The sequence below is a fragment of the Urocitellus parryii genome, chromosome 2 (assembly GCF_045843805.1).
Source record: "Urocitellus parryii isolate mUroPar1 chromosome 2, mUroPar1.hap1, whole genome shotgun sequence".
Taxonomy (NCBI): Eukaryota; Metazoa; Chordata; class Mammalia; order Rodentia; family Sciuridae; genus Urocitellus; species Urocitellus parryii.
The window spans coordinates 40,843,176-41,131,533 of record NC_135532.1 but is presented as its reverse complement, the minus strand read 5'-3'; the positions used below and the strand labels follow the sequence as shown (position 1 = coordinate 41,131,533).

At 36.0% G+C, this 288,358-nt stretch overlaps 2 protein-coding genes and 3 pseudogenes across 2 annotated transcripts; 2 read left to right on the top strand and 3 right to left on the bottom strand.

The window, feature by feature from the left end:
- Nucleotides 1-31,809: 31,809 nt before the first annotated feature.
- On the top strand, nucleotides 31,810-33,692 carry LOC144250120 (ubiquilin-4 pseudogene; annotated as a pseudogene).
- Nucleotides 33,693-59,328: 25,636 nt separating this feature from the next.
- Nucleotides 59,329-218,149, bottom strand: LOC144253352 (von Willebrand factor A domain-containing protein 8-like). The gene is given in 27 exon segments (XM_077795467.1): nucleotides 59,329-59,673; nucleotides 59,916-60,074; nucleotides 62,173-62,298; nucleotides 70,282-70,390; nucleotides 86,630-86,772; nucleotides 91,515-91,719; nucleotides 95,871-95,952; nucleotides 101,998-102,190; nucleotides 106,171-106,325; nucleotides 107,069-107,178; nucleotides 108,270-108,395; nucleotides 108,785-108,849; nucleotides 109,729-109,839; nucleotides 117,074-117,273; nucleotides 119,577-119,715; nucleotides 121,471-121,579; nucleotides 136,734-136,885; nucleotides 137,960-138,165; nucleotides 143,599-143,718; nucleotides 146,306-146,389; nucleotides 146,392-146,440; nucleotides 148,353-148,428; nucleotides 177,934-178,010; nucleotides 207,270-207,341; nucleotides 213,221-213,327; nucleotides 216,481-216,587; nucleotides 218,067-218,149. Coding segments are annotated over 27 exon segments (3,510 nt in total).
- Nucleotides 218,150-238,618: 20,469 nt separating this feature from the next.
- Nucleotides 238,619-245,779, bottom strand: LOC113178059 (purine nucleoside phosphorylase LACC1-like; annotated as a pseudogene).
- Nucleotides 245,780-260,030: 14,251 nt separating this feature from the next.
- Nucleotides 260,031-284,846, top strand: LOC113178058 (coiled-coil domain-containing protein 122-like). Its single transcript, XM_077792568.1, has 5 exons — nucleotides 260,031-260,098; nucleotides 260,621-260,736; nucleotides 272,548-272,946; nucleotides 273,686-273,802; nucleotides 284,697-284,846. Exons 1-5 carry the CDS (start codon nucleotides 260,047-260,049, stop codon nucleotides 284,844-284,846), a joined length of 834 nt encoding a protein of 277 aa, XP_077648694.1. The 5' UTR covers nucleotides 260,031-260,046.
- Nucleotides 264,309-266,069, bottom strand: LOC113178061 (phosphatidylinositol-3-phosphatase SAC1 pseudogene; annotated as a pseudogene).
- Nucleotides 284,847-288,358: the final 3,512 nt, after the last annotated feature.

Genomic DNA, 288,358 nt, shown 5'->3' with positions numbered 1-288,358 from the left:
TTGTACTAGTGCATGTTTGGTTCCAAATCACTGCATAAAACTAATAAAGCAATAAGTTCAATCACATGATATTTTCGTTTCCCAGTGCATATCAAACTTAGGTTTACACTATACTCTGATAACTGTGCAATGGCATTGAGTCTGGAAAAAATGCACATATCTTAATTTGGAAAATACTTTATTATTAATTTATAAAAAAGGCTAACGATCATCTGGACCTTCAGTGAGTCCTAGTCTTTATTACCTGAATTCAAAGCTTCTGAAAGAGTCAGAGCATAAGAAGAACTGTCAGAAATTACAAGAAAGCTTGTGGAAATTGAATTTGAATTCACAACTGGAGGAATCTTTCTGGTTCTGATCTAGCTTTTTGCTGATTATGTCATCATCTTTCCTCCTTAGCAAGAAGTTTCTCAAAAAGGCTTTCTAGATGTCATTCATTTTGGCTTGACCCAACCCCAGGATCCTCTCCTCCAGCACAGTTGACCCCTCCCTCAAAAACAAGCTTCACTCAGGGTCAGGAGTTGAAGGGTAAACAAATGCTACATAAATTTTTTTCATTTTTAAAATATGTTTATATTTTTGTGGGTTTTTCATGGTTAAAGCCAGTTATTGCACTTGTCATGCAATTTAATCTCTTGGTTATTTTTGCCTCCTTTCATTGAAGATAAATATTAAGTTTAATAAATAAGTCTGTGAAAAAAAAATATATAATTTTTTCAGCTAAAATACAAGATGTAACTAAAAAGAGATGTCATAGTAAATTGTATTTCTGTTCTTCCTGTCAAAGGCCTGAAGTGCTCTATGAAATGGCTTGCTATTCCCTTAACCCAGAGAACCCCACAAAATCAAGCAAATCAAAAGTTTCAACTCTTCATGTTCAATTGTTTTTAAAGAATGATATTCCTAATACAAGTTCTTACACACAACAGACACACAGTACTTTTTTCCCCTTTTATTGTGGTACTAAGAATTGAACCCAGCGGTGCTCTATCACTGAACTACATCCATAGCTCATTTGCATTTATTTATTTTGAAACAGGGACTTGTTCAATTGCTAAATCTGGCCTTAAACCTACTATTCTCCTGTCTTGGCCTTCTTAATAGCTGGGATTACAGGCATGCACCTCTGTGCCTGGACGATACTCAGTTCATTTTAAAATTTGATTTTTTTATGATCATCATCCAAGGTTCAGCAGTAGGGCACTTGCCTAGGCTGAGCAAGACATTGCTTTCAATCTTCAGCAGTGATGATGATGATGATGATGATGATGATAATAAATTAAATAATCAACAAATTCTAGGACTTGGGTAGGGACTATATAAAATGAATTATATTCATGTAGTCTCAGAAGGAAGATCTATAGTGTCAGAAAGTAATGGAATGCTGTGTTTGATGGGCATGCCTGGAATCCCAGGTACTCAGGAGGCTGAGACAGGAGGACTGCAAATTGAAGGGTAGCCTGGAAAATTTAGCAAGTCACTATTTCAGAATAAAAAGGACTGGGGAATAGATTGCTGGCAAAGCACTTGCTTAGTATGACTGAGGGCCCAGCCTAAGCTTCATCTCCTTTGTGTATAAATTTCATCCTCAGACACTTCTCATGTGAAGCATGATTATCAGTCTTGTCTGCCCAGTTACATAGAATAAGCTCCCCAAGAATAAAAACCAAGATGGATATTCTGGTATTTCCCTCTAGGGCCTACCTTGGCAGATCCACAGTAAGTGCTGCACCAGAACAAGCTGGCTAATGATTTTCAAAGGACTCAAATATCTACTGTTTGTCCAGAACCTCTTGAATTCAATAGATGACAACTTGCCAATGACACAGCTTGGATCACCATCATCTCCCTAGGAAACTGTGGTTCATTAACCTTACTGGAGCCAGGCCTAGATTATAAACACTGTTGATATATAGTTATAAATAAACTAGAAATACTGGGCAGGGGGAACCAACAGAATTTTAAAGAACTGAGATTCTGACACTAAAGCCATAGATTGTAAATATGATGACATGACAGGAAAACTTACCAACCAAAAAAGTATTTATGATGACAAATGTGTAAATATATATTTTGTTCATTTTCTTACATTTCTTTATTCTGAGGGTTGCATGTTAGGCCAGTGCTCTACCACTGAGCTATACTCTCTGCCCATGTGATTATATTTAGATCTATGGGCATCAATTGTTGCTTGGGACTGCAGGAAGGCTATTCCCTGGTACAGAATTTTCATAGAGATTGTACTTAAAAGTTTATTCTATAGGGCTGGGGATGTGGCTCAAGCGGTAGCGTGCTCGCCTGGCATGCGTGCGGCCCGGGTTCGATCCTCAGCAACACATACAAACAAAGATGTTGTGTCCGCCAAGAATTGAAAAATAGATATTAAAAAAAAATTATCTCTCTCACTCTCTTAAAAAAAATAATCCCTCTTAGGAAAAAAAGTTTATTCTATATACAGAGTATCACTAATAATTCACTTTTTCAAATGTTACATATGAATGCCAGTTATTTCACGAGTATAAAAACATGACTGGAATAAAATGAAAAATCATGGGAACAAAGCAGTTTGGGAAAGAAAAGCAACTTCTAAATGAATGAGTTGCCAGCTTCCTCTGGGACAGACCAGCCAGTCTGGTTTCCTGGCTTTGTGCCCCAGCCACACTTCTGCTCTGCCCAGCAGCTCAAGGGCTTCACACCGCCACTCTAAATATAGTGCACCTTTTTCTCTGTGAGCCAATTTTTTGTTGTTGTTGTTTTGTTTTGTTATGGTGTTTGTGGGGGTGGGGGTGGGTTTTTTTTGTTGTTGTTGTTTGTTTTGCAGTTTTACATGCCATCAGAGGGCATGAATGGCTCCGATATTGGGCTATAGGCTGTAAAAGAAATATATGGGCTGTGCTCTGCCTGTAATGTGATCAATAATTATATTGGGGAACACCATTCTCATACATTCTTCTTCCTACCAAAAAATTCTGCAGAGTTTCAAATAAGCCAGTTCTAGAAAATCATTTTAATTCCTGTCAGACTTTGTTTCTTGCTATCATTTGAATGTCTGTTCTCTCTAAAATTCATATTGGAATTTGATTGTCATTGTAACTATATTAAAAAGTGAGACATTTGAGAAATGATTGGGTCCTCAGGGCTCTGCCCTCATGGGTGGGGCTAGTGCTATTATAGAAGGGTGAATTTAACCCTTTTGTCTCTTTGCCATTCTATCTTAAGTCATCTAAGGACCTAATAAGGGCACCACTTGGGAATCAGAATTGCCAAACTCACCAACACCTTGATGTTGGACTTCCCAGACTCCAGAGCAGTGAGCCAGTAAATTTCTGTTCTTGACAAATTCCCCAATCTGTGGTGTTCTGTTAAAGGAGCACAAATGGACAGAGATATATTTCTTTAATCATTTGTATGAAACATTAATTTAAAAATTCAATTATGTATATATGCATGAACAAGAGAATAAACATTAGTATTATTTTTAAATTCATATTCCTTAAACTGAGGGTAGATATCAGTGGGCAGGAGCAAGGTTTGAAAACAATTTCTGGAAAGCTGACCAGTAACAATGTTACTGATCACAACCTTGATATCAACAGGGCACAGAAAGGTGAGTTCTTTTCTGACCTCTCTGGGCAGAAACATGTAAGAAGGGAGCTGCAAGTAAGAAAGATAACCCTTAAAAACAGACCACTAGGCCTGGGGATGTGGCTCAATTGTGGAGGACTTGTTCAGTATGTGCAAGGCCCTTAGATTTGATCCCCAGCACCCTCCACCCCCACCCCCAGATGCAGCAGATCACTTTACCACAAAGAAAATTACTCCAAAAAAGAAAAGAAAGTTACTCAACCTCTGTAATTCAACTCCATCCTTGAGAAGAAACTACCCACCTGTGAGACCTATCATTCAATGCCCTAGTTCCTAAGAGTTACTATTAGTTCTTTTTGTTGTTGTTGTTCTTTTCAGAACATCATATTATACATACATGGAGTATGGACATATTATACATACATGGAGTATGATTTATTCTAATTAGGATACTATTTTTGTGGTTGTACATGACATGGAGTTTCACTGGTGGTGTATTCATATATGAATATATATGAACATAAGAACATTATGTCTCATTCATTCTACTGTCTTTCCTATTCCCAATCCCCTTCCCTTCTCTTCATTCCCCTTTGGCTAATTCAATGAATTTCTATTATTCTTTTCCCCACCCTCCCTTGTCATGTGTTAGCACCCACATATCAGAGAGAACATTCTGTCTTTGGTTTTGGGGGGACTGGCTTATTTCACTTAGCACAATATTCTCCAGTGCCATCCATTTACTGGAAAATGCCAAAATTTCATTCTTTTGTAGACTGAGTAATATTCCATCATGTACATATACCACATTTTCTTTATCCATTCATCTGCTGAAGGGCACTTCAGTTGGTTCCATAGCTTGGCTATTGTGAATAGAGTTGTTATAAACATTGATATGCCACGTCACTGTAGTATACTGGTTTTAAGTCCTTTGGGTAGATGCCAAGCAGTGGGATAACTTGGTCAAATGGTGATTCCATTCCAAGTTTCTGAGGAATCTCCATACTGTTTTCCAGAATGGTTGCATCAATTTGCAGTCCCACCAGCAATGTGTGACTGAACATTTTTCCCAAATCCTTGCCAACATTTATTTTTACTTGTATTCATGATAATTGCCATTCTGATTGGCATGAAATGGAACTCTGTGTGATTTTAATTTGCATCTCTCTCATTGCTAGAGAAATGAAACATTTTTTCATATACTTGTTGACTGATTGAATTTCTTTTTATGGGAAGAAATACAATCAGTCAACAAATATATGAACTGTTCAGTTCCTTTGCCCATTTATTGATTGGGTTATTTGTTTGTTTGTTTTGGCGTTAAGTTTTTTGTGATTAGTATAACCTGGAGATTAATGCTCTGAGGTGAAGGTGGAATAGATTTTCTCCCTTTTTGTTGGCAAAGATTTTCTGCCATTTTGTAGGCTCTCTCTTCATGTTCTTGGTTGTTTCTTTTGTTGTGAAGAAGGTTTTTAGTTTGAGACTAGCTGATTTATTGATTATTGATTTTTAACTCTTGTACTTTGGGAGTCTTATTGAGGAAGTTGGTTCCCAAGCTGACGTGATGGAGACTTGGGCCTACTTTTTCTTCTAGTAGTCACAGGATTGCTGGTCTAATGCCTAAGTCCTTGATCCACTTTGAGTTGATTTTTGTGCAGGGTGAGAGATAGTGTTTCTACAATGTTGTCTACCTACACATGTGATTAACAGTGCAGCTGGGTATAAATTCTTGTTTGGAAATGATTTTCCGTTTGATTTCCAATGCTGTCCCCCAGTGCCAGGATTTCTACCACATTTGATATGACCTGTTTTCTACTTCCCTCAACTTAGAAGATTTCATCATTGCTTCATTATCTAATGGGTTCTAAAATTTCAGGTAGATACACTTTTTCATTTATTGTACTAAACACCTGTTATCCAGAGAAATTTTCTTAAATTGCTTTTTGTGTTCTTTTCTGCCCTCTTGTTTTCTCTTCCTGGGATTCATGAAAGTCAGATAAAACTTTCCCATCTATTTCTTCTATTTTAACTTTCTTTGTATTTTGGAAGTGTTCCCTAATATCCAATACCTTATATTGAGTTAAAAAAAATTTCTGCTACCACTTTTTAATTTTCTAGATATCTTCCTTTTTCTTGGAAGATTCCTACATTAAAATAGTAACTGCTTTTGGTTTTTATAATAGTATTTTTTTCTTACCTCTCTGAGAATATCAGCTGTTCTTTCACGAAATGTTTTCCTACTACCTATACCACCTCCATTTTCAAATTTCCTTTTTCTGTTTGTTTTGATCCCATCTTTTGTGTAAGAGATTTCCCACTAGTATTTAAGAGCTAGGTTTAAAAAATGTGGATTTTTTTGCATGAAGGTGGGGCTGGTCAGGTAGGCCTTTGCAAAATTTTAGGAGAAGAACTTCCTGATGTTAGCATCACCAAGGCTCTTTTCTTGGGCATGTCAGTCTCCAAAAAGGATTTTTCTCATTTCCTGCCAAGGAATATTGATATGGTTTAGATATGAGGTGTCCCCCCAAAGCTTACGTGTGAGGCAATGCAAGGAGGGTCATGGGTGAAAAGATTGGGTTATGAGAGCCTGAACCCTGTCAGTGAATTAATCCCCTGAGAGGAAATGACTGCTTGGTTAATATAGGCAGGTAAGGTGTGGCTGGGGGAGGTGGGTCATTGGGGTAGGCCTTTAGGGTTTATATTTAGGGTCCATGTCCCCCCAAAAATCCCCCCCTCTCTCTGCTTACTGTTGTCCTGCTCCTTTCCTCTGTCACATACTTCTGCCTCACCTCAGGGTCTGAGGAATGGAGTTGGCCATCTGTAGACTAAGTCCGTTGAAACCATAAGCCCCAAATAAACTTTTCCCTCCTCTAAAATTGTTCTCGTCAAGTCTTTCAGTCACAGCCACACAAAGGCTAACTGATACAGAAAGATAGATGCCAACTTCCTCAGATCCAAGTAAGGAAAAGGGTGGAGTTTAATTTTACCTCTTCCTTCAATGGTCTCACTCCTGCTCCGTCCTAAGCTGTAGGAGTCTATTTCGGCTCCTGCCTTTTGTATGGTAGGGGAGAGCCTGCTGTCAAGGAGCAAAAGGTAGAGGAGAAAGCCTAGATGCCTAGGTAGCTTCTGAACAGATTTACAATTAATCTTCCAAACTCCCATGCCACCCATACATCAATTTTCAGAGCTAGACAGTTCCTTAAACTATGAAGGCTAAAAAGTAAACAAGAAAGACAGCATCAAATTTGACTTGCGCTTTACTGCTGGATGATGTGTATTTTTCTGTGTGGTTTTTTAGTCTTGTTCTTATTTGTCTTTTGCATAAGTCTAAACACTATAATCCTCTGTTGACAATTGTCCTATCATTGATTTCCTTCTTTCCTTCAAGCTGACAGGTTTAGGCAAAGACCATTCTTTCAGTTCCTTTTTGGGGCCTGATGAAACCTTCTCCAAACAGGATTATAAACAAAGCTTACACTTTAATACTTGGATAGATGATGAGTTATGTAAATCACTGGGTCATGATTTAATGTTGGGTATTTAGGTAACACTTTCATTTTAATTTGGTGTTTAATCTTTCTATAAGCATTAAAGAATTCTGTAGTCCAATATTACTTAAATCATGTGTTTCTAATTTTTACTGTTTGTTGAGTACTCACTCTGTGCTAGACATTATCTATATGTTTTCTTACAGGACTTCATAAAGTACAATGGTATTATTTTTATATTATGATTAGAATATGAAGTTTTGAAAAAATAAGTCATTTGTCAAAGATCACACAACATGTTTAACAGGAATTTGAAGTCATGTATAATGACTTCAAATTTCATGTCCCTAAACAATGTACTATATTGTTTATGAATAAAATTAAGCATAATGATAATAAGGTTTATTTCTGAAGCCATCATGATGTGTTGATTGTACATATAATGCAACAAATAAGTTCAGGATTGTAAAAATTCTAGAGCCATCGAATTTGAATCTATTCTTTGCATTTGACATCTCAATTTATAATAGGTATATAACTGAGCAAATTTAATTTCCTTATACTCAATACATTTTGCTAAGATTGCTTTTTTATTTACTCAACAATATGCATTGGGGATATGGTAACATACAAAATAATGATCTTAATGCATAAAATCAATAAATAATGATCCTAAAGAATAAAATCAATAAAAATATATCCAACATAAATAAATAATAGTATAAATCAAATGGACCTAATAGACATCTATAGACTATCATCGCTAAATAGGAATTTACCTTCTTCTCAGCATATACCATATTCTAAGTCGCAATGTAAGCCTTAGCAAATACAAAAAATTCAGTATAATCCCATGCATGCTATCAGACCACAATGGATTAAAACAAGAAATCAACAGCAAGAAAAATAATAGAAACCATGCAAACATAAGGAGATTAAACAATGTTCTTTTTAGTGAAGAATGGGTTAAAGAAGAAATGAGAGAAGAATTCAAGAAATTCATAGAAACAAGTGGAAACAAAGGTACAACATATCAAAATCTTTTGGAAAGTATGAAAGCAGTACTAAGAGAATAATTTATTGCATTGAGTGCTTACAGTGGAAAAAAAAAATCCCCAAATAAATAAACTTATGCTCCACTTCAAGCCCTTAGAAAAAGAACAAACTAACCACCTCCCAAGTCAGTAAAGATAGGAAATAATAAAAATTGGAGCCAAAATTAATGATTGAGCGTAAAACAAGCAATACATCGAATCACTGCAGCAAAGACTTGTTTCTTTGAAAAGATAAGTAGGATTGATAAGCTCCTAGCCAAGCTCACCAAAAGAGAGAGAGAAGACCCAAGTCAACATATTGCAGATGAAAAAGGAGATATCACCAAAGACACTTCTGAAATCCAGAAGATCATTGGAAACTATTTTGAAAATTTATATTCTAATAAACTGCAAGATCTAGAAGACACTGACAAACTTCTAGACAAATATGACCTGCTCAAATTGAACCAGGAAGATATAGAAAACCTAAATAGACCAATATGGACTAATGAAATTGAAATAGCAATGAAAAGCCTACTAACAAAGAAAAGCCTAGAACCAGATGGATTTTCAACTGATTTCTACCAGAACTTTAAAGAAGAACGAATACCAGTCTTAAATTATTCCATGAAATTGAAAGTGAAGTAAAACTCCCAACTACATTCTGCGAAGCAAATATAACCCTGATACCAAAACCAGGCAAGACACATCTAAGAAAGAAAACTATAGACCAACCTCCCTGATGAACATAAATTCAAAACTCCTTAATAAATTATTAGCAAAATGCATTAAAAACATATTAATAAGATAATACACTATGAAAAAATGGCCTTTATTCGAGGGTTTCAATGTTGGTTCAACAAATGGAAATCAATAAATGTAATTCACCTTAAAATTAATAACAAGAGCCATATGATTAGCTCAATAGATGCAGAAAAAGCCTTTAATAAAATACAAGGATTCATGTTAAAAATGTTGGAGAAAATAGGGATAAGAGGAACTTACCTCAACATTATAAAGACTATATACAGCAAACCCAAAACTAACATAATACTAAATGGAGAAAAAATGAAATCTTTTCCTCTAAAATCAGGAACAAGTCAAAGATGTCCATTTTCACCACTTCTATTCAATATATTTCTCAAAATTCTAGCCAAAGTAACTAGGAAAATAAAAGATATTTAAGGAATACAAGTAGGAAAAGAAGTCAAACTATCACTGTTTGCTAATGATATACTGTATCTAGAAGACCCCCCAAAATTCACCAGAAGATTCCTAGAACTGATAGATGAATTTAGTAAAGTAGCAGGATTCAAAATCAATGCTCATAAATCAATAGCTTTCCTATAATCCAACAGCATTTAAGTTGAGAAAGAAATCAGGAAAAGCATCCCCTTCACAATATTCTCAAAAACAAAGAAAACGAAAACAAAACCTCTGAGAATTAATCTAACCATGGAAGTGAAAGAGTTCTACAATGAGAACTATAGAATACTGAAGAAATAAATTGAAGAAGACCTTAGAGAATGGAAAGATCTTCTATGTTCTTTGATAGGCAGAATTAATATTGTCAAAATGATCATACTACCTAAAGCAATACACAGATTGAATGCAATTACATTCCAAATGCCAATGACAAATACCGAGACATTCTTCACAAAACAGTTCTTAAATTAATTTGTAAGAATAAGAGACCCAGAATAGTCAAATCAATTTTGAATAGGAAAAGTGACGCAGGAGGCACTATTATACCCAATCTCAAATTATACTATAGAGTTATAGAAGTAAAACCAGAATTGTATTGGCATCAAATTAGACACAAATACCAATGGAACAAAATGGAAGGCACAGAGACAAACCCAAATTTAGGCAGCCATGCAATACTTGACAATGGTTCCTAAAATATACATTGGAGAAAAGACAGTCTGTTTAATAAATGATGCTGGGCAAACTGGATATCCATGTGTAGAAGAATGAATTTAGATCCCTATTGTCGGGAGCTGCCACATAGACCTTAGCTTTGAGTGGTGAGAATGTGGAGATGTGGCAAGCCAGCCATGGTCTGTGTGTGTGTGAACAATGAGCATCTAGCATATGGGCTAATGTCCCCAGGATAGGACTTTTGGAAAGACTTATCTGTCTCAGATATGGGAAAATGTTTACAGAGGCAGCCAAACCAGTCAGGAAATGCTTACCTCTGTGATGCTCTAAGCTGTTTCATAATAGACAAGAAAACAGCAGGCATTGGGCCAGAAACTACAACATGCCATGATAATCACAGGAATTGTCAGCAGATTATAAAGCACCATTTAGATCTGATTCATAAGGTCAATCAATGATTAATGAATACCAAAGAGCTGGCTCTGTCCTAATACACCTCAGGATTAAGTAAAGCTTGTACTCAGCATTTCCCCTTCACTTCCCACCCTCCTGGATGCCTTAGCCAGTGTCTGTCCTTCTGAATCAAAACATGTAGCTCCTCCAGCCACTCAAGATGACTCCTGGTGATCTCCTTCAAGTGCACTACCTACTTTCTCTGACAAACCCTCTGTCTCTTAAATTATAATCTGTGAAGGGTAGACTATGAGCATTTTCTGATTTCATGATTATTAACCAGCATCCTGTGACTCTGAAGACCCATCATAGGCAATATCCTCTGATTTTGTTAATGTAAAAATGTGTAGTTTAAGATTGGATTGAATCTCTTCAATATCTATAACACAAATTACTATCTATATAATGAGAAGTAATCAAATTACTAGTGATAGCAATTAAAATTCCTTTAATGAAGGCTATTACCAGGCTAGAGAGGTCTGGCAAAATTTGGAAGGTCTAAGGATATAACTTTCAGAATGTCAAGGAATAACTCTAGGTAATATTACTGGCTTGTTTTAAACTGAAACCAATGCCAGGTTCCACATGCATTCTATGTGAGGCCCATCATTACCTAATCAAATGTCTGGGACCATACTACATCAATGTGGTGATGAGCAACTATCTGCAGTGAATTAGTCCCAATAGCAGAGAGAATGTGAACAAAGGAGCTGGCTTCAGAAGGAAAGTCCCCTTGTGAGTGTAACTTCAAAGCAACATCTGGGAATTAAACCAATCAAAATGAAGTCTACTGTAATTACCTTTAAATTTAAATAGATGAACTACCCATCCTTATTTTTAATTTCTTCATCCTAATCATTTACAATATTCTCCCATTTCATAAAACTTTTAGTCCAATTGATGTTATAAGAAATTCATTTGGATATATTATTAGATTTATTTATATATATCAGGGATTAAACATCAAAAGAAGGTCCATTCAATCCCAAGTGTCTCATGTTTTGAGATAGTTTGTTTCATACACAATTGGAATCCAATTCAATATTTCTATTATGTACTATAAAGCACATGAGAACAATATATCTCTTTAATGCAAGTAAAATCCTATATTACAAACCTGTAACTCATGTGAGAATTGATAATGGACAGATACTAATTAGCTATGTGCATATCTGTGTATTCATCAGTATGACATTTTTATTGGAAAACACCAAAATATAGATAGTTGGTAAATGTTCATTTAACCAAAATCTGCTGTGATATGTGTGTGTGAGTGTGTGTGTGTCGGGGAGAAACATTGGAGATTAAAATCAAGGATCCTCAACCACGGAGCTGCATCCCCAGTCCTTTTATTATTATTAATATTGTTTAATTTTAGTCTGAGACAGGGGCTCACTATTTTGCTGAAGCTGCCTTTCAACTTGTGATCCTTCTGCCTGTGCTTGACAAGTCATTTGGGATTACAGGCACCATGAGCCACCATGCCAGACCAAGATCTGCCTCTTAAAATTCTGTAACAGGAGATATCAAACTAATCTTTTTTAATTGCTTTTAGGAAAACTTCTATGATCAAGTATCACTTCATATTAGGACTCTCAATGTAGGCTAAAAGGCAAGGAAGTAATTAAGAAAAGGAAGAGAAAGGCAGAGGGAGGATTGCGGGAAGGGAGCAAAATCAAGATTAGAATCACAATGTTCAAACACCTTTGAATGTTAAAAAGAAGATTAGTTTCTGAAATTCAGTTATTGCTTGCACAGGCACAGGACGAAATCAAAAGTGTATAAAACATCTCATTTGTTTTAGCAAGCAAATATAGCCAGTCACCTCAAAGAGCAATGCGGACAAGTCAGATCTCAGGTTTACCTCCTGGCCAAAAAGCAGCATAGCTCTATCAAGTATGTTTCCCAAACTATGACCTTAGTTGTTTAAGGTTCATTAAAGTTGTTACCTATCTTCTCAGATGTGCTTATAGAAAGGAAAAGACAATTGCACCATGGATTATTAGAGCTGGATTAAATTGACCAAACTATAATAGCAATGCTACCCAATTAAATTCTCTAAGGATGGGAACCATTTCTTAGAGATAGATTAAGCACTCAATAGTTTTAAATGAAATTGAATTTTTTTGTTTGTTTTTGTTTTTCCTCTGTAAGGAAAGGCCCATCCAAGAGAAGTTAAGGACACTTAGAATTACCATCTAGGTGTGCTGACACCCAGGCCTAGGCCCTTACTTCATAATGTAGAAAAGGTCACAGAAGGAACATTTCTCCCAGGCAGCATTACTGAGCCTGTCTCACCTTAGTGCTGATTTCAGAACTGGTGAACATACTGAACCGAGGGTCATGAGTATGGAGTCCCTGTCCTGCATCACACTTTGGAAACTTAGTGACTGCTGCTCAAAGTGTGTGACTTCATTACCACTAAAAATCAAGTGTTCATTAACAAATTCAATCAGTCTTTTTTAAAGGGCTCACTGTATGCTTGATTCTACACTAGATAGAAAAAATATAAAAGTGAATAAAATATGTTCTGTGCCCCTGAAAGCATCACAGATGTGTGAATAAAACAAATGTGAAGGCTTTATTTTATTTATTTTTGTGTGGTGCTAAGGATTGAAGCCAGTGCCTCATGCGTGCTAAGCAAGCATTCTGCCACTGAGCTACATCTGCCACTGAGCTATGGTGGGGCTGCAGCTCAGTGGCAAAGCACTTGTCTAGCAAGCGTGAGGCACTGGGTTCAATCCTCAGCACCACATAAAAATAAACAAATAAAATGAAGTCATTCTGTCTACCTACAACCACAAAACAAACTATAAAAATCAAATGTGAAGCAAAATCATTTTCACAACACAATAAGTGCTCTAATCGTGGTGCTACGGGAAGAGAAAGTATAATCTCTCTCTCTCTCTCTCTCTCTCTCTCTCTCCTATGATCCTAAAGACATTGATGTATGAACAGTCTTGAAGGTTAAGTCATAGAAAAGAGAGAGGTTTCTAAGGAGATAATTAATAGACCTAACCTGATGTTTTCTTAAAATTGGGAGGAGCCATCTCGCCACAAAGCCATGAAAAGATAATTCCGGCTTTACTATAAATTACTGCAAATTCTGAACCTGCTTGGAATGGCTGCCCGTGCCTTGAACTCACCCATGCCTGGCTCTCTGACCAGATAGCAGCCCTCTCTGAAACTTTAGTGACGCCTCACAAATCTTGGCCTTCCCTGGCCAGATAACAACCCTCTCGGAGGCTCTAATGACCTTCATAAATTCTGATGTCGGGGCCAGCAAAAATGTAAACTACCATTAGTGTTATGCTTGTCAGAGTTCTGTTATCTGTAATCCCCCTTTGTGGAACTTTCTGGACTATAACGCTGGGCTGCAGGAAAGCTGTGGCTGCTGTCTTGTTCACGCGAGGGAGAGGCAGCCTGGCCGGTGGAAATAATAAGCTTGCTTTAATTTGGTTTTAATTGGAGTCAGTGGTCTTTTCTTGCATCCTAGTCTAACAGAATACACACAGAGACACTAACCAGAAAAGAGAGAGAGAGATGGCCTGTGCTGAACACACAGGTAGCTGAATCAGAAGTAAAACCAACCAAAGAGGAAATGGTGTGATCTTGAAAACTTTACATACAATGCCAAAGGCAACAGGAAGCTGCCAAATAAGTAGGCACACGTGGTAGGTAGCTAGGGTAATCACCCTGTCCACCAAAAGATGTGTACAACCTAAACCCAGGACCTATATATATATCACTTCACATAGTAAAGCAGGAAATAAGGTTGCTGACCAAGTGATCTTCAAAGAAGGAGATTATTTTGAATACCCAATTGGTCTAATCTAATCACATGACTCTTAAAAACTAAACTGGATGAGGAAGATAAAATGGAAGAGTCAAAATATGAGAGGGATTCAATCTGCTATAATTGATTCTGAAAATGAAGGAAGGGGAAAAAAAGCCAAGGACTCTTGGTGGACTCCAGGTGGACTCCAGAAAATGAGAATGTTCCTTAGCAATGAGCTAGAAAGGAAGTAGGACCCGCCTTCCCACAAGGGCAAGGAACTGGGCTCTGCCTGCAACCCAAATAAACCCAACTGAATCTCCTAATTCACAAACATGGAATGTCTCTCCCTGTATTTGGATCTTCTTTGAGTTCCTTCATCATTTGGTACTTTTGTGTATGAAAGGTCCACATGAATTGTTGGTACTCTGGAGTACCTTTTGTGAGCAACTATAAATGATGTTGTATTTTAGCTTAATTTTCCACAAGTTCATTGCCACTGTACAGAAATAAAATTGATTTTTCTAATATTGATTTTGAATCCTGAAATCCTGCTGAATTTACTGTTCAGTTCTAGGAATTTTGGAAGTGTATAAAACTTTTTTTCTGAGTAAAATCATGTCATATTCAAATGAAGAATTTTTTTTTTTCTTCCTTTGTGATTTGTAGGTTTTACATTTCCTGTTCTTGCCTCAATGCTCTGGCTAGAACTTCCACCACTGCTGAATAAAGGTGTTGAGAGTTGATATTCTTATCTTGTTCATCTTTTCACCATGAAATACATTATTAGCTATACCAGTGTAGTTGGTCTCTATCAAGTTAAGTTCCACTGTGTATGACTTTCCTAAGGCAGCCACAACAAAGCACCACAAAGACAGTGGTTTAAAATGACACACTCATTCTCTTTTTCTTCTGGAGAATATATGTCCAAAGTCATGATGTCATCATCAAGGTCATTCTCCCACTAGGAGAATATTCTGGTGCAGGTATCAAGCCTAGGTATTCCTGTGCCTCAGTCACCACAGGGACACTGTCTCTACTCTCGTTATGAGGAGGCTTGTGTAGAAATGGCCACTGATAGCATCTATACCTGAGGAGCTTCTTGGAGATTTTCAAATTAGAAACTTAATTTTCTAATGGTACTGGACCATGTAAATGCTCATGTCTTTCTGGTAGTTTTAAGCTTTTTCACAAATTGATCCATTTCATCTAAACTGTATAGACTGTATATTTAAAGTTATTTAGCTGCACTCATCATTTTTTGTCACTCTCATATTTTCTCATATTGGAGCAAGGAGGCTCTGTGGGGAGAAGAGGCATCTGGGACTCAAGGTGCAAGAGTGAGTGTAGGTTGTAAGGATGGAACCCATGATTTGGACGCTACTTGATGGAAAGACCTCAGCATGAAGGAGCTTGGCATCCACATATTTAAATAATTAAGTGAAATAGCCCTTCCTTCCTACCTACAGAAGGAGAGTTACCTTGCACTCTGAGGGAAGGCCAACATCTGTTTCTAGGAGCCGCAGGGAGAACACCTGCCTGACAAGTGCTAGCCTGGCCCAGGGGAAGGCCTCGAGGAAAATGCCAATGTCCTTCTGCTCCTGAGAACAACCTCTACACTGCCTCCCTCCAGTCCTCCAGGATCCCTGCACACCCCTGTGACTGTCCCAATGTAGGCCTGGAGTTAGTTAGCACACCTGGGCCTGGGCTTCCTGCGGAGACACACTCCTCATGATCCTCAGTAGCCCTCTTCTGCTTCCCAGAATCTTCTGAACATTGTGACCTTTCAGGCAGCTCTTCTGTAAACATGCAAAGTGTTTCTCTGAAAAAAATTCCAAGCATCTGATAATTTCACAATGGGGCCCCATCAGAAAGTGGCAAACTACTAAAATTACACATGTAACATAACAATTTTTCTGACCACTGAGAGAATACCAGGAAGAAGCTGCCACAACAGCTCTGGAAGTGTAGTCTTGGGAGATGTCAGTGATGGAAGGAGTTAGAAGCCTCCCCTCCTGGATAACCCAAGTATTTCCCTCTGTTCATTTGTGCATGCTTCAATTTACAAACTTCAGCATTAAGAGAATCAAAATCAAGGAGCAATTCAACATGGGTACATTGTGCTTTTATGCAAATAGCATCCATAAGATGGCTTATCATCTCCACTCCCCAAACCCCATGTGCTCCCTTCCCTACTACCTTCAGCAAGGGCCATGAGGAATGGTGAGGCAGCATGGCAGGTGGTGAGGCACACAGGGTGATAGGCAGGCCCATCCCAACCCCTGGCCCTCCTCGGTGATGATGCCATAGAACACTCTGGAGTCTTTAATGCCTTCTCAACTGTTTCTCCAACAGTTGCCACCCATCCTCTCCACACACCTCAGGGAGGGATTCCTTCTGTCAAAGGCTTTTTAAGTCGTCATGTCTACATTGGTTCTGAGGAAAACTCCCATCCAGCTGGGTTAAGGGGAGCAAGTCTCCACTGGCACTAGGTCAAAGCATGTGTTAATCTACACTGGCTAGAGGCAAGAGGCCCTCTACACTAAGGAAACTAAGTACCCATCTACATTGGTTAAAGGCGAGTGTGTTCCATTGTGCACAGGCTAAGGTGAGTGAGTCCTCACCTGCACTGGTTCAAAGTGAGCAAGTCTATGTACAGGAGAGGGAGGCCTTGGAAAGGATGCTTGGTGGGCTTTCAGCCTCACTTAGACCACCTCTCCCCTGTTTTTTATATCAGCTTTTTTATTTTAATGTTTAGAATGTCAATTTGTCTATGCAATTTGAGAGAAACAAGTTTATTAAGAAATATCTCTGCCATCACAGGAGCATGGGAGAAAGGACAGAAGAGCAGGGCAGGGGAAGGGTCCCAGGGAAAACAGTCTCATCTGATGTCCCTGGCAGGTGGGGGCAGGGGAGTCGCCTGATGTCCAGGTAGATCCAGGTGTGCTTCTGGCTGGACCCCATGTGGAGAAGCTCAGCCAGTAGGCGGTCTCAGTCCTGCAGCTGTTGGGGTCCACATGACCAATGACAACAGCATCCACAGAGCAAAGGCTCCTCTGGCTGGCTGTTTCTTTGTTTGGTCCATCTGAACTGTCCATTTATGTAGGAACCACCCAATTTGTGAACCTAGCAGGTTTCTGCTCTCCTGGTGTAGGAGCCTCGTTTTCGCCATCACATGAGGGTATGCAACAGCACAGTCTGCGCAAGCAGGCAGCGATCCTCTGCCTCACCCGCTTCCAGCCCTTCCTGTGGATGCACTGTGGTGGCATCTTGGGAGACATGGTATTGCTGGGCAGGGTTGGGGTGCGTCGGACACAGAGTGATGCTGGGAGGCTAGCCTGGGAGTGGGGGGCTTCTCATGCAGGAAGCGGAGACTAATGGCAGGCCAGCTGGCCCTTCTGAAGCCCTTCTGCCCTGACTCCTTGGCCTCCTGAGGCTGATGATTCTCACAGGGCAAGGGGAAGGTGTGAAGGGAAGGCTCACTCGCCCTCCTCTGCAGGAGGGCAGGGAAAATAGAAGGATCCCTGGGGCATGGACAAGGCGCAACCCTCCTTCCAAGGGGCTTCATGCAGCCTGCTCCCTGGCTTATCTGCTGCTGGATTATGAGATAGGAAGCCATCGCCCCATCAAACTTTCTCTGGGGACAGCGACACCCAGGTACTGTAAGGTTGTACCCCATGTGGAACAGTATTGTCAGTACTGTGGGGTCTGAGAGGTTGGGGAGGGGCACATCATGGAAAGGTAACTTCTCCTCACCCTGATTCAGCCACGGGTCCGCCAAGATCTTCTCTGCCGAGAGCCTTGCTCTGGGGTCCACTGTCAAGATTTTCTTGATGAGTCTTTTGGCTTTGGCTGAGACGTGCCAGGGAAATTTCAACTTGGGGTGTAAGATCTTCCTCATCAGCCCCTTCATTCTGGCTGCCATAAATGGGCGGTGTCCAGTCAACATAAAATACAAAATGACACCCAGGCTCCAGCTGTCCACTGGGGGACCCTCGTGTACTTCCTTGTGCACACATTCTGGGGCGAAGTAGTCCAGAGCGCCCCAAAACTGGGTCAGCTTCTTCCCAGGCTTGAACATGATACTGAAGCCAAAGTCAATGATTGGGATGTTGCCTCTGGCATCCAGCACAACGTTCTTGGGCTTCAGGTCCAGTGCAAGATGTGCATCTTGTGGCAGTAGCACACTGCACACGCCATCTGCCTGAAGAGTCTCCTGGCCTCCTCTTCCTGCATGCCCCCAGGTGGGACGAGGTCAAATAAAGATTCCCCCAACCCCGTACTCCATCACGATGTAGATCTGTTTGTGGGTTTCAATCACCTGAAAGAGATGGATCATGTTCGGGTGGTTCAAGGTCTTCATCACCAGTATTTCAGAGTGGACCAAATTCTCCCACATGCTCCTTGGCAGGACTTTCACCGCCACCTCGGCCCCAGTGCGCAGATAGCGGGCTAGGATCACCTGACCATATGCCCCATGATCAATGTCCTTCACAACCTGGTAATGGTCTGTGAAGGCCTTCTGCTGGCAGGAGCTAGACCCCTGTGGCACTACACTAGACTCACTACTCTTACTCTGCCTATCCATGAACAGGGTATATTTTTCCATCTTCTAAGATCTTCTTCTATTTCTCTCTTTAGGGATCTGTAGTTTTCATTGTATAAGTCTTTCACCTCTTTTGTTAGGTTGATTCCCAAGTATTTTATTTTTTTTTTGAGGATATTGTGAATGGAGTGTTTTTCCTCATTTCCATTTCAGAGGATTTGTCGCTGATATACAGGAATGCCTTTGATGTATGCGTGTTGATTTTATATCCTGTCACTTTGCTAAATTCATTTGTTAGCTCTAATAGTTTCTTTGTAGACCCTTTTGGGTCTGCTAGGTATAGAATCATGTCACCTGCAAATAGTGATAATTTAAGTTCTTCTTTTCCTATTTTTATGCCTTTAATTTCTTTCGTCTGTCTAATTGCTCTGGCCAGTGTTTCGAGAACTATGTTGAACAGAAGTGGTGAGAGAGGGCATCCTTGTCTTGTTCCAGATTTTAGAGGGAATGCCTTCAATTTTCCTCCATTCAGAATGATGCTAGCCTGAGGCTTAGCATAGATTTCTTTTACAATGTTGAGGTATGTTCCTGTTGTCCCTCGTTTTTCTAGAGTTTTGAACATAAAGGGATGCTGTACTTTGTCAAATGCTTTTTCTGCATCTATCAAGATGATCATATGGTTCTTATTTTTAAGTCTATTGATGTGGTGAATAACATTTATTGATTTCCGTATATTGAACCAGCCTTGCATCCCAGGGATGAATCCTACTTGATCATGGTGCACAATTTTTTTAATATGTTTTTGAATCTGATTCGCCAAAATTTTATTGAGGATTTTTGCATCTAGGTTCATTAGAGATATTGGTCTGTAGTTTTCTTTCTTTGAAGTATCTTTGTCTGGTTTAGGAATCAGGGTGATGTTGGCCTCGTAGAATGAATTTGGAAGTTCTCCCTCTTTTTCTATTTCCTGAAATAGCTTGAAAAGTATTGGTGTTAGTTCCTCTTTAAAGGTTTTGTAAAACTCTGCTGAATACCCATCCGGTCCTGGGCTTTTCTTAGTTGGTAGTCTTTTGATGGTTTCTTCTATTTCCTCAATTGATATTGGTCTGTTTAGGTTGTCTATATCCTCCTGACTCAATCTGGGCAGATCATATGATTTAAGAAATTTATCGATGCCTTCACTATCTTCTATTTTATTGGAGTATAAGGATTCAAAATAATTTCTGATTATCTTCTGTATTTCTGAAGTGTCTGTTGTGATCTTGCCTTTTTCATCCCGTATGCTAGTAATTTGAGTTCTCTCCCTTCTTCTCTTTGTTAGCATGGCTAAGGGTCTGTCAATTTTATTTATTTTTTCAAAGAACCAACTTTTAGTTTTGTCAATTTTTTCAATTGTTTCTTTTGTTTCAATTTCAGCTCTGATTTTAATTATTTCTTGCCCTCTACTTCTTTTGCTGTTGTTTTGCTCTTCTTTTTTCTAGGATTTTGAGATGAAGTATGAGATCATTTATTTGTTGGTTTTTTCTTTTTTTAAGGAATGAACTCCAAGCAATGAATTTTCCTCTTAGAACTGCTTTCAATGTGTCCCATAGATTCCGATATGTTGTGTCTGTGTTTTCATTTATCTCTAAGAATTTTTTAATTTCCTCCTTGATGTCTTCTATAACCCATTGATCATTCAGTAACCTATTGTTCATTCTCCAAGTGATGCATGATTTTTCCTTCCTTCTTTTATTGTTGATTTTCAGTTTCATTCCATTATGATCAGATAAGATGCATGGTATTATCTCTACTCCTTTATATTGTCTAAGAGTTGCCCTGTGACATAATATATGATCTATTTTTGAGAAGGATCCATGTGCTGCTGAGAAAAAAGTGTAACTGCTTGATGTTGGGTGGTATATTCTATATATGTCAATTAAGTCTAGGTTATTAATTGTGTTTTTGAGTTCTATAGTTTCCTTATTCAACTTTTGTTTGGAAGATCTGTCCAGTGGTGAGAGAGGTGTGTTGAAGTCTCCCATGATTATTGTATGGTGGTCTATTAGACTCTTGAACTTGAGAAGAGTTTGCTTGATGAACATAGCTGCACCGTTGTTTGGGGCATATATATTTATGATTGTTATGTCTTGTTGGTGTATGGTTCCCTTGAGCAGTATGTAGTGTCCCTCTTTATCCCTTTTGATTAACTTTGGCTTGAAATCTATTTTATTTGATATGAGTATGGACACTCCTGCTTGTTTTCGAAGTCCATGTGAGTGATATAATTTTTCCCAACCTTTCACCTTCAGTCTATGTATATCTTTTCCTATCAAATGCGTCTCCTGTAGGCAGCATATTGTTGGGTCTTGTTTTGTGATCCATTCAACTAGCCTGTGTCTCTTAATTGGTGAGTTTAAGCCATTAACATTTATGGTTATTATTGAGATATGGTTTGTTCTTCCAGCCATATTTGTTTATTTATGTTACTAAACATGGTTTGTTTTCCTCTTTGATTATTTTCCCCGCTTTACTGTCCTATCTCCCACTGTTGGTTTTCATTGTTATTTTCCATTTCCTCTTCCTGAAATGTTTTGCCAAGGATGTTTTGAAGAGATGGTTTTCTAGCTGCAAATTCTTTTAACTTTTGTTTATCATGGAAGGTTTTAATTTCATCTTCCATCCTGAAGCTTAATTTCGCTGGATACACAATTCTTGGTTGGAACCCATTTTCTTTCAGTGTTTGAAATATGTTATTCCAGGATCTTCTAGCTTTCAGAGTCTGTGTTGAAAGATCAGCTGTTATCCTGATTGGTTTATCCCTAAATGTAATCTGCTTCCTTTCTCTTGTAGCTTTTAAAATTCTCTCCTTATTCTGTATGCTGGGCATCTTCATTATAATGTGTCTAGGTGTGGATCTCTTATGATTTTGCACATTCGGCGTCCTGTATGCTTCTAGGATTTGGGATTCTGTCTCATTCTTCAAGTCTGGGAAGTTTCCTCATATTATTTCATTGAATAGATTGCTCATTCCTTTGGTTTGGACCTCTATACCTTCCTGTATCCCAATGACTCTTAAGTTTGGTCTCTTTATGCTATCCCATATTTCTTGGATGTTCTGCTTATGGTTCCTTAGCAGTCTTGCTGAGCTGTCTATGTTCTTTTAAAGTCAAAATACTTTGTCTTCATTGTCTGATGTTCTATCTTCTAAGTGTTCTACTCTGCTGGTAGTATTCTCAATTGAGTTTTTAAGTTGGTTTATTGCTTCCTGCATTCCTAGGATTTCTGTTTGTTTTTTATTACCTCTATCTCCCTGTATAGTTGATCTTTTGCTTCTTGGATTTGTTTATGTAATTCATTGTCAAAGGGATCTTTCATACTCTGATTTTGCTGTCTAATATCTTCCTTGAGACTCCAGATCATCTGAAGCATGTATATCCTGAATTCTTTATCTGACATTCCATCTGCTGCAGATATTTCCTCTTCTAAAGTTGAGTTGACCTGCATTGCTTGTGGTCCTTTTCTTTCCTTGTCTCTTTATACTGCTCGCGTTTCTTTCTGCTTGGTGAAACTGTTGTGTTATTGAATTTTCCCCCTATATATTTATATTGCTCTTGTATAGTTGCAAAGTCTCCCTTTTGTGGAGAAAGACAATGTTAACAGTTCTCAGTATCAATAGTACATCATCTAAGCACACGTTTTCCTTATTACTACATTTATAGCTAGACTCTATGTCTACAAATGTTGGTTTCGATTATCGTTTACAAATATAGTCATTAGTTTCATGAAAGGCATACCATTTCTGGTAGCTTGAAGAAAACTGGATTTCACGTGTAGGATGTTATGTTTATGGGGAAAGGAGTGAGGGTATGGGGTTAATCTAACTTAGTAACTTTGGAGAGCTCTAACCAATAGATGGGTAATTTATGGAAGAATGTATAGATTCAAATTCCTATCTGTATTTATAAGATTACCCTACTTATGAATAGTAAAATTTAGGGGGTTTCAAGTGGGATAGAGGGAGTAAGAGGGAGGAAAACAGATAACAAGGAAAGGGAGAGAAAAAAGAGAGCGGGGAAAAGAAAATACGAGAAAAAAGAAAAGGAATAAAAAGGGGGAAGGGAGGTGGGGCATATGCAATTCCTCTATAGTATATTATTCTGGTGATTCAGTTGTTAAAGACCTTTTTTGTGTACAATTTTTGGTTTCAAATATGTTGAGGTTGCGAAGACCCGAGGGGGAAGGGTAGAGGAGACTGGGTGAATGGCTGAAGAGAGAGAGAGGAGAAAAAGAAAGAAAAAAGAAAAAAAAAGTCTCTCAGAACTCTGTTTTCATTTCTTCCAGTTGGTGGAGTTGTCTATTCCTAGCTTGAGTCTCTGGGTTCAGGATGGTGGTGGTAGTCAGTGTGAGAGGACCTGAGCTTCCACCTGTGACCTCTCTACTCTTATTCTCTGAGATGTAAACCAGGTGCCTGATCCGCTGCAGAACCGCACTGGTAGCCACGCCAGTCAACTGGTTGGTGGGACTTTCCAAGATGAGTTCCATCAGTTTTTCTCATAAGGTGTTTGATGAGGTGGGGGTGTTGGGGAAACCTTATGTTTGTCAAGAGCTCAGTCAGGTGACCGCACGGGCAGGCGGCAGGTCCCCTCCTCCAGTTGGAGTGGTCTGTCTACCTCACCAGCAGGAAGCTGGGTTCCTCCAACTGGGTAGGTCTGTCTACCACTCAGGCGAGTCGCTGGGCCTGTTCTCCAGGTCGCAGGTCTGCCTACCTTGCAGGCGCAGGTGGTGGCTGTGCTCCTCCTCCAACTGGGGTGATCTGTCTATCATACCGGTGGGCCGCTGGGCCCCTTCTCCGGGACGCGCGGTCTGCCTACCTTGCGGGCAGCGGCTGGGCCCTTCCTCCAATTAGGGTGATCTATCTACCACTCTGGCGGGCCGCTGGGCCTGTTCTCCCGGTTGGTCGCAGGTCTGCCTACCTTGCGGGCAGCGGCTGGGCCCTTCCTCCAATTAGGGTGATCTATCTACCACTCTGGCGGGCCGCTGGGCCTGTTCTCCCGGTTGGTCGCAGGTCTGCCTACCTTGCAGGCGCAGGTGGCGACTCTGCCCCTCCTCCAATTGGGTTGATCTGTCTACCATGCCGGCGGGCCACTGGGCCTGGAACAGCTCATTTTTAAACCATTACTTATAAGAACACAAGTGCCATTGAACAAGTAGCATACATTGCTCTCCTTATAAGGAGAAATATTTCCACAACTTTTGTTTTTATCAAACTTTTAAAAAATAGGGACACACTGTAAAACTTGCCAGTGTTGTTATATGAAATCACAATAAATAATCCTATTCATTATAATATGCATGAATACATTCATGAAATCTTTCAATATTGTTTTCTTTTGTTATCATAATCATCTCAAAAAGGAGAGAGAAGTGGAGAAGTAGTAGTAGTGTGGGGGAGGGGTACTTCAAATTATATTGAGAAACTATGAATATCTCCAGTGCCCCAAGGCTGACAGATAAACAAATGACCTTGAGTTGCCTCTCTAATTGACTCCTGAATGCCTTCTTTCCTACATTTAAACTCCAGAGAGACAGGTATTGGATCTGTTTTGCTTACTTACATACTAAACATAATACTTAGAAAATAGTAGGTGCTCAATAAATATTTTTTGAATGAACACATTTTCAGGTATAGATGAAACTGAAAACAAAAGCATTTCACTTACAAATATACCTGTTGAATTCTCTAATTTAATCCCAGCTCCTAACACGGGCTACATGAAGACTGAAGAAGTCAAAATTAAATCTTCATTGTTTCAATCAATAAATATTTATTGAGCATTTACTACATGCTAAACACTGCCTGGTAAAGAGAAGTAACTAACACAAATGAAGGCTCTAGTTTCATGCCTATTAGTTTACAGTGTAAATATCAGTTTGGAGGTGGTAAAATATGAAAGAAAAGACAACTGAAATATACTAAAGATGGTTTACTCTTCATACTCTTTTTTAACCTCACTCATTCTCATGTCTCAACAGACAGGGTCTTACAGTTTAAAATACTTGTATGGTCAAGGACTTTCTCACAATATATCTAAACTTTAGAAATGTCCAAAAAAGCTGAGTGCAGTGGCACAAGTTTATAATCCCAATGGCTCTGAAGACTAAGGCAGGAGAATCACGAGATCAAAGCCAGCCTTAGCAACAGCAAGGCACTAAGCAATTCAGTGAGACCCTGTCTCTAAGTAAAATACAAGATAGGGCTGAGAAGGTGGTTTAGTGGTCGAGTGCCCCTGAGTTCAACCCTACATACTCCCCGCAAAATGTTCAGAAAAGTACTTATTAGAATATTTCCAAAGGTTTTGCTGTATCATTAGCCTCCAATTATAGTATGTCATTCAAGCCTACATCCATATATACTTATGCAGAAATATTCATTTCTGATACAATAAAAAGCCAGAATTGATTTTCCTCAAAGCCTTCGGACTCAGAAGTGTTCTAACTGCTCAAAGATTTCATAATGACCTGCTGAAACCTTTTCAAGAATACTCTTGTTCAGTCTCCAACATAATTTAGCATTGGCTTATAGCTTCTATACAAATTACAGTCTCTCCTTATAGGCGTTAAAATTAACATATGTATGTTAATTGCATACTTTGGTTTGTATAGAGGGAAGTAAGGTAGGGTTGTGGGGATGGGAAGAACAGTATAAAGAGACAGATATTATTACCCTATATACATGTATGATTATACTAGTGAAGTGACCCTGAACCATGTACAACCAAAGGAATGAGAAGTTGTGCTCCATCTGTGTACTATATGTCAGAATGCATTCTACTGTAAAATAAATTAATTAAAAAAACTAACATGCATGATACTCATCAGCTACACTGTTTTTTTTTAAAAAGTATGTCTGCTATCAGGTACTAATCTGACAATATTAAATATGCCCCATTTATCAAAATTATACGGATTTTTAAATTTTCTACACAATTATTTCTCAAAGGTACCCAAAAGTAGCCCCACTTCAAAAGAGCAAACTTGACTTCCAGAAATACCTATGTGGTATTGCCAGATAAAATACAAGACACTCAGTTAAATTTTTAGTATAGCTGAAATTCAAAGTTTATTCTGTGTCCTACAATTTTCTTTGCTAAATATAGCAACATTGGCCTATGGGCCCCTACAAAAACACCATTTCAAACAAGGAAAAATTAATTAGTGGTATTTTTTGCTATGTCAAACAAGAATCAGCAAATATGTATGCAATACCAAAACCCAGAGTGAAATTCACTCACACTAAATGAATGAATCAAAGACTAAGTGTAACCATTCTCTTGAAAAAAATCTTAACTTAAAAAAATTCTATGAAAAATATTAAGTCCATGAGTTATGTACCATTCAATAATAACTACAGAAAGTTCCACTGAGACTATTTCTTTGTGCATAAAAGTATTTAAGTATTATGAATTCAATTTTTACTTGAGAAAAAGTTGAGGTATTCCTAACCATTTATTTGAAAGTACCATGAAGAAAGTATGAAACAGATGTCATCAATTTTTTATAACATACCCTGATGATGTTGACATAGATGAATTGCCTCATAGGATTGCTGATCAACTTGGAGGGACTCCAGGTACATCACAAGTCTCTCAGCTGCAGGCACCATTTTCAGTTCATTGATGAATTTTTGAGGTAAAAATCTGTCAGTTACTCTTAAGAATTCCCTGTAAAATAAATTTTAAAATACTTAATTGATGCTGCATCAATGATTATTCATAATAATAAATTAATCCTGCCTCTCCTTTAATAGCTGTACACAACTACTATGAAAAATCAATATAAGAATTACCCTATGAAAATCAGCACTCTCAGCAACATAGAAAACACTTTAGTCTTTGATTCATTCAATTACCATTAAGAGTCTACTTCTAGGCAACGTTCACACAGGAATTATCAAAATGAAACAAAGAATAGAATGATGATTATCAGTGCAGTCTAATTTCTTTAACAGAACCAAAGACCCAAACTAAGAACACCTAACTTGGCAGAGCAGAAAAGGAAAGGCTGAGTGTTCTAGTCAGCTTTTTCACTCCTGTGACCAAAAGACCCAAAAGAATAATTTTAGAGGAGGGAAAGTTTATTTTGAGGGATCACAGTTTCAGAGGTCTCAGTTCATAGGAGGTTGGTTCCATTCCTTGTGGCTTGAAATGAGGCAGAACATTATGGCAGAAAAGGGTGGTAGAGGAAAGTGATTCAGGGCTGATCAGGAAGCAGAGAGGAAACTCCACTCACCAGATGCAAAATATATACCCCCAAATCACACTCCCAATGACCCACCTCTTCCAGCCACACCCTACCTGCCTTCACTTACCACTCAGGGGATTAATGCACTGATTAAGGCACTCATAATCCAATCATTCCACCATAAAATAAGGAGCAAATGTCTTATGCACATCACAATTATTAACCTGTTAAGGATTTAAGTATGTGGATGACTTATTCCATTTAAGAATAACTAAGAATTACTAAGAATTCAAAGAATGCCTCAAATCTGAATTAGTGACTTAAGTTTAGTGCTACCAGCTGGGAAGATGAATCAGTTCATTGAAGCTTTAAAACCAAGCATACTCTTCTCCTTGATGATAACTGTTCTTTGGGACATCTCTTTCTAAAATAGAGCAGATTCTTCTCTAAGGATTTCTCCAAGTTACCAAGTGTCATAGTGAAATTCTTAGTAGCTCCAGTATGTATGCCACTTAAATGTATATTTTGATGTTACCATATGCAACCAGCCTTACAGTGGCAAATGTTCACCAACCTCAGCCTTTACATTGATCAACTCCTAGTCTATTGTTGAATAATGTTACACTAAAGGCCATCTGGTGATGAGGCTCATCCTTTATAGCCTGGTAGTTCTTACTCTTGGCTGAGCACTGGAATCTCAGGAAAGACTTACTCTATAGTAATGCCTGGGTCCTAGCCACAGGAATTCTGGTATAATTGTTAAATGACATGGCCTGCACATTGAGATATTTAAAGTTCCCCAAATGACTCTACTGGATATCAAGGTTGAGCACTACCGTTCTTGACATGATTTTCCCTCCTTATTTCATTAATTACCTTTCCCTTATGCTCACTGAAAAAGCTAATTATATATACATAGAACTTTCTTTTTTGCTTTTTCCTTCAGAAGTTTTTCCTGTTTTCTACCCTGATGTGGTCATATCTCTTCTCACTAGCACTTTCAAATTTATCACTACTTTGTGGTTATCAGATGTAAGTTTAATTATGCTCATAAAATTCTAAAATGTTAAGTATGAGTATACAAACTGTCTCCGACTAAGAAACAACTCAATGACCAAGATGAAAACAACTTCAGTTGACCTCTAAAGCCAACAACTGTTATAAACATTGACCACTTCAGTCTCTAAACTTCAGCCAACAAGTAACATCTTATCCGTAATCCTTTAACACAACAACAAACTAATAAAAGGTATCTTAACCTGTAAGATTCTTAAAAGACTAAACATATACAATTCTAATTTGAACTTAATTTCTTCTGATAAAAAAAGGATTGGTTTCTTCATTGTCATCTCATGGTTTCTTAATTACCATCTCCTATTGGAAGAACAGCACAATACAATAATAGCAGAGAACTTTAAACACCACTAGAGTTGCCCAAGAAACAAGCCATAAGAAGCAGGATGAATTTGAGCTGTTGGAAAATCATTTTAATTGTACATTTAAAAAAACAACCAACATCGAGGCCTGAAGATCCAGAGAGGGGCCGAAACCCTGCGCCTACACAGAGACCCACCCTGCTCTAGATCTAGGTTCCTTATTCACCAAAGCATGGCTCCATAGCCCAACATCAGGGTATGACTTGTGATGCCACCAACACGAAACTGGGATATCGCACTTCTATCTGGGACAACAAACATTAAGGACCTGGTAAGATGTTACCAAGTTCCCTGTGGGCCTGGATGTACCAGAGGTTTCTCTACTAGGGGTGCTAACAGTTATCCTATTGTTGAGGTAACAGGGGGTCTTGCATGGGGTTGCCTATCTCTTGTTTCTCCTACTAACAGCCAACTTCTTATGATTACCCTCTCACTAGTCATAAAATCTAATACCTCCTTACTCTCATATCCTACCTCATAAACATCTCAGCTAATCCTCCAGTCCTCCCTTCTACTATTAGAAACTGTAAACCATTATGCAAGCCTGTTGACTGCATCATAGAAGATAACTGAACTCATTTCTGACAAAACTTTAAATGTAAAAGTAGAAATTAACTGATATATGGCTGTATGTTAGGTACATTGAGCGCTGAAATATTGATCTCTCCCTTAAAAGTGAGGTATTGGTAACCTATAGGGACACTAAAAGACAATAGGGCAGAAGCTGTAATATCTCAGATCTACACTGCAAGAAAGGAAGACACATAGACATCATAAAAAAACAAGGTAGGAAAGTGCCCCCAAACAAACCAAGATACTACAACAATAAAATCCATAGATAGCGCAGTAGGTAAAATGTCAGAGAAGGAGTTCAGAATATACATAACTATAAAAGAATTTTGGAATTAAAGAATGACCTAAGTGAGCAGATACAGGCAAAAATCAATCACTCCAACAAAGAGGTAAGAGAGCAAATACAGGTTGCAAGAGATTATTTCAAGAAAGAGAGACACTGGGGAAAAAAAAAAAAACCAAACAGAAATCCTTGAAAGAAATAAACAATAAGCCAATTTAAATACCCAATAGATAGCATCACCAACAGACTAGATCACTTGGAAGACAGGACCTCAGACAATGAAGACAAAGTATACAATCTTGAAAATAAAACTGACCTCACAGTGAAGGCGGTAAGAAACCATGAATAGAATATCCAAGAATTATGGGATACCATCAAAAGACCAAATTTAAGATTAACTGGGATAGAGGAAGATTCAGACATTCAAACCAAAGGAATGCACAATCTCATCAATGAAATAATATCAGAAAATTTCCCAAGCATGAAGAGTGAATTAGAAAATCAAAACAAGAGGCCTATAGGACATCAAATTATACTGACAAAACTGTAAATGTAAAAGTAGAAACTAACTGATATATGGGATATCGCACTTCTATCAAGGGACAACAAACAAAATTACAACAGGTCTACACCAAGACACTTTATAATGAAAATGCCCAGCATACAGAATGAGGATAGAATTTTAAAGGCTGCTAGAGAGAAAAATCAAGTTACTTAAGGGAAGACCAATTTGGACCTCAGCACATTTTTCAATCCAGACTCTAATAAAAGCCAGGAGATTCTGGAACAACATATACCAAGCTCTAAAAGATAATGGATGCCAACCAAAAATCTTATATCCAGCAAAATTGAGCTTCAAATTTTACAATGAAATAAAATCCTTCCATGCTAAACAAAAACTAAATGAATTTACAGCAAGAAAGCCTGTACTACATTCTTGGCAAAATATTCCACAAGGAAGAAATGAAAAACAACAATGAAAATCTGCAAAGGGAAGAACTACAATAAAGGAAAAGCCAACCAAAGGAGAAACCAAGCCAAGCTAAATACCAAAAGTAAACAAAAATGATTGGAAAACCAAATCATGTCTCAATAATAACCCTAAATGTTAATGGCCTAAACTCACCAATCAAAAGACAGAGGCTGGTAGATTTGATTACTAAAAATGACCCAATAATATGTGCCTTCAAGAGACTAATTCATAGGAAGACACCCACAGACTACAGGTGAAAGGTTGTGGGATAAAATATAATCATTCACATGGTCTACATAAACAAGTAGGGGTTTCCATTCTCATATCAAACAAAGCAAACTTAAAGCCTAAGTTAATCAAAAGGGATAAAGATGGACATTTCATACTGCTTAAGGGAACCATACATCAACAAGACATAACAGTTATAAATATGTATGCCCCAAACAATAGAGCTTCTACGTTTATCAATCAAACTCTTCTTAAGTTCAAGAGTCAAATAAACCACAACACAATAATTCTGGGTGACTTTAACTCACCTTTCACCACTGGATAGACCTTCAAAACAAAAATTAAACAAAGAAAGTGTAGAACTCATTAATACAAAAATCAATAACTTAGACTTAACAGAAATAGAGAGTATATTATCCATCAATAAGTGATTATACTTTCTTCTTAGAAGCACATGGATCCTTCTATAAAATAGACCATATATTCACAAAGCAAACTTAGTGAATACAAAAAAGTAGAGATACTACCCTGCATTCTATCAGACCATAATGGAATGAAATTAGAAATCAATGATAAAATAAAAATAAAAAATACTCCAACACCTGGAGACTAAATAATATGCTATTATTGCAAAAGATATGAAGGAAGAGATTAAAAAATTTAGAGATAAATGAGAACACTGTTACAACATATCAAAATCTCTGGGAAACTATGAAGGCAGTTCTAAGAGGAAAGTCCATTGCATGGAGTTAATTCCTTCAAAGAAGAAAAAGTCAACAAATAAATGACCTAACATTATATCTCAAAACCTTAGAAAAAGAAGAAATCAACCCCCAAAGCAGTAGAAGACAGGAAATAATTCAAATCAGAGCTGAAATCCATTAAATTGAAATAAGTGGAAAAATTGACAAAACAAAAAGTTGGTTCTTTGAAAAAATAAATAAAAAATTGATGAACCATTAGCCATGCTAATGAAGAGGAGAGAGAAAACTCAAGTTACTAACATCGTGATGAAAAAGGAAATATTATGATGGACATTACAGAAATATAGAATACAAAAGATAATTAGAAATCATTTTGAAAAAAACAAATAACCCAAAAAATAAATGGGCCAAGGAACTGAACAGAAACTTCTTGGAAGAGGATATACGATCAATCAACAAACATATGAAACAATGTTCAACATCTCTAGCAATTAGAGAAATTCAAATCAAAACAACTCTAAGATTTCATCTCACTCCAGGCAGAATGGCAGCAATCAAGAATACAAACAAGGGGGAGGAGGAGGAGCCGGACGGGCTGGCGGGCGGCCGGGTGGCGGCGGCGGCGGCATGGCGGAGCCGAGCAGGGCCGAGACGAGGCCCCCCGATTCGGGTCACCATCAAGACCCCCAAGGACAAGGAGGAAATTGTGATCTGCGACCGAGCCTCGGTCAAGGAGGCAAGATCCTCAAGGATGGGGACACCCTGAACCAGCATGGGATCAAGGATGGGCTCACTGTCCATTTGGTGATCAAGACCCCTCAGAAGGCCCAAGATCCAGCTGCTGTCACTGCTTCGTCCCCCTCCACTCCAGACCCTGCCTCAGCGCCCTCCACCACGCCCGCTTCACCTGCCACCCCTGCCCATCCCTCTGCCTCTGGCAGTGCCACTTCGGATGCTGGCAGTGGAAGCCGGAGGAGCAGTGGTGGGGGCCCCTCACCAGGGGCAGGGGAGGGACCCCCCAGTGCTGCTGCATCTATTCTCTCTGGCTTTGGGGGCATCCTGGGCCTGGGCAGCCTGGGCCTGGGCTCTGCCAACTTCATGGAGCTGCAGCAGCAGATGCAGAGGCAGCTGATGTCCAACCCTGAGATGCTGTCGCAGATCATGGAGAACCCCCTGGTCCAGGACATGATGTCTAACCCTGACCTGATGCGCCACATGATCATGGCCAACCCCCAGATGCAGCAGTTGATGGAGCGGAACCCCGAGATCAGCCACATGCTCAACAACCCCGAGCTCATGCGGCAGACAATGGAGCTTGCTCGGAATCTTGCAATGATGCAAGAGATGATGCGGAACCAGGACCGGGCCCTGAGTAACCTCGAGAGCATCCCTGGGGGTTACAATGCCCTGCGCCCCATGTACACCGACATCCAGGAGCCCATGTTCAGTGCTGCCCGGGAACAGTTTGGCAACAATCCCTTCTCTTCCCTGGCAGGGAACTCCGACAGCTCATCCTCCCAACCTCTGCGGACTGAGAATCGAGAGCCCCTCCCTAACCCCTGGAGCCCCTCGCCCCCCCGCCTCCCAGGCCTCCGGGTCCGGTGGGGAGGGCACCGGAGGATCGGGGACCAGCCAGGTGCACCCGACAGTCTCGAACCCTTTTGGGATCAATGCGGCTAGCCTGGGGTCAGGGATGTTCAACAGCCCAGAAATGCAGGCGCTCCTCCAGCAGATCTCTGAGAACCCCCAGCTGATGCAGAATGTGATTTTAGCCCCCTACATGCGCAGCATGATGCAGACACTTGCCCAGAACCCTGACTTTGCTGCTCAGATGATGGTGAATGTGCCCCTCTTTGCCGGGAACCCCCAACTGCAGGAGCAGCTCCGGCTGCAGCTCCCCGTCTTCCTGCAGCAGATGCAGAATCCGGAGTCCCTGTCTATCCTCACCAATCCCCGGGCCATGCAGGCCTTGCTGCAGATCCAGCAGGGACTGCAGACCTTACAGACTGAGGCCCCCGGGCTGGTACCCAGCCTTGGCTCTTTTGGGATGCCCCGGACCACAGCGCCCTCAACGGGCAGCAGCTCTGGGTCTACGGCCTAGGGACCCACGTCTTCGCCAGCCACGCCCGCCACGACTCCTCCCACCGGGGCTTCCAGTGCCCAGCAGCAGCTCATGCAGCAGATGATCCAGCTTTTGGCTGGGAGTGGAAACTCACAGGTGCAGACGCCAGAAGTGAGATTTCAGCAACAACTGGAGCAGCTCAACTCCATGGGTTTCATCAATCGTGAGGCCAATCTGCAGGCCCTGATTGCCACTGGAGGGGACATCAACGCAGCTATCGAGAGACTCCTGGGCTCCCAGCTCTCCTAATCCTTCGGCCCATGCCTCCTGCCTCTCCCCTGACCCAGTACCGACCTTTGGTTCCTCTGTCAGCCCCTAACCTCTGCAGCTTATCCCTCTGTCTTCTTCTTTGACTCTCCAAACAATAGGGTGACCTTAGAGGCATGGGCCCAATGCCACCGCTCTGCCTGAAAATTTTGATCTCACTGCTGTCTCTAACAGAGTCTTCTCTCCTGGTCCTCCTTGAGCAGAGCTAGTTTTCACAGTTCTGTTGGTCGACCCCACCTCCTTGCCCACACCACCTTTTGCAATCTTCAGACTTCTCAGTGGGGACTGCAAAGTTGCAGGAGGACCCAACTCTCTGGTTTACTGGAACAGTCTTCCATCCACACCACTAGGCTTTGGCTTCTCTTAACTTACCTTTGGTAACTGTCCTCTTCCCCACCCTCCCTGGGCCCTCCAGGGCTAGCACCGCACTCTGAAGGTGGGGGCAGGTGAAACAGGCTGTGATTTTTCTCCTCAAACCCTACTCTGGGCACTTCACCTAGGACTTTTTCTTGGGCTCTGTTGGGACTTCTCATCCAAAGGGGAACACAAAGCACAGCACTCTGGATGGAAATTAACAGGCCCTGGACCAGAGCAATGAAGACTGTTACGGCAGAGGAGCCATTGAGATTTCCTAGAGGAAGGGGACTTGAGATTGGAACCACAGCTGGGTCTGGGAGTACTAGTAGCACTTTAGGCAAGAGACTCCAGGCGCAGGCCCGACTGAGGAGAAATAGGTAGAGAATGGGATTTGAACTGAAGAAGGGCTCCATGCTGAGCAGTGTCACACACATGTTCCCACGAACTCAAGACCTCCCTGTCTCTCCTGTCCCCAGTAATTGTGAGTTCCACTCAAAGGGTATGCAGGGGATCGGAGTCTGTTCAGCAGGGGTAGTGTGTGTGTGCATGTGTGCCCACATGTGAGGTGGGCCAGTCGGGTTCTTTGTGGAGTTCTAGTTTAGTGCTGCCTCTCAGAGGGACAAGCGAGTAAGAGGGCTGGTCTAGAGCAGAATGGGGACACCCAGGAGGGCTTAGGCCTCTGGATGCTGGATCACGGAAAGGCAGTGTGGGGACCCTTGTGAAGCTGTTGGGTGTGACTGGTACCCTTACCACCCACCACTGTTTTGGAGACTAGCACAGGGGGTTTCTCCCTCCAGAGCCCCTGGTCTTTCCATTTGTTTTCCCTCCAGGCCAGAAAGTTTATTTGAGGAGGGAGAGGGGATGGTGGCAATGATGCCTTTAATCTGGAGCTGGACATTGCTGTACTGGAGCATGGAGGAGGCTCTTACCACCTCCTCCCTCAGCTGTGTGGCCCCACTGCTTGGAGAACACGGAGGCAAGAGGAACAGAATTTTGCTCCAAGTGGGAAAGGGTCCCAAACAGTCCAGAGAAGATGTCTGCCCTTTTCCTCCCTACCTCCCCCAACTCCCACACTGGCCTTTGTAAATAAACGGTGTGATGTTTGTTGTGGAAAAAAAAAAGAATACAAACAATAAGTGTTGGCAAGGATATGGGGGAAAAGGCACAGTCACTTTGCTGGTGGGACTGCAAATTGGTGCAGACAGTCTGGAAAGCAGTATGGAGATTCCTTGGGAAACTTGGAACCACCATTTGACCCAGCTATCCCACTTTTCAGTTTATATCCAAAGGATTTAAAAACAGCATACTATATGGGCACAGCCATATCAATGTTAATAGAAGCACAATTCACAATAGCTAAATTGTGGAACCAACCCAGATGCCCTTCGGTAGATAGGGAAACTTTGGTATATATACACAATGGAATATTACTCAGCATTAAAAGATAAATATTTCCACATTTTCTTTGGTAAAGCAGAGTAGGGGGAAAAATGTCATCTTGGGCTGGGCTGTAGCTCAGTGGTTGAGCATTAAAAAATATATATATGTGTGCGTGTGTGTGTGTATAATAAAGATATTGTGTCCATCTACACCTAAAAAAAATACCTAAAAAACTATAATCTTAATACGTGAGTACATACATGAAACTTTAGAACACTAATGAGCAATCAAGCAGAGAATGGCAATAGAGAGTAAACATTTTTTCTACTGAATTATAAATGTTAGGATCAATATTTTCATTCATGAATGTGGACTGTACAAGATACAGGCTCATTAAATCCTGTCAAATTGAGTGAGAGAGTTAACTATTTGTAGAATTACACAAATACATATAAGCAGCAATTTGTTGAAAATGGGCAGGTGTGGGGAAATTCAGTCAGAAAGGAAAAACACTATAGACAAGCAGAGGAATGACAGGTGTTACAAAATGAGTCCTGTAAAGATAGTATTATAGCAGATCAAAACATCCACATAAATCAGTAAGCATAATATTGGGAGATTAAAAACTAGAAACATAGCAATAGCAAAAGAACTAATTTAAAAAATTAATGCTTAAGTCAACAACAATCATTTGATTTCAGTAGTTTTGTCTCATGGGTTAAAGCCAACATAATTATTCTTGGTAACAATCTCTGTCTTGCTAACATTACATTACTATGCCTGCATCTTCAGAAAAGGCCCACAATGATCCCCTAATGCTCCCCTGGGACTTACCTGCTGTTCTTCTAAAAGTGTAATGCTGTTTTTAACCACATATGAATTTCTCTTCATATCCACAATATCAAAGGTCTTCCTGGTGTTTAATCTATACATTCAGGTAGATGTTTAATGATTTAGTGCCAAATAAAAATTAGAAGATTTCATGACCCTTTTCCAGGTCAATATAAGACTAAAAGAATCTTGTCCAGTTCTGCAATTCAACAATTTTTAAATTTTTGATGGGATTTAGACATAATTAGAAAATGGTCCTATACATAATTAGAACCAGGAACTTGAAATTAATTTTATTACTATCCTTTATATTCAAAGATGTCAACAAATAAATTTGAGAGTGCTTTTCCTTTTATCCATTTTTGCAGTTTGTTTATAAATTTTTTCCTACACAATTGTAGACAGAAATTCCAGAATTTAATTTTTATCAGAATGATTCTGTTTGACACTCCTTTAATGATGACATTCTGACAGAGGACCCTGCTTGCAAAGCTTCAATTTCTCAAGTGAAAGTGGGGGGGGGGAGAATAAAGAAAGCTATGAATTCATGAAAAATCTCTTCCATTCATTAATGTTTTGGTGTTACTGGGAACACTAGAAATTAAAGCTAATCTCCATCTAGTCATAGGGTCTAAAGAGAGATTCATTATTGCTGGGAGTGGTGGGGCATGCCTATAATCCCAGTGACTAGAGAAATGGAGGCAGGAAAACTGCAATTCTAGGCCAACTTCAGTAACTTAGCAAGGCCCTAAGCAACTTATTGAGACCCTGTCTAAAAATAAAAAGGGCTAGGGATGTGGTTCAGTGCCTAAACATCCCTGGGTTCTACACGAGGTACCAAAAGAGGGGGAGGGAGAAGAAATACAATATCTTACACATCTTAAAAGTTAGGAAATTGCACTTGGTTCAATAGTCACTTGTTGAGGATTCTGATAGTGCAAGAAGTTAATCTAGTGGGGAGACAAATATTTTTTAAATGATAAATTCAAAAAGGGACTCATGAATCAACCTTAGCAGCTCTGAGAAGCAGGGTAAATAGTGCTTCAATCTGGAAGGGGATGGAAAGCTTTTAAGGAAAAGTAATATTTGGGCTAAGACATAACATGTAAGAGTTATCAAGGAGACTCAGATGAATGAGGAGGGCCACTGCAATACCCAAGTAAGGAAACACATGGACAGTGCACTGGCCCGTGGCGCCATGCAAGCCTCGGTGCCTTCGGGAGGCGGCAGATGTAGCACGGGGAGAAGGGTGGCTGCTGAAGGCCATGGAGGCCTCGGGGGCTTTGAGGGCCCAAGAAGGCCAGCGTTTGATGCCCAGCGGCGCCAATCAGGCCCTGTCTCCGCTCCCCGCTGGTGCTCTATGCAGCTTCCAGGAGACCTTAATTCCTCCAGACAAGGCCGGTCAAAGGCCTGCCCTGGAAGGTGAGCAAGGTTCTGGTCTGCGGCCCTCAGGACGCTGGGCGTCATCCTTCCGGAGAGAACAGGAAGAGGAACACGCAGCTCCAGGACCGGAATTTCCCCACCTTTTTGTTTGCCCTCCGCCATTTGTAGAAGGTTTTTGTGTAAAAAAACAAACAAACATAACCCTTCTCAACTTTCCCCCCAACCTTTTAAAACACTTTGCAACATCTAGACATTCTAGTGGTAGAGAGGTTGGAGAGGTATGAAAGCATTCGAAAATAACATGTCTTGTAAATGCCCATTTGTTTTTAAAAAAAAATCAGAAATGTCTTCAGAAAGTGACTTTGTTAAGACTACTTCTAGCAGCGACACTCGTCTTGTTTGTCCATACTCCCTCCTACTTCCCAGACTTCCCCATCAATGGCCCAGACAGGCCTTGGAAACTGGGAAATATTCCCTTGGAGCAAAACCTTCCAGGGAAGCTTGGAGTCTGGCCTCCTCCCACAAGGTGACCAGTGAAATCTTAGTCCACGCCTTTGAGGGGTGTGTGTGTGTGTGTGTTTGTGTTTGTGGGGTCTGCCTAGCCCAGCCCAGGCCCTTTCCAGCCCCTAGTTCCTCTCCTCCTAGCAGAACCCACCTGGTAGAATCTGGGAAGGCCACAGTGTGGGAGAAAATTTATAGGAGGTCAAAGGCCATAGCTGGGGAATGGGGGGCCTGCCTAACCCAGTTTTGGGGAGTGATGCCTCTAACCAGAAGCAGGGGCTCTGAAGGAGTTCCTACTGTAGAGGGCTCAAGAACAGTTTCCCACTTGAGGGGTTCCTTGGGGTCAGAGTGCAAAAGTGGAGGATATAGATTCCAGAGTAAGGATAGGGGGAAGAAAGTTGAAGGAAGGAGTGAGTAGGGGCCTGGAAGGAGCCCCAGGGGATGCTCATGTTCAGTAGGAATAGAGGGAACATTTGGGGGAAAGAGATGAAGCCTGAGGGTGGATACACCATAGGGTCCTGAGGATTTGTGTCAAGTCTAGGGAAGAATGGAATGACAGTGGGGGCATGGTGTTCTAAGACTCTGTGAGGCTGGTTATTGAGGGTGAATGGTCAAGCAGGGTATGGATAGCTAATGTTAAGGCACCATTGCCCTGACTTGGGGATTTGGGGTATAATAGGAGAGTCTGATCTAGTGTGGCCTAGAATTATTTGAGAGACCTTTTTCTCCCCCATGATGTAAATTATTTAATAAGCTGGTTTGACTGTTAAATACTGTATAAATTGATAACTTATGATTTTTGAACTTTGACAAATACATGACTATTGCCTCAGTGCATGGTCAACAGGAAGACACCTCTCATAGTGGCTGGGAACCATATGCTATAGAGAGCTGCTCAGACTTTCCCTACTCTTATTTGGGGGTCCTGACCAGGCTTGTCCCAGATTCAAACCCAGCTGTGGGGCCCAGAGCCAGCCTGTGAGTTTGAAGCCCTTGTTTTGGGATTTGGGCCAACATCAGGGGTGCCAGTACGTGGCCTCACCTAACAGCAGGAACTTCAACTCCTGTGTAGCCTTACCCTCATCCCCCTTCAGGTTCTTGTGGCTAATTTTAGAGCCCTGAGCCACCACCTTATCCTTGGCACTCATTGTGCAGCCCATCAGCCTGGCCCAGCCCCCACAGGGCCCTTCCACAGCTGGACTTGGCCCCAACACATCCACTGGACTCCTGCTCAGCCCCCTGGGAGCAGCTCCCTACAGCATAGGGTTCCCAGAAACTGTGGGGGGTGTCTTCCTACTGGCCATGTACTGGGGCAATAGTCACATATTTGTTGAAGTACAAAAAACATAAATTATCAATTTATACAGTATTTAATAGTCAAACCAGCTTATAAACTATTTACATCATGGGGGAGAGAAAGTTCTCTCAAATAATCATTTACTCCATGGTCCATTAAAACACTTGTTTGGTTGTACTTCCAGGAGTCATTTATTAGATGGAATTTAAAATACTACCAAAACACTGAGAGCCACTACAAAATTTTCAGACAAATTCAGTTAATTCTGTTAACTAGTTTGTTAAAAAATAAAAATAGAGCTAGTCCAAGGGGTGAAGGGAACACCCAAGTTTGTTTAGAGAAAAGAGGATTAGAAAAACTTATTCACAACCATTTAAACATAATCTGAGGGCCCTCAGAACTTTGAGCATCATCCCTAAGGAGTCTCTTTCAGAAGGCTACACACAGCATAGCTGTTCAAGCCATATCTGAGCTGGGCCTCAGAGACCCTCAAAAAAAGTTCAGCACCAGCCTCAGCTGCCCTTCCTCCAGGCTGCTGTGATGGAGGAGCCCTCTCTTTTCTGCAGTGGCTGATCTCTGGGTTCCTCAGTATCTCTCACTTGCCCTTGCCCTTTCAAAAATTCTGTAAGTGACCCACACATTAAATCGACTTACTGTGGTTCCAGTTTCTTGTCTGGGCCTGACTGAGACACTACCCCAGTCCTATTCCTATTCTGGCAATCCTCAGGCTGCTTCTTTTACCCTACGTGTCTTCCTGCTCACCTTTCAAACACTGCTGGCTTCGGGAAGTTTCTCTCTAACTTCCCCACATCAAGTGTGCCTCTCCTGGGAATCTTATGTTGTAGTAAAAGCAGTTACTGGTCAGAAATAACCAGTAGGGTTCTAACATCAAACTCAACTGAATCGGAATCTGGCTCCTATGGCCATCAGCTATATGAACCTGGGCACTTAAAATGTCAGTCAGTGTCTTATGTATCCCATAAAGTTAGCAAGCCACCTGCCCCCAACCACAGGTTTTGTAGGAGACTTAACTGAGAAGATCACGCAAAGTACATGCCAACTAACTATACCTGGGCTAAGGAGGCTCTTGTCAGGTTTTCTCTTTCCTTCTCACTAAGATCCCTACAGGTATCACCTGGTTCAGGTATCATTCTCTTAATAGTCTAATCCTATCCAGGGCCCTGTATTCATTCTTATTAAAATGAATACTAAATGTGTGCCACCTTTCCCACTGGACTTGTGCTACTCGAGGACAGTGATTTTTGTCATGGTCACTTTGCCAGCATTTCTATCTTGCTGGGTGTCATTTATGTTGGACTGTTCTCTTTTCAGCTGCCAGTATGTCTCATCTTTTATTAAATTTCATTGGAGCTCAGATCTGGGGGCTAAGAACTCTTAAGTAGTGAGCCGGGATTGGTGGAGCTAGTCTGTAATCCCAGTAGCTCAGGAGGCTGAGGCAAATATTGCAAATTAATGCTAGCCTCAGCAGCTTAGCAAGAGCCTAAGCAATTCAGCAAGACTGACTCTCTCTCTAAAAAAAAAAAAGTAAAAAGGACTGGGGATGTGGCTCAGTGGTTAAGCATCCCTGGGTTCTATCCCTGGTAACAACAAAAAACAATCAAACAAAAAGACCTTAAGCTGTGGTAGTTTCCCAGGGCCATCTCCGGAGCCAGCATGCTGTCTGGACCTTAGGAGTCTAACAGCCAGGTGGGTAACTGAGATGTAGGTGTTGCCCACCTGTAAATTTATAGTAAGGGTGACTCAACCTTCATTACTATCAAGAAATGAAGGACCATACTTCAGTCCTACCATAGCTCTTTTTTCACAATTTCCTTGGGTCATGGATCATCACTTGTTTATAGTTTAATGCTTCTCTCTCTCTCTCTCTCTCTCTCTCTCTCTCTCTCTCTCTCTCTCTCTCTCTCTTAATCCCTGTATCTACCACAGCACAAGAAACATTTTAATACAGTGTGTTATTTTCAATCTAATTCCACACGAGAATCACCTAAGAGTGTTTCTTTCCTAATATATGAACCCCTGACTACTTCACCAGACTAACTGAATCAGAGTACCCAAAAGTATGTATTGCTCTGGGTAATCCTAAAGCTCTGTCAGATGACTATAAGAAACAGAACCACTAGGGTTAGGGACTACTAAATTAGGAAGACTTTTAAACTGAATCTTCTAAGACTGTCATCAAGGAATATACACAGCTGCTGGTTTTTCTGCCTCCTGCATGCCATCCCTCAAGTGTCTGTTGTAGGGGTGGTCCCAACAGTCTGGACTATTCTGGCACAGCTGAACACTTGGTAAAATATAAACCCACACAGAGCCAGTCAAATCTTTAATTTTCTGGAAACCTGGAATTGAGATTTAGAGTTGAAAATCAGACTCTTCTGTTGCACAGACCAAGGGCATATGTGTGCATTTGGAATTTCAAAGTCCAGAAATAAACCCATTTATTTATGGCCAACTCTTTTTTTTTAATTATTTTTTTAGTTTTAGGTGGACACAATATCTTTATTTTATTTTTATGTGGTGCTGAGGATCGAACTTAGTGCCTTGGTGCCTTGTGGGTTTGCCTCATGGTACGCAAGCACTCTGCCACTGAGCCACAACCTCAGCCCTGGTCAACTAATTTTTGACAAAGGAAAATAATGATCTTTTCATTAATTGGTGCTGGGAAACTGAAAATTTTTGAAGTTTGACCCTTATATCACATCATATACAAAAATTAACTCAAAATGAGACAGATATAAATTTGAGAGCTAAAATCTCAAAATTCTAAGACGAAAATGTTTGCATAAATCTTTGACTTTGGATTAGACAATGGCTTCTTAGATATGATGTTAAAAGAACAAGCAACCAAGAAAACAATGGATAAATTAGGCTTTATCAAAATTAAAAACTTCTTCAAAGGATATCACCATGAGAGTGAACATACAGCAGGTGTGCATGCCTGTAATCCCAGTGGCTGGTGAGGCAGAGGCAGGAGGAACATGAATCCAAAGCCAGCCTCATTAACTTAGCAAAACCCTGTCTCAAAAGAAAAAAAAAAAAAGGTTGAGGATGTGGCTCAGTGGCTAAGTGCACCTATGTTCAATTGCTGGTACCAAAAAAAACCCAAACCAAATCAAACCAAAACAAACAAAAACAACCTTTTGAATGAGGAAAGTATTTTCGAATACCATATGCAATAATGGTCTAGCATTGAGAATTTATAAAGAATTCTTTTTTTGTTTTTTGGTACCAGGGATTGAACTCAGGGGCTCTTGACCATTAAGCTATATCCCCAGTTCTATTTGTAATTTATTTAGGGACAGGGTCTTACTGAGTTGCTTAGCACCTTGTCCTTGCTGAGGCTGGCTTTGAACTCGCGATCCTCCTGTCTCAACTTCCCGAACTGCTGGGATGACAGGCAGAGCCATGGCGCCCGGCCCAGGAATATATAAAGTATTCTTAAAACTGAATAATAAATAGACAATAGTTTAAAATGGGAGAAGGATTTGGATAAAAATTTCTACAAAGAAGATAGACAACTGACCAATAAGCACCTGAAAAAATGCTTATTATTACTAAGTCATTAGGAAATGCAAATTAGAATCACAATGAGGTATCACTTCCCATGCACCAGGATGATTCTAGTCACAAAGACAAAGAAGTGAAGTGTTAGGGAGGATGTGAAGAAATTGGCACCTTGTATGTTGGTGGGAATGTAAATGATGCAGTTGCTTTGGAAAACAGATTGGACAGTTCTTCAAAAAATTAAACATAGAGGTATCATATGAGCCATCAGTTCCATTCCTGGTTATATACCTGAGAGAACTGGAAACACGTCCACAAATAATAATGTTCACAGCAGAATCATCATATAGCCAGCCAGCCCATCAACTCATGAATGGATAAACACAATGTATATTCTTACAACTGAATATTATTTGCACAAAAAAGAACCTTAAAAATATTACAATTGAAAGAAGCAAATAATGCCTGATATTGTATAAAGCATATATTTGAGATATTCAGAAAAGGCAAACCCATTGAGATAGAAAGTTTAGTGGTGCTGAGGGCTGGGGAGAAGAGCAATGGAAAAGTGACTACTAGGGAGTATGGGTTTCTTTGGGGGCTGATGAGAATATTCTGGAATTAGGTAGTGGTGATATTTGCATAATTAAAATAAAAAGTTCCAAACTATATTCTAAATTGTACACTTTGAAAGAATGAATTTTATGATATATATTTTTCAGTATGAAATATTGAAAAAAAAAACAAGAGAAACTTCCTTAGGAAAGAAAACTAGTTAGAACAAGAGACATGATTTGAATCCAATATCCATACACTTGACATCTGTTGTCAAAGCTTCTGTGCGTTGCTGGGCAGCATGGGTCCTGGAACTGCCTCAGGCTCATCTAGAAAAGTGTTACTGTGTCCTCTGGGCAGAGATACCTGGGTGTCTGCTTGACACCAGGGCTGACCTGGACACAAGTTCATGTTCAGTGTTACACAACCATTTTTGCCCCTGCCACTTCAAGATTTTATAATAGGATCAAGCTTGTATGTCTTGGGTGAAATTCTTTCCTGGTGGCTCCTTATCTCTCATGTGGATGGACTTGGGGTGGCCTATGGTGCCACTCCAGCAAATATGGCAGCATTCCTGCCTGAGCTAAAGCTGAGACTCCACCTCTGTTATCCTATAATTAGTGTGGATATTAATAAGAGTCCTGGTAATCTCCTTTCTTCTTCAGTATTTTAAACAGTGTAGACTATTTCTTCTGCTCATCTACCTGCCCAGGCAATTTTTTATTTATCCACCCATCTGTTCATCTGCTCACCCATTCCATTTCACAAATCATGTTGTGAAGTGACTTTGTAAAGTGACTTATTGAAGGATAGTTTTACCTGGGTTTGGGAATATGGGCCCAATCATTTTTTCCCCCAAGTCTTCTAGGGATATATGTATCTGGGGTCTTACTGGGTTGTGTGTAGGGTGGAAACACTTGACAGCCCTGACCTCCAACCAGGAATCCCAGGCAACCTCAACCAAGGCTGGGCTAATTCTGATCCTCCTTCCTAAACTCCTGTTTTGTCACAGAGCAAACCATTTCAACAGAAGGACTTGAAAATGTGCAAGCTCCTTCCTGAGGGCTCCTTTTGCACAGCACAGAACTTTCATCACCGACCCAACTTGTAATCTTGGTTAAGAAGGTTCTTAGCTCATTTTCAAGAAGGAAAAACATAAACAAGTTAAAGAGAAGAGCCACATCATGAAGTTGCTCCATGTACGGAGGATTTCTCTATTGACCTGTCATTACTCTGGGCTCTAGTCAGGGCCAGGGTCAGTGGCTGGGTAGCCCAGAAGTCTGCCCTGGAGGTTCTGAGAAGAAGGCTACTTAGAATTCATATCTGGACAGTGGCATTTAATAATAAATGCACATAGTTCTTAGGTATTGCAAGAAATGAAAACAAACCATCTTATTCCCCCTTCCCTCCTCCACCATTCTTCCCTAATACAAATTAAGAAAAGCCAGATTTGCAGGTAAATGGATGGAGTTGGAGAATATCGTGCTAGGTGAAGCAAGCCAATCCCAAAAAACCAAAGGCCGAATGTTCTCTCTGATAAGTGGATGCTGATCTGTAATTAGGGGGACATGGTAAAAATGGAGAACTTTCATGGGGCAAAGGGGAGGGAAAGGTGGTGAGGGGGCATGGGGGTAGGAAAGGTGGTGGAATGAGATGGACATCATTACCCTAGGTACATGTATGACTGCACATTATGGTGCGATGCTACATCATGTACAATTGTGCTGCAATTGTGTACAAGGAATCAAAATGCATTCTGTTGTCATATATACCTAATTAAAATTTTTAAAAAACTAAGAAAAGCCAGGCGCTCTATTGTTTTTTATTTTCATTCTTTCTTCCTTTTTTTTTTAAACAACAATTGCAAAGGATATCTGACTAGTTGGGAAGAGGAAATTAAATTACTTTAGAATATTCTTTCCTTGTTTTAAAAAGTATGACTTTTGTTCACTCAAGTAGTTATACATGGAGAGAATTTGGTAAAAGACTGTTCCTTTAATCATTCTTAGATTTAACTTCCAAAGGCTTTATGAGGTAGGAACCCACTAGCAAAGGGGCATCCCTTGGAATTAAGCTGCCATTCAGATGGGCATTTCCTCAGCTTTACTGCTGTGCCCAGGAAGGTAGGAGAAGTTAGAAATGTCTCCCAGCAGTGCTCCATGTCCTCTGAATTGCGTGAATGTGTTTAGATGTGGTTTTTGAAAGACAAGGGAAAAGAAAATGGCTCTATGAATGTGGACCAGTTACAGAAAGGATACTGGACTAAAAAAATGAGAATTAGGCAGTAGAAGCAAGATATACATGCAGGTCTATAAGCAGCAGCATGAGGTATGGGGTGAGAGGGGCCATAAGCATTAGCCCACTTGGTGTCCCTGCTTGCCTCTGAGCATGGCTGATTTTCTTGAGTTGAGCTTCTCTAAGGCTTTGTGTCTTTAATTAATTTATTTTGATTCTTTTTTATTCTAATTAGTTATACATGTCAGTAGAATGCATTTTGACACATTATCATTATTTTTTTTTAAGAATTTAGTTTTCAAGAATCTTCCCTTTCTTCCTTCTTCCCCTTCCTCGCTTTCTTTCAGCTAAAGAAATGCCCAATCACCATGTAGTTCAAATATAATGCCTTTTATGTTGTATTAAGTAATTTTATATGAATGTTCTCAATAGATAACCTCTTACAAGCAAATGTTATTTTGAGCATTGTGCTTTGAACACCAAAATAGTGTAGTGTGAACCTTTTGAGAAGCACTAGAAGGACAAGAAGAACCAGGAACTTCACACAGGTATCTTTATTCTTCCATGTGGTGGCAGGGAGAACAAGACATTTGTTCTTTGTTATTCAAAGAGCCTTTTAAAAGTCACCTAGGAAATCAAGCACTCTAAGGATATTCTGATTTCTTTTGGCTTTGGCCAAGAAAATGGAATTATTGAGAAAATCCAACTTTTTATAAAATATTGCTGTTGGAGGGTCTTTTCAGTGGGTTAAATACTATAAAACTGTTGTTTGCTAGACAATCCAGAGGAGGGAGAAAATAAAAATAATTATGAGACAGCAGCATGTTGGGTGGGGTTTGCACAGACTTGATCCCAATGTCAGAACGTGGTCTCAGAGTTTCAGTGTGATGGGGTTGTTTCTCTTATCTTAGGTGACAGATGATATGTTAAGGCAAAACCAAGGATTCTTTACCTCTCAGGTTTTTGAAACAGTCCAAACACTGTAGTTCTCATGACAATTTCCTTTAACCATGACCTTGCATAATGTGAAGGTCAACTTGCTCCCACTGAGGATTTCTAAACCCATCAGTGGCTGGAGATTTACAGGCACAAGTCTGCTTCTGGCTGCTTTTCTGAATCCTGATTATGGAGTCAGTGTAGGAAGAAGCAAGCAATGCTAGAATTATATAGTCATTGCATGGGTTTGCTTTATAGACGTCTTCTCTTTAGAACATTCCTTTTTCTTGTTTTAAATCCTGGGTCGTTATGCCAGTGGAGGGCATTTCTTAAACAGTTGACAACATTGTGGAGGTGAAGATCTGTTGTAAAATCTGAGGGATGTCCTTGGTATCCATGGCAATGAAAGACCTGCCAGCTGGTAAGGTTTTCTGGAGCCTGCCAGGAGGGGAAGGAAAAGAAAGTTACCATTGCAAATTGAGGATCCCTTTCCATCTTCCTCCCTGGCAAATCATATCCAAGTGGGATTTTAGGAAAGGAAGTTTTTACTTTCTAATACCTTGCTTACTGCCTGCAATTTAACTGGCTGTCACTAAACAATGAAAGGCCTGGAAGAGCAACAGGGAGAGAGAGAGTAAAAGCAATAAACCATAAGGAAGGTCTTTGCAGTAAGAAAACGAGTGGATGTGGAAAGGAAAAAATTTTCTCCTTTTCATGACTGTTATTTTCTGCTATTGTATATTTCCTTAGTAGAACAGAGCCCTAGGGACCCAACTGGAATTAGCTCACCTGGGTTCAGCAAATGTGCTGGCCTCATACTGGACATCTAAATGCTTTGCCTTCTAGAAAACAGGGCTCCAAGAATTTTGCCCAGCCAAATCCAGAGTGGTTTTATTTTCTCTCTACCCTCCTCTCCTTTTTTGGCTCCAACTCACACAAATGTGTAATGCAGTCTGGTTTTTCCAACTGCTGCTTTGATAATACTGAGGTTATATAAGCTTACAGTAATTTTTTAAAGTACTAACTTATTACTTGGAACAAAATAACATTTTTGAAGGTAATAAAACCACAAGATACAATTTTATTCAAAGGAATGCCTCTTTTCATTGTGGCAATGGAGTCTGGTTTTGGAATGACATTTCATAAAAGTCAGCCATCCTGTGTAGTATCATCCATTTGGCATGCCTGGCAAACCAGAAAATTCTGCAACATATCTTTTGCCAGTGGCTTTGGACCATTTTCCTAGGAAATCACAAGGGTATTATTGTGCTTCCTTAAGTATTCAAACAGGATCTGTTTACTAGAAGACAAAGTAGCCATTTCAGCTCAACTAGTGTTTTTATCTGCCTAATACTGGGCTGTGCTGTGAAAAACAGGACTAGAAAAAGCATGGTTTGCTTTCAAGGACAAGGAGGTTCTAGAAGATGCAAAGTGCCAATGCATAAAAGTCAGTTGTATTAAAGTGATGGTGATGACACAATATTGTCTCTTCTTTACCTTCCTCAGTAATTCTGTAGCAAGGTGATGGAAGATGTCAGCATGTAGGATACTAAAACCTTTCCTAGTTCATGGCCTGTGAATCACAGAGCACAACAGGTTAAAGAGGAGAAATAGGAAAGACAGGACCTTTGGGGCTCAGGAAGATTTTTTGTTTAGTTTTGTTTTTTTTGTTAGTTTTAGCAGATAAACTTTTACCTCTGTTTTCTGCTTTTTTATAAATATTATATGTAGAGAAATATGAGGTATTTTGGTTTATCATTCAAAAAGATAAATGTTAAAAGATAAGTACATTTAAGTTATGAAAGTTTACCCAGATCTTTCCTTTTAGATCATCCTCAGTGGTATTTATTGTTTGACCATAAATTTCTTCAGTGAACATTCAGCATATTTAGTGTAGAATATAACTATATATGGTGTCTTAATTAGTTTCCAAGTGTTTCATCTGCTTTGTCTGCCTAGTAACAGTGGACACACGCGCGTGCGTGCACACACACACACACACACACACTCATACACACACACATGCAGATATATGTGTATAAATACACACACATACATAGGCATATATGTGGATACTTACACACACATATATATACATTCATATCACTTATTAGAGAAGCAAGTATGTGGAGATACATGTATGTAGGTCTACATGTCTGTCTGTCTATATATATGTCTACATATAAAATATTTAGACACAAATATACACATTTTGTCTTATGCCAAGAAAACTAACATATTCACTATTTTGAATATGATTTGGACACAAACTGATTAGACTATGCTTGGGACCTTGATATAAGATGCCAAATGCATAAAATATTATCTAACATTAATGAACAAACCAATTTGATAATTAGTTTGTTAGTTTAAACATAATCTGAAAAACAGTTAATTTAAGTTTAAATTTATGATTGCTTCTCTAAACATAAGCTAAAACATCACATCTCCTCAGCTAGACTGCAAACTCTTAAGTGGCATCCTAGATTGTTTTTCCTATATGTCCTTCAGTTCCCCTCATGGTGCTCATTCCACCAGATAGCCTGTGTCAGGCTATTATGGTTTGGATGTGAGGTGTCCCCCCAAAGCTCATGTGTGAGACAATGCAAGAAGGTTCAGAGAAGAAATGGTTGGGTTATAAAAGCCTTAATCCAATCAGTGAATTAATCACCTACTGGAATTAATTGAGTAGTATCTGGATGCAGGTGGGGTGTGGCTGGAGGAAGTAGGGCATGGGGAAGGGATTGGGGGTATATATTTGTATCTGGTGAGTGGAATCTCTCTGCTTTCTGATCATGTGAGCTGCTCCCTTCTGCCACTCTCTTCTACCATGATGTTCAGCCTCACCTTGAGCTATGGATTGAAACTTCTGAAATCATGAGTCCATTATAATAAACTTTTCCTCCCCTAAAATTGTTTTGGTCAGATCTTTTAGTCATAGCAGCAAAAAAGCTGACTAAAACACAGACACTCATTCTATCTATGCCTGCCTTTTGCAGTGTCCTGAGATGACACTTACCTGGTTGCTTGATCACCCAATGATCCAATAAAAATGGCAAAAGCATTTACTTGAGGGTCACTTGTAAGGATTTGGGCAAATGTGGCAGGTTTTATTCCATATCGTGACAGATTTGCATCACTTAAGACTATGACAAAGTATTCATCAGCCTCTTCTTTGACAATTTCCTTGATAACATGTTCTGTCCCCATTAATGTGTGGTCTCCACTCATGCAGAACTGAGAGTGGGCATGCATTGTCTGGAGGTAAGAGTCAAAGAAAAAGTCAGGGGTGATAAGCTTCTTTGAATAAACAGGATGGTTTTTCTATTGACTGTGAGAATGCATAAAAGCTAATTTTTACAAGTCAATAACAGGTTTCTGAGCAAGTTTATTTAACCTGCACATCAGAGTAACAACAGTACACAGTAATATTTGCATTTGGTAGACTTTTGTTAGAAAGAAGGAAATGTTCCAAACTATTACTGTTGACAATTACTTTTAAAATTCAAGCTTCCATTTAAAGTGAGAAGATGTAAGCAAGTATAAGAATTGGTATCACATGGGTGAAAATAAGGAATGAATTAAATTTCCAATAAAGTTATATTGTACTTACATCAGTAGCAATGGAGGAAATTTGTTTTAAACCATGACATGCATGTTTTTCTTGCAGATTGAAGTATGTGCAATTAAATTTATTATTAGAAGATACTAAGAAAAGCATAAATTAGTACTCTACAAGGGATCATTCTTTTCCTTCTACTGAACATGTAGCATATATGAGGAGTCACAGGTTACAGAATCCCAATGCAATACTGAAATGTATAATCCCAATCCAATACTGAGTGCTCTAAAAATAGCACAGAGTTAATTCAAATTTGGATGATGGAGAAAAGGGTTTGAGGTCTCATGGGTGTTTTCTGTTTATAACTTGAAAGTTTGTGAAACAGAACATCATTTTCTTCCTAATATCTACTGCTTCTTCAGTGAATCTTTTTATATAGTCTTTAGCTAATCACATAGAAGTTTTCACAGTATAGAGATAACAACATATTTACCTTTAGAATTTCTAGTCTTTGTTTGTTGTTCTTGGGGATTTTGTTAATTGAAACTAGTGCAATATTGTAGTCATCTCCAGAGTGTCCAGCGATGTCATACTATGCAAAGAATCAGAGAGTTAGAAAACATTGTCCACTAGAGAATTATCACTGAGCCTCTGCATTTCTCTCTCTTTGGAATCTGATGGTCCAAAGTTGCTCAATATTTGGCCATTAAGAAATGCACAGAAGCAGATGTGTATTTATCAACAGTTGAAATGCAGACAGATTCTCATTTTGGATCCACCTTCTTTTGTGATCTTTGCTTTCTGGAGGAGGTGGAAAGTATGATGAGGGCTTCAGGGACTACCCTGAATTCCATTCATAACTTTCAGGGAGAATTTTTTTTTCCAATCACACACACGCATAGAAACAATGATGGGCAGAATTCTAATGTGGTCCTCAAGATCCCATGCCCCAGTGCACCTGTTCTTTATAAGCTTCTTCCTGTAAGCATGGGCAGGATATGGAAATAGGATGGGGAGTTACTCGTGATAATGTTAACTTAATGGCAAAATGAACTTTCAGATATAATTAAGTTTACTTGGTTTGAGTTAATTGAAAGGGAGGTAATAAGGGCCTAATCAAATAACTTAAACTATTGATTTATTGTTTGTTTGTCTATTATATCCTCTTTTTATTGGTGGGATGCTGAGAGTAGAAAACTAATATGTAAATTGTACATTTACTCCTGAAAATTTTTTAAAGCAAATGTAATTTTATTTTTTGAGCTAAAAATCACAGATCCAAAAATGTGATTTTTTTGTATTTCTTTTTTTCCTCATTTTAATAGGTTGATTATAGTTGGACATATTGATAGGATATGTTGTTACATATTTGCACATAATATGACAACACAATTGTGCCAATATCACTCCCCACTACGTCCCACCTCCCTCCTTACCTCTCACTCATTAATCTCATTCCTTTACTACTCTCCATTTGGTTTTTAGGAGACCAATCCCACCTTTATTTTCCTTTTTCCTCTCTAGCTTCCGCATATGAGGAAAAAAAAAAAACATGTGGCCCTCAATCTTTTGAGTTTATTTAACTTAACACAATGGTTATTAACACGAATTTATTTAACTAAACGTTAAATAAGTTTATTTAACTTAACATGATGGTTTCTAATTCCATCCATTTTTCTGGAGATTACACAATTTCCTCTTTCTTTATGGCTGAATAAAACTCCATTGTGTAAAAATACCACATTTTCTTTATCCATTCATCATTGATGGACACCTAGGCTGGTTCCATAGCTTATATTGTGACATGTGCTGCTACAAACATGAGTATGCATATATCACTGCAAGACTTTAATTCTTCAGGAAAAATAACAAGAAGTGGTATAGCTGGGTCATATGGTGATTCCATCCCTAGTCTTGAGGAACCTCCATACTGATTTCCATAGGGGTTGTAAATTCAATGCTATCCCATTTATTAACTCCTGGCATTATTTTCCAAGCTTTAGAGGTCCTATTAAGAAAGTCATTGCCTGTGACCCTATATTTTCTTTTAGGAGTTGCAGAATTTTCATCTAATTCATAGGTATTTGATCCATAAAGAGTTAATTTTTTGTGCAGGGTGAGAGATAAGGGTATAGTTCAATGTTTTTACATATGGATAACCAATTTTCCTGGGACCATTTATTGAAAAAGGTTGTCCTTTCTCCAATGTGTGATTTTTGGCACCTTTGTCAAGGACCAGATGACTAAAGGTGTATGGTGCCATGACCAGCACAGCAACAACAAAGGATCTCAAGGAGGGGTGATAGGAGACTAAGAAAAACACAGAGACAAAGTAAAACAGACATTTTTAAGCAAAGCTGGGGCCAGGTGGGACACTGTTCTTAGAGGGAGGAACAATGACCCACAATGAGTTTGGCAAGTTTATTATACAGGGTCTCATAATCAGGAAGTTCAACTACAGAAGCTTTGTACATTTTTCAAGACTTGTGAGTTATCAAGAGGCTTCTTTGTGCACTAAAAAATTATAAAGGTAGAAACATTTGGGGCTATACTGCTTTTATGGTGTTAAGAACATACTGTGGCTATCCTGCTGTACCCAGGAAACCCACTGTACTGGAACATTTGATAACTACTGATGTCAGAGCCCAGTGTCAAGGCTTTCAATACATCCTGCCTTTGACAAGGAATGTTTTCTCAGGCTTGGCTTTTGCCTACACTGCAGGATCAGCCAATGGGCTCATTTGTTCTATAGTTTGGATTTCTCTCTGTGTCTTTTCTCTGCACCATTGGTCTATATGTCTGTTTTTATGCCGGTCCCATGCAGTTTTTTGTTACTCTAATTCTGTACTATAATTTGAAGTTAGATATTGTGATACCTTCAGCCTCGATTTTTGGGGCTTTGAATTGATTTTGCTCTTCTGAGTTTTTTATTCTTCCAAATGAATTTTTGAACTTTTTTTTTCTAGTTCTGTGAAGAATATCAATGGTGTTTTCATGGGGACTGCACTGAATCTGTATATTGCTTTTGGTAGCATAGTTATTTTGACAATATTAATTCTGCCTATCCATGAACATGGGAGGTTTTTTCATCTTGAGGTCATCTTCATTTTCTTTCTTCAGTATTCTATAGTTTTGTTGTAAAAGTCTTTCACTTCCTTGATTAGATTTACCCCAAGGTAAATTTGAAATTTTTTTGAGACTATTGTGAATGGAATTTTGTTTTTTTGATTTCATTCTCAGTAGATTTGTTGTTGTTATATAGGAAAGCTATTGATTTTTGTATATAGATTTTGTAACCTGCTACTTTGCCAAATTTGTTGATTAGCTCTACCAGTGTTTTGGTGGAGTTCCTTGGATCTTCTATGTATAGGATCATACAATTTACAAAGAATGATAATGTGACTTCTTCCTTTCCTATTTTTTTTCCAATGTTACTTCCTTCTTTAAAAATTTCCTTCTCTTAACTAATTGCCCTGACTAGAATTTCTACTTTGACTTGTCACAGATTTTAAAGGAAACGCTTTCAGTTTTTCCCCATTTACTATGAGGTTGGCTTTGGGATTTTCACATATAGCCTTTATGATGTTGAGGTAGGTTTTTTCTATCCCTAGTTTTTTCAGTGCTTTTATAATAAACGGGTTCTAAATTTTGTTGAAGTCCTTTACTGCATCTATTGATATTACAGTGATTTTTGCCCTTAATTCTATTTATGTGATGAATTAAGCATAATTGCTAATATATGATTAAGTTCATCAGGGATATTGGTCTGTAGTTTTCTCTCTTTCATACAGCCTTATGTGTTTTGGGTATAAATGTGATACTGGCTTTATAGAATGAATTTGGAAGTATCTATCACTTTCTATTTCATGGAATAATTTGAGAAGAATTGGCATTGGTTTTTCTATAAAATTTTGGTAGAATTCAAGAATAATTCTGGTCCTATGTTTTTCTTTGTTGGAATGCTTTTCTATTACTGCTTGTATTTCATTACAAGTTATTGGTCTGTTTAGGTTTTCTATGTCCTCTTGATTCCATTTTAGAGATCATATTTGTCCAGAAATGTATCTACTTCTTCTAGGTTTTCCAGTTTATTGGAATGCAAGTTTTAAAAAATAGTCCCTAATGATTTGCTGGATTTCTGAGATGCCTGTGGTAATTTCTCCTTTTTCTTCTCTAATTTTGTTAATTTGGGTTTTCTCTCTTCTTGTTTTGGTTAGTTTGGCTACAGGTTTATCAATCCTGTTTATCTTTTCAAAGAATCAACTTTTTGTCATCGATCCTTTGCATTGTGTTTTATTCTCAAATTCATTGATTTTTAGCTCTGATCTTAATAACTTCCTTCCTTTTACTGGTTTTTGAATTGGTTTGTTTTTCTTTTTCAAAAGCCTTGAGATGCATCATTAGGTTGTTTATTTGGGATGTTTCTGATTTTCTTATGTAGACACTCATAGTTATAAACTTTTCTCTTAGAACTGTTTTCATAGTGTCCCAGAGATTTTGGTGTGTTGTATCACTATTCTCACTTGAATCTAATAATTTGTAATTTTTCCCCTGATTTCTTCCATAGTCATTTCATCATTCAAAAGAGTATTGTTCATACTCCATGTGATTATATAGGGTATTGTTGTGTTGATTTTTTTTTTAAAGAGAGAGTGAGAGAGGAGAGAGAGAGAGAGAGAGAGAGAGAGAGAGAGAGAGAGAGAATTTTTAATATTTATTTTTTAGTTCTCGGCGGACACAACATCTTTGTTGGTATGTGGTGCTGAGGATCGAACCCGGGCCGCACGCATGCCAGGCGAGCGCGCTACCACTTGAGCCACATCCCCAGCCCTGTTGTGTTGATTTTTAATTTCATTTTATTTTGATCTGATAAGATGCAAAGAACTACTGCATTTTTTTTTTTTAATTTTTTAAGTGTTGCACTGTAGCCTAAAATGTCTGTTTTGGAGAAGGTTCCATGAGTGTGTATTCAGCTATTGTTGGATGAAATACTCTAAATATGTCTTTTAGGTTCATTTGAACCTAATTTTTTTCAGGTCCAAAGAGTCTTTTGGATGACCACTCTAATCATGAGAGATGTTTCAAAATCACCCAGCATTAGTGCACAGAGGTCTATCTGGGGCTTCATTTGATTAGCATTTTTTTATGTAATTAATTGCAGCCATATTTGGGGCATAAATGTTTATTGTTGTTTTATCTTCTTATTTGTATTTCTCCCTGTACCAATATGAAGTGACTTTCTTTGTCTCTTCTAATTAATTTCAGTTTGAGGTCTGCTTTGTCAGATATGAGAGTGGTTACTCATATTTGTTTTGGGGCCCCACTGGAAGGGTGTATCAATTTCCATCCTTTTGGCTTGTGTTTCTCTTTGCCTGTATGTTGTGTCTATTGCTAATAACACAAAGTTGGGTCTTGTTTTTCAATCTATTCTTCCAGCCTGTCTTTTAATTGAAGAGTTGAGACCATTTATATTCAATGTTATTATAGAGAGATGTTTATAATTTCCTTCCATTTTGGTTTGTTCATCACACTTAATTTGGTCCTCTTTCTCATTTGCTTAGCTACTCTTCAAATGAGATTTGTTGTTTTGTGTGTTCAGAGGTTGGTTTTTGGTTTTTTTTCCTGTATGGAATATTTCTTTAAGTTCTGTAGTACTGGTTTGGTATTCATGAATTCTTGTAGTTTCTGAATATCTTGGAAGGCTTTTATTTCATCTTCAATTTTGAATGATAGTTTTGCTGAATACAGCAGTCTTGGTTGATAGTTATTTTCTTTTAGGACCTGGAACACACCATTCCCAGCCCTATTGCCTTGTAGAGTTTGTACTGAGAAATCTGAAGTGATTCTTATTGGCCTGCCTCTAAATGTGACCTGAAATTTGTCTCTTGAGGCTTTAAAAATTCTATCCTTATTCTTTATGTTAGGTACTTTAATTTTAATGTGCTGTGGAGAGGTTCTTTTTTGATGTTTTCTATTTGGGGTTCTGAATGTTTCCTGTATATGAATGTCCATCTCCTTGTGAAGGCTTGGAAATTTTTCTGTTATTATTTCCCTGAAGGTGTTATCCATTCAATTAGGCCACAATTCACAACCCTCCTCAATTTCAGTGATTCTTAAATTTGGATACTTCATGAGTCCCAGAATTCTTGTATATTCTAATCATGGTTACTTATTTTTATGTTCCTTTACTACTGTCTGAATTTCAAGGCAGGCTACTTTGTTCTCCAGGTATGAGATTCTGTCTTTAGCATGGTCTACACTATTAGACAGACTTTCAACTGAACATTTTATTTTATTTACTTTGTCTTTCATTTCTAAGGTTTCTGTTTGGTTCTTTTTCAATATTTCTATCTCCTTATTGAATTCCTCATTCATATTCTGTGAAGTGACATCAGAAGTCCTGGCTTTTCATGGTCCAGCTATGACACTGGGCAAAGCACTCAACCTTTTTGAATCTTAGTTTTCTCATCTGTAAAAGAGAGGTTGATGAAGATAATTTCCAAGGTCATTCCTGCCCTCAAGGTTCTATATTCAATAGTATACCCAAGAAATGGAATGAAAAGTTGGCTCCTCTTAGTTTTAAGAATATGTAGGCCTTGTTTTCACCTATCAAAGAAGGAGTGAATCATCTAACTGAACTAAGGATCCATGACACATCTTCCAAAAAGAAAGCCCTCAGAAGCTATAATCCAGCATTTGTCCTGGAATAGTGGTTTTCTAACACCTCTGACCTTTAATATTTTTTTAAGCAGTTAAGTCCTTTCTCCAAATGAAGTATTTCAGAAAAGTCCACTTTATCAAACATCATGGGGCTGGGGTTGTGGCTCTGCAGTAGAGCACTTGCCTAGCACGTGCGAGGCCCTGGGTTCAATCCTCAGCACCACATAAAAACAAATAAATAAAGGTATTGTGTCCAACTATAACTAAAAAAATAAATATTAAAAAAACAACATGTTCTACCAATATAAGTGGAATGCTTTTAGCTGTACTGAGATGAAGCAGACAGGGTGAAATCATGAGGAACCAATTAAAAATGAAGATAAAAGAAAAAGAAATAACTTGACTAAAATAAAATGGTTCATATAAGCATTACTATTCTACCTTTCACTGTAGTCTCTAAGTGTTCTAGGAATGTTAAAAATTATGCTCATTATAAGCAAATAATGTTGCTCTTGTCTTAGATGACCTACTGTGAACACTATGCCTGGGAATAATCAAATTTTGTTGGTAGAACAATTATGAAAAACTTTAAAACTCTGAATGCTTTGGAAATGTGTCCTGCCACTGAATTACCAATTACATTTCCTACTCAGTAATTTTGGCTCTAGGCTCACTGTGGTTTGGCATGTGTCATGCTAATGTGGGGGAGTAAAACATGGAGAGAGACTCTAAACAAGGCCACTGAAGTTTGATAGTAATGATCTACAACTCAGCTGGATGAGACCACTACACAGAAAACAGCAAGTGCCAAGAGAGACAGGAAGACTCTAGACCACCACACCAGGACAGAGGCTTCTGAAGGTTTCAAAGCAAATACACTTTACTGCTGAAGGATAAATTTGGGAAGACATTAAGAACCATCTGGAACTAGGGGTGGGGAATCTCAGATCACAAATCTGAATTCCTAAAGATAAGACATTTGATGCAATTCTGGTCTGAAGAATACAAAATTTTCACTAGGAGCTCCTCAAGTAATCATTGGTTCATACATTATTTTATGTTTTCTAAGTAAATTAGTCCTTCCTAGTTCTTATACCTCTTTGTAAATGAGAAAATTGAAGTACAGAGAGATTAAATGATTTGAATATGATCAACATAACCATACAAACCACAGGGCATGCAACGGAACCACGTGATGTATACCACTGAATATCTCTGAGAAGTGACCAAAACCCCACTAATAGTGGTCATCATTAGACAAGGAATTTCAGAACTGAGAGGGGTGGACAGAGATTTATTCTTCACTCTATCTCCTTTTGTTCCTTTTACATTTTATACTACGTGTACCCCTTACTTAAATCCCTAAACATTTAGTTATATAAAACTCTCACAGAATATAGTAGTTCCAACCCATCTCTTTCCTCTCCTCTACAAAGGAGGCCACAGGAGGCTTAGCAGAGACTGAGTGTCCTGTGGCCACTAGAATCTCAGATATGTGTCGGGGGTGGTAGAAAGATAGCAAAAAGTCTCCAATGTGACAATGTGTAGGGAAGGTCTATAAGGAGCTCTGGAAAAATTTAAAAATCCATAGGTTTTTAAACATTAGGTGTGATAAAGCTATTTATGCTACTAAGATGGATTTTTAGAAATCCACTGGTCACCTGTGGTCCAAGTGATATAGGAAATCAAACTCTACTATATACTAGAAAGGATCTGAAATACTTTTAAATAAAAATTTTTAAAAATATTTTCCTTTGACCTACAAAACATGAAAAAGTAATAAATTAAAAAAAATGAAGACAAACTTATATCTGAGGTGAGGGAAGGTCAAGGGAAAGAAAAAGCTAAATACAAGTTTTTAAGACTTAAGACAAAATAAAATTGTCATAGTGGGTCTTTGACTTTGGCGCCACGCTTCCTGGCAAACTAGGACAAAGTGAGAATCTTGAATAGTTCCATGGTTTTCAATGCTCACAAGGGGATACCGATTCTAGTTCTTCAAGGGAAACATAACTACTCCTCATGGTGAAAGTCTAGTAACCCACAGCATTCACTGTCTAAAGCTGCCCTTTCCCCAGCAGTCAATCCTAAAATGAATTTCTCTTGCAGAACTTGATTCATATAAGGGACCCTGGGAGATTCAATGGATAGTCTGCTTAATAATAAGCCCAAAGTAAATGACCTGTTTCTTGCTGTATGAGGCATAACACAGAGCCATAAGTCAGGTAGCAACCAGAGATGCTGGTGGGATGTCAAGCTAAACAGTGAATGAACTAATACTACTTGTTTCTTAGGACAGGTATGACCCAGAATAAGGTCTAGAGTATCTATGAATAGACTCTGTGTTCTTTACATGTCCCACATACACCATTTCTCTCCACTGAACTTTTGATAATAATTGCATGGCTTGTGATAACCATGGTAACACAAGGTTATTTGCTCTGAAAGGGCCAGAGGAGCAGGCGCTCTCTGTGGTTGATTAAGAGCAGACGAGTAGGCTTCTGTCAGGGGATAACACAGCAGTACTGGGGAAATCTAGTCTCTACTCTCAAACCTCTGAAATGGAGGGTGTGCATCAAACTCTGCAAGAGCAAAATAGAAACAGCTTAAATGGGAGGCTGCTTTTGTGCCAGGGTGGTCATCTTCATTGTCAGCTGGGGAGACATTCATTTCTGTAGAATCATTGCCCATGTGCAAAGGGACAGTGATGCTGAGAACAGCACGCTCTGGGGGTGAGCTCAAACCTTGGAAGGCTGTCTGTCTGGTGACTGGGCAACGGTGTGTGGGTATGGGTGTTACAAGGGCAACAGACTCTGGTGCTTCTAAGTAGCTGTTCCTTTTTCTGAACCTTATGGCTAGAGTCACATAATGGTAGAGTTTCTTCAGTAGTAATCAGAAGGAATCAGTCCTTTAAATTATGATATTATTAGAGCAGATGAAGCAAATGTCTTACTTTCTCTGCACTGGCAAATGAGCCAAGTGAGCTGGTAAGAGAATAGAGATTTCTGTCTGCTTGAGAATGAAGTCTCCAAGCACCTATCATCATCATGCCATAACTCAGGGCTCACTCTGTGCAGATGTGGTCAAGGATGAATCTCATCATCCTTAGATCATGCCATTACCTTGAATTTCTCCTCATAGTTCTCGAAAGCTTCCATGACCATACACACAGCCTCCACTGAGCACTCAAGCCGGCCATCCACTCCATTGAAGCGATACATGCTGCCAGACACATCTACCACCAGGCGCAGACGCTTGGGTTTCTCTTGTGGGCTCCCCAGCTGAGGGAAGGAATGACAGAAAGAGCTTGTGAACTACAATGTCATCAATGGCTGCAGTCCTGAGGAGCTCACACAGGCACCAGAGTGCTAGTCATGAGGTGGGCAGATCAGCTGCAGACTTGACCCTGTAAAAGGTTGACCAGGCTGGTGAAAGATGCCTGTAGATTGAATTTCAGAAATTGAAATTGCATAAGGAAGTTAGGATCATATGAAAAAGATTTTCCTTTGGAATAGAGCCCTTGCAAGGCCCAATCTAGTCTAGTAAAGTTGCCTTTTGGAGACTGGTGCCTTAAAATAATTTGGAAAGATACAAATCCTAACATGTCATTTTCTCTCCATGCCTCGAAGTCAGTAATTCTAGCAGGAGTCTGTTATTTTGGAGGGAAGCCAACATCAATTTTATTTGTATCTGTTATGCAGTCGAAAACCATTTCCCATGTAGGTTGCAAGAAATACTAGATTTTTAAAACAAGGTTATGGGAGAGGGAGTCTGGCAAATAATCTAAGGAAAATTTTTTTAAATGATTTTTGTCCTTAGCAAGCTTTCAAAATTTCCTTGGAGTTAGTGAACTAGTGTTTTTTTTTCTTTTCTTTTCTTGGCAGTTTAAAGCATGAAAGTGTCTTTAAGCTGATGTATAGAAGCAACTATCAATTAAATGTGAAACTTGAGAGACTCGGTTTGATTTTGGACAATTTTGGCCAATGTGCAGAATTTTGAAAAATCTTGTCAGTTTTACAGAAAGAAAGAAAGAGGAGAGAGAGAGAGAGAGAGAGAGAGAGAGAGAGAGAGAGAGAGAGAGAGAGAGAGAAACGAAGGAAGAAAAATTCCAGGTTATTTTGTTACTGTAAACTCTCTGACATGCATAAACACTAACGGCAGAGCCAGAAATTTCAAAACATGCTCTGGGTATTAGAGGATAATGGTTTGGAGCCAATTCAATATATTTCTTCAAAACTTTTGAGTGTGTCCAAATGAATAATCGTGCCACACAGGCTTTTATGACTGCTCACAATTTCATATATATCCAACCACATTTGTTGACCACAATGAGTCAGTAAAGAACACAGTTGTTGACTCATCCCAGTGACACAGAAATAAGGACTCCCCAGATTACCACCAGATCCTCTCTGAGAACACATTTAAGTAGATGAATTCTCCCTGCTCTCTCCAGGCACTGCTCCCCCAGCTCTCAGTGGGAACTTCGCAGTTCTGGTTTTGTAGGGTTATAGGAAATCAAGAGACCTAATATTTCACTGTGTTGCCATTATATGGCAAAGTTTTCAAAACTATGGCTAACTGAAACTTGAATTAACACAATGAGAGTTAAAGGAGAATTCCTTATTTCCTAAAATTTTCTTAAATCCCATGATGGACACAGATCTTTAAAGGTACAGAATAGTAGAAAACCACCAAGATGGCTCTATTGCTCTCACTTGAGGAATACTCTAGGAATCAGAGACAACAGGGTGCCCTCAGTTTCCCTTCCAGGGCACCTGCTCTGTGTCCCAGGAGTGGGATGGGCCACATGGGCAGCTCTCTTGGCTACTGGCTTCCAGAGGTTTCTGCCAATGGGAGGCACTGTCAGATCAAAGTGAGAGGCTGGGGGGTTGTTACCTCAGCTTTTTCTCTGCTGTTGCCCAGGGGTCGGCTCTACCTTTACCAAAGGCCACAGCTCCATGAACTACCTTCTCCAGATTCCAGAACTGTTCTCCTGCTCTGTGTGTTAGATTTCAGGGCAGAGTCAGATCCCTGCTGATGTCAGCCTGGGTTACCACAGTGAATCTTTTGGCTTTCATAAATCTACTCTTATCTTTGTAAATACTCTCTAAATTCTTCTGTATTCACTGCTACTTAAATTACCCAGTATGAGTGTGCCTTGTGTTTCTTGCTGAGAACTTAACAGGTACAATAAATAGTATAATATTTATTTTTTTCTTCATTGTTTTCTTCTTCTCCTTCTCCTTCTTCTTCTATAATGATTTCCTTGGTTGCCACATTCAGAGTTTATGATGTTTTGACACACAACTCAAGAAAGTGAGTTTCTAGAAACAAGGCCAAACTAAGCAAGTCTGATGCTACCAGTCCTCCACTACTTACTTGTGGCTCCAGCTCACCCCGACGTTTGTAGATGTTTTTTTCTCCAGTCAGCCCATCAATGATCTTGGCATCATCTAGTTCTCCAGTAGCTTGGTGTTTTAGCCACTGCCTTTCTTTACCTTTAGCCTAGGACACACAAACACATATACATAAGTCTTTATTTTTAACGAGTTCTGCAGGATCTTTGACACACTTTCTGCATGAATAACAGGAAACACACCAGGGAACTTTTCAATACATGATGTTTCTGCATAAACACAACTGCAGAAATGAACTGGTTTCTGCTCTGCTGACAAAGAAAAGCAATTTATGTGTATTTTGTTAGTTTTAATTGTTTTAACATATGGAACACTTGAAGGGCATATGGACAGGAAGACAATATGAAAATGACCCCCTGAAGAAAGTTCTATATCTGGAAAGGTAATGATGATGCATTTCCTATGGGTTTTCTGTCTCTGTTCTTCTAGAAAATTTATTAGGTACCAAAATAATCAGCTTGAACTTGTTGACATTGTCAGAAAGCCCAGAGAGAATGTGATCTTCAGAAGTCTTCCTTTTGGAAAGAAATTTGCTACTCAAGTTCTCCGTGTCTTATTGTGTACATGGAAACAGCTAGAAACAACAGTATGTGAACATTTTGTACCCCACACATTTCTGATTTTCTATATTCTGAAATTTTCTGAATTATTTTTTTAAGGTATTTTCACATAACATTTTGCCAAAACACAACTAGATCAGGTGATAGTTAAATGATAAAGAACTTTAATATCCCAATAAAGGCATGTGTTTATTGTAGCCCATGAGTATATTTACCTTAAGAAGGGGGAAGAATAGTTGAAATGTTTTAATGCATGTAAACAAGATTATAGGTGTATTTCATTTCTAGAAACACCAAAATATGAGAGGAGAGTGGACTTATAGTTAGAATTTCAGCATTTAATAATTCCTCCATGGTAAAATGATGGGTTTAAATTTATTTTATAATAATTACAATCTGCATTTAAAAATCACAAAAATTACTTACTGGGTAGCCTTTACAATAGTGAAATCATCACTGGTTAATAAAAGCATGTAGCAGCTAGGAGGATTGGGAAGGGCGTGATCAGGGCATTGCTTTGTCAAAATATTTATGAAACTTAGAAAACCAATGTTTGATGATAACAATGGCACATGTGTTACCAAACATGTTATATAATTTTATTCTGATACTAATTCTGTATTGCTCTTAAACCTAGCTCAAAAATTAACTTCCATGCCATTTCGATGGTGGCTGACCACTGTGACCATGTTTTCTTTTACTTTCTTAACTGCTTATTTTTCCATTTGATAATCCTGTGAGAGTCTGTCTTCATCTATGAGAGGCATTGGAAGACTGAGCTCTGCAGCTTGGTACCTCCAAGAGTATTAGAATGTCACATTGAAAGGTACCTAAATGGTCATCCATGGTGTTGTTTCCAAGCATAAATCATCCTGGCAGTCTGAGGGATTACCCACTCCTGATTCCAGGAATGACAAAAAAGAGGAGACAGGAGTTAAGTCCTAATTTTTGGTATGGGGAGGATGGCACTATGCAATCAAGATTGTCTTGTCTGATTATTGAAATAGTGGAAAGTATTCTGGAAGTCTGTGCTTACTTGCTCCTTCTACCACCTGTAACTCTGTATCAAGTTTTATATGACAGCAGCTTTGCTCCAATATGCCCCATTTCCATGTGAGATCATGGGGTTCTTATGAAGAATATACAACTGGGAAAGATACATTTCTAAGATATACCTGGTACAGTGGGGTTCCAGGACCTGCCCACCAAAATTAAAATCTTATGCTGGTGACCTAGGGGTTTCCATTTATTTACATTAATACATCTACATTAAATATGGTAATTTTAATAAAGGGTTAGTATCTAAAAAACTGTTAAAACTCAACAGTAAAGAAAAAGTTTTAAAAATGGGCAAAAGACTTGAGAAGGCACTTCATTAAAATAGTCACATTGGCCGGCCGTGGTGAGCACATGCCTATAATCCCAGTGGCTTGGGAGGCTGAAATAGGAGGATCATGAGTTCAAAGCCAGCCTCAACAACTTTGCAAGGCTCTAAGCAACTTAGTGAGAAAAATATTTAAAAAGGGCTGGCAATATGGCTTAGGTTCATCTCCCCTGGGTCTAATCCCCAGTACCTGCTAAAACAAAAACAGATTGATGGTAAATAATCATATGAAAATATCTTAAACATACGTTAATATATGTAACATATGGAACATCAAAATAAAACAACTATGAGATATCACTCCAAACGTATTAGAATGATCAGAACCCCAAACTCTGAGAACAACAAATGTTGTTAAGGATGCAGAGTCTCTCACTGTGCATGGGAATGAAAAATGGTGTTTGCACATGGGAAGACAGCTTGGCCGCTTCTTCTGAAACTAAACATATTCTTACCGCACCATCCACCAATTGCATGCCTTACTATTTACACAAATGAGTTGAAAACTTCTGTCTACATAAAACTCTGCCGTGATATTTATGGCAATTTTATGTATAACTGCCAAAATTTGGAAGCAACTAAAATGTTTTTCAATAGGTAATGGATAAATTAAATTGTTGGTACATCCAGACAATAGAATACTATTCAGTCCTAAAAAAATGAACTAGCAAATCTATTTATAAAGATCCCACTGTAATATAGTGATCTGAAGTAGTTTGTTATTTTAGACATTCTTGTATGTGACTAACTCATCCTAGGGAATTTATCATTTACCACAAGAAGTTTTTATTCGATTTTCTTTAGTACATTTGTGAGAAAGAAATCCTACTGGTCAGCTCTAGTCCTTGGTATTCAAGGTTAATTTATTATGAGGCAGGTCTTCTAGACCACAAAATGAACAAATATTAACTCCTGTGTGAGCTTTGTGAAGTCTTGACTTAGTGATTTCAATTCCTAACCAGCATTATAGGGTGCAGAAATTGCAGTAATAGATTCACAGCACAAGAAGGGAATTATAGGTGACATGGAGCTGGGATGCTGAGGGGAAATGGCAGAGTGATGAGGAGAAACAGAGCCATCACCCAGTGGAGTTTATGTAATAGTTCAACAGCACCGTGGAATTCTTCTTTTAGTATTCATGTTAATAATACTTTATAAAAATGACAGAAGGGGCTCCTATTTAGGACATATGTTCCTATTACTTTCCTTGGTAAAGGGGTTACTGTATTGAAAATATTTTACTCTTAGAATATTATATTTTTGCAGCACGAGTGAAAGGGAGGGATATGCTTTTTCCAGTAATATGCTACTTTTTCTTGCCCTTCCTCCTTCCTTCCCTCCCTGCACCTTCCTCTTCCTCTTTCCCTTCTTCTTTGGTCAAATTCCTGTATGATATGCTAATAATAAAGTACAGAAATCGTAAGTGCAGATCTTAATGAACTGTTGTGCTGTGAAAATACCATTTAACTACCTATACCTCTGAAGTCTCTCAGGGCCCTGTCCTGGATTTTACTCTTTGCAAAGGTAACACTTATTCTGATCTCTAGTAGCACTGAATAGGTTTGATTTTGAACTTAATAAAAATGGAGTCAAAGAACATACACTCTTGTCTCTGGCTTCTTTGCTCAATAATATCTCATGGATATTGGGATATTGTTGTATCTTGTGGTACTGTATTCTCTCTCATAGGTTTAACGTTATTACATTATATGACTTGCACAATTTATTATATTTATAATTCCATCTATAATTCTGCTGTATTCATTTTGGGACTATTTTGAATAATGCAACCATAAATGTTCTTGAATGTGTTTTCTAGAGAAGATACATGTGCATTTCTGGTTGTGGGAAAGCTCTGAGTCACAAGACTAGATATATTCACCTTTAGTAGATATTGCTACTCAGTTTTCTAAGGTGGTTTGTCTAATTAACATTAGCATGAGCAGTGTATGAGGGTTGCATTTGCATATTCTCACCAACATTGATATTAATAGTTTTAATTTTTTTCAGCCATCCTGGTTGGTATGCAGTAAACTCCCTTTATTTTAATATTTATTTGCAGCAAATGAATTACTTTGGGTCATGCTTGTTACTGACACTTTCAGGATCAAGAATCAGTAGCTTTTATTTTTGAGAAGTGAAAGCATGTTTCAGTCTTTTGATCCAGAGATACTGGGCACAAAAATATTTTTCTAACAGTAGCACTGTTATATAGTTCTCAGGTTTATAATTTGCAGATAAATTAGGGGAAATTTTATTTTTTTATCCTCTAGCCCATCAACCAATACTTGGAAACTCAAAACAGGAAAAAGCCTGTCAGAATGGATGCCTTTGGGGACCATGGACTGGAGGGGGAGTTCTTTAAAAAGTTGTTGAAGTCTGAATAGAAATATTTATTATTTTCAGAGCTGGGGGCTGTGGCTCAGTGGCAGAACACTTGCCTAACATGTGTGAGGCACTGGGTTGGATCCTTAACACTGAAAAAAAAATAATCATTTTTTAAAAAGAAATATTTATTATTTTCAATGTGTTTGCAAAGTCTTCTGTATTTTATTGTATTCACTGAAATACTTCTAGAAATACTAAATACACACTCTATTTAGTTTTTAGTATTTTTAGTTTGTTCTTTTTAGATCACACTGAATTTAAATATATACTTTTACTTACAACAGGAGTCATACATTTTTTATTATATAGTCCTAGTGAATAAAGCAAAGTTTCTTTGTAAAAGTGTCCATTTGTTTTGTATTAATTTTATTTATTTATTTTAAAAAAAATATTTATTTTTTAGTTCTAGGTGGACACAATATCTTTATTTTGTTTTTATGTGGTGCTGAGAATTGAACCCAGTGCCTCACACATGCTAGGCGAGCACTTACCACTTGAGCCACATCCCCAGCCCCTTGTATTATATTTTAAATTTACACTAACAAGAACTCATTATTAAAGTAGATTGTGTGACTATATTACATTATATGAAACATCTAACTTATGGTTCTTCTAAAAAAGAAATATAGTTTTATTACTTTCACATACAGAACACTCTGACTAACTGAAAAACTCAGAGAATGATGTATTCTGGTTAATTTATTTTCTGGTAACTCTTGGTTAGCTAGAAAGTATACACACACATTTGTAGCATGGAGGACATTAAATGAATAAAATTGACCAAAACCAGTTATTTTTGTGGTTTGTGATACTGCCTGTGATTTCAGCACTGAAAACATTCTGATTAATCTGAAGTTTTCACTTATTTGGGTTCTGGTTAAGCAAGACTTCCTTCATCTATAAACTCTACAATTATGACAGTTTTCTATTATTTTTTTCAGAATAGATTGGTAGAAAATGTAAGCATTCTATATAGAACAAAGTATGGAGAAGATCATCTATAACTATTGTTGGGTAAATACGTAACTGTAAATGAATGTTTGAGGATAGCTAGGAAGAGTGATTCTCTCATTAATATTAGCTCCCATTATTTTAACTATTCCCCATGTTTAGCCAACCATTTGGACACAAATATTTGCTATATTAAGGAACTTTTTGTATAGTGTCCATAAAATAACAAATTATTAATTGGTAGAAATAAATTTTACTTTCTGGTTTTACATATTTTGACATAACAGTTAAAAATATCTAAATAATGAAAGAACATTGCAAAGAAGAGAGAAGATATTTATCTTCTTATTCCAAGAAATTCCTTTTTTTTTCTTAAAGTAACACCTCATTGTGAGGGAAAATGGAGATTCACGTATTAACAAAGGTGATTCTAATTATAAGAATTTGTACCCTTGGACACAAATGTGGTTCTAAACCATTACTTTGGATGACAGATTACTGTCATTTTACATTCTGGTTTTATGAAGAAAAACAACTTCAGTGCTTTTTCTTCAAGAACTAAATATGTTGTACCTCAAAAGATCTGAGAACCATACCTATGGGTATGCATCTATAATAGGCATCTTAAACTTAACAAGTTTGAAACCCCAGAATCCACCTCAGCAAAAGGCAAAGGGCAACCCACTATTTCAGCTCTTCAGGCCATATATCTTGGAGACATCATGACTCCTGTTTCACCCACGCAATCCACTGGTAAATCCTTTCAATTTCTGGCAGTATCTGACCCTCTCTGCAATTTGCATGTCTATCCCTCACGTGCAGCATTAAATCCCATTTGTACCACCATAAGCCTCCCTCTGGCCTCCCTACTCCCACCTTTGTCCTCTTGCAGACCCCTCGTCACACAGCAATCAGAGTAATTTTATATAACATGTTGCAATTTGCAAGAAGTTTCAGCAAGAAAAACTGCTGACATGATTGTGCTTAAAAAGTCAGATTAAATTTATATTTCTGTAATCATTTTAAAGAATAAAAAAATTCACTTTTTCCATATGTAACATGAAGTATCACACTTTTTACTTCTAGTCCTCATTATACCAACTTAATTAACCAAAACCAACAGAATTAACTGAAAGTATTCTTGATTTTTATCTAAATTTTAAAATCTTATTTATTTAATTTAAATTTTAAATTTTAAAATAACATGGGAATTTAGGCACTGTTTATTATTAAATTCATAGTTCTTCACATATATTTTTAGCAAGAATGATTTTTTTCTTGTTTTGATTTGTTCTACTTAGTTATAAATGACAGCAGAATGCAATTCAATTCTCTGGTTGTACATGATGTAGAGATGCATCATTTGTGTGATCATACATGTACCTAGGGTAATGTTGTCCATCTCATTCTACCATCTTTCCTATCCCCTTAGCCCCTCCCTGCCCTCCCCTTTGCCGCATCAAAAGTTCCTCCACTTTCCTCCACCCCATTATGGTTCACATATTAAAAACTTCAAATATCATGTTTGACACTTCAGCATAGGTGGGCTAGTAGTGAGAAAATATACTAACATCCAAAGCAAACATGTGCTTTCTTTAATCAAGGCTTCCCTCTTCCTGTGTTCTCTAGGTCTGTCCTCCATGGTTGGAAAGTTCTCTGCTCCATTCACCACTCCCCTCCGCCACAGTTAGTCACTGTCTTCTTTTCCAGCCACTAACATGATTTTTGAATTTGTCACAACTTTTCCATTTTCACTTCATTTGCCCCTGTTTTGAGTTCCTATCACTTCTCTCCTAAACAACTGAAATGATTTTATGATTTGATTTCTGGCTTTCACCTCCTTCTCTGCAACCTTCTCCCTTCTTGACCATGCCATTTCCTGATGAAGACAGACCATGCCACTCCTTTGCTCATGCATCTTCATGGCTCTTCCCTGGTTACAGACATATCAGCCTCTGCATGGTGCTCACAACCTTTTAGGATTCCTGTTCCCTAAGCTTTCTCTTCCACTAGTTTCTACCCCCAAGCACATCCCAAAACTCTGAACACTAGTCACTGTAGATACTATTTGCCATTTTCCAAGCAGCCTGGTACTCGAGTCTGTCCCCTACTCAGAGGTCTCTTCTTTCTAGAGTACTGCTTCACCAGCTGGTTTCACTCTTCAAACACTTGTGAGTGCTCAGTGATGCATTAAGCAAAAGAAAACTTGTATGAATTCAACCCTTCCTTAATTACTTGTGCAAACTGACCAGAAATAACATCTCTGCTTAGGAAATATTGACATTTTAATATTTTTAGGAGCAATAGCAGTATCAACTGGCTCAGAGTTTTGTGAAACTGAAAAGATCCAGGCAGTACAGGGGCAAGTACAAAGCAGTAAGAGGGGGTGCAGGGGATAGTGAATAGTCACCTGGAAAATCCAGAATGCTCCTGTGTTTCTTCAGAGTAAAATGACTTATATTTGTGAATTTCCAGTAAAGGTGAGATGCCCTAAGATCTTCCATGAGGGGAATGAGAAAGTTTAGTGTCTGCTAGGGTTACTGGTAATTTTACTGCTTCTTGGATAGGAAGAAAGGTAAGGTAATATATTTTCCTTTGGAACACTTAACTAGGTGTGTTTTGCTCAGCTAAGGCATGGTGGTGAGACCATAGTTTAATATAGACACTTTGGCACTGATTAATTTTTTTCTGATTGGCTGATTAGGGTTCAGCTAACCATCTATGACAGTTTGGGGAAGTGTCCAGATTTGGGCCCAAGTTATTTCTTGATCCACAAATGGAAGATTACCTGTAAATTATCCAAGATGATTCGGAGGAACTGCACCTGTCGCCGAACAGCACCTGAAAATCTTTCATAGGCTGCAGCATCATATTCACTCATTTGGATCTCCTTTAGCCTGAAACCAGAGGGGAAAAAGAAGACAAGAGCTTACAGCATGTTCATGTGTTCTTTTACTCACCTATTGCTAAAATTGTATGAAATTCCTTGGAAACTCAGACTTCAAGGAGAAAAGGAAAGAAATAAGATCTCCAGCAATGCCTCAGATTCAATGTCCAGTGGTATGTTGGTGAATGAGTAAAAAAATGATGGCCAGGACCCACCACTCCTTCCCAAACACAAAAAGGCCCCAATTTGTAGTACATATTTGCTGATTTCTAGTGTATAACTATTACCACTACAATCAATAGAAACAGTATACATTTTTCAAATCTACCCACACAGTGAGAACACACACACATACACACACACACACACACACACACACACACACTCCAAAACTTGCAGAACCTAAGATGGTTCTATTCCTACATTTTTGTGGAATCTTCATACTACTTTACTGAACTATTGCACTAATTTGCAGTCCCACCAACAATGTATGAACAAACCTTTTGTCCCACATCTTTGCCAGCGTTTATTGTTACTATTCGTAGTTGATCATTGTCATTCACCACAGTGACATGAAACCTTAGTGTGGTTTTGATAGGTATTTACCTGATTGCTAGAGATGTTGAATATTTATTATTTATTTGTTGATCATTTGTGTTTCTTCTTTTGAGAAAGATTTATTTAGTTCTTTTGTCCATTTACTGATTTTTTTTTTGGTGTCAAGTTTTTGGAGTTCCTTATATATTCTGGATATTAATACCCTGTCAGAGAAGCATCTGGCAAAGATTTTCTTCCATTTTGTGGACTCTCTCCTTATGGTCTTAATCATTTTCTTTGCTGTGCAGAACTTTTTAATTTGATGGCATCCAACTTATTAATTCTTGGTTTTATTTCTTGAGTTTTGAGAGTGCCTGCGCCAATATAATGGAATGTTGACCTTAGGTATTCTTCTAGCAGTTACAAAATTTATAGTCTAATTCCTAAGTTATTGATCCCTTTTGATTTGACTTTTGGGCAGGGTGAGAGATAGGGATCTTGTTTCATTCTTCTACATATGGATATGCAGTTTTTCCAGCATCATTGTTTAAAAGGCTGTCTTTTCTCCAGCATATATTTTTTGGCACCTTTGTCAAGTGTCAGATGGCTGTATGTATGTGAGTTTTATTCCACTGGTCTTCATTTCTACTTTCATGTCAGTACTAGACTGTTTGTTTTTACTGTAGGTCTATAGTATAATTTGAGATCAGGTATTGTCATGTCTCACGTATCACATTTCTTCCTCAGAATTGCTCCATCTATTCTATGTCTCTTATTCTCACAAATGAATTTTAGGACATTTTTTTTAGTTCTGTTAAGAATGTCATTGGTATTTTGATGGGTAAGGCAATGAATATGTATATTGCTTTTGGGTCGTTTAACAATATTAATTCTGCCTATCCAAGATCATGGGAGGTCTTCCATTTTCTAAGGTCTTTTTATATTTCTATCTTCAGTGTTCTATAATTTTTATTATAGCTGTCCTTCACCTCCTTGGTTAGATTAATTCCCAGGAATCTTTTTAGGATATTGTGAATGGGATGATTTTCTTGATTTCATTCTCAGAAGAGTCACTGTGGAAATACAGAAAAGCTATTGATTTATGGATTTGTGTCATGCTACTTTGTTGAATTAATTTATCAGCTCTAGTCTTCTGGTGCAGTGTTTGGGGCCTTCTAAGTATAGACTCATGTCATCAGCAAACAGAAAGTTTGACTTCTTCATTTCTTATTTGTAAATCTTTATTTTCCTTCTCTTGCCTGATTGCTCTGGTTAGGATTTTAAGAACTATATTGAATAAAAGTGGTGAGGTTGAACATCCTTGTCTTGTTCCTGCTTTTATAGAAAATGCTTTCAGTTTTTCTCCATTCAGTACAGGCTTTGGGTTTGTCATCTACAGCTTTTGTAATGTTGAGGTAAATTCTTTCTTTTCCTAGTTTCTCCATTCATGTTTTTAACACGAAGGGGTGTTGAACTTTATCCAAGGCCTTTTCTACGTCTATTGAGATGATTATATGATTCTTGTTCTTAATTTTGCTTGAGTGGCAAATTACATTTTATTGATTTGCATATGTTGAATCAACCTTGCATGTCTGGGATAATACACTTGATCCTGGTCTATTGTGATGTGATTTCTAATGTGGCTTGCTAATATCAAGGATTTTTGTATCTATGTTCATCAGTGATATTGGTCTGTAGTTTTCTTTCCTTAATGTGTCTGTGTCTGGTTTTGGTATGAGGATTATACAGTGTTCATAGAATATATTTGGGAATGAAATAAATTGAGAATGACTGGTATTCGTTCTTCTTTCAAGGTCTGGTAGAACATGGCTGAGAATACATCCGGTCCTGGGCTTTCCTCTGTTGGAAGGTTTTGTGCTGTTGCAATTTCACTACTTGATATTTGTCTGTTTAAGTTTTCTATGTCTTTCTGGTTCAACTTGGGCAGGTCATATTTGTCCAGAAATTTGTTGATATCTTATGGATTTTCCAGTTTATTGGAGTATAAAATTTCAAAATAATTTCTAATGATTGTGTGTGTTTTAGAAGTGTCTGTGATGATATCTCCCTTTAAATCTCTAATTTTGTTTATGTGGGTCTTCTCTTTCTTTTGGTTGATTTTGCTAAGGGTTCATCAATCTTATTAAGCTTTCCATAGAACTCTTTATTGCATTGATCCTGTATATTTTTATTCTCTATTCATTAATTTGGACTCTGATATTATTTCCTGTCTTCTGATCATTTTGGAATTAATTGGCTCTTCCTTTTCTAAGGCCTTGAAGTAGAACATAAGTTTATTTGGGATATCTCTATTTTTTTAATGTAGGTATTCATTTTTTTCTCTTAGAACTGCTTTCCTACTGTCCAAGAGATTTTGATGTCTTATATCTCTTTTCTTATTTGTTTCCTAAAAATTTCTGGATTTCTTTTCTCATATATTCTATGATCATATTTTATTTAAATAGTGGTGTTCTATCACCATGTGCTTATGTAGTTCCTTTTTTTGCTGTTGTTTTCTAGTTTTATTCCATTATGATCTGATAAGATGCTCATATATATATATATATATATATATATATATATATATGATATAAGTCACGAATATATATATATATATATATATATATATATATATGACTTATATCATGACCTAGAAATATATAATATTTGTGAGTTATATTGTGACGTAGAGTATGGTCAATAATGGAAAAGATTCCATGAGCTTCTGAGAAGAAGGTAAATTCGGCTGTATGGGGGTGAAATATTCTGTAGATGTCTATTAAGTACATTTGATTTATAGTATTAAAGTCAGAAAAATCCTTATTAACTTTATATTTGGATGACCTGTCTGCTGATGATAGGGGATGTTGCAAACAGCATTTAATTAGATCTTGTTTTTTTGATCCAATCCATTAATCTGTGTCTTTTAACTGGGGAGTTGAGACCATATGCATTCAGGGTTATTATGGATATGTGTTTGTAGATTTCTGATATTTTGGCTTGTTTACTACATTTAATTATGTCTTAATTTTCATTTAGTTGGTTGCTCTTCTCATGGTCATCATCTATTTAGGAGCTTTGGGGGTTATTTTTGGGTATGTCTTTGTGCAGTTTATCTTTGAGTAGTCTTTGTAGTGCTTCTTTGGTGATCATAAATTCTTTTAGCTTATCCCTGTCATGTAAAGCTTTTCTTTCGGCATCGATTTTGAAAGAGCTTTGCTAGATTTAGAAATCTTGATTGACAAAATTTTTCTTTAAGAGCTTTCTTTGAATATCTCACTCCAGGCCTCTTCTGTAGAATCTGAGTTCAGAAGCCCGAAGTGAGCCTTACTGGCTGGCTCCTAAATGAGACCTGATGGTTTTCTCTTGCAGCTTTTAGTGCTTTTTCCTTCTTTTCTATGTTAGGTATTTTGATTATCGTGTGTCTAAGGTTCTATTTTGACCTTGTCTATTTGGGGCCCTATATGCCCCCTCTATGTGGATGCTCCCTCATTTCTGATAAAGGAACATTTTTCTTTTACTGTCTCATTGAAAATGTTCTTAATGCAGTCAACCTGTATTTCCACGTTCTTTTCTATCCCAATGACACTCAGGTATGCTCTTTTAATCCTGTCCCAGAGTTCTTGTGCATTCTGAATATGGTGTTTTATTTTCCCCCTTTATTACATGCTGAGTATTCAAGTTCCTTTACCCTGTATTTTTTTCTTTGACCCATTAAGAATAAATTATTGTTTTTGCCTGTAAAGAAATGCATCACAAAAATTATATTAAAATAATAACTTTTTATAAAGATAATATTTGATGAAGAGGATAAAACTTTCACTGAAGGAAAACTGAAGGATGGGATTAGGAATATTTAGCCAATACACATTAACTTTCACCATGTGATTTTGGAAATTCCAATTTGTTTATAATTCTACTTTGGAAATTCCAATTTTTTGATAAAATTTCTCTCTAGTTGGAGCAAGCCTTCTTTACATATTTGGACTAGCCTTGTTTCCAACTTTTCTGGCCATACAAATTTTCCATTTCAAAGGCATACCTAATTTACAAAACATGCAAGAAATAGCTCTTTGATATACTACTTCAAACTGTAAATATGAACATTCTCATACAATGAAGCATAAAGTCAGGAATTTTTTAAATGGGCTGATAAAAAAAATTTAAGAAATACTCTGATTTTTAAGTTCTAAACAGATGGTGCTGGTGCCGTGGAAGTGCTTTCACTGGTATTGAGATGCAAGTGTGTCTTGTGGCAAAAAAACTAAAGAAATACTCTATTGTAAGTTCTAAACAGCTAGTGCTGGTATCATGGAAGTGATTTCAGTAGTCCTTAGGATGCAAATGTGTCTCCTGGCTGTGGTGGTGGTCACATCAACCTATATGACTGATGAAATCATAGAGAACCATATCCGCAGAGTTGTAGGGGACTGGCAACGCCCCCGAATAAACTTCTTCTCCCCCTTTTTACAAAAATTCTTCTAAAGATGATGCACTTTTGCTTTGGGTCCTTTTCCCATACTATGTAAAACAGTCACAACTAGTACTTTCTTTTATTTTTAGTAAATTGCTGGAGGTTTAAAAGATAAACCACATGTCCCTATCCTAAAAGAGCTTGAAAATCCAATAAAGAAAAAGTTGAAACTGAGAGAAAATTTTAAAAAAAGAAATAAAGAAAAGCTGACATATATATATATATATATACACACACACACACACACACACATACACACACACTAGGTATTTTGTCTTCCCTTTTTAATTTTTGTAAATTAAGATAAAAGACAAATCAAAGGTTTCCAGCCCAAGCTAGGTGAAGTTGGAGAGAGAAAAAAGCAGACCATACAGCAAATACCTTTCTGACACCTGCAGCTTCCAAAACCACGAAGAACACTTTCATTAAAATTAATTTAATTGTATGAAAATTTATATAAAATTATGTAATTAATATTAAATAATCTGATTTATGTTAAATTTTATTTAAATTAAATTTATTTATTTTATTAAATTAATTTAAATAAAATTTAATAAATTTTTAGATATAAATTATATTATAATTTAATATAAATTAATTTATTAAATTAATAAACAAAACTAATTAAATAATAAATTTAAATTAAATGTAATAAAACTAACAATTTAATTTTTAAAATAAATTTAAATTAAATGTAATAAAATTAATTTATATTTAATTATAATATACTTTAAACTTTTATTTTATATAGAATTTTAAAATTAATTTTAATAAAAATGTACTTAATGGTTCTAGAAACTACAGGTGTCAGAGAAGCAATTGCCACATAATCTGCTTTCTCCTCTCCGACTTTACCCTACTCAAGTTGGAAACTCTTGATTCATCTTTTATCTTAATTTACAAAAATACAAAGATTAATTTTAAATACTTCTATTGTTAAATACCCATAGAAGCATGTAGATAAACAGTCCAGATTTTAATGATACATTCTTACAGATTTATAGTAGGTGTATTCCTGAGTTAATTTACTTTCCTTATATAAGGAAAATTGCCTTAATAAATTTTTCTAAAATTGTCTTTTTATTTATTTATCACGTTGCTCTACAATATGCGCTGGGGATATGGTAACATTCAGAATAATGATCTTAAAGCTTGTCAGGAGAGAGGAGAGCTAAAATATTCCTGCTAATGATTTAAAAAAAGAAATTTCTCAAGGTTAGGCCTTTCCTAGAGAGTGAAAGAAAGTTGATATTTCTATTTTTAACCTTAGTTTAAAAGTCTGTAAACCTCACAATTTTCATAGTTTATAGGGATGTCAGTCTCCTTGTATGGCCCAAAAGGTTAGTGAAAATACAGTTTCCCTAAAATCACAAACTTGCTGATTTGCTTGTCTTAAGGAGGTGGTTACTGATTTGTATTTGACAATTTCAGATAATGTTGTTATCAATGGAAGCATTACTTCTGGAAAGAATGCAATATCAAGTGGCACGTTTTCTTTGTTCTGAAATACAATGGATATAAGAAAGGAGGCCCCTACACATGAACCCAGGGGCATCATCTCACTTGAGGACAGACTTCTCTCCAATTCTTGGCTCAAACCAAGCTCCCAGTTCAAGAAGGACCCTGCACACCTGCAACTGGTACAACTCTAGGCAACTACATTTCCCAGAGACAGCATGACACCATCTAGTCTGTGTTCTCAGTCCTCCCTTCCCTTTTCTTTCACCTCTCTCTTCCTATTCACATTCCATTGCCTTGTTTCTCAAAATCCTTGCTCTTAGGTAACTGTCATCATTCTCCTCAGGCAGTTGGTTAATAAAGACTTAATTAACTACTCCCCCAGTGCTGGGCAGCTGCGGCTGAGGGCTGTGGCGGCGGCGAGGGGAAACGGCGGAGACCCTCGCTCCCGCCTTGGCTAATAATTTTTGTGACCCAGATTTAAGCAATAATATATTCACCTGGATTTCCGTGGTTTCATGAATGTCTTCTCTTCTTGGGAAAGGAAGTGAAGAAGCTTTTTAGGTGCATCTGGGGAGATCCAACATGGCAGCGGGCGCGGAGAGATCAAGTCTCTGACCTCTTCAGCTGCGCAGGCATAGGGAGTGGTAAACTGTCTAAATGGTGTTTGCTCAGGATCACTAGGCAATGCTGAGCTGATGTGGATCTGGGACGAACAGTTTGGGCCTCTCAGAACACACACCGAGCCCGGATCGGCTGCATTCAAGCTCCGGTTTGCCTGCTTCTCGTGACTCAGCACTAACGATCCCGCTGAAATAACTAGTCGGCCCTTCTGAACTTACAGAGGTAAAAGCCAACCGAGCCTTCATAGGCAGTGGCCACAGGATTTAAACGGGGCTTGGGAGAGACAGTCAGGACCCACCCGTTGCATTGGTCACCTGGCAAAGGGAACGAACGGTCACCATTTGCATGGGATACCACCATGGAGAGAACTGACGTCATGGGCGGAGGAGATAACTTCATTGAAACCAGTGGTGACAGGTGTGTAATCCCCTAGCCATCCCTCTCCACACAGCGGGGAAACCTTAAGGGCCCCTCCTAGCTCTCCCATAAGGGCCCCTCGCAGCTCTCCCATTAGGGCCCCTCCCAGCTCTCCCGTGAGCTCGATAGCCAGACCGAGGGAATCAGGATTGGCTCGGGCCTTGCGGCGTTGAACTCCCAGCTACCACTCCCACCAGTGCTGACAACTGAGGTCTCTTGCACCAGCTACCGGGGGCATGTCTACGGGAGGGCAAGCAAATTCGCGGGGGGTTCTCAGCCCCAAGCTCTACAAACTTAGGGTCTGAGGGAGGCAAACAGGGAGAGTGTGCCCAGGCGTTCATGAAAACAGGGCTCCCAGGAGCAGCAGACCTGGCGTGTAGCCAGTATTGTGGTGAGCGTCACAGGTGAGTGGGGCCTGGCTTGAGGAAACACAAGAGAAGGCCCTAGACACTCAGGATTGGAGACCCGCCCAGTCTGGGAGGAAGATCTGCTGCACAGTGATTGGTTCCCACCTATTGAGAGGAGAAGCTTGGCCCAGTGGGCACAGCTCCACCTACTGGAAGAGAAGTTAATCGAACTCTATGACTGCATTTATTATTATTATTATTATTATTATTATTTTTAATTTGGAATTTTTTTCTTTCATATTCATTTTCTTTTGTTGTTGTTCTTTAACTTTTTTTAATGTTTTTAATTTTTAAAATTTTTTTATTTTATTGTTATTTTTTTTTAATTTTAATTTTCATTTTTTTACTATCATTATTATTTTTTTAAAAAATTTTTTTTCTTTCTTTCTTTATTTTCTACTTGTCTTTTCTCTTTTCATTTATTTTCAATTCTCTTATTCCCCCTTCCTTGAATTCTACCTGCCTACTCTCATTCTCTTTAGTGACTTCTTCCCTTCCCTTCTAATGTCTTTCCTCCCAAGCATCAAAAAATTTATAAGGGTAAACAGTAACTCAGCAGTCAAACAGAACAAGAAGTAACATGAGCAGCATAAAAAAGCAAGGAAGAAAAGGAGTACAAACAATGAAGGACAGCCTAAATATTCAGGAGGACCTAGAGTCATCAGAAAAAATGGTCATATAAAGAACTCAAGGAATACCTTAGACAGATGGAATGGAACCTTAAAGAGGATACGAGACAGCAAATCCAAACAGTGAAAGAACACATTGAAAATGAATTACATAAACAGATAAAAGAAGAAGTTAAGCATCTTTATCAGGAGATAGAGATTATAAAAAAATCAAACAATAATTCTAGAAATGAAGGAAACGATAAACCAAATTAAAAACTCAATTGAGAGTATCACTAACAGAGTGGAGCAAGTAGAAGCCAGAAGGTCAGAAAATGAAGACAAAATATATCATCTTGAAAAGAGTCTAGCCAATTCAGAAAGGCTGGTAAAAAATCACGAGAAAAACATCCAAGAGATATGGGATAACATAAAAAAACCAAACTTACGAGTCATCGGGATAGAGGAAGGTACAGAGATTCAAACCAAGGGAATGAGTAACCTGCTGAATGAAATAATTACAGAAAACTTTCCAGAAATAAAAAAGGAAATGGATATACGAATTCTAGATGCATACAGGACACCGAGCACACAAAATCACAGTAGACCAACGCCAAGACACATTGTTATGAAGATAGCCAATATACAGAACAAAGAGAAAATATTAAAAGCTACAAGAGAAAGGAGGCAGATTACATTCAGGGGTAAACCAATAAAGTTAACAACGAATTTTTCATCACAGACGCTGAAAGCGAGAATATCCTGGAACAACGTATTTCAAACACTGAAAGACAATGGATGCCAACCAAGAAATCTGTATCCAGCAAAATTAAGCTTCAGGTATGACAACGAAATAAAAATCTTTCATGATTAACAAAAGCTAAAAGAATTTGCAGCCAGAAAACCAGCATTGCAAAGCATCTTGAGCAAAACACTACACGAGGAAGAAATGAAAAACAACAACCAAATCCATCAGTGGGAAGTGTCTCTGTAATGACAGAGGGCGGGGGGGGGAAGCTAATCATGGAGAAACAAACTAAATTTTAAAAAAAGATAAATAATCAAACATGGCTGGCAGTATAAACAATATATCAATAGTAACTCTAAACGTTAATGGCTTAAACTCTCCAATAAAGCGACATAGGCTGGTAACATGGATTAAAAAAACAAATCCAACAATATGTTGCCTCCAGGAGACACAGCTGACTGGAAAAGACATACACAGGCTGAAGGTGAAAGGTTGGGAAAAAATATACCATGCACACAGTCCTTGTAGGCAAGCAGGGGTGGCCATCTTCATATCGAATAAAATCGACTTCAAGACTAAGTTAATCAAAAGGGATAAGGAAGGACATTATATACTGTTGAAAGGAACTATTCACCAACAAGACATAACAGTTATTAATATGTATGCACCAAATAATGGTGCTGCGACGTTCATAAAACAAATTCTCCTCAAGTTCAAGAATCAAATAGACCACAACACAATAATTACGGGTGACTTCACCACACCTCTCTCACCATTGGACAGATCCTCCAAAGAAAAGTTGAATAAAGAAACTATAGAACTCAATATTACAATCAATAACCTAGACTTAACTGACATATATAGAATATATCAACCATCATCAAGTGGATATATTTTTTTTCTCAGCAGCTCATGGATCCTTCTCAAAAATAGACCATATATTATGCCATAGGGCAACCCTCAGTAAATATAAAGGGGTGAAGATAATACCATGCATTTTGTCTGATCATAATGGAATGAAACTGGAAATTAATGATAAAAGAAGGAAGGAAAAATCCTACATCACATGGAAAATGAACAATATGTTACTGAATGATCAATGGGTTACAGAAGACATAAAGGAGGAAATAAAAAAATTCTTAGAGATAAATGAAAATACAGACACAACATATAGGAATCTATGGGACACAATGAAAACAGTTTTAAGAGGAAAATTCATCGCCTGGAGGTCATTCCTCAAAAAAAGGAAAAACCAACAAATAAATGAGCTCACACTTCATCTCAAAGCCCTAGAAAAGGAAGAGCAAAACAACAGCAAATGTAGCAGAAGGCAAGAAATAATTAAAATCAGAGCGGAAATCAATGAAATTGAAACAAAAGAAACTATTGAAAAAATTAACAAAACTAAAAGTTGGTTCTTCAAAAAAATAAATAAGATTGACAGACCCTTAGCCATGCTAACAAAGAGAAGAAGAGAGAGAACTCAAATTACTAACATACGGGATGAAAAAGGCAATATCACAACAGATGCTACAGAAATACAGAAGACAATTAGAAATTATTTTGAAAACCTATATTCCAATAAAATAGAAGATAGTGAAGACATCGATAAATTTCTTAAGTCATATGATTTGCCCAGACTGAGTGAGGAGGATACACACAATTTAAACAGACCAATATCAATGGATGAAATAGAAGAAGCAATCAATAGACTACCAACCAAGAAAAGCCCAGGACCACATGGGTATACAGCGGAGTTTTACAAAACCTTTAAAGAAGAATTAATACCAATACTTTTCAAGTTATTTCAGGAAATAGAAAAAGAGGGAGCTCTGCCAAATTCATTCTATGAGGCCAACATCACCCTGATTCGGAAACCAGACAAAGACACCTCAAAGAAAGAAAAGTACAGACCAATATCTCTGATGAATATAGATGCAAAAATCCTCAATAAAATTCTGGCGAATCGGATACAAAGGCACATTAAAAAAATTGTGCACCATGATCAAGTAGGATTCATCCCTGGGATGCAAGTATGGTTCAATATACGGAAATCAATAAATGTTATTCACCACATCAATAGACTTACAGATAAGAACCATATGATCATCTCGATAGATGCAGAAAAAGCATTCGACAAAGTACAGCATCCCTTTATGTTCAAAACTCTAGAAAAATTAGGGATAACAGGATCATACCTCAACATTGTAAAAGCAATCTATGATAAGCCACAGGCCAGCATCATTCTGAATGGAGAAAAATTGAAGGCATTCCCTCTAAGATCTGGTACAAGACAGGGATGCCCTCTATCACCACATCTGTTCAACATAGTCCTCGAAACACTGGCCAGAGCAATTAGACAGACGAAAGAAATTAAAGGCATAAAAATAGGAAAAAAAGAACTTAAATTATCACTATTTGCAGATGATATGATTCTATACCTAGCAGACCCAAAAGGGTCTACAAAGAAGCTATTAGAGCTAATAAATGAATTCAGCAAAGTGGCAGGATATAAGATCAACCCGCATAAATCAAAGGCATTCCTGTATATCAGCGACAAACCCTCTGAAAAGGAAATGAGGACAACTACTCCATTCACAATATCCCCCCAAAAAATAAAATACTTGGGAATCAACCTAACAAAAGAGGTGAAAGATTTATACAATGAAAATTACAGAACCTTAAAGAAAGAAATAGAAGAAGACCTTAGAAGATGGAAAAATATACCCTGCTCATGGATAGGCAGAACCAACATCATCAAAATGACGATATTACCAAAAGTTCTCTATAAGTTCAATGCAATGCCAATCAAAATCCCAACAGCATTTCTTGTAGAAATAGATAAAAGAATCATGAAATTCATATGGAATAATAAAAGACCCAGAATAGCAAAAACAATGCTAAGCAGGAAGTGTGAATCAGGCGGTATAGCGATACCAGACTTCAAACTATACTACAGAGCAATAGTAACAAAATCAGCATGGTACTGGTACCAAAACAGGCGGGTGGACCAATGGTACAGAATAGAGGACACAGTAACCAATCCACAAAACTACAACTATCTTATATTTGATAAAGGGGCTAAAAGTATGCAATGGAGGAAGGACAGCATCTTCAACAAATGGTGCTGGGAAAACTGGAAATCCATTTGCATCAAAATGAATCTGAATCCCTATCTCTCGCCATGCACAAAAGTTAACTCAAAATGGATCAAGGAGCTTGATATTAAATCAGAGACACGGCATCTGATAGAAGAAAAAGTTGGTTATGATCTACATACTGTGGGATCGGGCTCCAAATTCCTCAATAGGACACCCATAGCGCAAGAGTTAACAACTAGAATCAACAAATGGGACTTACTCAAACTAAATAGTTTTTTCTCAGCAAAAGAAACAATAAGAGAGATAAACAGGGAGCCTACATCATGGGAACAAATCTTTACTCCACACACTTCAGATAGAGCCCTAATAACCAGAATATACAAAGAACTCAAAAAATTAGACAATAAGATAACAAATAACCCAATCAATAAATGGGCCAAGGACCTGAACAGACACTTCTCAGAGGAGGATATACAATCAATCAATAAGTACATGAAAAAATGCTCACCATCGCTAGCAGTCAGAGAAATGCAAATCAAAACTACCCTAAGATACCATCTCACTCCAGTAAGATTGGCAGCCATTAGGAAGTCAAATAACAATAAGTGCTGGAGAGGATGCGGAGAAAAGGGCACTCTTGTTCATTGCTGGTGAGACTGCAAATTGGTGCAGCCAATTTGGAAAGCAGTATGGAGATTTCTTGGAAAGCTGGGAATGGAACCACCATTTGACCCAGCTATTCCCCTTCTCGGTCTATTCCCTAAAGACCTAATAAGAGCATGCTACAGGGACACTGCTACATCGATGTTCATAGCAGCACAATTCACGATAGCAAGATTGTGGAATCAGCCTAGATGCCCTTCAATAGATGAATGGATAAAAAAAATGTGGCATTTATACACAATGGAGTATTACTCTGCATTAAAAAATGACAAAATCATAGAATTTGGAGGGAAATGGATGGCATTAGAGCAGATTATGCTAAGTGAAGCTAGTCAATCTTTAAAAAACAAATACCAAATGACCCCTTTGATATAAGGGGAGTAAACAAGGACAGGGTAGGGACGAAGTGTTTGAGAAGAAGATTTACATTAAACAGGGATGAGAGGTGGGAGGGAAAGGGAGTGAGAAGGGAAATCGCATGGAAATGGAAGGCGATCCTCTGGGTTATACAAAATGACATATAAGAGGAATGGAGGGGTAAGACAAGATAATACAAATCGAAGAAATTATTTACAGTAGAAGGGGTAGAGAGAGAAAAGGGGAGGGGAGGGGAGGGGAGGGGGATAGTAGAGAATAGGACAGACAGCAGAATACATCAGACACTAGAAAGGCAATTTGTCAATCAATGGAAGGGTAAATGATGTGATACAGCAATCTGTATATGGGGTAAAAATGGGAGTTCATAACCCACTTGAATCAAACTGTGAAATATGATGTATTAAGAACTATGTAATGTTTTGAACGACCAACAATAAAAAAAAAATACAGCATCCCTTTATGTTCAAAACATTAGAAAAACTAGGGATAACAGGAACTTTCCTGGACATTGTAAAAGCTATCTATGCTAAGCCTCAGGCTAGCATCATTCTGAATGGAGAAAAATTGAAGGCATTCCCTCTAAAATCTGGAACAAGGCAGGGATGCCCTCTATCACCACTTCTATTCAATATAGTTCTCGAAACACTGGCCAGAGCAATTAGACAGACTAAAGAATTTAAAGGCATAAAAATAGGAAAAGAAGAACTTAAATTATCACTATTTGCGGGTGACATGGTTCTATACCTAGAAGACCCAAAAGGGTCTACAAAAAAACTACTAGAACTAATAAATGAATTCAGCAAAGTGGCAGGATATAAAATCAACACGCATAAATCAAAGGCATTTCTGTATATCAGTGACAAAACTTCTGAAATGGAAATGAGGAAAAACACCCCATTCACACTATCTTCAAAAAAATAAAATTCTTGGGAATCAACCTAACAAAAGAGGTGAAAGATTTATACAATGAAAACTACAGAACCCTAAAAAGAGAAGTAGAAGAAGATCTTAGAAGATGGAAAAATATACCCTGTTCATGGATAGGCCGAACTAACATCTTCAAAATGGCGATATTACCAAAAGCTCTCTTTAGGTTTAATGCAATGCCAATCAAAATCCCAATGGCATTTCTTGTAGAAATAGATAAAGCAATCATGAAATTCATATGGAAAAATAAAAGACCCAGAATAGCAAAAGCAATTCTAAGCAGGAAGTGTGAATCAGGCGGTATAGCGATACCAGATTTCAAACTATATTACAGAGCAATAGTGACAAAAACAGCATGGTACTTGTACCAAAACAGGCGGGTGGACCAATGGTACAGAATAGAGGACACAGAGACTAATCCACAAAACTACAACTATCTTATATTTGATAAAGGAGCTAAAAGCATGCAATGGAGGAAGGATAGCATCTTCAACAAATGGTGTTGGGAAAACTGGAAATCCATATGCAACAAAATGAAACTGAATCCCCTCCTCTCGCCATGCACATAAGTTAACTCAAAGCGGATCAAGGAGTTAGATATCAAATCAGAGACTCTGTGTCTGATAGAAGAAAAAGTTGGCTCCGATCTACATATTGTGTCCAAATTCCTTAATAGGACACCCATAGCACAAGAGTTAATAACAAGAATCAACAAATGGGACTTACTCAAACTGAAAAGTTTTTTCTCAGCAAGAGAAACAATAAGAGAGATAAACAGGGAGCCTACATCATGGGAACAAATTTTTACTCCTCACTCTTCAGATAGAGCCCTAATATCCAGAGTATACAAAGAACTCAAAAAATTAGACAATAAGATAACAAATAACCCAATCAACAAATGGGCCAAGGACCTGAACAGACACTTCTCAGAGGAGGACATACAATCAATAAACAAGTACATGAAAAAATGCTCACCATCTCTAGCAGTCAGAGAAATGCAAATCAAAACCACTCTAAGATACCATCTCACTCCAGTAAGATTGGCAGCCATTAGGAAGTCAAACAACAATAAGTGCTGGCGAGGATGTGGGGAAAAGGGTACTCTTGTACATTGCTGGTGGGACTGCAAACTGGTGCGGCCAATTTGGAAAGCAGTATGGAGATTCCTGGGAAAGCTGGGCATGGAACCACCATTTGACCCAGCTATTGCCCTTCTCGGACTATTCCCTGAAGACCTTAAAAGAGCATACTACAGGGATACTGCCACATCGATGTTCATAGCAGCACAATTCACAATTGCTAGACTGTGTAACCAACCCAGATGCCCTTCAATAGATGAATGGATTAAAAAAATGTGGCATTTATACACCATGGAGTATTATTCAGCCCTAAAAAATGACAAAATCATGGAATTTGCAGGGAAATGGATGGCACTAGAGCAGATTATGCTTAGTGAAGCTAGCCAATCCCTAAAAAACAAATACCAAATGTCTTCTTTGATATAATGAGAGCAACTAAGAACAGAGCAGGGAAGAAGAGCAGGAAGAAAAGATTAACATTAAACAGAGACATTGAGGTGGGAGAGAAAAGGAGAGAAAAGGGAAATTGCATGGAAATGGAGGGAGACCCTCATTGTTATACAAAATTACATATAAGAGGTTGTGAGGGGAATGGGAAAATAAACAAGGAGAGAAATGAATTACAGTAGATGGGGTAGAGAGAGAAGATGGGGAAAAAAAAGACTTAATTAAGCCAGTGGCATGCGGGAGCCAAACTGTACCAGCTTGTGAGAGATAACTGCTCAATATTCAGGAATTTTACAAACAAACTTTCAACTTTTGGTAGCTAGTCATCAGCCTTGGAGGAAATGCTTATCCCAGGAAATTGGCATTGTTAACGTTCCCTACTGGTCTGTGAGGAGCTGGTTTATCTGCACACCACTGGGTATTACACTGCCCAGGGGACTTGCAGTCTTAGTGGGTACTCTTGAAAACCATAAAGATTCAAAACGAACTTCCATCTCTAAGATTTCTCTAACAGGGAATATTTTCTAACAGGGGTAAGTGATAAAAATAATAGAGACATTGCCAAGGGTTACCACATAGGCACACCCCTAGATCATCTTGGTCCAAGTTGGCTCTACAGATACATATCACTAGGTGATATGGCAGGAAAGGGTCAGAAAGGCAATGCCTTTCTGGATCAAGAAAGATTCCCAAAGATACATATACGTGTAACCATTATATAAAACAATTCTGTAACACTGACCTGCTGAGACAGACTGTTTTCCCATTACTGACCAAAACAAAGAATGAAGCATGCTTTCCAAGAGAGGACCAGGCTTCTTGTACCACCACAAAGGATGTGGCGGTAACTCAGTCTGTGCACTGAAAAACTAAATTTACTGAATGCCAATTCAATAATCTAATGATTTCTAAAACTGAAAATAGGTCTTAATATTCTACTGAGATCTTCAAAAGTCAAAACTTCTGGACTAGTGGCTGAAGAAAGGCCAACCTTTGTTACCTAAGTTGCACTGAACTGCACCTTATTCATAGCCCCGGAATATTTTCCTTAAAAGAGGGAATGGATCAATGGTGCTTAACATAAATTAGTCATCTTTTCCATGTATTTCTTTCCATGCTTCTCTAAGAATTGATTGTGTGCTAACTCTGTATCTGTCACTGTCATGGCTATACACAAGAACATTTAAGTTGTAGTCCCACATTGTGTTTCAGAAGATTCTGTGCATTTCAAAAATAGACGGTGAAGGAAGTACTACTGAAAGCCCTCATAGAGATCCTACCAGTAATATACAGAGAAATCACTTTCTGATTTGCTCACTATAATTAGAAAATGACATTTGAAAGTTATAACCTTTTTCCTTTTTGGTCCCACAATAAAAGTCATCAAAAGCCTTTGAAAGTATATGATTTCATTTCTAAGGAAAAATGTGAAGTAGCTTTATTAGAATTCTTGAGAAGATCATAAATGTAACAAATTAAAAATATACTTTATAGAGAACACCATGAAATATAGCAAGAAAAATTTTGGTTTATAATTAACCCATGTTTCTGAAAATATAGAGTCTCATTTTAATAAATATGGATTTTAAATAATGGGTTCTAGGAACTACAGTTGTAGTAACACTTTGATTTATTTTTATAGTTGTTTACTATTGGAAAAACACATGTTCCTGTCAAAGCACATCAAATTAATGAACAAATTTTATATGCAGAGCTCAATAAATATCCTCTTGCAAGCTGTACTCATTTTAAAAATATAACAATGAATTCATTAAAAAACAAAAATTCAAGGGGTTGGGGTTGTGACTCAGCAGTAGAGTGCTCGCCTAGCACGGGCAAGACCCTGGGTTCAATCCTCAGCACCACATAAGAATAAATAAATTAATTAAATATGTTGTGTCCAACTACAACTAAAAAATAAATATTAAAAAATTCAAATCAACAATGGGTTCAAAGATAATACCTCTGGAAGGCGGAAATACAGCAAAGACAGAAGGGGCAAAGGTAAAGCATGTAACTGTACTCTTTGTCTAAATATGGGCAGTTTGTTTGCTACTCTACAGAGCAATCAGGGACAGTTGAGGGTTAATTCCTGACAAATAGCTTAGTAGGCTGTTTGCCCAGCCTTCTCTGTTGATCCAAAGGAGCATCTCCTACTCCAGAGGAATCATACAACACAGAAGTGAGTAGACCTCCCATGCAGGGGGCCTAGTGCTGACACAGACTGCTGGAATGCAAAGCAGGTCTTTCCCTTCTGATGATGTAAGTCCATTTGGCCACTAGATGGAGATCAGGTTACTCTGCCAGTGACTGAAGTGGCTTGCAGCCAACAAATGGAAGTAGGATACCAAGAACCTATTCTCTTTTTTCACTATTTCTATGAAAGGCATTTTTCAAGCTCCCAAATCAGGAGCACACCTATATAGAATAAAGAATTTATAAATGAGGCTCCTTAAAAGATCAAACAGGAAGGGAACTGTAAAAGGCTAATATTATTATTATTATCTGGATTGATTTTTATTTATGTTGTATAATCTATAATATGAACTGGCTTAAGTAAGATCAATTAAGTGTCCTTTCTCCTCATTACCAAGAGATTTGAGAAAAAGTTAATACAATGGCAGATTATTTGGACAAGACAATTCTTCCTGTTCACTTAAACAATAAAGATGTATGCTCATAATTTGTTTCTCAGTTTGAGTATACACACACACACACACACACACGCACACACACACATATCTGTATTATATATGTGTATATATTTTTTATATCAGCCAAAATGGATTAAGCAATCTTAGAAGTAGGAGGAGAATATTAGCAAACATCTATTCTAGTTTTCCAAGTGAAACTATCATTTCATTCTGAATTATATAACTTTATTACTAAATTTGTCTTATTTCTGTTATATTTGAATCTTGAGCTAGAGATATAAAGTTATAATATTTCCAAGTAATGTTTGATTTAGGGAAAATTCAGGTATTTGCACTGTATAATGTAGACAAATATTTGAGTATTCTTTTTTTAAAGTTTTTTTTTTGTAGTTGTAGATGGACATAATACATTTATTTATTTATTTATTTATTTATTTTTTATGTGGTGCTGAGAACCAAACCCAGTGCCTCACACATGCTAGGTGAGTGCTTTACCACTGAGCTACAACCCCAGCCCCATATATGAGTATTCTTGAGAGATTAGCTATTATAATTGTTTCTAACTTAATAACTATATATTTACATATATTCATATTCATTCAATAAATACTGCTGTGGGTACATTAAAGCATAAAGTGAATAATTTGTGACAGTTCAAAAACATTCCGTTTGTTATCAAATAGCTTCAATTACCAGTGAAATTTAGTACATAGAAGTGTGAGCATAAACAAAGATATTTATTGTTGTGTACCAATCACCAAGCCAGACTCTGGGAAAATTAAAATTCACAATATAGTCAGAGTTATATAACTGAATTATATAACTTTATTACTAAATTTGTCTTATTTCTGTTTTATCTGAATCTTGATCTAGAAATATAAAGTTATAATATTTCCAAGTAATGTTTGATTTAGGGAAGAAAAGAGTTACATGGTTAAAATAATGAATAATGTGGTGAAAATACTTGTTCCCAGGAAGAGAAGAGTTACATGGTTAAAACATAAATATGGATAAATTTCTGTAAAATCATGAGTAGAAGTCTTTTTTAAAAAAGTTCTTTTGAGAAAAAATAAAATCATTAATTTAGGTCACAAAGATTTGACCACAGGAAAAATATCACCTTTGATTTTTAAAACATATGTATTTATTATTTTTATAACACTAGTATTTATTATTGGGTTCCAATGACAGAGAAGAAACTAATGCTTGGAATAATTAAAAAAAACAGAACCATAAGTAATTAGTTTTCTAAATATTATTATGGATAGTAATCAACATTCATCTGCTGCTGTAACGGATCCATTTTGCATTTAATGACAGGTTTATTTTAAGTAATACATTTGTTTTAACTTGATTAAATTAATAAATTTATGTCCCTTCAAAAGGATTGAGGTTGCTAGCCTAAGTGTGGTTTGAGATTTTCAAAATATTCCTATAAAACTTTTAAGAATCTTGGGCTTAAGTTGTGTGTTAGCGGTAGAGCACTCGCCTTGGACATGCGAGACGCTGGGTTCGATCCTCAGCACCACATAAAAATTAAGTGAAATAAAGGTATTGTATCCAACTACAACTAAAAATAAAGAAATATTTTTTTAAAAGAATCTAAGAAAAATATGTATTATTCATTTACAAATATATTTATTTCTCTTTTAAGGAAAAATCACAAAGTAATCACATAAAATAGTAATTACTAACCAATTATTCATGGAATACTTGGTTGAAATGTCTTATCTTGTTAGGTAGAAACCTAGCTTCCTTTTTTTTTTTTTTTTGTACTGGGGATTGAATTCAGGAGTTCTTTACCATTGAGCAACATCGTCCTCTTAATTTTCATTTTTAATTTTTAGACAGGTCTCACTGAGGCTGGCCTCCAACTTGTAATTCTCCTACCTCAGCTTTCTGACTAGCTAGGATCACAGCTATTCACCAACATGCCCCTTCCTACCTTCCTTTTTGTTAGATAAGAATGAAATATAAACAAAGTAGTTTTGTTCTGAAGATTAAATAAATTTCAAAAAAATTTATTATATGCTTTAGTATGTATGAGTATACTGTATGCCTTCCTCATTGTTATAATTTATTCCAGACAACAACTAGACTAGGTGCTGACTGAGTCATTTCTAGAGTCACTGGGTTTCCTTTTGCTCTGGTGGCCTGTTCCCATATTTCTTTTCCATAGTAGTGTAATTTCTACTGGTCACTGCTAAATTTGCATTATCTAGAAATAAGGAAGTTGTTAAAAACTATTGGGTGAATATTTTGCTAACCTTCTAGAAATTTAGGCTTATAAGAATATGCTGTCAGATCCTCAATGTTATGAGTTCAAATTTATTTTAGTTATTTTAGCAAGTATATTTGAGTTGTTCAGCCAAAAATTTTCCTGATTGGGGCATCTAGAATGAAATTTATACCTGAATGCTCACCTTTAAGAGGTAAGTTAGGGGCTACAGTTGTGGCTCAGTGGTAGAGAGTTTGCCTAGCAAGTGTGAGGCACTGGGTTCGATCCTCAGTACAGCATAAAAATAAATAAATAAAATAAAGGTATTGTGTCCTTCTACAATGAAGAAAAAACAAACAAACAAAAAAAGGAGGTAAGTTAATTTAAGTAGTACCTGCATATGTCTGTCACCTTCTTGCCCAATCATGTTTCTCCATTCCATGAGTGATCGCTGCAGACGTTCAAGTCCAGTTTCCCAAAGCCTGATGTGACCTCCCATATCAACAGTAACAACGCCACTTTTGTCCCACTCTGTCAGCAGTGCATCTGTGTCCGAAATAGTAGATAGCCATGTAGTATATGGTGAGAGAGATTCTGAACTGAAAAAGGAAAAACAAAAACAAAAGATGAGAAACATTAAAAATAAAGGAGTTGAGTGATATTTTATATGTGTATTATTCTTTCCTGTTTAAAAAGTATGTTCACCACATTATTCATTATTTTATACCTGACTCTTCCCTACTTCACAGCATAAGAAGGTTACAAAGGTATGTGTTATGACCAAAGTGAGACATTGAACATACTGAGTTTTTAATCCTGAGGCAGAACAAAAATTAATTTAACAAGGATTTTGAAGGAAAAGTGTTAATAATTAATTATAATATATTGCTTATTGACAGTCTAAGTAATGAAGCTAGTTAAAAGTGATTTCAGTTCACTAAACTTGTGATAAAGATTTTTTATGGACTAATTGTGTCCTCCAAATCTATATGTTGAAGACCTAACCCTCAATGTGATAGCATCGGGAGGTCTTTGGGTAGTAATTAAATTTAGAGAAGATCGTGAGGGTAGAACCGCCAAGATAGGATTGTCCCTTTAAGAAGAGACCAGAGGGCTTGTGCTTTCTCTCCACAACTCTGCCCCACTCATGCATCATGCTGAGATACAATTAAGAAGGCAGTCACTTGTAACAGCACCCTTATCAGGAGCCAAACTAGATGGCACCTTGTCTTGGACTTTCCCAGCTTCCAGACTGTGAGAAATAAATGTTTATCACTTAAGCCACCTATTATAGTTATAGCAGCCTGCACTAAGCCAGAACTCTAATTGTAGGTACATTAAAAGATCAGATACTGCCAGTAGTGCATGCCTGTAATCCCAGTTGGGGAGACAGAGGCAGGAGGATTCCAAGTTCAACTTAGTGAGGCCCTATGCAACTTAACAAGGCCCTATATCAAAATGAAAAATAGAATGGGTTGGAGATGTGGCTCAGTGGTTAAGCATCCCTGGGTTCTATCCCCAGTAACCAAAAAAAAAAAAAAAAAAAAACAAAAAACCTCAAGAAACAAAAAACAATAACAGATACATTGGTAAAGAACAAAAATACAGCCATTTACTGGTTATTAACATTTTCTAATATTCCTGGATACCAGATGACACTAGCAACTCACTCTCAGGAACAAAGGAACTCCACATCAACTCATCCCTCCTACACCTGCATTGGTGACTTCACTATTCAAAGGTCTCATGTCAATGCTGAAACCAATGTTTTATTTAAGGATTTCAATTTCATTTGTATTTCCTGATTTATAAAGTGAAATTTATCTGTAACAAGGAATTTATATACTTCTTGTATTATATCTCATATTTATTTCCTTTATTACATATTTCTAATATATATATAATTTTTGGAATACAACTTTTATCTGTATAAGTCAACTGTATACTTCCTTTAAGAAAAGCTTTCATATACAAGTTACACAGATCATAAATTCCAAATACTACTGTTGGCTTTTTAAACACAAATGATATATTCTGTATGAAATAAAATAGCTTAAAGGGATGGTTTGATCCAATAAGAAACACAATAAACTAACAATGTGGTTTTTGGAAACCACAAAACCATTATACATGAAGTAAATTCTATGTTAAAGAATAAATCAAGATGATTTTGGTGTTTTTTCAGTATGCCTCGGTTGATACTGAACATACAGAAACCAAGAACAACTACTCTTGGAATGCAGATGTTTCAGGGAATGTTTACATGATGAAGGGAACAGTAGAATGGGAACAGGTATTTCAAAATTATTTTATAGGACCTCTAGAGGACTTAAATAAAGTAACCACTGATATGCTGTAGGATTTATTTCACGGTGCTCTCTCAAAGGTATTTGGTTAGGAAAAAATAGTAGTTACAGACGATGAAATAAAGAGCTATTCAGGAATAATGAAATCTATTCATGTAAAATTATGATGTTTGACATTCTGCCAAGAACACTGATGTTATATGATACTATTGAGCATTGTATCTATTTGTTGTCCCTCCTTGTCTCTCTACCACAAAACTTTAAATTTAGAGGAACAATTTTTTTAATAATAAGAAAAAGGAAGTACTGAAGAAATCTAAACTTACTACATTTTGCACATCAGGTCCAGAACTTCTTCAATTCTTTTTTATTTTTTAACAAAAATGCATGTTTTCTTTTACATAATTGAATAAAAACACAGAATTATAGTGGAATGAAGCTTAGATTTATATACAATCATATATGAGAGTTGGGCAGTATCCTTTTACAAAGGCAAAGAGATAATACAAAAAATTTGTAGAATTAACACATGAGGGCAAAAGTGGCACATTTATTTGGACTTCTAGTTACATTATATTTTTATTGTACTTTATGATTTGAAATTAGCCATCAAATGGAAAATTCCTAATATCTGGCAGAATGCTAAATTTAAGCAACTAGCAAACCCCCTGAAATCTAGATAGGTCATTCCCTTATATTATATACATGCAAACAAAAACAAATAGCAATAGTTAATCTCAACAGAAAGCCAGGATATACTGACAATGAAACATACTCTAAATTACATGGCACATGAATTATGGCTAGTCTAAATTAAGATATGCTGTAAGTATTGCTAGATTTCATAGACTTAGAAGAAAAATGAAATATAAAATATCTCATTACAGTTTTTATTTTGAATACATGTCAAAATGATAATATGGTTTAAATAAAAGGTATTATTAAATTTAATTTCACCTGTTTTTTTAATGTTTTATTATGACTATAAGAAATATAAAATTAAATTTATGATTTGCATTATATTTCCACTGGACAGCAACACTCTAAATGAATGAATTATGGTGCCCAGCTACTACATGGCTGTACACACAAATGCTCTTCCAGAAGTTCTTCTCATTGTAGATAGAACATGTAGCTCAAACAGAAAATTAAAAAACACCAAAATAAAAAGCTCTTGAGGGAGAAAGTAAGAGAAGTATTGGAAAAAATCATCAGTGCTTTAAAATGGTTTTTAAAAGTATATTATTTGTTTTTGTTAAATGGACTAGATAAGCATACAACTAAGATGGAATAAGGAATTTCTTCAAATGTCTAAAAGTCATTTTCCATTAAACCAACACATTAACATGTTGCAAGAAATCACATATGTTGAAACAAGTAAATCTATTTCTTTGAATAATGATTTTATGTTGTATATGTTTTGAATCTGATTAAAGGGTCCTAAGAAATGCAATTGTTATTGCCGAGTTATTTTGAATTGTCATACTGAGCTATTTTCTTCTGTGGGTTAGAAGAGGAGAAAGAAAGGACGCCTGGTGATGTTTTGGGTGATTGGGAGATTCCACTGTTCCTGTCCTTCCTCTGCTATTAGTGGGTCTCCAGGTCCTCTGAGATTTCAGGCAAGGTTTTACCCACTGTTAGAGCTCAGTTGCATATGGGAAAGCACAGGAGGGGAGTCAATCTTATCTAGATCAAAGTAGAGTAGAAAGATAAGAGGAATCAGGCTTTGGTGGCAGAGATGGTGGCAGTCAAGAAAGGAAAAAATGAGCAACCTAGGCTACATCGAACAAACAGTTGCAAGCTTATTAGCTCAAGAGAGAGACAAGGCATGGATATGCCCAGAAAAGGCTACAGGTGAGGATACCAATGTTCCTCAGGGCAGAGACAAGTAATTACTCTTTCTGTATCCTGAGCCTAGCTAGTTTAAAGGCTTCACTTCAATGACTGGTCAATAATAAAAGCAGTGAATGGTAATCAGTTTCATTCTAAATCTCTGGGAATCCTTTGGCTACTGTGTGGCCTTCATAACTGCACACAGTAATATATTTAGAAACAATATTAAATAAATGCTGTTTAAATTCCTTTGACATTTTGAATGCATTTCCTTCAGAAAACTAATACATAAAGTTAATAAGTATTAACATTTTTGCAATACTAACAATGCTATTTCTGGTTTAGAAAAAAAACTGAGTATTAGAACAAATCAAACAAAAGAGAACAAAGGCTAGAAGAGTGTTAGACTTATACCTACGTAAAATGTTCCAAATATTTGAATATTTTTCCAAAACAAAAATAAACATACCAGTAAAACATGCAGAAGAAAGGTAAGATACAAACCAACTGTTAAGTGGGAACAGGAGGGAAAGCTTTCATTTAAGGAAGCAAAAAATAGTTCACTCATTTTTATGACATATCAAGCTAAGAACAAAGGTGCAATGGGTTACCTGGGAATAGGGATATATCGAAGTTTTTTTGAGTGCAGATCAGTGACTTCTATATAACCAGCTGTCTGTGGGGGTGTAACACCTGCAAACAAGTCACGACATGAAACAAGTATTAATGACTGCCTGATACCAAAGCATGACCCCAAGAATGCTTGATTGTTGCTAAAAGCAGAATGAAGTTACCACTATCCTACAAAAGAACTGTGGGACCTACTTGAAAAGGTACTGGGCAAGTCCAGCTCTCAAAGCTAGACTTAAAATTATGGAGAAACACAAAGATTGTCAAGTAGAAGCATATTAGGTAGTGATTTGCTGTCAGAAAAAATAACCTGTCCTTTTCTTCATGATCTTTGATAGCATTCCAATATGGTCGATTTTTTAGCATAGTTATTTAAAAAATATTTAATTATTTGAATTCTGTTTCCCTTCTTAGGAAGTCACAACGATGCCTAACAGGAGACAGTATAAAGTGGTAGAATTTAGTATCTGCTTTGCAATCAGACTGATCTAGTGAGCAGTTCTGGCTGTGATACTTCCTAGCTGTTGGTAAAAATATTTACATCTTTGAGGTCTGCTTTCTCATTTGTAAAATAGAGATAATAATAGCATCTGAGCATCATAAGCATTATTTTGAGGATGAGATGAAATGAATAAATACAAAGCATCTAATTAGTAGTAGCTCAGCATATAGTATCTGTCATTATTAGGGTTCTGCAAAACAGAAGGTGAGATGAGGATGGGGCAGGGAAGTAAGGACTTTGGATCATGAAGAGTATACAAAGTTCGGGGTAGGAAAAGACAAAGATATGGAGGCCAGGGCCTGTAACTGAAATTTTGGGATTGCTCTCCCAGAAAATTCCATGGCTTTCTGACTTCTATTCCACAGCTCCAAATACCTCTGCCTCCCTCAAAGCACTACCTGTCATTAGTGTGTGTCACTAATTCTACTTTGTCTTTATAGGCAAGACTCATGATTCCTATTTGAATGAGGAAGAAGCTGAGTTCTATAGAGCTAATGTCACTATAGGACTGACTTGAGGTGATTTAGCTGTACAGTGATGGTTTGAAACCCATCTTGCTCTGCCAATCACTGCACACATCTCCTACCTGAGCTGGCTCTAGGACAATGGCTATTTGTAAAATAGCCCTTTTACAAAACCTTGGACACTAAGATATCTTAAAAACAAGATAAAACTTACCCTACTACAAAACTTTTAAGATTTTTGTCCATCTTTGTCTGTCTACCTATCAATCATCTATCATTCTATCTACCTACCTATATTTTATTACAACTTCACATAACAATGAGATGTCCACACTAAATTAATGGAATGCAGGAAAAGAGAGAGAGAGAGAGAGAGAGAGAGAGAGAGAGAGAGAGAGAGAGAGAGAGAGAGAGAGAAATCTGGCATTTTATTTCATGATTGCAGTTGAAGGAGTTTTTCCTCAGGTTATCTGAATAACTCAACATATCTCTTATTTATTCAACAGATGTGTTTGAGCTTACTTTGTATCTGAGGATACAGAGAAGATAGAGAAGAAGGAGATGCCACCTTTAAAGAGCTCACAACATAAAGAGGTGGGCCCTGGGGCACTCTGAAAATATTCCAGAGTGGGAATTATAACTCTGAGGCCAGGTATGAACTGAAGAGGTAGGCAAGAGGAGGGCCCAGAGGGCAAAAGGTTCAGGAGGAAGAGAAGGAAATGTACAGGGGAAGGAAGGCTAAGCAAAGAGTGTTACTATGCAATTTGACCACCCAGCTGCAGTGGCTGTACCCAGACAGCCGTTTGTATAAAATGAACATGCTTAGTGTAAGTCACGCACTGTCTGCATTGTACTGCCTAGGATATAAGGTCAATTTTGGATAAAGCTTTACACCATATGTCGATTTTGACAATTCCTGCTGCTAGAACCTAGCTGAAGTAGGTTGAATTATTTATAGACCAAGGTTCTTTGCCAAAAATAACCTGTTATTGAAACTGTTGGGATGACTAGAGCTACTTAGCAAACCAACTTAAACATTTGGGTATAGCATTTAAAAGGCATTTTTTTAAAAAAAATATAGTAAATAGAATTAAGTTGAGCTGCTGCCATCAGCACTTTCAGGTTGCTTGTGAAATCATCGTAAGCCAACTTATTTAAAAACATTTTTTTCTACATCTTTCTTTACTTTCCCTGGGTAGATTAATTCCACAACACAGAAGGTGAGAAAATGCAATAATGGCTGTATCTGATGTTTCAAGAAGAAAGCAAAAAATTTTACTCCTGGTACTAAAAATATACTTCCAGGTATAAGAAAGGGAATTTGTGGCTACAGAGCACTTCAGGGAAATATTAAGCATGATGGCAGTGGTGGTAAAATAATCAAAATTTTAATGTCTACTGATTTGAAAATAAATCAGCTCAGAAAACAAGAATATTTACAAAAATAGTCTTATGGCTATCTTTGAACAGAATATAAGATTGAATTAAGGAAATGAAAACTGTGGCCAGGTTTCCCTCCAAACTGAGCCAAGTCCTTGTCCATTTAAAATGTTTCCACACTGTAGAGAGGATGAAGGCTCAATATATTTCCATTACACTTATAATCCAGGTGGATTTTAAAGATGGGTATAAACTGTATTTAGGGATTAGTCCACAAACCATTAAAGGGAAGTCATTGCTACAATGTTTATCACATAATTCCCATGAACAGTGAGGACAGGATATGTGCACAGTGCCAAAGTTAGAAGGAGGTATAAAAACTGTCAGGTGAAACAACCAAGAAGATTTTCAAAGGGAAGGTGAAATTATACTTAAAAATTCACTCCTTTTAGAAATATAATTTGATGCACATCTGTTAACCACTAGGTTTAATACTCTTCTATTTATTCATGGATTAAAAGAGTGATGTGTGCCATAATAAAAAGGCTTTTAGAGTTTCTCACTATGATATTTTCCAGTGACTTTTTTTATGCTGCAGGAATAACAATTTTGTAATTCCACTCCTAGATAGACCCATTACAGACTCTCAACATTCGTATAAGGAGAGAGTTAGTTGCTAGAATATTCACAGCACTACTCTTTATAATGACCAAAAAATTGGGGGAATAAACCTAAATGTGCATTGACAAACAATAGAGGAATAAACTGTAGTGTGTAAAGCAGTGGAAATAAAGGTAGAGCTCTCAGTATGGTAATGACAAAGATTCTTTCCTTGATCAAGCTCTACTCAGGCTCTTCAGAATCCTCTTTCCAACTAGGCCTAGTTCTTGGGCTTCTATGTTTGCCTCTTGCACTGTTTTATAAAAAATTAATTCAAAATGTATCATAAATCTAAAACTATAAAGCTTCTAGAGGAAAACACAGGAGATTTGCCTTTTATTCAAATAGGGAAAAAATGTATGAAAAATACAAATAATCTGACACTGGATTTGTATTTAGAATATATAAAGAGCACTCAAAAGCCATTAATAAGAAAATGAATACCCCAATTAGAAATGGGCAAAAGAAGCGAAGAGACATTTCACTAAAGAAGATACATGTGAACAGATGTTCAATATCATTAGGTGCTATAGAAAATGCAAATTAAATTACTATAACCTGTTAAAACAGTGAAAAATCTGACAATGCCAAGTATTGGCGAAGATGCAGAGCAACTATAACTCTCATTCATTGCTGATAGGAATGAACTGCCATTTGGGAAAACAGTTTCGGCAATTTTATCATAGAATGTAGAAGTGCCACTCCTAGGACTTACACAAGTAAAGTAAAAACATTATACAAAATTACACATAAGAGGTTGTGAGGGGAAGGGGAAAATAAACAAGGAGAGAAATGAATTACAGTAGATGGGGTAGAGAGAGAAGATGGGAGGGGAGGGGAGGGGGGATAGTAGAGGATAGGAAAGGTAGCAGAATACAACAGTTACTAATAGGGCATTATGTAAAAATGTGGATGTGTAACCGAGGTGATTCTGCAATCTGTATTTGGGGTAAAATTGGGAGTTCATAACCAACTTGAATCTAATGTATGAAATATGATATGTCAAGAGCTTTGTAATGTTTTGAACAACCAATAAAAAATTACTTAAAAATCTAGGCTCAAATGTTCATAGTTGTCTTATTAATTACTTTAAAAAATTATATACACATACATACATACAAATTTGTGAACAGATAGGCAAACTGTGGTATATCTATACAATAAACTACCACTTGGCAATTAAAAGGAACAAACTACTGGCATGCACAAAACAAATGATTCTCAAATACATTTTATTAAGTTAAAGCAGCAAGACGCAAAAGACAATATACTGTATGATATCATTAGTGATATTCTAGTAAAAGGAAATCTATAAGGACAGAAGTCAGATCAGTGATGGGTTGGGGGTAGATAGACCAGTTGGCTGTAAGTGACATGGGAAGGTTTTTGGGGTGAGGATACTTCTCTTCTTTATCAGTTGGATGATGAGTTATACAACTATTTGTGTTTGCAAAACTCACAGAACTACACAGTAGAAAGGGTAAAATTTGACTATATATAAATTGGACCTTACTAAGAACAAACGTACACATTAGAAAGTCAGTCATCTGATATGTAGAGAATAAGTAGGAAAGGAAAAGAGTAGAAGAGGCCCTGGCATTACTCCAGCGGTGGTGCACTGGATGTTGGTAACAGAACTTGATAATATCAGGAAGGAAGTATCAAAAGTACATTATGATTGATGAGGGATTTGATGTAGAGAATGAGGGAGAAAAGGCATCAAGTGGAGCCCCAGATTTCTGGGTAGATAAAGGTGTGCTAAGTTCTGGTATAAATCATAGTGTCTTTCCTGGAGTGCTTTGTCAAGATCCTGTACCTTTCACGCAGGCCTCCCTTTTTGTTGAACAATTCCCATTCAATTAATTCCCCTCATCCTTCAAGAGTCACCTCCTAGTCAGCAGTCTCAGCTAAAAGCTTCTTTTTTGTGTGTTTTTATATTGCCTTGTGAATATTCTTATCATAGCACTGATGACATAGTGCTGTAATTGTCAATTTATTCATCTGCCTCTTCTATCACAGGAAGACTGTTTAGGGAACTAGGGATTTATTTTCCTTGAATTTCAGATGGGAAGGAACTAAATATTATAATTTAACCAAGACTTTTCAAATCCACTAATAGATTATTATTATCATACATTTTACCATTATACTTGTGAAGTCCACACCAATAGAATGAACATAAACACAGCATAAACACATTTCTACTACCACAGTGCAAACAATAATACTCAATGATTTAATGTTTAATTTTTTTATAATTACCTATTCTGATGAATGCCAGTGTGGTTCTATACAAATAACTCTAAATCTGGAATTGGAAGAGCTTGGGATAAATCTGAGTTCTGCTGGCTATTGGTGGGTAATCCTAGGCCAGTAATTTTATTTCACTGTGTCAGAATTTCCTCACACATAAATCAAAGAGCAAGATGACAACAGGATAGGGTTCTAGAGATCAAGTGAATTTATAGAAGAAGTGATCAGCACTGCATTTGGATATACTGTGTAGTAAAAAAACACAAGTTGACATGGAGAGCACTGATGAGTGAATTGGTCTCATGCTAAGCTGTGGGCCTTTGGTCTCAGGACTCTCTATGCCTAAATCCTAATCATTTAAAAAGGCTCTTGAAAAACATGTTCTAGGTAAAGTCACTTTACAGATTGTAATGTGAATGTTGATGAGCTCTAACAGCAGTGCATACAACCATACACTGTGTAAAGATTAGTGAGCGGTTTCAAAATACACAAAGCCCACGGGGCATGGTGTACACACCTGTAATTTTACACCAGCTACTGAAAAGGCTGAGGCAGAAGGAGTGTAAGTTTCAGGTCAGCCTTAGAAACTTGATGACACATTGTCTCAAGATAAAAAATAAAAAGGGTTGGGGATATAGCTCAATGATAGAGCACTACAGGGCTCAATTCTCAGTACCAAAAATCACAACCAGCACCTTCCTCCCAGCCCCACCTACAACACACACACACACACACACACACACACACACACACAAAACTCATATACCTCTTTTTAGCTACTTATAAAATATGAAATAATAATCATAAACTAAATATCCCCTACCAAATCAGATAGTGATAACTTCTTACCTTTTGGGTAGATATCTTTTAGAGGGACTTCTCCTGGGGGCAAAATTCTGACTACCTGATTAGTATCTAAAAGAGTCACACAATTTCTCTGTCTTGGAGCCCCCTTCTTCTCTCCGGCATAAAATGCTGTATCAGTGACACTGGGTTTATGCAAAGATGATGGCCTCTTCCAAGAATAAACTTCACTGGGTGACTGAAAAAGGAAGGAAGAAAGGAAGGAAAGAAAGAAGGAAGGGAGGGAAGGAGGAAGGAAAAGGAAGAACAAAAAATTAAAGTACCATATAACACATTCACCATAACTTTTACAATATATTCCTTTAAGTATACACCAGTGGTGAACCTGTCTGACAGGAATAAGAAAATCAAATTATCTTTTTGAATTTGGTATAGGAGAGGGCTGCTTTACCAAAAATCATAATTTCCAGATAAGTATGAAATATATATTAAGTTTTTATTTTGAAATAAATTACAACTAAAAAGAGGGAATATGGCAGTATAGTTAGCTCAAACATAATATAATATAAAACTATGTATCTGGTATAAAGATAAGAAAACAACATAACTGGTATTTTTAAACCCTTGGAGTATCCCTACCCAATCACACATCTCTGGTACACCTATATTTAATTCTCCTGGAACTTCTTATTATTTTTTCCTTTGGTTTATTTTAAAATTTTACCATGTATATTTATCCTTCCAAAAGATAATAAACTATATTTTCCTATATTTTCTCTTAAAAGGTTAAGGTGTTGTCTTTTGAATTAAATCTTTAACCCATAAGGAATTAATTTTTGTGTATGTTGTGAGGCAGGGACACATGTCTGTCTATTCTTATCTGGACAGATATTTGCCAAAATACCACTAACTTTTGCCCAATGATCTACAAATGTTTTCATAAAACAGAGTTCAATGTATGCATGCCTCTGTTTCTGGAGGCTGCATTCTATTCTACTGCATATTTTTCTACCTCTAGGCCAAGAAGACATGGTCTTAGTTCCTACAAATTTATATGCAGGCTTGAAATTTAGTAGGTAAAGTAACTTTGGTTGCTTTTTCTTCACATTTTTCTTCAGTGATGTCTTTGTTATTGTTTGTTCTTCCATATTCATAAAAAATATATGGACTGTATTTACTCTGTATTCTTGTCAGTATTTTTTATTTTAGCCATTCTAATAGTATCTTACCAGGGTTTCAATTTGCATTTCACTAATAACTAATGATGTTGAAGATCTTTTCTTGGACTTATTTGCCATCTCCATATCCACTGTAACTAAATGTTGTTCAAATCTTTTGTCCACTTTTCCCCCACACTTACCTTTAATATTTTTCTACATCTACCTAAATACATTGAAAATTGAGTTCATACAAACATATCCAATTACAATCCAAAAGCTACAGGGTTCATTCTAGATTTCTTCCTTTCACTATTGCCTTCTCCAAAAGTGAGAAACCAATTTTTATTATCCTTAATATATTTTAATTATACTTAACATAGTTCATTATCTTTATTATAACATCCTTAATATATTTATTTTCTTCTTCAAGTCCATTATAAGTGACCCATCTCTACCACTAACCTTACCCTATGGACAGAGCCCTGCTCTCTTTGCTTCATCCCCAAAGCCTACACCGGGTTAGACTCATGCATGGGCACTTTCCTCATCTTACTTGGGATCCCATTTCTCACAACAAGCTGCCCCTTTATAAGCTCAGACTTGATGTCCATCACCAGTAGTTACCCCTTCCCTGCCATGAATGCCCTTCTTACCCCACTTAGGCTCTGACCTTAATTTAATAAGGTACTGGGAATTGAACTTGGGGGCTCTTTACCAATGAGCTACACCCCTAGCACTTTCTATATTTTATTTTATATTTTGTTTTTAGTTCACTGTTTGCCCATCTTAAAAATTGGGTTATTTTCTTACTTTTGAGCTTTAAGAATCTTATAGATCCTAGGTATAAATCCTTTGTTAGAAATGTAGTTTCCTAGCTTGTAGATTATCTTTTTATTATCTTAACAGTGTTAAAGATCTTAATTATCTTAACACTATTGAAGATGATATTTGCTATAGGTTTATATAACTATTTGGGATTAGGTTAAGAGAATCATATAAATTTGTAATAATCTGTTGCCTTTGATAGTTTTATTAAGAAATAGTAAGGGGTGTCATACTCCTTTGTTGATAGTTTTATGAAGAATCTAAAGAAATTCACATAAAAGCAGAAAGGCAGTATGGTATAAAAGAAAGTATATGGGTTAGCTGTGTGTAGAGATGCATACCTATAATCCCAATGACTCAGGAGGCTGAGATAGGAGGATCAGCCTCAGAAACTTAGGTCCTTAGCAAATGAGACTCTGTCTCAAAATAAAAAATAAAAAGGACTAGAGCTGTAGCTCAGTGGTAAAGGCCTCTGGGTTAAATCCCTAGTTACCCACCCCCCCAAAAAAAAAGTTTGAAAAGAAAGGGTATGAGTTAAGGGTTTAGTCATACTTGAGATCAAATCTTAAGGCTCTTAGTTGTAAGCCTTGTGACCTGGGGGAATAGAACATCTCTGTTTCTGTTTCTGTATCCACAAAACTGTAGAATTGTTATTTTTTTAAAAAAAACTATTATTCCAGGCCTCATGGTGTATGTCTGTAATCCCAGCTACTAAGGAGGCTGAGGCAGAGGATTGTAATAAGTTTGGGGCCAGCCTGGACAGCTAGTAAGATCCTGTCTCAAAATAAAATATAAAAGTGCTAGGCGTGTAGCTCAGTGGTAAAGTGCCCCCAAGTTCAATTTCTAGTACTAAAAAAAAAAAAAGTTAACTATTATATATGAAAAGGCTTAGAACCATACAGTGCCTTTTACTGCAGATGGGCCCAAAGAAAATATGACTGTTACCATAAAAGTCTGAAAGGCTGCCTAGTTAACTCTTTCATTAACAAATATTCACTGGTGGTGTGTTTAATACTAAATATTAAGGATATAGCTTTTATTTTAACAAGGTGACTCTTACAAGGTAAAAGACTTCTATAGGGTTAATAGTTTATTTTACTCAGTTTTTACTTTCTAACCTTTTATGGTGATATTATATTTCTATACTAATTTCATTAATCAGTGATAAGATCAATTTGTTTTAAATAGTTACACTTTCACAAAAAATTCAAGTTTTTTTTCTACTCATAGCATATTAAACACACCCCTTTTATTTGATCAGGCTGCTGTAGGCACTGTTTTTCAACAATATATTTCATTTTGAGTTAGATAACATAATAGCAAATGCTTTTTACTTGATAATTAGGAAGGCATACTGCAAGTCCTAAGCCATGTATTATCCATTGGGTTTTATATTTCAAATGTCTATATCCTCAAGTACTCACAATTTATTAATTACATTAAAATTTAGAGGCATGTGAGATTGGTGTATTACTAAGTACAGCTAATACTTTCATCTTTAAATTATTATATTGTCTGATCTAAAAGGTACAAAGGAAATTATTAAAATTAAATGTTTACTCAAAACCATGGAGTTACATCTAAGGTTAGTATACAGAAATTTGTACTAAAATAACCTTTATATTTCATTTCCCCACATTTCCACTAGGGGAAGATGGTGCCCAGTTTCACCTGAACTCAGTTACAAATAGCCTTTCTTTTAGCAATAAAGATAGATAACAGCATAAAGTCCCATCTAGGAGAAAAATAAATTAAGACCATTACCCATTACATTATTAGCAGGCTTCTGCAGAGATATGATAAATCAGAATAAAACTCAATGGGAAGTAAATATGAGTTAAAAAATTTAATCTATAGTAATGACACCCAAATTTAACCTGAAAAAATTCTAGAAGGCATACTTTATTAGTCTCAAATTGTTCCTCCTGGCAGAGTCCATGAACACACATTAAGATGACATGATTTAAAAAATCATCTTCAATAGGTTAAATGTTAAATGTGTCATATGAACTCCTACATATGAAGATATTCGTTTCTTACTAAACTAGATCATTGCATTACAATTTGATTGGTATACAGTAAAACATATTCTTTACTGATTTCAAATGAAAACTTGATTTAAAATGTTTACCAGAAAGCTATTACATTTTAATTGTCTCTTAAATAGGCTTACAGATTTTACATCAAATTGCGAAGAAGTAATTATACAATAATGTAAAACATTGGTGCTCACCATGAGATCTGGGAAGCCAACCACTATGGCAGCATAATTGTTCTCATCTGAGAAAATTTGGTTGGGAGAGGCAATCTTTTGTCCTACAGCTGAACTCAGATTTTCAGATGACAGTTGATCACTTGAAATTTTATGAGGTATGCTGACCACCATTTCTGAAAATGTCAGACACACATTAGGCACTATTGACCCCTAAAATGCTCTAGGAATTAAATTTTTGCAAGATTCATTCTCAACAACTCAAACAGAAAAACACAGTAAAAAATAGAAAACATTCTAAATTGCACTCATGAGCTTTTGCTGAGAAAATTGTTTTTATAATCAAAGCTTCTTCCCAAAGTGATTCCAAGTATTTATGGAATTCAGAATTTTATTAGTAATAAATATCATCATTAATAGCTCCCCACAGAAAAGATGCAAAACTGACCCAACCCAGTATTGGCAATAGTAAAGTTTTAGATGTTTTCATAAGTACTGTTCACTTCCCCAAACTTAGCCAATGGATGTAGTCATAAGGGAAGGGGACTTGAAATTTACTGTGCATTCTTTATAAACCAAGTGCCATACACTACCATACACTGTGATGAATTAAATAGAAATTCTGATGGCCTGTGGAAAACAGAAAAGATGCTATGCTAAATTAGTCTTGGAACCTAAATGTAAGTGAAAATTCTTATTTGACAGTTTAAAAATTTCAAGGACAAGACTTAAAAGAGTGGCTTCCTTATAATACTTTGAAAGCAGATTATTCCTATTTCTAGGGTAGCAATTACTTTTTCTTTCTTTTGGTGTAAATATCACATAATCTTGATGTTATTGTTCTTCGATAAATCTAGAGAATAGTTTGTGAATAAGCATGCACCCAAACAGCCATAAACACAGACAACATAGTATTTACCTTGTGTAATTCCAAACCCTGTGCTAGGCAGCTCCTCTTTCAACATATACAACTGGCAAACCCCACTGTTCTCAGATTCAGTGTGTGCAGGCTTAGTTAAAAGATATTTTCTGTAAACAAACAAGACATTCAACTTAAGTGTAACGCTTCTTTTTCGAGAAATCATTAGGGCAAACCAAGAAAAACTAGTTGTTTGCTCCAAAAGCCTTTTTAAAAATAGTTGAGTATAATTTACTGTTTCAACATTTCATCATGAATTTAAAAAATAAATTCTCAAAACTATTAACACCATTATAAAGAATAGTACCCAATGACAATGCAGTGATGAAGGCAAATCAAACATTCAAAGCTTTCTATAAGATAAAGGGCTATTAAAGGAAAGCAATGCTAACAGGGCACACCCTTATAATCTTGGAGCCCTCTATTAATATGTCTGTCTGGTCAGGCAGAAAGTGAGAGCATGAACTCTAACTTTGTGACCAGCTAAGGGTCAGAAGTCCTCATCATTATAATCCTCTTGACGGATTTATTTTTAAGCTGTCTAAAATGTGGATGCATGAATAGCCAGAAACTGTTTGTAGTGAGCCACTTTTGCTTGTCATCAGAAGGACAGAACTCTTCACTTAGCCAATGGATGTAGTCATAAGAGAAGGGGACTTGAAATTTACTGTGAATTCTTTATAAACCAAGTGCCATACACTGCCTTTGATCAAAAAATATACAGTCCCAATGGGGGAAGGCAACACAAACAAACAACCATAACCAAATAAGAGGACAAAAGATGAAAAGAAGAAATTTCTAAGGTATGAATTCTGGGAAGTTACAAAAAGGCAATAGCTCTAGGATAGAGTCAAGGGCTCTTAGAAGGGAGAATAAACTGAAAATCTACTTTGAAATACCTACTGCTTGACTAGAACACTGTGAGTTCTCAATGTGCAAATAAAAAAATTTGAAATCAATATGGATCATATGTAAAAGTTATTATTTTTGCTATTAATTTCAGTGTCACACTCTGAGAAGTGATATTTATTTTAATTTTCTCCTCTCTCTTCTTATAACTTTTCACCAATAGAGATGGTGCCAGATACAGAAGTTGTTAAAAGAGATAAAAGAAAGATGGAGTAAGGGTTTTGGATAATTGATAAATAAGGTTAAGCTATGGCATATTGCACAAGATGCTACACAGTACAGATTCACCCACTGATTTGTTTCACTTTCCACCAGAAGCCATTTGTCCTCTGCTACAAGGAAAACTCTCTCAAGGTTGATGGGAAGTGAGATGGTATGAGCTCGCCCTTCCAAAACATCCAGCACAGTCAATCTGTTCCTAAAAAAGGAAAAGAAAACAGTGTCTAAAAGGAATGATAAGGATAAGTTGAGTGACCAGCATAATCCTTTCATAATATATTATGCACTAAGTAATAACAGAAAATGTTAATTGAGAAAACACATAAACAATTCTAAACTGTCAGGATGTGAAGGAGAAGAAATAATGGAAAGTGACAGCTGCCATATTAGTAGTGTTGCATTATGAAATTTTTAGTGCTCTTTTTTTCTATCTTTCTCAGTGTTCTACAAACGTGGGCAAAGTTACTTTCACACTAAAACATTTATAATTTGGTTATATTAGTTTTGTACTAAACAAGTATAATTAAAACAGGAAACAGGATTAATAAAATAAGTAACCCAGTTTGTCTTATTCAATAAAGAGCTTACCCTTTTTCTTTGTAGAATACTAGCCAGTTTTTGTGTGAAAATTCTTTACACATTTTATAAGTTTCCTAAAGACAAAACAAAATATTAAATGTTTCAGATGTAGTCACATTTCTTTAGCTGCTTCCCTTTAAATAAATTTCTTCATTGTGTAGAAAGAATACATAACTCTCGGAGAAGATATATAATCACTTCAAGACTTTTACAATAACATGGATTAAACTATACTTCAAAATTTATTGTGGACTATGTACTAAAACCTCCATGGAATATTTTTTTTAAATACTGTCAAGTACTATTTGAAATAAACATGTTATTTGGTGATTAACTGTGGAATTTACATTATATAACATAAACACGTCAGAAATACTTAGTAGCATTTTTTAAAAATCTCTTTTTTCTCATGGTCTGTTAAGACCTAAGTATGCTGTCTTATACAGTACTGGATAAACCTTATTTTATATCAGAATAAATTCTCTTGGGTTGGCCTTCAGTGTTCATTTATTCAATTTGGTTAATAAACTGAAACATTTATTTATCTGGTGAGACAATTAGGTATTCTACTCATAGTTTTATCATATAAACCTAAAAAAGAACTACATAACTGAAAAATAGGTTAAATGATGAAGAATTTGTTATTAATATCATAATCAAACAGTTCATAATGTTCTTTTATTATTCTTAGTTAGTCCTGGCAATCTTCAACTCAGTATAACGTATACCAAAAGAAGCTACTGATATTTATTTATAGGTTTATCTTTATATATTGTATCATATCTCTATATATTAGATGTTAAAATCCACAGATGTAACAAGAGGTCTCTCTTGTGCATTATAGTTTTTTTTTTTTTAAGCACCAAAAGGAATGCGCAAGCTTGCATTTTCATGGTGAGAAAGCTACAGAAAATTGTTGGCAATCTGCCCAACAGAGATCTGACATTCCTTACTTCTTCCTCCTTGCTCCACCAGGAAGATTTCTTAGATGCTACCTCTTCTAAAGGAAGGATGAGACGACGAAGGACCTGGCCAGTGGTATCTAATAAGAGGATGACATTACTCTGGAAATAAAGAAAACAGTATTAAGTTCAAAATTATTTTTAAAGAGCAGTAAAGGTTAAAGAGAGTAAAGGTTAAATAAAGGGGAACCCAAAAGGAAGACAAAAATATTGAAATAATTATAAGATATCATGAAGACATTCAGTGATTTTCCTTACTATAGAATTTAAAGTTTTGAGTGATTTTATCAGGATATGTCTAATTGTGTAACCTTCTCCTAAAAGATTTTATCTTAAAATCATTCCCTTTTAAGTATAAGGCAGCTGAACCATGTTTTATTATATAATAACAAGGAAATTAAGAGGATTGATAGTTTTTAAAAGTTCATTTACTTTTATCAAAATTACACTTAGAAAATGTCCTGTTGAAAGCTCTTTTACACTCTGCATTCTTAAATCTCATTTATCCTTTTCAGAAACAAAAGTTCAACTTAGAAAATAGGTACTAGATATAAAGATGGGTTAGCAGAAAAAAAATATGAAGGACCCCAAGGGCCCAGTTAGTAATAAGTGTCATCTTGAAATTCACTGAGCTTGAAGGACTTTCATTACTGGTGCTGTATTATGAAGAAAATGTAGTGCTAAGAGGTTTTAGCAAGGTGAGAAAATGGATTTGGATGAAGGAGACATTTTCTTATTTAATTTTGTAAAGCGTATCAAAGAAATTCAAGTTTTAAGAAAGGAGCTATCACTTTACATCTACAAGACTAAACAACATTATAAAGCTGGACAATGCTGAGTGTGGGCAGTGACACAGGGACTTGTGACCCTTTTGTACTATTAGTAAGCATGTACAGCCATTTGGGAGAACAGCTGACACCACCTGGGAAAATTAAGTTTATGTGCTGATGATGATCTAACATTTCTATCTGGGTTTTTATTGCAAATAAATTCTTATACTAATCCATAAAAAAACTTGTACAAGGGAAAAATTATATACAAATGAAGCATTATTAATCACAGCTATGCAATGAGGTAATAATCTCTCAGTAAATAGGATTCTTTTTCAAGAAAAGAAAGAAACTTTAAGCATTATAATACATGAACAGAAACAAAAACATAAAATTGAGAAAGTCAGAAAAGATTAGATATTTTAAAGAGATGTAAAGAAGTTGGCTTTCCTAGTTGAAACATTAAAATGTTTTAAGATTAAACTAACAAGTTTGCAAAACAGACACATGCAAGTTGTTTGTCAGGCCTCATTGTTATGCAATTCTCCTTTCTCGGTTTTGTTTTGTTTTGTTTTGTTTTAATTTGGGTTCTCCAGTTATCCTAACCCTTATGATATTTCATTTTAAGAACTTTATTTGGGGAAAATAAAGTCACAAAGCATCCAAAGAATTAAAATATTCTTAGGAACCTATAGAAAACAATCAAATATGAAATATTTGCTCAATTATTCCATAATGTCAACAGGGCAGCTTAAATTTAAAGCACAAAGGAGAACATAACCATAAGTTAATCATGATCCTTGCATTCTATTATGTTATATAGTTGGGGGAAGTAAAAAGAAATATAAAAATATTAATGATTCAGCTGCAAATTTAGTAACTTATAGCGTGGTTTCATATTTATTTTACAAACTAACTTTATTGAAGTGCTCAATAATTAAATAGCATTTGTACCACACAGTTCATGTCAGACCATATATTGAAACATGATTGTATTACAAACTTTACTGAGCATGTTCATAAAACTTTAATTTTCCCACAACATCACCCTTGAAATGTATCATTCCATATAATATGTAAGCCTCCACTAAGAAAGTATGTTAGAAATATAATTTTAAAAATTAACATCTAATCAAGAAGTATTGTTCGTTGGTATTCTAAAGTTTTAAAAACAGTAGTGATAAATTAGAATTTTTCTTAAGAAAACATGCAAATAAGTCAAAAAATTATAAAGTCTCCATTCTATATCAACCATTTTTTGAGTATGTTTTAGTAAAGAAGTCTTTCTTGGATGATAACTATATATAACATTTACATAAATTCCTAGCACATAAGCAATTTGAGAGACATTAACTTTTTTTTTTAAAGATAGAGAGAGAATTTTTTAATATTTATTTTTCAGTTTTCGGTGGACAAATGTCTTTATTTTATTTTTATGTGGTGCTGAGGATCGAACCTAGTGACGCGCGCATGCCAGGTGAGCACGTTACCGCTTGAGCCACATCCCCAGCCCCAACATTAAATTTTAAAAGATGTCCTAATGTTTTGTCCCCTCAAAACAATTAAACCAACAAATAAGCAGATGACTAAAGATATGCTTAAGCAGAAAAATAAGTTAGTGTAGTTTCCCATTTATATTCTTTTTTAGGGTCTAAAACTTATATATTCATAACCTGGTATTAATGAACTGAAAAACTGTATCTTTCCAAGTGACAGAAAATGTATATAGTTCCATCTATGACTGTATTTAGAATTAGTTTTATAAGTAATTGGCAACATGAAGGAGTTCTGTGGCTCCATCTTTTAAGATGTTAATGGTTTCCTTCTGTAAATGACTAATGATATATTCTGTCTGAGTTTAAAAATAGAATTTCACATCACACATGAGTACAAGTTAACTGTGGCTTTGGCGCTCTTTTAAGCAGGGCAGGGAGGAGAAATAAGTGAGTAATTTTATTATGTTTGTATTTGACTGGGAGAAAAGTAACCTCTGGATGACCTCCATGTCCCCAAGTCTGAAATTCTAAACTCTGTGCAGATGTAATAAATAATTCTATAGGGGGTGAAGGAAGGGGAGGGTCTTTATTTTTAGGCATAGCAAAGTTTTCCTTTTTTCACTAAAGATTTTATTTTAGCAAGGAATTTTTGAACAATTTTTTAAACTAAAGGAAAGTGCATCTGAAGGCAAAGCTTTATTTTAAGAAGACAGGGATAGGTAAACTCATGGCAGTACAATATTTCAGCTTCATTTTCAGTGAGGACAGGTTGAAGAAGAAGAAACTGATGGCAGTCCACCCAGTTCCCATTCCACTAGAATTATCTACCAGTTGTTAAATTTCACAGCTGTTGGAATCAACAGGTCTGGCATCCCAATAGGCCCATCTTATAAAACAGACAGCCAAGATATCCTCTCTGGGAAAGGATGAGGCAGTTTAGAGGACAGGATAGTGGAAGCATCCACATACTGCATGTCTGCTCAGGATGCTAAGCTCCTTTCTGAACAACTATTGACACTGTGGCCAAAGGGATAAGTAAGACAGTGTATAAGATGCCAGGAGACAAGATGCTGGCTGTGAATGCTGAACATAGCTTCACAATGAAAGTCATTGTAATCAAACAGAATATTAATCAACAACATTGTTAAATAACTGGATTTTTTGAGAAAATGAAACACATGCTGAGCACATAAAAATCTGATAATGTTAGAGAATTTGTATGTATGTAAAACTGACAGAGAATTTGTCAGCTAAAAATTTGGCAGAACTGTTTGAATAAATATTACAAATTTCATTTCTTTTTTAAAAATATCATTTATTTATTTTTTAATTTTTAGGTGATGCTAAGGATCGAACCCAGAGCCTCACACATGCTAGGCAAGTGCTCTGCCACTGAGCTACAGCACCAGCCCCTACAAATTTCATTTCTCATACAAATTTGATTGACTTACTGAATGAAAAATCACTAACATATTATGTGCTTTTAATGATTCTTATAGATATAGGATTCAAAAAAGACACTGATATTTTGTTGTTTACACTAAAATAAAACCCTTATTCCAATTTGCTGGACATGAACTTTTATAAGCAATATCTGGATATGGATGAACTCTGTTTCTAGTAGAAAATGAAAATGGGAAAAACAAGCCCAAAACTGAACCCAGAAAAATATCTTAACTCAGAATTTATGATAATTATTTAGGCAACAACTAAGTTAACTTATTTCCTCAAAAAGTTAGTGACATTTTATTTATCCAATATATTCCTCTTGAAATAAAATCTAAAAGTATTATTTCTTGGTAGTATTACTTACTGGTAACAATGCTGCATTTCTTTAATATTTTCCTATTATGAACTCTTTTCTTTATTTGTTCTAATTAGTCATACATGACAGTAGAATGTAATTTGATACATCATACATAATGAAATATAATTTCTCATTCTTCTAGTTGTACATGATATTGAATCATACTGGTCATATAGTTATATTATGTAAACAGGGTAAATAATATTTGATTCATTCTACTATCCTTCCTAACCTCATACCCCTCCCCTCCCTTCACTCCCCTCAACCTAATCTAAAGTAACTCTATTCTTTCTTAGCCAAACCCCTCCCCTTATTGTAAATTAGCATCTGCATATCAGAGAAAACATTTGGCCATTGTTTTATTTTGGAATTGGCTTATTTCACATAGCATGATATTCTCCAGCTCCATCCATTTACTAGCAAATGCCATAATTTCATTCTTCTTTAAGAATGTCACATTTTCTTTATATATATATTCATCTGTTGAAGGGCACCTAGGTTGGTTCCAGAGTTTAACTATTGTGAGTAGAGCTGCCATAAACATTGATGTGCATGCATCACTATAGTATGCAGTTTTTAAGTCCTTTGGGTATAAACTGAGGAGTGGGATAGCTGGATCAAATGATGGTTCCATTCCAAGTTTTCTGAGGAATCTCCATACTGCTTTCCATAATGGTTATACCAATTTACATTCCCACCAGCAATGTATGAGTGTACCTTTTACCCCACATCCTTGCCAACATTTAATGTTGCTTGTATTCTTGATAATTGCCATTTGGACTGGAGTGAGATGAAATCTTAGAATAGTTTTGATTTGCATATCCCTAATTGCTAAAGATATTGATCATTTTTACATATATTTGTTGATCACTTATATACGTAAAGAAAGAGCCTACAGAATGGGAGAAAATCTTTACCACATGGACCTCAGATACAGCACTATTCTCCAGAATATAAAAAATGAATAATCCAATCAATAAATGGGCTAAGGAACTGAACAGACACTTCACAGAAGAAGAAGTATAATAGATCAACAAATATACAAAGACTTTTAAATTTTTCACACTATAGTATTCTTCTTCCAAGTACCTACAGTGAGTAAGAGAATGGGTAAAGTTTAATTCTTGTGAGTCAATCCAATTTGATTTGAATCTCAATCCTGCTGTGTATCCACAGAAAAGGTTAAACTCTCTGAGCCTAGTGTTCTCATATGTAAATATGCCTTACATCTACCTCACTGGACACTTAAAATAATAACATAAGATAATGTAGTAATTTCTTACTTGACACACTATCACTATTTAACAATCCATCTTTCTCCTTGAGACATCACTTGCCTTCTGGGATACTGCCCTCCCTGGTTTACCCATATTCATCAGCAGCCACTCATCCTCAATCCCTGCTGTTGATTCCTTCTTCATGTCCTTGATTTCTTGACTTAGTGCTTAGACTTTTCCCACCTACATTTATTCCTTGGTGACCTTTTTCAGTCTCATGACTTATGTAACATTTATACACCAATGACTCCCCAATTTATATTTCTATTTCTGACCTCTCCATTGAACTCCAGTCTCATCATTTACTTGGGTGTTTAACAGTATCTCAAATTTAGTCAAATGTCATCTGAGTTTCCCTCGTAACTGATTCCTTCTCCATTTCAATTAATGACAACTTCTTCCAAGTTGTTCCCTAAATCTTGAAGTTGCTCTTGAGTTTACACTCTTTTACCCCATATATTTGCTCTGTTAAAAAATCCTGCTAACTCTACCTAGAGAATATATCCAAGATCTACCATTACTCAAGACCTTCATCCTTCTCTAAACCACCATTATCTCTTGCCTGGATCACTGCAAGAAATCTCTGAACTAATTCCTCTCATTCTTCCTTAGCACCTATAGATTATTTATCACTGAACAAACATAGACATTCTTTTAAAATATAAGTCAGATCATGCTCTCCTCTGCCAAAAGAACTTCTAATACCTCCTCCTTTTACTCATAGTCAGAGACCAGAACCTTCCATGGCCTATAAGGTTTTACACAATCTGCTTCCCACTGCTCTCTCTTTCTCTCTTCCTCATCTCTGAATAACCTCCTTACCTCACTTCTTACTTTTCCCGTCATTCAATCTTCCATGTACACTTCTCTATGTCATCAATTTTTTTTTTTGCAGTGATACATGCTAGGCAAGCCCCCCCCTACCAACTGAGCTACTCCTAGGCTCCCACCTGACTTCTTTAAAAATAAATAGGCATGATCCAGTCTCTGGGACTTTGAATCTATGATTCCCATAGAACTCTCTTCCTCCAGATATCTGTTCTCCCTTTTATCTCCATCAGATCTTTGTTGCCAATCCTTCAGTTAGGTAAGCTCTGAGGACCTTATTTTAAATGGAAATCTTCTGTCTCTTGCATCTCAACTTCTAGCTAAAGGTATAGTTTAAGTTGTTGTTGCTATTATTATGATTATTATTATTATTATTATTTTGCTTATTGTCTATCTTCTTGAACCATAATATAAGCTTTTTAGGACAGGAATTTTTGTTGTCTTGTTCACTGACCTATAGCATCTGTCTTTTGAGCTGTAGCATCTGTTTAGAATTAGGTTTAGCATGAATCTGGGTATCTGTACTTCTTATCAGTGCTGTCTTAGTGCACTAATCTCTAGAAGTGATGGATAGAACTTGAGCACCATAGATACTAAGGGATTCCATGCAATATATTTACATTGCTACTTCTATATAAAGAATGTCATTTAAGTCTCAGATAAAATGACATCTTCTCACAGAAGGTATCTCAGCACTCTTTTTAGCATTGTTCACCTTTCCAACTCTTCCTCCTTCTTCTCCATCACTTCCCCAGATGTCACTGCTTCTATATAGCACTTTTCACTACCTGAAATTGACATGTTTATTTTTTGGTTTGGTTGTTCCTTGGCTCTCTCTCCTAAGAGAGAGTAAGTTTCATAACAAAGAATTATCTAGCTCCAAATATCAAAAAGTGGCAAGGCTGAAAAACCCTGATTGGGCAGTTTCCAGACTTAAAAATTCTGTTGAAGTTGGTACAGAGAGCAAGATAGTAGCCTACCTTTGTGGAACTGATAAAATATAACTCCTGATATGTCCCCCAATATAAATGAATTTTTCATGATTCTCTTCAATCATGAAAAACACATATTTCAGTTTTAGGTTGAAAATTACTCTTGCCTTTTTCTTCACATCAGTTACTTTTCCCATAATTATAGAATGTGAGTAGCCTGGTGTACCTGTTCTTCGTGGAGAATAACTTGACCCTTGAGAGGACTTCCCAGTGGTGCCACTGTCACAAATGGGTGCCAAAGTCCACTGGCAGTTCTTGGGAAGATGTCATATAAGTCCACAAAGAAGCCACTTTCCCCAGTCATATTCATAAAGTATAAAGAAACAGGATTGCATGTAGTTATGTACAGAGTATTTTCCTCATTTTCTGAAATGGCAAAAAGGTGTTAATTTAGTGCTTTGAAAATGACTTACCAACTGATCAAGAGGCCTAGGAAAAATTAAATTATGAAGTTTGAACATACAGTTGAAACCCAGCAGATGATTTGTAGATGCACTGATTAGACTAAAAAGACCATGAAAAGCACCTTAGTTCCTTCCCTAAATGTAGAGTTATACCTATCTATTTCAGGAGGTATCTATTTGTTCCCAAGAAAAGGCCACAGTATCTCCTGATAACATCATTAATTAGTTAACAATTTTTAATGTCAGGAAATTCTCCCTTGTGTTCCAATGAAAGTCTGTTTTCTCTTTTCCATTGTTGTTTCAGAATAGCAACAGTTCAATATTTTCTAACTGCTGATCTTTCATTTTCTAGATAGTTACTAGATATTTAGGATCTAATTAATTCCACTTTTAAAAAATCTTAGCCTTACAGATCTTCAGTTTCAAACTTTTGTTCATATTTCAGTATTCCTTATTATAAAATTTCTAACATCTTAAACGGGGTGCTTTCTTAAGTCCATTTTCTGAATTTTATACTGGTGCTTCTTCCAGTTTAAAATGACTATGAATCACCTGGGGAACTAGTTAAATTGCAAGTTCTGATTCAGTAAGTCTGTGGTAGGAATACAGATTCTGTCCTTTCAATCAGCTCCCAGGTTGCTTGTTTGAGCTCCTTCCTTTGAGTAACCAGGCTCTGGATCAAACTTCTGATAATGTCTTATGTGAGTGCCTTGAGGCAAGGAATTAAGCTGCTTTGTCTCATAAATGCTATCTGCATCACCCAGTACCCAGATATCTATTTATAAATAGCTGTATTTTTGAACCTAAAATTCAGACACACAGTATGACAATGATATATATTGAAATTTGGAACTATCCTAGAAAATCTAGACTACATGTATGAATGCCATATCTACAATGTTAATATGTAATAATTATATTACATATAGATATATTACAAATACTAACTTTAAAACAATAAGTTAACCTCAGTAAAAAAAATAGCCATCAGTGCTATTTGGAAAATACAGTAAGAAATGTTTACATAAATTTAGTTAATAAATTTATTAATTGTTCTCTTTTACTTCAGGTATTAAGTATCATCTGGCCTTTGGCTCAGACTCATAGATATAAAATTAACTCCAACTCTAACTCTTTTCTATCTGAAGTGCAGAATAGGTAAAACACACATATACACAAAACACCAAGAAATAAAAATAACAAAAAATCTAGTTTGCAAATGTGGCAAATACTGAAATTAGAGGGTTAAATTCTATCAGGGACAGCAAATGAGACACATTTATCAGCGTCGCCTCTGACTGACAGGAAGGGGCTGCCTGAATGCTATTGAGAAATAAGAGCCTGTGACCAGGTTTAATGGGAAGAGTGTACAACTGATTTACCACCTGCCATAGGCCTGGGCAGAGGATCATAACACACTTACCTATGATTCCTGAATATGAGACAAGGGTCAGAGTTCAAATTTTTTTAAATAAAATCTCAGACTTTCACTTTACAAACAAATATGAAATAATCTTAGGAGCATAAATCTTTACCCAAAACAAGCAAATAACAACAATAAAAAATCTGTAAATATTTTAAAGCATACTTTTATTCAAAATAGCTGACTTGGGGTATAAACTATACCCATAAAACTTACAGGAATAAACACAAGATACTCAACATTGCCTCAACAATTCCATCTTAAGTGATGCTGGAGATACTCTCCCTTCCCCCAGCTACCTCTTCTGTTTATATTGCCTTAGTAACTGATATCAGTTGAAGAACTACTGCCAAAAAGTACTCAGGGCCTCCTGCGTCAATCAGTAAGTAATGGCAACAGTCCAGAAATGTAGATGCCAACAGTTCCCATTCTTTATTTGCCATTCTTTACAATGAAAAGTTTAGCAACTGCAAATCACTCTGGCCCTGCTTTTGTGGTTTATGCAATCACCAAACTGGAATCCCAGCCAAAAAATCCAATGTTTCTCCTTTTTCTTTTTTCCTTCTATTTTTAGCACACGCCTGGGTGTGTTTAACTTCGTGCTACAATTGTAATGAGAAACAGACATATGCATACAAACTCAGCAGTGCTTATGTGGATTCTACAATGGAATTTTGTTAGGTTGTTAGAGGAAATTAGTTCTAAGTTATATATAATTGCTATCCAATCCAAGAATGACAGTCACCGAGTTTATCATAGATTCCTTGATAACTAGAGAGTGTTTTAAAGCCTTTAAAAAAATCAATACAGGAATAAAAGATTAAAAAATAAACTTAACATACCACATGATGTAGCAACGTCACAAATTAAATTAATTTCATCCAGTGGTAATCTCCAGGAGACACATTCTTCAGTAAAGTTTAGGGATCTCTTTTCATGTCTTTCTATTGGATACTTCTGTATGTTCATAAACACTGGACCCTATAATAAAGTAGTTGTTTGAATTAAGAAATTTGGGTAGTCACAAAAACATAGAAAAGCTAAAGTTCTTCCAAAATATATAATTTATATTTTGAGTATTTAATGTGGATCTTCTCCACATTTTATTTTCTGACATAGTACTTATAACAATAATATTTCCATACTTGTATTTATAAATGCTTTCTATACGTGCTATCTTGGTTAATGATTTCTCGTTTTCTTTTGTTTTTAATCACAAAATATACCAGATGTAAAATCCCACAAGATTTTTCACTACTTTATTCCTTGCCAAACTAAGAGCCCACTTCAAACTCCATATATCAGGATGACCAAACCAGAATGACTTATAAATTAATGAGCCATGTTCTAATATGTCTCCTTTGTAAAGAATGATTTTTTTACATCATAACAAAGAAACATAAGGGTTGAATATGAGTCTTTTAAATGAAATGTGAAAAAATATGACATTTGAAATTAATTTTTTAAAACCATACTTACTGACATTCATTAATGTTACTTATGAAAGAGTATTTCACACATGGTGATAATTATTCAATAATAAACATAGGCAGAGAAACTAAATTAATGATGTTATGAATATTAGTACTGGGTACTTGGAGTTCCTGGAAGAACTCCATGGATGTAACTAATATTTCAATGATCTGCATGATTATCTTTAGTCTTTAGTCAAAAATATTTGAGCTAGATATTGGCATCCACATCCCATCTCATTTGATCTAGTCCGTGCATCAGGGACGAGAAGACTAACAAATGCATTTGTCACACTCCCTTGAGAAAGATTTTGGAAGTGATTTTGGTTCTGCCAATTAAATACACTTGAATGAGATCTGGAAGACAGAACAAAGGGAGTGGGCATCTTCCTGCAGCCATAGCAAACAAGGAAAATCTAAAAATATAAGCAGAGATTCTGTCCTTTATTGCCAGTTTGATACATGAGGGACTGCAGGGCAAGTCTGACCCATTACTTGTTTTTATAAATACAATTTTAGCAGAACACAACCACATTCATTTGTTTACATATTGCCATGACTGCTTTTGCGTTATGGTGGCAGAGTTGAGTAGTTGCAACAGAATCTGTGCAACCACAAAGCCTACAATATTTACTTTTTGGCCATTCACAGAAAAAGTTTGCTGACTCTGCCTTCCTGTGCAACTCCCAGCTACAGGATGACAGCACTTGCAGAATCACTGACCCTGAAACTGACTAGCCTCTGGCTGCAAGTCTTCCTGTCCTTCTAATGATTTTACAAGCACCTTTTCCCCCATGATAAAACCCTTTCTGCTTGAAATACCTAGAGTGATTTTAATTGCAACTAATGACTAATCCTCTTTTCCTTTACCTTTTCACATGAAGACATTATGTGTCAACAATATATGGCTAAAAAGAGGCAGGCAATTCATAAAAGCACAAAATTTTAACTCTGTTAGCAAACACAAAGTAAAGGCAAATATAACAGAGCAACAGTCCCAGGAAAAAGTCCTAGGAAAACATACCTGACTATCATAAAACATACATTAGCTCTCAGAAATTTTATCTGTACATTAGGAATTGTCTACATGGAGTTCCTTGTAGACCAGAAAGATTTGAAAGAATAGAAGCAAAAAAAAAAAAAAAAAAAAAAAAAGTCAGAACAAGTCATTTCTGCAAGATCTATTGTATGGATTTTCTTCAGGGAAGACATGGAAAAATTTCTAAGAGTCAATATTTTAAGAGAAAATAATAAAGATATCAACCTTTATGTCTATCTGATGAGTTTCTGCTGGACACAGGAGTTTTTGCATTCCATTTCTTGCCTGACCAATCGTCCAGTAACCCATGAATGTCTGCTCTGGTAGAGGCAACCTGTTAAGGATGATTGGAAAAATGAGCATTCTTGTTTCCAAATCATAGAATAACATAATGAGCCCTCTAGTATCAACCACACAAATAAATCTAAAGAATGCTTTGTTTAGGAGAAAATTATGCTTCATTTTATTAAAAAAAAAGATGATGATTAGAATACACATTAAGATGAAAAAGATTCCACATTTCAGAAATACAGAAGGTGAAGTCCTATTGCATATTTACCTCAAAGACAAACATAATTAAGATTCACACATTTTTTCCTTGAATTGGTAAAATGTTCAATAATAACTATTAATTTCTAATACAGCAAATAGAGCACAGATAGTCATTTTTAAAAACTTTAGCAATCTATCAAAATTTTCAATTTATTCTTTTAAAGTTTGAACCAAGTAATAATAACTAGTGTGCAGTATTATTAGGCCCATGTTTGTCAGTTATACACGGCAAGTTTCATAGACTTTCTTTTGGCATTTTAACTTCTTTCAGTTTGCTTGATACATAATAACATACAGAAATGCCTATATAAGCCTGTTACTCATGTAAGTGTAACACTAAACACATCTGAACCAAAGAAGTAGCACATCATCAGCACCCAGAAACCCTCTTGGGACCACATTTTATAGCTATTCCCACCAAGAAAGTTAGGATCCTAACTTCTAAAGGAATAATTCTATGTTTAATTTATTTTAAAGTTTTTAAAAAAGCAAATATGACAAAGCTAAAGTATAAAATTGTAGACAAATTTGAGAATCAAGGCTACACTTCCAAATTATACTAATTTGACTTTGAACTTTTTAAAAAAGGGAATCATTGATTTGTCATTTAACCCATTAGAAATTTCTTATTCCATGAAAAAACTGAATTCCAAAAAATAATAACTTATACTTTCAAGTTTTCTAAAAATAATAGGCACATGGCTACAACTTAAAGGTGCTTACAGTCAGTCTAATGGACATTAAAAAGAGTACAGATTTACATTTAGAAATAATTTTATTTTCAGTAAAGAAATAGTCTGACAAAAATTTCTTTATGTTTAGTAAGACCATATTAGGCTTTGATTTTTTTTTTTTGCTTAATATAAAAATCTAAACATTCAGGCAGAATATGCTTGTTGTCCTTTTGAAATGCTAATGTTTGACATAAGAGGAAAGAAAAAGAAATTCCCACTGAAATTCTTCTAAGACAGGTCTCTCCAAAAGGCACATGTGCTTTCATATCTATTATCTAAAATACATTTTAAGTACCTGAACAATTATACTGACTTATGACCCATGTACTTCCACCTTTTCACTGGCAAAAAGTGTGGAGTGTGCTGGGGGCGGAGGGAGGCCAGTGATGAGTTAGGGGATTGACTATAATTGTATTCTCTTTTGAATATTATGAAAATGCATTTTTGTGTCAACGGCAGATCTTTAAAATATATCCAAGGCTCAGGGTCTCTCTTTGCTAATTTAGGGAATGAACTATATTCTTCATTTGCTTTCATAAAGGAAAATAAGGTCTCAAATATATAAGGAGAAAAATAAAGGAAATAAATACATTAATTACTCTTTACCAGAGAAGACACAGAATAAAACAATGCAAAGAGAGCTGGTTTTTAGTTTTGGTTCTTGTATTAACCAGCTATGCAAATTTGGGAAGGGGAATATCAGTTAATGTTTCAATATTTTTTTTTCTGGTACTGGGGATTGAACCCAGGGGCACTCAACCACTGAGACATATCCCCAGCCCTATTTTGTATTTTATTTAGAGACAGGGTCTCACTGAGTTGCTGAGTGTGGCTTTGAACTCATGATTCTCCTGCTTTAGCCTCCCAAACTGCTGGGATTACAGGCATGAGCCACCATGCCCGGTTTAACTTCTTCATTTGTAATTTTCAAAATTCCTTATGGTTTAGAAAATCTGAAGCAAGAAGAAGGAAATGTCAGTGATAGTTTAAAAGGCCAGCATTAACTTGTTGCTCTGCTTGAAAATATGTATACCTCCAATAGAATAGGTGTCCTGATAGATAGGTACGCTTTATTAAAGCATATACTAAGAAGCTCTAAATTCTCCTAAATTGGTTCTTTGAAAACAAGAGAACCATTTCACATCTTAAAATCTAATTACAGGTGAAGAATTGTGTAATAAAAATGATTCTGGTTGACAACTAGCCTGAAACATGGACCTAGGACTAGGAATGTCGTTCACTAGTAGAACACTGGCTAACAATATATAAGGTCCTGGGTATGATCTCCAGCATATGCATGTGCGCGCACAACACACACACACACACACACACACACACACACACTCTTAATGTATCCATTGATAATATTACAGAAATAACATTGAAATACTGAAAAGGGTGGGGGACACCCCTTCATCCATTTGAGAAAAAGTAACTGCTCAACTTCCAGTTCCTACTGACAATGCCAGGGATGTGCATAAAGTCTGCTTTGAACTTGCCAACTCACTCTAAATAACAGTCATGGAAATTACAGGCTGCCTGGCTCTATATAAAAATAGCACAGGCTGTTTGGTTGGCAGAGTATGGGAAGGACCTTCAGGTACCCCATATAGAATCTATTCTGAAACCACATAACAGGATGCTACTGGCAATGACAACTATAACTGAAAGACACATAAGCAGGGTGTCCTGGAGTTGCACAACCAAACTGACTCCATCCTGTTCCTTGGTCACATGAAATACTTTCTCTAGACTCTTAATATGGACTTTAGGCTGTCCAACAGAGGTAAACCATAGACCCTTGTTTATTTTTCTCTCACTAAGCCCTCCCAAAGAACTGTGGAAAAAATTGACCATTCCTAACTTTCTCCCCTTCAGTATGTTAGTGGGCAGGGGAAAGGAGAAGCATTATACTTGGATGCATGAGTAAGCTTTGGAATTTGAAACACACTCAATGTTAATTCAGGGGTACTTCTAAATTAATAACCAGTTGGCAAAAGGCCTTATATTCTATAACTGAAATCTGTCATCCAAGTCTACCAGAGTTCAGTTTTTATATCTGACTTGATTGAAACAACAATGGTTATTTTCCATGGTTTTAAGATCCCATCGCTTGCATTGCTTAACTTTGTTAAAGTCTTAGCTAGAATGATATCTGGATTTGATTTTAAGAGGGGGGGAGAATGAACTTAGGCCTATAAATAGCATTGCTTTTTATCTTCAGTATCATTCATGAATTTATGTTTGTTGAAACAATGATGTATTTTAATTTATATGTTGTGATATTTTTTAATCCCTTGTGGAAGTAATAATAAAGATCTGGAAGTAAAAATTTCAACTAAAAAAAGGTGAATATCAAAATTATGACTCAGATCAAATTATAATACTTGAGTAAGTTTCAGAAAGAAACAAATTCATAGCCTGATGCATATGAACAGCAAAGTCAAGTCCCATCATCTGAATGACATATAAGAGATTTGTCTTAGACTGTATCCATAAAGAGGTGAGCCAGGGTTTTAAAGACCATGTTCTGGCAAATTTCTGACTTCTCTGAACCTTTGCCAAAACTATTTCTGGAGTACGAAGGAAAACACATGAAAAAGATTTGGATCTTTTTAGGGGCATTATGCAATTGGAAGTTGTTGACATACCTATTATCAACAATTCCTAAAACATTTCCGTGCCACAAGAACTACTAATTTTCACAGGAATAATGAAACTCTTCAGGGTAGTTCCATCAACTCAAAAACTTGACAATCACTATCATCTTTGAGAAGAAATAGAACTGTTTCAATTTTAGTAGGCCTCACTTGTTTCTAATATTTTATGTCTAACACCTGGTAAAAATTTTCAGGTTGTCCAATTGAGTTCACTGAAGATTTTCATAGAATATTTCTGACAAATACTTACAGTTTTGGTTCTTACACCATCCTCTTATTCTCCAGCCAATCTATGCCTTAGTCCTACTTGAACTGCTTATTGCTTTTCTTTAGCATGCCATGCATTTTCATGCATCCCTGAAGTCATTCCTTCTGCACAGAATTCCTGCTATGGTCTCCTTGGTGAGATCCTTCTCACTCCAAACATCCAATCCAAATTCATCCCCCTGCTACATTTATTTATACAAACTCCCTGCTCTCCTGTGTTTCTATGTAAATTTACACACATGAAACTCTAGGAATAGATTTCTATAATTTTCAAGTTTAAGGACATGAGAGAAAATACAATTTTAGCAAGAGCAAGCCAGAAGTGAACCTATGAATTCCTTCATAATCATTCATAATCATTATTATATTTACTAAATTAAGAAGTCAGCACATTAGAAAGAAAAGACAAAGCCCCCTTAAACATATTAAATTAGTAGTAATATCTTCCTTTGTTTGCTAGAAACTTCAGAGTCATACTTCCCAACAACTCACATGTTTCTGGCCAATTAATTTTACTTTGCTGGAAATGATGTGCACATGAGTATGTGTTTTCCCTTTCTGTGCCTGGTTCTACACTGAGATATTATGGCTTTCACTTAATGACTTAAGACTTGCGCACCTCTGCCACCTAGATCCTGCAGAGGTCACAGAAATACAGAGTAATTTGGATGTATGAGTTGGAAAAGATTTGGAGAAAATTTGCTGTTCTTGGCAGGTACTTTTCAAATACACTCCCCAAGCCCCAGAATGACACTGTGCAGTCTCAGTGCTGTTGCCCAGCATTACTTTGTGCCAAAGCAGATGTTGTTAACTTGCTCTACACATCTCTGTTTTTTTTTTCTTTTTCTTTTCTCCTTACAGAAGTTGCCAAACTACAGTTCTGGGGTCTGGGTTTCCTTTCCTTCATCTTTCTTCAAGTTGTACTGCAAAAATGTCTTCTCCTTTTCTGCCATCTACTTTATCAATCACATCTTAAGTGTTTTTGAATCAAATATTCTTTCTTTTTATAATCACCCACAACAAGAATGACTGAGACTGAAAACTTTCTCAGTGGCTAAAAATTTCCTAGAGAAAAATTTCCTGTATTTCCCACAGGAAGGACTCTTAGGATGAACACCCTACTGTGAATGTAGCACTTCAAATACGACATTGCATCTATCATAGTTTTACTTGTTTTCCTTATTAAATTGTTGATCCAATGAAAGTAAAGCTTACATTTTACTCATCCGAGTCTCTGACATTTAGAATCCATTGCTTCTGCCACCTAATTCTTTCTCACTGCCTTGCCTTTATTCCATTGCCACAGGTACAACATATACCCTCCTCATTTGTCATCACCCAGATTGTTGAAACTGCCTCCCAATAGGTCTATGTTCAGGTTCATAGCTTTTTATTTATTATCTTTAGAAGGCAAAAGGGCCCTTTCTTAATTATGAATCTGATGATGCTACTCTAAGGCTTGTAATCCTGTGACTCCTTTGGCTCTTGGATCCCAGTAAGCCTCCCCACCCAGCATGCCCTCAGTTAACCCTATGTGTTAGTCAGCAGACTACTTGCACTTTCCAAAATGCATCATGCTTTCATACACCTTCTCTCCTTGAAGTGTCCTCCCTTCTTTATTTGTCTGGGAAATGCATAGTAGTCCCTGAAAGACTCTGCATCCTTATCCTCACAACCTCTCCTCAAAGGCAGTGGCAGCAACCCTGCCTCTTTGCTCCATCTGTACAGCTCTAATATAACACAAGTCTGTCTACTTGACTGCTTTTTAAATTAATTGTGACCTCCTGGAAAGCACATATTAAGTCTTATTCATTTTTATAATTCTTACTCCTCATCTAGTATTTGCCACATTAGTGTTAAGGAATTATCTATTAAATGAGTGAATACTTGCTTACATTAGAACTACCAACATTTTGACCCTACATGTTTTCTCATCTGAGTGGCAAGTTGCAAACTTACCATGGCAAATCTTCCTCATTGTATTCTGACTACATGTCTTACCACTTCCTTCACTTAGAAGACTCAACAAATGATACAGTCTGCCTTGCAGGTGTATTTGGAAGAGATAGCTATAACCAAGGACTGGGGACTTCCATCTAGTCAGGTGACAGGCTCTTATAAAACCTCACTTACAAAAATTTAAAGGGTCAAGAATAATTCTGTGAAAATGCTTAAGATGCATAAGAAAGAAGATTCATACATCTTAAAAATTTCTATGTAGATTGGGTGTATTTTTAAATTTTCTTTTACACTTTCATAAAGAAATTAGAAGCATATGAAATGGCTGTGAAGTTACTTCATGATATAGCAAGATAATATAGGACAGAGAATGAAAATATAAAATCCAATACCGCCCTCTGCTTATAAAAGTTCTGAGTTGTCATTATGTAGACCTTATTATTTTTGAAAACTAAGAGTTCTTTTATGAAAATAAATCTTTGTGTAGAACTCTGTGATCTACACTATGAACTTACATGTAAAAACTATCAATACAAAAAAAGAAAATTAGAGCATATAATTATTTGGAGGAAACAAAAGAGGCTGAAAACTGTAGGCTGAGAGCATTATACTTTAATGGGATAAAAAGTAAATTGATAATCATTCCTACTTTTAAATAGTAAATTGATAATCATTTCTACTTTTAAATGGAAATCTAATTAAATTACTCCAAAGAAAGGTCCTGCCTAGTGATATTCTTTTTGATGCTTCTGGTACTTTGAAGATCCCATAGTTGTTTTCTGTTAGAGAAGCAGCAGTTGCTATTGATGGCCCAACTATACAGGATAAGTCTTCGAAGCAGAAAATCAATTTTTGACAGATATCCTTTCAAAACCAACTTCAAAAGAGATGAAGCTGTTCAGTCTGCAAATACACACACCTGGCACTCTCTGAAAAGAAAGATAAATACTAAACACGATTCTGTAACACACTGCAATGGCACACAAATAGCTTTTATAAAAGGAAAACATACTCTTAGCTAATTTCATTGGGAATCCTATTAAAATATGCTGAGACTGACTGAGAAAGTAATGAATGGTTACTGATAAAAAGGAGAAGAGTTACTATTTATTCAGCTTCCCTATTCAATTAAGGACAGTAAATCATAGAATACAGGAGTGTGAAGAATAAAAAGGACAATTCAGTGTTCCAGGTTTGAATCTCCAGCAGATACCTACCCACAAATTCTGTCCAGATCTGTTTGGGCTCAAGTAACAGAAGGCACACCCTGTTTTTCCTGGATACTCCATTTCAACTATGAACATGCAAAGACCTAGACTCACAGGGGCCCAGGTAAATAACAACAATGTATGACTAATCAGTTAAAGCTGATGATATTAATGATCATGTATTCAAGGATGGTAATACTAATAAAGGATTCTTTGTAGGAGAAACTTTGTTCTATTAATTTTGAAGAATTTGTGAATGCTACCACTTTTGCCCAACCCCCCAAAAAGTCCTTATTGCAGAAAAGGTTTATGATAATTTGTTCACATCTTATGCAAAGTATGTTTTTATTTGCTTCTGGAAGCAATGTGACAAATGGTTTTAACTCAAAGGACACTGATTAAAACAATAGGCATAGCCACTAATGTAAAATGTAGTATGTATATCATATTTAATATAAATGTTCCCAAATGCTAAGAAACAGACATTATCTTTCAAATCTCGACAGCCAGTTTTACATTGCATTGTTTTTCTTGTGTAAACAGTGGAATAAACATAAAGACGATAAGCTTTGGAACCAGACAAATCTGTGGTTAAATCCCTATACTACTATTTATTAGTTGTATAAACTGCTAAGCTATTTAATATCTCCTGAAACTCATTTCCTTAATCTGTAACAGATTCACACACACATACACACACACACACACACACACACACACACACATACACACACACACACACACCTCTTAATACCTAATAGTTAAAAATGAAAATTGGAAAAAAATACCCAGTATAAAAAGTGGAATTGTTATATACATTAAGGATCTGTGATATTTGTAAAGTGCTTAAAGCCCACTTAGTAAGGACTTGATAAATACCAACTACTTTCATTTCTGCTGCTTTAAAACATTTTGTGGGGGAATGGGCAGGGTGGGTAACTCAGTGGTAGGGATCATGCTTAGCATTCACAAAGCCCTGGGTTCAATCCCCAGCACCAAAATAAATAAATAAATAAATAAATAAATAAATAAATAAATAAATAAATAAAGCTGTCTACTCTCACTTGATATTTTTATTTTCAGGTTGATGCCTACCAACACATAGACTTAATTATACTGTGTTGAAATATCACAGAAATGCCTGGAGCTAACTTAATTTTTCATTTGCCATTGGTAAAGGTGCCAGGGTTCTACTTTTAGAATAGGCATCATAGTCTGTTCTAGGCTTTTCTATACTGGGAGGCAAAGATGGTCCCTAGAAACAGCAATTTCAGAACAGACCTTTGTTTAAAATTTTTAATTTATTAAAGTACCAAACAAAAATGAGAAATTCCAGTGCCCAAAGACTCAATGGACATTTAAAAAATAAAATACAGAAAATTATATGTTTTAGGACATTAAAATACTAGAGAAAGAAGAGAGGCTCCTTTGCTCTTTTTAGGACCTCTCTAGAAGACAACTACAGCTACAACTTTTTTTGTATTTTTGTCTTTGTTTTGTGATACTAAAGACAGAACCCAGGATAACACATGCTAAGCAAGAACTCTACCACTAAGTTTCCTGCTCTGTCCCCACTGTGTTTTTCAATTGTTAAATTGGGAACATATTAAAAAATTAATAAAAATATTGGCTAAGTGGTTTTGGAATTCATTAATTCAAAGTTATCTTATTTTCCTGAAAAATGAGATTTTATAATACCTTAAATAAGGCATGATAGCAGCGACAGAATGCCTAACAACAGGACATCTGAGCAGTAATTACAGGCTCTAATAGGGCTTTTCACCAGCTATGGACACTTTAAAAGTGTAGTCACACATCACAGTCATTTTTAGATGTGCAGACTATCTGGTGGAGAGCATTTTTATAGGTCTGAAAAGCATAATGACATTTAAACATATGCATAAAGACACAAAGCATTGATATTAACGTTTTTATTCCTATGTGAGTATCTCATATGCCTTATGTATCTATCCACTGTGGTTAGAATAAATGTTTTAAGCTTAAAATCTAAGGAGAGAGGGGAATGGTAGAAAAAAGTAGAAATGTGAGAGAAGTGTTATACATAATTAAATCTCATTCATTTAGATAACTTTCTTTTCAAGAAAGCAGCTTGAGAATGAAATGTTTTAAAAAGAATCCCTTTTTAGGAACATGTGTCTTCTATGAAGATGAAAGGCTCAGAAGAATAAAAATGATTGAAAAGAAATATTTCTCAGTGCATGAAATAACCCACATAATCATTAGGAAAGGTCCAGAAGGATCTGTCAACAGTTATTTCTGGATGGTAGAATTAGAGAAATTTTCATTTCTTTTTTACTTTAAAAATAAATGGGATATAACTCTTTATTCAGTAAATTTGTCTTAAAAATAAAGCTTACAAAACTTCTCAATTTTTCAAAATTTTAATACTACTTGACTGATACAAATAAATGATTAGTAAAATATAACTAGTTTTCCAGTGACAAATAGGCAGTGCTCTAGGACAAAGAAAAGGTGGTTTAAGAATAAACTAAGCAGCATTGAAAAAGAAATCAACAGAGTTGACAGCAAAGAATTTGGAGCAAAGAGAAAGATTTTACATACAGATGGGTATCTACCATGGAAGACAGGGAGAGAAAAACACAAAAATATAACTTCAGACAGTGGAGAGAACTTTCTTGTATGTTTGATTCATTTTAACATGATCACAATCTTTGAGGGAAAAATATCCATTAATAGCTTTCATGTTCCAAATCAGGAAGAAATGATGTGTAGTGCATGTCTTACACATGGTAGGCCTGCAAAGTTTTCTCAAATTCTCATTTTTTGGAATGAATTACTTTGTGTTTTATTTCAAGATCCTGCATTATAACAAAAAGGAAAACTTAAATAGGAATGAATAGGCTTCTAAAATAATCACTGTTGTGTCCAAAGTCTATATTCATCAGTTTTGTGGCCGATTTTTTCATTTTGAAATATGACTAAAACCTAAAAATCTGAATCTGTCGTAATTCTCTGAAGAATAAGAATTTGTCTATTATAAGCATAGACTATCAGGAACAATGGTGATTTCCAACTTGATTATTTAAAATTCAAAGGTTCTTTTATGCAACAACAATACTTTCCAGTCTCCAATAATAACTTTGATTTAGAAATTGCCCATAATCATGTCAATCTCAATCTATTTATATTATCTTTAGAATTCTGAATATACAAATACCAATGGTGTACCCCTGCTTTCTAACCATAGGCAAGATATGTGACTGTTCTGTACCTCAAATTCCTTAACTTCAAAATTCAATTCTACACACACACACACACACACACACACACCACACCACACACCACACACACCCCATAGGTTATTGAAGGGATTATATGATTTGTGTAGAGAATAGCTGGACATGTGCTAGGCACATAGTTACCTGTGTTTCTCTCATCATCATTATTATTCCATTACCATGATTGCATTATTATGACATTATAAATGTTACACAATTTTTATTTAGAACTAGAATATCCACATTCCACTGTAGACATAAAAGATGACAATTCTCATTTTAAGAATGGTTATGGAGAAAATGGTACACAAATTTAAAATAAAATAGATAAGTCACTTAAAATGGATGTTTAGAAAAAGAAAACAGGATTTTTTCTTCCTTTAAAACAAATGTTTTCCCGAAATGACAGTTTGCAAATTGCTGTGAAACACACTTTTTAATTTGGAAGTGCTAACATGCTAGCAGTATGTTTACTCTCAAATAAAAGAAGCTTCAGAAATAAAAGCTCATGTAAGGCCAAAACAAGCAAACTCTACTTAGAAATTTATATGTTTATCTATAGTTATCTATATTCTCCTAGAGTAGATAATCTATATGCTTTTGGTTGAATGTTTAGATGTACTTCTGATATATATATATATATCTATCTATCTCTCTCTCTCTCTCTCTCTCTCTCTCTCTCTCTATATATATATATATATATATATATATATATATATATATATATATATATATATGTTTAATTGTGGGTGTATATCCAACAATGAAGTTTAAAACTCAAGAGTTCATATTTTAACCCAAACCCTCCTATCTCTGCTTATAGTACTGAAAAAAAATCAGATTTATGGATGTGTGTACGCACAACACACAACACTGATTGTCTTGATGAGTTGCTGCTCTATAGACTAAAAAACAGAGAATTAAATTCAAATCCCATGTAAAGCATAATATTTACATTTAAAAATAATTTCTAACAGTGTACCTCCTTATTTGGTTATGTTTATCATCTCCTTGACATGCTTTCTTGTGTACTGGAAACTTTCAAAGGGACCAAAACCAAACCAATCAACAAAACAATCAACCTCAGGAGATACTAGCGGAAATGGGTAAACTCTATGTGGAAGGCTAGGTAATCAGCCAATGCTGATTCTACTACTAAGAACTGAAAACATATTTGTAAATCAGGAAGAAGAGCTAATTATGGTGGGCTAAAGCAAAGTAAAAAGAACCATCAAATAAAGCTTGGTCTAAAAATGCCAGGTTTGGGAAAAGTTTATTAAAGAAGACAAGTTAAGTTTGTCTCATCACATTGGCCTTTAAAAAGTGTGCATAAACCTAGGTAACAACACTATACTACTTAGGAGAACAAAGGCAAGTAACAATATCTCTCTTTTGGAAATTTCATCAAAGAGCACTAAAATGATATTACTACTCTAAACAGAGTATATTCTGATTTCAACTGAAGAAGAAGCTATATGACTATACAAATAATGGTTTAGTGTCATCTCTCTCTTGTGTAAAAATTTTCCTTCTGCTACAACATTTGCTTTATGTCTCTTTTTAGCTATATGTCGTGGGAGGCAAAATTATCTTTCTGTTCTCATCTTAAGCGTAACTATGCCCATCTTGGTCTAGACTCAAAGTAATTTTTGCTCCCATTCAATAAGGACTATGGTTAAATTAAAGGAAAAGAAAATTAACAGGTTGCAATAAAAATTTGTCTATCGGGGCAAAAGGATAGTAATAGTAGTTGAGTCATTTTACCCTTCTTCCCTAGGAGATGAAATCTAAAGAGGATCCTCTCCAAACAACAAACAACCTGCAGAGCTAGGCAGAACCAGCCTCGGAGAACTGGTTTAGTCTAAAGGTCTAGTTGAACAAAACATTTAGCAAAAGGTGGAGAAAAGTCAAAGTCAAATATTAGATGGCATGGGGACAACTTTAAATCTTCAGAAGTCTATGTGATTACTGTCAACAGTGTGGTACTAAGAGCGAGAAAGGTAAGTATTAGTAAAGGTTGATGATCCTCTATCTGGATGCTTGGGACCAAAACTGTTTGGGGTTTTGAATTTTTTTCTTAGATTTTGGAATATTTGCAATTACATAATGAGATATCTTGGGGATGGAACCCAAATCTAAATATTATTCATGTATGTTTCAGGTATACCTTATAATATACCTGTGGAATTTTCTATTTGTGGCATCATTTTGGCACTCAAAAAGTTTCAGATTTTGAAGTATTTTGGATTTTTGGATTAGAGAAATCTAACCTGTACTATTTCTTTATTTTTTGGCTTGTTTTTGCAGAATTGAGAGACATTAAAAATACATTAAAGGGCTGAGGCTGTAGCTCACTGGCAGAGCACTTACCCAGCATGAGTGAGGCACTGGGTTCCATCCTCAGCACCACATAAAAATAAACAAATAAAATAAAAGCATTCTTTCCATCTACAACTACAAAATTTTTTTAAAAGATTGCATGAAAAATGCAAAATGTTAGAATAGGAAGGGACCTTGCTAATGCTCTATAATGAGGACAACCAGAAAACACTTATTCAGGCTGGACTAGAACAGAGTCTTACTTCACATCTCTTTTCAGAGTTATCATCAATAGCTCTCCCCCTCCATTCTCAAAAATATCCTGATTTAGATAGTTAATTATATGGTCTATAATACAAAGCTCTCATTTTACCAGGATGTAACTTCTCTAAATTCAAATGACCAAGATGGAACTGCAAGCTCTCTGAGGGCAGGACTCTTGTCTTTTTTAACTGTTTCTCTATTTCTGGCCCAGGTATGCAGGTTGACTGCTAGATTCCCAAGCTGTTCACTTTATCATGCTACCTTCTTTAAGTACAAGGCTGATAATTTAATAGAAATAGTGCTATGGAACCTATGAATCTCACTAATGGGCAATAAAACATCACTACTTTTGAACTGCTGAAGTCACTGTAGTTTACAGATGAGGAAAACAAGGCTTTGAATGATTATGCAAATTATAGTCAACCATTATCTCCACTCCAAAGGAAAAATGCACTCATCCTCCACATCTGCTATAAGTTTATTTTTAGCTACATGCAGTAGGTGGACAAATAGTTGTTTCCAACTCCATCTTAAGGATGAGTATGACCATATTGCTTCCAGGCTCAGTATATTTTTGCATCCACTCATGTGTAAGTACTAGAATTGTAATTAACTTGCAAAGGCAAATATTAATATGCCATGGCAAGAAGTTTTCAGTTTAGAATTTAGGATGATCATAAGTTAAACCATCAATCTGTCATCTGTAGAAACTGAAATTGCCAACAATTTTCTTATGATTGATCTACTATTTTAATATTTAAATAAATATTACCAATAACTTTTAATCATAAGCCTATTTTCCATGAAAATAACTCTAATTATATATATTTATTAATATTAATAAAACTGGCCCATTTCCAAATGAAAATGTAGTTTATAAAAAGGAAGTAATAAACATGGGTAGTAGTGGAAGTTTGCATATTGAACTTACTAATATAGGAGATAACTTATGCCTATTCAATTACTCACCTAGTTTCAAAATGCGCATACTGACTGCTAATCAATAGGTAAAATAGAATTGTACAGAAAAGTTTATGCTAAGTAACTGATACCCAATCATTCTTGAAGAAAAATCACAAACTAGTACAAACTAGTACACAGATAATTTTTAACATAATTCTATGTTGTGCTTTTACCACAAAAGGGAAATATTTGTTTCTCTTTAAGAAATTTCTGATACTTTAAAAATTTATTTTAATGGTGTATATGTATATTATGACAAGTTTTTACAATGACTTCGAAGAACAAATAAATAAGGATGATGTATGCATTTAGAAAAAAATATATATTACTGAACTAATCACTAATTTGTATTTAACAAACTTTATATGCCTCTATATGAGACCGTCAAATATTATTTTACTTTGATTAATTATTGTATCTTATGAATTTATGAAAAATGATCATATTTATGACAAAGTTGGCATTAGATGCATTATCCATAAACTATGCATATTTAAAATTATTTTCCAGAGGGCTGGGATTGTGGTTCAGTGGTAAAGTGCTTGCCTGGCATGTGTGAGGCACTGGGTTTGATTCTCAGCACTACATACAAATAAATAAATAAAATAAAGGTCCATCGACAACTAAAGAATATTTTTAAAAAATAAGATAAAATTATTTTCCAGTGAACCTGCACTGGCTGAGTTACTTCTAACAAACTCTACCAACCATCATTCTGGTAAACAACATATTTGCAAGAATCTTAACTAAGGTTAAGTATAGCCTTGATTACTAAATAAAAGGAAGGCAACTGGCCCACACGAAATAAACTTGCTTGTTCTCACTGCCTATCTCTTTCAACTATGAAGCTGAAATTTTAAAAAATAAATAAATAACAGAGTTAATGTGATTATAAATTCAGAAAACTACCATAAGCTATATGGTGATATAAATAAGAACATCATAACAAAATATACATTAGAATGTAGTTTTCATGTTTGTACAATTTTGCACTGGATTATGAAACAATGAGACCCATTGTAATTCAACAAAAGAACAGACACTGTTAAAGAAACAAATATTTCCCTTTATTTGATTGTATTACATCTACTCATGGGATATTTATAATTGAAATTCTCAATTTACAAGTCTATAAATAACGCTATTCAACTGAAAACCAGCCAGTAAATAGCAATATATATTTGCAAAGCTTATTCATGGAAAGTGATTTCCACACCAACTCAGTAGATTAGAAATTATTAGTATTTCAGAATCAGAAGAGTAATGCTCAAGAACATTTTATCAACAGTGAGTTTGCCTTACTCCTTTGCCAGCTGCACATTGGTAGGTTTTGCTCCAATAGGTATCCCATATTTGTGTAAAGTGTTAATCAAAATCTCCTTCATGTCCTTGTTGTAGGAATCAAAGTCAAACACATTCCGGACCACACTGGAAAGACCTTCAGTGGGGAATTTCTGTATTAAAAAAATAAAATAAAATCCTTATTATGTATGTGATAAAGTATACAACATTATAAAGATTTATTAAACTGATAGAACAAAATGCACAAATGAACTTTAGCAGAAATTTACTAGCCTGTTAGATACAGAGATAGTTGGAAAACATACATTTTTATCCTTTAATGTTTGCTTCTTTTTAAATAAATACTAGAATTTCAGGAGTAACTGTTCCCACTCTTAAACATCAGGGAGAACTCAGAACCAGGTGTTCAGTGATTATACCTGCTTTCAGACCCCCCCTCCTTAAAAGGAGTTCCAGATGACCAATTTTAAAATATTAGTTAAGGCAGTGTTAATATGAACACAAAAGTATTTAGAAAAATTAGTCTATTAATAAATGAAAAATAAAGGAACAAGAAAATAAGGGAAGAACATAAAAAGTACAGTGAATAGAAAAATAGGGAACAGTAGAGGGAAAGAAAACAAGTACCACTACAGCTAAATGTACACTGGTGGTTCCTCTGGGTTCTGTAATGGCTCTGTTTGTGTTTTGATTTTCTTTAGGTTCTGGGATCTAAACTGACTGAATTGGACTTATGATTTTATAGGTAGAATAACGTTTTCTATTTTTCTTTTTGTTCTTCCCAAATATATTCTTTTAATTCACAGATAACTTTACATATTTATGGGATAGAATGTAATGTTTCTATAGATATGTGTGTGTGTGTCTGTGTATATATACACACGCACATATATATATGTTATGAAATGAGTAAATCAAACAAATTAACATTTCTCCCCATTGTCTCACTGCCTCACTCTTACTTCACCTTCCTCCTCTGAACCCTCTTCCACAAATTTCCTAGTTGCTTGGTGATGACCATGGTATAGAACTTTGCCAAAGCCAATTCAAAGGCCTAATAGATAATGTTCATTTGTCTTCTACATTCACAACTTAGACTGCAGACACTTTGTATTATGTAATTGGATTATTTATAGAAATTGAAAGGCTTATTATAAATTATGTAGTCTGAATAAAAAGAGATTAGTGGCTTCTTCTAAACCTCTATTTCCAGGTGCGTGCCATACCTGTAAGTGTTTGACGATGTTTACTACTTCCCTGGTGGAATAAGGATAGCTAATAATGCCCTGGTCAGCCAAATTCCTCAGCTCCCCAAAGGCAGCCACAAGCTTCTGAAGGATGGCCTCAGGCACGTTTGGTCCATACTGTTTGAGCATCTCAAGTTCTGAGTGGGGTTTGGGGTTGTCAACTGCATGGCAGCTAAAAATGTCACCTAAGGGAGAAAGAAGATTCACATTTATCATGTGACTAATCCATTATAATGTTACTGGAGAAAATGCAAAGCTGTTTGAAGAGCCACTGGTTGCTCATCAAAGTATAGAAAGCCCATCCAACAATAGGATTGTAGAGAGAAGCAAAGAAATGACTGAAGTGGAAGAAAACTGGGTGATGGTGGTTTATTTGGCATGAGTTTTTTCCCATTAAAAATTACATAATAGGGGCTGGGATTGTGGCTCAGCGACAGTGCGTGTGCCTCGAATGTGCGAGGCCCTGGGTTCAATCCTCAGCACCACATAAAAATAAATAAAGGTATTGTGCCCAACTACAACTAACAAATAAATATTTTTTAAAATTTACATAATACTTGAATAAAATGCTTCCTGAGAGATACTGAAATACAAAGGTAAAGTCTCCTCAATATCTCTGCCAGTGTCACTCCCTCTCTCAAAGGCACTCAGCGCATTTATTTTTCCAGATCTGCTTTAGTATTTTAAAATAAATGCATACATGCAAACAAATACAATTCTAGTGATTTGTTCCTTTTCCATTAATAGGAGTGTATTTTTCACGTGGTTCTGAGACTGCCTTTTTAATTTTAACAAATGTTGAAGATCTTCAGAAATTATATATATTCATCTTATGTGAATGCTTTTTTAAATGTATTCTAAAGAATGGAAAATTAGTATCATTATGACCCTAACAAGTTATATAGTGTGCAGATTGCTAGAATATACCTTAGAGGAGAGTTTTAGAAAAGAAAACTGCAGAGATGTTGTCTAAATTAAAACCAAGAAGTGGAATTCTAAATGCAAAATATTTAATCTGTTACTTATACAAGAAGGAATGAATTAGAGACATACACTTTATTCTGAAAAGAAGGATGAATTGTTCATGCTGAGTCATAAAATTCCCTGATCCATAATCTAAAAGAACAGGTATAAAGAAAATTAAAATAAATAAATTTAAATCATTTAAGGGGTTCATTTTAGAAAAAGAAGATACCTAGTCAGATAGCAGTAAGATCTTGCTCTGATTTAGAAACCATCTGAATAAAGTTATTGTGTGTGAGGGTAGGGCTATGTGCATATGTGTGTGTGTGTGTGTGTGTGTGTGTGTGTGTATTTAAAAGTAACTCAATTAAAATGAAAGCCATGATAACTTCTACTTTTATCACAAAGTTTTCAAATATAAAATGTAAAACAGTTTTTGCTGAAAATGAAATTTAACACTGATTTTAAAAAGTCAATTGTCTCCATATTTATTCATTCATCAAATAATTATTAAACATCTTCTATGTGCCAAGTACAACTCTAGGTACTTTATATGTATTTACGTATTTAGGTATTTCATATGTATCAAAATTCCCTATACTAGTGAAGTTTATATTCAAGCAAAGGGAGATCAATGATAACTATTAGAAAGTATAAGTTTCAAAGAAAAAGAAAGGCATAGTATAGGACAATAGAAGTAGTTATGGTGGTGAAAATCAACCAGGTAGAACTCATTGAGAAGGTAGCATCTAAGAAAATGTAGACACCTGGGGGAAGAGCATCCCACACAGTGAGTACAGCTAATAAAAGACCCTAAAGCAAAAATATCTAGCATGTGAAAAGAAGAGGAAGGAGAACAGAATGGCTGGAACAGAATGAGTGACAGGGAGAGCAGTTCATAACAGGATAAGGCAGGAGGTCAGAAAGACAAGACGTGGGAGACATATCTCACAGGACATTATAAACTGTTATAAAGACTACTTATAGTCAAAGTAAAGTGGAAAGCCAGGGAGGAATTTTAACAAAAGAATGGACTGTTGTGTCGAGAAAAGACTACAGAAGGGTATTGGGATCTATAGCATTGTAGCATATCTTATTAGCAAAGATGCTGACTCCATTGACTATATTTTTAAGAATGTTTGTAAAGCAAATATCTTTCCCTCTGGAACAACATAAGGCATATTTATTGTCCATGATAAAACATTTGGATTACCTAACATTAAGCTTCCCCCCCACCCCACCCCCGCTGCAAAGCATCTCATGCAAAAGCAGGAATCATTTGATCCTCTTTGTGCTATCTTGTGGGACCTAGGCCTTGAGGAACTAGTGCAAATGCCAATCTGCTTTTGCTGAGTAATAATCCTTCCTTTTCCTCTGACCCAGGAGTCCAGTATCTTCTGCCATAAAATGGTGGCAAGCTAATTTGTTAGGTTAAAGGCAGGTAGGGTAAAATCTTAGATCCTTCACAGTTCAAGACAAAAGATAACAGTGGAAACAGGGAGATCCACTAGAGAACTATTTCTCATAATTCAGATGAGAAGCTGTGGTGGCTCAGATCAAAATGGTGACTGATAGAAGTGATGAGTGTAATATAATTATAATATGATACAGCTGTAATGTAATATAGTTAATATAACATAATTCTGCATATATTTTGAGGATAGAGCTAATAAGATTTCCTGATAGATGGTAAGAAATCAAGAGGAAAGAGAAAAGTCAAGAAATATTTTTGGGCCAAAGAAAATGGAGTTATCGTTTGAAATGAAAAAAGAGACTATAGATCAAGAAAAGTAAATTCATTGTGGATATGTTAGATCCAAGATATGGGAACTATTGAATAGACAGTTGGATATCAGTGTATAGTTTGGGAGACAGGTCTAAACTGGAAATAAAAATTTGGCAACAACAAGAGTATAAATGGTGTTTTAAAACATAACATGTTCTGATTTTACCAAGGAATGAGCACAGCTAGGTAAAAGAGGACTAGCAGCATTATACCAAGCATGCAACAAGGAGGCTGAGAAGGAATAGTCATTAATGTAGAAAGAAATCAAAAAAGCAGCTGGAGGAGAATTAGAAGTCAAATACAAGAAAGTGCATTAAGGAAAAGAGGGTGACCAACTGTGTCAACTCTATTCAGTACTGCTAACAGATTAAAAAAGATGAGCACTGCAAACTGATCACCAAATTTAACAGTGGAAAAGTCCCTGATAACCTAGACAAGAATGTTTCTGTGGAGAGATGGGAACAAAAATCTTATAAGAATGAACTTAAGAGATACTGGTGAAGGAGAAATGCAGCTATCAAGTATAGATAATTCTCTGAGTGTGAAAAACTGCTGTGAGGAGTGTAGCTAAAAAGGATAGTAGAAGAATCCAATAGCAGCTAGCAAAAAAAGAGGATTAGAGGGTCTTTTTTAAGATTGAAGATATCTTAAAAGGAAACAAAGTTGATTGCTGATGGGAACAATTGAACAAAGAAGGAAACTGCTGATATGGGAGAGGAAAGGCAGAATTTTTCAAGCTCTATCCTTAAGAAAGTGGAATTGTGTACTCATCTGGAGGGACTGGCTCTTGATGAAAGTGTGAATGGTTTACCTGGAAATGGTGGGAAACCACGACACTATGGATGGAATGTTCAGGGGACACATGTCTATGGATGTGAACTTCTATTGTTTTTATTTTTTTCTCAGTACAGTAGGAAGCTAGGAAAAAATAATAGGCCTATGGAAAGTGAGTCAAGAAACTGAATCCTGGTTAGGTATGGGTCGTCCATACCTAACTGGTGGTATGGACTGGTGGGAAAGTGAAGAAGACCTCTCCTTCTATGTTTCAATTTCTCACAAGTGATTGCAGAAGTATTGTACAATTTTAAAACAAACAAGAAAATTCACCCAGCAGGGTTAGAGCTGTGAGGGGAGAGAAGATCTGAATTACTTACCTAAGAGAACATGAAAGTAAAAGAACTAGGAAGGCACAGTGTGATTGCAATAAGGGACACCTGAGGTCCCTAGTCAAGAAAAGTGAGGTTACTTTTTCTAACCATATTCAGCTCCATGTGTGTATGTTTTCTAATTGTTATGAAGGGTTGCTGGATTTGGGGTACTTACTTAGAAGTAGTAACAGGAAATACTGGAGGTTTTGCAGTGATGAAATAAAAACCCAAGGAAAAGTTATAAATAGAATTATAAAATTGAGATTATAGCAGAGTTTCAGTAATTAAAACTAGGATATGTCCATGGAAGTGAGTGGCTGAGGTATAATATGGAATAAAATCACTTGAATAAAAACATCCAAGAAGCCCTGAAACCAGAGAGTTGGAAAATCCACATGCACTATACTTCGAACACTCCCAGAGCAGTTAAGAGTTAGAGTGACAGTGAACAAAGAACAAAAAATCATGGAGAAAGGACAAGGAGGTAGACGACAGCAACAAGGGGTTGTAATAATATAATCTTGACGACACAAGATGTAAAGCTAGGAACTTTTAAGGAAGAAACAAAGAGAATAACCCATAAATAGCAACAAGAAGCAAAGACTCTTTATTTCCTCTAGACCCAGTATGAGAGAAATACACACACACACACACACACACACACACACACACTCCTTGAAAGGACTTCAGTGGAAGAAGTGACTGCAGGGAGGGCTGGAATTTCATCTGAGCCACAGCAGATTTCAGGATTCAGAGGAGGATGAAAGACAAAGACAGAATAGGGAATTAATGTTCTTATAGACATTAAAATTAATATGATGTGTGTGACCCATGAAGAAACTACATAAAAAAACTCAAACCTTTCACACTAGAAACAATTACAAGTTTACTTTAGTGTTTTCACGTTGCTACATTGTAAGAGTATCAGTAATGCATGAATGGGTAATAGCTTTTACAGAAATATCTATATATGGTTAAAAAAATACAAAAATAGTAAATGAACAAATTACATGTCCATTTCTGAATTTCAAGACAAACAACCCTCCCTTCTTGCCAGTTTTCTGTGTTAGGAAAAATTCTACACAAGTAAGACATATATGTGTATATATATCCCTTCTACCCTGAAAAGAACCTCAAAGAGTAAATAGAGTACCACTTTCATGACTTATTGTATTTGATTTGTTTCTTTTCTTGCTATTACAAACATGCTGTATTGTCTATACTTGTACTTAAATCAGGTCAATTCCTTAATGTGGAATTACAAAGATCCTATGAGTATTAGAGTCCATAAATATATATTTGCCACAGAAAAGAAAAGTTCCTCAAGGTTATGATGATTAAGTTTATTCCAGGGCCTCTAATCAGTGTGAATGTGTTTCCTCAGAGTTGTTTTAGCCCTTTTCATAGTTAGGGAAATGTAACAAAAACAGACACTAAAAACATTTCTTATTTCATTCCAAAAAGACCTGAATGACATATAGTTTAACATAATTAAGAAAAAAAGGCTCTGGAATCAGATTGACTTAGATATGAAGCCCACCTCTATCAGTCATTAGTTAATTGACTAGAGAAGAATAATCTCTTTGATTATAAGATACACAGGGCAGTTATTGTGGTACAGCATAGAGTAACCGTGACAGCCATTCTGGCACTGTCATTAACATTGTTATTATTAATATTATTGTTAATGTGATTGTTATTATCAGCATTACTGTTTTTACCTAAGGTGCCAAAGAAATCATTGCCTAAGAAAGGAAATCCAGGTCTGTTGGCTAGAACAATCATCCTAAAGTCAGGATGAATCACTATAACATTTTCTCATCCATCCACGTTGGCCAAATCTGAAAAACAAAATTTCCATTTATTCTTTATTGATATTTAATAATTTTTAAGAATGTCAAGTTACTGACTTTAACACAAGTAGTCATAGTGACAACTGAATTGCAGGAAAAACTTGCTTGAAAAAGTTTGCTCAAGAACAGAATATTGATAAATATACTAAACTCTACAAGAACTTGCATATTTATGTAAATGTGCAACATATATCAAAAAGCAAGTCTATCCATACACTGTCTTACAATACTGGCTTGAGATATCATTATTCTTGAAACAAATAAAAAAATAAAAATTTATAATGAGCTACAAGGAATACCCAAGGCTAAAATCCACACAATCTTTACTTTTTATCAGCTGCATCCCTTTGCACAAAGCCTTAGAGTATGCAGCTTAAGATATCATTCTTGTTTAGGTCACACGCCCTACAACATAACTACATAAAATAGAGGTCTCAAAAACTGCCAATTCATTAGTAAAAAGCTGACTTGTGGGGTTGGAGTTGTGGCTCAGTGATAGAGCTCCCGTTTTGCATGTGTGAGGCACTGGGTTCAACTGACCCTCAGCACCACATAAAGATAAATAATTAAAATAAAGGTACTGCACCCATTTACAACTAAAAAAAATTTAAAAACCCAGCTGACTTGTTTCCAATTAGGGAATTGTTTTATGCACGTGTTTATGGCATTAAAGGAACTAAATATTACAATCTCCTGGTTGGTGCACATTCCAGATAATGTCTGAGCTGCTAGTAAGAGCTTTATTATGGTTATTTTAAGAAGAACCACTTACCATCTAGGTTTATGTAAACCCTAAACTTTAGCCTTAAGGTTATGTAAACCTTAGCCTTATGCCCACCTTTAAAACACGATGGTTATGACACACCTGGAGTTTTGAGATGAGTCTGTAAGAACCTATACTTACAATCATTTATGATACCAAACAATAATCTTTCAATGTGTCATATATGCATGTGCTAATACAACCTATAGTTTTTTAACATTTATCCCGATTAATTTTAGTAAAGAAAACCAGAGGAGTTTGGAGCCATAGGCAAAGTTTAATTATTCAATTAAAAGAAATATGATAATAAAAATGGAGAATGTTTTTTAAAAGCAAGGAAAATGAAAAAAGACAGGACTGGAATTGATGGTTTATGAAGCTCCATTAAAAGAGCTTCAGGTGCCTTTATTTAAAATATCATCTACATGGCTGGCGGTGTACCTTAGCGAAAAAACCCATGCTTAACATAAGGCTCTGAGTCTAGTGCCCAGCACCAAAAAAGCAAAACAAACAAAATATAACAAAATAACAACAATAGCAAATTCTAGTCATGAACAATCATGCTTGAGTTTGGAAATTATTTTGCCTATCTACTTGTGGGTTATCCTTCAAAAACATATCAGAAAATGTAGAGGGTTGCCAGGAAATAATCACTCTTTAACTATGATTTTGTTTTAGAAAATCTTTCTTCCTATTTTAGTGTCCTTGAGATACCTCTAAAAAGAGCCGGCAGAATTCCAATCCTGAGAGTCTGAAAAGATGTTAAGAGAGAATATTCAGACTAACACAAATTCTTATTTTTTTTCATGAAACTCAGTGTAAAATTAAAATAATAGAATGCTATTATTAGTCTGAACTGAGGTTCAAAATGGCAACCTTACAATGGTAATGTCCAGGAGGAACACTTCTATGATGGTCATCTTGTATCTTCTGAATGGGGTCTTCTTTACACTATCTTCAAATACTGCAGACTTTAGTTATCCTAATTTGTTTGGTTACTAGGCTATTGGATATGTATTTTCAATGGCTAGTCTTTTCAGGAGGCAAAAATTTAAAATTAAAAGCTAGAAAATATTCTCACATTGTGTTAAACAAACTTAATATTCTCTGTAGGTTAAATAAACTGATAAGATTTATCCTTTTTCATTTTTTCCTAACAATAACAAAAAGGGTATGTGAGTAGGAATAAGAAGAAGACAATCCAAAATAGAGGAGAACTACTTCCTGCTAAAGAAGAGTGTGTATCTAATGTGTATGTATGTGTGTGTGTGTATATATATATATATATATATATATATATATATATATATACATATAAATACACAAATACATAATAAGTATTTTATGTGTGTGTATATGTAGCAAATTTTCTAATTATATTGAGCTAATAATAAAATAAGTCTTAAAATTCCAGATATTAAAGAAAATAAATAACACAAATAATGGAGAAATGAATTGATAAAGTATATATTAGTATTCTCAGAGTAGAAAAATATGACACTGATTTGTCCTAATATTACCACAGAAATTTTCAAAAATGCCTTCCTGGCTATAAAAAATAAAACTGGGGACTCAGAATAAGCTCAGTGGTAGAATATGTGCTTAGCATGAAATAGGCCTTGGGTTTAATCCCCAGCACCTTCTCCCACAAAAAAGTAAAACTTATAAAGCTAGACTTAAATGTTATTTTTTATAAATAATTATCAACATGGACAATTTAATTTATATTGAAATTATGCCTACTGCTTGAGTCCATACCAGAGATATAAAAATTACAGATATGACAGTAAACATTGCAGTTTTAATACTCACTTGCTACAATGCGTCTTCCATCTGCTAGAATCATTTCTCCATTTTCTACTAGAGTTTTTAAAATACAAGTGACATTTGTTGGGCTTTGTCTGCTTCATCTATAACCAGAACATGACCCATCTTTATTGCTTTAACCTTCGAAGACAGAAAACTTATCATAAACAAACACAAATAATAAAAGTAAGCATTATTAAAGCTTCATCACTTAGTGCTTTGGATTTATAATAGCTAGTATTAAGTTATGGCTACACACTACCATATATACTCAAAATCTGCAGCACAGCTAAAAACGAAATTTATGTATCTCCACAAGAATCTTCACATAGTCACTATTTTACTGATTTCACAAGAATCCTTTCACTTACCTTCAGTTTAGAATTATTCCTATGATAATGATATCAAATAATATTTCATACCTAGAATAGGGGAGATGTACAACAAGTATAATAAATAGAGAAATCAAAGTGCCATGGAATTTAAGAGGATTTGAGACACCATAAGCAATTGTATCAAAATATTGCATTTGTTCTAGCTCTTAAAAAAAGTGTAATATTTTAATATTATAATAAATCAGAATGCATGGCGCTGGAGATGTGGTATTCAAAACAAAAAAAGCAAACCAATGGTCAAACTCCTGGAGCATATTTATTGAAGAGTGAATTTGAGTAGTTTATATTAACTGAAATAGAAGTCAAATCTAAGAAAAGAGAAAAAAGGCACTAGAAGAGTAGATTGGGTTTCTACTACTAAGGAATTTGTTTGCCAGACCAATAAATACATACTTTCCCTCATTAAATAATAGGATATAATTTAATATTTGTGAGTTCACACATGTTGGAAAAAAACTGTGGAGCTACACTTTAGGATATTTAATCTGGCAGCCACATGCAGAATAAACTAAAAGGGGATTACTGTAACAATTTGTTTAAAAGAGTTTGTTTGGGAACCTGATTGGGCATCAGCATTAGAAAACAGAAATAAAAAGTGTTAGACTAATCTGAGGAGTTCAGCAGAGGTAGAAACTATAGGTTGGGCAACCATTTGAATAGTAAGAGGGGAAAAGAAAAATAAGAGTCCTAGGACTTGAGTGACTGTGTGAATGGTGACATCATTAAATAAAGATAAAAGCTAAAAACTCTTAAAACTCTTTCCCCCAGGGGGAGTAGGAGAAAATGCTCAATGAATTTAAATGTAAAGACTGTTTTTAATTAGCAAGAAATATAACATTATGAACTATAAGTTTTTCTGACTGCACAATTGTGATGAATGATTTTAAGGAAATAACACATCATTAAATAGGTGGTTTCTTTTACCACAAATATTTTATAAAGAATTGATGAGAGATTAAAAAAACCATTAAGGGTTATAAGTAAATTTTAGGGTAGAAAAAGAAAACATGGAGCTTTTATCCTCAACCCCATCTCTGCACAGATAAAAGGAAAGTTGGGCCCAACCCAAATGACTTCAGGCAGGAGATCCTAGACTCACATCTCTGGGTCTGGACCACAGAGGTCCCATGATGGCTTACTGGTGCTGCAGTTGTGCAGGAGTTTGCTGCACAGGGTCACATGCCTGGCAGGCTGGGATTTCCCTGGGTCTCAAATGGGAAGCTGAGGACTGGATCCCCCCAGCTTCCTAAAACACTGATATTTGATTAGACAAAACCACTTTATTAGAATAAACCACCAAAAGAAAAAAAAACACTTTTCTAGAAATATTACCTAATTTCAAACTATACACATTTGGAAACAATAGCAACCTTAAAAAAATTTTAGAAGAGAAATCAGTAAAGGACTTTTGTCATTCCCTAAATTTATGACTCTCTCTCTCCCCACCCCTTCTCTCTGAAAAGAGAACATAATTTTAGAAATAATATTTCCCAATAATTTACATTTAAATATCTGTCCCTAAAATAACACCTGAACAAGTGCATTCTAGTTAGTCTAAAAAACATTAGAATCTATGGGAGATTTCTCTACTTATTCAAAGGATGAAACACAGCTATCATTTAAAATATTTAAAATATTCATATGATTGGATTACTAACCAAAGGTGAGTCTTCATACACAATCAGTCCATCTTTAACTGAAGGCTGAAGAGTAAGCGTTTGTACTGTGGTGTCCCTAAGGTGAAACCAACATGTTTTATAGTTAATAAGGAAATAAACCAATGTTTGATTACAAATAAAATACCACACAAGAGAAGTTCTTTTAAAATTTTGTTTCACCATCCTGCTTTTCTGAATAAAAATAAAAATAACAAGTGAAATTTCATCCAGCAATGGTATGTTGTTAAGTTAATATAAATTACAAGGGTTTGGGAATTAATCTAGGTTTATAGATTAATCAGGTTCTTCTTTTTCTTTTCTCCTTTATGATCATTTCATATCTCAGAATTACCTCATGAGGATGAAATAGAGAAATTTCAAAAAATGTTTTATATTATATATAATATTTATGTTACTTAGAAGTAATCTCAGCCAGGTGCAGTGGTGCATGCTATAATCCCAGCAATCCAGAGGCCAAGGCAGGAGGATCACAAGATGGAGGCCAGCCTGGGCAACTTCACAAGACCCTGTCTCAAAATTTAAAAATAAAATTTAAATGTAGCTACACTTGGGTTCATTCCCAGCACAGAAAAAAAATTATAATAATAGGATGGGCAAGTTTGGTAATAATTGGCATGTTGACATGGTCAAATAAATAAAGCAAGTCTACAAATTATATGATATAGCCCAATTAGCTATCACTAGGTACTAAAGCATGACTCACACCACTTCCAAGAACACTGAAGAATTACTTAATTGGATTTTAAAAATTTTGCTGGGTTTACAGCAATCCAATTTATTTTCTTAAGCCACTTTTTCCTATTTATCAAATGCTCCTTTAATTGAGAATCTTCAAAAGTATTGATAGTGAGTTATCTTGGTGTTGTAAGCCTCTTTCCTGATGAGATATAAGGTCTGTATTACTTATGGATGTTTTTGTTAAACATGCACAGAAGCTGTAGGTATTAGGCAGGTTCAAAGACTTGAGGGGATCAATTTAATATCATCTCCTTCTATATATACTGTATTTTTAAAAAATAAAGTACTACGGCCAGCTGGATTAAGTCTCAGAGAATTAGAACTACTATTAAAATATGAGTAATGCCTTTCTTTGGAATGGTTCAAAGTTGTCTTTTCAAATGACCCTACCATTTAGTTAAAATAAAATGTGAAGTTGAAATTGTATGTGTAAGACATTACTTGGAATGTGAACTTCAAAACTTGGTGCTATAATATGCATGTGAAACTCAAGCCCAAATGCCAAATTTTACTACCATCTGTGAAAATTGTAAAATGTGTATCTATTTTTTTAAAAAAGTAATATCACATATCAATCAAAACCAAAGCAAATTTAACATAGCACTCAAATTTTTTTTAAAGCAAAACAAATTCAATAGAAATTAGTTAATTGCTTTGAGAGGCAGTTGGGGTAGCAGAAAGAGGACTCTAGAGTCAGAATAATCAGTAAATTTTCCTTCTGGCTACTTGTTAGTAATATGATCTTGGGTAAGTAATAAGATCTGCCCAGGAAAATTGCTAAAGGAATGCTTGGAAAGTCTGTGGCATAGTATGTGGAAGGCAGCAGGAGTATAATAACATGCCAGCTTTAGTCATTGGTTGTTATTGTTATGGCCCTTGAAGTGACTGAGATTTCCTGGCCCAACTTCTACTTGATCTTTAGGCTTTTAGTATTAACAATACTTCTTCAAAGTCTCTTCCCTGACTCTTTGAAGACCAGAGTATGTGCTCTTGTTGTGTATTCCCTTTGACCCTTGATCTCTCCTATCTCAATCCTTAATATACTATATTGCAATTATTTATTTCAAGATTTATTTTTCTACACTGGCTAGAAGATCTAAAATATAGAACATCTATATTATCCCACTTCTGTCCCCAGTATCTAGATATCTGGCTTATGAAAGGAATTAAATAAATATTTGCTGAACAAATAAAATAAAATATGATAAAAAGTAAAAAAAAAATGAAACCTTACATTTTGATTTATAGTGCAGAATACAAATTTATTGGATGATGAAACTTTTTTTAAAAAAAAACATAAAATCTGGAACCCACTCTAGTAATTTTTGGGTTATATTAAGGCTGACTCTCTTAGAGGAAAGGAAGGGTCCTAATTCACCTCTATTAGAAAGCACAGCAATGTTCAGAAGCTGTTTGATCAGCCATGGAACTGAGAGTAGATGCTTTAATGTCTATCCTGTCCTCCAGCTGAGTTGAATTTTAGACTTACTAATGTAGACTTACTAATGTAGTGGGTAACTATTTTTTTTTTAACCAGGGATTGAATCCAGGGGAACTTAACCACTGAGCCACATCTCCAGCCCTTTTCATTCTACTTTTAAAATTTTGAGACATGGTCTCACTAAGCTGCTTAGGGCCTCACTAAATTGCTGAGGCTGGCTCTGAACAGGTGATCCTCCTGCCTCACTGTCCTGAGCACTGGGATTACAGATATGTCCCACCACACCTTTCACGTCAAAGTCCTTAATTATCAGGACCTACTTTGGTATGTTGACAATATAATTATTGACATTTACAATTTCCAGATTACCTGCTTTGTTTATACCTAGCTTGAAAGGATTTTTCCTCTAACTTGAACAAATGGTGATTGGTTTCTTTTGTTTATTCTCTTGGGATCTGGCCTACTGCTATTCCTGAACCTTCTTCCAAGCTGCTAACCTCATGACACCAGCCCTTAGGGTACTTAGCACCTGTCCCCATGATATACTGCTTCATATGCTTTACCAAAAATCCATTCCAAAGAATTATTCTTTTATCGTCCCTAAAAAATCAAATTAAAATATATCTAAAATAAAGCCCTGGAAAATGTTAAGGAAAGTGAAAATATGTTGTGACAATTTATTGGTATTTATCAACTTTTGGTATGGATTAAATATTTCTAGGACAATGTTATGATATACAAGCATCCATTTTCTCTACATTAATATTTATAAATTTACTGTTGGACATCCTGTATACTGCCTTTTGTTAACATTAATTTTTAGAGTTTTGAACTAATGAAGAATAGAGCTTAATTAACTCACTTAAATTCACTGTCAATATTCTAGCAATGGAGAAGGGGGTGGGTAATGAAAGGAAAAAGATGTGTTCACACAGATTTTTATAGCAATATAGTGAATTCCTCACCTCAATTCTCATATATTTAATGGGTAACAACATGATACCTTCCAGGACCAAAAAAGAAAAAGAAACTCTTGCATCATTGTCAGTAGGAAGGAAATTCAGTGTTACATTAATAATTATAGTGCTTTACAGCAGATTAAGAACAGTAAATTCAAGCTGAATTCTATTTTTAAAGAGGCAAATGAAACTGCTCTATAACACTTGGATTCTGATAGCATACGACTTGTCAAATTAGATTTCTCAAAAGACTTTTGTGCTAGAAATAAAAACCATATGTTTGAGGGAACAAGCACAAATCAGATGATTTCCATAAAAGACTAAAATGAAGATAAATACAAATAGGAAACATGGTTTTCAGTGGAAAAGTCAGCAAGAAAGAGGAACTTATGGAATAAGAATGGATTTGTTCTCTTCTTATTACTGATCATTTCATCTGGCACATCAAAGAAAAAGCAGACTAGTAACATATGTGAAATGGTACTGAGCTTAAAATTGGTTGGCTTGCATTTTGGATAGTTACCCTGATTATATAAGGGTGAAAAACAATATACTACCTTCTGCATAGTATATAATACAAGAAAAAAGACATCCTATAAACTATAAACTTCAACTTAATAAGGGATAAGGTGTTTACTGTTGTTGTAGATAGCATATGCACAGACTCTTAAAGACACTGTGATAATTCTTTTTAAAAAGCATTTCATTAAAATCATTGTTTTGCATTCATCAGCATCTTTAATAAAATATATTAATTCTCCACACAAAAAGCAATGACCTTAAGAAAATATTTTACTGCAAATTTTAATTCTATTTTGACTTGTTTCTCTCAAAAACATCTTTGAAATGCTGGCTAATAAAAATTTAGTCAATAATTTCAACTAAACTAAGGAGAAAAAAAGTTGAAACACACCTTTGTCATATTATTTTTAGCCTAAGGTTTAATAAAGAGATGGTTTTCAGTTACCAGTAATACTCGATGAATTAATTAGCTAATATTTGACATTTAAGTTATTATCAATTGTTCCTGTTTCTTTTGGTATTACAAACTACAGATGTCCATCAATTAAAGCCTGTGTCAATAAAGGACTGCTCAAAGAAATATCACATTAAACTCAAAAAGCTAAACACCCAAAAAAACAAATAACCAAATCAATAAATGGGCCAAGGAACTGAACAGATACTTCTCAGAAGATGATGTACAATCAATCAACAAATACATGAAAAAATGTACACTAGCAATTAGAGAAATGCAAATCAAAACCATTCTAAGATTTCATCTCACTCCAGTCAGAAAGGCAGCTATTAGATATACAACCAACAATAAGTGTTGGCGAGGATGTGGGGGGAAAGGTAATCTCATATACTGCTGGTGGGACTGCAAATTGGTGCAGCCAATATGGAAAGTAGTAAGAGATTTCTTGGAAAATTGGGAATGGAAACACCATTTGATCCAGCTGTCCCTCTCCTCAGTCTATACCCAAAGGACTTAAAAACAGCACACTACAGGGACACAGCCACATCAATTTTTATAACAGCACAATTCATAATAGCTAAACTGTGGAACCAATCTAAATGCCCTTCAATAGCTGAATGGATAAGAATGTCACATATATACACAATGGAATATTACTCAGCAATAAAATAGAATAAAATCATGGCATTTGCAGATAAATGGATGGAATTTGAGAAGATAATGCTAAGTGAAGTTAGCCAATTCTCAAAAACCAAATGCCAAATGTTTTCTTTGATATAAGGAGGCTGATTAATAATGGGATAGGGAGCAGGAGCATGAGAGAAATAGACAACCTCTAGTATATAGGGTGGAGGGGTTGGAGGGGAAGGAAGGGGGCATGGGATAATTAATGATGGTTCACTGCTAACCAAAGTACATGTATGAAGACATGAATTGGTGTGAATATACTATATATACACCAAGAGATATGAAAAATAATGCTCTATGTATGTAATAAGAATTGTAATGCATTCTGCTGTCATATATAAATAAAAATTTGCATAATAAAAAAAGAAATGTCACATTAAACTCTATTTTCCTTTTAACCTTGTGATTTTAATTTTTTTTAAAAAATTGGAGTTACTGATGTTCAATAGTAACTCACAATGATTCCAGATGCAATTAAAGTATGTAAAGACCAAGTTTTTGTTAAAATAAGGAAATAAAATTAGCCTCTAGAGAGCAAGCACAATCTGTTCTGAAATGTTGCTTGTAAAGTTACTTTAAACTAATATCTTCTAATTTACGAATGAGGAAAAGTTCTCAAAATAGTGTTTATTTTGAATATTATATTTTAATGAGTTATATTTTAATAGATGGATGTTTTTATTTCTTTTAGGAAGAAAATTAATAGATAAATTTAAGAGTAAAGGAAGAAGGAAGATACAAGAGTTTCAAATAGGCAACAAAAATCTCCTTTATAATCTTCATTAAAATAAAGATGGCTATACAAGCACTCCATTCAATAATGTATCAAACATGAGAAAAGACAGAAGAATATAGATCAAAAGAGGCACCAGATATTTGCTTATTATTTTAAACAAACGGGTGATTATAAAAATAGAACTAAATGATACTTTTAGCAAATAAGATATAAGCATAATATATCTTATTATTGAGAAGTAAATACTTCTTATTGAGTAGTAAATACTTATCGAGAAGTAATATTGTCAAAAAGTAGTTTTTCAAATGAAGAAGAGTTCATGACATCATCAAAATATTGTTTTAACAATGCTCATTAAAAATAAGTTGAAAGAAATGTAAAGAACACTAATAATCATTAATAAAACAGTGAGTGGTATTTAAGACAAAGGTGATGCAAACAAGTTTAATAATTAATTATTTACAAACATTCTGGTTTCTGTGCTGAATAGGGGCACATAACACTACCCTCTACCTGCAAATGACAAATTGATTTTCCTGAAAACAGGAAGAAACTTCCTTAGAACCTCACAACAGATGCAGTCCTTGTTATGAGCAGTGCTGCCAACCAACTCAAAAAAAAGAAGACACAAAATAAGACTATGGTTACTGTCATGTTAGTTAAAAAACCAGCAGTGGGCTAAATTTGAATACTTTTGGTTTGATCAATCACTTACCCTCTCAAAGCCCAAGAGCTCACCTCTACCAAGGGAAATAACATAGAATATATGAGAGAATATTATGGTGAAAAGTAAGAAACATAAAAGGAAAAGGAAAAGAATGAAAGGGGGAAAGAGCATTATATATAAGCAGTGCTTTGAATGTCTTGAATGCTTTGAGGAAAAAGTTCTTTTAGAAAGATAAGCAAAATATTTTTTTTCTGGTAAAGTGCCTGAAAAAACTCCAGCTTTTAAAAAAGTTGTTTTGGAGATACATAGTAGTTTATTTAGTAGTAAATTACTCATCACTAACAAGACAAAATGCAAAATCCTAACAAACTACAAAGGAAAGAAAGACGTTAGAGGATAATATTTATGGAAGGAAGTCTACTGGGATGCAGCACTTTGCAGTTCAGAGGTAGGTTGTTGCTGGGAAAGCAGGTAGAAATTAGCTACAGCAAAACAGTCACCAGCTAATCATTTCAAAACATGCTTAGTTTTCAAAATCTATTTATCTCTACCATGTCTCCTTAGGACTATTTTATTAACACTATTTTAAAAGAAATTCAATATTCAAAGCCATGATGATAAATCTTTTCTTGAATTTCTCTGAAAATCTTATCAGTTATTAAGTTTTTAGAAATAAAACAAATCTACTAAAATGGTAAAAAGAAAATTGTACTTTTTATTGTTACTCTGAAAACTAGCTTTCTGCTGGGTTAAGTTTCAGGGACTCAATGATATAATTTCTTTGAAGGAACTTTTCTATTTTCCAGAAAAAAATAAAAGGCAGTTTATAGGTCCTTTATCTGAATAGAAAAATGAGTATTTTAATTAGTTTTTAAAAGAGAATAGAAGAATAAATACAGAAATACAAAATTGTGTACACAGAGGCAATCAAAGGTGAGTTTGATGAATATTTTGTCCTTTGAATACATCTTTTTTTTTTTGGCTGGGTGGGGAGGATTGCCAGGGATTGAACCTAGAAGCACTCCACTACTGAGCCACATCCCCAGCCCTATTTTATTTCATTATTTGTATTTTTATTTAGAGATGGTCTCGTTGAGTCAGATGCTTAGGGTCTCGCCATTGCTGAGGCTGGCTTTGAACTCTCAATCCCTCTGCCTCAGCTTCCTGAGCAACTAGGATTACAAGTGTGCACCACCACACCTGGCTGGATAAATCTTTATTAGAAAATATACTACATAATAATTTATAAATTGAGTAACGAAATAAAAACGTAATAAAACATAAAAATTAGTAAATGACCATTTTTCATATCATGATATTTCATAGTCTTTCATTAAACAAATAATATTGAACATATAGTAATGGGGATTACTTTAGATACTGGAGGACTATCTGTGAACAAAACAGGTAAAGATTCCTTCCTGCAATGAACTTACATTCATATAGCATTTAAAGGAACTTATCATGTTAATAACATATTACTTTGAATTACAGAATGAACTATATTTTGCATATTAAGTACTAAAAGATATTTTACAACAGGCAATTAAATTGAAATAATTAAATTAAAACACATTTTTTAAACATTTTTTTAGTTGTAGATGGACACCATATCTTTGTTTTATTTATTTATTTTTTTATGTGGTGCTGAGGATTGAACCCAGCGCCTCATGCATGAGAGGCAAGCTCTCAACCACTGAGAAGCAACCCCAGCCCAAAATTAAAACACATTTTTAATCATTAAGACAAATAATACATGATCCTGCTGCCATTAATGTCTACCAGAAGAGGAGTGCTCTCCACAAAGCTAGTTAAGCATGTCTCTTGGTTAATAACCCAATATATATATATATATATATATATATATATATTTGGTGTAATACATATTGACTAAAACTTACAACATAAGTTGAATTTTTACATAATATTATTTGATATACTATAATCCATTCTTTTATCTTCATTTGCTTGTTTATCAACCTGGAAAAATTTACAATGCTATGGTTTTAAATTAACCAGACTTTAGCCACCCCAGTCAAATAAAAACAGTGTATAAATAAGTGAGTACTTTTTTTTTTACAAACTCTATAAAGAAAATGTGGCTTTAATTTTTTATAATTTTCCTATTAGGTTTTTTTTTTATTGTTGGTCGTTCAAAACATTACATAGTTCTTAATACATCATATTTCACAGTTTGATTCAAGTGGGTTATGAACTCCCAATTTTACCCCGTATAAAGATTGCTGTATCACATCAGTTACCCTTCCATTGATTGACATATTGCCTTTCTAGTGTCTGATGTATTCTGCTGTCTGTCTTATTCTCTACTAACCCCCCTCCCCTCCCCTCCCCTCCCCTCCCCTTTTCTCTCTCTACCCCTTCTACTGTAAATCATTTCTTCCATTTGTATTATCTTGTCTTACCCCTCCTTTCCTCTTATATGTCATTTTGTATAACCCTGAGCATCACCTTCCATTTCCATGCGATTTCCCTTCTCACTTCCTTTCCCTCCCACCTCTCACCCCTGTTAATGTAAATCTTCTTCTCAAGCTCTTCGTCCCTACCCTGTCCTTGTTTCCTCCCCTTATATCAAAGGAGTCATTTGGTATTTGTTTTTTAAAGATTGACTAGCTTCACTTAGCATAATCTGCTCTAATGCCATCCATTTCCCTCCAAATTCTATGATTTTGTCATTTTTTAATGCAGAGTAATACTCCATTGTGTATAAATGCCACATTTTTTTTTATCCATTCATCTATTGAAGGGCATCTAGGCTGATTCCACAATCTTGCTATCGTGAATTGTGCTGCTATGAACATCGATGTAGCAGTGTCCCTGTAGCATGCTCTTGTTAGGTCTTTAGGGAATAGACCGAGAAGGGAAATAGCTGGGTCAAATGGTGGTTCCATTCCCAGCTTTCCAAGAAATCTCCATACTGCTTTCCAAATTGGCTGCACCAATTTGCAGTCCCACCAGCAATGAACAAGAGTGCCCTTTTCCCCGCATCCTCTCCAGCACTTATTGTTGTTTGACTTCCTAATGGCTGCCAATCTTAGGGTAGTTTTGATTTGCATTTCTCTGACTGCTAGCGATGGTGAGCATTTTTTCATGTACTTATTGATTGATTGTATGTCCTCCTCTGAGAAGTGTCTGTTCAGGTCCTTTGCCCATTTATTGATTGGGTTATTTGTTATCTTATTGTCTAATTTTTTGAGTTCTTTATATATTCTGGTTATTAGGGCTCTATCTGAAGTGTGTGGAGTAAAGATTTGTTCCCAGGATGTAGGCTCCCTGTTTATCTCTCTTATTGTTTCTTTTGCTGAGAAAAAACTATTTAGTTTGAGTAAGTCCCATTTGTTGATTCTAGTTGTTAACTCTTGCGCTATGGGTGTCCTATTGAGGAATTTGGAGCCTGATCCCACAGTATGTAGATCATAACCAACTTTTTCTTCTATCAGATGCCGTGTCTCTGATTTAATATCAAGCTCCTTGATCCATTTTGAGTTAACTTTTGTGCATGGCGAGAGATAGGGATTCAGATTCATTTTGATGCAAATGGATTTCCAGTTTTCCCAGCACCATTTGTTGAAGATGCTATCCTTCCTCCATTGCATGCTTTTAGCCCCTTTATCAAATATAAGATCGTTGTAGATTTGTGGATTGGTTACTATGTCCTCTATTCTGTACCATTGGTCCACCCGCCTGTTTTGGTACCAGTACCATGCTGTTTTTGTTACTATTGCTCTGTAGTATAGTTTGAAGTCTGGTATGGCTATACCGCCTGATTCACACTTCCTGCTTAGTATTGTTTTTGCTATTCTGGGTCTTTTATTATTCCATATGAATTTCATGATTCTTTTATCTATTTCTACAAGAAGTGCTGTTGGGATTTTGATTGGCATTGCATTGAACTTATAGAGAACTTTTGGTAATATTGCCATTTTGATGATGTTAGTTCTGCCTATCCATGAGCAGGGTATACTTTTCCATCTTCTAAGGTCTTCTTCTATATCTTTCTTTAGGGATCTGTAATTTTCATTGTATAAATCTTTCACCTCTTTTGTTAGGTTGATTCCCAAGTATTTTATTTTTTGGGGGGGATATTGTGAATGGAGTAGTTGTCCTCATTTCCGTTTCAGAGTGTTTGTCTCTGATATACAGGAATGCCTTTGATTTATGCGTGTTGATCTTATATCCTGCCACTTTGCTGAATTCATTTATTAGCTCTAATAGCTTCTTTGTGGACCCTTTTGGGTCTGCTAGGTATAGAATCATATCATCTGCAAATAGTGATAATTTAAGTTCTTCTTTTCCTATTTTTATGCCTTTAATTTCTTTCGTCTGTCTAATTGCTCTGGCCAGTGTTTCGAGGACTATGTTGAACAGAAGTGGTGAGAGAGGGCATCCCTGTCTTGTACCAGATCTTAGAGGGAATGCCTTCAATTTTTCTCCATTCAGAATGATGCTGGCCTGTGGCTTATCATAGATTGCTTTTACAATGTTGAGGTATGATCCAGTAATCCCTAATTTTTCTAGAGTTTTGAACATAAAGGGATGCTGTACTTTGTCAAATGCTTTTTCTGCATCTATCGAGATGATCATATGGTTCTTATTTTTAAGTCTATTGATGTGGTGAATAACATTTATTTATTTCTGTATATTGAACCAGCCTTGCATCCCAGGGATGAATCCTACTTGATCATGGTGTATAATTTTTTTGATATGTATTTGAATCCGATTCGCCAGAATTTTATTGAGGATTTTTGTGTCAAGGTTCATTAGAGATATTGGTCTGTAGTTTTCTTTCTTTGAAGTGTCTTTGTCTGGTTTCGGAATCAGGGTGATGTTGGCCTCGTAGAATGAATTTGGAAGTTCTCCCTCTTTTTCTATTTCCTGAAATAGCTTGAAAAGTATTGGTGTTAGTTCCTCTTTAAAGGTTTTGTAAAACTCTGCTGTATACCCATCCGGTCCTGGGCTTTTCTTAGTTGGTAATCTTTTGATGGTTTCTTCTATTTCTTCTATTGTTATTGGTCAGTTTAGGTTGTCTATATCCTCCTGACTCAATCTGGGCAGATCATAAGACTTAAGGAATTTATCTATGCCTTCACTATCTTCTATTTTATTGGAGTATAAGGATTCAAAATAATTTCTGATTATCTTCTGTATTTCTGAAGTGTCTGTTGTGATATTGCCTTTTTCATCCCGTATGCTAGTAATTTGGGTTCTCTCTCTTTTTCTCTTCGTTAGCATGGCTAAGGGTCTGTCAATTTTATTTATTTTTTCAAAGAACCAACTTTTAGTTTTGTCAATTTTTTCAATTGTTTCTTTTGTTTCAATTTCATTAATTTCAGCTCTGATTTTAATTATTTCTTGCCTTCTACTTCTTTTGCTGTTGTTTTGCTCTTCTTTTTCTAGGCTTTTGAGATGAAGTATGAGATCATTTATTTGTTGGTTTTTTCTTTTTTTGAGGAATGAACTCCAAGCAATGAATTTTCCTCTTAGAACTGCTTTCAATGTGTCCCATAGATTCCGATATGTTGTGTCTGTGTTTTCATTTAACTCTAGGAAGTTTTTAATTTCCTCCTTGATGTCTTCTAAAACCCATTGATCATTCAGCAACCTATTGTTCATTCTCCAAGTGATGCTTGATTTTTCCTTCCTTCTTTTATCATTGATTTTCAGTTTCATTCCATTATGATCAGATAAGATGCATGGTATTATCTCTACCCCTTTATATTGTCTAAGAGTTGCCCTGTGACATAATATATGGTCTATTTTTGAGAAGGTTCCATGTGCTGCTGAGAAAAAAGTGTAACTACTTGATGTTGGGTGGTATAGTCTATATGTGTCAATTAAGTCTAGGTTGTTAATTGTGTTGTTGAGTTCTATAGTTTCCTTATTTAACTTTTGTTTGGTAGATCTGTCGAGTGGTGAGAGAGGTGAGTTGAAGTCTCCCATGATTATTGTATGGTGGTCTATTAGACTCTTGAAATTGAGAAGAGTTTGCTTGATGAACACAGCTGCACCATTATTTGGGGCATATATATTTATGATTGTTATGTCTTGTTGGTGTATGGTTCCCTTGAGCAGTATGAAGTGTCCTTCTTTATCCCTTTTGATTAACTTTGGCTTGAAATCTATTTTATTAGATATGAGTATGGACACTCCTGCTTGTTTCCTCAGTCCATATGAGTGGTATGATTTTTCCCAACCTTTCACCTTCAGTCTATGAATATCTTTTCCTATCAGATGCGTCTCCTGTAGGCAGCATATTGTTGGGTCTTGTTTTGTGATCCATTCTACTAGCCTGTGTCTCTTAATTGGTGAGTTTAAGCCATTAACATTTAGGGTTATTATTGAGATATGGTTTGTTCTTCTAGCCATATTTGTTTACTAATGTTACTAAACCTGATTTGTTATCCTCTTTGACTACTTTCCCCCCTTTACTGTCCTACCTCCCATAGTTGGTTTTCAATGTTATTTTCCATTTCCTCTTCCTGTAATGTTTTGCCAAGGATTTTTTGAAGAGATGGTTTTCTAGCTGCGAATTCTTTTAACTTTTGTTTATTGTGGAAGGTTTTAATTTCATCTTCTATCCTGAAGCTTAATTTCGCCGGATACACGATTCTTGGTTGGAACCCATTTTCTTTCAGTGTTTGAAATATGTTATTCCAGGATCTTCTAGCTTTCAGAGTCTGTGTTGAGAGATCAGCTGTTATCCTGATTGGTTTACCCCTAAATGTAATCTGCTTTCTTTCTCTTGCAGCTTTTAAAATTTTCTCCTTATTCTGTATGTTGGACATCTTCATTATAATGTGTCTAGGTGTGGATCTCTTATGATTTTGCACATTCGGCGTCCTGTAGGCTTCTAGGATTTGGGATTCTGTCTCATTCTTCAAGTCTGGGAAGTTTTCTCGTATTATTTCACTGAATAGACATTTTATTCCTTTGGTTTGGAGCTCTGTGCCTTCCTGTATCCCAATGACTCTTAAATTTGGTCTTTTGATATTGTCCCATAACTCTTGGATGTTCTGCTCATGGTTTCTTAGCAGACTTGCTGAGCTGTCTATGTTCTTTTCCAGTTGAAATACTTTGTCTTCATTGTCTGATGTTCTCTCTTCTAAGTGATCTACTCTGCTGGTAGTATTCTCAATTGAGTTTTTGATTTGGTTTATTGTTTCCTGCATTTCTAGGATTTCTATTTGTTTGTTTTTTATTACCTCTATCTCCCTGTGAAATTGATCTTTTACTTCCTGGATTTGTTTGTCAATGTGATCTTTCATTATCTGATTTTGCTGTCTCATGTCTTCCTTGAGACTCCAGATCATCTGAAGCATGTATATCCTGACCTCTCTATCTGACATTCCATCTGTTGCACCTATTACCTCTTCTAAAGTTGAGTTGACCTGCATTGCCTGTGATCCTTTCTTTCCTTGTCTTTTCATACTGCTGGCATTTCTTTCTGCTTGGTGAAACTGTTGTGTTTTGAAATTTTCTCTCTATTTATTTATATTGCTCTTGTATAGTTGAAAAATCACCCTTGCAGGGCAGGTAGTGGCTGTGATCCTCCTCCAATTGGTGTGATCCGTCTACCACGCTGGCAGGCCCTAGGTCTGCTCTGCTGGTCGGTCAAAGGTCCGCCTACCCAGCAGGCACGAGGGGCACCTCTGTCACTCCGCAGGTTGCTGGGCCTAACCTCCCGATGGGTCGAAGGTTCGCCTAGCTTGCAGGCACTGGGGGAGGGGTCGGTTCCGTCCCTCAGCAAGCCACCGGCCCTGTCCTACTTGTGGGTCCTGTCCGCGTTCCCTGCAGACACGTGTAGCTGTTCTGTCACTCGGCAGGTTGCTGGACCTGACCCGCCCGTGGGTTGCAGGTTTACCTAGCTTGCAGGCACTGGGGAGGAGAGATATTAGAAGGGGAGGGAAGAAGTCACTAAAGAGAATGAGTGTAGGCAGGTAGAGTTCAAGGAAGGGGGAATAGGAAAATTGAAAAGAAGTGAGAAGACAAAAGAAAAAAAAGTGAAAAGAAAGAAAGAAGAAACGAAAAAAATAAAAATTTAAAACCAAAAAAAAGAAAAAATTTTATAATGATAGTAAAAAAATGGAAATTAAAGTTTAAAAAATAATAGTAATACTAATAAAATAAAAAGAATTTTAAAAAATTGAAACCATTAATAAGAACGTTAAAGAACAACAACTACATCAACAACAAAAAGTGAAAATAAAATAAAAAATAAAAAATAAAAAAAATACTAATAATAATCATTAAAAAATAATAATAATAATACATGCAGTCATATAGCTCAATTAACTTCTCTTCCAGTTGGTGGAGCTATGCCCACTGGGCCAGGCTTCTCTTCTTGATAGGTGGGAACCAATCACTGTGCCTCAGCTCTTCTTCCCAGACTGTGCGGGTCTCCAATCCTGAGTGCCTAGGGACTTCTCTTGTGGTTCCTCAAGCCAGGCCCCGCTCACCTGTGACACTCACCACAATACTGACTACACGCCAGGTCTGCTGCTCCTGGGAGCCTTGTTTTCATGGGTGCCTGGGCACACCCTTTCTGTTTGCCTCCCTCAGACCCTAAGTTTGTAGGGCTTGGGGCTGAGGGCCCCCAGCGAATTTGTTTGCCCTCAGGTAGCAGCAACTCCCCTGATAGCTGGTGCAAGGGACCTGTTGTCAGCACTGGTGATAGCGATAGCTGGGAGTTCTGCGCCGCTAGTCCTGCGTCACTCCTGATTCCCTGGGTCTGGCTGTGGTGCTCAGTTGGCTTTTACCTCTTTGAGTTCAGGTGGGCTGACTAGTTATTTCAGTGGGATCATTAGTTTTGAGTCACATGAAGCAGGCGAACCGGAGCTAGAATGCAGCCAATTCGGGCTCGGTGTGTTCTGAGAAGGCTAGACTGTTCGCCCGGGGTCCACTTCAGCTCAACCGTGCCTAGTGGTCCTGAGCGAACAGTATTTTGACAGTTTACTTCTCCCTATGCCCGCGCAGCTGAAGGGGTTAGAGACTTGATCTCTCCGCGTCCGCCGCCATGTTGGATCATTTAGATTTTAAATTGTCACTCATCTTATCAGCTGTTCCATTTCACTCGGCAGCTCACTCCCGCGGTTAAGAGTCTGTTCTAAGGTGCTCCGCGGAAAGCGGTGTCGGCAGTGGCGGTGGCTGCAGCGGTGGCGGCGGCAGCGGCCAAGCTGTGGCCTTCGGGACCCCCGTGGAGGGGGTGCGGGCTGGGGGAGGGGAGGCAGCGCCTCGGGGCCCGCGCGGGCGAGAGAGCGGGTGGGGTGGGGGAAAGAGATTGAGATCTAGATTTAGGGAGTGAGCGTGGGAGGAGAGATGGCGGGGGAGAAGCGAAGCGGAGAGGCGGAGAGGGGAATGAGAAGGGGCCCAGGGAGCCGGGCAGCTCGGGGGCTGCAGCCTTACTGCTCGCGCTGAAGTCGTGGTGGATTCACTCCATCTAGGCCCTTTTCTTGACACGGTGCTGAATCCTTGTCGACAGATCTCCTTCAATGGTCTTTACTTCTTCTTTTAAGAAGCAGCAACATGCGCTGTGGTGGCGGTGGCGCAGAGCACAGAGCGGCTCACTCACTCCCCGCCGCCATCTTCCTCAACTCCCTCCTATTAGGTTTTTATAACAGATTCTCTCTTTTTTTCAGATTTATTTTTTAAATTAAATTATTTATTCTAATTTGTTATACATAATGGCACAATGCAATTCATTTCATATTATACATATAGAGCACAATTTTTCAAGTCATTGATTGCACACAAAGTATTTTCACACCATTCATGTCTTCATACATGTACTTAGGGTAATGATGTCTAACTCATTCCACCATCATTCCTACTCCATTGCCCCCTCCCTTCCTCTCTCTCCCCTTTGCCCTATCTGAAGTTCCTCCATTCCTCCCATGTTCCCCCCACCATCGCCATTATGAGTCAGCATTCTCATATCAAAGAAAACATTTGCCCTTTGGCTTACTTCACTTGATATTATATTCTCCAATTCCATCCATTTACCTGCAAATGCCATGATTTTATTCTCTTTTAATAATGAGTAATTTTCCATTGTGTATATAACCAAAATTTTCTTATCCATTCATCTACTGAAGGGTGTCTGGGTTGGTTCTGCAATTTAGCTATTGTGATTTGTGCTGCTATAAACATTGATATGGCTGTGTCCCTGTAGTATGCTGTTTTTAAGTCCTTTGGGTATAAACCAAAGAGTGGGACAGCTGGATCAAATGGTGGTTCCATTCCAAGTTTTCCAAAGAATCTCCATACTGCTTTCCAGATTGGCTGCACCAATTTGCAGTCCCACCAGCAATGTATGGTGTGCCTGTTTCCCCACATCCTTGCCAACATTTATTGTTGTTTGTATTCTTGATAGCTGCCATTCTGACTGCAGTGAGATGAAATCTTAGAGTGGTTTTGATTTGCATTTCTCTAATTGCTAGAAATGTTGAACATTTTTTCATATGTTTGTTGATTGATTGTATATCCTCTTCTGAAAAGTGTCTTTTCAGTTCCTTAGCCCATTTATTGATTGAGTTATTTGGTTTTTTGGTGTTAAGGTTTTTGAGTGCTTTATATATCCTAGAGATTAGTGCTCTACCTGATATGCTTGTGGTAAATAAAGATTTGCTCCATTCTGTAGACTCTCTATTCGCCTCACTGATTGCTTCTTTTGATGAGAAGCTTTTTAGTTTTTAGTTTTTTGTTTTTTTTTTAGATTCTCTTTTAAAACAGAACTACTGCATCATAGGAAAGACAATATATGCTGCTTTTAGCACCAAAATTTAGAGTTCACTTCAATCCTAGTATCTCTTCAAGACTAATTTTAATCAAAGAAGGAAAGGTACATGGGTTGGGGTTGTGGCTTGCGGTACAGCGCTCGCCTAGCACTTGTGAGGTCCTCAGCACCACATAAAAATAAATAAATAAAGGTATTGTGTCCAACTACATATTTAAAAATATATATTAAAAAAATAAAAGTTACAGCTATGTGAGGAATTAGAAGGCAGAGAACTAAAGCAGGCCCTAAACACATTTCCTTGTCATCTTGCATTTTACCTTAAAATTTGATGTAGGTTTTGAAAGCTACTCCATAATATATCCAATATGTTTCAATATAAAAACATTTAAGTCACCACTGAGGATACAGCAACAAGAAGCTGTGGTTGTGAGCCAACACCTTCTGGAAACTTGATTGAACTGAAGATAGCTGACACTGCATAGAAAGTTCAGCATCTGGATGCTTTTTCTGTTCTGGTATCTATCACATTATTTCATGAACCCTGATTATACACAGCAATCATTTTTCATTGATTTATGAACTATGTCAGGGTAATCACTGTGGCCATTCTCCAGAATAATGCGAAAAGATGGTATGTGCAGCATTTTCTGACTTCTACTGGTAGACATTTCAACAACTGCACCTTTTAAAGTTTTCACATAGTTTATGTCAAACTGAGACGGAAAAGTTCTCTTATCTCCTGAGCCATCTCTTATAATATCTCAGAATGAACCTAAGGATATTGTTCATTTGTCCTGTTCTCTTGTTTGAATTTAGGTATTACTGCTGTTCATTTAAGTAAACCAGAACATCTTTAAAACCATTCCAAAAAAGAGGTAAAGAAGTAAGAAGTACTTAATATATTGATGAAACAAACAAGGCATGTTTATAGGGGCAAAAAACAAGAAATAGTTTACTGCGCAATGCTATTGAAATACCAGTTCTCTCAATGAGGCCTTCCCTGGCCAATCTATTTAAAATTGTTAGCCCCTGACTCCCTTCCTGCTTTATTTTTTTAATCAATATCTGACATAGGACATATTTCATTATCTCATTATCTCTCTCTCTTGCCAGCAACTAGAGCATAACATGAATGTTGCTTTTGTTCCCTGGTCAATCACTCAAGCTTAGAAAAGTAACCAGAGTATAGTACATATTTAATAATGCTGCTCAGATGGGTGCATTTCAGTCCCTTCAATCATATACCCTAAGGCCAAACTGTGTTATTAAAAGTTCCTTAAGCATCAAGTATATCTTTCCTCTTTTCTGAAGTTTTTTCTTCCTTTTTCTCATTGCCTGACATACTTATAAGGTCCATTCCTTTTATGCTCAGATCAAATGTTCCCGACTCTTAGAAGCACCCCTTACTTTTCACTTCTACCCTACCAGTTGAACTAATAATTGTTTCATAGAAAGTACTCTACACTTAAGATGAACTTTAGCTGTTCATATGATTGTCTCTCTTGCTAGGCATAGCTGTTATAGACAAGAGTACAATAACATAATTTTTTATGCACCTAGTACCTATCACCATGTTGTGTACCTTGTAGGTAGCAAAAAATGTTTGCTCAAAGAAGGAATGAATGCATGAGTGTATTAAATAAACATTAATTATGTACTTCTAATGTATAAAGCAGATTATTAGGCACAAAGTATTATACATGAATAATACAGACACTGCTCTTCAGGAAGTACACATGACAGATAGGGAGATAGATATAAGATAATTAAATCTAGTTCATGTCAGAAGTGATATGGGTTATAAAAACAAAGATATCAAAATAAAGTTCAATGTGAACTCAGAGGAGACAGTAACCAATTCTGACTGAAGAAGACATGATTCTAACAATAAAATCTGATTTTATCTGCCAGTGATGCATAGAAGATACATCCAGGCAGAGCATCAGTCAAATGTGGAGCAGTCTGGAGATACAAGAGAAGTTTTAGGGAACATCTAGTTACCCAACATGTCTAGAACTTAGTTATGTGAAGGGGAGAGAGCTGGATAGGCAGGGTAAGTCCGGAATGTATGGAGTCTTAAATTTCATAGTTTAGTCTGACTTTCATTTCATGGAAAACATGAAGCCACTGGAGGACCAACCATCTATCCATTTCAGAGGGAAGACTTTCTGAATGGATGTCTGAAAGGTGGAAGAAAAAGGAAAAGACATTGCATTTATTCATTTGTTTAGCAAATGTTTATGAAACATTGGCTATACTCTAGACATCATAGTGGAAAAGGCAGTTGAAGACATATCCCTGCCCATAAGCTACCTACTGAGGATAGGAACATGTAACTGTGATAAAGACAGATATACTAGCAGAGCCTGTTCTATGTCAATAGCCCTAACCTTAACCATTAATAAAAGTCCTTTTGGAAAAGAAACATTCTAAAACTTATAAATATGGAAACCAAAAAAAATGACCTAACAGTGAAAAACAATATCTTAGTTTTTATTTGGTACTAATAAAAAAACTTCTTGTTCTCATTAAAAATTAAAGAAGACTATTTGGGAGAAAGCAATGTGATTTATTCACTTTATTATTTTTGTGATTTAAAGTTCTAGCCCTAAATTCAATTGATTTCTATAGCTGAAAAACAGCTCACAAGGACACCTACATAGAACCAAATGACAGAAGGGCAAAACTGACTGCACTACCTAAAGCTCAACATGCAATTTTTCAATCTCATTTACCAAACACAGAAAGCTTTCTTTGCTCCCCACTTGCAAAACGTTTTACAAAAACAGTAACACAAAGAAAGGAAACATCTGCTTGTGAAAGAGAATGAGAAGGAAAGGTCTAAGAATTTTTCCTACTGGAAAAGACTTTGATTTACATTTTGAAGAAAAAGGTAGGACTTTTCCAGATAGACTTGATAGGGAATTCCAAACTGCATATGTTAAGTTAAGGAGCCAAGGATATGTATGCAGAGCCACAGGCAGTGGATGAAGCCTAAGTGTGTGGGAGAGAACAGGTAGAAGCAAGACAAGTGAAACAGATGGTGTTCAAATTCAGGAGTATGGACTTGATGCTGCTGGTAATGGGAGTCACTGAAGGCTTCTAAGCAGGACAACAAGTGATCAACTTTTTTTTTTTTTTGGAACAATGTGGGGACATGGAAAGGAGATGGGGGTTAAGGTCTTAACCAAGAGGCTACTGCAATAGTCCAGAGTAGAGATGAGGAAAGGATTAATTCCTATTACTACCAAGCTGATACTAATGATTCTATTCCCACAGGGTTAAATCTAGCTAGTTCTGGTAATTTGGACTATTTACTAGAATCCTATTCAAAACTATCATTAGCCCAAGTTCTCACAACTCTCTAGTTATTTTGATCTGAAGGTCTGTTTATTATTTCTGTTACAGATCCATCTTACATATTGGGTCAGTAGCCCTGCTGAGTCTCTAGAAAAGATAGTTGTTGAAATGCCAGAATGTTGCACTGCAAATCCCACCACAATTATATAAATAGTCATTACTGCCAAACTTAGCAATGTTTGAGCTCTATTTCTCAATTAATTTCCCATTCACTCTCTATCACATTACCCTTTAAAGTCTTGTACATCATTTTCTTTTCTTTTCAGAATGGGAATTGAACCCAGGGGTACTTTACCACTGAGCTACATCCTGAACCCTGTTTGTTTGTTTGTTTGTTTTTGAGATAGGTTTTTACTAAATTGCTTAGGTCCTCATTCAGTTGCTGAGGCTGGCCTCAAACTAATAATCCTCTGCCTCAGTACTCCCCACCCCTGCAAATCAGTGGTATTATGAGCATGGACAACTGTACCTAGCTATCATTTTCATTTTAACATTTTTTTTCTATTGGTTACATTATTTTTTATTGTACACCTTCTCTCTACTAGATAGAAATCTTCATGGCAGCTGTGACCTTTGTCTATCCTATTCATTGTTAAGTTCTCCAGTTCTAAAACAGTGCTAAGGACATAACAGAAATTCAATATAGGGTTGATATAGTAGATGCTGTTGGTACTCTACCAAGATCTCCTTTATCAGCAAATGCACTCATCCTCCAGTTATTACAGCATTGACCTATAAATGCTTACAGCTAAACTCTTCTTCCCTCCACCGTGGGAGCTACCTCTTGGAGAAATACTAATTACAAGTGCTTCCTGCCCTCTCTCCCAGGGTGCAGCCCTTAACCAGTGACTTACTGATATGGGAGCTAAAACTATTGGCTCTCTTGCTTCTAGGTGAGATAATGGAGTAGTACCATTCACACTCCAGAGCTCCCTGTGAAGAGACTGATACCAGGTCATATCTAGAACCACCTCATTTGTCCAAACTTCTTTACTTTCCAATAGTTCTCACCTAAAATCTCTCCTTTTCAAATCACTTATACAAACATCCTGATTTCTGGCTAAAGAGATCTGTTTCAAGATAACCCTACCTAAGACACTTGTTGACTGACTGACTGACTGATGAATGAATAAATGAATGACTAAAGGCAAATGCAGAAATAATTCTTAGGTTTTTCAACAAGGCTCTTAATTTATCCTGCATAAATCATTATAGATACATCTCAATTAACAGAAGATTCATAACAGTATTGTGAACTGAGCAATCACCTTAATACACCAGTTTATTTACTAATTTGAAGCACCTTGGGCTGTTCCTTCTGCTTATTTTGTCATTGTTGCCACCATTTAAAGAATCTGGTTAGAGCAATATGTATCTTATAAGAACAACATTATTTTAATATAAACAAATAAATAGGAATTTTGGAAGTATTGGATATTAGACCAAGACACTTTTTCATTCTTTCTGCTCATCTAAGGACAGTGCAGCTGATGCCAGCTAGGAAGGCCCAAGTGGGGCACCAGATTTAAGTGGTAGGGACATGATGTTAAGCCTGTCCAGATGATCTGAGATTTGAACAATTCTAATATTGAGCTTATTCCATATTTTTATAAGGAATTTTATAATGAGTATCAGTGTGAAATAATTTTTTAACCAAAATTGTCCTGTGAGTGGGGGAAAAAGGACTAGAATTTATAAAGTAAATTTATAATAGTGATTGAGTTGAGGAAGGTGATATGATTTTGGAAGTAGCAGTTAAAAGAAATGTTAGCTATAATTATAGTATTTAATTTCTGGAAAAGGAATCAAATTTGGAAAAATATGAACAGTTAAATCTGGGTGATAAATTTGGCTCTGTGTTACGTATTTGTATTTACATTTTGGGGATTTTTAAAAGTTTTTCTCAAACTAAAAATGCACATAACACTTGAAAGGAATGTAGTAGGCTCTAGTGGCAAGGGATATAACAAAATAAAGAAAAAACACTATTTTAGTGGTTCTCAAGCTTCTTAAGCTTGTGATTCAGGAAATAAAAAAATGAAAACGAATCCCACAGACTCCTCATTGTTTCCAGTTGTCTTTTCCAGAACAGCCTAGAGCATGCCACTTGCTGCTATCTACAGTTTCAGGAATTTGTCTATAGTTCTGACTCACCAGCCTCTGTAACCCACAAATTAGAAGCCATAATAAAACAACTTTTTGGTGGACATGCTTCAAGGAAGGACATCACTGGAGTAGTGTCCACTTGGGAGGAATATTCCTTAATAAACCACAATAATTAATTAATGTTTTTATGAATCTCCTGGGTGAAGAGAAAAAAAACAGTGCCATTAAGTTTGCTGATGACACAGTTCAGAGGAGGAGATGTGACTGGGAGTAAAAGTAAATTTAGGGACTGGGGATATAGTAGAGCACTTGCCTTGTATGCACAAGGCCCTGGGTTCAATCCCCAGCACCACAAATAAATCATTATAGATACAGATACAAAAAAAAGTTTAATGATACAGAGAAATAATAAAGAGAAGAAAATGAAATAAGGATATTATTATTAGGCAAAAATATAAAACTATGAAATAATTAGCCAAAGAAAATAATGCAGAAAAGACTCAACAGGACTTAGGAACATAAGGCTAGAATTTAACACAACAAGTTAATTATACATAGACTGAGGTACAGAATAAAAAAGATGGTTGATTGACAGTTCTGTCACACAGGTTAAAACCACAGTAAAGTACTTACTATCCTCCCTACTCTACTGTCTGATTCAGCACAATGAAGTCAAGGAACAGCATCAAGCAGTAGTTAGAGCACAGGGCTGAAGCCAGAATGTATGAAGCCAGCTGTGTAACTTTAGCCAAGTTCTTTAACCTCTCTGTGCCTCAGTGGCTTCATCTGCAAAACAGAGATAGTAATGATATGGATCTTATACACTTGTAGTTAGCAGTAATAAGTTGTAATTTGAAATCAGCTTAGAACAGTGCCTAGCGCATAATAGCTGCCATGTAAATGTTTGTTAAATAAAAAGAAAAATACAGAAATTTAAATGTATTTGGAGGTCAATCAGAGAAGAGTCAAAATTATTATAAACCTAAAGCATGAGGCAGCGGCATAACTCATTTTTTTAAAGAGGCAGTATAAGGCATTCTTACTAGGAGAACTACTGTCCAACTGCTGATAAAAATGTTTCCAAAACAGCTTTTTCAAATTCATAATAGGGAAGAAGACACAGGAAGAGGGCCCTGGATGTTTTGTGTGGCAGCTGCCATTTGACATATCCTCAAGTCCCTATTACTCCAATCAGGGCTAAGGATATTGTAATGGCTCAATAATAATGTTTTCCATGAGACTTAAGAAAAGCTTTGACTTTTTCTGTTTTCTACCAGATAGTTCTGCCTGCTGGGATTTTGTGAATTTCAAAATTTTGTGCTGTCACACTCAGTTTTCTTCAGCCTAAGGAGAGCCTGGTGTGTTGATTATGCTGTGCTTTGAAAAGCATGTCATCATTTACTCCAGGATATGTGATTTTAAGATGGGCAAGGGAAGAGTTTTGCATTCAATTTGCCACATATTTTACTTCATCTGGTTTCACAAAGGGAGAATAATATAAAAATATGATAGATAAAAAGCAAATGTTTTAACAATAACCTTCCAATACGCAATATTTTAACTATCTCAGCTGATTAGAGCACTTACATAACAGTTTCATAACAGTCGAACCCATACATATATGAGGAACCTGGCTCCACAATGAAGTAGCCTGTGGTGCCTCTAGATAAGGATGGCTATCAGAGGGGACCTTGAGCTGCAAGTTCCAGATGAAATTAGCTCATACCAAGTCATTCCAACAAATACTTAGTGGCATCCACTGTATATTGAGAACCATACAAAGTACTTGCCTTGTGATAAGGGAGGCAACTTCTCTTAACAACTTCTTCACTTCTCCTTTCCCTTCTCCCTCCACAGACTTTTCAACAATTGTAAAACCAGCCATTTATAACTATCTTAATAGATCCCTTCTTTCCATTCTCATCACCAATATTTTTGGTTAGCCCCAATAATTTTATCTGGATTCCTAATATCACTTCCTAGTATTCTATGTGATTCAAGATCCATATGACTTTGAGCAGCCCACAGACTATGGTCAACATCATCTTTCTTGCTTTCATTATACCTCATTGCAGTCAGGATTCAATCTAGCCTCAGCAGGGACTATGATACCTCTGTAAGCCCATGTCTGCCTCTTGCCATTAATTTTTACGTCTACACACATACATCCCAAACTTACCACACTGACTTATTATTTACATGGCCTGTTTCCAATGGCCATGCCACATGTGTTGGTGCTGGCCTATAATCCCAGTGAATAGGGAATCTGAGGCAGGAGGATTGTAAGTTCAAGACTAGCCTCAGTAACTGAATGTGACTTTTTCTCAAAATAAAAAAATAAAAATAAATAAATAAATAAATGATGGAAATGTAGCTCAATGGTTATGGGAATGGGAATATTTGCATAAATTTTACCAATTGAGCATCTTTAATTCAAAAATTTAAAATATGAAATGCTCCAAAAGCCAAAACTTTATAAGCATCATGTCAGTGTTCAAAAAGTTTCAGACTTTGAAGCATGTTGAATATTGGATTAGGGATGGTCTACCTGTCTCATTCAAATCAGAGATAGAAAAGAAAGTTATGTGATAAAAAATTAATACTTAGTAGCTTGTCTAAAAATGCTTGACACTGGCTGAGTCCATTTCACATATTCTGTCATTTAGTCTTCACCCTAGGAAGGACATACTTCAATTTGATAAGTCAGGAAATTAAGACTGAAGGAGTTCAAAATCACACAAAAGTTAGTGAAGACAGGATTCAATCTCTAGAACCTGTATTCTTTCTATCATATTGGTACAAATTCAGCTTCTCAGAGGTTGAGAGGTGGGAACAGCCACACCCAGAATGAAAGGAGAGGTCACCAATGGATGAAACTTTGAAGTCTTGGTGGAGAAATAGGGTGCATTTTTAGATGAAGGAATGCAGACAGGAATGGGTTAAACTTCAAAATTTGTGAATAGAGCATAGAATGATCCTAGAATAAGCTGAGCATTTGCGAGGAAAATTCATTGTAAGAGAAAGTTGAGGCTATAGTAGGGGATGTGGGAACTCTATTTCCAGCAGGTACCACTATTAGAAAAATAACAAGAGCATATATCATACTAATGATTGGACCTAAGCTATATTTAAATCTGAAGAGTAGCAAATAAAAAAAACTGGTAATATAAGTATTTCAAAGCCCTTAGATTATTATGATTTTAATATAGACATGTACTTTTATCCAAGGTAGCAATACAAGTACAGAAGTTGCAAGTGTCCTTCATGTCAAATTAACATCATAGAAGAAACAAGTAAATAGATACATTTCACAAATGCAAGGCATAAGTGATTGAATCCATTAATCTTTTAAATTATTTACATCATATTCTTCAGATATACTTTTGATTTTAACTAAGTACATGAATTTCCCAGCTTGTTCATTTTGTGAAGTCTGATAATCAAAACAGAAGATGGTCATACATAAAAGCATTGTGGTTGTTTTATTCATGTGTGTTTGGTGATGGTTTTACTTATCAAGACTATGTTTCAAATGACTCTTATAACTAATTGTGTTCCAATGACTAAATTAAATTGAGACTGACTGATCATTTAGATGGTAATATCACAAATCCATCAGGAGTCTAAAATGAAGACAAGGCCTTACATAGATCATCTACAGATCAAAGAAGTCCTAAACATATTTTTAAGACCACTATTTTTAAGTCTTTTGGACATAGGTTTCCCTTAAAGCAATTTACAAGCTTAAATTTTATGGCAAATACAACCTTAAAGCTGTATAAAAAAGAAAAAAATTCCCTACATTGAAATTAGTGGGGATATAGGTCTAATTAGTGAAAATTCTTTAATGGCATTTATCGCAAACTGAGCTTTTGGACTTCCACTTTTACATAATAAGTTAATATCCAATATTGTCAAACATAGGTACTAGGGCCCCTGTTAAATGAATAAATATAATTTTATTTGACATACTATTATCAATTAATAATACAGCAACAGGTGATATAAAATATAAGTATTTGGCTTTGAAATTTTTCCTACATTTTAAATTTAGGAAATTAATCATAGATAATATATATACACATTTATCTAACCAATGTCAGATTTACCACAGAATGTAAATTAGCAGGATTCAACTCTTCACTATTTTATGGACCATTTCTTATTTTAGGACAAGAGGTTGATGGGCCAGACAGGAAGTAAGGCATGCTCTCTCTAATCTTCTAAACCTTTAAAAGAACCTCAAATACCATATTCTTCTTGAAGACTCAAAGATATTCAAATATAGAGCAAAAAGTGATATTATAAATGACCCTTGTCTGTTCCTCTTACGTAGAGATGAACAAACTGAGACCCAAGAGAGACAAAAATAGATGGTTTTTGAGTGCATATATGATAAATTAAGGGTCAAAAATCAATGATTAAGAAGGCATTCCCATCAAAAAGTTTAAAAAAGAACAATACACTGAGTCTGGAGAAAATAAAAGGGTATAATAAAGACAAAAACAGGAATTATTGAAATGAAAAAGAAACATAAGAAAAGAAAGGGTTAACAATTCCAGAAGTTGGTTATTTGAATAATAATAATAACATCCTAGCAGAATTGATGGAGAACATAGATAATCAATGCCAGGTGTAAGAATGGAGATATTATTACCTTACATTCCTGGGATAAAATCTATTTGGTTAACATATTATACTTCTATATTTCCTTGAATATGATTTGTTAATACTTGTTAAGAATTTTCACATCTATATTCTTAGCTTTTGTCTGAAAATGTCTTTTATTTTATATTTGAAGAGCATTTGTGCTGAATGTACTATCCTACTTCTTGCTTGTTGCTTTAAAAGTAACCATTTCATTGAATTATGTTTTATATTTATTCTCCATGAAAAGTCAGTAGTAATTTTTATCATTGTTATACTGTATGCATTATGGCTTTCATTCCCTCTGGTGGTTTTAAAGATACTTCTATTAGTTTTCAGCAATTTGACATGATGTGCCATGCTGTGGCTTCCTGTGTGTTCTGCTGACATTTATAGAACTTCTTAGACTGATGACTTTGTTCTTCATTAAATTTGGGAGTTTTCCCATTATATCTCATAATATATGCTCTGTCCCATTTTTTTCCTATAATCTTTGAGATTCCAGTTGTTGATACGTGAAGCTGCATTTTTTAAAGTTGTCTTTTCTATACTGAGGATTTCTATTCCCTCATTATTCTCATTTCCCCTCTTGTAATGCTTAAAAATGTTTATGGCAACAGTTTTATAGTTCTTGCCTGCTAATTCTATCATTTTTTAGCTTTTTAGTCCGTTTCTATTGACCAATTTTCCTGTTTCTTTGTATATCTAGTAATTTTCTACTGAAGGCTTGACATCATTTAACGGTATGTTGTGAAGTGTTTAGATTTTTCAGTCTTTCTTAGTTGAGTGTTCAGTTTTGTTCCTATCTTTCCTGTCTGCTCAAAATCCATTCTTTTTATTTTTAAAGCCATTTTGTATGAGAAAGAACTTCTAAAACAGAAGCACCTTTGATTTTTTTTGAGACTTATTGTTAAACTTTTTAAGGGTGGGTATAAAGTAACTTTAATTAGAGATAGACTAATTCTACTTCTAAAGCATAAGCTTTATATTTTTTGGAAAACAGAGGGTTTAATGCAGGCTGCCAATCATGCAGGAGTTCTGATAGTTGTTCAGACTGCAGATCTCTGGTGGTTATTCTTTTCCTAGTGTTTATGAATTTTGTCCAGGTTTATAGTTGTTTATTGTGGTAGTGCTAATCTGGTACATTAGTCTGCCATAGCCAGAAGTATATATCCCATGAGGGAGTGTTTAGGCATATCTCAACTTTCCTTTGATCCTTTTTTCTTTGTCTTTTGACCTAGTAATTGCCTTCTACTTTCCTATAATTCTCTAAGAACTCATAATTATTTAGCAAAAGACCCAAACCAGAAATTAGTTCTCAAAATTCAATCCAATGGGCCTGGGCGTGATGGCACAAGCCTGTAATTCCAGTGGTCAGAAGGATGAGAAAGGAGAATTAGAACTCTGAGGCCAGCTTTAGTAACTAACCTGAACCCTAAGCAACTTAGCAAAACCCTGTCTCAAAAAAAGGGGGGGGGGGCTCAGTGGTTAAGTGCCCCTGGGTTTAATCTCTAGTACTATGAAAAAAAAAAATCAAGCCAATGTTCTTGTCACTGTACAATGTCTTTTGTTTCCTGGAAGTAAAATAACATTCTAAACTAGTTTTAAGTTGCTCAAAACTTGATATATTTTTCTCCCTCTCTCTCTCCCTTCCTCTTTCCCTCCCTACTATTCTGTCTCATTTTTCTGTTTTGAGTAGATCTGCTGGTTTTATGTTTTAAAATATGGAACAGGTTCACAATACAGCTAAAAAATGATCCATGCTGAGAAAATTTGCTTAAAAGCTATTACTGAATGAGTACTCTGACCACACAAAACTAAACAATCCAAAAAGTGTTTTAAGATAAAAAACACTACTAACATACTTCTTCCACATGTCTGTGTTCTTCATTTCCTACCTGAGAGCCATATAGTTTGCTCTTCCTCCATGTGAGCTATTTTAGCTTCTTGTTAGATGAATAGACTTAGGCTCCATTTACTTTTCTTCTAATTTAAGTGCCTCAATGTTGATGAGATCTGCTCCTAGAATGTAATGTTCATCACTCTCTGTCCACAAAAGATCTATTAATTCATATTTATAAAGTATTAGTCACTTTAGAAATAAATATTGTATGGTTTTATTACCTTTTAAGGAGAAGATAGATAAGAGCAGAGGAACAGGAATGAAACTAGTTTATAAAATGGGCCTTTAAGAAAGTATATTTAGGCCTGGTGTGGTGGTACTGCCTATAATCCCAGATACTTGGCAGGCTGATGTGGGAGAATAGCAAGTTCAAGGGCAGTCTGGGCAAGTTAGCAAGATTGCCACAAAATAAAAAACTAAAAAGGGATGAAGATGTATCTCAGTGGTAGAGAGAATGCTAGCATGGACAAGGCCCTGGGTTCACCAATATGGGAGATGGGATGGAAGGGAGGTATATTTAAATTGCACTAGGTAAAAGATGAATAATTTAATCAGATTTTAAGAAGTGGTGGGTCTAATACTCTTACCTGTGAAGTTGGATATATTCTCGTGGTCTGTTGAGCAGGTGAAGAAATCTGTCAACAATCTTGTTTTTTCCTACACCCTGTAATTACACAGATAGTATTATACAAAAAGGGACTTTTGTTTTGTTTGATTCTTCTGCCAAACCAGAAGAATCTTTTATAAAAACCTATTTTCCCAAAGTTGTACTGTTTTAGTTTATTATTAATGAAAATCAAACTAGCAAAAACATATAGCACAGTTCTCATATGAAATAAGGTTTCTGTCAAAAATTTACTTCTAGATATATTAATTCTAAGCTCTTCTGTTTTAAAGGGAAATCCATAAGTTAGTCTCCTACATATTAATTATTTTGTTCTACAATTTTACAATGAAGTTCAGACATTACAGCAGAATATTTATTCCAGATTTGAAGAATGACATTAGAGTGAAATCATTTATGTAGGAAAAAATGGGTTTTCTAATCAGTTCTTTAGAAATATGGTTCTCAGTTGCAGGAAGACAACCAATACTATACATTTTCTGCTTTAATCAAACACTCACTTCTCCTTTTATCCTATTTTCTACTCCTTTAAAACCCTAGAAGCCTAAAATTGTAATCAAGATATATTAATAAAACTCAACTCTATTTGATCTCCCCTGAAATGCCCTCATTTCTTTGCCACTTACTCATCCCAGGAGTCCATGTCCTTTCTAGAAGACACACTACTAAAAATGGAATCTGCTCTGGTACAATTTCCCTATTTTAAAGTTTTCACTTAGAGGTGGAATACAAATGAATCTTTTAACAATTAGGTTGTATGTAAAAAGTAGAAGTCATTAAAATGTGCAGTTTTATATCATAGGTGACAGCAATAATGTATTAATTTCTTATACTGTGCTAGTATTTTTCACATTATTTCATTTAATCATTACACTGAGACAGTCCCGTGAAAGAAGATTATTCTTATTTCACAAATCAAGAAACCAATGCAACAGAGGAAAGATAGTAGAAGTGAGCTAGGCAGCAAGTCCCAATCGCCTCACAACACAGAAAAGAGGCAGCAAAGGAAAAGCATGACTGAGAGGTGAGTGACAAAATAAATGCTCGATATTACATAGTCTGGGACCTGGAGAGACTGGATGATAGGTTACCAGAGAAGAAAATAAACTCAGAGTGCCCTAACTCTATCCCAAACCTCTGGATAAGGAAAAGGGGCAACAGAGAAAGAAGGGTTTGTGGGGGTAGGGGAGACATTCTCTTAAGTTCTACCATTTAAAAACTGTTGGAAAGAAGAAAAAAAAAAGATTTAAAGCACAACAGTAACAGACAGGTCTCTAAAACAGCTCAAAGAGCTTAAAAGAAAACTGAGCCAAGGGGTGGCAGCCATCTTGTGGAGCTCTCAGCCAACCAGTTAATCCCTTAAATCAGCAGGTTGTCTTCTTATACCCAGACAGCTGCAAATTATACCAGAAGGAAGTAGGACCTCTTAAAAATCCTATGAATCCAGCCAGAAAGAGCTTAAAAAGTACCACTACTGGCCAAAAGCCTCTAAACCCCTCCCTCACCCTTGCTGCTCACCTCAAACAAGAGGACTGAACCAGCTGGAGGGGACCTGTACTGGGAAGTGTACCTAGTCCAGCTAAACTCTGCACAATGTCCAATTGCTCACCTTGGACAGACAACAATGAAGCAGATTAGGCCCTAAACAAAGGAAAGTGGACTTACTAGGCCTTGATCTCTGACACTGGGGGGAGGCACCCTGGGAAGCTTAGGGAAAGTCCTTAGGATCACAGGCCTTACCAAAGGGGAGCTGACTAAATATCCAGTGACATAAAAGATCCAGCGGGAAATTACCAGTCTATGCAACAGGAAGAGGCTGATACCAGCCTTAACAGGAAAGTCATGATCACAACTGGCAAGTGACTGGGCATTGTTTGTATACTTAGGGAAACTTGCATCAGACTTAGAAAGCACAGGGAATCAAAGCCCACCATTCACAACCTGGAGCAACAAGAGTCCAGGTTAACCACGAGAGACAGGTTAATCACAAGAGACCCTTACCTACAATACATCAGAAAGCCACATCACCAGGGAGAATACTTGTACACCATACTTCTGCACCACAGAACACCCACAGAAAACCCACAACCAGAGTTCTTGCACTCAAAGACATCCACCAAGATCTTTACTAGTGAAGAGGATCCAGTAGAGGGGAGCAGATCAGTGGCACACAGCAACCAGGGGCACATCAAAGCCTGCATCCTGAACTACTGCATACAATAGAAGCAGCCAAGCACAACAACGCACCCTCTTAGCAGTCAGCTGCTGGCCCCAGAACTGACAATCCAGAAACTTCTGGTAAGAGGAACATAGCAAATATGGAATTGGCTCCTGTGTCCCTGTAACTCAGGAAAGACTCATATCCAAAGACTGATGGAAATCTGTTAAAGTCAAAATCTAAATGAAACCCAAATCAACATTCAACAAGAATTTTCTTCACCTTGACATATTATACTATAAACAACTCTAATTTCAACTTTTTTGCAGGGCAAAGACCAGGCATGTAACTCAGGGACACTTAACCTCTGAGCAAAATCCTTAACCCTTTTTTATATTTTTATATAAAATATAATAGGCAGGGTCTCACTAAGTTGCTTGAGGCCTCTCTAAATTGCCGCAGCTGACATTTAACAATCCTCTTGCCTCAGGAACCAGAGCCGCTGGGATTATAAGTATGTGCCATAGTTCCATGTATTTCAACTTTGATCATATAAATAACTCCTTAACTGAACAGAAATTGCTAACACAACAGGCAATACTGTACCTTTAACTGATTTGAATGTATTTCATCTAATGGTATAAAACATTAATTGGAATCAATCTTCCTATCTTTGTTTTCCTATATCTCTCTTGTTTATACTTTTTTCTTTTGGCTTAAATGCTACTACCTCAAATTACACCCATCCATCTATTTCTATTTTCAACTTTGGTGTAAGTTATCCTTTCATAGTTTCTCTCTCTCTCTCTCTCTCTCTCTCTCTCTCTCTCTCTCTCTCTCCTATTTACCCAATCTTTCTTCTTTCTCCCTTTTAGCCCTCACTTAAGGTTATATTAAGTTCACCAAATTTACTAATTAATTTTTGACCTGTTCCAGAACTTTACTATAGGTTTATATCTGAATTTAGGAAATGCAGAGAAAAACTGCTACAAGATTTTGGTTCTTACAAGGCTGAACAGAAGGAAGATTGGCTCAGAAGTGACTAGAGTAAATATGTGACATGTTTTTAAATGGTGCTGATATTTCTATCAGCAAAGGTCATACATTCGCTTAAAACATAATTATCTGGATGTTCACTCAACCCAGGGCTCTTATGAAAAATACTCTCACAAAGTAGTTTGTTACTTGAAAGAAGTCAGAATATACTGATAGATGAACAGACACAAAAACAATATGAAAAAGCTTCAACCACAGACTTTCAAACACCCATAATGCTGGACACTTCGGTGAAGAACTGTCTGAGAAAGACATTAGAAAGTTTGTAGTTAAACTGTTCTATGAGCTAAAATAAGACGTAAGGTACAAAATTAGAGAGAAAATACAGGAAATGAAAGATCCCTTCAATGAAGAAAAAGAGATACTGAAAAAGAACCAGGTAAAAATCCTCAAATGAAGGAACCAACAAACAAAATTAAAAATTTAATGGAAAGCATCACCAATAGATTAGACCACTTTGAAGACAGATTTTCAGGCTGCAAAAACACACTATATAACCTTGAAAATAAAGTCAACTATAGAGAAAATATGTGAAGAGACCATGAAAGAATATTTAAGAACTCTGAAACAACATTAAAAGGCCAATTTTAACATACATTGGGATAGATGAAAGCTCTGAAATATAAACTAAAGGAATGCACAATCTTTTCAATAAAACAATTTTGAAAAATTTCCCAAACCTTAAGAATGAAATGGAAATTGCAATACAGAAGGCATATAGGACTCCAAATATACAAAATCACAATAAAGTCACTCCAAGAAACATTATTATGAAAATGTCTAACATACACAATGAGGATTCATTTTAAAAGCTACAAGAGATAAATAGTTAATAATGCTCACATTTAGAGGGAAACCAATACAGATCATATGATTTCTCAACCTAGACCTAAAAACTAGGAGGTCTTGGAATAATATATACCAACCTCTGAAAGAAAATGAATGCCAACCAAGTATATTAACCCAGCAAAATTAAGCTTCATATTTGAATGTGAAATAAAAATCTTCCATGATAAACAAAAGTTAAAACAATTCACAACTAAAAAGACTGTACTGCAAAACATACTCAATAAAATATTTTCATGAAAAATACAAAGTAAAACTAGCACAGGGAGGAAATACACTAGAAAAATACTCAGCTAAAGGAGAATTAAATCCAACTTAAACACTAGAAATAAACCAAATGATATGAAATAAAACTCATCTCTTTTGGGCTGGGGTTGTAGCTCAGTGGTAGAGCACTTGTCTACCATGTGTGAGGCATTGGATTCAATTCTCAGCACTGCATATAAAATAAGTTAAATAAAGATCCATCAACAACTAAAAACTATTTTTTTTAAAAAAACTCATGTCTCAATAATAACGCTGAATATGAATGATCTAAACTCTGCAATCAAAGACAAAAGTTGGCAGATTGGACTTAAAAACAAGACCCAAAATACACTGTCTGCAAGAGACTTATCTCTCAGTCAAGGACATACAAAGACTGAAGGTGAAAAAAATGGGAAAAAAACATACAACTCATATGAATTTCATTAATAAGCATGGGTTACTAGTCTCATATCACATAAAGTGAACTGCAAGCCAAATTTAATCAGGAGAAACAAAGAAGGTCATTTCACACTGTTGAAAGGAATCATATATCAACAAGATATAACAATCATAAATATCTGTGTCCCAAACAATGGACCACCTACATACATCAAACAAGCCCTTCTCAATATCAAGAATCAAATAGACAACAATACATTAATTCTGGGTGACTTAAACATGCCTCTCTCATCACTGGTTATGTCTTCAAAACAAAAGCTAAGGAAAGAGAATATAGAATTAAAAAATACAATTAATAATTTGCAATTAACAGACATGTATAGAACATTTCATTCATCAATGACTGAATTCATCTTCTTCTCAGGAGCACATGGAACATTTTTTAAAACAGACCATATTTTAGGTCACAAAGGAAATCTTAGCAAAAATACAATAAAAGGAGATAATACCTTGTATTCTATTAGATCATAATGTAATAAAATTAGAAATAAATGATAAACTAAAAAAATAAATTAAATAAGAGATTAAATAATACACTTCTGAATGATGATTAAATAATCATTTGAAAGAGATTAAATAATACACTTCGGAATTATGATAATTAAATAATTAACTTCTAAAAGAGATTAAATAATACACTTCTGAATGATGATTAAATAATCATTTGAAAGAGATTAAATAATACACTTCGGAATTATGATAATTAAATAATTAACTTCTAAAAGAGATTAAATAATATACTTCTGAATGATGAATGGATGGCAGAAGAAATCAGGGGTGAAATAAAAAATTCCTAGAAACAATGACTACAGTGATACAACATGTCAAAATCTCTGCAACAGTAAAAAGGCAATTCTAAGAGAAAAGTTTATAGCATTGAGTTCATTCATTTAAAAAAATAAAGACAAAAAATAAATAATCTAACATTACATTTCGAGGCCATATAAAAAGAGCAAAACAACACCTAAACCTGTAAAAGACAGGAAATAATTAAAATCAGAGATGAAATCAATGAAACTAACATTTTAAAAACATTACAAATGATCAACGAAACAAAGTTGGTCTTTTGAACAAATAAACAAATCAAGAAACCCTTGGCCACACTAACCGAAAGAAAGAGGGGAAAAATGCAAATTATAAAAATCCAAGATGAGAAAGTAAATATCATCACAAACACTACTGAACTCCCAGAGACTCATCAGAAACTATGTTAAAAATTTATACTCAAATTGATTAGAAAATCTTGACAATATAGACAAATTCCTAGAGACATATGACCTAAAAAGAGTCAACCAGATGGATATAGAAAACTTAAACAGATCAATTTCAAGTGCTGAAATTGAAGCAGCCATCAAAAGTCTTCCAACAAACAAAATCTCAGGACTGGGTGAATGATTTGCCAAGTACTACCAGACCTGTGAAGAAGAACTAACAACAATCCTCCTCAAATTATTCCATGATATATAAAAAGAGGAAACTCTAACAAATTTAGTCTACAAAGCTAGGCAAAGACATGAAACCAGACAATAACACATCAAGGAAAGAAAACTTTAGACCAATATCAATCATGAACAAGATGCAAAAATTCTTAATAAGGTACAGCCTGCATACAAAAACAGATTAAAAAGCGCATCATAATTGAGTAGGTTTCATCCCATGGATGCAAAGTTAATTCAAAATACGGATATCAATAAATATAATTCACCAAATAAATAAAGACAATAATCATATGATTATCTAAAGAGATGCAGAAAAAGCATTTGACAAAGCACAGCATCCATTCAGTTTCAAAACACTAGAAAAAACAGGGACAAACCCAAGGTTAACTTATTCTGCATGGAGGAAAAACTGAAAGCATTTCCTCAAAAACAGGAACAAAATAAGGATACCCACTTTCACCTCTTCTATTCAACAGTCTTTGAAATTCTAGCCAGAGCAGTTAGACAAGAGAAGAAAATTAAAGAGGTATGAATAGGAAAAAAAAAAAAAGAGCTCAAACTATTTCTATTTGCTGATAACATGATCCTACAATTAGAAGACTGACATAACTCCAAGAAGACTTGTAGACCTCATAAATGAATTTAGCAAAGTGGCAGGATACAACATCAACACCTACAAATCAACTGTGTTCCTATATTCCAATCATGAATCTGGTGAAAAAGAAATTAGGAAAAGTATCCGATTCAAAATAGCCTTAAATAAAAAAAAATATTTGGAATAAATTTAACAAAGAGGTGAAGGACCTCTATCATAAAAACTATAGAACACTAAAGAAATTAAAGAAGACCTTAGAAGATAGGAGGACCTTCCATGTTCTTGGAAAGGAAGAAGTAATATTACCAAAATAGCCATACAACCAAAAGTGCAATACAAATTCAATGTAATTTCCATCAAAACTCCAATAACATTCTTCACAGAAATAGAAAAAGCAGTTATAAAATGCATTAGTGTTATGGTTTTGATGTGAGGTATCCCCAAAAAGCTCACATGTGAGGTGATGCAAGAAGGTTCAGAAGAGGAATGATTAGGTTGTAAGAGTCTTAACCCAACAAGGGAATTAATCCCCAGATAAAGATTAACTGAATGGTAACTAAAGGTGGGTAGGGTGTGGTTGGAGAAGGTGGGCATTGGGGGGTATGGCTTTGGGGTATATGTCTTGTATCTGGAGAGTGGAGTCACTCTTTCTCTGCTTTCTGATCATCATGTGAACTGCTTCTCTCTGCCACACTCTTCTGCCACAATGTTCTGCCTTATGTACAGCCCCAAGGAAAGGAGCCAGCTGTCTATTGACTGAGACCTCTGAAATCATGTATCTCTAAATAAACTTTTCCTCCTCTACAATTGTTCTGGTCAAGTTTTTTACTCACAGTAGCGCAAAAGGTGAATAAAACAGTTTGTGTAATGAATGGGTCATGGACATTTGTACATATACATATTTGTCTCACTTTTCTCCTTTCTAGCATTTTTTGAAGGTAGTTATTTTTCACGACTGTCTTTTCAGGGCTAGAGTTTTAGATTACTATATTTTGTTTTTATTTTGTATTGTTTTTCACTTGCCTATTTCTTTTTCTCTTTTCTTTTGCTAATAGCCAAATTCTATTGTTCTCTCTTTCAGTCTTACTTTATTTTTTTTACTTCTACTTTCTCTCCTTCTCCTGCATAATTGTCACATCCTACATCTCTTCTGCATTTTCCCCATTCACCTTTTGAAATAGCAAACCCTTTTGCAAACTTACTCCTTTTACTATTGGCAACTACTAAACATACCATTTCTATTTATTGTGCCAATTAACATTTTTTAAACTCATTAATTATAGGTTTTTTTTTTTTTGAGAGAGAGAGAGAGAGAATTTTATAATATTTATTTTTCAGTTTTCGTCGGACACAACATCTTTGTATGTGGTGCTGAGGATCGAACCCAGGCAGCACGCATGCCAGGTGAGTGCACTGCCGCTTGAGCCACATCCCCAGCCCACCAATTAACATATTGATATCAAATTAAAAACTAAGTATTGAGTTTAGTGCTGAATGTTGTTTGCATTGTTTGTTATTATTTGGTCTCCCCATAAAATGTAAGACACTGGTAATCTTCAAGGACACGAAATCCTCAGAGTAGAAACTCTATCGCCTCAGACCCATATGGTTAAATGGGTAGACAAACAAATAACATGAAAAGCAAGAAAACAAACCACCCCAAACAAACCCCAAAATTCAAGAACAGAATGCATCAACATCAGAGTGGAAGAAATATCAGAGAAGGAGTTTAGAAAGTTCATATTAAAACTGATCTGCGAAGTAATGGATGATGTAAGGAGTGAAATCAGAGAGAAAACACAAAAAATGAAAGATCACTACAAGAAAGAGAGATTGGGGGAAAATCAAGTGGAATTTCTCAAAATAAAGGAATCAATAAAGAAAATTACAAATTCAATAAAAACAATCACTAGCAGAATAGACCACTTGGAAAATAGTTTCAGACTACGAAGACAAGATGTATAATCTGGAAAACAATGTGGACCATAGAGAAAAGAAGTTAAGAGACCAATTGGGTTATGAAATATGATATGTCAAGAGCTTTGTAATGTTTTGAACAACCAATAAAAAAATGGGAAAAAAAAGAAGTTAAGAGACTATAAATAGAACCCCCAAGAAATATGGCATGACATGAAAAGATCATATATAAGATCTATCAGGATATGAAAAGATCATATCTAAGATCTATCAGGATAGATGAAGGCTATAAACCAAATATATGCATAAAATAGATATAAACCAAAGAAATGCATAGTCTTTTCAATAAAATAATATTGGAAAATTTCCCAAACCTTAAGAATGAAATGGAAAAATCAAATATAGGAGGCTTACAAGACCACAAATATACAAAAACAATAGACCCACACCAAAGCACATTATTATGAAAATGCCTAACATACAGAATAAGAATGGAACTTTAAAGTCTAAGAATAACAGGTCATATTTAGAGGGAAACAAATCCAGATCTCAGATGATTTCTTAACTCACACCCTAAAAGGTTTTGGAATAATATTTACCAAGCTCTGCAAAAAAAAAATACCAGCCAAGAATACTATACCCAGCAAACTTAAGCTTCAGAATTGATAATGGAAAAAAAAAAACCTTCCATGATAAACAAAAGCTAGAAAAATTCAAAACTAGAAATCCTGTACTACAAACATAGTAAATGAAATATTTCATGAAGAAGAAAGGAGAGATAAAATTGAAAACCAAATAAGGGAAGAATAGAAGTATAATCAATCAAAGGAGAAATTAATTCAAATTAAAAAACAGAAATAAATCAAAATGACAGGGAATAAGAATCCTTTCTTAATATTGAATGTAAATGGACTAAACTCATCAATCAAAACACACAGATTGGAGAACTGGATCAAAAAGTAAGACTGAAAAATATGCTGATTTTTTATGATTTACCTCATAAGCAAATACATCCACAGACTGAAGGTAATAGGATGGGAAAAATCATATGATTCACATAGACCTGTAAACAAGCAGGGGTTTCTATCCTCATATTAAAGTAGACTTCAAGCCAAAGTTAATCAGAAGAGAACAAGAAGGTCATTTCATGTTGCTTAAATGAATTATATATCAACAAGGTATAACAATTGTAAATATTTATGCCCTAAACAATGGAGTATCTATGTAAATCAAACAAGCCCTTCTCCATTTCAAGAATCAAATAGACCACAACACAATAGTATTGGGTGACTTGAACACACCTCTCTCACCACTGGATAGATCTTCCAAACAAAAAGTAAATTATGAAGCTACAAGACCACAAAATAAATTAATAATTTAGATTAACAGACATGTAGAATATTTCAACCATAAATGACTAAACACATTTTCTTCTCAGCAGTACACGGATGATTTTCTAAAATAGACTACATCTTAGGAGACAAAACAACTCAGCAAATAAAAAACAGAGATAATACCTTGCATTCTATCAGATCACAATGGAATGAAATTAGAAGTCAACTATTAAGTAAAAAATATAAGCTACTTTAACAACTGCAGATAAAATAAAATGCTATTGAATGAACAATAAATAACAGAAGAAATCAAAGGTGAAATTAAAAAAACATGTAGAGGTAAATGAAAATAGCGACACAACATATCAAAATCTCTGGGACACTATGAAGGAGTTCTAAAAGAAAAGGTCATAGCACTGAGCTCATTCATTAAACAAATAGAAAGTCACCAAATAAACTACCTAAGATTACATATCAAGGCCATAAAAAAGAAGAAAAAATCAACTCCAAAAGCAGAAGACAAGAAATTATTAAACTCAGATCCAAAATTAATAACATTGAAACCAAAAATTTTTCAAAAAAACAAAAAGTTGGTTCTTTGGAAAAATAAATGAAATCAATAAAGTCTTAGCCATGTTATCCATGAGAAAGAGGGAAAAAACTCAAATTATTAAAATTCATGATGGAAAAGAACACGTCACCATAGACACTAATGAAAAACAGAGGATAATAAGAAAGTATTTTGAAAATTTATACTCCAATAAAAGAGAAAATCTTAAAGACTTCAACCAATTTTTAGAGACATATGACCTATCTAAATTGAACCAGGAGGACATACAAAATTAAAACATATCAATTTCAAGCAACAAAATTAAAGAAGTCATCAAAAGCCCACCAAAAAAGAAAAAACCCCAGGACCACAGGGATTCTCAGCCAAGTTCTACAAGACCTTCAAAGAACTAACACCATTCCTCCTCAAAACTATTCTGTGAAATAGAAAAGGAAGAAACCCTTCCAAACTCATTCTACAAATCTAGTATCACCTGCATTCTGAAAGACAAAGATAGAGCAATGAAATAAAACTTCAGACCTATATCCCTGATGAACATAGATGCAAAAATTCTTAATAAAATACTGGCAAATCACATACAAAAACTTATTAAAAAGATAGTGTGCCATGATTAGTAAGTTTCATCCCAGGGATGCAAGGATGGAAGGATCAACATATGGAAATCAATAAACTTAATTCACTAAATCAATAGACCTAAAGACAAGAATCATGTGATTATCTCAATAGATGCTGAAAAAGCATTTGACAAACTACAGCATTGGTTCATGTTCAAAACAGTAGAAAAACTAGAGATAGTAGGAACATATCTCAGTACTTTAAAAGGTATATACATTAAACCCAAGGCCAATATCATTCTAAATGGAGAATAATTGAGAGTCTTATTCTTTAAAAACTGGAACAAGACAGAGATGCCCTCTTTCACCACTTTTATTCAACATATTTATTGAAACTCCAGCCAGAGCCATTAGGCAAAAGAAAGAAATTAAGATGATATGAACAGGAGGATCTCAAAGTATCCCTATTTGCCAATGACATGATCCTAAATATAGAAGATCCCAAAAACTCCACCAGAAAACTACTAGAACTAAAAAACGAATTCAGCAAAATAGCAGGATATAAAATTAACATCCATATCAATTGCATTCCTACATACCAATGATGAACCAACTGACGAAGAAATTAGATAAATTATCCTATTCACAATAGCCTAAAAAATACTTGGGATTCTATCTAACAAAAGAGGTAAAATAAAAAAAATAAACAAATTATTATTTGGTCTCCCCATAAAATGTAAGACACTGGTAATAGAGGTGATGCACCTCTATACTGAATACTACAAAACACTACAGAAAGACATTAAAGAAAACCTTAGAAGATGGAAAAATCTCCCATGTTCTTGGACAGGGGGAATTAATATTGTCAAAATGGCCATATTCCCAAAAGTGCTATACAGATTTAATGCAATTCCTATTAAAATTCCAATGATATTCTTCATAGAAATATAAAACCAGTCATGAAATTCATTTGGCAAACCAAGAAGAGCAGAATAGCTAAAGCAATCTTTAGCAAGAAAAGTAGAAGGCACACAATACCAGATCTCATAAATTATACTACAGAGCATAGTATTAGCACCAAAACATAAATGAAAACTAATAGAATAGAGTAGAATAGAATAGAATAGAATAGAATAGAATAGAATAGAATACAGAGAGACAACCCCACATAAATACAGTTATCTCAGACTAGACAAAGGCATTATTAACATATACTGAAGAAAAGATAGCCTCTTCAACAAATGCTGTTTGGAAAACTGGAAATCCATATGTAGAAGAATTAAATTGAACCCCTATTTCTCACCTTGCACAAAATTCAACTTGAAGTGGATCAAGGACCTAGGCATTAGACCAGAGCCCCTTCTCCTACTAGAAGAAAATGTAAGCTAAACTCTTCATCATGTCGGCTCAGGAAATGACTTCCTCAACAAGACTCCCAAAGCACAGAAGTAAAATCAAAGAATCAATAAATAGAATGGTATCAAACTAAAAAACTTGCTCACAGCAAAGGAAACAAAAGCATGAAGAGAGAGCCTATAAAATGGGAAAAATCTTTACCACCCACACCTCAGGTAGAGCATTAATCTCCAGGATAAAATAGCATACTACAGGGACACAGCCACATCAATGTTTATAACAGCACAATTCACAATAGATCAACTGTGGAGCCCAACCCAGATGCTTCAGTGGGTGAATGGATAAAAAAAAAATGTGGCATCTATACACAATGGAATTTTACCCAGCAATAAAAGAGAATAAAATCATGGCATTTGCAGGTAAATGGATGGCACTGGAGAAGATAATGCTAAGTGAAGTTAGCCAATCCCCAAAAACACAAAAGCTGAATGTTTTCTCTGCTGTAAGGAGGCTGACTCATAGTAGGGTAGGTAGGGAGGGAGGAATAGATGAATTCTAGGTAGGGCAGAGGGGTGGGAGGGAAAGGGAAAAGGCAGGGGATTAGCAAGGATGGTGGAATGTGATGGACATCATTATCCAAAGTCATGTATGAAGACACAAATTGGTTTGAATATAGTTTATATACAACCAGAGATATGAGAAATTGTGCTGTATATGCTCAGTAAGAATTGTAATGCATTCTGCTGTCAATTCAAAAAATTAACTCCAAAAAAAACATTAACCCTATCAATGAATGCTCAAATGAACTGAACATGCAGTTCACTAAGAAGAAATACATTTGGTCAACAAATATATGAAAAAATGTTCAATATCTCTAGCAATTAGAGAAATGCAAATTAAAACTACACTGAGATTTCACTTCACTCTAGTCAGAATGACGATTATCAGAATACAAGTAACAATAAATATCAGAGAGGATGTGGAGAAAAGGGTATCCTCATACATTGTTGGTGGATCTGAAAAATTGGTGCAACCACTCTAGAAAGCAGTATGGATATTCCTCAAAAAACTGGAAATGGAACCACTACATGACCCATCTATCACATTCCTTGGTATGTATCTATCGGATTTAAAATCAACATACTATAGTGACACAGTCACTTGATTGTTCATAGCAACATAATTCACAACAGCTAAATTCTGGAGCCATCCTAAGTGCTCTTCAACAGATGAATGGATAAAGTAAATACACACACACACAACAGAGTATTACTCAGCCATAAAGATGAATGACTTTATGGCATTTGCCAGTAAATGGATAGAACTGAAGACTATCATGCTAAATGAAATAAGCCAGTTCCAAAAAGTCAAAGGTCAAAAGTTTTCTATAATTTGGGAAAGCTAATCCAAAATAAGGGAGGCTCTGGGAAGAAGGAGAAGAAGGAAGAGGCGGTGGGGGGAGGAAGAGGAGGAGGAGGCAGGGGGAAGAGGAGGAGGAGGAAGAAAAGGAGGAAGAAGAACAGAAAATGGAGGAGGAGGAGACGGAGAAGGAGAAGAAGAGGAGGAGGAGGAGGGGAAGAAAAATCAGTGGAGTAAACAAAGGGGAACGAAGGGAAGGAAGTAGGGTTGAAAGAGAAAGACAATCGACAATGAATCTGACCCAACTTTCATATATATATATATGAATCTCACCATCATGTACATGCCCAAGACACTAATTAAAAAAAATGTAAATAGCCCAAAGATCAGTAGAGTAGAGGGAAGAAAAAAAAGGGGAAGAGAAGAGAAATCAGGAGAGGAGAGAGGAAGAGAAAATAGTGGGGTCTAAATTAGAACCAATTTTACAAATTATATTCCATGCTTTTATAATTATGTCAAAATGAATCCTTTGGTGTATAACTAAAATAACAAAAATAATAATAAAAAGACACGAAATCTCATAGAAGTTAAGTAACATGTACACAGTCACACAGCTAATTTGAGTTCTGAGCCAGAACTCAAATCCATGTGTGTATGATTCTGAAGCTCATGTTCTTAGCTTCTACATTATGGGTTATATTAATTTTTCAGTGATAAATTTATTAAAGAAAATCTGAGCCTTAAATTATTTCTTTCTTCAATTCTATGATCCATTCTAAAAAAATAATTAGGTACATCAGGGCAATGCATGGTACCTAGTAGTAATAACAAAAGTCAAATAGAGAGGCAAGCATTATTAGAGTTATTTTAACTATGTACTAAACATCTTATGGAAAAAAGTATTTTATGAGCATCAAGCTGGAAATTCAAATCAATTAAGCAGGATTCATGGAGATTTATAGGAGAGAAGGACCTATGCCTGCTTCGTTTATCACTATATTCTCAGACCCCAGGGAGCACCTGATACTAATAATGCACTCAGTAAATATTAATTATCTAATGACCATGTTAATAAGAACATTTAATAATGGAATCTGTGGTAAGTTATAAATTTTAAAAAGCTGGAAAATTTGTGAATTATTCAATTTATTTCTCCTACAAAACTTTAAGGTTGTATCAGAGCAGAATGCCAAACAGAAAGATTCACTAAAGCAGGAATAATGGGCCATTTCATCTTCTAGGGAATCTTTTCAGTATCTAACTGGATTTCACCCAAAATAATTTCAAGCTTAGCACAGAAGTACAAAGACAGAAAATCACATTTGCACATTTGCATGTCAATTACAACAGCTATGTAAGCTTTAAATGGCATGCTGCAATAAACATAAAATTTTAAATAGATAAAATTGGGTAAGTAAAATGTCTGTGTTAATTTTTCAGCTCTGTTAAATTCAGTGATCCTACAGAGAAGCAAACATCATAAATGCATTAGCATGTCAGAAATAGGAAGGATTTCCTGAAAGCAATGAGTCATGAAAAGCTACTATCAAGGAGTTCCTCCTCCCTTACCAACTGCAAAGTTACTGGATCAGTCATGCTTTTCCAAATTTCTCTTGAGCAATGCACCATTTAGGAGCTCACAGTTCCCACAGATGTAGGATGAGATCCTCAGCTACTACTAAGGAATTTTTTGCTGTGTTTCTTTAAGTATCAGGATCTGCAGAACTCCAACCTCAGCTGTCTTCTTGTTCCACATACTCTCTGGGAGGTCTCACCCACTCCCATGACCTCAGTCATCACATATGGCTCACACTTCTTTCCTAAGCTCCATTGGAGACCTCTTACTCTGACAACTAAACTTCTGTACCAGATGTTCATACCAAATTCATTAGGATTCTAGTCAAACTACTCATCTTTTCTTTTAACTCCAATATATTAGTATTGCTCTGTGTCTTGCCACTAAGTGAAAAAAATCTTAGAATACTTTTTATATTTTGGTGGTATTTTACCCCATTTTCCCCCAAACGCCATTCAAAATGTCACTAGGCTCTTTGCGATCCCTATAAATAAAACCTGGAGTTTTCTTTACCTCCCGCTCCTTTTTTCCTTCCTTCTCTTTTTTCTCTTCCTCCTTCCCTTCCTCCTTTTCCCTCCTCATCCCTTTTTTCTTGTCTAATTCATCAACTATATGAGCACATAGAGTTACAGCACCTTCCTAGTAGTGCTAGATATGGTGGTAAATTTAAAACAAGAAATAAAAACAATAGCTTCTGGCTACACTCATGACTTACAGTCTACTAGGGAACACAGGCAACTAAGCAAATCTTACAGATATACAGGATGACCTAGAGTCATCATATGAAGCATCTGAGAAAGTTAAGATTTAACTTAAGGCTTAGAAAGGCCCACTGCAAACAGTTATATTTACATTGAGATATCAAGCAGTCAGAGGGTACAGGGAAGGAGGAGAGAGAAGTGTGTGGAAAAACTTGTGGGCAACAGTGAACTGGGGAGCTGAAAGGGTGAACTCAAATGCTACATTAGGGGTAAGGAAGGAAGCAGTAGGAAAGTAGAAAGGGAAGTGGGGTCTAACTCTCGCAAAGACTTAGAAGCTGAGAGTTTGCACTGTTCACTGAGAATACAGAAAAGCAGAGGAGTAAAAAGAACAGATTTTTTGCTTTGGAAGATAACTCTGATGGAATGATCTGAGAGAGAGACAGAGAGAAAAGAAAACTGATAGCAAAGGAAAGCAGTTTGAAGACTTAAAAAATTCAAGAAGGAGATGATAGTGGCCTAATTATAAGGTAAAGAGAACTGGATGAACTTAGGAGCTATTTAGGAAAAAGATCTAAAAGGACTTTGTGATGGACTGAAAGGAGATACAGAAATCAAGGTTTCTATCTTGGGCAGCAGGGTAGTAGGTCAGACCCTTTACGGAGAAAGAAATAGGGGAGAAGTGAACTTGCTGGTGGGGGAGGAGTTTTTAAATGCAGTTTAATTTTGGACATGTTTACTTTGAAGTGTCTGCTTCCGTATCTGTTCCTTCCTCTCCAGCTTACTGTCTCAGCTCATGAGTAGCTCATCTCCCTCTGGACTCCTGGAAAGGGTCCAATTTGCTTTGCTACCTCAAGACTCATGATGGGCCAGTCCCATCATAAATCCCAAAATAAATTTGTTTAGTTATTTTTCTACATCAGAGATCTCATCAGGTCACTTCCTACTTCATTTTAGGAAGCTCCGGTAGTTCCTTCGAGGAAATGCTAAAAGAATAATCTAGGAAGGAATTTCTGTAAATATCCTGAACAAAATGAAATAGTTTAGCAGTTGTTCCTTCCAATCATAGTTTCTGCCTAGAACAGAAAATCCTCAGGATTACTTTAATTGAATAAATACATAAACAACATTTCATTTTTCCACTATAAAAATACATATACTCATATTCCTCACTAGGAAATTTAAAAAACAAAACATCACTTCATGCACAACTGCTTAACAACACTCTGTTAAGATTTTCATTTTATTCCTGTGCATCTTTACTTGCTAGCCATTATTATCCTGTATGTACAATTTATATCCTTTAATAAAAAATAAAATAAAATAAATTGTTACATCTCGGATATGAGGTGTCCACCTAAAGTGCCTGTGTTTCTGCAGGAATATTAAGAGGTGGAATGATCGAACTGTGAGAGCTATAAGTAATCAGCCCTTCCTTGTTGCATGGACTGGGTGAAAACTGTAGGTAGGTGGGGCACGGCTGGAGAAGTTAGGTCATCTGAGAGGTGCCCTAGAAGGATACATCCTTCCTGGAATCCCATCCCCTTCTCCTCCCACGTCTGCTTCCTGATCTTGCCATGAGCTGAGCAGCTCTCCTGGGCTGGGTCCTTCCACCATAAAGAGCTACCTTAGCACACGCCTAGAGCAACAGAGTCAGCCATCAATCTACTGAGACCTCTGATACCATGAGCCAAAACAAACTTTTCCTCCTATAAATTGTTCTTATGAGGTATTTTGGTCACAGTAACACAAGAACTAATTAAAACAATCATTGTTTACTTGTGTTAAGGATAATACTTAGTTAATAAAATTTTTAAAAAGGGATCTATGGGGTGAACGATCCTAAAAATACCAACTATCTCATAAGAATGCCCCTTATTTTTATCATTACTTTTTTTTCCTATAGTTCTTCATGACAATGTACTGGAAAGAGGGACCATTAAATACAGAGTTAAGAAAAGTAGGAAATTTGTGAGATCCTGTAGATAGGAATCAAACTGAGGGCAGGAAATAAGCATGCCTCCAGTTTCTGTGAGAGAAAAGCTTAGGGAACATGACTTGTAAGAACTATGGAGGATTATAGGGTTCTTTTAATCTTTTCTGCTTTTTATTGTAGTTATCCTATTTCTTCAAAGAGATCAGCCATAAAATCCTTCAGGGGCTTCCGAGAGTATATCCTTGAACAGGAATTGAATACAGAGCTTAGGAACATGCCCTTCCACATGTTCTGTCAAGGGGGAGAAGGAGAATGAAAAAGAGTGGGAGAAAAGGACTATAGAGGACCAGAAGTAGGCAAAGGAAAACTAGTCTAGGAATGAGATGTGGACCAAGAATGATTCTCCTGGGACATAAACATTGAAGAATCAGTAACAAGTCTTGGAGGAGGCCCACAACAATAGATAAACTTGCAAGCTTGTTCTGCCACCCTCTGCCATTCTCACACATGCTCCTATCAGTGGACCATTTCCTGAACAAGTATCTCCATACTTCCACATCTTTCGTCATGTTGTTTCTTCTGACTAAAATGGCCCATCCTTCCCTGTTTGTCATCTTCTACTCACTCCTTAGTATTATGATGAATTGTCTTCACTTCTCTGTAGCTTTTCCTGACTGTCCATTTGCTTCTCTTCTTCAGTGCTAAGATCCAGAATGACATCCTCCTTTCAGTTCCTAAGCTGCTCTCTCTCTGCACACTGTATTCTATCTAGTATTATGCCAGGTGCCTTGATAAGTAGACACACTTCTTGAGACAAGACAAGATTTCCTATTTATGTCTCTATCACCACTGACTCACATAAAATCTGCAGATAATACTATTAAACTTCAAGCAAAAGAGGGAAGAAAAGGAAAAGGAAGTCATATGATCTGCTTTTACTAAAGAGGGTAGAAACCTCTTCCGGGAATCTTCCACTCCCTTTGTGAAAATAAAGAGGAAGAAGGTAACATTTATAGAGTCCTATTATGGTTTGGATATGAGATGTTCTCTGAAAGTTCACATATGAGATAATGCAGGAATGTTCAGATGTGAAATGACTAGATTATGAGAGCTGTAACCTGATCAGTGCATTAATCCATTTGATGGGTTGACAATCTGAAAGGACCGCTGGGTTGTAACTAGGCAGGTAGGGTATGCCTTTGGGGTTCATATTTTGTCTCTGGTGCTTCACACCTTCTCTGTTCCCAGACTGCCATGAGTTGAAGAGCTTCTTTCTGCCATGCCCTTCCACTGTGATATTCTGCCTTACCTCAGGCCCAGAGCAATGGAACCAGCCCCCACGGGCCGAACTTTTGAAAGCATAAGCCAAAATAAACTTTTCCTCTTCTAAGTTGTTCTAGTCAGGTATTTTGGTCACAGAGATGAAAAGCTGACTAACACAAGCCCTTTGGTATATGCATAAATGCCCTTTCAGTGCACTTAAATCCTTATACCAGCCACATGAGGAGAAAATTCTTTGGAGAGAGGCAAATTTTAGTTTTAAGAAGTTAAGAACCTTGTACACAAGAGATTCTGAACACAAATCCATACTGACTAAAGAGATTGGACTGTATTTTCCATTTCATCATGGAAAAGGTAAGTCAAGAAGTAGCCTCCTTAAACTGACATGCATGATTATTTCTTGATGTCATAGAGTCAAAGATCTCTACTAGAAGGCCATAAAGTAACCTAAAGCAAGTAACAATCACCCATCATGAGGCTGGGACTTCTTGCATAGAATTTAAGGACCGTGAGGGTAAACAGGGAGGGGTCATTCCAGATCTTGTTTTCTGCAGTAATATTTTAAATAGCCTGCAAGAGAGTGTGTGCCAGTTCCAATGCTCAGATTTCCCTCATACTCTCTAAAACATTGTTTCTTTGAGTCTCTCTTCCAGTTGCCCCAATTCCTTAATAATTTTCACAAAGTTGGTTCAGTTCATGTAATATTTTTATTACATGGTGCCCTATGTTCCTTTACATGGTGCCCTATGTTCCTTTGTAGAAAAGTTACTATATGAATGTCATTAACAAATATCAAACACAATGAAAAAGAACAAAAGAAACTGATATGGCAGTAAATCAAGAAAAAAAATTTCAGCTGCTTTTTTTAACTTTAAAATTTCCATCAAATGTTGTTGAACCTTTGAATTTTTGCTTAAAATGGCTAAAAGTATATTATACTAGGCATTGGGACACTTGGACTATACTCCCTGTGAAATTCCTCTCAGATGGAGGTGTCTGCCACCACCTGAGCCTAGGCATGCTCATTTGAATATGCAGAATATGGAGGGCCTAGACAAACCAATCTCTAAATAATATCTTATAATGATGCTATTTAATCCTATAACCAAATAAGAGATTGATACTATATGATCACTAGTAATTTCTTATTTTTCAAAATTATCTCAATAAATACGTATTACCTATGTAATCAGAAAAAAAATACTTTAACTACAAAGCAAATAACCCTAAACATTCACACACACACACACACACACACACCCTGTATAAAAGCCAACAAAGAGTACTCAGAAGTCAAATGAGAGAAGCCAAATGAGAAGTCAAGTTAATTGCACCTCTAGTTTCCATGACTGTAACTTCTCTTTACACACACATAATAAAAGCTATATTTCTACGATTCCCCTCTGAAATGTTTTGTTGCTATAAAGGGCAAACAGAAACTTTTGGGTAGTATGGTCAGCCATTAGTTGCCACCAAAGCAATCCTGATAAATACTTCAAGGGGAAAAAAATAAATGTGTCTGCAAGAACAATATACAAATTCAAAATAAGTGTGAACAAAAGATTCACTAAGAAACACTGGATAGGGCTGGGAGTATAGCAGTGGTAGAATACATGCCTAGTATATGTGAGACCCTGGGTTCCAACCTCAGCACCAAAAAAATAAATAAATAAAACAAAAACAACCTACTATATAGACTATCTAAATTGTCAGAGAGAATGTGAAAAAATGACACTTACAATTATTATAATTATTCCAGACTATAATTTAGGCAACTTCACTAACCAAGGGGTTGGGGAAGGGACAGAATATATATTATAGAGAGAGATGAGTATCACTGCATTTGATGAAAACATGCATTTCACAGTCTTAGGATTCCTTCCCACCCTCCTACTACTGGAGCTAGTAGAAGCACAGCATACTCAGTTATCAAAAGCCCTGCTGCCACTACCAGTTGGAAACACAGGAAAATCTCTGGACAAACTGTTCAGCCTCTCTACAGATTTCAGACAATTGCTCTGGCATAGCAACACAGTATATTTCTGATGGTACACAGTAACAACCTGCCAGGACTCAGTTCAAATTAATTAGTAAATTCACACATTCTTTAATTTTGGCAATAAAATATGCACAGTATCTCAATATTAATTAATTCAAGTAAACATTTGCTAAGCTTCTATCCATAAAAAAATGAAGTCCCTGATTACAGTAAAGTTATAATTAATAGAGAAAGTACAAAGAATTATATAGTAACAATGTACATAGAGTTCTATTTAGTTGACCCTAAGTACATATTCACTGATTTCATAATGTATAAAAAAAATTTAAAATCAGTGCTATGAAAATTAAGAAAAGAAAGAAGTTATTTCAAGCCTGGAAAAATAAGTATGATAATCTTGTGATATAAATTAATTAAGAAATTAAATTGGCTTAGTGAACCTTACTCTTGAAGATATTTTACCAATAGAAACTCATTAATTGGTATAATTTTGAATAAAATGTTTATACTAATAAAAGTGGGCCATCTTTCTTTTGAAGAGACTTGGAAGCTGTATCAGCTAAATGCAATGGCCAGGCTTTATTTGGAGGATGACTGGAATAAGACTGCTATAAAATAACATTTCAAGATAAATGAGAAAACTGAAAATAGATGGAATATCACATTAAGAGATCATTACTAATAGGTATAATAATTAAATTGTGGTTATATTATAAATAAATACTGAAGTACCTGCAAGAAGGACAATTTATTAAAAGATGAGATTAAAATAAGTGTTAGGGGAATAAATAAAACAAAATGGCAAAAAGGACTTTTAACTGTAGCAGCTGGTTGCTAGGTTCAAGGGGATTTGTTACATATCTGCTATTTATAGTATACTAATTTTTCCATAAAAAAATTTTAAATGTCCTTTACTCTGTATGTTCAGGCTCTTATTATATCCTATTAAAACTACTCAACAAGTTACTTATCATGTTGTTTTTGTTGCTACTACTATTATAACTACTACTATAAGAATGAGTGTGGAATGAGGGACCAAAGATGGAAGATTAGAGAAGGGTGCGCTTTCCAGTTGCTTGATGGCTTGAGATACTGCTTCTCAGTGAGGTGAGTAACAAAGGGAATTCACTGAAATTCATACTGGACAGTCAGAGAGTCACAGCTACCCAGAAATTTGGTTGCTTTGAACAGTGGACAAGAAAGAGTACATTGAAGCCAAGATAGAGGTGGCAGAGGCACCAGTTCACTGCAGAGAGAAGGGGTACACAAAGGAGGGAGTAAGCGGGGGAGAAACAGAAGATAAGTTTGACACAGGAAAATCCTTACTCATAAACTTCTAATTCAATTAGAGATGAAATCAAATACATAGCAAAACAATTTCAAAGAAAATGTGATCAAAATAGTGAGAAAATCCTATAAAAGTTCAAAGGATAACAAGACTATTTCTATTTGGGGGAGATGAAGAAAAGCTTCATAGAGGAAAACAACATCTGAGTTGTTGAAATGGTATGATTTTCACAGGAAGAGAGAAGGGAAAGAGACCATACAAAGTATATACCACAAAAAAATGACTCAGGCAGAATTCTGGGCATGGAAGGGGTGGACACTATACTTTGGAAGAACTAAAAAAGGAGTTTGGAGCCAGACTGTCTGTCATTAGGGGTATCTCTCTATAAAGGACATTTTGCCTTTTAGGCAAGTAGGTTTATCTTTAACTTTTCACAGGAAATAGGTAAGAGATGCTTTCTTGGATTGTATCACTGCTATTAGGTCAGATATTGCCATGCAACTGTGAAGAGTGCCCATAGAATCAGTCATGTAAAAACAAAAGCATGAATAGAAGAGATACAGAAGGCATCGTATATAAAAATCTTCCAGAGTTGGTTTTTTATTTGTTAAGGAATTCTGTTACACACAGAATTCTGGTAAGGGCAAAAAAATATGAACATGGAACGAAAGGAGATTTTAAATAGAAAAACATCGGCAGATTGCCATTATTTGATAAAATGATACACAAAGCTGGCTTAAAATCAAAAAAACAAAATGTTGACAAACTCTAGCAAATGATTTTATTGGGCTATATTCATGCAGAAGTAATTGTGAATAATTAATTGTGCCTCATTAAATATAAATTAAATTTTGATGACTTGCTTTGAAATGTTGTCTAGTTCTAAAAACAACCAAGTGACATTATTTTATGTAAATGATTAAATTTTCATTTCTAAAAAAATGAAACACTGCAGATTTTAAAGATATTCTTATGTAAGGGTATCTAACCAGTTTATAGCATCACATTGCAAAATTTTTTTCCCTTCAAATATCTAATAAAATATAACTATCTCTGAAAATTCAAGCATTTTTACCCCTAAACATGAGTTTATTCTTTGGGATATTTTAAACAAAAAGAAATTATGTGCCTCTAGGGTGATTCTATAACCTCCATTGTCATAATAAATTTTTGTGTATCAAATTTAATAAGACTCTACAAATTAAAAGTAAAGCCAGTATGGGAAGATGCAGAAGGCCGGAAGCTTATTCTTCACCTAAAGCAGGGACCAAACGAAAGCATCACTCATTAGAAAACAAATAGTCATCTCTCTTTGTTATGTAGAAAATTGTGCTATGATAATAATAATAGTAATAGTAATACAATAATGGAACTCTTAATTGCATGATATATATATATATAATATGATAATTATAATATGCAGAAAATAATGCGTGTGACAGCACACTTAGCAGTTCCATGATATGGAGTACTGTATCCAATGTGACCATCAAGCATGTGATTTCAGGGTTCCCCATCTTATTTGGCTGAAAGACAGCAATTCTGCTTCATTTACTGGAAAGGCAATGTGTTATGCCACAAAATCCCACATAGAAAATATAAAGAATAAACAAGTCTATTTTATTTCACCAAAATAAAGATGCAAGTTATTTTCTTTTGCTATGACAAGTGTTGTTTTATGTGACTGTTTTTAGCTTCCCAAGGAACATGAAATTTTGTCTAATACTATGGATTCTTATAAAAGATAATACTATCTACAAAAAAAAAAGTAGGATTGGGCAAAATAAAGGTGATGAATCTTGAGATGCCTCAGAATCAACACCTATTCAATTTAATTTCTTCATTTGTAAAAACTGCCAGAAAAACAGTCTTCTGAAATAGCTCCAGTTATAATTTCAATTGTTGAAGTTTCTTTCATGAACTTCAGCCAGTATCTAGTTTGCAAACAGAAAGCTATGTAGACATCTCTCTACAGGTGTTTGTGGAAGGAACATTCATTAAGTTTTTTATCACATATTTATGCCAACTCACTGTTGGGTTCTTTGTCAATATTTAATCTCTATGTTTCACTTTTAATTAACTTTTATTGGGGGGTGGTACTGGAGATTGAACCCATGGGCACATAACCACTGAGCCATATCCCTGTGCCTTTTCTATATTTTATTTAGAGGAAGGGTCTCACTAAGTTGCTTAGGGCCTTGCTAAATTGCTGAGGCTGCCTTTGAACTCCAATTCCTCCTGCCTCAGCCTCCTAAATCACTAGGATTACAGCCATGCATCACTGTGCCTGAGTTTACCTTTTTTTGAGTAGTCATTGCTTAATGCTTTAGAAAGAGAAAGGTAGGAGCCTGCTCAGTTGCTACAAATGGTTTAATTGGTTTCAAAATAAATCATGTGATTTAAATGGGCATTTCCCCAGATGGCTGTCACTTTGCATTTGAGGGAAAACATCAATTACAGTATTGCATGAAAGCTGAGAGTCAATAGTCCCAAACTATCACCTATATCTTCACTTGCTTGTCTCTTTATTTTTTCATTGTCATGTTTCAGAAGGTGGATATGAGGTGAAAGTGAGAAAGTAAATGAAATATTAACAGAGGTTTGAAATACCTTTGATGGATGAAATACGGCATTTTCAAAGCTACAGAAGAAGGACCTGAGTTTACTGTGGCTGCAAAAGCACACATTCCTGAAGAGAGAACTCTTCTAAATGACCAAGATGCAGAGAGCACACAGAAAGAAAAAAAATCTCTGCACCTGTACTTAGACAAGCACAGCAGGGTATGCAATCTGCAAGTAACACTACAGGTGGCTTTGCATGTCCTCACACCTTCCAGGAGGCAGTCAAGAGTCTAACCATAGAATCTTACTTGGTTCTAAACACAGACATTAGCTATTGAAAAAGCTTGAAAAAAAAAGAAGTTTGCTAAAGTATATGAATGTATTATTTAGATTTTGAAGACAATCTAAATAAATGAATATAATTTCCATTCCCCAACCTATAAAATGTAAGCCTTGGTAGTTATACCCATCTAATTTTCTTAGTACTACTCAGCTAATTATTATGAAATTTTAAAATAAAAAGTTTTTATTAGTCAATTCTAGTGATAACACTGCCAGTCTCTAATCCTATCATGGAATCATACCTAGTTGAGGGGGCCATTTGACTATTTACTCTCTTCAAAGAAGAGTTCTTAGATTATATCTAATCCATTTGTATCCTTAATTCAGCAGCTGCAAGATTACAGAAGAAAAAATACAGTCAATCATTTTCAGAATTTCCTAAAAATAATACAAGTTGAAATTTAAAATTCATATTATTTCTAAATCATTTTACCTACTCATTAGGAATTTATATTATTATAGTCCTCTAAAATCTAGTGTTTATTTAACATCTACTGTATACAAGGCATTGGGAAGAAAGCAAAATTAATGAAGACTCTTCTTGAGGGGCTCATTCTTTTCAGTAGAGACAGAACAGGCAGATGCATAAATCAAGGAAATCTATATTGACCCACTATTATAGAATATTAGAGCTATGAGCAACCTTAGAAAACATCCATTTCCAATCATTATTTTATGGATATGAGAGGGGGGCAGGGAGAAAGAGAGGAAAGAAAAAGCCTATTTAGGAGATTAGAAATTTACTCCATATCATACACACAGTTTAAAAACCTGAACACAGAATTAGGCCTTCAGATTCCCAGTTTACTTCATTCTCATTATACTACGTTGCCACTCTGAGTTGGAAAGCATTTGAATAAGCAAGGATGGAGGAAAGAAGACAGTATGGTGGCAAACATAGGCTGGAATATAACACTGATAAAAAAAAAAAGTTTATTTGGAACACAGACCATTTAATTTCTCTGAGAACAAGAGCTTGAGGGGAGAAATGAGATGGTAGGCAGAAAACAGTGAGATCAGACAATAGACAGTATCAAATGGCAGTCTAAGAGAGTTAGACTTTCTCATTAAACAATTTAATGGACACAGGTAGCAGAAATTACTTACACACCTAATACTTCCTTTAATATTTGTACTATAATAGAACACTGACAATCTCAGAGGTTTATAATGAAAGAAGAGAAATGCCTTCCAACATGAAAAAGGCCAATGACACATAGCACACTTTTAATGAACATAATCTCCCTTTGTTAATTCTTCTTTCTCTTAAGTGGAGGGTGGTAAAATAGGGATATAAGAAAGCAAGATGTAAAATGTGATGGGACTGACAAGTTTGTGATACCCTATACCTCCTGCCTTGCCCCTGAGTATCTTCAACCCTGTACAGCTGGTTCCTGAACCTACCCTAGACAGGTTTGAATCATCCATCTTCACAGATGCTAGGGACTAACCACATGCCCATAGAACTGTAGCTGCTCTTCCCTCCACCACACCTACCCTGTTGCCTAGCCCTTGTTCTAGCGTCATTCCCTTCCTTGGGACTTGAAACAGATGAGAGGAGGCAAGGCAAGTTTTACACCAATATTAGTATAGCACTCCAGAATAATTTCAAAATACTTTCACATATTCTTTTTAATTTTTCATAAAGGAGAAGCAAACCTCCATTCCATCTTACCCCTCACCCTGCATAGCTCCCCTCATTCCTCCAGAGGTTACAATATGCTCCCCATCTCTGGTTACTAGTAAGACTCTAACATTGACATTAATGTAAATGATTGTCCTGAAATCCTGATTCTATTAATAGCTTAATAGTAAAAACTATCTTTACTGAGAAACTGCATTCCACTCAACAAACCTTAGCACAACAATATCAATGAATGCTTCAAAAACACCTGGACCCCATGCCTTGAACTCCAAGGACCTTCCTTTTCCAAGCCTGCTACTTAGAAAAGTTGCCCCTTGAGCCCAGCTCGATATGTTCCCAGTCTACTCTCCTCTATAGGCTTGTCTGCTGCTGGTGAGAGGCCATCAGTTTCTGTGTTGAGGACATTCATGTGATGGAAGAAGTTTTGAAAAGGAAACACTGAGTGCCATGGTTAAATTGATAAAAAGTCTGTGAAGCACTCTGGGCTATATAAGACTTAAAAGTACACAGACTCATTGTTTTTCAAAGTGAGACAACAACTTGACTTATGGTTTTCAACATCAAGGAATAAATACCGTCAACTGATCTTCATCCTTTCACCTCAGGTATACAGAAAAATGATTTTTCAGAAAAGAAAAGAAGGTGGGGCTTTTTATGGAAAAAACTGCCAAGAATAATTTATTGTTCTACTTTTTAATTCTCGTTTAGAAAACATGAAACAAGATACATTAAAGTACTTTTTAAAATTTTACAATGATTTTATTTTTAGCTGGCAGAACAGTGTGAGGTACTTTCCATGCATTATATCATGTTATCCTCACATTAGCCCAGTAGAATACAAACTATTTTTATTCCCAGGTTAGACATCAGGAAATAGTCTAAGATAAGCAATTTCCCAAAGTCACACACCATTCATTATGTAGGAACACTGCTATTGGATCTCTAGCCAGCTAACCCTCAAGCCTATGCCTCAGCCAGTAAAACACTCATTTGGCCCATTTTTATTTTTAAACAGCACTTTAAAATTGTAAGTTTGAGGGGCTAAATATATTAAGAATATGTACTATTTTTATAAGTACAAAAAAGAAAAAATAAAGGACAAACTTCTGAAAGCTTGTTACCATTAATTTAAGACTAATTAAAAATGAGACCCAAAGTGCCATTTACTGTGGGTATGATAATTCAACTAAGGAAAATTATCAGCACCCTCTAACTACAGAATATCTATTCATTTCCTCCATAAACATATATTGAATATCTATAGCAGTACTGGGCTAGGAACCAAGGACCAAGATGAATAAGACAAACAAGGTCTCTGCCCTCCAAGAGCTTCCAGACAAGTTGGGCAGAGTCATTCATGGGTAAATACAAAACCACATAACTTGTGTGATGAAGGGGACAGAGGGAGGAGGTCAGGAGAACTTAACTGAGCTAGGGAGAAGGGAAAACCTCCCTCCTAGGAGTTAGGGCAGGGCATGATATAAAGAGTCAGGGAGTGTTGCATGTAGAAAAAAAAGAAAAAACATGCACTAAGGACCAGAAAGGAAATAAGAAACTGATAGAAGTTCTGAGAAGCTCAAGCTGCCATCCAGAGAAAAGAAGAGCCAAAGCTTGGACCATATAGGTGGGCAGAGGCTGGATTCTACAGGCCTGTCAAGCTTATTAGAGACTTAGGACCATACCTGAGGGCAATGGGGAGTCAATTCAAGCACAAAAGAGAAACTTAATCACATTTTAGTTGTACAAGTATCAATCTGATTGCAGAGTGAAGACAGTTTATAGTGTATTTGGTGGGAAATTATTGCCTTAATCCAGGAGATAGGTGACGGTGAGCAGGGTTGGAGTAACAGATATGAGCAAGAAGAGTGCACACTTGTAGAGTGGAATGGGGTCTGATTTAAGCCTTGAAGTAAGTCTAAGGTTAAGTCTAAGGTAGACATTCACCTTTTAATTAAACGAGTCATTTTACTGGGAGAAAAAGGGAGCAATTTCAAAAACTTATTCCAACAACAAAAAAACTTACTGCTTTGAAACTATTACTGTCATTTACTTTTAGAGGTTGGGTTTCACCCATAACTTACCTGGTTACCAACCAATAATAAGTGTTCTCCAAGGAGAAAGTCTTTGAGCATGTCTTCCATCACTATCATGTGCTAGAGAAAAAAAGGACCACAGACAGGTTAACTGTGTTTAAGTTAACTATATAGATATCTTCTTGGAAGTTAAGACATCCTTTATGATAGAATACTCAAGTAATTTAACTTTTAAGAAAACAAAATTAATGAGTTAGATATAAGTAAACTACATAACCAATTGGGTCACTGATACTGAAAACTTAAAACAGCCCATTAGAGCAAGTACAACCAATTGACCAGTTCAAGTTGTTTTTATAATTCAAGTATTTTTATTTAAACTACGTAGCATTGTCTTGAAATTTAATATAAATTTAAATTGACACTTGCTAATGTAAATATATAATGGCTTCCAAAAATAATCAGCAATTTTTATGGAACTTTTTAGACTGACATCATCTTAACCATTACCTTCAAAACTATATATAGCTTTGAAATGAAATATATTATTTAACTTCCACAGTTTTTTATCTGAATTATGACACAATATAATAAAAGAACAAGATTAAGGTTGTTCACAATAGCTACAGAGAAAGTTACATTGCTCTTTTGTATCTTAAAAAATAGGCCACCTATAAGTAGGTTACAAAAGCTCATTGGGGGTCAGGAAAAGAACTACATCCTAGCACAGTTAATATCCCTATTACTTTCTCTTGGTTTTCTGTATCAAATCAAATAACAGCCTCATAAGTACTAAACTTATTGAAGTTCCCTATTTTTAAAAAAGGCAAATTAACCTTTTGCATTAACCTTTTATATTAACATTTTATATATCTATAGATATTTATCTGGTATGTAAATTGCTTTTCTTTTTTTAAGTTAGTTTTTTAGAGAGCCAGGAAAGTTTCCTTTCATTTGTCAAATTTAGTATACTTTCATTCTGTCTGTTTCTTAGAAAGGAAAACTAAGAAAGCATTTTCCTACCTTGAGAACAAATGAGTACCCCCTGATGTTTATCTTGATAGTTTTTGTTTTTTAAAATTAGATACATTCGGGAGCTAAAGTTTTAACAAGGCATGAAATAAAATGAGCATATTTACTTATTGTCATTCTGGCACAGTTTTAAAATAAAGAGCCAGCCATTGTTAATAATTATGCTGGGTCACAATAGGTACAAACTATCTTTTTTTTTTTTTTTTTTTTTTTGGTGGTGCTAAGGATTGAACCCAGTGGACTTGTGTATGCTAGGCAAGCACTATGCCAACTGAACTACATTCCCAGCCTAAATTGAGACTGTCTTAAAAGCAAACTAAGATAAACTGATATGTATGATTTCCCTATAAAAGTGAGTCCTAGAAAATAATTTAAAACTGAGTTCTGTGGTAATATACGCCAGAGATCTTTACATTTTAATTCAGATGAAAAGTCAATACCAATTTCCATAAAACACAGAATTCTTCCTGAAATAAATAGGATAATCTGCATGAGGAATGGATAGAAAAGTTGCAAGGAGCACCTTGATGGCTGCATAATAATGAAAATGAATGCAAACTCTATTTGAATTCTTATCTGTATTGTTTATTCTAAATCTTCCTACTTCATATGCTCATTACATTTAACTAGATTATTCAAATCCACAAACACTAATGAAGGCTAAGGTCATAACCAACAGAATTCTTGTCTTGCCTTCTTTTTTACTTGGCACTGCAGAAGATTTCTTAAGGCTAAGCTTTCAGTTAGGTGTCTTTCTCTCCTGATTTTTTCCTGCCTTTAATAATTTTTCTCCATAGTCTTCTGGACTAGATCATCTTGTTGTAGCAATTCCTTCCATATGATTTTCCCCTGGTTCCTTTGTTTGTTCTCTCCATTAACTTTTTACTTGCTTTCTTTGGGGTCTCAGTATAGGGTAGAACAAGTCATGCCTATCTGTACACAGTCACCTACCTAAGATCCAAGTGAGGGCTGTGTGCAGAGTTGGTACCCACACATCAGTGCTAGAAGAGCTACTTCTGGCCTTACACCACCTAAATTCTCTCATCCATCTCATGGCTGCAGCTAACCCTTATCTTCAAACATCAAGATTTCTCAGCGATGACTAATAATAACACCCCCTGATTATTGCCCAGTCTCCTAAATTCAGCATACTCAAATCCAAAACTTGGCTTATTACATTCTCTTCAACAACTTCATTCTTCCTTTTATTTTCATAATTAATCACCCTGCCCACCTTGCTTCTCTTTTATCAAGATCAAAAACAAAAAAATCCAAGACCACCAACTCCCCCCCCAAAAAAAGATCAACGGTATTCATTATTTCTTTGCTATTACCACAGTTTGAATTTAGGGTATTATTATCTCTGGCCTATATACATAGACAGGTAGGTAGATATAATTTTTAAGCTAATTTAGCTTTTTGAAACTTCATCCTTTCCCTGAGTCAATATGTTCTCTATAATTCTCATATAATCACTTCTTTGTTCAAAATCTTGCCAATTCATTTTTCAAAACTCTTTAAGTGACTCAATACTTTAGAAACAAAGGTACTTCTCATGTTTCTGATTTAATCTCAGGTTCATCCCCTACCACTCTCCTTCTTTCACACAATGTTCCAGGGATGGGAAGAATCTAGAATAATTTTCTACTTACTCTTCAATTTACTTTTCCACCACACTGTGTGCTCCCTGAGGCAGAATCTTTATTTTAAACAAACACAAAGTTCCAAGGACTCTACCTTCTAAATAGCCCTGTGAGGTGTCCACTCTATTCTGACCCTACCCTCACTACCTCATTTCAGATCCTTCTTAATTTTTACCCAGAATGTTAGAATAACTCTAAACTAGTTTCTCTTTGCCTTGGTTCTAACTCTTAGACAACATTCAAGAGTGAATGCAAAGTTAGCAAATGTGCTTAAAGTCTTTCATCGGTGAGGAAACCAATGAAAGAAATCCCAGCTCCTTAATTTGAGAAGCTCAGATGATCTGATCCTTTCCTAACTCATCAGGCTCATCTCTTAAACTTTTCCATATGCAACCTCAGCTCTGTGCTACTCCGTGCTAAATGAGCTACTCTTTCGTATAAGCAGGTCTCTACAAATGCTGGTCTCTGAGAGACTTGCCCAGCTTTGTCTTGTTAAGGAATTTTCTATGATCTTTATCATCAGGGATGATCACCTCACAAAGGTAAGCACAATAACTTGTATATACTTCCATCACACTGTGAAGTAACCATGTGTATTTGCCTGTTTTTCCATTAGATTAAGAGCAATTTGAGCTCTAAAGATGCATTTGCTCACGTGACTATTTTAATCTCTTTATCTCAAGATCTTAGGACAAGGTCTGACCCACAATAAATATTTACGATTTTTTTTCAGATCGAAAGCTTATTAAGAGACTATTAATTTTCCTTCCCTCAAATCTCTCCTCCTTACTGATACAAGTCTAATATTTCTTAATGAGTGGCTACCACTCTCCTTCTTTCACACAATGTTCCAGGGATGGGAAGAATCTAGAATAATTTTCTACTTACTCTTCAATTTACTTTTCCACCACACTGTGTGCTCCCTGAGGCAGAATCTTTATTTTAAACAAACACAATGTTGTTTATTTTAAACAAACACAATGGATGAAAAAAATATTCCTTAGCATGAACACTCAGAATCTTATTTATCCTTTTATTAATCCCCTCACCACTTATATACTTAGCAATTGCTATGCACCAGGCACTTTGTTATTTGCTAGACATACAAAATAAAGAAAACACAGGGCTTTGCCCTATGATATATAAGAACACATTTCAAAACCATTCTCAATGCAATGTGGTAAAGGAACAACAGGGCATAAAACAAGATGGTACCTCAATCTGCAAAAGACTCTGAAGCATACTGCTTCAAAGCTGAAGTGCAGCAAAAACAGAATCAGTAATACATAGCAAAAGCAAATTTAATCAAGCCACTGTCCCTAGAATTGGTACAGCTAAAACTTTTTCATTAGTGGTTAATTCATAATGCTTTTAGAGGAGGAGGTACATTTGGAGACAGGTTACAAGAAGTCCATCAGGGGCTCTGTGTAAAGTTCACAGCAGCCCTGCAGCCCTCCATGTCTATATCATAAACACCTTGGCAACAGACACTATGTTCAAGAGCACAATGGTCCTCTTTCCTACTGAATTTCCTATATTCTTAAACACTCTGAAATCTTTTCAACCCTTGCTGCTGTAGAGCTTTTCAATTAAATGTTACTTATAACAATATCCTGATTTCTTGTTTTCTTTGTTCATTACATGGACAGAGGGTGATACCATCAATTTTTAGAAATAGTATATTTTCCTTCTAATCAAGTTTTTGTCTTTATTTATTAGGCAAGAGTTTTTTCCCCTCCTCTGTCTTACAATTTAATTTTCTGTTTATTTGTGTACTGATTATGCAAGAATACTAATGTTTCTGAAGAAAAATAAAATCTACATTAATTAACTGATTCTTAATAATTAAAATCAAATCAGGGTTATGCCTTTGCTATGCCAAAAATAACTAGTGTAGCTTGGACAGATTTCAAAATTTTAAGCCAGTATTTTTATTAAGAAAGAAGAATTTGCCTGGATACCTTCTATATTGTTATTATAATTTAGTGATTTAAATTATGATGCTTGAACAAAAAACAGAATTGTAGAATGTCAGATTAAAAAATAAATTTAACTTCAATTTTGCTAATGCCTTAACATAGCAAAAATAGTAAGAAGTTCTAACATAATTTGTAAATTAAATGTACTATTTAAATGCAGAATAATAATGAAACATTACAGAAAATTTTAAGTACTTTTTCATTATAAAAGAAATACATAGCCTAGCATAGAGCCATACACTTATAATTTTAGCAACTCGGGAAGCTGAGGCAGCAGTATTACAAATTCAAGGCTAGCCTCAGGAACTTAGGAAGACCCTGTCTCAAAATAAAAAATAAAAAGGGGTAGAGATGTAGTTTGGTGGTAGAGTGTCCCTAGGTCCAATCCCAGTATATATATACACACACACACACACACACACACAAAATTGAAAAGGCTGGCAGGAAGGACCGAAGGACCACTTCATGGAAAACTTGGAAAAGAAAACTGTTATATTCAGGGTAATTCCCTGAAAATAATCTAATTGAATTGAATATCTACAATATGGCTTTCTAGGTATAAACTTATATCTGAATCTTAGTGGAAAGTCAATAATTATTGGTTAGTTTGTAAGATGAAAATTCTCCATCATACTCCCTTAAAAAAAAAGAAAGAAAAGAAAAAGAAAAATACTGGAATTGTAGGATGTATAAGATACACTTTCTTTGAATTACTGAAATGAATTCACTAAAAAGAAAAAAGAGAATGAGAAGTTCTGTTTGTTTTTAATTTAATAATGGGTTTACTTTATCAACCTGAAGTACAGCCATACAATATTTGTTTATGTGTGCATATGAAATTTATAACCCTAATGATAACAGCAACTCCTCCAATTTTCAAGTACCTTTGGAAGGGGGAGCATGGGAGGAATAGATGAATTCTACTTAGGGCAGAGGGGTAGGAGGGAAAGGCAGGGGGCAGGGGATTAGCAAGGATGGTGAAATGTGTGATAGATATCATTATCCAAAGTACATGTATGAAGACACGAATTGGTGTCAACATACTTTATATACAACCAGAGATGTGAAACATTGTGCTGTATAAGTGTAATAAGAATTGTAATGCATTCCGCTATCATTTATTTTTTTAAATTAAAAAAAAAGAAAAGAAAATCCCACCAGAGGAGGGAAAAAAAGAATTTTAAAGTTTTTAATACTTTATTAAAAGATGTTTCAACACATCATATTGCATCATCTGCATTTAACTTAGAAAATTACATACATAATTAAACATAAGTATCATTTCTCAGAGCTAACTACCACAATAAGTGGTTATTTATGTAAGTAAATAAAGTGATGCTCTTACCTGAATGTTGTCATAGAAAAGAACATCAGGCACTTTCATTTTCTCATGGGTATTATATATTGGTGCACTAATAGTACCAATCCTCAGTGATCCAGATACCACTTCACCTGAATGTTTTACATAAGACAGAGAATTAGTCATAACTACATCCTACAAATCATATCCAAAGATGATAAGTCCATCCAACATAAAATGTAGGATAGCTTCTGTAACACCTTGAGCTCTTCAGGGATTTTAATTTAACATCTAAAGAAATAAGCTTGAAGATGGTAATTAAACACTACAGTTCTATATACAGCTTATAATGTTCTAAAATGTAATAATTTTAAAGCAATAAATTTAGCAAATAGTATATAGATAAAATTGAGAAATAAAAAAAAAAACAACCCAGAACATAGCCAAGCCATATTCATAAATTTATCTGGTCAGGATTATAATATACACATAAGCCAAGTACACATTCAAAAGCTTTCAAGTACCCCGAATATCATCTTTAGGAAGCACCTAATGAAAAACTCCACAAGAAAATCCCTGAGAGGTCTAGTAAAAAATACAGATGAACCAAACCCTTGGACCTCTTGAACTATTATTTTCAGGAATAGTTCAGAAGATCTATATTTTCAAATAAATATCCAGGTGATTCTGATAGAATAGTATCAGAAATATTCTTATTTGAAGTAGGAACTGGGAACCTTTGCCATACAGTTATTCAGTAATAACTTTTATTGTATTGTTCTCTTTTTGCTTTAAAGAGATCTTTAAATACAGGAATTTAATAATAATAAATTTCTTGAAGTCAGGAACCCATCTTATATATTCCCTGTAGTAATCAGATATTCAAGCTCATTGACATTTTCCAATAATAACAATAACATTCATACTAATAGTGTTATAATATTAATGATCACAATAATAAAAGCTGTCATTTATTAAGGACCTTTTCATGTGCCAGATCACAAACTATGAGGTTTATATTTTTCCTTATATAATTTCAAGTAACTTAACAATGAGACGAGAATTATGAGGAAACCAAGAACATAATTTAAATAATTTATTTAAAATCACCTAGCTAGTAAAAGTGGAGCTTAAAATAGAACTTAAACTAATCTGACATTCTTTCTATCAAATCAAGTATTTTTAATCCTTTGACTCCTAGTAATATTCCATCCTATGAAAATAACCCAACAAGCAGATACACAATTACAGTGCCTTAAGTAATCCACCTATCTTTTGTTTTCCTACTTCAAATAAGAATATTTCAAATTGTTTATCTTTTAAAATGCTATTTTCAATATGTTAAGGCATATTTTAAGACAATATGGGGGAAAGCACTTGCTTCTGTAGAGTACTCTGAACAATTTTAAACTAAAAATAATTACACTGTCACATGTTTAAGTACCACTGGGCACTACACATTTGCCAGAGCACAGCAGATCTTTACCATTTTCCTTTTTCAAAAGTTCTACAGGGAAGGAAAGCCAAGAGCCATCACACTAAGTATTTAGTATTTATTTACTACCACCAGACCTTGAAATAGACCCAATATAAAACTATAAAGGGACAGAGCCAGAATATGGCAGTGAATCAACTCTTATACTTGTATGCTGAGATGACACTTGTAATTTCAGGTTCAAACAGCATCTGATAGCATCTACAATTTAGTTTGTGGAACATGTCCATTAGCTTTAGGACAATTGAATTTACACAACCAATGTTAATAAGCAGAAAGGGGATATGAACTCAGAGAATGATGCTGCTAGTACATTTCTGGGAGAAAGCTGGCTAGCTATCTTGTAAGTAATTTCACAGGATGACATTATTTTGGTAAATTTATCAAGTTCCTCAAAATCTAGTAGGCTCAAACTTAATTTTATAATCAGAACTGAGAGTAAATCTAACTTTCAGGAGAATATTAAACACATTCTGACTAAGAAAATAAAATTGCAAAATATTACATCACAATGGAAACTGCAACTTTCATATCAACTATAATACATTGTTTGCCATAAAAGCTTATTATTTGGAGTGGGACCTGCATGGAAAGCCATATTCTCAAGAAGGTTGTTTGGTAAGCATGGACTCTAACAAGGAAAGTAAATTAATGAATTCTCAATAGGACAGATGATTTTAAAAATTAATGGTATTAGTCAATTTGAAAAGTCTCAACACTTAGGTCCCTTATATTCTATAAGAGGGTCACTGCTAACAAGGGCCTGTCTGAAATGACAGTCTTTCTTTGGATATATCAATGGATTCAATAAAATAACACTCTTAATCTTCAAGGCCCAGAGTTATTCTCTCTTTTGAGTTGACTCTGAATTTCTATTCAGATCTATCAGTATATTAAATTTATAATCTGACTCCCAAAACGTCATCTAATTTTCTTAATACCAAATTCTTGGTTCAGGGTAACCTCCATTATTAAAAAAAAAAGTCTACTACAAAGAGAATCACAGTAGTCTATTTTAGAAAATGGTCATATATTAAATGTTTTGATAAAACAGTTAATTACAGGGGCTGGGGTTGTGGCTCAGCAGTAGAGAGCTCATTTAGCATGGATGAGGACCTGGGTTGGATCCTCAGCACCACATAAAAATAAATAAATAAAATCAAGGTACTGTGTCCAACTACAACAAAAAAATTAAAAATAAATTTTAAAAAACAGGCAATTGCATTTAAAAATGGGTAAACTTTCGCTGTGCTCTAACTGAAGAATAGGAAACTTTTATGAATAATTCTCCTCAAAATTCAAATTTATACTTATGGCTACTCAGAAAAAAAAGCAGCACAAACAACAGGTGGAAATGGAAGGAGTACGAAGGCATAAGATGTTATTCTGAATATTAGTTTAGTCTGAATCAAACTAAAAAAGTTGCCCAAATATGTCCCATTGTGGTCTTCAATATTTAAATGTTGTGCAAATAAAGCAGAATTTTAGATAATATCATGAAACATATTTGGAAAAAAATATATTGTCAAAATTATACAAGTTAATTACAAAATGGATTCTCAGAGCCTTTAATATGTTAGTATCAACTGTGACTCTTGAAGGCCAGGGAGAACCATCAAGAATGTACTGCAATGCAGTAAATATTCTAAGGTTTAACTTATAAATAGCATTCACATTTCCAAAAAACAGATTCTTCAACTCAGTACATAAACAAAATGCATTAAAAACATTTATATTGAAATTAAAATAATAGCATCAAATGTTTGATAATTATTTTTTCACATAAAACAAAAACAAATTAAATACTTACATTTGTAATCCTCCAGGTCTGGTTCCAGATTATCATTGGTAGTTATTTCTATTGCAGCATCTGCCAGATTTTTCTCTAAAGCTGACCTAGCAAGGCTTGGTAAGAACCTGGCAGAGAATGGGGGAATGGAATGATAAAGTCAAAGTTTTCTGTGATTCTCAAATATCTTTTTTGGAGGGTACTAAGAATTGAACTCAGGGACACTCGACCACTGTGCCACATCTCCAGCCCTATTTTGTATTTTATTTAGAGACAGGGCCTCACTGAGTTGCTTAGTGTCTTGCCATTGCTGAGGCTGGCTTTGTACTCTCAATCCTCCTGTCTCAGCCTCCTGAGCCTCTGGGATTACAGGCATGCACAACCGCATTAGGCTTCTCAAATATCTTTAAATGCACACGGGTGCACGTGTACAAACACACACAACTTTAGTATTTACTACCTATTATGGGAAATTGGTCTGGATCTATGAGATTCAAAGCATACAAAATTTTTAGAATATATAAGTATAAAGTATATACTTTATAAAGTAAAGTATGTTTGTGGGATCTCCTTTAATAACTAAATAAAGTTCATTTGTACTTAGCCATACTCACTTACAAACAACATATTACAGAATAAAAATTGAAATAACTTGCTTTTTAAGTGGATTTAATATACTTCATAAATATTGTTTGTTATTGGTTTATCAAATTTTATTAAATAGATATTATAGCAATACTTTGGACTGCTCTAAGTTTACAGTCACAAATTCAAATCAATGGAGGTGAATTAGTCTTAACAAATTACTGAATGAATAATTATCAATCTTGGATCTTCCTTACATTAAAAAATATATACCTCCAGGGATAGGAATTCAATTTAGTAGCAAAGCACTGCCTAGCATGCATGAAGTCCTGGGTGTGATCCCCAGTACTGCAGCATAAATAAATAAATACAAAAGTGTATCTCCATATCTATTTTATAACTGTGTTGTCAATTTGGTGAGTGACAAGAGGCATTCTTCAATTATAAACATATCATGTGCTGGGAACATGAAACATAGATTACCACCCACACAAATAAAGTTAAACTAGTTTGATCCCAAGTGAGCTCACAGAAATAATCTTTAATCCATGATTATCTGTACCATACTTTTATAAAATAACCACTAGAAAATACAGTGTTTCAAATAAATACACTAATAACATACCACTTATAATTTAGATCTTACATAGCTCTAAAACTTTGACAATGGTTCCAACATGTTTGAGAATAATTTTAATAATGGAGTGGTATGTGCCAGAGGCAACAGATGTCCATAAAGGGATTGCTATGGAATAATCCCTATCCTTATAGCATTCCACTCCTAGATCTGACACTAGCTCTTAGCTACTGTTTCATTTTGGTCCTAGGCAATGCAAGGGAATTCATAGACCTCTGTGCCAATAGTCCATCAGTTCAGCATCAAGTCAGACTTATCTGTTACAATGCTGACCTTTTATCAAAACTCTTAGATCATTTGCCTTTTTCAAAACCATGTGCTCATTTTAACTCCCAGACCCAATAACTGGGCTTTTGTTCTATTTTTTGAGCCCTGGTCCTAGTACCTCATCAATTTTCCTTTCACCATTCTCCCAGACTTAGATGGTAGTAGTGACTGTATCTGTGCACCCTGTGGTTGCATCTCCATTACTTCCTATCAGACCACCTCAATTGGCACTGCCCACTTACAAACTAGACTTGTTTGCTATTTCCAGTCATCCCTGACATCACCGTGGTCTGTCAACACATCCTCAAATTGACCATGAATTGGAACCTTTCTAGATTGCCTGGAAAGCCAGTGGAGTCTAGCAAAAATGGGACGAGGGGTATAAATAAGAGTGAGGAAAAAAACAGAGGCTCAGTGTATTCAAGCAGTCTTACTTAGAAGATGTAACAAATTAATTTATTTGTTATAAAATTTATAATTTTAGGGGTTGGGGATGTGGCTCAAGCGGTAGCGCGCTCGCCTGGCATGCGTGCGGCCCGGGTTCGATCCTCAGCACCACATACAAACAAAGATGTTGTGTCCGCCGAAAAACTGAAAAATAAATATTGAAATTCTCTCTCTCTCTCTCTCTCTCTCTCTCTCTCTCTCTCTCTCTCTCTCTCTCTCTCTCTCTCTCTCCCCTCCTCTAAAAAAATATTTATAATTTTAATTCTTAAATTTACAAATAGTAATTTAAGATAACATGATTTATCCTACTTACAAATACAGTTTGAAATAGTTAAACAGAAAATTATTAATGCAGGTTTAAATGTTTAAAGATATTTAATTTAGCCAAGTTTTATAAATGGAACCAAACATTTTCTAAAGGCCCTTAAAAATGATTGTTAAGATCTCTTAGTTAGCTGAATGAACAGAAAACCACAGAAGACTTAGAATTTTTAAAATTATAGCCTTAAAAAATTGAATCAGCTTTTAAAGCCAAAAATAAATTCTAAACAGTCTCCTAAAGTAAATATTTAAGAAATAAAATTACAAGAAAATAAGCATAATTTTAATAAATTTAATGTTCAATAAATTTAGGTTAGGTAGTTTATTTACCTTTTTGTCTGTTTAATAAAATATCTTATGAATATAAATTAGGTTAATTTTGTTTTAAAAATTTCAACAAAATTCTATTCTGTTTTACTGCCTCAAAATGGAATAAAGTCACTGAAGAATACAAAAACCGAAACAAACAAACAAACAAAAAGACCCCCACACTTTATCACCAATAATTTTTGGTACATTCCTGACATTGTGCTGTCCTTGGGAGAAGGTTAGTACAAAGACTTCTAACTGTAGCTTTGCTAAAGTCAACAGGTGTCGCAAAAACCAAGATAAACTGTCATTTCTATTTCCAAAAGGTCATAAGGTGAGAAGAAAATGGAGTTTTATTGTGGTCAGCTGTTAACACCAGAAAAATTAGCTACTTCATGCAGTGAAGTACTTACAAAAACAAAAAGTAAACATTTTTAAACTCTGAAATATTTTAGTAGTTCAGAAAATTGCAGACATATTACAGAAAATGTTTTTACAAGTATAAAATGGTAGCTGTTTTTCATTTCAAATTTAATTTCCCTTATTAGTAATGAGGTTGAATATCTTTTCAGATGTTTATTAGCCATTTGAATTACTCCTTCTCATGAATGCCTATTCATTCTTTGCCCATTTAGGGTTGATTCTTTTTCCTTAATATTTGTAGTCCCTTGAATACCAATATTTTCTTGACTATAAATCTTGTAAAACATCTTTTCCTAGTTTATTCTAATAGTCTATTTGTCTTCCCTTACACGAATACAAAATAAATATGAAGAATACGCTTTAACAATGGATCTTGATATCTGATAGAGTAAGTATACCCTGCTCAATCTTCGAAATTTCCTACACTGTTTTTGGAATTTGATTCTTACATGTCAACTTTGAGGTCTGTGAAGGTATTTTCAAAAACAATTCGCACATGGATCAGTGAATCCAGGAGGAAGACCCAACCAAATGGGTGCCTGGGTGGCACCATCCAATAGACTTGGGGCCCAAATGGAACAAAAAGTGAAGAAGAAGGAAGCCTACACACATGTGCAAGTTGGATTCTTTAGCTGGTGCATTTTTTTGCTGCTTCTATCACCTGTGAACATCAGACTCCAGCTTCTTCCTTCTTCCAATGAGGACTCACACCTGTGACTCTTTGGGGACCTTTTAGGACTTTAGCCTTTGACTGGGGTGGCATCATTGTTCTTCTTGTTCTGAGGCTCCAGCTTCTTGGACTGAGTAGCTACTGATTCGCTGGCTGTCCAGCCTGGGACAGCCACTGTGGAACTATCCAGCCTCTGATTTTGTAAACTAACCAAATAAATCTCCTTTTATAATTAAAAAAAAAAAGCTTTTCAAATGCACTATAACCTTGTGGGATTTTCATTAAATTATATCTGTATTTCAGTTCTGGGGGAAACAGTTTTAAACTAATGAATCCTTCCTTTCATGTAGGTATAGCTTCCCTTTTAAGTCCTCTTTTGTAAATTTCAATAAAAATTTGTACTTTTCTCCTTAGAAGCATTACATGCTCAATGACTAGATTTATTCATAGGTGCTGGAGTACAGGAATGTTACTGAGTACAGTACATAAGTAGCCTCACTAAACTTTATTTGTTCAAATAATTTACATGTATTATCTTTGGATTTTTTGTGTAGTCAATGATATAATCCTGGGCAAATGCACATACTAAAAATATAGAAAGATGATATTCTTGCTCTGTTTCTAATTCTAAAGAAAACATGCCAAGTGTTTTGCCAAAAGAATCAGCTATAAATTTCTGGTACATATTCTTTATCAGATTAAAGACTTTCTCAACTATTCATGATTTACTAAAAATAAACCTGGTTTACTAAGTGATGTTTGGTTTTGCTTTGGTTTCATTTTGGATTTGGCTATTTGATTTTATGAAATACTTTTTCTTTATCAAAATAGTATCTTTTCTCAATAATATGTTTTAACAGTGAAGTAGGAATAGAATTTTGGACCTTCTTCACATTCTTGAGATAATTCTGAATTTTTCATAAGTTTTAGAAGTGTAACATACATTTTAGATAAATCAAAAACAGGTACATTTTAATAAAAGTGAAGTGAAAAGAGAAAACCTCAGAAATATCATCTTTTTGCTATAACTGAACATTTTTGTCCCTTCTAAAATTCACATGTCAATACCCTAATCTCCAACAGTGAATTTGTGCTAACTTCTAGCTGGGAACACCTGTAATCCAAAGCTACTTGGGAGGCTCAAATAGGAATACAGCCTGGCAATATAGTAAGACCCTGTCTCAAAATTAAAAATAAAAACGGCTGGGGATGTGGCTCAGTGGCAGAACACCCATGGATTCAAACTCCTCCCCCACCACCCAGTGCAGGAGGAAAGAAGGAAGGAAGGGAGGAGGAAGGAAGAAATTGGTTAACTTTAAACATTATCTCATGTTTATTTTTTATGCTGATTTTTTTCTTTCATTTCTACCTATGTTGCATTGATATCAGTTTTTCTCCGTTTGTTCATTCTAATCCCGGAATAAGATCTATTTCCATACTTTTTTGTGGTTACCCAAAATTTATGCATGCATACTTGAATTACCAACTACCAAGTGATTTGATACTTCTATTCTCTAACTAAAAAATATAACTAAGGGCTGGGGTTGTGGCTTAGCAGTAGTGTGCTCACCTAGTACATCGCAAGGGTCTGGGTTCAACCCTCAGCACCACATAAAAATAAACAAATAAAATAAAGATATTTTTAGAAAATAGAACTAAGATATTCATCTTTTTCCAGTTTCTATAGTCTCTTGTTTACTATTGGTTTCACCTTGTTGTTAAAATTTTCCCAATATTATTAATATTCATTTTTATTTCTTTATTTTTCATAATACATTTAAATTTCCCTATATTATCAGTATTCATTTTTATTTCTTTACTTTTCATAGTACATTTAAATTTCCCATAAAAAGTTTCCCTATATTATTAGTATTCATTTTTATTTCTTTACTTTTCATAATACATTTAAATTTCCCATATATTTACCTATTTCTTTTCCTAATATTCTTTTTTAAAATTTGTTCTTTTTAGTTTTACATGACAATAGAAAGTATTTTGACATATCATATGTACATGAAATATAACTTCCCATTTTTGTAGTTGTACATGAAGTGGAATTACACTGAATGTATATTCATTTGTGAACATAGGAAAGTTATGTCCAATTCAATCTACTGTGTATTTCCATTTTTCAGCCAGTACGAATAATATTGCTAGGAACATATATGTACAAGTTTTTGTATGGACATTTTAAAATTTCTCTTGGCTAAAAATCCAGGAACAGAATTGCTAGGTCCCATGGCAACCTTAAGCTTACTTCATTTCTTATACCTGAATTGTGATATTTTCTTCCTTTCAAGTTTAAATAAGAAAAAAATATTATTTTTTATTATATTTTTTCATAATTTCTAATTTGGCAGAGTGAACAGAGAATATTTACTTCAGTTTATCTTGCTTATGTTTTTCAATGGCTTCTACACTGTTTAATTCAACATGTTTTAAAAATATTAGTGTTTTAAAAGAGATCCTTTAAGTTTTTGTCTCATATAAAAGGAAAAATATGGAATCACTCTGAAATTACTTCTTTTAATGTTCTCAAATATCTATCCAAATAAAACATCTGATGAAAATCAATTCCTTAATTCTTTCTCACCTTTATTAAAAATTTTCTCACATTTTCTATGTAGACTGTATGACTATTAGTAATAAGTTAAATTTTGCCAGTTATCAACATTCTCAGATGCTTTATTTTATTTATTTATTTTTGACAGTAGTGGAAATTGAACTCAGAGATTTGTGTACGCTAGGCTCAAAGCTCTACCACTGAGCTATATTCAGCTCTCTCAGATGCTTTAAGATAGTTGATATTAGTTCTCCAAATTTTTATCACTGTTGTTTATTTACTGGATTTACTCTTGTATTTTTTTAAATAGAGGAAACCGAAAGTTGATTTGATTGCCCACCTATATCTTACAGGTCATAGAATTTTGGAGGTGTGGCTAGTTCATTCTAACATATTCATACTACTGTTTTTCCTTGAGCTTCAAAGTTGTTTACACTGCTTAGTACTCAGTGTCAACTTCTATTATCTCATATTTATAACAAATCCTATCTAAGACAAAATATTGTTTAGGTAATTACACTATCTATATTTTCTTTAGTTTATAACTCAAAAATAGGTGACTGAAGACTTTTTTCAAATTTTCGTTGGAAATCTCATATTCTAGTTAAAGGAAAGGAGTCATTTTTGTTATGTCTCAAAAAATTATTCTAAAGTCACTGGAGAGTCTCAGTTTAGCTGGATACACCACAGGAAAAACAAATTCAAGTTGCAACATTAAGGAGTTTAATTTAACTAAAAAAAAATTGTCTATTACATTAAAGAGTTACAAAGGACCATTTCATATTATCCTAAGCCATAAATAGATTGATTCTCTATTAATTCCTCTATTCAAGGAATAATGGACAATATGCATAACTATCATAAAAATCACAGCAATAGAATTTGAAGGATGAAAATATTAGAACATATGAAAAGGGTCTAAAAGAACACTCTGGGCCTACTGGGATTGTTTTTTTTTTTTAATTTTATGTGTGAACCATGTGCACTGGAGCTATAACAGGTCTGGCGCTATGCGCTGATTGGGCTATAAGTGTTCCTTTCCTCTGTTCTCCCTGTGATCCCACACAGCACCTGAGATGGGTATGATTTGCCAAGATGTCAATCAATCTGCTGACCACAAGACATCACAAAGCAAGACTCCACCTTTGAAATATTATCCCCTGCTTTATATTGTTGTATACAAAGTATATATATTCACATCATTCATGTCTTCATATTCATATATATATATATATATATATATATATATATATATATATATATATATATATGGTTAATGATGTTTATCTCATTCCACCATCTTTTTCTTACACCCCTTACTCCCTCTCTTCTTCTCCCTCTCCTTAGCTCTATCTAGAGTTTGTCTAATCTTCCCATGCTTCCCCTCCCAACCCTATTATGAGTCAGCCTCCTTATATCAGAGAAAACATTTGGCATTTGGTTTGGGGGGAATGGCTAACTTAGCATTCTATTCTCCAAATCCATCCATTTTCCTGCAAATGTCATGATTTTATTCTCTTTTATTACTGAGTAATATTCCATTGTGTATATATACCACATTTTCCTTATCTATTCATCTACTGACAGGCATCTAGGTTGGTTCCACAGTTTAGCTATTGTGAATTGTGCTGCTATAAACATTGATGTGGCTGTGTCCCTGTAGTATGCTGTTTTTAAGTCCTTTGGGTATAGAACAAGGAGAGGGATAGCTGGGTTAAATGGTGGTTCCATTCAAAGTTTTCAAAGGAATCTTCATACTGCTTTCCATATTGACTGTAGCATTTTGCAGTCCATTAGCAATGTGTGAATGTGCTTTTTCCCCACATCCTTGCCAACACTTATTGTTCTTTGTATTCTTAATAGCTGCCATTCTGACTGGAGTGAGATGAAATCTTAGAGTAGTTTTGAATTGCATTTATCTAATAGCTAGAGATGTTGAACATCCAAATGCTTCTTTCTTTTCCCTTCTATAAGAGTTTTACCAGGGGTAACAATGTGCACACTACATTGCATCTCATAGGCTGTTTGCTTATAAATCCAGCCTGTGAAAATTAGTTTTGAGAGAGAAAGATTTGGCTTAAGAGGGAGAACACGTTATATCTTTCATGTCTTGTCTAGACCCTTGTGGCAGGCCATCCATGGGCTCTATGTGTGAACTATGTGCACTGGAGCTATAACAGGTCTGGCGCTGTGTGCTGATTGGGCTGTAAGTGTCCCTTTCCTCTGTTCTGCCTGTGATCCCACACAGCACCTGAGATGGGTGTGATTTGCCAAGATGTCAATCAATCTGCTGACCACAAGACATCACAAAGCAAGACTTCACCTTTGAAACATTATCCCCTGCCTTATTTGGTGAAAAACATTCCATTGGATCTCCTTTGTGGGTCCCCCACCCATAAAAATAGATTCCTGGTACACGCTCTCTTTTCAGTGCTGCTCAGGGTAGATGCTGACCCTAAGGTTGCAGAGACATCCTACCCTCGACATCCCCACTGCAGTCCTCTTTAGTTTCTCCTTACTCAACATGAGACCCACTTTCTGGATATCACACAAAAACATTTAAAACATGGCCATTTACTGCTGATGGTTCTCTAATGGGTATTGAGTTCTGGAAGTCATATCTTAAACCTTTTGATGATTTATGAATTTAAGTGTGCACAAAAGTCTTACAGATATAAAAATACATTGCATCAATTACAGAATGAACAAATTGCATTTGTTAAAAGCATAAAAATGTAGGAGAATGACATTGTTTTAGATATTTGGGAATTTATGATCCACAATCCCCACTGTTCCTAACCTCTACAAAGAAGAAGGAACACATTTAAATATTTTTGCCAAATTGAAGAATGGTATTAGGAAGTTTTTCATTACTGAGAACTTTCATTCTAACCCATATATTAATGTATGAAGTTAATTAATACAAATAATCAGACCAAAATATTCCCAAATAAACTCAACTTATTCATCACTACCACCTCTAAGAACTATTCAGTTTCTGTATCCTCTCTCCTAATTAGTGACATCAGCTAGGACCCTCGAGTCCATCCAATCCTCTCTCCCACTCCCATATCTAATTATTCACCAAATTCTGTTGAATCTTTCAGATCCATTCTTGCCCCTCCTTCAGCACAGCTTTTACCTTTGTTCAGGCCTTAATATCCCCACCCATCCAGGCTCTATGGTCATTTTTAACTGGTGGCCTAGTTGGTCTTACCCCTTTCTAATCTACACCACAATCAGGAAGGATCTTTCTGAAAGGCAAATCTGTTCTTGTCATTCCCCTTTTCTAAGTCTTGTAATAACTTCTAATGCCTACAGGATAAAGCCTTAATTTTTTTGCAAGCCCATCAACAGTCCTCATAATCTAGTCCCACCCTTTATTTTTTCTCTTATTTGTTTTGGTACTGGAGATTGGACCCAGCGGCACTTAACCACTGAGCCACATTCCCAGCACTTTTCATTTCTATTTTTTTTCTGAGACAGGGTCTTACTAAGTGTCATAGGGTTTCACTAAGCTGCTGAAGCTGGCCTAGAGCTTGTGATCTCCCGCCTCAGCCTTCCAAGCCACTGGGATTCCAGGTGGGTACTCCCACACCCAGCTCTACCTTCCTAACATTGCCTTTTCCCACTTGCCTATGTGCAGGATACTGTCTACCCACCCTACCACTGTTAGGCTTTGAAGTGCCAAACTATTATACCTCACTGTGTAGAAACATTTTTGACCCTGTATCCTTTTAAACTACTTGAGTCACCTTCAGATTCACACAAGGACCAGTTTTTTTCTTGACCACCTCTGCAGGATTGATACCTGGGTCATTACTCTGCCTGGTAAAATGCCTCTAAAATGGCACATACCCATTTGTTCTACTATATTTTCTCAAGTAGGGAGGGCTGGGAAGAAGATAGATTCTGTGTGAGGGTAGAGAATAGAATTGGGCATTTCCTATATTACTATCACCCATCACCTAATAATTACTCAAGTGTTTGCTGAACATTAGTGACTTTGGAATCAGCTAGAGAGATGTGATGATGGAGAGAGTTTCAAAGAGAAGGAATTTCAGGGAAAATGAACAGCAAGAGCAAAACTCAAAAGCAGTAAAATTGAAATACACTGAGAACTGCACAAAAGATATTTTTTTTCTTTCTGATATGGCTACATTGGAGGCTTTTTACAAAAGGCTAAAGATGAGGAAAGGAGCCAGTCTGTACTTCTACTTAAGTATCTTTTACTCATTAAGTAAAAGATAAAATAAAACAAAAATAACTCAAAGGCATTTGCCTGGGAAGCTAGAATAGTGGTATCCTGATAGAAAATGATAAGCCTCAATTGCACATTCAGACCTGTTCTTATCATCTGAACTTGAAATGACATCCAGGAGGAAAAATTGAAGGGTCACCTACAAACTACCTATAAATATCATTACCTACCTGAAGTCTTATGCCACCTGGTGGTAGTTTACCCATATTTCTATTTAATTACTAAAAGTGGTGCAAATTTGTACTTGTGAACTCTAGCAGTGTCAGGCTATCATAAACATTCTGTGGAATAATGAATGAGTAAGATGTACAAATGTTGAACAAAGCATAACTCTGTAGAAAAAAGCTCTGATTTGGGGCTAGGGTTGTGGCTCAGCAGTAGAGCACTCGCCTATCACGTGCGAGGCACTGGGTTTGGTCCTCAGCACCACATAAAAATAAATGAAATAAAGGTATTGTGACCAACGACAATGAAAAAAGAAATATTAAAAAAAAAAGCTCTGAAGTTCAAGAGAGAGAGAGTATTTAATTCCACACTATTGACTGTGGAGTGACCCAAAGGAATACACCAGACCTCTCTGGGTCTTGTCCTAGTATATATAGAATCATTATGTAAGTGATTTTTAAGGTTATGTCCACCAGTAATGTTCTTGACTTTATACTGTGAATTTAGTTTGAAAAAAAAAAAAAGGATAGGTAACCATCCCTTATAGTCATGGGACTTTTTTTGATAAACATACAAACCATGGTTTTCTTGAAAGGTATTACCTCAGAGTGTCAGAGCATAAGAAGAACTGTCAGAAATATGAGGAAGCTTGTGGCAATTGAATTTGAACTCACAACTGGAGGAATCTTTCTGGTTCTGATTTAGCTTTTTGCTTATTATGTCATCATCTTTCCTCCTTAGCTAGAAGTCTCTCAAAAAGGCTTTCTAGATGCCATTCCATTGGCTTGACCAACCCCAGGATCCTCTCCTACAGCACAGTTGACCCCTCCCTCAAAAACAAACTTCACTCAGGGTCAGGAGTTGAAGATCAACCAAATACTACATAATTTTTTTTCATTTTTTAAATATGTTCATATTTTTGTGGGTTCTTCATGGTTAATGCCAGTTATTGCACTTGTCATGCAATTTAATCTCTTGGTTATTTTTGCCTCCCTTCATTGAAGATAAATATTAAGTTTAATAAATAAGACTGTGAAAAAAAAATATATATGATTTTTCAGCTAAAATACAAGATGTAACTGAAAAGAGATGTCTTAGTAAATTGTATTTCTGCTCTTCCTGTAAAAGGCCTGAAGTGCTCTATGAAATGGCTTGCCAATAACTTAACTCAGAGAACCCCTTAAAATCAAGCAAATCAAAAGGTTCAACTCTTCATGTTCAATTGTTTTTAAAGAATGATATTCCTAATACAAGTTCTTACACACAACAGAAACACAGTACTTTTTTTCCCTTTTATTGTGGCACTAAGAATTGAACCCAGCGGTGGTCTGTCACTGAACTACATCCATAGCTCATTTGCATTTATTTATTTTGAAACAGGGTCTTGTTCAATTGCTAAATATGGCCTTAAACTTGCTATTCTCCTGTCCTGGCCTTCTTAATAGTTGGGATTACAGGCATGCACCTCTGTGCCTGGACGATACTCAGTTCATTTTAAAATTTAATCTTTATTATGATTATCATCCAAGGTTCAGCAGTAGGGCACTTGCCTAGGCTGAGCAAGACATTGCTTTCAATCTTCAGCAGTGATGATGATGATTATGATAATGATGATAAATAATCAACAAATTCTAGGACTTGGGTAGGGACTATATAAGAAGAATTATATTCATGTAGTCTCAGAAAGAAGATCTATAGTGTCAGAAAGTAATGTAATGCTGGGTTTGATGGGCATGCCTGCAATCCCAGGTACTCAGGACACTAAGACAGGAGGACTGCAAACTGAAGGCCAGCCTGGAAAATTTAGCAAGTCACTGTTTCAGAATAAAAAGGACTGATCACTATGGAAATGCTTCAGCTGCACCGGCATAGGGAGTCTTAAACCGTCTAAATGCTGTTTGCTCAGGATCACTAGGCAACGCTGAGCTGACATGGATCTAGGGTGAACAGTCTGCGCCTCTCAGAACACACACCGAGCACGGAGCAGCTGAATTCAGGCTCCCATTCGCCTGCGTCTTGCAGACAAATCGCTGTGACTCAGCGCTAAATGCTCCCACTGAAACAACTTGTTGGCTCCTCCTGAACCTGCAGGTGTTAATAACAACCGAGCCTTCATAGGCAGTGGCCACAGGATTGAGATGGGGATTGGGAGAGCCAGTCAGGACCCACCTGTTGCATCGGACACCTGGCAAAGGGAACGAACTGTCGCCATTCTCATGGGATATCAACATGGCAGAGAACTGACGTCACCAGAATGTGGTGGAGGAGATAACTTCATTGAAAACGGCAGCGGCAGGTGTGTAACCCCCTAGCCCTTCCTCTCCACACAGCAGGGAAACCTCAAGGGCCCCACCCAGCTATCCCGTGAGCAGGATAGTCAGACCGAGGGAATCAGGAGCGGCACGGGACGCACAGCATGGGATGCCCGGCTACCGCTCCCACCAGCGCTGACAACTGAGGTCTCTTGCACCAGCTACCGGGGGCGTGGCTACCGGAGGTTCTCAGCCCCACGTTCCACAACCTTAGGGTCTGAGGGAATGGCAAGGAGGGAGAGTGTTCCAGGTCGTTCAAGGAAATAGGGCTCCCAGGAGCAGCAGACCTGGCATGTAGCCAGTATTGTGGTGAGCATCACTGGTGAGCAGGGCCTGGCTGGAGGAAAAGTGGGGAAGTGACTAAACACAAGAAAAGGCCCTAGCCACTCAGGATTGGAGACCTGCCCAGTCGGGGAGGAGGAGCTGCTTCACAGTGATTGGTTCCTGCGTATTGAGAGGAGAAGCTTGGCCCGGTGGGCAGAGCTCCACCTACTGGAAGAGAAGTTAATCGAACTCTAAGACTGCATTTTTAAATTTTTTTTTTAAATTTTTTAAATTATTTTTAAATTTTTTTCTTTTTTATTTTCTACTGTTTTCTTTTGTCTTTTCATTTATTTTCAATTTCCTTATTCCCCTTTCCTTGAATTCTACATCTTTACTCTCACTCTCTTTAGTGACTTCTTCCCTCCACTTCTAATACCTTTCCTCCCAAGCATCACGATGCTGTTCATGTGTAATTTACTAAATATGTATAGGTAAATGTTCTGAGGCATTATATAGTGCTACCAAGTCCCTAGCTACCCCCAAATACTCCAGACCATTCTCCTGTTAATATCCCTCATCAGTAGAGCAACCTTCCAAGGTTGCCAAGAGATACCAACCTCAATACCATCACATCATTCAACCTAAATATAAGTTCCAAGACCAAACTGCAGACTGCTATATGCCATCAGAATCCGTACACAGTTTAGGAAACGAATGAATCTGCATTAAAGTGCAACAAAACTCATCATCTCTAGTCATAGTCTCCCACCACAAAAGAGAGACCCCAGAGACACACAAAACCAAATAAATTTATAGGAGTAAACAATAACTCAGCAGCCAAACTGAACAAGAAGTAATATGAGCAGCATGAAAAAACAAGGAAGAAAAGGAGTACAAACAATGCAGGACAGCCTAAATATACAGGAGGACCTAGAGGCATCAGAAAAATGGTCAAATAAAGAACTCAAGGAATACCTTAGACAGTTGGAATGGAATCTTAAAGAGGACATGAGACAGCAAATTCAAACAATGAAAAAACACACTGAAAATGAATTCCATAAATAGATAAAAGAAGCAAATAAGCATCTTTATCAGGAGATAGAGATTATTAAAAAATCAAACAATAATCCTAGAAATGAAGGAAACTATAAACCAAATTAAAAACTCAAATGAGAGTATCACCAACAGAGTGGAGCAAGTAGAAGCCAGAACGCCAGATAATGAAGACAAAATATATCATCTTGAAAAGAGCCTAGCCAACTCAGAAAGGCTGGTAAAAAATCACGAGAAAAACAACCAAGAAATATGGGATAACATAAAAAACCATACCTCTGTAAGAAACTAGGGACACACACTGTATTCATTCCCTTACATGTTTACATTGTATATACATGTCATGGCTATTAAGATGCTAATTTAGTAGAAAGACTAAGTGAAAGGAATCTTGAACAAAGTTTTGATTTCTAGATGGTCTTGAATGCAAACCAACCTCTATGGCCTGACCTAGCTTACTGGCCCATATTCTAGGAATTGGAAAAGTACAGAATGACTAGAGTAGATGGTGTAGAAAAAGGAGTGCAAAGTGAAGAAGTAAGCAAGGGTGAGCTCATGACTACATTTGCACATTTTAGTCAGCATGTTCATTTTGGAGGTGGTGGGAAAACCATGAAGTAATTGAGAAAAACATTCTGGGGCGATATTTGGATTTCAAAATAATCAATAATGGCAAGGTGAGATGCAATCAGAAAAAAAAAAAGGGCTTATCTAGTGACACAGGTGAGCGATGATGATCTGAATGTCTGGTGGCTGAAACAGAAGCATAGGAACAGATGGTAGACATACCAAGTCATTAGTGTGGGAAAGGAAGTGGAAAGGAAAGGGAGACATTCAGAGGAACTCCAGGTCTTCTGGCTGAACAACAAAATGAATAATGGTTGAATTCTCTAAGATAACATAGAGCACAAGAGAGAAGTAGGTTTCAGTGAAATAGAGTTAAGTTTGGAGGATGTTGTATTTAAGGGGCCATAAAAGCAACATAGCCAAGAGTGAATATGTGCTTAAAAATAGAAAAACAATGAAGTTACCTGTGAGTATGAAATATCAAGGATGAAAACAAGGTGATGGAGATGAGGAAACACAACCTTAAAGTATGTGATTCAGGAAAGCATGGTAAGCTGTAACTGAAGCAATGTATGATGCAAAATTTTAATTAAGAAAATGAAGGCTATTATAAACTCCATTGCCACCATCAGCAAATCTATTTTCTACAAATATTTCTCATGAAATGCGAGTACTCATTTGGTGTGTGTCTGGGCCAGGGGATGGCTGGTTGAAAAGGAAATGTGGTATTTTTAAGCTAAAGAGACTCATGGAAAATTTAATCATTCAATAAAATGTGGTAACTGGACACTCTAGCCTTCTGAGAATTTGATGAAACAAATGTGCCTGCTCCTGATATACAAGGGACATGGTTCACCTCAGGCATCTGGCACAAGCCACAGGTAATGTGATGTAAGCACTTCTTTCTCTGCAAATAAAATGCATCTAAATAAAGTATGAAAAAACTGTCTCAACACAGTAGACATGTAATCATTGTGAGTTCAAACTAAATGTGTCAATCTGGAAAAAGATGTACTGGCAGATTTCTTTTCCTTCATTAAGCAATGACCTAGTGTAGAACAATGCACTGCTTAAAGCAGCTGTCTCATTCTTGAAATCACAAGCAAAGTTTAAAAACACTGTCTATAATGTAAATATATGTGCCCTAGACCAGGTTACCATAAATACATCCAATAAACATACATGTCATGCTTCCCATTTTTTTCTGCACAATTTATTTTTTAAAAAATTTTATAGCAAAATCTATGATTTCACTACAGCTAATGTGTTTGTGCATATGAACTGACATTGGGTACAGCAATGAGGCTATACACCACACCTAACACATGTACATTTCTTGTTTGTATTTCAAACATAGAGACCCATGCATAATACACACACACACACAAAAAAAAAAAAGATAACTGAACAATGTTTCTTTAAATGTTCTGGATTCCATAGATTGGTATTATTCTCTAAGAGTTCACAAAAAAATTAAGATGGATACATTATAAATATAAATTTAGGGGGCTGGGGTTGGATGGTGGGTAGGAGCCTCAGCACCACATGAAAGTAAATAAACAAAATAGGGGTTTGCATCCATCTACAACTAAAAAAAAATCTTTTACATATAAATTTAGGATAAATTTAGGATAAAGTGAAAACATTTGCAAACCACTTTGAGATTAAAATAATGTAACTCTATATTACTGTCCTCTTATAGTCCAGATTTTTAATTCATCATTAGTTTCTGGTTTTGTTTTGTAACACAGTATAAGCTTCTGAATTCCCCCAAAATATCAACTCACATAAAAGTTGTTACTAAAAGTTGTGCAGAAGATTAAGGGTTCCTAAATGCTTTTATCAACTTCAAGTAAAATATGTTGTGCCTAAAGTAAGAACAATACACTCAGTCATTTTAAATTCTATCCTCTTCCTTTTTTTTCCACAAGAAAATTAAAGGTTAAATAAGATTTGTTCAATTTCATGCAAAGAAACAGCAGAGATGCTCATAGAAATTCCGCCACCTAGTGCTCAAGCCCTCTCTTTGCTTTATAAAGCACTAAAGTACAGCCACTATGCAATTCATCACAATTTGAAATTACAATTAGATAAAGAAGACAAGGTCGTCTTATGTGACCTATTAAAATTCAGTCTGATGATTAGTACTTCCATGGCAACCAAAATCACCTATGTGCAGTTAGTAGCAGTGCTTAAATTAAAAACAAAATTTACTAGAAATAACCATTGTTTTGTAGCCTAAAAGTCCCAGAAACCTATACATATATGCTTGAGATTTACAGGGTCTTTATATATGATTATTTAATAACCTAGTAGTTCTCTGAGTTGTTCAATCAATTCTTCTCATTCAGTAAAACAAGAACATAATTTGGCACACACAATCCAAAATAACAGATAATAAAAATAATTTTATTTATGTTTTGAATGTTGTCATACATAATGAAATGTGGCTCATAATGCCTTGGCATCAAGGCCAAATTTGGGGGTCAACAGAGGTGAGGCAAAGAACCTCACTCCCTCCACTGGTGCAAAGGCCAAATTTGGGGGCCAACAGAGGTGAGGCAAAGAACCTCACCCCCCCACACACTGGTGCATAGGCCTATCCACAAGTATCGCTATATGCTGGACCAGCAGTCAGTGACGGGTATGATCCAATTGCAGTGGTATCAACCCAAGACAGGAGGCTGATGCCTAGAGGTCAGTTCATCTGATGAAGGGTAAGAACCATATGTTTCACTGGACAACCTAACAGGCACGGTCCCTAAGCCACATTGCTTGTTGTTTAATTAATCAGAAGGGGGGAGATGCTGAGAGCCATAGCCAAGTAGGAATGACGCATGGCAATTTCCTTGTCAGCCTACCCAATGTTGCTTAGAGGGAGGACTCTCCATTGTGGAAATGGGCTTGTCTTGGACCCAGGTCATTTGCAGTGACATTGCATGAAGGTGACCTTGCTCAGGGATTAGGGCAGATCTGGGTTTAGGGCGATCCAGGTTTAGGGTGGATCCCGGTTTAAGGTGGATCCTGCTGGGAATAGGGCGTATCATGCTGCCTCAGGCGCCTACTCCTTGAGTTCCTGTTGAGTTCTCACAGGATTCAGAGGGTATTTTGGTATGCAGAGCCTGGTGGAGGGAGTGTATTTTCCCCAGAACGTGCGTGTACAGTGCCGGGGAGAGTTCAGGAATAAAGAGTTGCTGTTTGAATCTACAAGGCGGTGTGGTGGCTCGGTTATTTTGCTGCAGCCAGACTGTGGCAATGCCTAATACTCTGAAATTATGAATGTCAAATAAAATAACGTGTGAAATATATCAAGAACTATGTAATGTTTTGAACAACCAATAAAAAAAAAGAAAAAAAACTTAAGTACAAAAAAAAAATAACACACAGGGAAGAATTGGAAAATTATCAACCTTTCTCAAACAGTAAAATTTTTCCTTGATCTATATTGTTACTATTAAACAAAAGAATATTTTTCATGAGTTTGAAATTTCTATCCTATGCTTTGTGTTCAATGACTTCCCTGAATTGGTAAGAAATGAGGTACTTTTTTGAACTTCACACTGGGCAATAGAATGCAAAGAACAATTAAACAAAACAAGGTACCCAGTTGTGGCGACCTTCAAACACAGTATTGAAACTACTGGTCTATTGACTACCAGTTTTCACTATACAAAACATCTTGGGGGTTGCAACTATATGTTTTTAACCTATCCTAGTAGTACCTCAAAAAATTTTGAATGAATGTATGAATAAATGATATTAACAGAAAGTTGAATATAAAATTTAGATATCTTTAATATAATATCTTTAATATCTTTAATATCTTTAATCTGAATGGAGATTTGGATACACAAAAATATGTGTTCAAATCTTATCTTAGGGGAAGCACACACCCCTATAATTCCAGTGGCTCAGGAGGCTGAGGATGAGGGTCGAAAGGACAGCCTCAGCAACTTAGTGAGGCCCTAAGCAAACTAGTGAGACCCTGTCTCAAAATTCAACAAATAAAATAAAAATTAAAATAGTTCTGGGAATGTGGCTCAGTGGTAAAAGCCCCTCTGAGTTCAATCTACTTCCCCCCCCCACACACACACACAAAATATCATAAATTACATGATTTTGAACTCCATCTGAGTGTAGTTTCCCATCTGAAAAAAAAGGGCAAACACCTATGTATTTCATAGTATCTATAAAGGCAAAATGAGGTAATAAATATAAAAGTCCTTTGTATGTATTTTAAAAAATGCTATCTGAGCTAGGTGTGGTGGTGCATGCCTTTAATCCCAGTGGCTTGGGAGGTTGAGGCAGGAGAATCTCGAGTTCAAAGTCAGACACAGCAAAAGCAAGGCACTAAGCAACTCAGTGAGACCCCTTCTCTAAATAAAACATACAAAGTAGGGCTACAGATGTGCCTCAGTGGCCTATTGCCCCTGAGTTCAATCCACAATACCAAAAAAAAAAAAAAAGATATCTGCTGTTATTATTCTACATTATATACATGTAAGAAATACATGCATGAAATTTACAAAATCTTTTAAGAGGCAACATGACAATTTACATTTAAAATATTCCCCCAAATTAAATGAAGCTTAACATTTCTCTTTAGCCTACAAATAAACTCAACCAAAAAAAAAATATATATATATATATATATATATCTTCCTTCAAGATGTAGCTCTAGCTTTTTCTCAAGCAAATATTGTCAAAGAATGGACACCTATGCCTCCTCTTCCTCAATGCACCAACATCTGACCTGGCCACCACTGCCTGCAGAACAGCTTCAATACAGCCAAGCCATTAATTTTTCTTCTCAGCTTTTGATTTATTTTACACCTGAATATTTCTTTTTGAGCACCTCTCATAACTATGTTGGCTCCTTCAAAACAGCAAAACCCTATTTACTTCTATAATTATTTTTTGTAACTGGCTCAGCTTCTTGTTCTTCAAATGCAGGTGTTATATGAGGTTCCATCCTTGCACCTCTTTTTTGCTCACCCTATTTTTTTCTTAGATGATCAACTTGCTCCAACAGATTCAGGCATCATCTTGGCATAGCCAACTTCTAAATCCATGTGTTTGTCTCAAGGTACCTTCGAAATATTTCCATCTGCATGGTCTTCTGTTTGAAGTGAAACTCACTACCTTTTTCCCTTCTCCAAAACCTCCTCCCTTTCTTTGTTACCACTCATGGTAGTTACTACTCATGGTAGTTAGTGGAACAAAAATTCTAGAGTCATCAGTTCTCCACTCTTCCTCCCTTCTCATTTCCATGATCTATTCACATAATCTATTGATTCCATCTTTGAAGTGTCTAATGCATCTACTCTCTCCATTTTAACTTCTACCATCTTCATTGGGGCTTAGTTATTTCTTTTTTTTTTTTTTTTTGAAATATATTCACTGCCTCTTACCTAATCTCTCTGGTTTGAGTCTCTCAAAATTTGAATCCGTCCTGTGAATGGATGACAAGGAAATTAAAACACTCCTCTACTTTTGATGCTCACACACTATCTGGAAAATAAAGTCCAAACTCTTCGACATGGCATTTGGGACCCTGCTAATCTATTTCAAACCTGTTTTCCACTCCTAACTCGGCCAAACTGTTCTATCTCTAGAACATGTTATAAACTAAATGCCCTGGATTATGGTGTTCCATGTTCCTATTAGGGTTGTTCTTCATTTTGGGTCTATTCATATGTTATTTTCTCTGTAATACTGTCTGTGTCTTGCCTTCTCTCATACCCTTCCTTCTGTTTTTAAAAGTACATTTTAGTTATAGAAAGTGTTCATCTCCTCTCCTGCAGTAGACCCAAAAGGAAAAGTCTTACTCATTTTGATGCACTTTGGTAGCACAATATCATTTCAATAGGCTATACCAAAGAATCATTCTCATCTGTAAAACATCATACTGATTACTTTGTCAGTTATCATTATAATGTCTTTCTTTCTTGTATTGAGGATTGAAACCGAGGTGCTTTACCACTGAACTGTATCCCCAGCCTTTTTATTTTTCATTTTGAGACAGGGTCTCACTGAGTTGCTAAAGGCCTCACATAATTGCTGAGGCTGACCTTTTACTTGTGCTCAGGTCCTGTCTCAGCCTCCTCAGTCACTGCAGTTAGCATTAGAGTTAAATGAAAATCATTTGGCTTTGATAATAATAGGGAAAATGTACACTAAAGATGAATTATCCATTGTAATCTTCTTGGTTTTACATAGTTAGCTAAATTTCTCTCTTGCAGTCAGTTTGGAAGGACTCAGGGAAGTTATTCAAAAATCCAATCAAATGTCTGCAAAATATGCAGAAACAAAATATAAAACCTTTACTAGCACTGTTAGAATACCAAAGTAAGAGTCATAATGCCTACGAATTTTTTGCATATTAAAAAGCTAAAGATGTTGTAAAGTCTAAACATAATATTACTTCAATGAAAAGTAACCTTAGAGAAATTGCATATATGCTAAAGGGGCAGTGTTAAATCAACATCATGAAATATTTTTGTGTAACTCTTTAAAAATTCGAATAAATACTATTATAATAAAATTTCCTTCAACCTTGCTCTATTACTATGTGTGAGGTGTCAGCAAAATATATCCTGTGGGCAAAATGTGGCTCCTCACCTGTTTTTTGTTTTTGAAAAAAAGTTTATTTGGCACACAAACACACTCACTTCAGTTCTGTCAGAGTATGATTCTGCTCCATATTGGCAAAGGTGAGTAATTGAGACAGAGACTGAATATCACACAAAACACAAAATATTTATTATCTGGCCCTCTAAAGAAAAATCTGGTCAACTCTACTATAGATAGAAGTTGGAAATCTATCTGAAAACTAATCTAATTTGTATACTGTGTATTTTTTATTATAGAATTTAGAATCTTTATGCAAAGATGTCATTTCAACAAATTTTTTTAAAAAGGCATAAAGATGATGATAGAAATGTACAGATATCAAGTGTATAGTAAACACAAAGAACTTACAGGATTTTTTTAAAAACTATATCAATTTATTTTAGTTCTTTTAATATAAACCTGCCTGATTATTCACTAACTAGGAAAAGGAATGGCTCATTTTTATAATGGAATATGTTACTGAAAAAGAACTTTTCTACTACCTATGGTCTCAATAAAAGAGAAAAACCAATTCTTTTTATAGGAATAAAAGGGTAAAATTAATTATACTTAATTTTTTTTAAGTGAGGGGAGGAAAAAGGCTAGAAGAGGAAGAAGAAGAGAGGAAAAGAAAGAAGGAGAAAGAGAGGGAGTCAGAGAACAAGGCAAGAGAGACTGGAGAGGGAAGGGAGAACCCAGTACCTCATTCTCTAATCGACATGAAGCCAATCTGTGTCAAAATTAAGGCCATCTTGGACATGGGAGAAAAATTTGTCAGGATGGCAAGATGTACAAAGTTGAGATTCTGGTTCAGGTCGTGAATATTCTGTGGAAGAATTCCTTCTTGTTCTAGAAGAATCCTTAAGATAAAGATTTTTCAAAAGAGAGCAAGCATTTATTTTACCAAATGCCAAAGAAATATGAAAACAGTATGTACAACGATGTAAAAGAGTTCTATAAAAAATCTGGTAGGAATAATGCAAATTGTTACTTATGTTCACAACAAGGAATAGCTAAGAAATGGTAGATTTTTATCACCTAAGTTTATGAATGAACTGTATGAACTTCCATACTGTCTTGCAGACATAATCTAGTTACAGAATTTTATAATCAAAATCAAGGGCTTATTTAAGAAGAAATTTTTCAAACTACAAGATTATTTTTAACCAAGATTCATTTAGTTTAGACAGAGTGTGCATTTTAGTCATCTAACAGTCTGGTCTTCTTTCCTCTTAATTAGCTGTAATTTTCACTGAAAACTTGCTTCCCTATAAAACTTGAAATATGAATGAAAATTAGTGATATTATTTGACAAGTCAAATCAAGAATCAATTCCAATTCTTTATACTTAGGTATTAAATGAGTAAGGTTTTACTGACTAGAATAGGAACACAATTCAAATCAGCTATCAATTTTCCTTTGTAGAAATAACAAATAGTTTTCAATAGATATTAAAAGCAAAATTTTTTAAATTCAAGATGCATGAGACCACAAAAAAGAAAAGTGGCTGTGTATCTATGTTACCTAATATTTTTTCAAAGACATATATCCTTCCAATTAATTAGAAAATATGAACAATTTTAAAATATTAGCTTCCCAAATGCTTTTATATTCTAGAGAGTTTACCCAAGGAATGGCTGTAATGTCAAGTAAATGCTAGTTAAGTTTAAGTAGAAATTGAATATTTTTCAAGGCCAACTGCTTCTTCCTTCACTTTCAAATCAATGAGAGATACCAGACAAGAAATTTTATGTCATTTGCACATGTTGAGAATAGATTTTATATTTAAAATGAGTTTTTGTGTAGTGTATATTGCAGGGTATATCTGCCACCTGTCTTCTTGGAGTTAGCACCTGGTCTCTAAAATAATTTTCATTTCAGAAGCAATGAACAATAATCAAACTTGCAGTTCCACAGTGAAAATCAAACATACCTGGTAGCTTTAGGGATTGTCAATATGGGGTCTGGGTGAGTTAAAAAGTCACAGGCATTCAGGATGAAGATTATGAAATGCATTTGCTGATTCCCTGGGAAGAGTAAAACAGCAAGGTCCTACTGAAGATCCCAGTACAACAATAATGTCTTCTAAGCTACAGCCATATTCTGCTATCATAGCATTCACTGTAGCCATAGCAAACCTAATAAAGTACCTCTCAGGCCTGGAAAATAGGAAGAAAAAGAGATAAGGAAGATTAAAACATAAAATTTCAACTCAATTTGTGTCTAAGTTAAAAATGAATAGATTCAGCTTCTGATTCACATAATTATTACACATAGTACTTTTTCCAAAGTATGATGTACTTTTATAAAATATGTGACACACAATAGTTATTTAATAGAAGTCACTGTCCTCTTCCTTTAAAAACTGTTCTATAAGCTTCATTTACACCATCTTAGTCTTCTCTCTTTACAAATTATTAATTGTGGTAAGAAACATATAAAATGTACCATTTTAAGTATACAATTCAGTAGTATTAAGTTTATTTACCAATCTCCTGCAGAACTTTTTTATTCTGCAAATCTGAATCTCTACATCCATTTAATAACTAATTTCTCCCCTCCCTCAGTCTGTAGCATCACAATTCTTCTTTGTTTCTACAAATTTTATTACTCTAGATATTCCTATAACTGAAATCACATAGTTTTTATCTTTTGGGAAGTGGTTTATTTTATTTAGCATAACAATGTCAAGGCTCACCCATGATGTATTGTGTCAGAATTTCCTACCTTTTTAAGGCTAAATAATATTCCATTGTGGTATACCACAATTTGTTCATTCATTCACCTATCACTGGATATTTAGTTTGCTTCCACCTCTTAGGTATTATGAATAATGCTGCTATGAACATGGGGCGGGATATGTCTTAGATTCTGCTTTCAATTCTTTTAAATGTATATTCAGATATATAGTTGATAAATCATATGGCAATTTTATTTTGAAATTTTGAGGAATTGCCATAGTGTTTTCGGAGCTGTGAGTCACTCAACATTGTTCCTTTTTTTTTTTTTCCTGAGATTGTTGTAACTCTCAAGAATCCCTTTGAGATTCCAATGAAATTTTGGGATGGATTTATTTATTTTAAAAAAAAAGTGCCTTTGGGATTTTACAGGGATTGCATAAATCTGTAGACCACTTTAGGCAATACTGACATCAATATTAAGTCCTCCAATCCATGAATATGGGATTTCTTACCATTTGTTTGTTTCTTCTTTCATTTCTTTCAGCAGCATTTTGTAGTTTTCATTTCTACCTCACTTTCTACACACAAAACAAGTCTACTTCCATTAACTTTCCCTTTTACAAACTTCCCTTCCTCTTTGTTGGATCCTGTGGAATTCTAGGATTAAATCATTTCCTTCGCTCCTACTTTCATCTACTTCTGGAAGACAAAAATTAAACACTGTTGCTTTTTTCCTTTGCCTTTGTTCCCTATATTGGGAGTTAGATTCAGCTGATTAAGCTGGACAGAAGCATATATATATGGAGTGCTTCCTTCAGCACTCCATATGTATATGCTTCTGAAACTAAGCACTCAGGAGAAGAGACTAATATTTCCAGATAAAGGAAGAAGATGATAAAAGCCACAAATATTTAGATGATAAATTAAACTTCTGTTGGGAACCCACTGGATATGTGGTTATGGGAAGAACAGAATGAAATATCAGATTCTAGGTAAGTAAGTGGATGGGCAATCAGTAGCCAAAATAGAAAACCAATGTGGTAAAGAAGGCAGTAGGAAAAACATATTGCATTTTTAACATGATGATTTTGAGCTACCTCTGAAATTAAAAGCAGTTATTTCAAAAGAAAGCAACTAGAAAAAAAAGCATTGTGAGCTAAAAAGAGATATTGTCGAGACTTTTATGTGGACAAGAGCATCTCTCTGCCTTGATTAATTATTCACACACCTATAATGTATTCATCCCCTATTTGTTTCTTTCCTGAAGGACCTGCATAGGCAAATATATTCATCTGACTGAGGAATTTTTATTAAATTAATCATATAGAAGAATTTTATACTTTCTGATAGCTGATAAAATAATAAGTAAGTAAATCATCCAACTGTATCCTATTTCAAGGTTAATTTAAGTATAACGTGAAAGTTCACTTTTATAACTTCATTTTGACTGGTTCATCTTAGAGATCTTAAAACTAAACATTTCAAAACATTATTAATTAATATTTTTTAAAACCAAGAACTGAGATGCAAAACTTAAACAACTTTTGACAATGTCATATGATAAACCTGACTTCTCAACCAATTCCATTAATTTAGCTAGGTCAGAAGAAAAATATGTCACTTTCTTCTCTACAATCTAAATATCAATGTAGTCAGATTTACAAGTAATAAGGAATTCAAAACATCAGTTCTCATTTCACATAGAATCATAACCACAGGATAATCTAAATATTATTTTCAAATACCTTCACACACACAAAAAAAATCTATAACCTTAGTATAGCATCTTAAATTACATCTGTGCTCTTCGGCAACAGTTATAGTTAAACACATGTAGTCATTTAAACTAAATGCAGTTTGCAAACATGTCTTCCTTTTTTAAACTCCATACTTTTACATGGGCTGCTGCATCTGTGTGAATTCCTTTGTACACCATGCCTGACATTCCTACTCCCTGGTGCCTGAATACCAAGGGTTCCCAAACAGAGGCAACACCATGTCTCTAGGCAGTACTTAGACAAGCATGGAAGGTTGCTGTTTGATTATTGCAATGACTGGAGGTGCTACTGGCTTTAAGAATTGCAAGGGCCAAAGATACTTTCAAGGTCACAGTAGAATTATCTTACCCCCTAATGTTAATAATATCCTTGCTTACAAACACTGACACTGAACCAAAACCTAAAGACTCCTCAGGAATCTACCTAGGGACCATCTCCTTTGGGAATTCTACTCTAATTCACATCATTTGACTTACATATTCCCTTTATCTGCTACTATAATAAGTGTATGCAGGCCCCACCCTTATCATTACATTGATCACAAAGTAGTATAATTAACTGTCATTCCCACTAGAAAAATTCATTTTTTTCTATATTAAAAATTTAGGAAAATCCTCAATGCTTAAGTAAGTATATTTACCAGAGTGAGAAACCCCACCTGCTTTTTTGACAGGATCTGCAAAAACTATAGGTATGCCATCAGCACCAAGAGCTACTATTGTGACTCCTCTCTGGTTCAAGGTTATTCCATTAAAAGATCCAGGCTCCTCCCTTCCCACAATCCACACTTCATTGGCATGATCAGTCTACTATCAAAGATACATGATAAAAAGATTTTGAAAATGTGGTTTCTCATAACATAAGCTTTTCTGAAAGCATTTATTTCAGTGCAAAATTATGTAACCAGTTTAAATTACTAGAATTCAATAGGTCTATCATTTTAATACAAAACACTACATGGAATATCTCTGCATGTTTTATTCAGAGGAATCTAGGTCTTAAGCTCATGATGAATACCTCATACTTGAAATGGGTACTAGTCTTCCAAAAAGTAGAAATTTAACACTTTAATAAGAAATTAAAATTAATTATCAAATTAATATTGCATTTATTTTTCCTAGATGCAAATAAAGCTAGAATTTTGTAAGGAACAAGATATTATACCTTAATTATGACGCTAGTGTTTAGAAAATAATGGCTTTTCTTTCTTACTATTTAGGAATCTTTCTTCTACATCAAAAAGGACAGTGTTACTATACCAAGAATTAACCATACTTTAAGAATTGAAGAGCTCTAGATAAAAAAAAAAAATCCATGTGTGTGTGTGGGGGGGGCCATTTCTGACATGTGATTGGGTGGCTCCAGGGTCTGAGGCGTTCTGGCTATGTCGGAACTTTCCTGGCCCTTTCCTGATGAGAGAGCCCATCCGTGTGGGGGTGTGCCTGACCACTGACCCCGGGGGCCCAATCACTGACCCTGACCTTGGAGTGCAGTCCCCCCTCAACCTTCATTGGATGGAATTCGCCCTGAATCTCTTGTTCCCCAATAAAAAGCTACTCCCAGGTGTGTTCTATCTCTCTCTCTCCTGCTAGCCCTGAGTAATCCTTGCTGCCCTGCTGGGTGGTTAGAGGAGGGAACCAGAGAGGGGAGCCGTCTGGGACCTGGCAATAGAAATAAGATAACTGAGTCTGTGTGTTTTATTTCGATCTCATCTAGCTAACTTAATGCCAAGAACCTCATTAATGAAACCATTGCGCTGGCCGCATGGTGGATGTGTGTGAGTGTGTGTGTGTATATATATATATATATATATAGAGAGAGAGAGAGAGAGAGAGAGATTTATATAAATATGAGATTTATGTAAATATATGAGATTTACACATTTCATAAAATTGATCTTTAGGCTATGATATATAAATCTAAGGAAACTACTACTAAAATTTTAGATAAAATACCAGAGGCAAAAGAGAAATACCTTAATTAAATTCCATGTAGTTACTGGTATGATCTAAAAATAGGTTCAAAATATGAAACAAAATTTTACCTTTATTTGATAAAAATTTTCCACATTAAAACCTGCAGTATTTGCCAACCTATGTAGATTTTCTTGAACAACTACCTTGGGATCTCTTCGTTTGGAACTACTGAAGAGATTAAAGGAGCTAAGAGTTGGTATATAAGATATCCCACCTGTTCTTGTAGTAAATCCATGTATGAAAATATCTGTTGAAGACAAGTAATGAAGATTAAAAAGATGCTCTCCAAAAGACTACAAAGCATTATAAAAGCCAGTCTCTCCAGCAGACCTCCCTGATCACTACAACCAGCTCTTATTTATCTGGCTTCTAATTTTGACAGCACTTTGTACCTCCATATGTTCTTTTACCTACTGCTGTTTACCTTCCATGTGGGATTACTGCTCTTCAAAGGGTATCTTCTGTCTCACCTGTCTTTTGGTACCAACAGCATATAGCTCACAGTAAATATTGTCTAACCAAGAAGGAAGATTGACTATTTTAAAAATAGTCAATTTCTTCTGGGAAAGTTTTAATGAGTTGATGTTTCAGAACTTCTAAATCAAAAATTTCTAGTGTTATAAATTGCATCATAAAGAAGGGCTGGGAAATTTGCTTAAAGCTAAATTTGTTTAGAACAAATTTGTATATTTAGTATGGCTTTGAAGGAGTCTTCCCTTGTCACCGTGACCCACAAGGCCATCCATAACACACATTGCAAATGATGCTAATGAACAATAAGTGAACAAAAGAAAAGATGGGGAGAGGTGAGCAACTTCTGAAGAAAGACTGGATTTTCACATATTCAGAAAAACAACAGAGAATGTTGAATATACCTGGGACCAAAGGAGATGTGATAATAGTAAATTCTCCTTTCAGTGCTGGCAGACTTCTCAAATATTTTTCTATTTCACTCTGGATTTCTTCTAGTTCATGAGCTGGATTGTGTTTATCTCAGTGGACTGTTTCAAAAGGCCATCCCTCAAAGTCACCTATAAATCTTCAAACTCAAAATTGTAAACCCTAATGAAGAGATGATCAATAAAAGCCTTCATTAAGGTTTTCCTGTGTGCAGGTACAATTACCTCAATGCTGCTCAGATTTTTTTCATCTATTTTTTGTTTAATGATATACAAAGAGGCAGCCATGCTGGAATTACTAACAGTCTCAAATTCTCTCAAGAGACCTAATAATCCATTGCTTGTTTCCAGTTCACAATTATCATGTTCACCATCCCTTTCATGCCTCATGTTACTTGCAACCCATTATGCAAAGGAACTTGGCTTGGCAGCAAGGTGGATGGCATTCAATGTCTTCAATAATGTCTCATGGCAGTTTTCCTGACAGATCAATTTCAAAACAAAAGATCAATCAAAACTGCTTCTGCCATCCTTCAATAATACACAAAGTTTTTCAAAGAAGACTTCTGTGCCAAAGAAATTACCTGAAAAAAGAAAAATTGGTGCAAGAATACAAAATGATATCAATTTTCTTACACTTACAACAGAAATGTGTGGCAAATTTTTAAAAAATAATTAATTGTCTTGATCTCAAAAAATAATCAAAATAGGGTTGGGGTTGTGGCTCAGTGGAAGAGTGCTTGCCTAGCAAGTGTGAGGTGTTCCATCTAAAACACCACATAAAAATAAAACAATATAGTCATTGTATCCATCTACAACTAAATATATATATTTTAAAAAGTAACCAAATAGTACCTATACCCCTTCAAGAAAAGATAGACCACTATTAATCACAGGAGAAACATGCCAAAGTGATCTTTTATTCTTTTTGTGAACATGTGGGTACATCTTTCCAGAACAATAATTCTTTTTCAGTAGAAAATTACTTGTTGCCTTAGAAAGTCCTGTTTTTTAATTACAGGGTGTCAATCTACGCGCTCTACCATTGGTTCTGCATAACTGTTAAATTGGGTCACATCCCCTCATATGAAACCTAGAGAGGCCTTAAGTTTAAGAGTTTAACCTGAAAATCGAATTTTTGTAGGATGAAAGCTGAGGGACTAAGGGACTTCCCCTCAGTGTGTGCCTTCTGGGCAAGGACCACGGAAGCGGCCGCCACTTGGATCCCAGGCGCTTCCTACCTACCTGGTTATTCTGGTTGGCGCCCAACTCCTCACCTTCACGCGGGGTTAAAGGTCCCTCCTTGGTGACGCTTTGGGTGACCCCCTTTGCCCCGACCCTGTTCTCCCGCCGCCCCTCGTCCTCTCCGCTCCCGCCGAATTTCATTTCGACAGCTGTGAGAGGGAGGCCACCCGCCTTTGCTGGACACCACGGATTCCCATGCGGCACGTCTGTCACCGCGGAGTCCCTGTCCACTGTGTGGCGCTCGGCTCCAGAGCGCGGGCGGCAGCTCCGCACCCGCCTGGCTGCTCCACCGACCGCTCCCCGCCCACTTAGGGCTTTAGGACCTGCGGACTGACTCGCAGCAGCGCGGTTCCCCTTCTCGCGCCTCACCCTGGGCTGTCGGCCTGTCCGCAGGCAGCTCGGCCACGACCCGCAGCCTCCCTCCCGAGCCCCGAGTCCGCCCGAAACCCGGAAGCCGCGAGCCCCACGCACCTTTGCCCCTCACCGCGCCCTGGCGCCCCAGCAACCTCCGCGTCCGCTCCGGGTGGAAACCCGATGGCAGAGGATGGGGGCCGGGGTTCCTGGGACCGGTCCGCGCCCAGCGCCCGCCGCCGCTCAGCAGTTCCCAGTCAGGAGCCGCAGCCGCGGAGGACCCTCTGGCGGAGCCAGGCGGGTCAGCGGGCCCGAGGCGGGCACCCCGGACCCGGAGAGGGGGCGGCGGGAGCGGGGACGCCGTGGATGGTCGCCAGGAGCGAACGGCGGGTCCTGTGAGGGCCGGGCGGCGGGAATGGCGGCCGTGGGGCCCCTAGCGCGTGGAGGGCAGGAGTCCGGGCTGCGGGCGAGCCCCCTGAGCTGACTGGAGGTCCCCACAGCTGGCGCTTCCCGACGACCCGCTGAGCCAGCAGTGGGGCGGGGACACTTGGTTTAAGGAGCCCAGGCCCGATCTTGTCAAGTTACCTCTTAGCGACTTGTCCCCTCCAGGTTCAAGGAATGGGCCTCTAGGGGGCGGTTGGTTAGTGTAGTTTTTGTTTGCCTTTTGGTGATTCTGCCTTTCTTGAGAACAAGCCAGTCCTCATGACAGCTCCCTCACTTTTATTCACAACACAAGGGTCGCTTATGCCCCTACCCCTTTTTTGCCCTTCTTTAAAAATAGGTGCCTCTAATTGGCAGAAGGCACCGATTCTTAGAATAGTGTTAAAGGTACAATTCAGCGTCCCTTACCTTTCCTCCAAGAATATGATTTAACAAATATTGAGCAGCTAAGGTATGGAAGGCATGTGATATGATAGTAAAGGGAAAAAAAAATCTAGCCTCCTCAGAATAAGAGTCTCTGTAGACCTGGCTAAGATGGAAGAAGAGGTCCCTTTATTATTTTTCAGGTGATAAGTGCTGAAGAAGCTTTGCATGAATGACAGAGAATCTCTTGGAGGTGGGCACCTGTTTCTTCTTGACCAGAGACTAGGAGCATCAGCCCAGAACAGAACCCATTCTCCTTATCCCTGGCAACTGTTCTTGTCAAATTGGTATTTTCCCTGGACATCTGTTAAGAACCTTGAGTGGTAAGTGGTACACCTAACCAGGAGGTACACTGTTATTTTATGTTAACTTTTACCTCAAGCAAAATATAGGTCTTGTAGTTGTTAAAGCAAGTTTACTATATTTATATAGACAGTGTTGAGAATTCAAATTCTTTCATGCATCAGTAGTGGCAGTAAAAAACAAAAAGAGAAACTATTTCAAAATAGTGAAGTTATTAGAGAAGAAAGTTTGTTAATTTGCATTTATTTATTGGTTCCTGTAATTGGAGAAGGCACCAATCCTTAGAATCATATTAAAGGTACAATTAAGCATCTGTTACCTTTCCTCCAAGAATATGATTTAATAAATATTGAGCAGGTAAGTATGGAAGGCATGTGCTATGTTAAAGGGGGAAAAACTTCTGCCAACTACAGTCATTTCTTTTCACTTTCTGATACTAACTTCATCTGTCATCCCGTTCTTACTCATCCTACCCCAGTGGTTTTCAGTCATGGCTACCTATCAGAATTAAAGTGGAACTTTAAAAAATAATAATAATGCAGGGAACCCCACCGCAGATATACATTGAATCAAAATCTCCTAGAGTCAGTCCTGGCATGTCATGTTTTTCTTTCTTGTTTTATTCTTTACAGATGATTTAGATGCATATTTTGTTTTGAAAAAATAATGGCCTTCTTCCCAAGCCATTCAAATAAAGGCTGTTCCTTGGATACGCTACATGACTTCATCTTTACACTTGCTGTTTTTTCTACTTAGGACATCCTTCTTTTTGTATGCCTGTTTAACTAACTGCTCTTTATTCAGTCTTCAAACTCAAACATAGCCTTCCTTGAATTCCCATCCTAGATGCATAATTGTTTCTTTAGCATTTTGTTCACATACCAGAAACCCTCTTTGATGCAGTCCAGACCTCTATCCAAACAATAAATTGAAAAAGTTGGTTAAACATTGAGTTGTATATGGTATACGGATGAACTTTATGTTATATAAATTATATCTAAGCAAAGCTTTTTTTAAAACAGAAAAGAGCAGTTAAGTCAGAAAATCGTGAAAAGAGTGTAACAGTATAAACTTTTATTTTTTTACCTAAAACAGCTGTCTGTTCATTTGCCAATCTATTCAGAAAGCCCAGGGCCTTTTCTTTGCACATGGTCTACTGATTGAATTTCTATATTTTATCTCTTGCATAAATCATACAGCTAACCCACTAGTAAGATTTCCCAGATTTTGTTCCTTTAAGAGGAGAATAAAGGCACTTGTGAAGCAATCTGAGTGCAATTTTAATCTTTATAATCTTTATAGTTATCTCACACAGCTTTATTGGATCTTTCCAAAATATTAAACATAGTTTTTAAAGAAATGACAAACTTTATATCCATGCTATTTTATTTATGTGTATGTTATAAAAGCACAGTATCCAATACAAGTGGCATAAACAGATTGGAAATAAACACAAGCAACTCATAGGACCCTGCATCTGGTAGTGCAAAAATGGTGAGCCTCATTGGAGTAAACTTTGCTAGCCATGAGCATTTAGCATGATATGGGAATTAGCCACTAATGATTTGCAAAAGAAATAGGGTTAATTGCTTAGAGGTCCAATGTGGATAGGCTAGGAGAGCATCTACTCTGCCTCTCCATTTTAATTATTTGACTATATGTGTTCTTCCTCATAGAGATTTAGAACATTTATTCTGAAGACAGATTGGGCCTGTCTTTTCAAGGAGAACTGCTGGGGAAATCCCCAGACTTACCCTAACATGTAAATTTTATGAAAACAAATGGAATTTTAAAAAATCATTAGCATTGTTTTTAAGGCATTTCCACCTCAGTTTATGGATCTTTAATGAAAAGGTAATATAACAGATAAAGTTTTCCTTCTTAAAAGCTTAAACTAGTTTCCCTGGGGCTGCCATACCAAATTACTACAAACTAGATGGTTTACAATAACAAAAATTTGTTCCCTCACAGTTATGGAGGCCAGGTTATAAAATAGAGGTGTTGACAAGACTTTGTACCCTTTGAAGCTTTCCTTGCCTCTTCCAGTGGGTGGCTCCAGACACACCTAGCCTGGTGACTATGTGACTTGGGTGTCTGTGCCTCCATCTTCACTTGGTCTTTCTGTGTGTCCAAAAATCTCAACACTCTCTGTCTACCTTTCTCTTATAAAGAGAGCTTGAAAATAAATGGAAGAGCAATCAAATGAGAACAAGCGAAGGCTATTTGTTCAGAGGTTGCAAGGAAGTGCTACCATCTGCATTTTAGCTGAGTCAGAGGCAGGAAGTGGAGTGAGTATGACTTGATTGGAGGTATAGACATAGGGAAGCTGCAGGCAGGCTGGTTAGGAGTGAGGCATCCAATGTGATTGATCAGGAGTGTATATTTGGTGTTCTCTGGTTGGTCTGAAGTTGGAAGCAGAGATAAGAATTAGGGAAAATATCATCATTAATCAGGAGTGACTATTTGGGGGCACTTGTTATATTTGGTTTCCTGGGTTGTTACTAGAGATAGTGTTCTGACTTCAGATAGTTGTCTGATTTATAAATAACAAATTGGCTTCCTGGACTGCTAACTGTAGATAGTGAGTCGGTTTCCTGGGTAGGTTGTTGCAAATCGTTTCTCAGAGTTCTGATTTTTTTTTTTAAGTGGTCTGGCCATTGTATGGTTACATATTCATTCTTATACCTTTCATTGAATTTAGAGACCACACAAAATCCCTTAACCAAATGACATCTATAAAGATCCATTCTTCTTCTTCTTTCCCCACATAGGGTCATATTCATGGGTTTTCAGTAGTAAGACATGGACGGATGTATTTTGGGAGCCACCATTCAACCCACTAAAAACTCTTCTTGGTTTAGAAATGATACCTGCTTGTTCAGAGTTATAAAATAGAACAAAACAAAAACCTTGTCCCTTAGTGTCCTAAATAAACAGGCAGGTAGGTTATGACTAGATTTCTCCAAAGACCTATGATTTCTATCTCAAAGACAGGAACATTTTGCAGTGGTTGCCTGGGCATTCTTTAAAGCTTCAATTAGAGTTTCAGACCAACTCCTTTATGTCTACACTTCCAAATGAGATGTTTTGGTAGGCACTAACAAAACATGTCTACATATTCAGAGAAACCCCACCTTTGGTATGAAGCTTAATGCAATATGGATAACATGAATACTGTCTGCATTATCTTAAGACAGTTAAGGAACAAAACAAACCTTTTCTGTTTCTTTCTGTTTTCAATTTTGTGAAATTTTAATTTTAGTGCCTGGTCAGAAAATGGAAAAATCACTGGGATATAATAGGTATATAATACAAATTTCATGATTTGATTTATTAATTCCTTTTGTACGAAGGCTGACTATGTTCTAACTTCTAAAAATGTGGTTGAAAATCCTGGGCTGGGGCTGTTCCTCAGTGGAAGAGCGCTTGCCTAGCACATGTGAAGTACTGGGTTTGATCCACAGAACCACATAAAAATATATAAAATAAACATATTGTAAAAAAAATTCTTTATTTAAAAGTTTTTATTAATAGTTTTTATTTATATATGACAGCAAAATGCATTACAATTCTTATTACCCATGTAGAACCCAATTTTTCATGTCTGTGGTTGTATACAAAGTATATTCAAATCAATTCATGTCTTCATATATGTACTTTGGATAATAAAGTCCACCACATTCCACCATCACTTCCAACCCCATACCCCTTCCCTTCTCCTCCCACCCCTCTGCCCTAACTGAAGTTCATCTATTCCTCCCATGCTCCCCCTCCATATCCTACTATGAATCAGCCATCTTATATCAGAGAAAACACTTGGCTTTTGGGTTTTTGGGATTGGCTAACTTCACTTAGCATTATCTTCCCCAACTCCATCCATTTATCTGCAAATGCCATGATTTTATTCTCTTTCATTGCTGAGTAATATTCCATTGTGTGTGTATGCCACAGTTTTTTAATACATTCATCTATTGAAGGACATCTAGGTTGGTTCCACAGTTTAGCTATTGTGAATGTGCTGCTATAAACATTGATGTGGCTGTGTCCCTGTTATATGCTGTTTATAAGTCCTTTGGATATATACCTAGGAAAGGGATAGCTAGGTCAAATGGTGGTTCCATTCCCAATTTTCCAAGCAATCTCCATACTGCTTTTCATATTGGCTGCACCAATTTGCAGCCCCATCAGCAATGTACAAGTGTTCCTTTTTCCCCACATCCTTGACAACACTAATTGTTGCTTGTATTCATAATAGCTGCCATTCTGACTGGAGTGAGGTGAAATCTTAGAGTGGTTTTGATTTGCATTTCTTTAATTGCTAGCAATGATGAATTTTTTTCATATATTTGTTGATTGATTGTATATCATCTTCTGAGAAGTATCTGTTCAGGTCCTTGGCCCAATTATTGGTTGGGTGATTTGTTTGTTTGTCTTTCTTTCTTTCTTTCTTTTTGCTTAGCCTTTTGAGTTCTTTATGCCCTAGAGATTAGTGCTCTATCTGATGTGTGTGGGGTAAAGATTTGCTCCCAAGATCTAGACTCTCTATTCACCTCACAGATTGTTATTTCTTTTTCTGAGAAGAAAGTTTTTATTTTCAATCCATCCCATTTATTGATACTTGATTTTAATTCTTGTGCCACAGGAATTTTATTAAGAAAGTTGGGGCCTAATCCCACATGATGGAGATTAGGGCCTACTTTTTCTTCTATTAGATGCAGGGTCTCTGGTTTTATTCCTAAGTCCTTGATCCATTTTGAGTTGAGTTTTGTGCATAGTGACAGAGAGGGGATTCATTTCATTTTGTTACATATGGATTTCCAGTTTTCCCAGCACCATTTGTTGAAAAGACTGTCTTTTCTCCAATGCATATTCTTGGCACCTTTGTCTAACTAACTGTAGACTAATTGTAGTTTTGTGGGTTAGTCTCTGTGTCCTCTATTCTGTACCATTGGTCTACCAGTCTGTATTGGTTCCAATAGCATGCTGTTTTTGTTACTATTGCTCTGTAGTATATTTTAAGGTTTGGTATATTGATCCACCTGCTTCACTCTTCCTGATAAGGATTGCTTTAGCTATTCTGGGTCTCTTATTTTTTCAGATGAATTTCATGACTGCTTTTTCAATTTCTATGGGGAATGTTTTTGGAATTTGATCAGAATTGCATTAAATCTATATAGTGCTTTTGATAGTATGGTCATTTTGATAATATAAATTCTGCCTATCCAGAAGCAAGGTGGATCTTTCCATCTTCTAAGGTCTTCTTTGAGTTCTTTCTTTGGGGTTCTGTAATTTTCAGTATAGAGATCTTTCACCTCTTTTGTGAAGTTGATTCCCAAGTTCAAAGTTCTGGGCTAGGACTGTAGCTCAGTGGTAGAGTGCTTGCCTAGCACATGGCAGTTCTGGGTTTGATCTACAGCACTACATAAAAATAAATAAAATAATGATATTGTGAAAAAAATTCTTAAAAAAAAAAGGTCCTTCAGTCTTGGCTCTGAAGTTCAATTCCCACTGATTAATGCAATTTCAATGCATTATCAGTAGATGGCATTAGATTGTTTTCATTTTTTTCCATTCTATTGTAGAGATACAGAAAAAGCTCACACATCCAATTTTACAGCAGATATCCTTTCATGATTAGTTGGTTTAAATAAATGTTATACACGAGTTCTTCAGCTTACATTGCTTTAGAAAAAGAGATCAAGAAGTACAAGTAATTTGATTATTTTCATTGTATAAATCTAATTTGCTTCATTCTATGAGTTATTTCATCAAATATTATAGGGAATATAAAAATAAGTAACACATTGTATTTGCCCTTTTGCAGTTTATAGTGGAAGAGGAACGATAGTGTAAAATAATGGAATTAATAAATGTGTGTTGAAAAATTCACCACTTTGGTGGGAATTTGCTGAGGGCTTTATTTGCATTATTTAATTTCACATATTGTCCTTACAGTAACATTAATGAGGCAGGTACTATTGTTCCCATGTATAAATAAGGAATCTGAGCCTCAAGTTAGAAATAATTTACCTAGTAAGCTATGAAGTGGCACAACCTGGAATCAAAACTAGCTTTTTCTTACTCTAGAACCTATAATATCATCTATCATGTGAGGCAGAGAAACAATCGTATTAAAAGAGAGAGAGCACATATTCTCAGAAAGATTAAGGAAGGTTTCTTAAAATGCCACCCAAAGTAAAGTTTGAAGATTGATTTTGAGGATGACATGACCAGAGAATGTTGTAGAAGCCATATTCTGTCAGAACAGGGTAAGTTGAAGTACAGATAAACCATACTTAGACACCTATTCTATGCCAGGCAGTGCTGGGTCTCTTCTCTCATGGAGTTTACATAAGTTGAAGGATACAGAAGAGATGTAAATGTAAAAGATGTCCGTGGCAATAGATGTCAGTAATAATAAATGCTATCAAGCAAAGCAAGGAAATAGAAGATGAAAGAATTGTGTCATGTTTTTAAGAGAGTTCTCAGAAAAGTTTCTCTGCTAAGACAGTTATTTGGGAGTGGGTAAGGAATGATTACATTCCTATAGAATTAAAAAATACAACCAATTAATGAAAAAATGTATTTAGCATGCATGATAATAAAGGAATCAAGATACTAGATTGTCTCTAGTATAAGACAATTATTGGGGCAAAATCCTTGAGCAGCCTACCTGTGGGGTGTCTTCAAATATTTTCCAAAGGGCCTTTGAAGTGACAACAATGAGCTCTCCTTTATGACTTTCTGGGGCAGATCTGGTTGAATTGCCCTGGGGTATCTACCTTTCTAGAGACCTCTCTGCTAATTAATCTGGAGGTTTGGCTTGAACAACAAGAAAAATGAACTTGTAACTTACTGAGTTGGAAAAACTATGAAAGAACACCAGAATTCAATTTGGAACATATTAATTTGAAATGCCTTTTAAATTCCATGTGGAGATATCAAGTAGGCCATTTGGCCTGACTCTATACTTGAAGAAAGACATTCAAGCTACAGATATAAATTTGGGAGTTGTTGGTCTATAGATGGATTTTCAAACTGTAGAACTAGATTGTGGATGGCATAACCAGTAATATGTGCCGCAGTCTGGCTGGGCACGAAAGAACTGAGCCACCACAAAAGCCTTGTAGATTCAAACAGCAACTCTTTATTCCCAAACTCTCACCGGCACTCTACACGCACGTTCTGGGAAAAATACACTCCCTCCACCAGGCTCTGCATACCAATTCTCTCAGAACCCCTGGAGAACTCCACAGGAACTCAAGGAGCAGGATATGCCCTAATCCCAGCAGGATCTGCCCTAAACCTGAAGCCGCCCTATTCCAGCAGGATCCACCCTAAACCTGGAGCTGCCCTATTCCAGCAGGATCCACCCTAAACCTGGAGCCACCCTAATCCCTGAGCAGGGTCACCTTTCATTCCTACTTGGCTATGGCTCTCAGTAAAAATGTGTATGAGAAAAGTTCATGAGAACTGAGCCCTGGAATATTCCAACAAGTGAGAAAGATAAGAAGGAAGCGGCAAAAGAAACCAAGTGTGGTTTTTTTTCAGAGAAGGTGGTCAGTTCCAATGTGTCAAAAGATGCCATTAGGGCTGGGGTTGTGGCTCAGTGGTAGAGTGCACATCTAGCATGCTCCAGGCCATGGGTTCCATCTTCAGCATTACATAAAAATAAATAAATAAAATAACGTGTTATTTTAAAAAAATGCCACTAAGACAAGTAAAGGGGAGACTGAACTCATCCATTGAATGTAACAACATGGAGGTCAGATGAGAGCTTAAAGAGTAGAGTGGCAACTGTTTGTTCTTGTTGATTCAAGAAGAATGAAGGGAAAGGAATTGAACAGCATGTATTGTTGCCTATAAATGAGAACAAGAAATGGATGAGTAGCTGACAGGGGTTACAGAATCAAAGCAAGGGTGGTGGTGTTGGTAGGTGGTGATTTATCAGAGTCATTCAGGATGACATATATGGCCAAATAAAGAGGGAATTATGTTGAGAGAACATTGAAATAATGTCTTTGACAAAATGAGAAAGTCCAAGAGCAGACTATTGGCCTTAGTTACAAGAAAGGATGCTTTATTCATTGTAAGAAAAGATAGACTAATATGTGGGTACAGGTTCAGAAAGACTAGTAGATGAATAACTTAATAACCTCTGATATTTTCTACTATCTCAGTTACATAAGAAGGTAGGCTATCAGCTGAAAAGGGAAAATAGATGTGGGAAGTTTGTTTGTTTGTTTGTTTTAAAAATAACATATTCAGCTACTTGAGTGAAAATAAAGCAACTGGTTGGATTTTTCCGGGAAGAAGGTCAAGGAAAGAGCTCTAGGAGAAGTGGGGGTGAATGCAAAAGAATCTAAGCCAGATAAGGAAGTAAGAATACATGAAGGGCTGAAGGATCACATAAAGGTAGAAGTGTTAATGGATTGGAAGTCTTGGTGTGATTGAACAATTCTTATAATCAAAATACTGAATAGGCACGGGAAAATTGAACAACAACTCTGAGCCATGATTAGTACATTCATTGGCGGGAACAGTCTGGGCAGGGGTGATTGGTCACTACTAAGCGGGGTACACATTTAAACTGATTGGTTTTGTGGCCTGGATGCTTTCCTACCAAGCTATTTGGAGCCCTTAGCTAATAAACAACCAGGGAATCAATGGAATATTTACTGGGCAGTTCAGGTATTGTCCTAACAGCTACAGAGATTACAGGTTCCGGGGGTAGCAGAGGAATTTTAACAATACCTGGCCTATTATTATTTTTTTTTAGCCCAAGCCTTTCAATTTAGAAACTTTACAATGCCCACTCTTTTACACTTTAACTCAGACTCTTGCAGCTTAGAATCAGCTTAGAAATTTTACCTTTACAGATCAATTAATAACAACAAGGACAGGTAAAGCTTAGTCTGATGGCATGAACTTCAAAGAATCAGAGGTTTTAAATATAAAAGAAGGATACTAGTTTGGTAGTGCTGACAGGGAACAGGAACAACACCTTACCTCTAGATTTAGTAGTGATTTGAGGATGAAGAAGCAATATTTTTGGATTTCAGTTAGAGGCAAAAGATGAAGGAAAGTTCACTGAAATTGTGAAAGATAGGATTTTTCAGAGACCACAATGGAAGGATTATTAAGTGGTTGAGGTAACACAACATCAAATTCAGAGACTTATCAAGTGAATGTGGATGGGTCTTTATGACCAGGAATGAGCCCTTGGGAAATAGAGTATAATGGGAACAGTGATCACAGTGTCTTTGATTATGGAAATGACACTAATTTAGCTGAAAGAAAAGGGACTCACCAGGAAGGCAACTTCGCTAGTAAGAACTTAGGAGGAGCCTGCAGAACTCACAGGGTTCCTTCTTCAGTTATGCAAATTACAATATTGAGGCCAGGGGAAGTCTCCAGGAAGTACAGCTGCTTCATCAATGTGCTTTACTTGAATATTTCCCAAAAGAATAAAAGGTGATAGTAGGAAAGGGAATAGAAAGAAGGAAGTTGGGGGCTGGGGATATTTGGGGATGTAGCTCAGTGGTGGAGTTATGTTCTTAGTAGGCACAGAGGCTGCAAGTTCAATCTCCAGTACTGGGGGCGGGGGGGGGGGGGGGGGGGAGGGGAAGGCCATTAAAGCAACAAAATGACTACAAAAGTGTAATTTAATTTGATTCTGGAAGGATAAAGATATACTTCTACCCTTAAACTAAAATTTAAGAGCATAAACTTTGGAGCCCAAATACCTGAATTTAAATCACATCTCAATAGCTAGCAAACTTAACTTTGGTTAAGTTTCTTGGTCTATTTGTGCCTCACTGTACTTTTCTATACAATGAAAATCATAATAATAATATCTACCTCATAGAGTCAAATGAGTTAGTATTTGTAAACTTAGCATACTGCCAGGCACCACATAAACACTAAACAATATAGATTTTATCGTCATTGTTGTGTTATGCTCGAATTCGGGACCCCCAAAAGACCACCAGAGACCAAGATCGATGTAAACAGCAAAGAGGTGTTTATTGCAATAGCTCGGTTCTCCGCGTGCACATAGCAACTGGTGACGCTGAGAGGCCCTGAGCCCAGGGTTTGCAGTAGTTTTATACATTCTTTGGAGAAGGCAGGGACCCCCACATACATCATAGCATCTCTTAGCAAATCATCACACACCGTGGGAAAATCATATAACAACTCTAAAACATGATTAGCACATTCACTGGTGGGAACAAGTTGGGTAGGGGTGAATGGTTACTACAAGAGGGGGATTCGTTTGAACTGATTGGTTTAAGCCAAAAGGGGTGTACATGCTGAACTACATGGTTTCCCAACACGTTAATCAACCACCATAAACTACTAGGAGGGTCATCTGGCATCCCAGGTATTTCCCTGTCTCTGCTGATTGGTGGCTGCTAGGGAGTTGCTATGGATCCCCACCTAGCCTGACTGAGTCAGGGACACCTGGTGCAGCAGTTATCTCCTGTTATTTGTAGATAAACAACTTAGCAGGGTGAGAATGTGCCTAGGTGTGCTCTGTGGGTCTTTCCAAGGACAAAGGTCATGTCCCTTCCTTGGACAGGCTTTGCTCTGAGGTAGAGGCTGGTTTTTCAGTTGTTGTTTTATCTAAACCACTCATAACAATGTCCAGCATAAAGCAAGCACAATACAAATACTTATGGAGAGAACTGTCTGAAAGTATAAAGGCATGCAATTTTACATTAGGTGGGAAGAATAAGGATGTTGTCTATGAGCATGAAAGGCAAACTAAAGAGCTCGAGAGAAAAATCAGATTTGGATCTGTTAGCACTGATCTGGGACAGTTCTGGGTGCTAGGAGGAAAGGACTTAGAATAATGACATGAACAGAGTAAATGGACTCGCTCAGGGAAGACTTCAGGAAAGTGGTACATTTGAGGTGATATTTGAAGGAGTGACCTGAAGAGATAGGAAAGAATCATAAATTCTCAGGGGTGATTATAACAATCTGCTAGTTAAGCTCTCAGGCTTTCTTTTGCATGGTAGGATATTCTGGATAGGCTTAAGTGTCCTCAGGTAGAAAGGAATTTAACATTGTTTTTCTCTTTTTGTTTATATATCATATTTTAATCCTTTAAAATGTATTACTCATGACTAATACATGAGTACTTTGTCTATAATTTTTAGGAAACATATTTAGTGTTTTTAAATGTTTCCTAGCATGTGCCTTACTTTATGACATTTGTTTGTTCTTTCTTTCTCAAAAAGCTTGTAATCACTTGAGTACAATTTGGGAAGATGCACAGGTTCTGTATAAATCAAGAATTTTTTAAAAAGGATCAGTCATCTGAATAGAAAAATCCTTATGTTTAATGGGAGATGGCAACTTCCAATTTCAAAAGTACTTATTGACATTGGATTCCATTTACATATCATAAAATCTTGAACCATTTTCTCTGCATAGGAATGGACAGGCAGATTTGGAGACCTTTTTTCCTAAAGCTGATAATGCCCTTACTTCTGCCAACTCAGCATTGTTATGTTGGAACAACTTTCTCTTCATCTTTCAATGGGGAAAAATATGTATTCCTTCATCTTATCAGTTACTCCTAAATCAAGTACACTGGCACATGATTTTCAACCTGCTTAGGTTTTACCCTGATCAAAATAACACTGGGCAAGAGTGCTATTTCCCTATATCCTATATTTGTGATAGAGATTGCTAAAGCATTCTTAGAACTGATTCTCACCAATTGTGTGTGTGGCTGTTATAATTATTTCAACAGCCCTATAAGGGTGTAGAGATGAGGACACAGTGAATAAAAGAAGAAACTTACTCAAGGTCATAACGGCTAAAAAGCAGGAGAACCAAGATTCAAATACAGTTCGACTTTTCTTCTAAAATCTCTCACTTAATCATTGTCTTTTAATTACTGGTACCAGGGGTGAAATGTCATTGCATTCCTGTGACATGTTTGACAATTTATAACAATATAGATGTTTTTGTAGGAGTAAAGAAAGTGAGCCAGACTGTGGAAAAGAGGAGATTACAGACAATGAGAATGTCAGGCAACGAGGAAAGAAAGAGTGAAGAAGTTCCTAAAGACGGTAATGAATCAATCTTAAGAAATAAATAATTAAAAGAACATCAACAAAAAGTAGTACCAAAAGATAATTATGTTAGAAGGAATAATAAATTAAAGTAGAAGGAGGCAGTTATATTTCACCAGGAAGAAACGTACTCAGTGTTTAGAAAAGGCATAACAACCTGAAAATACAGGCCAATGTTGAAAATCCATCAACTATAATTGCTATTGAGTTGTTGTGGTGACGCTATAGTATAAGTGCAAGTGGTCCAGATAAAAAAAATTAGGACAATCAAAATATTTATACTCTTCCAGAAAAGAACAGTTATGGCATTGCAGAAGACAACTTTGAGTTGCCTGAATTGCCTACTATTATTGCCTTTGATTTTGATTTTGTCTAGAATCTGGGAGGATTACCAATCCAAAATGTAATTTTCTTTTAAATCAGAAAAAACACCTAATTTTTCATATTCCAATATAGAGACATAAGTGTCTTAAAATGTCTGCATTTAGTTTTCATCATGTACTTTATTCTTTTGTCTAGCTGTGGGTAAAGAAGATACATCATCACTAACTGAAGTTGTAAAGCAAGTTACAAAACAACAACAATCACAAACATCAGAAATAGAAAGAAACAAAAAAGTTCTGTTTCATTTACAGGTAACTTATTTCATATAATCTTTTAAATGTCTTCAAAATTTAATAGTGACAAAAATTTTTAACTTCATATTGGGAATCAATTTTAATTACACTATTCAATCAGTCAACAAATATATGAAAAAAATGTTCATCATTGCTAGCAATTAGAGAAATTCAAATCCAAACTACTCTAAGATATCATCTCACTCCAGTTAGAATGGCAGCTATTATGAGACAAACAACAATAAGTGTTGGCGAGGATGTAGGGAAAAATATATACTCATTTACTGCTGGTGGGGCTGCAAATTGGTATAGCCAATTTGGAAATATGGAATATGGAAAGCAGTATGGAAATTTCTTGGAAAATTGGGAATGGAACTACCATTTGACCCAGCTATCCCTCTCCTTGGTCTATACCCAAAGGACTTAAAAACAGCATATTATAGGGACACAGCCACCTCAATGTTTATGGTAGCGCAATTCACAATAGCTAAACTAGGGCCCACTTTCTATTGAGCATTTTGCTAAGCATTTTTCTCAACATTGTCCTTACCCTTGCATTGCTCATGATTTATTTGGGAAGGAGTCCAAGTAAACAAATAATTGCACTCATGGTGCAATTATTTGCAACAAAAGAGGTAGGAGCCCAACACACTTAACACTGAAGAATTAGTGATTGCAAAAGAAGTGATGTTTCAATGTTGGGTTTTAAAAGACAGTTGGAATTCACTGATTGATTTGGTATCTGTCAGGGTTTTTAGTCCCCCATTTCCTCCTGACCTGCAGAATAGATGGGGAAAGCATGCCCCGACCAGGACTAGCCAAGAAGGTAACAGGATGAGCTGAGAAAGGTAAAGGTTGAAGCCCACACCCAGCCCTCCCTCACTGGAGGACAATGAGACACACCTGGGAGACCAGTCAAAGCAGGATCTCATTTATTGAGAAAAGACATACAGCTAATATAATGTACAGGAGCCAATCAAGGTAAAGTTCAGCAGGGTGGGGAGAATTTACATCTACACCCATCCTACAGGAAGTAATGGGGGACTTGAGCTGTCTGAGAAACCTTTGGTTTTTAAACAAGAAGCAAATTAAAAATTGCTTTTATATAAAGAGAATTCTTTTTAAAAATATATATATAAAGTGCTTGTGATAATTCAACATTCATTCATGACAAAAATGTCTCAGAAAATTAGGATTAGAAGGGAACTTTGTCCATCTTAAAAAAAAAAAATCCTAAAGTCAACCATATACCTAAGATTGGAAGACTGAATTTTTTTTTTAGAAAAGTATATGACATTTTAATTTCACTTATTGATGTACAGTACACAAATTAAGAAATAAAATCATTACAGGGTTCTGAAATATAGTTTATGACCTAACATACCAATAAGTCCATTCTCTGCAAGCAGCCATGTTGTAGGGACAGATGAGGCAAGGCACCGAAGATAGCAGGAAACAGGTTTTTTTTGGCTGCAGCCAGGTTCAGAGGGCACAGCCTTTGCTGTAATCAATCAATCCCCTGAACCCCGAGTTCAGGGAGTTTCAGAGTTTTGTACCCAGCATGTAAGGGGAGGGGCTCAGAAGTTCATAGTCTGCAGAAATTCACATAAAAGCAGCTTTTTCTTTCACTGTTCTGGGCAAGTTAATTCTTCAAGGACAACATCTGAGAAGGGGAGAGCTTCTTCTCCTCTTTTCTTTCTTCCCCCTGCCTGCTGTTACCATGGAGCCCATTTGTAACTTATCTTAAAAATGTAGACATCTCTGTGAAGCCCAGCTCAAGGCCAGAGGCCTTGTTTGCACATTTCTTCAAAGTACTATACTGGATACGTTTGTGAAAAACTAGTAAGGGGGTGCCTAACACCTGGAGTGCTGGTATCTTCCTGGCCAGTGGCCAAGTAAACAGGGTGACACAAAAATAGGAAGTTTATCTACATTGGACTCTTTCACAGAGACTGACAGTCTCAAAATCAGCCATGATGAAGAGGACTTTTCTGTGGAGAAAGGGAGTGCCCATTTCAGCCACATTAGTGGTTCAGACTTGGTCTTTGATGCAGTAGTTTTCACATCATTACCGTGAAATGCCCAGTAAGTAGCATTTGGATAATATATTATAGTAGACATGAGCTATGTGTCAATATTCCATCTTTGGAACAAATTATGCTTACTTACATGTTAGGAATAGGTGACTTTATCTACTTACCCTACTGTGAGTTTTAATGACTTATTTTAAGCTACACACGGTTTTCCCAGCTATTATTTCTTTCAGAGTTTCTAAAAGCAACAATTCTTATTAATGTTTGTAAAAGATTATATTGGAAAAGATAATGTTAAAATGAAGGCGCTTTTAGAAACATTTAAGGACAATATAAGGTACTACTATTGGAAAAAAACCTGTACATATTTTCAAGCAAAACACTTAAATATAGTAGCAGTGTTTAATCAAATTGTTTTAAAATAGTAGTAGCTACACTACCTTACATACTGTACTATTATTGAAACCTCATAATTACAATTTGAATATACAATCTGACTTACAATTTCAACTATGCACAGCTTCTGAAGCATATATTTCAGGTTTGTTTTTGCACATGAATTGAAGTTGAAGTTGGTCCTTGATTTGAAGAATTATAACTACCTGGAAGCACTAAATTTTAGACACACTTATTGATAGCCAACAAAAAAAAAAAAACGTGACAGAGAGAAAAGCAATAGTAACATGCATGGAAAAGCAGCTGTTGCCCTAAGTGCAATATCAGATCTAGAGAGGCCTCTGGGTCTCAATGAATAACCCCCAAAGAAACCAAAATGTACAGGAGGAAGCAGCTGGCCAGTCAAGGGTATTTCCCACAACGGGGCAATCCTTAAAAAGGATTTGGACCTTTAGCATAAGAGAGAGACTTTCCATTCTTTGATTCCATGCACACCTGGTAAAAAGACAGAAGTCCGTCAGAAGTTTACTTCATCACAAGTAAACTGCTGGTGCACTGCATCAGCTCAAGCTGACTGAGGTGGAGGCAGCCTACCAAAAACTGAAGAACCTAGACCCCCATCCTCCTCCTCCTTCCCGTGAAGTCACAGACTATGTCATCAAGCATCTGATGTAAGTGACTTACATTTTATAGACATAGTAGAGTTAGCTTATTATTAAACTTTGAAGAAAAGTCCAAAGGTGTGGAAAATATGCTTGCTAATGGTGACTGCATCTACAATGACAATAATGAAACAGCTAAAAAAATAATTGTACTGTTTTAAATAATGAAAGAAGCTAATTTTTAAAAAATATATTACTCATCTGCAACAGCTGATTAACTTAACAATGAGTAGATTCCTTCTTTTCTGTGAGCTGAATTCAGGTTATTTTTCAATTATAATATAGCTTCAAATTATAAATATAACCATCCTAACAGTAAAGAAATCATCAAGGCAGTAACATCAGATCAATTCTAAGTCATTACTCCACACAGAGCACAAGAGGTGCTTTTGGATAAAGGCTTTAAAAAGACAGTGTCTGATGTGGAAAGGGGTTAATAAAGACTCCAGTTCTGCATCATGGAATCTTCCAAGCCAAGCCACTTTCCACAAACACAGATTCAGTCTATCTTTTCTTTCTGGACAAATCTAGGAGCATCAGCAAAATCCTTGCCATTGTGAAGAATAATAAAAAATGTTCCAATGCTTGCAACTCCCCAGAAAAGTACATAAGCCAGTGTTTCTGTCCAAGTGTCACCAGCCATAAGCAAACAGATAATGCACATCGAAAAGTCAACAACCATAATAATAGACAAAGTCTGGAATTTCTAGTCCCTTGGAACACTTAAAGGACTAAGAGATTCTAATTCATCCACTGAATAGTTCCCAAGAAATAAGTCTATGGAATCCTGTCTAAATCCATCAGAATAGTTGATCTTGTAATATAGTTTGAGTGAATTCCATCCATTCCTTATGAGTCCTAACTGAGTTCTCTTCCCAGTTCTGGTAAAGTCAGTCTCCAAGGTACCGTTTCTGGCATATTGTTTGGCACCAGCATTTGCATTGTCAGCCCAGACATTTTTATAGATCTTCTCAAATTCATCTTGTTCTTCAAGCTTTTGTCCCACGTGCAAAGCACCTGGTCTCTGAAGCTGGGCCTGAAGAAACGGAGGAGCTAACAAACTCAGGATCTCATTGGTTCTGTCTAGACAATCCATGCAATTGCTGGGGAACATGCCTTCCTTGTTTGTCACCACTTTGCCGGCAGAGTCTACTAGAACATAACTTAATTCATCTTGAATTTCTGTTACCCTGATCCAATAAAATACTTAGTGGATCCCATCTCATACTTTTACATTTCTTATGGAAGTCAAAGGCAATGTATCTGATCATTCCACTTCCCAAGGAAGACACCATTGTTGCAAATGTTTGTTCAAGTGATTTCTCTGAGCCCTTCTGGTTTACCAGATTGATTATGACTTTTTTCCATAAATTATTACTTGTGAATCAAAATGCTTTGGAAACCATTCATATGATTTGCTACTTTGTTGATCTGCAGCCATGATTTGTACTTGAGGTTTTGTCTTTGGGACCAGTAAACAGGATTGATCCTGGAGTCTGTACAAATGAAGCCTTGCTCCCATTATAGTACACAATTTGTTCTGTTTCTACAAAGTTAGCTGCATGGCCTTCAGAATCAATTCCTCTTACATAATAACCCACACGAGCTCTGAAACAACTCCTCTTGGAGATGAGAATCCAATTGAAGTATTTTCCATTGATAGAACATGAGTGCATGTAATAAAACCATGTAACACTGGAAGAGCAAAACGATGAACCTCAGGCTGAGCAGACAGTTCTCTTAGAAGATGACCATTCCATACAAACTGCTGATCTGCCCATTCCAAGAGACTCATTTCTTGCAATTCTGGACTAATGTTGGACAACCACTGCAAAGTAGGGATCAAATCATATGTTGTTGAAAAGTAAAACCCATCCACACTCAAGACATGGTTTAGCATGGAAAGGAAAGTTTTATAATCTTGTAACTGAATATTAGTTAAGAGCAACATTGTCTTCTTATCAGAAAGGACATCAAAATCTGTTGCTTTCCAGATTACATGATTGAAAAATTCACCTATTTTTTAATTTTTGGTAATGATGATAAGATAATTACCTGCCACCAGATGGATTGTGCTCAGTACACCAAATATTGGTCTTGTGACAGCTGAAGGAGGAACATCTTTCTTGGCTGCAAGGGTGACCTCTATGGACACATGGTCAATGTTAAGTACGTCATCTGCTCCATCATCACAAGCTTCCACATAAAATTTTTCAGCTGTAATATGCAGCTTCAGCCCCTTGTAATTCGTCGCTGCCATTCTGCACCACTTTTCCTCTCTACCCCGCTGGCCTGCCCTGAGCCTCACCACCACCTCTGCTAATGCCTACCTGTCACCCTGGCACCCCAGCTACCACCTCACCCCACCCCTTTGCCACCCCACGGGAAAGAACCAAATGTTTCTTTCTTCACATGAGTAGGAATGCAAGGATGTCTGCTCTTTTTTCTATTCAGGAAATTACTGGGAGTTGAAGCCAGTACAAACATGTAAGAGAAAGAAACAAAAAGTATGGATCAAATCATACTTGGGTCAAATCAAAAAGTATGGGTCAAATCCAGATGAGAAAGGAAGAATGAAACTGTTTCTATTCACAGGTAGCATGATTATTTTTAGAAAATCCCAAATAATCTACAAGAAAGCTATTAATACTAAAAAGTGAATTGTAGGATATGATTGATATACAAAAACAAACATTGATATACAAAATAAACCATTCTATTTCTATATATTGGCAGAAATATATAGAATTCTATAATTTTCAGAAATTCTATAATTTTCAGAAATTAAAAATTTTGAAGCAATACCACTTACAATAGTACCAAAACTATGCAATACTTAGGGATCATTTTGACATAAGGTTTATCAAAACTATATGTTGGAAATGCAAAATGTTGATGAGAAAAATTAAACAACACTTAAATAAATGGAGACAGACAGTATGTTGAAAATCAGAAATCACTGAGTTATGATGACAGTTCTCCCAGGTTTACTTATAGATTAAAAGCAATACTAGTCAAAATCCCAGAAGATTTTGTTGTTGTTGTTTGCTTGCTTTTTGAGTAATTGACAAGCTGATTTCTACAAGTAGTATGGAAATACAAAAGAGGACCTATAACAGCCAAAATAATTTTGAAGAACAATGTTTGAAGTCTTATACTACTTTGGATATTTTCCAACACCAACAAACAATTTTCTGATTCTCCCAATGCCAACTGCATATTGAACAGTTCAATTAAATTCTGATATTATTTGAGGTTAGCATCAGATCTCACAAGTTAAAGGAATCATCCCCACAAGGCTCCCCCATTTCCAGGGTCAATGATAATTCCCAGACTACTTATACACTCATACTTCTGACCAACTGACTATAAAACAGGGGTATTTTAGTCAGTTTTTTTTTATCACTATCATAAATACTTGAGAAAAATAACTTAGAATAGGAAAGCTTTGTTTTGGCTCATGGTTTCAGAGGTTTCAATCCGTGGTCAGCTGGCTCCAAGGCAGGAATGTCATGGAAGAAAATGTGGCAGAGGAAAGGTACTTAGTCCATGGCAGTCAGAAAGCACAGAGAAAAGTAGGCGCCTAGGACAGATAGTCCCCAGGGCATGCCCCAGTAATCTATCTCCTCCCAAATGCCCCATCTTCCTTTAGTTTCTGCCACCTCCCAGTAGTTCATGCAGCTGTCTGTGGATTATTCCCCTGATGACATCAGAGCCCTCACAATCAATCATTTTCCAAAAGCCCACCTCTGAACCTTGCTGTACTCAGGACCAAGCCTTCAAGAAATGAGACTTCAGGGAAAATACCAGATCCAGACCATAATGAGGGTTTCTCATGTCTACCCCCCATCCATACTCAAGGCTTAATAATTTGCTAGAGTGAATCACAGAACTCAGGAAAGCACTTTACTTACTATTACTAGTTTATTATAAAAGATACAATATAGGAACAGCCAAACAGAGAAGCTGCACAGGACAAGGTGCTGGGAAGAGACTTGCCTAGAGTTGCCATATGGAGCACACCACCTTCCCAGAACCTGCATGTGTTCACCAACCTGGAAGGTCTCCAAAATTCATCATTAAAAAAATTTTTATGGAGGTTGCATCATGTAAGCATGACTGATTATTAGCTCAACTTCTAGCCTTTCTCCTCTCCCAAAAGGTGGGAGCAGTGTAGATAAGGCTGAAAGTCCAGTACTTTAATCAAGTCTTGGCCTTTCTGATAGCAGTCCCCATCCTGAAGCTCTCTAGAAGCCCATTGAGAGTTACCTCATTCCAAACAAAAAAAACCACACACAAGCAAACAAACAAACAACAACAACAACAAAACAATGGAAAAAAATGGGTTTTTTTTGAGGGGGGGTGGTTTGTGTTTTTTTTTTTTTTTTAAAGCAGATAATAGAAGAACACTTGAATATCTTCATGCCAGGAAAATTCCTTGGAAGGAAAATTCCTATGAAGGAAGGAAGATAGGTAGGAAGGAAAAGGGGAGAACATGTTTGGGGGTAATGGATATGTTTATTATCTTAATTGTTGTGATGACTTTGTGAACATAATAATATTAAAACTCATCAAATTGAAGCTTCAGTATGTGTAGTTTTTTTCATTCTACTTTGCCTCAAAAAACTAGAGCAAAGGAGCACACAAGACTGAGAAAAGAGAGAAGAGAAAGATAAAAGAGGAGGAGGAGGAGGATGAAAAACAAGAGGCTGATTAAGAGGAAGAAGAGGAAGGAGTAGTGGTAGTAATTTAAAGTTGGAAATGTATTGAAGGAAAAATATATTAAAGCTAGTAATAAAATTTAACAGCCAGTTACATTTGCTCAGAAGAGAGAGGAGATGATGACCAAAGTAGTGTTCATCTCCTCTCCCTGTATTAATAAATAGAGTTAATATCCTAATGTAACTGACAGAACACTTGTCTCTTTCCTGACCATGTGCATCACTCACTTAATAAACACTGAGTACCTACTTTGTGCTAGTACTATCTTAAGCATTGGGAACATGTGATAAGAACAGAAAAGATTGCTGTAGCCATAGAGTTACTTTACAGTTAAGGGAAGCAAAAATTAAGAAAAAATTAAGAAAATTAAGAAAACTTCTTAAAAAAATAATAAAATAATGGATAATTTTAGACACTGATGGGTTCCAAAAAAATATAAAGGAGGGCAATGTATAGAGAGTAACTGTGGGAGGGGAAAGGGTGGTTAAATTATATTTTGAATCAGAGAAGCCTATTTGGAAGAATAGTAATAAAGCTGAATTGTGACAAGACCCAGCAGTGTTAGAGAATTTTTTTTATGTCATGCTGGGGATTGAACCCAGGGTCTCATGATTGCCAGGCAAGTGCTCTACCACTGAGCTGTATCTCCAGCCCAGGGTTGAGAATATAAGGTAAATGGAAAAATAAACAATTACAAATGCTCTTGGGAAGAAATTAAGCCTATTTAATAAACAGAAAGGAGGCTAGAAGAAGGGAGAATAGTAGATGAGAAAGATAGCAAAGTAGATAGGTACTAGAGCATATTAGGCCATATTAGCCACTTTGGTGAATTTGAATTTTATTATTAATGCAATGGGACACAACTGTAGAATCTTGAGCAGGGAAGTAGCATGACATGATAAATGTCTTTCAAGGATCCTTCTTCCTGATAAATGGAGCCTAAGAGAAGGACAAGAATGAAAATAGGAAGATGATTAGAAATTAGGCCACACCACAAAGATTGGTCCGAAGTAAATGTGGGGATTTATTTTAGAGAACCAATTCTCACATTTTGGTGGGAAGTAGGATGTGGGATAAGGGATATGGAAAAATTAAGAATAACTTTATGGCTTTGGATTATCCAGGTGAAAAATGGTGTAGTTTGTTGGAATCAGAAGAAGTAAGGAGGAACATGTTTGGTGTGTGGTGTGGTTTGTACATAAGGTGTCCCCTAAAAGCTCCTGTGTTAGTGCAGGAATGTTCTGAGGTGCAATGATTGGATTGTGAGAGCTTTAACCTTCTAATCAGTCCATCCTAGTGTGAATGGACTGGATGGTAACTGTCGGCAGCTGGGGTTTGGCTAAAGGAGGTAGGTCACTGGGGAAGTGCCCTGGAAGGGTTCATCTTCCCTGTGACTTCCTTCCTACTTTCCTCTGTCTACTTCCTAGCCTCCATGTCTTCCACCACCCCCTTCTACGATGATTTGCTGCCTCAGTTGGGCCCAGAGGAATGGACTAGACCTCTGAGACCATGAGCCAAAATAAACTTTTCTCCTCTCCATTGTTCCTGTTGGGTATTTTGGTCACAGCAACGAAAGGCAAACACAGTGTGTAACTTAAATATTTTCTGAATATATACAACTGAGGTGTCTATTAGATACCCAAACAGAAATGTCAAGTGGGCATTTGAAATATTAGCACTGAAGACAAAAATTGAGTTTCACCAGCATATTGTACTTTTCAATGTACTTATCTTTTTGGTCTCTGTCAGAAAAAAGATTGAAGGCCTTTGTCTTTTTAATACAATACCTTCCTCCCAACATTAAAACTTTATTTAAAGAGAATGACCATCTAGATAGAAAAAAGGAATGGAGATAGCCAGCAATTATTTTGGTGGGAGGATTTATAGAATTTGATGTATAGGTTTTTTTGTTTTTTTAAAAAAAGCCATACTGTTAAGTACTTTGGGGAATATAGAGTTATGTTAATTTGCATTTTTGTTCCCAATTTTTCATTCCTTTCTATATTGACACCCTTTCCCATATCATTATAATGCTCTGACATCATGGGTAGATATACTTCCACTCCTTGACTCTTGAGTTTGATCATGTGACTAGCTGGGGCATTAGCAGATGTGATTCCAGCAAAATCTTTTTAAAAGCTCTTAAATAGTTGAGCTTTGGCTTTTCTGTATCTGCTATCATCATGAGAAGGACATGCCCGGGCTGACCCACTGGAGGACAGGAGACACATAAAGTAGAAGCAAGACACCCCTGCCAGCTCAGTTCAAAGCCAACCTAAATTGTCTTACAACCAGCCAAACCCTAGACATTTTTTTCTTTGGTAAATACATAAATACTTAAATTTCAGATGTACCTGTATATTTAAAAGACATAGTACATAGTACATAGTACCTGTATACTAATGTAGGAGAGAAACAAAAAAATTACAAACTGCCTGACTAGAGTTCAAAATTCAAAACCAGTATTTGACACTTACTGGTGAAATGATGAATTATCTTTGTTATTCAATATCTCAAAACCTCAGTTTCATTATCATACAGAGGGAATAACAATGGCAACTGATGAAGGCACTCACCCATACCATTCCTTCTCATTTTTTAGTTTTACTTGGGAAACTGGATACAAAACTCTGTGGTTAATTTCATATTTTCCTTTTTCAAAAATGCCAAGAGAAGAAACTAAATGAATATGTTTCCTGAGTAAGGGGACTTAAAATTTCTGCCTAAAAGCAATTTTGAAAATAAGCTGCCCCAGGGCAGGGATATGACTTCATTGAGCTCTTGCTTAGAATGCAAGGCCCTGGATTTGATCCTCAGGTACACACACACACACACACACACACACACACAGGTGTTTGAGATGTGATTAGAAACACCTAGCCAAGCTAGCCAATCCCCAGTTCTCCCAGTCGTATGAATCACCTAGCCAACCCCTTCTTTTCCCATTCATGTCAGTAATGAACACGTGTTTATTGTTGTGTCACTGAAGTTTTGGGGTTCTAGCAATAGATAATTGATACAAGGGGAAATGGGCTAGGAAGGGAGGAAAAATTAGTCTTTTGGGGACATGAGTTTGCCATGGCCAAGGGCATCTGGCTATGGAATTAAAAAGTCACTTTTATTCTCCGTATCATCAGTAGAAGCATAGCTGAAAATTATAAGTATGGGCAAGGTAACCCAAGGGTTATGTAGAGAGGGAGAAGAGAGAATGATGAATTACTGAACTCTGTGTTTGAAGACCTGTGTTTGAAGAATTCACTGAGATTAAGAAGGAATGCTCAGAGATAGCTAAGGAGAATGAGGAAGAGTGGTGCTAGGAAAGCTCCTTTTAAGGAGGCACCAGTTAGCCATGCCCAATGCCCTAGAGAGGTAAAGTAGATATTGTAGATATCTTAATACTCATTTTACAAGTGAAGAAAGGGAGGTGGGATGGGTAATTAAATTTTTTATGCATGATCACACAAAATAGTGAACAGCAGTAAGGGCTGCTGGAACTAGGTCTAGGTCTTTTATTTTATATTATTTTTTAGTGCTGATGAGCCTTTATTTTATTCATTTATTTATATGCAGTGCTGAGAATTGAACCCAGTGCCTACACACGGGAGGCAAGTGCTCTACCACTGACCACGATCCCAGCGGGTCTTTTAATTCTTGAGTCAGGGTTTTATCATTTTTATTATATTATCTTCCTTGACACCCATAAATATATTATTAAAATATATTATTAAATGATTTTAATATTTTATACATAAAATATTAAAACAAAATGATGAAATTTAACATTTAGAATTAAAAAGATGATCATTAAAAGAAATATATAAATCTGGGATCTTTCTGAGAAAGTAATTGTAACATTATTGCATATTTCCTTCTATTATACATCAGTTCTTTTCTGTATCTGATTAATGTATATATTTATGTTAAGTGATTTTCCTATATGCATTATGGATCAAAACAATTTTCCTCTCATGCTGAGTACCATGAATTAATAATGATAATGTTGAAATATATTACAGAATGAACTTCATGAACTTGAAAAGCTAATAGCAGCCATCTCTGCAGAAACTAAAGAAACAGAGAGGCAAATTTATCAGAAGGATGCTGCCATAGAGAATTCCAGACTTCAATGTGGAAGCCTGGAATCTCAAATCAAGTCCTTATATACAGAGAATGTGAAGCTTAAGTTTGATATCAAAATGGCCCAAGAAGATTTTGAGGAATGCATGATAAAATATAAGACTTACTATGCAAAAATAAAAGCACATAAAGACAGTTTGGGGGAGATAGAAAGCCAATGGTCATTTATGATTGAACTCTGTGAAAAACGAGATCTAGTAAAAAAACTAAAGACAATGAATGAGGAACTTATACAAGTTCTCCAAAATCCAGGAGGGAACCAAATGACACAAGTACAGGTTTGAATTGTTACTTATCAAAACTTTTTCTTTCATTCTAGTATGTATTAAATAGTACATTCATCATTAAGTTAATAAAATGCTATTTTATTGCAATCAGAAACTATTTTCACAATTTTTAAGAACTTGGATAAGTACATGAATTTAGATAACAACTACCTCAAATGTGCAAATGCATAAAGGAAATATTTACAAATACATTGTGAATTTCTAAAAATATATAGTTAAACAAAATCACAGTGAACAATTAATCCATGTGTTGCAGAAAGTATAAATTCAGAGAAAGGTTGAGGCTCTAGCTTCTATGCCAATGCATCCAGACCAATTCCAACCAATTTAGTATGCTGTTATGGAAAGAGTCTGAATTAAGAATTGCACTTTAAATATCTTTGTATTTCTCTTACTATTCTTTGAAGTCAATAATAAGTACAAACTTAAAATACCATTTTTTTGCTATTTAATTAAGTATCCTTTGCATTGTTGTCAGGCAAATGCCACGATAAATACCACTTTCCTTTGTCTTAATTTGTTTTTACTTCTGAGTTTTCAAAGTAAGGTAGCTTTGTTTGAATAATAGTTATTTATCCAGTATACCTATAGAAGTCATAATCTAATCCCATGTATCAAAATTAAAATTTAATTTATCTACTTTTCTTAAAATATGGCCACACTGAGTGTTGCAGATTTATATGAACATTGCCTTTCTGACTTGTATATTTTAAATTTAATAACTATACAGGAAGACATTTCAAAGCTAAAGAATGAAATTATAACTGTAAAAGAATCTATCAATGAAAAAACTTGTTTTCTTGAGGAAGAAAAGAGGAGACATGAAAAATTAACAAAAGAAATAGAGGTAAGTCTTAATTATTGAGATTTCAGTGTTTTATAAGATCAGGTTTTAAGCGTATGCTATATTCATGTTTCCATAGTTTACTCTCAATTATCAAAACAGCTAGAGAACAAAAATTATAAAATTCAGCAGATAAATACATATTATTAATAGATAGACTCCCTCATTCAAAGATGTTCAAATATGTGAATATGTTCAAGCAAAGGAAGTACTACTATTTAAATATGGCCTAGAATTCTTTCAGGTCTCATTGCACCCACAGCTTGATATCTGCTTAATGGCAAGAAAGCAGAGGCTATAGTCATAGAAGATGACAATTCCTAGACACCAGATACTCCTTGAAATAAAGTGAAAGACAATGGGAATCATCTTCATTCTAAATCTCTCTGATTACATATTTGTAATTCTCAAGAGCCAAGTTTTAAAAAAAGCAATATGTAAAACCAAAAATGAGACAAAATTCTCATCACCTGCAGACTTTTACAGTGAATTATTATTTACATGAATGGAGAACAAATATGATAAAGAACACATTTTTAATAGTGAAAATGTTTTCCACTAGGGCAGCATTAATATGAAAACTAAGAAGATGTCTATTTTCACTTGATTATAACTAATCTGACACAATATAAAAAGCATCTGAAGTATTAAAGATAAAATCCTCACCTTTACATGTTCTCTATAAAGAGATACCATGGAAGTACACCATAACAATAAAGAAGACAAGACTCAACTCTTAAAATTTTTTTGAAGCTGGTAAGGTGTAGAACACCTGGAGTTTTAAACACTATTTGTGTCTATATACATTGTAAAAAGCATTTTGGAAAGGAATTTGAGATTACGTAGTACTTTTCTTATGCTGACATGTTTTATCAAGGCACAATTGTCATAAGTCCATAAATTGTAAACGTTTGATTTTTTATTTTTATGTGTTCTTTTTACTTACACATGACAGTAGAATCCACTTTGATATATTTAGCCAAGCATGGAATATATTTTATTCTAATTAGGATCCCAGTCTTGTGCATGTATAGGAAGATGAGATTCACTATGGTATGTCCATATATGTAAATAGGAAAGTTGCATCAGATTCATTCCAGTGTCTTTTCTATTCCCATCTCTTTCTCCCTTCACTTCATTCCCCTTTGTCTAATGCAATGAACTTCTTTCTTCCCCATCCTATTATTGTGGGTTAGCATCCACATATCAGAGAGAACATTCAACCTTAGGTTTTGGGGATTGGATTATTTCACTTAGCATGATAGTCTCCAGATCCATACATTTACTGGCAAATGTCATAAAGTAATTCTTCTTTATGGCTGATTAACATTCCATTGTGAATATATACCACAATTTCTTTATCTATTCATATGCTAATGGGCATCAAGGTTGTTTCCATAGTTTAAATATAGTGAAATGTGCTGCTAAAAACATTGATGTAACTTAGTCACTTTAGCAGGCCAATTTTAACACCTTTGGTTAAAAATTGAATAGTGAACTAACTAGATCAAATAGTGGTTTCATTCCTAGTTTTTTTGAGGACTCTTGGTACTGTTTTCCAGAATGGTTGCACTAATTGTAGTCTCACCAACAATGTATGAGGGTAGCCTTTATTGTTATTTGTATTCTTCATAATTATCATTCTGGTTGGAGTGATGTGAAATCTCAGTGTAGTATTTGCTTGTTTGTTTGTTTGTTTGTTTTTGAATTTCAAAGTGTATTTTGACATTTATTTTCTATTAGATTTACAGACATTGAACATTTTTTCATATATTTTTTAACTATTCATATTTCTCCTTTTGAGAAGTGTCTTTTTAGTTCCTTTGCCCACTTATTGTGTTATTTGGGTGTTTTTGGTTTTGGTTTTGGTGTTAAGCTTTTTTAGTTCTTTGTAGATCCTTATGTGAGGTTCGGGTGGCAAAGATTTTTCTCCCATTCTGTAGGTTCTCTCTTCACACTCTTGATTGTTTCTTTTGCTGTGAAGAAACTTTTTTGTTGGTGTTCTGTAATTTTCATTATATAGATCTTTCACCTCTTTCGTTAAGTTGATTCTCAAGGTTTTGTTTGTTTGTTTGAGGCTATTGAGAATGGGGTAGTTTTCCTCACTTCCCTTTCTGAGGATTTGTCACTGATATACAGAAATGCCTTTGATTTATGAGTTTTGATTTTATATTCTGCTATTTTGCTAAATTCATTTACTAGTTCTAGAAGTTTTCTGGTAAAATTTTAGGGTGTTTCAGGTATAGAATCATATCATCAGCAAATAGTGTCAATTTGAGTTCTTCTTTTCCTGTATGTATCACTTTAATTTCTTTCATCTATCTAATTGCTCTGGCCAATGTTTCAAGAACTATGTTAAACAGAAGTGGTGAAAGAGGGCCTCCCTGTCTTGTTCCAGGCATTTTCAGGTAAATGGATGGAGTTACAGAAGATAATGCTAAGTGAAGTTAGCCAATCCCAAAAAGCCAAATGCTGAATGTTTTCTTTGATATAAGGAAGCTGATTCATAGTGGGATAAGGAGAGGGAGCATGGGAAGAATATAAGAACTCTAGACTGGGCAGGGGGGTAGGAGAGGAAGGGAGGGGGCATGGGGAAATTAATGATGGTTGGATGTGATGATCATTATTATCCAAAGTACATGTATGAAGACACGAATTGGTGTGAGTACACTATGTATACAACCAGAAAAAATGGGCTCTATATGTGTAATAAAATTGTAATGCATTCTGCTGTTGTATATAAAAATAAATAAAATTTAAAAAGAAACTTTTTCATGAGATACCAACCAATTTATTGATTTTTTATTTTACTTCTTGTGCTTTAGGAATCTTATTAAGGAAAGAAATTGATTCCTAAGATGACATGTTGGAGTGTTGGGCCTTCATTTTCTTCGAGCAGGTGCAGTGTTTCTGGTTTAATGCCTAGGTCTTGATTGACTTTGAGTTGAGTTTTGTGCCAAGTGAAGATAGGGATTAAATTTTATTTTACTACATATGGATTTCCAGTTTGTTTGAGTTGATTTTCATTTTGATTAATGTAAACATGCATCTGTGTTACCATCATCTAGATCAAGACATAGAACTTTCCCAGCATGTCCAGAAAGTTGTTTTGTGCCCCTTTAATAGGCAAACTGCAATTTCATCAGCTGAGTTTTGAAGAGAGATTTACTGAGAAATAACTCATGTTCCATTCACCATTCAAATTATTTAATTCAGTGGCTTTTAGTATATCTACAGATTTATGCAACCATCATCCAAATTTTAAGAATTTTCTTCACCTCAAAAGAAACCCATTATTTTCACTGTGACTTCTCCATCTGTCCTTGTTTTATCCCTAATTTTGTTCCACCCTGCTTTTTATGCCTTCCTGATCTCCTAAGATTCTGTCTTTTATCATTTCTTTTCTTGCTAGAAAACTTCTTAATTCATTATCCTAGGGTAGGTCTGCGAGTGCCAAATTCTTTTCTTTTATTTATTTATTTTATCTGGGAATATCTTGGTTTCCCCTTCTTTCCTGAAGAATGTTTTTGCTATATATAGGATATAGAATTGTGGGCCAGCTGTTCTTTCCATAGCTGAAAAATACTGTACTACTGGAACCTTTCTGGCTTCCATGATTTCAATGAGAAATCTTCCATCAGCAGATAATCTCCCCACATTAGTGTTTGTTTCTTGTTTCTTCAAGATTTTCTTATCTCTGGTTTTCATAAATTATACTATGATATGTTTAGACATATATTTATTTAAGTTTAACTATTAGCGGTTCTTTCACCTTTTGGATTCTAAAAGTTTATGTCTTTGGCCAGATTTGGATTTTTTTATCCATTATTTATTTGAATACTTTTTCAGTTTCTCTTAGTCCTCTCCTTGCAGAACTTGAATGACAGAAAAGTTAGGACTTTTCCTATAGTCTCATGGGCCCTTGAGACTCTCTTCCTTTCCCCTCTCAATCTATTTTTCTTCTATTGCTCCAACTGAGTAGGTTTTTAGTGCTCTTTCTTCTAGTTTATTAAATTCTCTTGTTATCTCCAGCTACTGTTGAAATCCATGTATTTATCATTTGGGTTATTCTGTCTTTAATTCTTCAAATTTTAATTTGATGTTTTATCTTCTATTCATCTGTCACGATTTTCTTTTTTTTTTTTCTACTTTTTCTAGGCATGTCTGTAATTGCTTGTTGAAGTATTTTTATAATGCTTGGTCTAAAATGCTCATTAGGTAATTGTAACTTCTGTGTTATTCTTGTGTTAGTGCTGATTACAGCAGCCACCCATGCTATTCTGCTAACTGCCCTTGCAGCAACAAATTGAGGAGTAGATCATGGAGCAAGCACAGGGACTTCAACACATGGCCTCAAACCCAGGGCTGTGCCTACAGGGTAAGCAGACTGCTGATCACATGCCTAGCACAAGGGGAGTGGCCTGACACTCAGATGCCCTTAACATATGCCACGTAAGCAGTAATCCATGCACTTGTCTCCACAACAGAATAATTTGTTACCACATTTTCTAGCTATCTACTTGAACAAATCTTATGGTGCCTTTTAGGTCTCCTTTTCTCCCTTGCTTCTCTGGGGTTTTCTCATAAGACTGGCATCTAGCTGTGTAGTCATTCTGCAGCCGACATTAATACATGAATGCAATTATCAGTTGTACAGCTACGTGTTGTATCCTATCAAGTTATACAAGATTTGTTCATGATCTCCAGGAGCTCTGAAAGTGCATCCCCCTGTCTTTTCAAATTTTCAGCTCAGATTGTTCAAAATTTAGGCAAGAGTAAACCACCAATGCTTTGCAAAATGTCTGTTATCACAAAACACTGCTTGCAGCACTCATCATTTGCTAAAAATTTCTGCACTGCTCCAATCTCCTTCTGGATTTGGCAAATAACACTTTTCTTTTTTTTCTTTTTTAACTTTGGACTAAAAATCACTATTGCTCAATGCTTTGTATTTGAATATTTGAGTTTGTATGCTTTGCATTTCAGGTTCCCCAATTTTTCCCTCAATGATTCATAGCTTATCTTTATTCTTCACTCTCATCTTCAGTTCCCTTCTTCCAAAATGTATAAAGGTAGACAATAGACAGGGGAATAAAAAGACATTTCAGGATAAATATTTGGAATTTTTTTCATTTAGGTATAACCTAGAAATACTAAAAAATATTTATTTGACAGGAAAAAAAATACTGATATCTAAAAACCACGTTCATTTTTTTCTGAACCAAAAAATATAAAAGAAACATTGACATAAAAAATATGCAATGCAACCCTTAAAAGCTACCAAGGCTGTCAGTAAGATATTGAGAAAGGACAGGAAAAAAAAAAGACTCAAAAATAAGAAATAAGTAATAAAAACCTTCTGGTATTTGAACTTATCCTCTCTTTAAAAAATTGGTTGTTTTGAGAAGTAATTAATTAATTCAAATTAATGACCAATTCACATCAGGCAGTTATTACAATTACTGTCTTAGGTTCTGATGATAGAGAAGTAAAAAAAATTAAAAGAATCACGTACCTCATGGAAACTGCACTGTAGTTGGAGAGACAGGCATAAACAAACCATACAAAGCATTTTAGATAAGAATAGGAGGATTAAGAACAAAAATATGGAGAAGGTCTCTTTGGGGGAACACCCTGAAATATGTGAAGGAGATAGGTATATAAATATCTAAGGAAGAGCTTTCCAGGCAAAAGGAAAGGTACGTGCAAAGATTTAAAATGGAAACGTGTCTGGGCTCAGGGCATAGAAGCACAGTGTAGAGCAAATGAAGAGAAAATTAGTAGGAAATGAGATTGGGTGTTATTCTGATTATATATGTTCTTGTTCACTTTTTTCAGTGTGTTTTGTGAATATCACACCTATTTCTATTGGCTTTATCTCTGCTTGAGTGGCAACAGTCACTAAGTAAAAGTAACCATCCATGTCCTAGGGCAAAAGCTATCTCTTTCCATTTTTTTTTTTTTTTTTTAGTTGCAGATGGACACAATACCTTTTTTTTTCTATTTACTTATTTTCTGTGGTGCTGGAGGTTGAACCCAATGCCTCACATGTGCTAGACAAATACTCTACCACTGAGCTACAACCCTGGCTGCTATAAAGAAGTTTTCTCTAGAGAACCTCTATATCCTTAGCAGCTTAATGCTGATCAAGTTTTAATTTTAGGACATATATCAAATCACAATGCTACTTGTAGAGTCTCAACAAATGAACTGGCCTCTAACAAAGCTCACAAAGTGACCTTTGCCTTCATGAAATCACCTCTGAGCCCAATACAAATCTATACTTGTCAGAAAGTACCAGAACAGAACTTCCAGCACATGTTCCTTCACTTGCCTATTTTTGTAATACCCTTTTTATGACACTCTCCTGAAGATATATTTTTTCTTTAGATTTATGAATGTCTTCTTTAAGTCTGACTATGGTTAATAATCAAGAGTTCTACTAATGGGACTCTGCACATCTTTACTCTGAACCATTGTGAATTAATTTCATAGCTTAATTATTGGAGGATAATTTTAGAAGTGGGCCAATTTACAACTGACCAAATTTACTATCCAAAAGTTTGCTCTAGATATTTTATTACTATTAATACATCTGATAAACATGAATGTGAGCATATTCAATGACATGTTTTTATTAACATTTTATATATATATATGGAGAGAGAGAATGGATATGGTATGTGTAAATGGATATGTATCCTCTTGAATATATTCAATGTATTTAAAACTTCTTTTGGATATAGTTTCATTATTAACATATTTCAAATTAAACTCATTCATTTCTAATATTTTAAGGGTGTTTTTTTGCCCATAGATCAATAAGACTAGTTCACCAGTTGGGATAAATTTTCTACATTTGCAGAAATAACAAAAACTGAAAACTTAAAAGGGTATAAAGTTCCGAGCAATTTTTGTGAAATGTTAGTTGACACATTCTCACTTTGTTTTTCCAGCAGTGTTGTTAAATGCTTAGATTGTTTCTGTTCTAGTTTCTCTGCTCCTCCTGAAGAACTGAATTTCAACATAATTATTTTCCTTTGCAATTGTGTATGTTTTATTTTATGCATTTAACAAAAAATTGTGTGAAGGTGTCCATGGTCTTCATTATATTGTCAAAAGGACCCATGGCAAAGTCAAGGTAAAGAACTCCTGGGCTAATGGGAAAGGTAGGAAAGAGAGAGGGAACCAAAGAGGAGATTCAGCAGATAGCCTGATCTGGTCCTAGGAGGAAGAGAAACTGAGGGATAGAGAGATGACGGACACATGGTTCTAAGTCCTTGGAAACTAAGAAGCATGGCTCCTATATGTTTTTGCCAAATCAGTTACACATTTGTAAATTAGGATTTTGAAAACTTGATCCTTCTTTGAATTGACCAAAAAACACCTTCTTGACTTGCTAGAGCACCTCTAAAATATATATGAAATAGATAGCTTTTGTAAGTCTTTAGTTTATTTCACTGTTTTGGTTAAGGTAGTGCTATAATGAGATATCTGTTCACACCCCTGAGGACAGCTATGACCAAAAAGACAATAATATATATAACAATAACAAGAATATGAAGAAATTGGAAGCTTCACATATTACCCTTGGGGATGTAAAATGGTGCAGTCATTTTGGAAACTAGTTTGGGCACTTCTTCAAATGATTAAACATAGTTATCATATGTGTCAGTCAGCTTTTCAAGGCTGTGACTAAAATATCCAGTAAGTACAACTTAGAGGAGGAGAAGTTTACTTTGGGTTCACATTTTGAAAGTGTGAGAGTTTCAATCCATAGTCAGTGGACTCCAGGGTTGTGGGCCTAAGAAAGGGAAGAACATCATGGTAAAAGGGCATGGCAGAGGACTGCTGCTCAGCTCACAGCATCGAGGAAGCAGAGAGTGGGGAGCCAGAGACAAAATATAATCCCCAAGGGCGTGCCCCAGTCACATGCCCTAGTCCTACTTCCCTCAGTCACACCCCACCTGCCTACAGTTACCACCCCATAATCCATTCAAATTATTAATCCAAGTGGATTAATGCACTGATTAGGTTACAGCTCTCAGAATGTAAGCATTTCATTTCACCACTGAAATTCTTGAATTGCCTAACACCATGAGCTTTTTCAGGGCTTACCTCATATCATTATATGTTGGTCATATAGTGTTATCAAGTCATAATATCATGTCACCTACTAATTCTCCTATGCATATGCCCAAGAAAGATAAAAACATGCACATGAATACTTGCATGTAAATGTTCATAGCAGCATGATTCATAATAGCTAAAAAGTGCAAATAACTCAAGCATCCCTCAAGTGATAAAGTGGATAAATAAAATGTGGTAGATTATATAATGGGCTATTATTTGACAGTATAAAGAATGAAGTACTAATGCATCCTATGAAGTAGTATGCATACTACTCCATAGATGACCTTAACACATTATGCTAAGTGAAAGAATTCAGTCACAAAAAACAACATATTATATGATACCATTATAATGAAATGTAGGAAAATGCATAAAAAAAGAAAGATTGGTGGGGATGCTAATTCACAATAAGTGGTGGTAAAGGTGCTCCCTCTCTCACTGTGAGGATAAGTGCTGGCAAAGCCATGCTGGTGGGAGACAGAACCCTTCTTTTTTTATGTGATTGGGACTTTTCATTTTCATGCTCATGTTCCCAACAGGAGGCATGAATATGTTTAATGCCAAACCAGATTAAATTTCAGATGGCTAGAACACAACAGGTAGTTCATGTCTTGAAGGATGTTCTACTACCCCTCAGCATTTCGAGAACAAAAATAGAAGGCTGTTCTTCTGTCTCAGAACATTGGGGACAAAACTGATAATGGACAACAATCATTCTCTGTAAGCTCACGAGAATTTTAGGCACCACATTGATTATATCAACTAAGAACACAAGCCCATATTTCCGGTCTCTTAGAAAGCCTAATCATTATGCTTATTGCACAAAGCCCACCATATGTAGGTTTATTTGATTAAGGAAAAGTTATGTTATATTCTTAGGAAAGTTAAGGCATATAAAGATACATTCTCTTCTTTTCTATAAATCCTCTTTTACTTCACATAGGGATTTATGATGAGCATAGTTAATATTGTGGATAAGTGGACTGATATTTAGAATTGCCTTTCACTGAGAGAGATTACCAAGATATAAGAACGAGTGCAACTTGACTAAGAAACTCTTTGAGAAATCAGATCAACCAGTTTTATGAGAATAAATGTTGGAATTAATTAAAGTAGCTTTATACAATATTTTTAGAATAATGTTAGAAATATTATTTTATTTAGATTCTTGGGTTTAGAATTTTTAAGTTTTTAGCTGTATGGGTTCCTAATATGCTTTAAGAATATTATATTTTAAGTATAATATTTAAGGGGACTTCTTTAGATGGAAATTTTAGATTAGAAATAAAGTACAGGTGTACTTTAAACTTAAAGGTTAATGAAAGGTTAGGAGACTTAGTGTCTGGTTATGTAGTTTGGCATCTGTTAATAAGAAAATAGTATATCTTGGGAAAAATAGTGCACCTTGGGAAAATCTGAAAAATGTAAATTAGTGTCACATTTTATTAATGATTTTGTACCCTAAATAATTGATAAGTAAATGTCACATCCTGCAAAAATGGAAAGAAATAACTATATTATCTCTTAGATCTTAAGATCCATGTATGGGTCTATCTCAGTGAACCACTGAATATAGGAAATGGAATCATTTCTATTAAATGATGGCAAGAAAAAAAATTAGCAAATTGAATTTAACAGTTTGTTATTAAAAGAACAATTTGTGAATTGGGCAGCCCTCAGAACCATCAGAGGTTCAGGAGATCCTTTTCATAATATGAGCAGGTAGCATTTCTGGACAGAAAATGAAAGTGAGGTAGAGAAAAGTTTGATTGGTCACTGCTTAGTGTTGGCCTTATTTGAACATGTTCTGATCAGGTGGCAGCCTGTGATTGACTGAAGCGTGGCTACAGTAATTGTCTGAGACTTGGCCATTTGTTACAAAAGTATACTCCTACATTAGGTTCTCTGTTAGTCTATATACTATATTAGTCAGCTTTTCATCACTGTGACCAAAATCCCTGACAAGAACAACTTTGAGGAGGAAAAATTTATTTTGGCTCTGTCTATGGTCCTCTGACTCCAATGCAAAGGATACCTGTTCAACTCATGCCAGTTAGGAAGGAGAGAGACAGAGAGATCCACCAGGAAAAGAGAAGAGGGTGTCAGCAGGGAGAACAAAAACCCTTCAACTAGGTCCCACCTCCCAGTAGTACAATCAGCTATCAATGATGGATTAATCCACTGATGGGATCAGAGCCCTCAGGATCCAATCATTGCCTGAAAGCCTCACCTCTGAACCTTGTTGCATTGGGAACCAGGCTTTCAGCACAAAAGTTTGTTTGTTTGTTTGTTTCTTTTTGAGGGGAGCACATTCCAGATCCAAACCATTACACATACTAATTTAAGTCACAGTTCTTGAGAAGGGAGTCAGAATAAATTTAGTTTAATTTAATGCTGCCTTGAGAAACAGAATGTGTTCCATCAAGAATGCTCACTTGGGTTCAATTCTCAAACACCACTAGCACTTGCTAGCTATGACTAATGACTCTTTGATCTTTGGTTCCTTCATGAAAAATGAGAATAATAATACCCCCATCATAAGGTGTTCTGAGAATTTACTTATATGCAGAAATCTCTTGGCACAGCATCTAAATTGTAATAAGTATTGAATTAATAGTAATCACACAATTACTATTTACATTTACTATTATCATGGTTTACAATGGTTTCTAATCAAATGCTTTCCTCTTAGAGTAGGCAAAAGATCTTTCATGGCTGTTGTGTTCTTCTCAAGCCCTGTTGATGTGTGCTGTTCTCTTCACAGGTGCAACATAAGAGGTATTATGCAATTCTTAAGCGTTTACATTGTCAGGTGAACAAGCTTCAATCAAATAGAAGACAATGGCAATGGAACATTCAACAGCTGGAAAAAACTGCAGCTGAACTAAGAAAATGTACTGGAATGAAAGAGTGACATTGCCATCGGGCTATACGGAACACAGACCATGGCAACAAAACTTTGGGGACAGAATTTTAAGAAAACCCTTTGGTTGCTTAACAACCAGCTTCCACTGGCAGAGGCCTGTCTAAATGACAGATGCGTTTTTCTTTTTTGAATCAGTTATCTGTTGGTTAAAGTACCTCCCAACCTTACAAAGGATGGCACTAGATAGACAAACGCAATGCTTACAAGAAAACAGTGGAAGGACAAGTGTGAATAATATATTATGCTTACATCTTTTTAAATACCTTTATTTTGTGTATTTTTATATAGTGCTGAAGATCGAACCCAGGGCCTCACATGTGCTAGGTGAGTGCTCTACCACTGAGCCACAGCCCCGACCCCCATTATGTTTACATTTTAACAATGTTGTATTCATTACCCTACAAAGTAAAAAATTAGAAGAAGAGAAACAATCGAATTTTCAGTAATTTAAATTGGGTTGTTTTCAAAGTTTTTTTTAGATCATGCTTTTTATGACTGCCTTCATAGTAGCCCACAAATATTATTATTCACAATAATGTTGTTATATGTTTAATGTTCCAGATATTTCACTCAGATTTCTCTTTTATCCAGAAGGTAACAATCATTTTTTCTTTCTTATTAAATAACATATTTTAGAGTATTACAATGTGTAATATTTTTGTTCCTTTTTCTGTCTATACATACTTTATTCTACTGTGACTAAATTAAAGTTACAACATCATGTAAAGCAAACGTACAAGCAAGTTCTTGAAAGAAGTTAACTAATATAATCAAACATTTTCATTCACCCAGGAAACATATATTATGTCCATGGCAATAGATCAAATGTTAACTTTTTCTTTTAAAATAAGTTATGACTATTTCATGGCTCCATTGAGCCAAATACTTGGTGCAAAAAAAAATTATTAATTATTGCAGGGACTGTTTTAAATATTCTCTAGTAGGATTAAATGATTTCAAAGCAACATTAATAAGTCATGTCAAATCCTTTTTCTCCTCACCTTTCTATGTGCCTGAGATTCAGTAAAGTGTAGTTGATATAAAACCGAATATAAATAATCTCATTATGTCTGACATTAATAGTCTTATCATGGCTTAGCCTGGCTTACTGTGGTTAACATTTCAAATAGCTTATCCTGTAACATAATCAGCTTTGGTCCATGACAGAAACACAGCTACAAATGAAAATGGTTAAACTTACAGATTATAGAGGGTACCCACTAAAGTCAGCTAGAGATAAGGCTGATACAGATTCTGATCATATAAATATATTTTAATATAATTTGTAGGTTAAGAGTTCTTACATTGTCACTTCATAATTTTAACTATAGCTTATAAGAAAAAATTTTCTAAACTTTTAAAATTTATCATGAGATTCAAAATATTTATACATGATAAATAACACCTTGAGTTGTAGTTTCAAGAAAATCCAGTGTTGAAGAAGTGACTGCACTAGTTGAGAGTTGTCAAGAGACCACAGAAAGGGGCAAATAGATCCCAGATTGCACAGAGTACAAGTTACTGGGGACTTACTGACACAACCATGGTCAAGAGTGACAACAAGACTAGTGGATCCATATCAATGTGGGCTTAAAAAGAGTGGCTTTCACCCAAGTAGAAATATACCTGGATTTATCGAAAACTAACATCAAAGGTGTCAGGCATATTCCTGGAGCTGACAGTGCTAGGGTCTGGTCATAAAGCTTTACATACCTCTCTGATGATTTTGTTAATCTGTCATAGTCTGGGTGACTATAAGGCAAACAGGCCAGAGGTTTCTCAGAGGCACCCATGGTGGCTACAATTCAAGATGGTTGCATTCAGGTTCACTTTTAAACTAAGATAAAAAAATATAGAGAGGTCTAATCTACTTCAGATAATGTAGTTTTTAAAAGTATCAATAATAATAAATGCAATTATTTTCAATATTGAGGCAGTTCAATTATTTGAGAGAAAGCATTTTTTTCTCTGTAATCTTTAACATGATTTCAGATAGTGGAGAGTTTAATATTAATCAAGAACTAAAATATGAAGTGACCTCAAACCTAGTGAATTGGTAGACATGACATTTCAGCCCCATCATAAAGCCTAAGGTTGGAAAATTGAAGTTTTCTATTTTTATTTCCGTATAACTGAATCTAGCTTAGAATATGAGACCTTTAGCCTAGTGTTCGGATAGACTCTCTTTTGTTACTATAACTGAGGCTGTTTAGTGATCAAGAAAATAATTTAGTTAGCCCATAGGTTAAGAGGCCGAAAGTACAAATAGGATACTATGGCACCAGCTCTGGCAAGGGCAAGGGCCACCCTTGCTACATTACCTCATGGCAGTTGGCATCATGGTGGGAGCATGTGCAGGAATGAGAGATCATATTGCAAGATGGGAATCCAAAGAGCCACTGGGGACTACTTGAGGTTCTAGGAGAACTATGCAATCCCTGAGGACCTAAGGACTTTCCACTAGTACCCACCTCTTAAAATCCCACCACCTAGACATTACCACACTGAGGACCAAGCCTCCAATATATCAACCTTTTGGGGACACAAATAATATATTCAAACCATCTCATGGTCTTTCTCATGTGTTTCTGGTTTAAAACTCTCTTTGGGGTCACCATTCAGTTCATAATTTTCATCCTCATTTTCTTCTCCTGGGAAATGGTAAGTTCCTGAGGAGTTTAAATTGCTTTGTCATCAGAAGCAAGGCTGTGGCCCAAGTGCCATTCTCTGACATCACTCGCCTCTGCAGAAACAGAATCCATTCTTCCTGGTCTTAAGTATCATCTCTGTCAGTGTTATCCTGCAGTTTTTCCTCTGATCAATGAAATCTACTTCCTTGTCCAATCACAATCCTTCAAAAGCTATGATTTGAAGAATATTGTTTTTACTACATACTTTAAGAAGTATCTGTCTTCACCCCAGCCTGCTTGGTGCTACTACCAAAATGATAGAGAAAAGGTAACTAATGCAAGGAAGCAGAGGGAGGAAAAAACTCCCAGTTAATATCTCAAAATATTACAAATGAAACTATGTGCAAATTAGAACTGATATCTCAAAATATTACTACAAAAGCAAGCTGTGGGCAAATTAATGGACCAATGTTCAGAAATTGATATCTACTTTGCAGCCATATCTTAACACCATAGAAAGATTTTACATATTAAATTCAGTCACATTAACTATCATGGACCCTTGCATAAAGTACCTACATGTTATCTTTTCAGCCGTGTTTCTTCTAATCCATTTATTAGACATGCTATTTTTCAAAATACTACTGATATGAAAACAACACTAAACAACAGTAATGTGTTCATAAACTATGAATTTCATATTTGGCAAATTTTGTACTTTATTTCATTGAATTCCTAAAATAATGGTATAAGGCATACGTTATTATCCCCAGTTTATTGATGGAGGAAATGAGGCTAGACAGGTAATGCAACTTTCCTAAGACCTAATCACACAACTCATGATGCAGAGATAAAATTTAAAGTCCTATT

What these genes read in the sequence shown, in the direction of transcription:
- LOC113178058 (XM_077792568.1), top strand. Translation starts at nt 260,047, where the DNA reads ATGAGAATGTCAGGCAACGAGGAAAGAAAGAGTGAAGAAGTTCCTAAA. An exon ending in AAGTTCTGTTTCATTTACAG is followed by an intron (nt 260,737 to 272,547) that starts GTAACTTATTTC and finishes AATATATTACAG; the next exon opens with AATGAACTTCATGAACTTGA. An exon ending in AATTAACAAAAGAAATAGAG is followed by an intron (nt 273,803 to 284,696) that starts GTAAGTCTTAAT and finishes TTCTCTTCACAG; the next exon opens with GTGCAACATAAGAGGTATTA.